Genomic DNA, 278,904 nt, shown 5'->3' with positions numbered 1-278,904 from the left:
CGCTTGTGTTATTTTATTTAGAGAAAAGTGAGTAAGCTCATTGTAAACCCAATCTCTCCACAGGGAAACTTAAGTTCTCAATCAAAACTAGTTGGTGCCATGGTGCCTCAGTTCATCGGAGTATGCTTGGTTCAGATTGGGAGGATGTATAAGCTCCTGCAGTTTGACAATCTGACTGTAGCTATATGGTAGTAAACACCATATCACAGCTTGACATCCCCACTCCTATCTATGAATAATGCAGCAGGCTACATAGTCCTGCTTCCCTCTATCACAGAGCCCAGGGCCCCAATTTGACACTCTCCAAAAAATGATGCACACTCTCAAAGTAAGGGATGAAGAGCTGCCCCTCCAAACACACACACAAACAAACACACACACACAGACACACACACACACACACACACAAATGTGTAGCCTTGTAAATAAATGCAAAATGTCTCACTTTCTCTTGCTAAATTTTTTTTTGTTTGTTCTTTGTCTCTCACCACTGGAGGATTTAGGAGAGAATGAGTACTTTTGAATTGAATGTGCAGGAAATGTGTGCAGATATTCAGCACGTTTTGCAAATTTGCCAAAACAGCCACTGGGATGTTGTTCCTAATATTGTATTTATTTGTATCAGTTTATCTTTAAACATACTTCTTTAATGGGAAAGAGTCAGCCTTAACTGCTCTCCATGTCCAACATCCTTTAATACACAAACCACTTATTTTAATTTCCTTCTGTTCAGTCAAAAACTTTGGGCCTTAATTATTATGGTCTGCATTGATTTCTCATTATTCGCAAAGAAACGACACCCACTGCAAGACGATAGTGATAGCTCTATATATACAAAAAAACATCTAATTTCCCCTATAGCCATAATGCTGACAAATCATGTTTGCATTAGGATAAAAAAGTAGTCTCCCTTTCGCCCGGCTGCATTAGAAAGATAACTGTGACTGACACGGGGGTGGGAGTGGAACCAAAACAACTAAATATTACCCCGAGCACTGCTGCTGCGTGAAATTAGAGAGGAAACACTGCTGTAATCTGTATGCGACAGTATATAGCAACCACCCCCCTGACTCCAATATGTTCATGACTCACTTGGCTCTGTGGCTGTGCTTTGCTATCAGAGGCACCAGGGGGCACTCTTCACTGCGAAAAAGGCTGCTACCAGATGGACCTGTCCACCCTTTCCCTAGGCAACTGGCCTTATCAAGGGCTAGCAGGCTGCCAGTGGTCCTCTGTTGATAGCCTGGATGGTTGTGTGTGTGTGTGTGTGTGTGTGTGTGTGTGTGTGTGTGTGTGTGTGTGTGTGTGTGTGAGTGACTGAGTGACTGAGTGAATGAGTGAGTGAGTGAGTGAGTGAGTGAGTGAGTGAGTGAGTGAGTGAGTGAGTGAGTGAGTGAGTGAGTGAGTGAGTGAGTGAGTGAGTGAGTGAGTGAAGCTCGGGCCCAGAAGTTGTCTGTCGACCGTGTTCAATGGAGGCAGCTGGGGGTCATATTATATTATGGGGACTGTCTGGATTCCTTTCATGGTGGATTGGGTGAAGCAGTTCCAGAGCTGAGGGGAGTGGAGATGTCAAAGTGTTCAACCGACCTGTGTGTCTGGACTCCACATGGGGGCTACACACTTGTTTGAGAAGACGGTTCAGTTAAAAGCTGGCAGGGTCAAAAGAATTGAGAAAAATGAAGATTAATAAATAAATAAAAAGCTGTTTGCTGCTGTTTGCTGGGGTGAAATCCAGTGAAGGCATGGGGGCTGAGAGCAGCGTGCAGAGCAGTTCAGAGCAGATCTCACAGCTTTTGATTTCGATTGAGAAATAGATGTCCCACATTCAACCACGGTTCATACAGAACCCTCAAATGGAACATCAGCATGGCATTCTTTAATTACTGGGTTTGGGTTGGTAGCCTGTATTTTATGATAATTTATATATACCTATCTCTTCTATACCAACTATCTTTAAAATGAGTGTAACAGTTTTGGAAATCTACATTTTAATCTTATAAGATGAGAGCCCATTTCTTCATAGGCCTACATAGTCCAATAGACTCCTCTCTAATAAAACATTTCGAGGCAATTTGCCACTGTAAAAACCCAACAATTTGAGCAACATCAACACAATTTGATATCTTATGAAACAGAAATCAATTCCAAAAATCAGAGCAAGACCTACAGTGTTCATAGATAAGCTGCGCAGCTCCAAAGTATTAAGATATGTCATCACCTGGCATCGACCCTTTGGTTATTCATTGGAGAGGAACCCTTTTTTGCTGTGCGGCTTTCGGGGCACTCGCTCTTTCCTCGACTCTGCTGCCCCCCAATGCGGTGGATCTGCAGATAGTGAGCTCTGCCTTTTCACAGAGCACCTGCAAATGTGCACAGATAAGGAGAGGGAGACACCCTATATACGAGACACAAAAGCCAGCCGTGCACACTACAGCTACAGCACTCTCTTGACTCTGTCTCAACCTCTATTTTATATATCTAATGTATCTATATCTATCTATCTATCTATCTATCTATCTATCTATCTATCTATCTATCTATCTATCTATCTATCTATCTATCTATCTATCTATCTATCTATCTATCTATCTATCTATCTATCTATCTATCTATCTATCTATCTATCTATCTATCAGCAGAGACCCTCCTACCTGCCACTATTCCCCATGTCTGAAACACACAAGTCTCATAAATAGATCTGTGCCTTCCTCGCCTCACGCTGTAATGACTCTCTTGTCATTCATGTTGCTCGCAGAACAAAATCATAGAGCGCTGAAACATCCTCTCAGCATCTGCTGTGGAGTAGAATAAAGTATGAATGAGGATCAGAGCAAAGCCTTCAATATTCACATGTATATACCAGTTTTGAAATATATATTTAAATAATGGTTGGACTCCCAAAGACTGAACAGGAGGTAACCAAATCTCATAGCAGCACCTCTCTCATTGACATGTTGTAACTTGTTTGTTTATTCCGTACTTGTCTAAAAAAATTACAGGTTGTGGTTTTACTGGGGGTTTATTTACTAGCCAGGCTAGCTGTTCCCCTGTTTCTATCTTTTTTGTAGACATGATAGCAGTTTTAATTGTGTCACCTCACTTAGAGAAAAGAAGCAAACTAGGCTATTTTTAGCCCATGTATTTTTAGAATTTAAGAAGCAGAATCTTCCATTATTGATTAATCGATTAGAATATATTTTGAAGGTATATTCATTTTTAAACCTAACTGGAGTAGCTGTGTCAAAGCACCTGACACATTACCCTATGCCAGTGGCCTTCAAACTGTGGGGCACCCCCCCGGGGGGGCGCAGAGTTATGACAGGGGGGGCGCCCTTTTTTTATATTAACATCATATTAAGCAAATGTAAGTTATCATACAAAAAAAGGAATACAATGTTCATCATCATCTGGGACGTAATCCGAGGTTAACTGATCACGTCACATTCACGTCCATGCACAGTGTGTGTTGACTTTATTTAAAGACATTTGGAAATGGGGCTGCCCTCAGTTGCCCATGCACTGTGTATAGTCTAAAGCCTATTTCAGCTTTGTCTGTGGAAATAAAGATAGCTGGACAAGAGTTCTTCTGCTTCGTTCCTCTCACTGCATTTAAATGCATTCATTATATTACAGAGAAATATGTCTCGTTAAAGAAAAAGAGCACCAAGCCCATCCCAGAGGACACTGCATAATATTTTATTTTAAATTAATATTTTATGGAAAATGTATGTGTCTTTCTTCAATAGCTTCTAATTCATCCGACCCAGTGTCTCCAAATTATTTGTTCACAAAAAATTCCTCAGATTTAGCCTCTTAATTTTCCTCTCAAAGTGCACCAGATTCATAGCCTGACATTCCCAGACCTGCCACTAGGCGCTGGCAAATTAAATTTGCTGCGCCTGTTGGTCTGGAAACTCTCCGTTGAAGCTTTTTCAAAAAGACCAGAAATCTGGGCTCACGTTTCAATTGGTTCTATCTAATATGGGCGGGCCAGAGCCCTTTGTATGGTACTCTGGGGAGGACGTAACCGGATGACGACAGTGACGTGCATAGTAAACATCAAAGATGGCTGCGAATATGTTGTGCGGATATGTTGAAATGCACGAATAGGAGCCGCCCCTTGAGTTGGAAATTACTATTGATCGTGGCCAGACCCTCTATTGTTCAAGATATCAGGGTCTGGATTTCCAGGCTACCAGATTCATGCATTTCACTTTAAAAAGGTAAAAAAAATATCCCGGGGGGACATACCCCCGGATCCCCCTAGGAGGGTCTGGTTCTCCACTGGCTACTATTTTCACCCAGCAGGACATTGGAGGAACTAGCGAAAAAACACTGGGTGTGTGAATGACATTTAACAGTAGTCAATAATTTGGGCAAGTCTGTCTGCCTATCTTTCTCACTCCCACTTCTATCCATGCATAAAGGAAGCAGGATTAAAACACTGGATTAAGATGTTCAAATGTATTTAAAAAAGCAAAACCAAAATATACTTAGATAAAATGTTAAAATGTTTAAAAGAAATTGTTTAAAAATGCACAAAGACGTTTAGAATGTTTAAAAAATATGTTTAAAATGTGTTAAATAGGAACAGAGTTGTTTAAAATGACGAAAATATTTTTCAAAACACACAGGGATTTTGAACATTTGGGGGGGGGCTCCGCTGAAATTTGTTCTCTGAGAGGGGGCTCACTCTCTCACACTTTGAAAACCCCTGCTCTATGCAAAACAATATGTTCAAATCAATAATCCGTCATGCTTTTGTGAACACTAACACTTTTCACGTCAACACAGAAGGTTCACACACAGTCCAATAATGAAATGCCAGAAACATTATTGTTTGTAATGGAAAATCTGTGGGAAGCATACAACTCAATAAGTGACAAATTCCCTTGTGTGTTTTCACATGGTGTGTGCTACTCCTTTCAATCGACCCAGAAGGATCCCATTTGATTGCTATCCAGGCTGTAAATATAGCTAAGTGCCAGGCTTTGAGGTGCTTTGAATTCAAATGGTTCTTTTAAAGAGAAACACCGCCCATGGATTCACTTACAAACCCGTCTCACAATGTGCTAGTTGGCATGCAGAGGGAAGAGGCAAGCCCTCCACCTCATTGACCTGCTTTGGCTGGGTGTGTAAGCATGTGATTAAAAGGTCTCAACCTACTTATGGGTGATATTTTAAAATGCAAAAGAATGGTTTAAGGAGTCTATTATGGAGTAATACGCTGCAATTTATTACTAGGCACGGTCTACTGAGTCTGGTATTTTTCAATATCTTTTAGCATTGTTTGAAATATATGAATATCACAATGGTACCCAGGGATCGTTGTTGAAAATGTCAAAAAGTTAAACTGTTAATGTCATATTTTGCAATTCCACCATGGGGGAATCATGAAAGTTCCATTAATCTCCTCTCTAGAATGTGTCTCTAGTGTAACAAAGTCGTTTTTAATTTGTTTATGACTGCAGTGATAATACATAGTGACATTTACATCAGCCATCCAATTTGAAGGAGGGTATGGAAAGCTAAATTTGCCAGGTGTACGGCTGCTCAATATGGTCCTATCATTGGCTATGTAACAGTTGTCATGGAACCAGCATCACCATCCACCAATCAAAGCAGAGGGTCATAAATAATGTTATCATTTTTTAAGTGAATCACCTCTGACCAGACTGGTTCAGTACAGGACGATATGAAGCACTAGGAACTGAATCACTTGGTGGACATCAAAGAGTCTGATGAAAGACACTCAACAAAAAGTATAATTGAATTGTCTCATCCAATATCAACCAGTGTTAGCTCCCTGTCATACATTTTCATAGAAATCTAACACAAGAATGAATATTAAGTTGTGACCTGTTATTTCTGAATTATGGCTCAAAATATGAATATTCCTCTACAGTACTACTTATCCATGTCAAAGGTAGTTCATCTACCCCTTACTATGAGTAAAGGTTCACAGCTATGCAGTGGATTAGGTTAAACACACTTCCAATACAAGTTCAAGAGCACTATGTCTTTGAAGTTTGTACTAATTAGCTGAAAGCTTATACTGTCAGCTGATACTAGGTCAGGACAATCCAGCACATAAAGTTCTATAAAAAACCCAACATATCCTTTTTAAATGTTTATAATATAGAAAATGTAGAGGAGGAGTCAGCGATTCTTTAGAATGCTTGTTGTCAAAATCACTGAATATCTCGTCAAGTGTGCACTGACAAATAGTTAATACAAAGCCTATGTAAACTGGTATGTAAACAAATTGTATGTAAACAAATGGGGCCCACCGTAGCTGGCCACATGCTTGTTTACAGAGCCTAGGATGTGTATTTATGTCACATTTTTGTCAGCTTACAGTACGTACAGTTAGCGGATCGTATTCACTGATATTGACAAAAAGTGAACAAGCATTTTCCAGATCGGCTGACTCCACCTTAACGAGGTGCTGCTAGTATTGTTACATTTGGACTCTATGTCAAGCTAAGCTAACCGGCTGCTGACTGAAGCTTCCTACACATTTTTCGATACAAAAAAATAAGAGAAAATAAGTCAAAAGTCCAATTATAAACGCTTCCAGCTGCCCTGCATTGTGTACTACAGTCAGTAAAATTCTGTTTTATATGCAAATTTGAACTCTCAAGTAATTTACAATTAATATAAGTATATTCCTGAGTAGATGGCGTAACATATGATATCCAGTATTTAGTGTTTGTCCCTCAGGCTAACATACTGTATCATCCAGCTGCTGTGACAGACTTCACAACAACAAGCTGACATTCACCTCCCCTCTGAACCACTAATTGCCTATTAGACCTAACTGGGTTTAAAGGGCCACACACATTCTCTCACACATCACAGGCCAGCTCACCTCCAAACTGTCTTGCTGCTCTGGCAAGTGTCCCACATAAGGGTCAGTCATGGTCGTTATTCGGAACAGAAAGTAATTGAGAATAAGTGGGGAAACCTGTCAGACCCCTGGTGTGTTTGTTTTCTATCTCGCTCTGTTGGCTATACTGTATGTGTGGAAGATTATTCCCTTGGCAGATAATAATAATCGATTACTATTACGTTATTTTTCAGGAAAAAGATGCAAGCATTTCAACATCTGGAATGTGAAGATTGGCTGCTTTTCTCCATTTCATATCACTGCAATGAATATCTTGGCATTTGACATGAGTTCGGACAGAACAAGCAATTTCAAGCATCACTCTGGCACATTTGAAATTAGGGATAGGCCTTCTTTTTACGACAATATTTGGAATTTCAAATAAATTATCTAGAAAATAACTGACATGTTAAAAAAAAGAAAATAATCTCTAATTGCAGCCCTTTGGGTATTACACATTATATCATTGCCACATATTTTCCGTTGACGTAATAACAATTATGACTATACATTTGCTGAATCTTAAGATAAAACACCAATTTCCTGACTGAATTATTACATTTTAAACATTATCATTCTACATCTCCAGTGTATTCAAGTGTTCATACAAATTGTAGTAATTTGTTCTACTGCAATTATCCATCAACTTTTTTACAAAAATGTATCCACTGAAGAGGGGTTTTTACATGTTGTATTATTATAACCTTGTTAGTCAATTGTATTAATACATAATGCTTCTTGCATTCATAACAATATTGTAGATAATGTGTTTTCGCCATAAGGTCCTATATATTTCTAAAGCACTTTAAACAAACAGGTTAACAGCCAGAGCTCCAAAGGTTACAAATGTAAATCAAAGCAAGAGGAAATCACACAGGTTGGCTGATGATGACACTGTACAGTTTTTCATGGTTGGATTCACAGAAGGCTCAGATTTAAAGGCAGGACCCGCTGCACATGAGCACATAGTTCAAAGGTCAGAAACATCTGAAGGCTTTCTCATGTATTTCATTGCTTAGAAAGAGAGTTTGGCTTGTCACTGCTTTTTCTTGGTGCATGCTACATTAAACGCAAGGCTCTTTCTTGCACAACATAAAGCTAGCATTAGTCCTGCTACTATTTATGTTTCTCTCCATGGACACCAACACCCATTGCAGCAAGGTTTAATTAAAGGCTTATTATCTGAGCTGGAAAGTACTGTAGAGGGCTGGGGATATATACAGTGAGTACATGTGCCCGCTAAAGAGTGAAATTATGAATCTCGAATGTAAAATGAATTTAACCCATACATGGTTTGTTAATTGAAACATGTACGACTTACTTTGAAAGATATCCGCGCCTAACACTGTGGTGATGCAGCTGTAGAATTATAATTTCAGAAATACAAGCAAAAGTGTCAAAAAGTACACTGAACATTAAACACAGCTGAACAACTTCAATGACCGCAACAGAAGGGGTCTATAGGTTAAGCTTGTTTTCTGTAAAGCGGATTTAATCTCTTTTTATCATTTACACATTGTTTTGCATAATCAATATTCAACATGTGATCTGAAACGGCCTCTGAACCAAAATCTCATTATGCACCAATGTTATACTTCAAAAGCTTCTTGTACAGATGGTCAATAATTCATCATGACCGGCGAGCTGTGACAGTCCACATCTGCATTTCACATGCCTATCAAATTTAGATGATGCACATACATTTTAAAAAGTGCAGACTCATCATGACACAGCTTCACAAAGTAAAAGTTTGCTTCAAAATTCAGAGGGCTGCAGCTGGTTTTAGTATGCAAAGTGAGTTGAACGTTGAAAGAATTGGAGCAATATACCTATACAGGAGCACATTTAGCCTATCGGTCAGTATATGACCTGTGCAACAGACCGTGTGCTTCATTGTTCTTCTACCATAATCTGACGTTCCAGCCTTTCTGTCGAGACAAATCTCTAGAAAAATACAGGGGTTGGATACTTAATGACGTGTGGACTAATAGCCAAACAATAAATAGAAAACAGCATTCTACATGTCTTTGTTTAATTTTTGCTGACATTCTCAGTTGTCTCTTGGCAGCCTGTACTAGCCACTGCTGTGTGTATGGTGATGTGTTGGAGAAGGCAGTGCCACAGCGGGGGTGGCAGGCAGGCAGGATAAAGCAAACTGGTGTAACAAATCCGTGGACAGCCTGGAGGCAGCAGCAGCAGAGGGGAGGAAGATGACTTAACTGAGGTTCATCTTAAGCAGCATCTCCCACCTCGTCTGTGGTGGGCCGAGAGCTACAGACCATCTCCAGCCCTCTGCATCGGCATCACAATATGCTGACTGCTGTGCTCTCATGTAACAACTTCAAGCTCTTATTGTAGGCCTATTGTTCATGTCCTGAAGTGCCTATGCAGCCTCAAGATATATGGGCCAACGCAAGGCGCTACATAGTATATCCATATTAGTGGGGCGACACAGAATTTAATCAACAACATTTCAAGTTATAACTGATACATTATACTGGTAACAAAGTTGTAGGCCTACCTAATTTACATGCATTTAAGAAAGAAATTAAACTTAATGGTAAGACACTATCCTAAGACTGTAGAAAGGTGCTCCCATTTAATATTAAACCTTTTTTTTATTCATGGTGACCACTGGCATATTTCATGTTGTTTAATTATAGGCCTACGTTATTTTGTATTTTTGTTTTGTTTACGTAGCATATCTTGTAGGCATATTGCCATAGGCTAGGCCTACGCTTTATCCTTTTTCGTATGTGTAGGCCTACTATGCCTATAGATGTTTATGTATAGGCCTACTGTTAGCCTATTGTCTGCATAACACATTTTATTGTTAAGAGTCAATAAACGAAAAAAAAGGTTAAATAAAATTGCACCGCGCAAATTGAGGTCATGACCTTATAGTTCCATGATCAGGAGGTCATGGCACCAGAGTTTCTCAAAACCTCCGGTTTTCGGTTCCGGTTGTGCACTGCATGCCTGCTGGTTTCATGGACATATAAAGAAAGGCTGGTTTACTTTACTGTTGGCTATTCCACTTGTCAACGTTTATTTTTACATGTAGGCTAGCTGCTGCTTTCGTAGCATTTCATCAGCGGACCCAAGCTAACGTTACCTGGCCACGCTCCAATCAAGTCACCTCAGAAGGAGGTCCAATGATCCTGCTAAAGCTGCACTCTCATTATGGATGTTTGATTGCTCAAGTTCCTCGCTGAAGTTGGAGTTTCCTGTCCGGGCCGTCTGCACATTTAGACCGGGGACACCAGGGACCAATGCTGCACTGCAACAAGCTAAGTAATTACTGCTTTTTGTTGATGTCTTGGCTGGCTCCGTTCATTTTGCAGCTGCTGACACTGCTGGCTGTTTGGTTGCTTATCAGATCGGCTTTTTGTCAATATGTTCTAGCTGTTAATATCAAGCTGTTTGATTTCTGCTGCTTTCCTTATTTGTGTGCATGTTTGCATTGGTATTAATTATGAATGAGCGAGCCTATTTTTGTTGTGCCTAAGCTTTGTTATTTGTCGGTGGTCGTTTGGCAGGTGCACTGTGATGCTTTCATATTGTTTGTTTACATAGGGGAAATATGAATTTTCATGAAGCTATGAGCTTTCATGAGCTATGCGTGTCATGATGGACACAGTTGACTTTGCATATTTCCCCCTAGATTATCGACGTTGTTTTGAATGGCTAGTTCTTTGCAAAATTGAGTTTCTTGCCAGGGCTCATTTTGAACTGTATATTGGCTTTCATAATTTGAACCTGACTGGCACATAGCACATTAACACAATAACTTCAATGCAATATATATCGGCCTGCCTGGAAATCCCCAAACTGTCCGTCAAACTCACACATAGCCTGGGTAGGATAGCATGTTCACATTTTCACCATAAAGTGAATAAAAAGCTTAATATTAGGCCTATAGACTGAAATCAACTCAAAGCATATCATAATAACATCTAAAATACGGAGCTACTGTTGGTTCCTGTTGCTGCTGCTACATTAAACTGCACTGATTGTCATATTATGATGGCCACCTGTCAACCATTTCACATAACATTTCAAACCATGACTATTTGTGATTTTCAATATAAACATTTTAATATATATTATTATTTATCTGCTGCATAGCTAATGTGTATTTTCCTGCTGCATATCAAGTGTAGGACTATTGCTAGTTGTTTAGCTTGAAAAAGAGATTTTAATCTCAATGAATTTTACCTGGTTAAATAAAGGATATTGATTGATTGATTGATTGCTTAGATTGGTTCATCTTACTTTACTTAAATGCTTTCTGTGTAAAGGTCATAAGGCCGGTGTGCAGGCGCTGTGTCAAGTGTAACATGATATTAAGTGGAAATATTATATATTATTATTGTCAATTACAGCCTATGCTGTGAAATGGGATTCTCCAGAAGATATAGCAAAATCTATTAACGCATGAACATCAGCCTTATCAGATGAAATAGTGAGCCATAACAAACATATGTTGGCGCGATCTAAGACTCCAGTACATTTATAAACAATCTGACTTTATCTCACATAAGACTAATGTCAGAACAGTTTGACAGTTAAATCACTGTATGAAGAGTTCACAATTTATAACAAAACAATATAGTATATATATTTCATCATCATCATCTTCAACCGCTTATCCGAAATCGGGTCGCGGGGGCAGCAGCTTGAGCAGGGAACCCCAAACTTCTCTTTCCCGGGCCACATCAACCAGCTCTGACTGGGGCATCCCGAGGCATTCCCAGGCCAGTGTGGAGATATAATCCCTCCACCTAGTCCTGGGTCTTCCCCGAGGCCTCCTCCCAGCTATATACATATATACATTCACACAATATTCATTTAATAACAGCTGGCAGGGAGTGATTAAGTCAGCATTTGGATGGACTCTGGAGGTTTTATGCTATATGGATATAACTATAAGAGCACATGCAAAGTCAGGTGAATGAGTATCACTATTGTAAGCAGTACATGTCATATTTTGAAAATAAATGTAATCGCCAATATCGAAAACTTTATTTAAAAAATGGTAACACTTTACAATAAGGTACACAAAATGGTAGTAGCTACTACATACCTACTACATAGTTTTTTTTTTTTGTGCTACCTATGTGTTAGGTAGCACAAAAAAAAAAACCCTATGTAGTAGGTAGCACATAGGGTTTTTTTTTTTGTGCTACCTATGTGTTAGGTAGCACAAAAAAAAAAAAACCCTATGTGTTACCTACTACATAGTTTTTTTTTTTTTGCGCTACCTATGTGTTAGGTAGCACAAAAAAAAAAACCCCTATGTGTTAGGTAGCACATAGGGTTTTTTTTTTTTGCGCTACCTATGTGTTAGGTAGCACAAAAAAAAAACCCCTATGTGTTACCTACTACATATTTTTTTTTTTTGCGCTACCTATGTGTTAGGTAGCACAAAAAAAAAACCTATGTGTTAGGTAGCACATAGGGTTTTTTTTTTTTTGTGCTACCTATGTGTTAGGTAGCACAAAAAAAAAAACCCTATGTGTTACCTACTACATAGTTTTTTTTTTGCGCTACCTATGTGTTAGGTAGCACAAAAAAAAAACCCTATGTGTTAGGTAGCACATAGGGGTTTTTTTTTTGTGCTACCTATGTGTTAGGTAGCACAAAAAAAAACCCTATGTGTTACCTACTACATAGTTTTTTTTTTTTTGCGCTACCTATGTGTTAGGTAGCACAAAAAAAAAACCCTATGTGTTACCTACTACATAGTTTTTTTTTTGCGCTACCTATGTGTTAGGTAGCACAAAAAAAAAACCTTATGTGTTACCTACTACATAGTTTTTTTTTGCGCTACCTATGTGTTAGGTAGCACAAAAAAAAACCCTATGTGTTACCTACTACATAGTTTTTTTTTTTGCGCTACCTATGTGTTAGGTAGCACAAAAAAAAAAAACCTTATGTGTTACCTACTACATAGTTTTTTTTTTTTGCACTACCTATGTGTTAGGTAGCACAAAAAAAAAAAACCCTATGTGTTACCTACTACATAGTTTTTTTTTTTTTGCGCTACCTATGTGTTAGGTAGCACAAAAAAAAACCCTATGTGTTAGGTAGCACATAGGGTTTTTTTTTTTGTGCTACCTATGTGTTAGGTAGCACAAAAAAAAAAAAAACCCTATGTGTTACCTACTACATAGTTTTTTTTTTTGCGCTACCTATGTGTTAGGTAGCACAAAAAAAAAAACCCCTATGTGTTACCTACTACATAGTTTTTTTTTTTTGCGCTACCTATGTGTTAGGTAGCACAAAAAAAAAAACCCTATGTGTTAGGTAGCACATAGGGGTTTTTTTTGTGCTACTTATGTGTTAGGTAGCACAAAAAAAAAAACCCTATGTGTTACCTACTACATAGTTTTTTTTTTGCGCTACCTATGTGTTAGGTAGCACATAGGGGTTTTTTTTTTGTGCTACCTATGTGTTAGGTAGCACAAAAAAAAAAAAACCCTATGTGTTACCTACTACATAGTTTTTTTTTTTTGCGCTACCTATGTGTTAGGTAGCACAAAAAAAAAAACCCTATGTGTTACCTACTACATAGTTTTTTTTTTTTTGCGCTACCTATGTGTTAGGTAGCACAAAAAAAAAAAACCCTATGTGTTACCTACTACATAGTTTTTTTTTTGCGCTACCTAACACATAGGTAGCGCAAAAAAAAAAAACCCTATGTGCTACCTAACACATAGGGGTTTTTTTTTTTGTGCTACCTAACACATAGGTAGCGCAAAAAAAAAACTATGTAGTAGGTAACACATAGGGTTTTTTTTTTGTGCTACCTAACACATAGGTAGCACAAAAAAAAAAACCCTATGTGCTACCTAACACATAGGGGTTTTTTTTTTGTGCTACCTAACACATAGGTAGCGCAAAAAAAAAAACTATGTAGTAGGTAACACATAGGGGTTTTTTTTTTGTGCTACCTAACACATAGGTAGCACAAAAAAAAACCCCTATGTGCTACCTAACACATAGGGTTTTTTTTTTTGTGCTACCTAACACATAGGTAGCGCAAAAAAAAAAAAACTATGTAGTAGGTAACACATAGGGTTTTTTTTTTTTGTGCTACCTAACACATAGGTAGCACAAAAAAAAAAACCCCTATGTGCTACCTACTACATAGGGTTTTTTTTTTGTGCTACCTAACACATAGGTAGCACAAAAAAAAAAAAAAATATGTAGTAGGTATGTAGTAGCTACTATAATTTTGTGTACCTTATTGTAAAGTGTTACCTAAAAAATAGGTTAACTTTCACTGAACATGTACCAAACAAATCTCAACTTCTTAGTCCAGTATGTTTAAGAAGACTTAATGATGTGAGGAATATAGTTTAATTCTACTCATTTGTATGCTGTTCTATATATTTTAGGGCTGGCCCGAATGCCATTTTTCAGGCTTCGAATATTCGTTGGTTTTCCGAGCGAATATTCGAATATTCGTTCCAGAAAAACACACCATCAAAAACAACATAAAAAATAAAAAAAATTATTAAATAATTTTTTTTTTTTTTTTTTTTTTTTTTAAACGTTAATAATCCCTATATACTCCCTGGAACCGATTTTGACAGTATCTGCATATTTTGTTGAAGATTTACGCGCTCGGAGGTGAAGTAATGGATGCGCTATGACACTTAGTGATGTAATATCCTCCTAAATGAGCAATACTACTACTACTACTACTACAATATTACTAACTTTTATATCCAAATATAAAATTATTTGATGACATTATATTGCAGTACTAGCTTCTTGCAAAAAAAAAAAAAAAAAAATTATTAAAAAAAAAAAAAATTAAATAAAAAAAACGAAGCTCCGAATACTAATTTAAGCTCCGAATACTAATTTTCCGAACGAGTATTCGAATATTCGAATAATTCGGGCCAGCCCTAATATTTTGTAAATTAATTCATACATTCTTGAATACAGATTTTCAGCTCATGATATTAATGCCGAAATTGTAGGCTTAGTATTCTTCTATGTGCCATCCGCTTTGTGCTTCTTTATCCTATGCTTTGTTGTTGTCCCCCTTCATGTTTACTGCTTCAAAGATGCCTTGATGCTGTATCTAAGAACAGACCAGTATCCCACATCTGCCGTTTTGAAGAAGATAAGATTTTGACAGATTCTGTCTCGGCATGTAATGGTGCACAAGAACCAGCAGACAATGGGATAATTGGAGCATTGCTGTGACTGATAGGTTAGAGTTACAGCGGTTATGGTTATTATGTAAGAGTTTGGGTTTGCTATATTGTTTCCAAATGTCCGAAAAAGCTTTTCTGAGCTGCCTCAAACATTAGAGTTCCTCTAGTGTTTAACTGCAGTTACTGGTGTTGGAATCAAATGCCATGTGACCCCTCCCTTATACAGCAGGGGGGAGTGAAAGGCCAGTGACGGCACACACGACTACAACCCCTCCGCTTTCCTCTGGACACCAGCCAATCAGCTCCCTGATATCTGTATTCCTGTACCCTGCCATGAGTTATTTTCACCAGCTGCCCACCAAATATCTGAGTCGACGTGTGCATTAAAATGGTGTCGACTCCAGTTATCTTGAGCCATTAGCATCTAGACGGCCGCTTTCACACAACATTATGCCCCAGTTCAGACAATATCAAATTCACAGCATGATCATCACTATTAGTTATGTCTGATTTTCTGGTGATCCATTGAAATGTTCTAGAGAAGTTTAACTTGACCTGTTTATAATAGAGAGTTATTTTAGCCTTTAATGCCTAAACTCAGCGTTATTAGATTAAGTGGAAAGTCAAGAGAAGGAAGGAAGGACAGATAAGGTATACTGTGTGTCCCCTCGCTTGCACAAAATGAATTACCTGGATACTTTCTGTTCCCATTTATCTCTACAAAGGAAAGGCCTCCGGTAGCTCCGAGCCTGACAAAAGTACTTTACATGAGCAACTTTGTCACTCATATCTGTAAAATAAATGAGTATGCAAGCAATGTTCGCAGACCTGCTGGAATTCTTTGCTCTCACTAAATACTGCTGACAAGTATTTAGTAAGGGCAAAGAAAGAAACAAAAAACAGTAAAAGGCTGGGTTTTGACTTTGTCTATTTATTTATTTTTACTGTTAGAGGGATAAAGGCAAGAGGTGGTTATTGTTTGTTTTCAGAACACCCTTTGACAAGAGACAGGCTTTGTAGGACCCCACATTTTTATGCCGTGATCATAATGCATAAGAGTTGACGCTCCGTTGATGTTTTTTTCTCAGCAGTCCCCCGCTGAGCAGCACTCTCAAAATTAGAAGAAAAAAATAACATTTGGAATTTAACATTGCATTATATTAGCTGTGGCAGTGAATACCCTGCAGCTCTTAGCATAATGAGCAAAACAGTATTAAACATGGTTGCAGCTGTTTGTGGAGTGCTTTTGTTGTTGTTGTTTTTTTTAGTTCCTCATTTTTAGGAAGAGTTGTTAGTGTGAGACAATAACTTTAACGGATGGATTAATATCAGTCATATGTTGATGACAGCCCATTCTCCATTGGCATTACATGTATATTCTCCTGTACAGTTTATATCCAGGATGTGGACAATGTATCATTATTTCATTATCATTTAATCTGCCAATACTTTTCTTCATTGTCTTATACAGGAATAAATAAAATATATGTTTCTGTTAATTGATCAAAAGTTTCAGCTCCTTGACAAGGTCCTGTAACCATTACCTCACCACTATTGTCATCTGCTCATATTTTCATTAGAACATTTTTTACAACACAAAGCAACTCTAAGTTCACTCCATAACCTGTCAATCAGCAGTAGCTCATTAGCAGAGAGTTGTTACCGTTGTTGCCGGATAAAAGCCTTTCAGGTCTTGTTTTGCTGATTATCATTTGAGCCATCTGCATTCGGTATATATATATACGCCATAATGGTTAAGCTAACAACAAAGTTAACATTTTGGAGGTGCAGCCAACACCCATGCTAGGTAAAATGACACCCCAAACACCCAAGCAACGAGTGACAATGGTTATGACTTAAACCTATGGTGACTGTATGCAAATGCAGAAAGACAACAACTCTCCTTAAAATGTTATAGAATGCATCTTTACAGCATCAATAAAGTGCAAAGCAATTAGTATGCAGCTGTTTTAAAATAAGCTTAGTGGACAGAAGTGATGTGATTTTAAAACAAAAATAAAAAATCCTAATGATAATTTCAAATTGAAAAACATTTGGCATCTGTTGGTTTGTGCAACTCAAGGTCAGGATGTGAACAGTGAACACTAAGGAAGGAATTCCATAACTCTTAACGGTAGGGGACATTCATAAGAGCACAGGTCCTTGACTCACCTTGTATTTAGTTTCAATGCTGCTCAGTGTGACTGTTTTTGATGTACCCCTGATCTGAAACATCTAAATTACAGTACCAGTCAGTCCCGATATCCCACATCTATAACCTCCCTCATCAATCGCCCTGGTCAAAGATGTGACACACCGCGATAATGTTGCTCTTTAAATGTCAGAAACGCTCAAATTCAAGTGTATGCTCCCGATGCATTTCCTAGGCATTTACAGAATATGTGGAATAGGAAGGGTAAAAATATGTCGTCTGTTATTATTCCGGCCAGGAAAAGCAGTGAGGGCATAATAATAAGCGTTTGAGGTTCAGGTGTTATATATGACCTTTCAAATCTTTTTTTTCTGTGTGTTTGATTCATGAAGGTGGCCCCCTCAATGGCTACTTGACTTGAAGTAGCTTTATATTTGACTGAAAATGGCCTCCAGCTTACAGAGAAGAGTGTATGTGCAAAGGAGTCGCTGTGAGTCATCTTGCCGCTGTATTGGAGTTCAGCTCCTCAGTTGAAAGCTGACTGTATTTCTAAATCTACAACTTAATGTCCAATACATAATGAATGGATTGTGTCATGTGAGAGATATGAAATTAAATTATTGCTATTCAAAAAGGGTATCTATTTAAAGATTTTGGGCTTCTGCTGAAATAGCCTTGGATTGTTGGATCTCCTATGCTAGCATGTAGAAGACAGCATGTAATCCTGCCACCACCCTTGGAAAGACAGACAATCCTAAATGTGATTGGGTGATTCCAGCACAATCCTGACAGCATATCCCTACTGAGCCTATATGTACAATGTTCACAACAACAACAAAAAAACACCACACTGTGCCAGTGTGGGCGAAGGCATGTGGAAAAAAAGTTTATCTAATATTTACTCCTGCTGCCAACAAGTGAGGTCATTTACACAGAAACGGAGAATGTGTAGGAGAGCCCATTACATCGAATTAAGCATTTTCTTTGCATTTACCTCAGTCCGACCAGTTGACAGCTCCCCGTTGCTACAGCCAGCATTTTTTTTCCTCCCCTCAGTTTGTTTGTTTTTCTGGATAAGGAGAACGGTCATGCTTCATTAGGAGAATTCTGAGGAAAACATCTTTGGCAGGTTCCTTTTTTACAATAGTTCTTAGTCTAATCAAAGAGCTATACTGTTGGCACTGAGTTCAGCTCCATTGAATGAACATGACAAAAACCATCAGCTAAAGAAGTTCACTTTTGACTTAAAAATATATAAATATTATATTATTATTATATTATAAATCCACTGCAGCAGATTCATCAAGACGCTGGACCTAGATACAAAAAGACAGGTAAACAATTCTCCATTTGTTTTATTATCCAATGAAAATAAGTTCATGTAATCAACTCAAACAATAATATGAAACTATAAAGTAATATACCAGTGTATTCTCATCCTACTTTGATTCAGGTGTATTTCGTTACACATTTATGTTCCTTATTTTCTCTTATAAACTGCACTCTAAAATGAATCCACCTGCACACTTGATCTGACTTTATTGATCCCATTTAGTTTTTACTGACTTATTCTGAAATGTTCTAAGAGAAAAGCTTCATTAAATGAAATGGGATTGTTTTTAAAGAACATTATATCGATGTTGTGATATAAGATTTCATGTACCATGACAGAGGATTTAATCGCCCAGTCCTACTTTATGTATGCCACAACAGAGACAGATCACATGATTAATCAGTTGAAAAATATAAAATAAGGGTTAACCTGGAAAACAAAGTGCTGAAAGGGAGCCAGCAACAACTTTAAATGCATAAGTTGCACAGGTGCAGTGTCCGTAGATGCTGCTGACTGCTATTATCTAATAATATGTTGAAGGGAACCTAACGCTGGTAGATTTCAAGTTTCTAAAGTAATAGCCTTTTTTCAGTTTTTGACTGTCTAAACTTTGCGACTATACTCGTATACCATAAATATACAGCTTTGTGGTTATGGTTTGTGTCAGGATCCATCCATCATTAATTGCTCATCACAGCTAAGGATAATGCAACTGTGTGGTGTACAGCTTCAAACAATTAATATGGAATGAAACTTTACAGCTATTAATTTTAGAGCAGACTCATTTGTTGTCGCTCACACTATTGATTTGAAATGCAATTGATCCATCCAGGCTCTTTCATGCATTTCACAAAGCAACTTCCTGAAAGACCACAAAAAACCTTTATACAAAGTTTGGATGTGACTTTTGATTGACGTTTTTCAGTTGTCAAACAATATAAATAATTCAAACCGTGAATAGATCTGAAGGCAGCTAACTCAAGTGTGGAATCAGATAATGGTGGGGTTTGTGGCTGCTATATAAGATCACTCCCACGCATTGTTCCATCAAAATGAACGTCCTGTAATTTCAGTTAAATGGGCTCATTAAGTTTTATGTGCTTGTGCAAGTGTATTAATATCTAATTTATTTTGTAAAGAATACATTTGACTAAAATGGGTTTCAAATATAATCCCCTTCCATTGCTAACCAGGAATCACAACACTGTCAAAATGTCCCCTGAAAAATGTATCTAAAGCACTGTGGCCTATAACCAAATACCAATTGTAAAGCATCCATTTAATTTTTAGTATTCCAGTGAGCAGCGTGTTTAGTTTATAAGAAGCAGCCTAGGCCAGAAACTAAAATTACACATGGTGAAGTGAGTTATTGGTATTGATCAGCAAGCCCCTTCAGGTATTTTACAGTCAGTTTGTGCTCTGTTCCAGTAAATATCAAACTTATTGCCCCCTGCAAAAAAGTAACATAATTCTTAACTTCATTGATTTAAGGTAATACATTCACAAGCTTGATCTTAAATATTTACCAAATCTCAGTGGATTTATGTTAGAACTCCAATAAAACTGTGTATATAATGTTCTCTCTGTGTATAATGCAATGCTTTCATCTCATAAAACACATTTTAAAATTAATTGTGCAAATCAAACAATACATAATCTACAGTAAGTCTTCTAGATGTTGCTGCTGATTTTATTATTTCTGCTATTTATTCTTCTGCAACTTGTTCTACCCAGCAGTTTTTATGCTTTAGTTCTATATTCTCACATTATGTTTTACTGAGGGAATTGTTTTAGGGCTAGTGATTAAATCATTATTGATAAATATGCCATATATTATCGCAATTTTCCAAGTGTTAAATATTTTGTCACACTAACACTCAACCCCAAATATATTTAATGTACTGCCAAATAAGACATTAGAAAAGTCAGATTTTTGATTACCAAAAGGAATAAAGGAGTATTTCTTCATCAAAATCTATCAACTAATGAATTATTCAACAATTAATTGTTTCAGCACTACAGTAGTTCCTACATGAAGGATTCATTGTTGTTTGATCGTTCTTTGGGGATTCTAATGCCATTTTCCACTACCACCAAATCAACCAATATTGCTCCAATATATCAGGGTCTGTATATTTGGCAGATGATAAATAGCAAGTACAGAAATGTTAAAGATATTTTCCTGATCTGCCTCTTGACAAAAAAAGCAAAATGAAAACGTTTTGAATAGCAGGTATGTATGAAATGCTCAACCGGTCTTAGTGAGTGCATGTGTAAATGTGTAGTGTATGGTTTAAAATAAAGATGTACAACTAAACCAAAGCAACCAACAGAAAAAAGGTGGTGCAAGGTGGTTTGCCGGCGATGGACTGAGTGAGGGAACAGGGACGGCTGATCCTAAATGCATTCTGGGTAGACTATAGATGCATGAAGTGAGAAACCTGAAACACAAACAGCAGCTCGGGGCAAGCCAAACCTACAGACCATTTATTGAGAAAAGTCAAGGAAAAAACTTCCAATCCAGCACATGAATTTTATCTGAAAGTGTGAAACACAAATGGGCTTTTTGGCAGTGAGGGCATAAGGGGGCATGTTCTGTGAACCACCGCTAATGAGCTCCTCATGATTAGCAATATCCCACATTCAAAGTGTCACAACAATGTCAAAAGAGGTGTTGGCTTGAACATGCAAAATGGCCGCCCTTAGCTTGGTGGTTTGTTGTGGATGGTGGCGAGCAGGGGTCCACCCAATGAGGAGTGTGTGTGGGTAATTAGCCACGAGGGCAGCTGCTGCAAGTCTCCCTGGAAGCTGTCGTCTGTTGCATGCTGATAACATTGACATGTCCTCCTCTCGCGCCACATTCTGCTGCATGCCAGACAATAGGAGGGCAGCAAAGAGGAATAGATAGTTGGAAGAGGAAGACAGTGATGGATGAAGAGAGGGTCTGACCTTCGCTCATTAGCAAAGCGACCTTTTCTAATCGATGAGTTATGCAGTTGAAGGCATGGGGATCCAGCTGACCACGCTCTGGTTTCTGATAGGGAAAGTTTAAAGAGGACGGCTCTTTATTTCATCATGAGTGAGAGACCCATTTTGAATTTCTCAGTTGTTGACTAACAATTTTATCATACAAATACAAATAATAATACAACGTTTGTGAATGATATTGGATAAAGTACAACTTGACAATGCAAATTGGACATGGAATTTCAAATTTCTCAGTCATTGCATATTTATTATGGTGATAGGAAGTCATAAGAGGTTCGTAGGAAGATCTGCTGCTATGTTTAACTATGCCTGGTGCCTGTAAGGTGTATGCATTTGTGTTTGACATCTTTTGATAGCATGTTCGACTGGTTATATGTATAATGCATAAGTACCGGGAACGAGTATCAATAATCATCTCATCATGATCATCATTGTATTTATTTGTATTCCTGGACTCTAGAGCTGCAACGATTAATCGACGAATTGATTATTAATCGATTACTAAAATAATCTGCAACTATTGTGATAATCGATTAATCGTTTCGAGTAATTTTTTAACAAAAAAATTCCAAATTCTCTGATTTCAGCTTCTCAAATGTGAATATTTTCTGTTTTCTTTAATCCTCTTATGACAATAAACTGAAATATATGTGTGTTTTGGACATAACAATACATTTAAGGGCGTCAACCTGGGCTTTGGAAAATTGATCAACATTTTTCACAATTTTCTGACATTTTACGGACCAAAACACAAATCGATTAATAATCGAGAAAATAATCGACAGATTAATCGATTATCAAAATAATCGTTAGTTGCAACCCTACTGGACTCTCAGTGAGGATGAACTAACCAGAACAGTGTCTGTGTCTGACCGTGACACACAGGACTGCAGTAAAGTGACAAAGTAATGAAATTGTGTTTGATGTATTTCATAGGGATTGGGAGATGTTGATCTGCTTGTCGGGTCAATCCTGACCTGGTTTGACACTGCCAGTAAAGTCTGTTCAAAACAGACGGTGAATTGAAAGGAATAAATTTGACACATTTTATATCTGACACAATGAAAAGTGGTAAAAAAGTGAGTGTTTTTTTATTGAGGAATCCACAGAGAAAGTTGCACTGGTCTCAACAAAATGTAATAAAAAGAACCATCTCGGAATCTAAGTAATTAAAACTGATTAATTTGTTCATGTTTCCCAACTTCAGGATGTATTACTGCTCGAACCTCTTAACTTAACCTCAAAAGTAGAATTTAAGGACATACATAATATGTAGTTGTGCCATGTATCAATCTGTTTCAATTTATTTTCATTCTGGATGTATTTCAAAGTGTCATGTTAAATGCCAGAAATTCAACATTGATCACCACTGTAAATATCAATTGCACTCTTAACATTTGGATAAACTCCTATTAAAACTTGTTACTTTAAGCCCCATTAACAAGCCCATTAAATAAGGCATGATGAGGCAGCCTATGGCCCAGGTAATTATCGTGCTGTTTTTGTGGTATGAAGCACATCATGAATACAAATGTAGCCCCCTGACACATGGAGTTAGTCCCCATCCATGTTATGCTACTGATTGCCAAGGTTAGAGAGTCATGTTTTCATCAATTGGTAATTATAAATGGTCTGCATTTTTAAAGCCATCGTAGTATGCCTTTTAATATATGTTTTTCATTCTCCCTTTCACACACACACACTGATGGCAGTGGTCCAAGGTTTATTCAGCCTGAATGGGTAAGGCATGGTCCCTTTTTGTATTGCAGCGCTTCATGGCTCTGTTTGTCAATATATTTCATTCCTGAGTGATTTTGAATAGACACACTGTCAGTTCTAATCATGTGATACGTCATATGGGCACAGGTATGCTTCCGTTAAGTACATATCCGATGGTGTCAACACTATGAATTCCTTCCTTGAAAGACTGTCCTTCAGTGAGCCATCGTCACAGCAGATTCTCCAACGTATGCAATGAATGAACTAGCATTGCTGTTCAAAATGACAAAGAAAACTTGTCTTCTGATGTGGTTTGACAACACATTGTAAAAACTATGTCTTGTGCACCATACTCACACATTGTGAGTGTCTGCGCCATGTGAACTTTAAATTGCTGGAGAAAATTGCGGCTGCTTTTTGATTATGCTCCCAGTATTGCTGTCTATTTTGACCTGTGTGTGTGGATCTGGGGTGATATCTGAGCTTCTTTAAACTATCCTCTGGTCACTTGTGGATCATGTCTTTTTGTTTGACGATGTGTTTTGTGTGTGGTTCGGTATACAATAGTTTTGAATAATTCCTTCAACGGGGTGATCTGAAAAATTTATAGTGCTGCATCGCTTCCCTTTTTATAGTTCCTTGTCATGGTCCAAATTACAACCATTTTACTTTTCTCACATTTTCTATTTAAAAAAAACAAAAGGTGATGAGCTTATCTTGAAAGTCGGTGGACATTAATCGTGAATTGTCACCCATCCCTTATGATTTATTCAATTTTTTTCAAGGACCCTTGAGTTCAGGTTGATTTTCTTTTTAAGGCCTTCTGGAATGAGCCTGTGATGAAGTGCTGAATAAATGAATTACCTCGAATTTGAATGACAATTAAGATTTGAGTTTGAGCTCCCCAAGTCAGCCATAACAGATGGGCACATCACATCATCATCTGGGTGCTCTGCTTGTGTGGTGAGGAGGGGGAACATTTTCACAGGCACACAGGAGGAGGTCGATAGGGCCAGTGACGAGGATATTGTGTGCAGCTGGCTAGAAGACCTGTAGACAATTTTTGAGTGATCCTGTGTGTGGCAGCAATAAGGTGGGAATTAGATGCACTTTTTAAATTGCCTTGGAGGATGCCTTAAAGGCATGCCTTTTATATTATGCTGCCGTGGGCGCAGAAAACCCCGACTGCTACTGACTAAAGCATTCTCTCATCGAAAAAATCACCAACAGACACAGCGCGGTCTGTGTAATGAGCAACTGATCAATCCATTCATGCTCTCACACACTCGGTTCCGGCCTCACTGGGCTGCTACTGTGATGTGTTGAATATCAAACAAGTAAGTCAAAAGGAAGTATACTTTAATGAGTCCGATAAGCCAGACTGACTGGAGGCATTATAGCAATTCCCGTGACCTATTATTTTGATCTCTGCTGGTGTGTTGTTTGCATTTAGTGTGTCTAGTTGGATATCTGATTTGAGACCAGGGGACTTGAATCTGTTTACCTCACCCCATCAAGGCATTGATATTTTAGCTATTGAAAAGGGCTGGCAGTGAAACAATACTGTTTACAGAACTTTTGAATTGATGGTCATTGTACAAACCAACTTCTCTGTCTTTTTCAAGTCAGAAACAAAATATTTGTTTATGCCCTACCTACTTACTGAAAAAGGAGCTAGTGTGGCGTGTAGAGACGGGAGTCGGAGGCGGAGTGTCAAAAGACGGAGCTAACTGCTTTAATGACATTAATACACTTGTCGAGTAACAACAACGGAGCAGACAGTAAACTCTTGATAGTCTCAAAACGCCAACAAGACAAAAAAGGAAATTCCCCCAGTCATAACAGTTCCCCCGGAACCCCGGAACTTCAGTTCCATAGGTGAATTATGTAAGATCACTACACAAGCCCCCCCAGAATTCACCCATAGTCAAAGTCCCCGTGCCGGAAAGGCACGATGGCCCGGCCGCGACTAGAACAAGTGGCAGGGGCCGAAGAGGGGAGGGGCGTGGTGGGTGCGGCAGGACCAAGCCCAGGACTGGGCGGCAACGGCACCGACAAGGCGGCAGGGAGCCCAGCGGGGCGTGGCAACGGGGGGCGTCCACGGCGCGGAGCCTGGGCCAACTCCAACGGTCTGGAAATGTCCACGTGGGCAGGCTTGATCCTGTCGACAGAGACAGTCTCGGGCCTACCACCGACGTCCACGACCAGGCTCTTATCCCCGTGTTGCAAGACCCTAAACGGCCCGTCATAGGGGGGGCGCAACGGTCCACGGTGGGCGTCGTGGCGGATGAACACAAACTCCGCCGTGTGCAGATTGGGTGGCACCAGGGAAACGGGGGTGCAGTGATGCGAAGTGGGGACGGGTGCAAACTGCTTGGCGACCTCCAGCAGAGAGGACCGCTGCCTGGCCGCCGACCAGGGTGTTGTGGCGTTCGGAATGAAATCCCCTGGAACTCGCAGCACCTGACCGTAGACTAACTCGGCAGACGAGGACTGCAGGTCCTCCTTAGGCGCCGTCTGGAGCCCCAGCATCACCCAGGGAAGTTTGTCCAACCAGTTGCCGTCCGTCAAACTGGCACGCAAGGCCGCCTTCATGGAGCGATGGAACCGCTCGCACAAACCATTAGCCTGAGGATGGTATGCGGTAGTGCGATGCAGTTTAACCCCCAGATCCTTGGCAACCACATTCCAGATCTCCGAGGTAAACTGTGCACCCCGGTCGGAGGAGAGGTCCGAAGGTGTCCCAAAGCGCGCGACCCACGTGCCGATAAACGCACGGGCCACATCGGAAGACGATGTCGAGGTGAGTGGCACAGCTTCAGGCCAACGCGTCGTCCTGTCCACCATCGTGAGGAGGTGGGTGAAACCATGCGAAGGGGGAAGTGGCCCCACCAGGTCGATGTTGACATGGTCGAACCTCCTACCAGGGACGACGAATGGCTCCAACGGGGCCTTGGTGTGGCGGTGCACTTTTGCACGCTGACAGGACACACACGAGTCGACCCAGGCCCGTACGTCCTTCTTCAGTCCTTTCCAGACAAACTTCTGAGAGACCAGCCTCACGGACGCCCTCCTACCGGGATGGGACAGGCCGTGTATTGCCTCGAAAACAGCCCGCTGCCAGCCGGCAGGGACCAGTGGCCTGGGCTGGCCGGTGGAGAGGTCACACCATAACCTGACCCCTGAGTCGCCGATCGCCACTTTTTCCAGGCGCAGCCCGGTGTCCGAGTCTTTGAGGGACTGAAAACCGTGGTCCGTGGCCTGTTCCGCACTCATACGCGAGTAGTCGAGATCCAGCTGCACCGCGCCGACGATCACTCTGGAGAGGCAATCCGCGACCACGTTGGATTTGCCAGCGATGTGCCTGATGTCCGTGGTATACTCAGAGATGAATGACAGCTGGCGCTGTTGGCGGGCGGACCACGGCTCGGCTACCTTGGACATGGAGAACGTGAGGGGTTTGTGGTCCACAAAAACCGTAAACTGACGGCCCTCCAGGGCGAAGCGGAAATGACGGATTGCCAGCCAGACGCCGAGCAGCTCCCTGTCGAAAGTACTGTATTTGCGCTCCCGGGGTACCAGCTGGCGGCTGAAAAAGGCGAGCGGTTGCCAGGCGCCACCGTCCCACTGCTCTAACACCGCGCCAACCGCGTAGTCGGACGCGTCGGTTGTGAGGGCCACCTGAGCTCCGGGCAACGGGTGGACCAACAACGCGGCCCGGCTCAATGCAGACTTAGTGTCCTCGAACGCTCTGTCCCTCTCTGCAGTCCAGTCGACGTCTTGGCCGGGCGCCTTGTCCTTGAGGGCCTCATACAGCGGGCGCATAGTGTGGGCCGCCCGGTGTATGAATCGGTGATAGAAGGTGACCATCCCCAGGAACTCCCGGAGCCCCCGGGCCGAACGTGGGCGGGGAAAGTTGGAAACAGCCTCCACCTTCGACGGAAGGGGGACGGCACCATCCCTGTTGATGAGGTGCCCGAGGAACTGGATGGACGGCACCCCAAAAACACACTTCGCCGGGTTAATGATCAAGCCGTGGCGGTCGAGCCTTGTGAAGAGGGCCCGGAGGTGTGTGAGGTGCTCCTCCTCCGAGGAACTGGCGACCAGGACATCGTCCAAGTAGACGAAGATGAAAGGCATGTCCCTCAGCGCCGAGTCCATCAGCCGCTGGAAGGACTGGGCCGCGTTTTTCAGGCCGAATGGCATCCTGAGGAACTCAAACAACCCAAACGGAGTGACCACAGCTGTCTTCGGGACATCCGCAGGGTGCACCGGAACCTGGTGGTAGCCCCGCACAAGGTCGACTTTGGAAAACAGGAGCTTCCCCGCCAGATGCACGGAGAAGTCCTGAATATGGGGCACTGGATAGCGGTCGGGCGTGGTGGCGTCATTCAGGCGGCGGTAGTCTCCACATGGGCGCCAGCCGCCATCCTGCTTCGGAACCATGTGGAGTGGCGAGGACCACGGACTGTCGGAACGGCGAATGATGCCCAGGCGCTCCATGTTGGCGAATTCAGCCTTAGCAACCGCCAGTCTCTCCGGAGCGAGCCGTCGGGCCCTGGCATGGACAGGGGGCCCTTTCGTCTCAATATGGTGCTCCACACCGTGTTTCGTCGACGTGGACGAGAAGGTTGGTTGCAGCAGGCTAGAGAACTCTCTGAGCAGCCGCTGGTACTTGTCACCCTCAGAGAGCGAGCTAGAAAGGCCGTCGTATGTCCCCTCATCGCAGACACATGCGAACGAGGAGAAGGTCAATGCGTCCACCAGGCGCTCGTTCTTGACATCAACCAGCAGCCCGTGTGCGCACAGAAAATCTGCGCCGAGGAGGGGGAAGGAGACGTCGGCTGTAACAAAATCCCATGTGAACCGTTGACCTCCAAAACATAAATCCACAGACTTCGTGCCATACGTTCGGATCGGGGTGTCGTTGGCAGATGTCAAGGGAGGGCCGTGCAACCCGCCGGCGGCGTCGTCCACCGTAGCCGGCACCACGCTCCTCTGTGCACCGGTGTCGCAAAGGAATTTACACCTGGAGAGGGTGTCCACGATGAACAGCAGCCGGCCCTTTGTGCCTGCGCTCACGGCCACTACTGAGCGCAGGCCTTGGCGTTTCCCGCCGCGTTGAAAGTGCACGGAGAGCGGCACTTTTTTGCCTTGGCCCCGAAACGTGCATGGAAATAGCACAAGCCCGCAGCGGTAAGGCTGTCGGTGGACGCGTGTCCTTCGCCAAGGGGAGCGCTGCTGCCCGCACGAGTGTAACTGCGTGTCGGGGCCAGCACATCCGGGGCGAAACGCTGGGTGGCCAGAAAGAACCTGTCTGCCTCCTCTGCCAGAGCCCGTGGCTCCGTGATGGATGTATTCGCGAGCGCTGTCTGGACGTGTGGTGGCATGTGTCGCAGGAAGAGTTTGATGAAAAGGAAATTTGGTACCTCCGTGCCCAGCAGGTTTAACATCATTTCCATATGTTCGGAGGGTTTGCTGTCCCCCAGGCCTTGAATGGCAAGAAGACGCCGGGCTCTTTCCGATCTTGACAGTTCAAAGATTTTGAGGAGGTAAGCCTTGAGCCCTGCATATTTATTTTGGGCAGGAGGAGATGTAATAAAGCTTACTGCCCTGGCTGCAGTGGAGCTCTCCAGTGCTGAGACGACGTGGTAATAGCGTGTGGCATCATCCGTAATCCCACGGAGGGTGAACTGAGCCTCTGCCTGTGCGAACCACGTTGCCGCGGACGTCTCCCAGAACTTCGGCAGTTTGAGAACGATGGAAAGCGCCATGCTGTTGCGATCGATATTCAAATCAGTCTCGGAATCTTCAGCGGGACTGACGTCAGGGTCACCAATGTGGCGTGTAGAGACGGGAGTCGGAGGCGGAGTGTCAAAAGACGGAGCTAACTGCTTTAATGACATTAATACACTTGTCGAGTAACAACAACGGAGCAGACAGTAAACTCTTGATAGTCTCAAAACGCCAACAAGACAAAAAAGGAAATTCCCCCAGTCATAACAGTTCCCCCGGAACCCCGGAACTTCAGTTCCATAGGTGAATTATGTAAGATCACTACACTAGATAGATAAGGAGATACATCTGGGGAAACAAGTTGGTGAGGACGGACAAAAGAGAATAAGAGAGTTTAAGGATTAAAATAAGAAGTGAAGTCAGGTCCATTTCATTTATAAATCACTAGGGAAGCAAGATAAATACTGAGTTAGTTGATGTTAGGGTAAATGCAAATGTAGAGAGGCAGGCAGGCAAGGTTGGTGGCCAGACAGACCAACAGGGCAGCTGGGAGTTTTTGGACCATGACAGTTCTGACCGCAGTAGAGCAGCATTGGAAGCTAGCTGTTGTTGACCATCTGCTATTTCCACAAAGGACCTACAGACTTCAGTTCTCTGTGTCCCTTTTTGCTTTTCTGTACCCTAACAAATTTAAGCTAATCATCCAATTAGAGCATTTATTTGTGGATGCAGTCATCAACTTTGCAGGTTGACGTGAATTGACATACTTGTATGTACTTGTACCAGGATTGAAGACAGAAAAGCCACCAGCTAAGGACTTTATGTTTTGTTTAGATTTCATGACCCAAGAGCAAGTGACAATTACTGTAATTATATCCTGTATAATACAGTAGGAATTCTTCCAGGTGCATTGTAGGGGTGGGAATCTCTTGGCACCTCACGATTCGATTTGATTCCGATTCAGAGGTCAACGATTCGATTCAAAATCGATTTTCAATGCAAAACATTTTTTATGTACATACCCATGTGTGAATTTCAAAAATATATTTATATGCACATCTGAGTTTGCTACTCAGTTTGCTAATCACTTCCTACGTTTGTGATGATCATTAAAGACAATCAACAGATGAATTGCCTTCTCTAATATTGTATTAAGAGAAAAGCTTTTCTTGTCACAAATATGACTTTCTACGAACAGTGCAATAATCAATGCAGCTTGCATTTCAACACAATATGGAAGTATGTAAAAACTAAACCGATTCAGTTTTATTTTATTTCTAATCTCATAAATCATGTTTCTATAGGATTTATATTCTATTATCTATTATTTTCTATGTCATTTCAACACATTGTACAAAAAGTATGGCTTGGAATTCAGCTCTCATACAAAAACGTAAACAGAGATAAAGCCGGTGCAGGTCATGGGTTTGCTGCTCTCAGCCCTTTTGAAGCCACTTTGGAAACAACTCGCACATGTGTGGTGTGCATGCGCAATGGCGCAGGAAGTATTAGTATTTACAACAAACAAAAAAAATAATAAAAAAAATAAAAAAATAATTATAAAAAAAATAAAAAAATAAATCGATTATCAACTTTTCTGAATCGATTCAGAATCGTTCGAGAGAGAATCCATATTAATCGGAAAATAGATTTTTTTTCCCACCCCTAGTGCATTGTGAAGCCAGTTAGGAGCATATACCTAACCTATGGGCCAGATGAAGTCCCTGTGTGTGGGCACTCTGATCAAAGTAGGAGTGTAAAGGCAATACACCATCTAGCCATCATCTGGTCCCTGTGCCACTGGATTTACATTCCCATCTTCCAAACAGCCACATCCACCTCACCTTTCATTCTGTCAGCAGTTCAGTTTATTCCTCGTGACTGGTTTTCCTTTGTAATCATCCCTCATCATTGTTACTTTTCTACTGTGGGATGGCACAATTTTTCTCTGAAGTTCTCACTTATTTCTCCTCAGTAAGTTCTCACAAATATCTTACGGATATGATATCTATATTTAAAGTTTCAACATGGATGGAGTTAAATTATGAATAAAGGCATGTTAAGAGCATTTTTTAAATTTATTTAGTTATTTAACCTTTATTTACCCAGGCAAGCAAATTAAGAACAAAATTCTTGTTTTGGTGTCACCGTAATCAAAAACGGGCAGGATGGTCATTTTGATGAATGTGTGTTTGGCTGCATGAGTGAAGGAGGCCTTATTGCGGTAAAGGAAGTTCAGACGAGCTTTGACTTTAGATTGTAGGTGCTTGATGTGGGTGGTAAATGAGAGGGATGAATCCAGCCAGAGGCCAAGGTATTTGAACCATGATACAAATTCGAGTTCAGAGCCGTCGGCACAGAGGATTTTTGGGACAGAGGTGGGAGCGTGTTTCCGGTCAAAGATAATGCATTTGTTTTTTTTTATGTTGAGGAGAAGATGAAGGCTATGGAAATGCTTTTCTACAGAAGTGAGACTGTGTTGTAGTGTGGCCACCACAGAGGGGAGAGAAGGGCCCTCTGAGTATATGATGGTGTCATCAGCATATAGGTGGATCTTGGAGTTGCCTGCATTCCTGGTTATATTGTTAATGTAGATGGAGAATAGCGTTGGGCCGAAAATAGAACCCTGTGACACGCCTTTGGTGATGGTGAGAGGGGCTGATTTGATGTTATCCGATTTAACTTGCTGGATGTGGTGGCAGATATTGCATATGATATATGGTAATGGTAATGGAAATGGTAAATGGACTTGTATAGCGCTATATCTCCGTTTATCACAGACCCAAAGCGCTTTACATTGTTTTTGTACACATTCACCCAGTCACACACACATTCATACAACGATAGCAGCAGCTACCACGCAGGGTAGGCTTAACACTAGGGTGCTAAGCTAACTAAGCTAACTATCTGGAGCAATTCGGGGTTCAGTGTCTTGCCCAGGGACACTTCGACATGTGGCGGGGAGACGGGGGATCGAACCTCTGACCCTGCACACCAGAGGCGAACTCCCTACCCACTTCGCCACTGCCGCCCCCATATATCTCTGGACTCAAATGTTGGAATGCTTATTAATGCAATAGGAAATTGTTTTTATCTTGTATAGACTTATACGTGTAATGAGATATATTATATTATATTGTTTAATTGTAAACTGAAATGTAGATTCCTCAAATGCGTATCCAACAAACCACTCAGACGGGCCACACCTCTTCTATTATACTATGCTCAGAACTCCCCCTGTTGTATCTTCAAACTGTCCCCCCCACCATCCCCACTCACAGGACTGGCCAAATTGAGAACATTGCATTGTTGTTATGGTGAACTGAAGCCATTGTTGTATCTTAAACCTGTCTGCCTCCCAACCCATAGACATTATAAAGGATAGACGCCGCGTTGGCCGCTACTGCCTATTGGCGCTGACGAGAAATGCGGCCGCCATCTTGAACCGGTCACACGTTCCACTCAGTGTAGTCTGTTTGGCAGGTGCAATGAACTGTCAGCGCATGTAATTAATCATATCTCATTAAATACCAAACTGATTTTCACGCGGTTTTCTTTGCTGCAAAGATCATATATGTAGCTAAGATACAGGGCACAAGTTTCGACGTGTTTTAACATTCATAGTGGGCTTAACAGTCATAGAAGATTCTGATATGATATAAGTAACCAGACGTCCGAGATCAAAACGGGAAGCAGAAACAGATAGGGGCAGTAAAGTCAGCTATTTTAATAAGTTAACAATATATGATTAGGCTATATATATATACATATATTTATTCATTTACAGTGACGAGCATACACAATACAGACAATCACAGGGATAACATAAACAGAGAACAGAAATAAAATAGGATAAAATATATTAATTTAAATAAAGTAGGCCTATACAAAATACAAAACAAGAGCAAAAATAAAATACTAAATGAACAATGAATTCAGCTAAAACAGTTACAGTCAGATGTGTAAAATTCAGAAATCATAGATTCAAATAAACCAAGAGTAGGAAGAGCAGTCATTTTTAAATTGCTCTGCAGAGCGTTCCATGAATTAGGACTACATGAAAAGGCAGTTATTCCTAAACTGGAGTTAACTCGGGGCAATTTAGGAGGAGTAGTCGAGCATGGTACATATGAAGGGTGGATGTTTCCCATGAAGGCATTAAATATAAATAAAAACCAGTGTATATAATATCTCATTAAAAGAGAAGGACAACATGAGTGTTCATGTAAAAATATGTTTTATTTCTCTAATTTAAAACACAAGCTTGTTAGGCAATTGCCTCTTAAAAGAGGACGGGATTATTTAAAAGCAAAGTCTTCTTGGTTGTCCAATGTTCTATACTAGGGGGGGAATACCAAGTCCAGTCTAGTCTCGAGTTGGTTCCTCAGACACAGACAGGAAATCAATGCGTGCCTTGCAGTGCGGTACATTTAAAAACACATTCAATACAAAACCACAGCAATCAAAAGTATTAAATTAAGGGAAAATCAAACAACAACAGCAAACAATAATACTCAAATGCATAAAATAAAGTTAACCATCCTTACAATCGCATTTTACTCCGAAGAGAAATTCAAGCGAGGCGAGTTTGGCAATGTGGTGCAGCCTTATTTTGTGAAAGACAGACACAACCAATGACAACAAGTCGGAATGGTGGTTGTCGATGCCAAACTGTGTCTCCTCAATATGTTCCCCAAGCAGAAACACATCCTCCGTTTCAATCTCCTCCCGGACGAAGTGTGTGACTCGGACGTCTGGTTACTTATATCATATCAGAATCTTCTATGACTGTTAAGCCCACTATGAATATTAAAACACGTCGAAACTTGTGCCCTGTATCTTAGCTACATGTATGATCTTTGCCGCAAAGAAGACAGCGTGAAAATCAGTTTGGTATTTAATGAGATATGATTAATTACATGCGCTGACAGTTCATTCCACCTGCCAAACAGACTACACTGAGTGGAACGTGTGACCGGTCCAAGATGGCGCCCGCATTTCTCGCGCTCAACGCCCAATGCGGCGTCTATCCTTTATAATGTCTATGTCCCAACCTGTCTCCCCCTCCTTTCCCCCACCCAGCTTTACCTGTCTACCTGTCTGTCTCCCCCTCCTTTCTCCCACCCAGCTTACCTGTCTCCTACCCCCCCCCCCCCTTGCCTGTCCCTCCAACTCATCAACCTGACCCCTCCCATGTTTACAATAACAATGTATGTATATTAGAACTGTCTGCCTCTCAGCCTGTCTCCCCTCCAAACCCACTGTTAGATGCTTCCCCCCCTGGGGGGCAAATGTTCCTTATATCGACGACGATTTAAGGAACAAATGGTCACTCCTTGCAACATACTACATGTGTTGGAACTAGTGACCACGCCGCGGAGTTTCTTGCTATTGATTGAAAATAAACCTTTTGCTTTTACAAACATATCATTGTGCTTATATTTCCTCACCACACTGGACTCGGTGGATTAAGTAGCTGGCGAACCAATTGCAGGAGTGTGGTGAAAGACCGATGGTGGAAAGCCTCTGTAGGAGGATGGGATGGATGACGGAGTCAAATGCCTTAGAGAGGTCAATGAAGGCAGCAATGCAGGTCTGCTTGGAGTCCAGAGAGAAAACAATATCATCCAGGACCTTCAGCGTGGCTGTGGTGCACCCATGGCCTGGCCGGAACCCAGACTGCAAGTTGAACAGGATGTTGTTGGAGGTTAAGAAGTGGCTGAGCTGTTTATGTACCAGTTTCTCTAAGACCTTAGCCAGGCACGGCAGGATGGAAATAGACCTATAACAGTTGGGATCAGAGCTGGAACCTCCTTTGAAGAGAGGGAAGACAAGTGCGGATTTCCAGTCTAAAGGGAAGATGGACAGTTCCAGAGACATGTTGAAAAGCCGTGTGATGGGGACAGCAATGACAGGAGCAGCAGCTTTTAAAAACATAGGCTCGAGCCTGTCAGAGCCAGCTGACTTGTTGGAGTCCAGTTTGGTGAGATTCTCTAAGGCCCTGTTTCCACCTGGCATTAATATGTGGTTTTTAGGATCCGATCGCGCTAACTACAGGTGGAAACACGCTCAATGCGCATTGAATGCGCATTGAAATTATCCACATTCGGAGGTGGTTTGAGACCACTTATCCACATACCCATTAACAGTGGAAACGCGTATGCGCATCTCATACACATTAGGCCCCGCCCACTCAACTGCGGCGAGTGACTGGGCGGAAACGCGTACTCATTCAAGCGACAATTCACGTCATAAAAGCGCACCGTTGCAGGTAAACAGACAACAGAAAACAGAAAACATTGAAGATGGAGTGTATAAGCGGAAATGATGTACGAGCTGATTTCCATACAGCGCGGGGAATTCGAATCCGGATCGCAAACGCGCATAGAAGACGCATTGTTAAGGCCAGGTGTGAACAAGCATATTACATTTACATATAACGATCGGATTCCTCAGAACCACATATTAATGCCAGGTGGAAACAGGGCCTAAGACTTCTGAGGTCGTATTGGGTCTGAAGGAGAAAATGCCAGAGCTGGAGGTTGTAGGTGAAAGAGAAATGCACCTATATGAGAAACAACAAGAGCTTATATGGGTACAAGAAACGCTAAATGTTTCATTAAAAGCGCAGACCTTTTACGCTCTGAGGGCAGCAAATCTTTGCATGTTTAAACAACAAGATTTATTAACATATGGTTAAGTCAAGCTAAGGCAAAACAATGTGCATACAATTGTGATAATAGACATTCCCTCATTGTTTGTTTCTCATTATTTTATAATTTTCCAAACTTTTCTTAATCTTAGAAATGTTCATGGGGCCATATTTCCTTCTGGCATGCCTCCAAGGTTGAAACATCACAATAGCTTTTATCACCATGGTCCAAAAACATTAGATTAGAAAGTATAGCTTAATTAAATTTTTCATAGCATTACTCCTAAAACAGAATACACCAATTGTACATTGTAATAATAATAACAATAGTCCTTTTTGTCTCCATTTTTTTTGTTTGGGCCTTTCAAAGCATGTCAGAAGTACTGCAGTTACCCTAAGCTTAAGACTCAGCAGCACTTAATTGTAAAACCTGCTGTGACAATAGACTGCTCATTTCCTGTCATGACTGACCTATTTAACAATCCTCCAGTTGTGGTAATCAATCCAATTATGAATTCTGCTGTGTAGGCCTCAGTCAGTTCAGTGTTCCAGCTATATTCTATCACTCAGGTGGACAATATTACCAACATTACAGCACTATGGCAATCCCCTGTGCATAACGTTGTCTTATAAATGCACCTGCAGCCATTCTGTCACTATGATGCAGGAGTTGTTTTCTGCTCGTCTCTGCTCGTTTGGTTCCGTTTGTAGAAATGCTGATACGCAAAGCTGCTGTTGAGAACAGCTCATCACCCTCTGACTGTGCTTCACAATGGTGTTTTAATGAGAATGAATCCATGTACAAATGTGTCAATTTGATGACTTGCTCACAGTGTTTCTTGGTTGCTGATATCTTCTTCAATTAGTACATTCACACCAGGAAAATGAATGATTTCAAAATAACATTTAACCTGCATGGACAAGATGTGGATTAATAGTTCATGTTTCTATGTTCTTTTGATTTACTTCTCTGGATGTCTGTCACACAGATAAATCCTTTACAAAAATAATCATCCTAAAAGTCTTAAAAGTCAAAGGGTAAATGTAAAAAATAAAAAAAGACCCTTCAGCTACTATCTCTGTCTTTTGCATTCAATATTTCTGCCATGCATTACCATTAAATAAGACTGCACTCATTGTGAACAGCAAAGTCGCTTGGCGTTTATGCCGATTAAGATATGCTTTCTTTTGCTTTCCCATTCAGACGTGGTCTATTCACTGAGGATATGGGATGGGTCTTTACTTGCAGACAGGTTTCTTTAAAGGCCTTGCTTCTTTGTCATCTCTGAGCCAGTTTTCCAGTATTTTATTCTACAGCATGTCCTTCAAATTCTGTGCACTTTTTTAATTTAATTTTGTATGGGATGCTGCTCACAGATTAAATTGCCAGCGTGACCTCGGGGCTTTAACCAGTTAAAGGATGTAAACAATTTGCAGTAACTGTACAAAATGAAAAAGCATCTGTACAATGTATTGCAATATCAATAAAAAATATCCTTGAAACAAATACTGCAGTACATATTTTACCGTTGTTGTTCAGAAGTCAGGAGATAGGCACAAGGTTTTAGAGCAATTGTGAGCAGTTTTTTTAGTGTGAACTGTGTTGGTTACAAGCAAGACAATTTCTATATACTCAATAGAAACAAAGAATAGGAAATTAATTCAATTAGGGTGAGTTAGACTGATCTGTGTGTGTGTGCTCTGGTGGTCATGTCTACAGTCAATGGCACCAGTAATTAATTTGGTTAGTTAGTTTGGAGTACAAAGCAATAGATGTGCAAATGTTACTTACTTAAGCCGGGAACACACCGCACTGGCCGCGCGGCGAGATTACATACAAAATCAATGTACTAGCGCATGGCCGCGCGTCCACCCAATAATCGGCGTCCAGCGGCGGGCGCTTGCGCGGCGCGCCTCATGAGAGGCGCGTGAATCGGGAGCGCGGCCATTTGCGGCGCGTAGAAATTGTGTCATCGAAGGAGCGTGAATCGAAGGCTTGTGCGGCGAACACGGCGCCGCAGAAAAATATGAAAATGTTCATCTTTTTCATTGCCTCCACAGCCAATCATCAGCGTTGAGATTGCCTGGTGGTCTGCAAGACGAGGTGGGCGTGTGGAGTGAGGACATTGGGCTTCCAATACATTCTGCAAATATGTGTATTTTGCATCTGTTTAGCTGTTGGTTGTACTTTAGCCAAGGCAGCGCCGGTTAGCATAGTGAAACTCACCCAGCTGTGTGCTGTTCCTGAGGATAATATGAACCCAAAGTTGACGGCAGTGTCCGTGTGGAATTCCAATATATAGGACGTGTTGTCCTCCGTCAGCCGGCACACTTTCACTTTCAGGTAGGCTGATGTCTGCCTTTATTTTTGCAGCTGAGCACACACTGCTGTTGTTATTGTGTTTAGTATGTTGCTGAATTACTATTAATATGTGTGTATTTTCGATCGGGGTGCGTCTTCATGCTGTTTTAATGATATTTGTGACATGACTGCCGCTGTACACAGTGTACCTACATCTGTATTTTTTGGCACAGCTGGACCATGTTGTTGTTGTTGTTGCACCGTAAGTGTGACGGGTCTGATCTCGGCGTCGGCGTCAGGAATATATGGCCCAATATGATCAAGCGGCGAGCCTCTTGCGGTCACGCGGCCAACCGCCGCCATCGATGTGGCGGCCGGCGGCCGCGGCTGCGGTTAATATGGCCCAATATGACCAAGCGGCAAGCCTCCTGCGTTCACGCGGCCAACCGCCGCAGGCGGCCAGTGCTGTGTGTTCCCGGCTTTATGCCTCTTCTTCCCCCGTGGGAAATAAGGCCGATACAGTGTGTCGCCATTTGTTTCTGTCTTTGGCAACATGTTGTGCCTCCCCCCAGGTAAGGTTCATTTCAGCCAGCTCAGCTGTAATTGTTCTCCTCCAAGTGGTTTTTGGCCTTCCACGCGATCTCTTTCCTGTTGGTGTCCATCTCAAGGCAACCTTGGGGATACGCTGACTGTCCATTCTTAGAACATGTCCAAGCCATTTCAGACGTCGACGTTTGATATTGTCCACTACGCTGTTTCCTCCGGTTTGTCTCTCTAGGTCTTGGTTGGAGATTTTCACTGGCCAGCAAATGCGGCAAATTCTTCTCAGAAAGTTGTTGTGAAAGACATTTAGCTTTGACATGTAGCTTTGAACAACTCGCCAGCGCTCCGAGCCATATAATAGTACTGCCTTAAAGCGGCAACGAGTAACTTTTAAATATCTTTTAAACAGCCTCATGTTTCCTCTAATAATCATAAATTACCTTTAACAGCAAACGAGACCATCAGTGCAAAGAAAGACGTTTTTATATAGTTTTTATTACTGCATTTGATCTGGTCGTACACCCAGTCCGATTTTCGGTTCACGCGTGCATGCTCTATGTTCACATATCCGTATTGGTCACAGATTTCAGTGTGGCGCAGGGACGCGATTTGAGAAGCCTATCCCTCCAGGTGAGGGAAGGGAAGCGGGAGCCTTGTTTGTCGTCATAATGACTGATAACGGGGCTGAACCATCAAAGAAAAAAAAGAGAATGCAATGAAGAAAAGCTAAAAGAGAGAGTGATAGTCGGGCGGGAGGGCGTTGCCAAGCAACGTATACACAATTTCACGCAGCGAAACTAGACTGCAGTGTTTACTCCTAAATGAATGAGCGGTAGCCTACTAAAACAAAGTTTACTTTGCCTCACCAGCATCATCAGATGACCATTATTCATCTGAAATAGTCATTATTTACAACATAAACACATTACCTCATCGTGATCCATACTAACTAACTGCCATCTCTCGTTCATTCGCTTTGTGTGAGGACACGGGGACTCGTTCAGCTCCGTGAGAGGTGACAATGCATCAACTCATTGCAATCAGGTGTGTTTAGCACTTACTGGCATTAGTTGATGCTGTGTCACCCATAGACTCACGGAGCCGAAAAGAGTCCGGTGCCCTCACACTTTCAACACACGGACACACACCATATTGCTTCCTGATTATTTGACTCTGCACTCCCTGCACGAGCTAGAAAACAGCTTCACGACAGCTGGCGTCGTAATAATACTACCACTTTTATTCAAAGGTGTCTCCAACGTGCCGACTTACTCGTAGTAGCTTTAATGTTGCTGTTATACAGTCGGATCTTAGTCTGTAGGCTGTATTGCTTGGACTTCCAGATTGGCCGAAGTATGGCAAAAGCGCCACAAGCTTTTCCAAGACGTGTGTCAATGTCTTTGCTGGCTGCATTATCAGTGCTCACAAGACTTCCCAGGTAGGTAAATGTGTCTACCCTCTCAAGTGGTTTGCCGTCTGCTGTGATGGGTGTTTCTGTAGCTGGGTTGATATACATGATTTGAGTTTTGGAGGTGTTGATATTTAAGCCTGTCTGCTTTGCAAAGTTATGCAGTCTTTCAGTCTTCTCCTGCAGATGGTTATGATTGGAGGACAGAAAAGCTAGATCATCTGCAAAGTCTAGGTCTTCTAACTGCGAGTACATAGTCCATTGGATACCTCTTGGCTTGTCTGCAGTGGTTTTAGGCATTATCCAATCAATGGTAAGTAGAAAAAGCATAGGTGAGAGGATGCAGCCCTGTCGTACGCCAGACTTCACAGGGAACCACTCAGACAACTTTCCATCAAGAATAACACTGCATTCAAAGTGTTGGTAGAACAACTCTATTAAGGTGACCATCTTAGCAGCAGACCCGGGTTCGATTCCCACCCGCGGTCGTTCTCTGCATGTCACTCCCCTCTCTGCCCCATTTCACCTCTGTCTCTCTGCACTATCAAATAAAGCATAAAAATGCCCAAAAAATATCTTTAAAAAAAAAGAAAAAAGAAGGTGACCATCTTAGGAGGGACTCCGTAGAACCTTAGGATCTTCCATACAGTGTCACGATGCAGGCTGTCGAAGGCCTTCCTGAAGTCAACAAAATTGATGTAAAGGGGGTTGTTCCATTCTAGACACTGCTCGATGATGTTTCTAAGGGCAAATATCTGGTCTATGCATCCTCTACCTCTCCTGAATCCGGCTTACTCTTCTCTGAGTTTGTTGTCAATAGTTGGGCTAATTCTGTTTAGGAGAATTCTATAGAATACCTTTGATGGTACGGATAAGAGTGTGATGCCTCGCTAGTTGTCACAGTCTTGAAGATTACCCTTCTTTGGGAGCTTTACAATAAGCCCTTTGACCCAGTCATCCGGGATAGTGTCCTTGTCCCAGATGGAATGGAATAAGTTTGTAAGAACCTTTTGTTGAAGTTTGAACATCGGCCATTAACATTTCTGCATGGATGTTGTCGATTCAAGACGCCTTTCTATTATCTAAGGCTGCGATCGCACATCTGACTTAATTTACTTCTTTACTTGGTGGACTGGTGTCAATGTCCAGGACAACATCTGCTGCTGGTGGATTTGCGGCATCATCCGGTTCCGGTCTATTGAGGACTTGTTGGAAATGTTGTACCCATCGCGTTGCCTGTTCGGTTTCTATAGTGAGGCTGTTCCCATTAAGATCTTTTACAGGGGCAGAGTGACAGTTTTTCTTGCCACAGAGCTGTTTGGTGATCTTGTAGACCACTCCTAAATCCCCCCTGGTAGCAGCATGATCAGCTTCTTTCGCAAGCTCCTCTACAAAGCATCTTTTATCCCTCCTGGCACTTCTCTTCACTTCGCGATCTGTGTTCTTATACGCAGCCTGGGCCTGTTGTATTAATCTAGGTGATTTGGTGCTCAGCATTTTGGCCTTGAGATCTTTCCTCTCTACTATTTTCTTCCACGTTCCCGGTGTTAACCACTCCTTATTCTGTTTCTTTCTATAGCCTAGGATACTTTTTGATGTCTCAACGTAGGTGTTCTTTATAGACTCCCACCTTGTCTCCATGTGAGGGTCTTCGTTGGTATCAGCTAAGGCAGCAAAGCGGTTCTTCAATTCTACCACAAACTTTTTTGGTCTTTGGGCATTTCAGTTTGGCAATGTCAAGGTGTTTCCTTTGCATGCTTTCCTCTTTAATTTTGCTTAGTTTTAGTTTGATGATTGCTATAACCAGATGGTGATCACTGTACACATCTGCATCATGACACACTCTCACATTTTGTAGAGATCTGCGCCATTTCCCATTTATTGCAATGTGATGGATTTGATGTGCGGCCATCAGGCGGGTTTATCATTCATCACTGTGCAGCCATGCTTCCCCATAGCTCTTTCAAAGTTGTTAATGTCAGCAATAACCTTGGCATTCATATCTCCCATCGTGTTGTGGGACTTTTGAGACTGCAACTTGTAGTTCTTCATACCAGCCATCTTTGCCCTCTTGGTCAGCTTCATTTGTTGGTGCATAACACTGTAAGATGGTGAGTTTTGAGTGTTTCGAGTTGAAGCGGGCGCTGATGAGCCTATCACTAATTGGTTCCCATTCAAGCAAGGTTTTAACTTACATTTTTGAGACTATGGTGGCAACACCGCATTCGTGACGTTCTGAATGCCCTGAGTATAGAATAACTGATCCTCCACTTGTCACTTGCTTTCCAGCACCTGTCCAGGGGCATTCACTGATCCCAAGAATGTTCAGTTGGTATCTCTCCATCTCACTGAGAACTTGAGCAGCTTTAGATGTTTCGTACATGGTGTGGACATTCCATGTGCCTAGCCGGATCTTGCTCTTTGGCCCGAGTAGATTATCATTCGCACTTCTGACTTCCGGTTAACGGCTTTCATCAGTAATGGTCATACTGCCAGATAGCTGGCTCAAATCCACATCAAGGCTATTAACATTGGTATTTACATTTGTATCGGTTTCTGTAACATAACTTTTTTTACAGGTTGAGGTTGTTGGCCCCACGCCCAACCCCCAACCTGGAGGGCCAGGTGCTGAATTTTGTCTGGCCACCCAGCTGCTATCATTTCTAGAGAGTAATGACATTTTTGAAAAGTTCCAGTCTGGTTTTAGACCCCGGCATAGCACAGAAACTGCCCTTTTAAGAGTGTTTAATGATCTCATTGTAACTGTTGATTCTGGGTGTGCTGCTATCATGGTGACATTAGATTTAACAGCTGCTTTCGACACAGTCGATCACAGGACCCTGCTGTCACGCCTAGAGCAGTATGTTGGTATTAAGGGCGCTGCCCTCAAGCTGCTCCAGTTTTTTGACTGATAGGACTTTCTCAGTTAATTTAGGACTTTTTTCTTCTAGTGCGACCCCTTTTACTTGTGGGGTACCCCAAGGGTCTGTTTTAGGTCCTTTATTGTTTTCTCTGTACATGTTGCCCTTTGGATCCATTCTCCGCAAACATAATGTGTCTTTTCATTGCTATGCTGATGATGTTCAGATTTATCTCCCTTTGAAAATGAACTGTAAAGACTCTGCAAAAAATGTTCTTGCTTGTCTAAATGAAATTAAGACTTGGATGAGTCTTAATGACAGTAAGACAGAAGGTATAGTGTTTGGGCGTGTAGAATGTTATGCCGACTGTATTGCTGCTCTACCCCCATCCCTGGGTTTAAAAAACTGCTCTGTCATTAAGAGCCTTGGTGTCATGTTTGACAGAGATTTTAAATTTGAAAAGCAAATTGGCTCTGTAGTCAAAGGTGCCTTCTTCCAGCTGAGACTTCTGGCCAAGGTAAAACCTTACCTCTCTCCCAGTGACCTGGAGAAGGTTATTCATGCCTTCATTTTCTCAAGACTGGATTATTGTAATTCACTGTATGTAGGTTTAGACCAGCGCTCGCTGCGTCGCCTGCAGCTTGTACAGAACTCAGCTGCTCGTCTTCTGACAGGCACAAAGAAGCGGGAGCACATAACCCCTGTTCTGGCCTCCCTGCACTGGCTTCCGGTCCGCTTCAGAATAGATTTTAAGATCCTGATGTTTGTTTTTAAAGTTTTAAATGGTATGGCCCCCGTGTACTTGGCGGAACTCATACAGGTCCATAGACCAAGCAGAGCTCTGAGGTCTGCAAACAGCTTATCTCTGGATGTGCCAAACAGCAGGCTTAAAACTAAAGGCGATCGTGCATTCTCCGTGGTTGCCCCGACACTTTGGAACAGCTTACAGTAGTACTGCATCAGTAGGCATCCTAGTGTCTCTTTTATTAAATTCTCGGATGACACTGCCATTCTGTGTCTTATGGATAATGATACGAACACCCTTGTTTATAAGCAGGAGGTAAACAACTTTGTACGGTGGTGTGAGGACCATCACCTCACAGTTAACACAAAAAAAACTGAAGAAATGGTGTTTGACCCAGGTCATGTGGGGGACCACACTCTGTTACTTATTCAAGATGCTAACATTGCTCAGGTTGATTCGTACAAATACTTGGGCGTGCATATTGACAATAACTTATCCTGGAGTGTCCATGTAAATAGTGTGTGCTCTAGGATCCAGCAGCGACTTCACTTTTTACGAAGGCTCAGGGTGTTTGGTGTCCAAAGGAAGGTGATGCTGCTTTTCTATCGTTCGGTGATCGAAAGTATAATTCGCTATGCAATCTCTGTTTGGTTTGGTAATTTAACTGTGAAGTGGAAGACTCAAATCAACAGATTGGTTCTCACAGCATTGAAAGTGATGGGAGTGAGGGAGCACCCCACTCTCCAAGCAATATTTGAGGAAACAGTACTTAGACAGGCTAGGAAAATAATTGCAGACCCCTCTCATGTCTTACATTCTGAGTACGACCTGCTACCCTCAGGCAGACGGTACAGAGTCCCAGTTAAATGCAAGAAAAGATATTTGAACAGGTATAAATTTTCATTCATTCCACTATCCGTTACTCTGTTGAACTCAGGCCGTTAGTAGAATGCCATTTGTGGATCTGTATGTATGTCTGTATGTATGTATGTCTGTATGTATGTATGCACTTTATCATTGCACTGTCAGCACTTGTGTGCTAGGCACTGTATTTTTCTATATAGTATTCTATTTTTCTACTGTCTTGTTGTGTTATGTGTTATGCAGCAGTCTGTACGTCTAAGACAAATCTCCTTCGGGACAAAATAAAGTAATCTTGAATCTTGAATCTTGAATCTTACCACACCATATTCGCTCATCTGAGTCTCTGGAAACCTTCAAGTCCACTCTAAAAACTCACCTTTTTTCACAGGCTTTTACGTTTTAATGAATTGTTTTGTGTCATTGCTGTACGTGTTTTTTAATGTGTGCTGTTGTATTTTAATTTATGTATTTTATGTAAAGCACTTTGGTGAATTTAGGTTCTTATAAGGTGCTATATAAATAAAAGTGACCTTGACCTTGACCTTGGCCTCTACCCCGAGACCTGCCCAGCATGGTTAAACCTGCCAGGGGCTTAGCCCCAGTCGGTATAGCTCTCAGGGGTCACTGATGCGCGCAAGCCTCCCCACCACGGCAATGTATGGGGAAGTAGATGTGCAAATGTATGTACAAGTACGAATTCTGTGGCCCATCTGAGTTGAACCAGAGAGTGGGGACTTGTGTGGTCTGAATCACTGGACAATACTAGTGCAGGGCCCGTTCGGGACATGCCGCTATTTGGATTGTAATGCACCTGTATTCTTGCTGTTATGGTAGCATCTAGCAACCATGTTAGCAGCTCTGTTAAATGCCAACGTCAGCTAGCTAAAATGCTTACAATGACAATGTAAATGTTGTGATGTTAGACTTAGTTTAGCAAATTCATATTGCTAACATTAATTTTAATTATGGCTTTGGTTAATCACTCACATAAAGTTTTACATATACTGTATAATAGTTCATCTCTCAAAAACATTGAATGAGCATTCTATGTTTTTCTTTTTACTAAAATGAACAAAAGTAAGTGCACAGCATTCTTAAAAATAGTAATGCATCAGTTCATATGGCACATCACATCAGAATAATCATTCCTTCACTCCATAGACTCAAAGCCTCACGGCTTACTTTCAAGCAACATACTAATTGAGGACTGTGAGATTAATCACACTAGCCATTAGCGGCCTTAAACTAGCAACTAGACCTCAGCCTGGATTGGGGACTAAATTATTGAAATCAGACTCAAAGGATGTGTGGAAATTCACTGTATATAGGCCAAGTAGTGTTATAAAAGTGTATGAACCATTTGATTCTGACCAGCTTCATTTATATAGCAGTTCAGATCAAATAGGAGGGGTTTTGTTCCTAAAGGGGAATTTTGGTATGGTATATTTTTTTGTTTCATACAGTACATGGAGGTCACCAAACAAGTGACCTGACAGATCCCTCCTCTAAACTGTGTGACAAACATGAAAGTAGAAAATATAAGCAGCCGAACAAAACTTTAGTTGTTGTAACTGTAGCAGCCAGGGATTTTGGATAAGAAAATTAATCATTATTCAGCTTAAAGTTAAAGTTGATAATTTCCAATTATAGATCTGTTCCTGTTGTTTAATGTTATAATGTGGTGTTACCCAAAGTACCATTTGCTCTGTAATTCCAAATTTGCAGTTGATGCTTTAAATAAAGCCGATTTTAAAGTAAAGCTGTCCTGGAAATCCATTACATATCTCGTCATTTATCGGGCTAATTAAGTAAAGATACATCACCGCAAAGCAAGAGAAAACAGGCCAAGACAATTTAAGAAACCTTACTATTTCTCTGGTCTCTAAAGTGTGAATTTAGAGCAATTGCAGTGCAAAGAGGGTCTACTCAGCAGTTTATTTCATAAGTGGGTTTTTGTTTTAAATTAATTTAAATACTGAGTTTTTCTAGTAATTCAGAGTTATTTGCATAACTCTGAATTACTCGGCTAGTTAGGAAATGCAGCACTGATATCATATAAAGGGGAACTGAATAATCCGGCCGTGGCTCTTCACTCCTTACACTCATGCACAAATGGGACTTCACTTTTATTATTACTTAAAGAGTAATTTAACACCGACTAACATTTTAGTTTTTGCTGACCTTCAGTGGTTGAACCTGTTACCTTGCTGCAGTGATGTCTGTTTTCTCCAAGACACTAATGCATTGAAGCTAGACCACATCTAGTAGCTTCTAGCAAGCACTCAGGAGCCCAGGGTTTTGGTGAAGTGTGATATAATTAGGACGGTGTGGGTGATCTTCTCATAGCTCATAATTGGAGATTATGACTCCTCTAAATTAGCTTCTCCATACTAAGAACATAAAAATGTTATCTAATAATGGCATGGTGCAACAATGTGCAACCACATATATGCTGATACAGATATGTCTGATGAAATGGGAAAGTGGGAAAGCAATGAAGCAATATTGTTCATGTACTGCATAACTTAACAGTAACAAAGCAAGCAATACTTGTGGATTCCTGCACCAAAAATGTTACGTATTTAATTATAGCTCATATCCAAGTCATCGTTGCCTTGTGCCCTCAGACTAAAAAACAACAGACATTGAGATTTCCTCAGATCAAGGGGCCGTGAGATGCTAAACCCTCCTCTCAGGTAATAAAAATCTGGTCTGTGTGCCTCTGTCTAAATAGCCACAGGCTAGAAGATATGTGTGCAAAGTGTTTGTGAGTGAGGGTGTTTGTGATGAAGGGTTTTGGATTGCTGTCATCAAAAGGAGACAGAACAGCTTCAGTTTAGGTGATTTTTTTCTGTCGCCTCTGGTCAAAGTAAGCTGTGACTCCATTCCACTGTCTAACTGAAGTAATCACTGCCCGGGGACTTTTCAGAGATCCCACAGACAGACCCAGTTTACATGTACCTAATCCTCAGAGGACATGCGAACTGCACACTGCTTCTTTACTGTGACTGTGCGCTAGATTAAGAAGGTTAGGAAGTGTCCAAGGGGTTTTGTATGCAAATCAGACAACTTCTTCCAATTTTCTGATTATATTTGGTGCTACTCTTCCTGAGAAATAACGTGAGCAACACTTGCAAAATCCTCTGTTGCATTTTACACCAGACCCAGATGTACAAACCTGACTGCATGCCTGCAACCAGAACATATACTGTATTATAATGTAATGCTAACACAGCTTTTAGTCAAACAACACTATAGTTCAAACCTGGCTCAATGTTCAGGCAGTTATTTTTTGATGATTTAATAATAAAATCAAGTTGTGTTTGTTGTGTGTTTTAAGAACTCAACTAATGATTATTTTCTGACCCTCTCATAATTAATTGCATCTTTAGCATGTGACACCTGTGCCTTTTTGTATTTAAAAAGGTTGCGTTGACAGAATCCATGATCTCACTTGCTTCTTGAACGTCTGATTTATGAAACCCATTGAGCGAGTGTGAACATAGACACGAGTATCTATGTGCATATCTGTGTATTTTTTTTTAGAATGTATTGATCCCCATTAATCCACTGCATATAAACCCATCTACATGCTTTATGCACTGTTCTGGCTCAGGGATGTGTTCACAATAATCTGTTGGCAGCGCACCATTACTGCCAGATTCCCAGATGTGCCAATAATGAGACATGTCAAAATTATGCCAGCCAATCAGAGGCCAAACACACAGGGACACGGTGTCTCCATCATTAAGGTATGTATATCTAAATGCCAATTGGAAGCAAACACTGTGGTCATTGTCAGACGGGCAGGAAACTATGGGATGTTCTGTAAATCCTCCAGGTCAGGGTTCCAGTCTGTCTGGTTCAGGGTTAGCTGTCGACGAACCCTGAGTGATGCAATGTAATTAATATCTACTGAGTCATTTCTGATATAATTTTATATAAAAAACAATGCAGTCTGTAATGACATGGCAACTTATTATATTTGTCTCACAGAGCTCTACAACCAGCTACATCTCAGAGGTAATTCAGGTGTATTAGAAGTACACCATATCAGTCCATACTGAAATAACTTTATATTTTGGCCTTGCATACGTTTTTAAATGCTTATTTAAAAGACAATCAGCGTTGATCTACCTGAAGGTAGAAAATGTGCTGCTAATATGCTCTTGATATATTTTTGATGTGAGGGGTAAAAAAATATGTGATATATATTGGGGAAACACTGTATCACAGGTCCGGTATTTTGAGTAATTTATTAAATTAATAGTTCTGACCAGGTTGTAAGCATCTATTTTGGTATATTGTATAAAGTGTGATCCACAGTATTTGTATTGGCAGAGTGTGATTTTGCACTTAGAGTGAACTGAACGAGAGACTGAAGGAAAGTGTACAGATGCTGATGCTAAAGTATTTGAAGTTTTGGTCATAGTAGTTGTAGTTTTTGCTGTCACAGACTGACATGTAATCTGACAGTAGTGACAAATGATCCGTTAATATTTGTCTGTAGTGCTTAGCGTATTTCAAAGGACCATTTTAAGCTGGATGGATGGATATAATGCTGCTGTACCCTGTCGAGTTGTATGAACTATTTATTTATAATTCTGGTATCCTTGAGAACCATCACACAATTTTTAAACATCTAACCAATATGTCCTTGTTGGCAACAACCAAACTATTGTTGTATTGCTAAGAGATTTGGCATTTAGCTTTACTGGCTATTATATAGAGGAATATACACCTATTTTAGTAACCCAATTTAAATCCTAGTCTATCTACAAAATTTACTGTGCTATATAATTCTTATTGCACCTCATCTGCGATAAGCACTCACTAATTGGCTGTTTCTGCTTGCCCGGATAAATGCCACAGATCAGCAGCCACTGCTGGCTTCACTGAAAATAATGAGCTAATAAAGATAAGGATCATGGGAAAATTGCAGATTGGGGACTGCTCATATTCCCTTTGACTATGGATGCACGTTATATGCTCTGTAGTGTCAGATTATTTAGATGCAATTTCTCTTAAAACGAAGCGATGGCCATATATGTATAAACCCTGAGGTTTCTAATACGATGTGTAAAGACCTTGGCTGTTAAAACCTCAGCAGCTTGAAACTCCTTTTTTATTCTCAAGACTGAGCTTCAGTTCATTTCAAGGCTGAATGGACTCACAGCATAGCGTTTGATAGCAGATGCTGACTCACTGTTGTCTTCTGATTACAATACATTGGTAGTATAAAACATCTTTACATTACGCAAACTTTAACATACACTTAAAAATAATGCCTACATATGTATTCTACAGTATGTTACAGACTGCTGTAGATAATACAGAGAGCATGTGATGAACCAGCGTTTTACAGTTGCGCCTCTGTTGAGGTCGTCTATTATCAATCAAAGTGAGTTACAGCATAACATGCATCAGCAGGAGCTCGATATGCAGGCAACTCCAGTTGAGAGCAGATGAGTAGCAGAACAATTGCCTCACTGCAAGAACATAGAAGCCCATGAGGCAGAGTATCTTTCTCTGGAGGAGAGTGGAGCAGGAAGCAGCCCAGGGTAGGAAGTTGGTATTAGGAGACACTGGTAAATTCCGAAAGTCTCCATAGAGCTCATCAGCTCTAGAACAAGACCTGACCTATGTAACCCCAGTCTGCTACCTTTCCGACAGACCTGGGCTCTGTGGAGATGGGATGTTCTTGTTCAAAGTTTTCAGGACATTCTTAGATTCAGTAAATCTTGCCCCAAAGAACATACATCTTTAACTGGACTATTTTTGATGGAAGGGGAACCGGGTTCTGTAAGAGCAGAAATCTAAATTAAAGCTGAAATAAAGAAGATGCTACGGGTTTTAAGGTACATCTCAAACAATGTGCTAAATATACATAACCAAAAAGTTTATAGGCCCATCAGCTAGCAAATATAATTGTCTGATCTGTGGAATCCATTCATAAATAAATAAAATAAATGGTTTTGCCTTGAAGTTTTCAGAAAAGGGTTGTTTGATTAGTTCATTACTGGACAGGATACTACATTCTTATTGTGTAAAACAGAGGAAAGCATTAAATCCTCACATTTGAAAAGATGGGACTCACAAAGATTTGGCATTTTTCCCCCGCTTGATAATTGATTTGATTTGTCAGTTATCAAAAGCTATCTATGGACCATTTGATTAATGCACTCATTTTTGACAGTGAAACAGTTTTTGTTTTTGGCTCTTTACTCCTGGCACAGTGCCTTGGGGATTAAACTATGACCGAGAGTTTAAAGTGCTGACATTTAGCTTCAATTTTAAAGTGCTGTCATCCATATTGGGTGACCAGTTTGGAAAAGAGCCTCAAACACTCCTAAAGCTGAAAGTCAGCACTTGAACCTCATTGATTGTTTCATTCCAAATCCAATGTACAGAAGCAATAGCAAATGTATCACTGTCCAAATTCTTACGGTCGACTGCAGATGTAATTGGCTAAATCTGACATACTATAGATCTTCATCACTGTGATGAGGCTCTTGTAGCAGGTAACGTGTCTATTCGTCTTACAACTGATGCTACAATGGTGAAACATATTTGATCAGATTAAAGTTATTGCCTGTTTCCCAGCAAATCCCGTTAGACAGTGTAAACCATATTTCATGATGTTACTTCAAGGTCTTTTGAAGTTGGGACACTGAGGTACATGTTTACTGGGGAGATTTGACCAGTTATGCCAGTGACGTGTGTGAGCAATTGTCAACTGTGCACTTGTTTTTATTTATCTTGGTCGTGCCTAGATTTAACAGCAGTATTACAAGGTTGAGAAGCTATGTCATACATCATTGCTACAAGTTTGGGTTTTCACCAGTCATTCAGCCTAAAGCCAAAATATTAAACAAATTAATACTTTCGGTAATTTCCCAGGCAAGAATGGCAAACATTTTATGGTTTTAGGTTGTTAAATTTAAGTATTTGAATATCTGAATATCTTTAGGTTTTGTACTGTTGGTCGGATAGAACAAGCGATTAAAATGAGTCTCATTAGGCTCTGGGAAATGACGATCAGACATCATTAACAGACATTTAAAAGATTCAACAATCAGAAGACTAATCGATAATGATAAATTGTTAGTTACAGCCCTATTTTTTCCAAGCATCTCAATGGATTAATCAAGGCATTATTCCTGGAGTGCTCCTTAAGTATTTTTTTTAATATTTATCTGGGGTTTGAGTAACTGCCACATGATGATAATCCATTTAGAAGGGGAATTGATTTGAGTTAATAACCTTATTTATCATCAATACGCTTTAGATAGAACCTTAATCACTGAGAAATATAAAACAAATCAGACCCCTCCAGTTAGATCAAAACGCATCAGCCTGAACCTCTGTGTGCCACCACTGGTGAAATGCACCACTCTCCTTAACAAACACAGACATTTTCTACAGCTTTAAATTGGCTCTTTTGCAGTTTTCCATTTTTAAATAGGCCCATTTCATTAATTTATATTTGCCTGTGAAAGTGATGTGTGCAATTATTTCCAATAAACTGACATGCAATTTTAGTCATCATATGCAACTTTTTCTTGAGCCTAACCCTCATTATCATATAGTGTACATAAAGTAATTTAATATGTACTCTTTAAAAATACAATAATTCTACTGGTTCATATATTTAATCATGCACAAGTTGTATCCATTTTATTTTTTTAATATATATATTTTTAAATTATTGTGAAGCACCCAACCAGAAATGAGAATTATTTCAAATTGTTTGAACTCTACAATATGTTGTCACCCACACATTCATGGAAAGTTTAACCTTTCTAAACTAACCTGTTCTTGTTGTGTTCTCACTGTATTTTTCCAATTAGCTTGAGTCATGTCCACTAATGAAAAGAATAGGCTATCACTTTTGATGGACAGGACCTCTGTACATCCTATTTTAAAGATGACTTATTCAATGCAGTGCCTTACAATACGCCACTATCCATAAGAAAAAACCCTCATCCCCAAGGAAAGTCCTTAAGCCACTGAGAATTAGTTTGCTCAACAAGTCATATAGACTGAGTGGTGTCATTTGGTAGAGTCTGATATTTACTGTCAGGTCATTTCAGCTGGTCTAACTGTGGTCCACAGTCATAATTGGCTGCTTTAACTGTTAAATTTTGAGGTGAAATTAGGAATCTCCCAGCCACTGAACTGTTAACCAAAAAGATAAGCTCCTGCCCTCCAAATACCTCAAACCTCATTAAGAACCTATAAGCCACAATGTGTCTCTGTTGCAATTTGGTCCTTTATAGCTTCCCTTGTCCTATTTTAAACTTACCACATTTGAAAGCAGATGGGTTACACCCAAAGATTGGCCCGATGCTATTCATTCTCATTCTCTTTTTTAGCACTTCTTTCCACTCTGGTTGTTCCTACATTTGGGTAATTACCATCCAGCACTCTCCTGAAGGCTCTGGCTGTAAAATTCAATCAGCAACCAAGCAAGATTTAACTCCCAAACTCCCACATGTTCAGGCAGTAAAGCCCCGTCCATTGATTTAGCGGTAACATCCTCTTTCTCTTTTGTGTCTTCAAGCTGCTCTGGCACTGGCTCTTTTGTATGTAATTCCAAATAATATTGGAAAAAGATGCAATGCATGGTCTTTGTTAAAAGAGGACTGTGGGGAGATCTAGAGATTGAGTCTTTTCTAAACAGAGCTTATTGCAGATAGTATTTCAGTTGTTGCTGTTGAGCTGAACTGCACTAAACATGAAGTTTAAATAAAATATTGTCACAAACACTATAATAGTCATTATGTCTGTCGCAGACTCTTGCTTTTACCTAACATTGTTGACAAGGTTTGAATTCATCACAGAGAACGGCCAATTTAATGACCAAATAACTCACTTCACCCGTGAATAGACATGAATCTCATTTCCAGACCCCCCAGCAAAGGATAATGGCTATTCTGTTGTCCCCACACACCATGTTATGTTGCATGGATTAAACCCCAGCTCTGCATTTGCCAGTGTCACATGTCTTTGCAATTGTTCGTCTGTCTCTCTTCACTCTGGACACACATGGCAATAAAACACTTGCAGCAGGTGCTGTGTTCTCTAAAATCTCTTATATCAATCTGTGTTAACTAGCTGCCATCAGCTTATTACTCTTGGCCATATGTGCCACAGCAGATCTATTATAAGCGAACAGTTGGTGTTCTGAAAAATATACACATATACACGAAAACATATGCAGTTAGCTTCTTCTTAAACCGTAACTGAAGCTTGAGCTGCAGTTACGGTTGATGAGTTTGAACAATGGAAGTTGTTTATTCTCTTTGCGTCCTCTCTCCCCTGATTATTTCAAGGTGAATTTAGATTGTTCACATTTGCATTAAGTTGCAGAGTGCATCCTTACTATGGAAACGTTTAAATGAATAAATTGTGCTCCATGCCATATATGCTCCAAACATTGAGAAATACCTTAGTAATCTGGTGTTATAGGTAAGGCTTTTCAATGTGAGGTCCCAGAAGGTTTTGCTTTAGCAGTCCCTTTTAATAGCTATATTTTACTTTCAATATTTGCAAGGCTCTCTCTAAAGTATAGACCAGAGATTGGGTATACATATTATACAGTATACCTGGTTTCAAACTACATATATTTTTCTGGGCCAGAAGGGCACAGCGTAAGTCCACAACTTTGTGATTAAACTACAACCTTGTCCTATTATGGCTAAAAGATGATACAAAAATAAACTGCCAAATGCGTCACTCTTTACAAGCTTGTTGCCAACCTATTTTTTACTTTTTCTTATTTTCTTTTTTTTCTTTTGCTGATAACAGCTGCTTTCTGCTGGAAATTGAGATTGATACAAGATCTACTTATATCAATATAAAACTAAAACTGCAAGCTAAGAGAGTTTTTTTTATAAAGTATGGAAATCTGGAGGGGTCTGTAGGTTTCTGCACACCCATTCGCTAAAATACTTTTAATCACTGCCAAAAGGTTTTATTATCAAAATAAACAGTTGCCCAAAACTATTTTTTACTCAAATACTTGGTCTCACAATGATTCTGTTTCAAACATTACATGTTCCGTCTTTTTTGAAGATTTGTTTCTGGGGGTATTTTCCTCTTTATTTGTCTGTCGAAAAGGTACAGAGTGGAAATGTGGAGAGAGAGGGGGATGACATACAGTGAATGGCCCTGGCCGGAGTCAAACCCGGGTCTGCTGTGACAAGGACTTAGTCTTAATGGTACACACTTTAACCACTACGCCATGGGAGCCTAATCTTTTCCCTCTTTTAATGTTTGCCCTCATCTGGCGGAGCTGCATTGGCTTGTTGGCCTTAGTTGACACAGATGTTTGCTACTTTGAGCCAAATGCTTTTCTCACTGCTGACACAGGTGCAACTGATACCATTTATTGTGGCTGCACATCAGTGACTGTAGGGATGCTTGTGCCACAGCCTTGGCATGCTGGCCAACTGGCATGTTCCTTCATGGAGCAGAGCCATTATTAAAGGCATACGAAGCGATCTCCAGCAAACGTTATTGTTTATACTAACAGCAACAATAGTTGACACCGGTGAGTGGCCGGGCGTTCCCCGAAAACGTCCATCTGCAGCGTTCTGGGTGGCTGCTGGCTCCTTGCCAGGCTTTTTAGATCGCTTAGCAGTGTTTCCCACAGAATTTTTTGAAAGTGTGGGGGGGGGACCCCGACCCCCCTAGGGGGGTCCGGGGGTATGCTCCCCGGAAGAAAATTTTGTACCTTTTTAAATGTTAAATGCATCAATCTGGTGTACTTTGAGGAACACTATTCCTATATAAATGGTGATTAAGATGGAGTTTAACACACTTATCAATGGTTAATGAATAAATAATTTTCTATGATACACATTTGAGCCATCAAAAAAATTAAGCTAAGGTGGTGGTTACCTGTGGTTCAAAAGAGTGAACACAAGCGCCCTTTTGTTTTATTAGATTGTTGAATTACTAGTACTCAAATAACTGTGACTACAATCACGAAGGATAGCTCACAATATTCTTTTTCTTAAAAAGCAAATGCTATTATCTGTGCAGGGATCTTTACTCAAAGTAAAAGTCGCTACATACATCAAAAAAAAGTTAAAAAAAAAGTTAAAAAAAAATTAAAGTGTGGCGGGGCAAAATGAAAGTGTGGCGGCCCGCCACGGAATGATACATTAGTGGGAAACACTGCGCTTAGTATGCCTTTTAATGTTATAACTTAACACCTGTGCTGTTCCTGCTATGTCAAAATGTCTTATGTGAAAAAGGTTTGAAAAAAATTCTTATGCGAAAAAAAGATCTGTTTGGCTGTGAAGCACAACCATGTTTGACAATGGCATCATTTCTTTGCATCTGAGGTTAGTGATGACAAACTAGTGCCTGTTTCTGTGTGCCTACAGTTTCCTACATCACCACCAATGTTACAAACTTTATATTTAAGACCCCACTAGCATTTGTTACATACATTACTGTAATGGAATGTTGGTACTTAAAATTATCGTATGGGATCTGACTGGGAAGCTCAATTTCTAAACTGTAATAATGTTAAGCACCATAATTATGCAGCTCAAAAGCACTGACTCTTGCTTCGAACTGTGTCCCACTCTAGCTAACATTCACTTAACCCAGTCGAGAATTTCAGGTCAGCAAACATTAACAGCTTTGTAGAGCACACATCATTCATTTTAATTGAGTTTTTTTCTTCGTCAACATATGCATAGTGCATACAAAGGACAGGCATTTCCTTTCAGAATCCCATCAGATAAAAGTTTTACCACATTAACAGCAACCGGGTTAAATGTACAAGGTTTTGGGGGCAGATTCATTCAACCAGATATTCAACCAGTGTGTCATGCTAAAGCATTTGGAAGATGAGGTCCACAAATGTACGCAAAGGGGAAAATACAATCGTCTCTGACCCAAAGTTCCCCTCGTAAAAAAAACAATTTTACTTTTAAAGGCGCTTCGGAAAGAATGTCAGATGATGCAAGTGAATTGAAAACCAAGGCAATGCAATTATCTAACGCATTGCTCATTCCAACAGCCTCCAAAAACCTGAGAACAGTTCATGATGACATCACTTTGATATTTAATTAGTAGCTCTGATCTGGACAGTGCTATGAATCTTAATTCACAATCCCTAAAACTATCTACTCCTGCCACAATAATTACAAAGGCACACCTGTACATGCACAGGCAGGCGGCTTGGGCACTTGTCGTTTTGCCTATTAAAGACAAATTGCCTTTTGCCTATTTCTTCCTTCAAAAAATAGGTATAGAATATATATTTTAGTTTCTTGCACAGCTTGCCCTACATTTAAAGAACACACACACTCTAAATTGCACACACATGCATTCACAATAATCAGTGTAATGACTTGTTCTGCGGCAGACATCAGGTATGTAGCCAAACAATGTATAAAATTACTGTTTATTTTTCGTATATTAATATTTGATATTCCTAGACATTTATTGACATATTTAACAGCTGGAGATTTGCCATGTTGCCTCGCTTATTATGGAGCATTGGATACTAGTTGGGCTGGTGACCATGGAAAGAGAATTCATACTCTTACTTTATTTGCGTATCAATAGTTAACTGGAGCTGTGTTTGGGCAAACCTTAGTCACAGGTTTTTATTTCAAATTAGGGCTTTCAAACGATTAAAAATTTTAATCAGATTAATCACAGGATTCTGTGGATTAATCACAATTAATCACGATTCATTTTACCATTCGAAATATGCCCGAAAAATTAGAATTTTCTCTGTAAAAAAATTAACGCCGATAATTCCAGAAATTAATCACCCTGCATTAACGCGTTAATTTTGACAGCCCTATTTCAAATACGTACAGGCAGTCATTCCAGGGATATATTTTAATTATTTCCTCAAATTGCCCTTTATGAATTTTGGCCACTGCCACTCTAACATCCTCGGGACGTCCCTGCACCTTTTATGAAAACTACAGCTATTTGATTAACAGCTAAATAACTACATCGCAATGAACAACTGCTTTGATGTCTTTCAGTTAGGTTTTCGTCAACACCACAGCACTGAGACCGCCCTGGTTAATGTCCTCAATGACATCCACTTAAACACAGACAGTGGCAAAAGCTCTGTATTAGTTTTATTGGATCTCAGTGCTGCGTTCGACACAGTTGACCACAGCATATTACTAGATCGACTAGCAAACTGGGTTGGACTTTCTGGAACTGTACTAAACTGGTTTGAATCATACTTAAAGGACAGAGACTACTATGTGTCAATAGGCAATTTCACATCCGAGAGAACAAATATTACACGCAGGTCCCCCAAGGTTCCATTCTTGGGCCTCTTCTGTTTAACATCTACATGCTCCCACTAGCTCAGATTATGAACAAGAACAAATTATGTTATCATAATTATGCAGACGACACACACATTTACATAACCATATCACCAGGAGACTACAGTCCGATACAAGCACTGAGTAAGTGCATTGAACAAATCAATGACTGGATGTGCCAAAACTTTCTTCAATTAAACAACGACAAAACTGAAGTCATTGTCTTTGGTACCAGGGATGAACAATTAAGATTTAAGCTGTGCGCTGCACAGCTTAAATCTGTTATGTTAGAAAGCACACACCAAGCTAGTAGTCAGATTCAGACTTGAATTTCAAAAAACACATTAAATCAATTACTAAGTCAGCCTACTACCACCTTGAAAATATATCAAGAATTAAAGGGCTAATGTCTCAGCAGGACCTAGAAAAACTTGTCCATGCATTTATTTTTAGTAGACTTGACTACTGTAATAGTGTCTTTGCAGGCCTTCCAACAAAATCAATCAGACAGCTTCAGCTAATTCAAAGTGCTGCTGCTCGAATCCTCACTAGGACCAAAAAAGTGGATCACATTACCCCAGTTCTTAGGTCTTTACACTGGCTTCCTGTCACTCAAATAATTGATTTTAAACTATTGATGTTAAATGGTTTAGGGCCTAAATACATCGCTGACCTGCTGATCCCTTATGAACCAGTCAGAGCTCTCAGATCGTCTGGGACTGGGCTATTGACAGTCCCCAGAGTAAGGACTAGACGGGGAGAGGCAGCCTTCAGTTTTAATGCACCCAAGCTCTGGAATAAACTTCCAGGGGACTTGAGGTCTGCTTCAACCCTCGGCTCTTTTAAATCAGGTCTGAAGACTTTACTGTTTCCGTTTTAACCTGTAATTTTAAATTTTTATTTATTTTTATTCTTTTTAAATGTTTTAATTATTTCATGTTTTATTTGTATTCATGTTTCTCATTCGCTTTTTTATTTATTTTTATGTGTGCTCTATACTTGATGTATGTTGTTCTTTCTTCTGTAAAGCACCTTGAATGGCCTTGTGTCCAAAATGTGCTTTAGAAATAAACTTGCCTTGCCTTGCCTAACTACAATTCAATTAGTTTCAATACAATTGATGTTCCAACTTGTATCCATGCCATGAACAGCTATATTGTCACATAGGAAATGTGTCAGGAAAACGATATTACATTTAAAACAATTTTATTTTGCAGTCACTTGGCATAAAGCGAGCAGCGTTCATCTCCATGAATCATTTTAATAAAGAGTACTCCCAGAAGTAATCTGTTGTTACAAGGTAAAAATGCAGCATATCACCTCTGTTAATAGCTGTTAAAAAAGTAAAAGTATTGGCTGCAATGGGAGGTGACCATCCCCTTTTTCCAACACTGTTTTTTAGGAAAAACACATTTTGAGAGATACAAGATTATTTCAGTCCAGCAAAGAATGTTTCCCTGAGACACTGGTGCGAGAGAAAAACTTTGAAGCCATTTCATTCCTAGTAGTGAAACATGAAATTAAATGTAAATTCCACATTTCTGCAGCTTTTTAGTTTTTTATCAGTCAGACACTCATACACTCTTTTACAGGTTTTATAAGCATTCAGATGTTCATTTTGCAGTTTGTAATTTTTATGTATTATATTTTTGAGTTCCTTAAACAAACCGCAACAGCACCGGAGCACCAACAGTGGACTCACACCAAAATGCTGTTTATTTTAAACCCATGGATAACCAAGGATAACAAGTGTTATTCTTTAAGTCATCCAATCCAAGCCAGCCTTGTGATGAGGATTGACTCTGCATGTGTTGTAAGTTAAGAGTTATTACACTGTGTTATCTGTTTCACATCTTAATCTGTCATGGTGCATTATGGGAATCTGTGTCGCTTTTCACATTCATTATCGCTCAATCAAGGGCCACTGTGGAGGTGGAAACAACACCAGTCTGAAAGCCTTTGAAGCTGTGAAGTCTTCTTCCTCTATAGTTTTTGAGCAGCATGTTTTCAATTCTATATACCTTCAGCTTAATGACAAATACTGATACATTGTGTTGCATTGCTCTCTGAAACAGTAAATGTATTTAGTAACAAAGGAGAGTTTTAAACTCCTGGGGAAAATCTAATATTTATTTAATAATTATAAAGATTTATTTCCCATCAGATGGAAAATATTTATTGAATATTCAGTAGGTGGGGCATTTAGTGATATACTGTAAAATCAACATTCACAGACGTGCACGGTATACAAATGCATGCCGCATCTGTTCCAGATAGGGAAAAAAAGCAGCAGCAATAAAGGGCTATAACCCAAAATGATATCCTATATGCTGGCAGTGTAGTAAAGTGCCATTAGCCACCCATACTCTCCTATAATTTTGAACACATATTGTGGTTTTAGATTCACGCTGATCGCTACATAATTCCCATCTCCCCAGATTCAAATTAGCCAATGTGCATTAGCAGGTAATTGTCGGTTCGGCGGGATGTTGCCTTCGTAGGTTGAAGGCCTCATAAAAATCTGGATGCAGCCGTGCCAGGAATGAGATATTAATCCCCTGCTAGACACAACAGGGTACAAATGGTTTTATACAGAAAAAAGCTCACTGTGGCCAAGTCTCCCTCAGTGGCGAAGATTTTCCAGGGAAAGTGACGTAAAGTCTCATATCTGCTGTGGGAAGTCAACAAATAAACTGTTACTCTCTCTGCTCCACAAGGCCAATGCTGTTGATTGATACTGCTAAAGAAAATGGCGCTCCACCAAGAATGTCTTCAAGTAGAAATATATTTATGGGGGCGACGCCACTGAATAAGCTTGGTCTGGGATCCTGTACGTATACGAGCTGGAGGAATATTTATTATAGCCTTCCATATGTGTGCAATTTACGGTGAAAAAGGAAATCTTGAGCACTGTGCCTAAGGTCGTAAGATAGGAGGATTCCTTGGGATGGGACGGAGTGTTGTTTATATAAAGTTAATGGAGTATGGAGGGGAGGAAAAACAGGAAGGACATTTGTTTTTTAATGGCTTGAAAGAAAAGTGATTGAGTTCAATGTTAAGCTTAAATATAGCTGAGAGATGGCACTCTTCTCCTCCACCCCAATGCTCCCAGAGGTGTTGTATACAGTGTAAGGAGATGTGAAAAAGGTGAGAGTGGAGGCTTTTGTACAGTCACAGAGCACATCTAGAGTAACTAACATCAGCTAAAGGGTGGAGGAGGATGACAAAAGTTTACCATCACAACTGAGCAGGGAGGGAATTAACACAGGTTACACTTTGTCTGAAACACAACAAAAAACAAACATTTTTGAGAGGCCACAAAATGTGATTATTATTGAACTGAAACCAAGATATCTACTGTGCAGCAGGACATTATAAACTTGTCACTGTTCTCATTCCTCACTGGCTGATACCCAAATATCTATGATAAGCTCATATCAGCCACATAGACCTAGCTGATAAATGGTTAATGAGGCATCACAGGTGTAGGGCAAACAGGGCCAAATGTATGGCATTTCACTTTACAGTGGGGTGGGAGGTGTCTTTGTGTTACCACTGTATAACCTATCAAATCAAATAGAGGGTCAATATGATAAACTGTATTCCCTTGTTATGCATTTCAAAAGGTACTTCTCACAAGCAAGGTCCTGTTCTTCCATACAACCTGTTATCTACTGTATTTTTGGGAAATCATAAACAAGAGCAAGCAAAAACTCAAGTATTATATTTCCTCCATGCAGTTGCCACCTTGCCATATAACGATCAAGTTATGTGTATGAACCGCTGGTTTAAACCCCACTACCCGCATCCATCTATAACTGTAAGCTATTGTAATTTCCTTGCTATTCATTAAAATATGAGGGCAGGAAACCGTGCACGGGAATGGCCATTTGACAGATTTAATGAGACTGGCTCCGAACAATGAGGCGTTGGGGTCCATGGCAGGGCGATTCACATTCACTCAATTTAATGGGGAATTTAATTCAACTGACAGACCAAGGTATTAAGGAGAGTTTGTCACTCCCACCTCCCTTCATACATCGATAACACTTTGTAAATTAAGTGAGAGGGAGGACTGAAAGTTGAACAAAAGGGAACTTCTATTATAAAGTTGTGAGGACTGTTTTCAATATGAACTCCATTATACTGATGTAATTATGATCCAGTCATAAGGTACAGTTGGGTTTGGTGTTAGGGGAAAAGCGGGACTTAGGGGTGTCTTAATTATATTTTATTGCAAAGTAAGGCTTCACAGATTATCTTTTTCATTAAATGGCAATTAGTTGTCATACTGTACTCTCATTTGTTCCAGGTAATACAAAAAAATATAAATAAATAAAACATAGTAATGAAAAAAAAAATGGAGCCTTGTGTGAACGATGATTAGATGATTACATTTCCTCAGCTGATCTTCAGGTCTTGAATGAGAGTGAAAAAATCATGCTTTCATTATATTAATTCTTAATGTCAGCCTGACAGTTGGCGGCAGTGAGGAGCAGTAGTTTTCCCACCCATGCACACCTTGTTTTTTGACTCAACGTGTGTGTAGTGTAGACGTAATCAACTTGGGGAACATTCAGACCAGATTTAGAGCTGTTGATTTGAAGTTAGTGTTTACTCCTTTAGTTCATTTTACAGTGATGTCTGAAAAAACATGAGTCATGCTATTAATTTTCAAGCAGCACTGTGGGGCAGTTTGTCAAACATGATAGAGTCCTAAGCTTTTACAGACCACCATTTTAAAATAGGCACAGTTTTGGGACATATGACGACAATATAGTATTTTAAAGCTGGCCTTTACTGCAGAGGGGAAGCATTAAGAAATGCAAATGCAAACATGTTTCCCTCACCACCCTCTTCTCCCAGAACCATTACTAATAATACGTTTTTCAGATATCCTAAAGTGCACTGAAAGTTGTGATGCATTTTGGCTGAAGCAGTTCCAAATCCTAGTTAAGATTTAAAAAAAACAGTTGTCTACTTATAAAGTTGTAAACTGCTGTTCACAAAAATGTAAAGCTTTCACCAAAATGACTGAATAAGGTTGTGCCACTTGCAAGCCTTGCAGTCGAGGGCAGTTTAATCTGCAGTAATTAGTCCCAATAGTCAACGACAGGACTTCAGTTGACTAACACCCGGGGTCCATAAATAGAGGTGGCAGGTTTGGGGAACGGAGGGGGGTTAGAGATTGATTTCTGGGGGTAATTAGAGATGACATTCTCCAAAAGCTTTAGTCAGCATCAAATAGCCTCTCTCCATAGGGGCTGCTAGTTTCCTGGGAAAAGGTTAGGAAAGACCCCTGAAGACTGCTGGCTATAACACACTTTTCTCTTCTGGTTGAGCGATGGAAGAAGGCTGACAACCTGCTGACGCTGTGAATTATCACACTATAACTGCCACTGAGGGGAGCATGAGAGAGACAGAGGCCTTGATGGTAAGAAACCAGCGGGTAAAATATTGAGAGGAAAAGTCGGAAAGTTGATGCCCTGTTTCAGCTATATATTTTTTTCCATACAGAGGATATCAGAGGGTAGTGGCTGCTTAAATAGGCTAATTACAGACAGAGTCACATATTTGAAATCCCAACCCATTGTTTAATTATTAATTTGGGTTTTTCTGAATTTAATGTACTGGTACACTTGCTATCAAACATCAATTAAATTATTATGTTTTTTTTTTTTTTATATATATTTTGCTCTTTCATTCAAGTAAACTGGGTAATTATAGCCAAAACAAAATTGGGAAATGTTACAATATAAAAGCTGTAGCAAGCTGTATAATATGTCTTCCAACACTTGCTGGTTGCTTCTTACCCAGTCTTACATAATTAAGACGATGAAAATGTCATTGAATGTCATCGGCGGTGTCAAAAAAATCCCAGAGGATGTGAGATTACAGAGCAGGAGTACAACAGAGAACATGGGTGTTAGAGCTGACATTTCCCATAAGAAATATATATATTATTTGAGTGTAAGATCCAATTACAGAGGTATTTTTATATAACAAGCTATAGTGTTACATTATGTCAAATAGATGCGTAATATAAGTTTGTATGTAGGCTATGTCCGTATACATTACTGAAAGAACAGAACTCAGGAGGGGGCTCAAGTTCAAGTTTGTTAGCTGTTATTAACATTACCTACGAACTGCCTGAGGCACCTTGCCATTGTTTCTCAGTCATGTCTGGCACTGAGCTGTGTGAGGAGATGATGAATGCTATCAGCCAATGCTATTTTGGAGAGAAAATGTGTTAATGACTGCCGAAATGTGCATCATCTTCAAAAAAAAAATAAATAAAAAAAAATGTATGAACCTGTTTTAGGCAAGATATAATGGTTTCAAATAAAACATTATATTGCCCTATATTTTTGGGGAATATAAATTTAAAAGGTAAGTTCAGAAGAATATGCAGGCGTTCGTTACAATTGTTTGGTACCTACACTTGGTTGCCTCCCTAATCTTTTTCTAATGATATTTTAAATGCAACTCATTTAATAATGAAATAAGTGTACTGTCTGCCAGTAGATGATTAATGTCTTATCTCTGAAAGAAGCACATTTTTGGAACAACCGCCTTTGAATTACATGCTCCATTAAAACAGAGAAGAAAAGAGTGTGAAAAGAACCCTCATCCTCTAGCTCAAAGTTCACTGCTCTGTGTGTGTCAGAGTATTCCCAGTGCAGCTGGGTAAATATCCACTATGGCACTGATGGCACAGAGCAGTCTGAATAATGATGATTTGATAGTATTAGGAGACCACTGCATCCCCCAATTAAATGATACACGAGCACTAAATAAATTTAGTTCTTGCAGTCCTCTCTATCTTTTCTTTGAAATGATTAGATTTATTCATCAACAAAGGGACACCACATCCCTGTTTCAGGAGTTAGTCCGTCTCGTCTTTCCACTCCTATATTGTCTCATCAATATATAATGTCATTGATTCCCCGGAACTGCTGGCTGAAAACAAAACAACGCGCATGACAGGTTGTGCAAGTCTCCCTGGCTTCAATCCATTAACTCGATTTGAGATACAGCACAGGCAACAAGGATATAAATGGTGCTTCGGTATTTTGTTTTGATGGGCTTTTCTGGGGCTGCTTGATGCTCATATTGACATTTGCTCTTTTGGGCGACACGCTGCCACACTCCTCTCCTAGTAACAGGCCTTTGAAGCTCAGCTCCTAACACCTCTCTGCCAGTCAGGACCATCAAATGCACCAGCAGACTTCCAGACAGCAACAGAGGGGGATTCCATTTGCCCATGTTACAGTCCTTTTATACTTGCCTTTCACATTTTCTTGTTCCTTACATCCCTCCCTGAGAGCTGTATGGTCCGCTGCTCTGCTCACTCTCTGTACTGTGTGGTTGAATTAAGTAGGGACTGCCGCTCAGCCGTGGCGTTGCAGAGTGGATCAGAGGGTCTGTGAGAATTAAAGTGACTTCAGCCGTCATGTGTTGGCCATACCTAGCCTGGTGCTACCAGACCATCGTACTTAATTTCATTTATACAGAAGGTCTGGAACTGCTGTAATTGGCAAACGTTCACTCACTTGGAGGCAGGTGTCTGTTGAAGTTTAAAACTATTGGATCTGCTCAGTGCCACTCTGGATTAGCCAACCAATCGCATAACGTTTGGTCGTGCCGTACGCCATGAGCCGGCTTCTGAGGGTGCGTTCAAGTTGTACAGAAGTTAGCAACGGTAACTTGCTAGAGCCTAACGTTTAGTTATTTGGATGAGAAAGGTTGTAGGCGTCCATACTTTCCCGAGCAGATGCTCTGGAACACAGACAGGTCGAAACTACCAAGTCGGAAAGTTCCGAGTATAAAGGAACGCAGCATTCAACTGAAACTGGAGCGCGACTTCGACGTCATCGTTCTCAGCCACTCGCTCTGTTCGCTGATTGGACAACCAAAACTCTGGACGAGCAGGATCCCATACGCCCCATCCCAAGACTGACTACTGAAGGGAAAATTAAATTTGGGCCGAAGTAGGTGGGCGGGCGGAGACAGGCTGGGTATGGTAGTTGAAATGGTTTTCATGACTGTATCAGAATATTTAATTTCTTATGATAAAACATATTAAAAAAAATACAATTGCGGTTGCATGTTCTGGTATTTACTTTTCGTCACACTTCTCTTCTTAAACTATTTAATTTTGTATACAATAACACATCATGATTGTACAGTACTAGGGCTGTCATCAATTCATCTGCTGATGGTTTACTTAATTTATCAATTGATTGTTTAGTTTATAAAATAATACAAATTCACATTATAAATGATAATAATTAAGCTGTTGCTTTGAGTATCATGGTATATATTTATATCAGAAAGTTATTCGCAAAGGTAGGCGTGGATTAAAGGTTGCCTTTACTTTCCATCTCTTGTTGCTTAACAAACAGGACTTGTCTCTTAGTGTGACTAAGCTGCCGGAATCGGCAAACTCCATTTTCGGGTAGTCGGACTAGTGTGTCCTGGCCTTTAAAAGTAAACACAGAAATGTGATCCCCGCATTAGCTTTTCTACTTCACTTAAGCAGTTATCAGAATATGACCAGGTTGAAAAATTCAGCAATATTTATGTTTTATTACTTTTGTGAGTACATAATCTATATAAATATTATTTTAAACAAGTTTTAAAGAGTGACGAGTGCTAAATTTACAGTGCCTATTTAAGTAGAATATATGTGTGAGCAGAAGAAAAGGCACATATCATCCACAGTAACAAAGTCCCGCAGAACTGTCTTGATGCTGTCAGATTACCGACAGGCATGTTGATGGAAACTCAGAGTAAAAAACAACACTAATCCAGAATTTCAAGTGAATCCCTTTTATGTATGTCTATGCACATCTTCTTGCCATTTTTTAAACTTGTTTATTTGCACAAATACAACTAAACTAAACTAAACTAATCCCTTCATGCCTCTGGGTCCAGAGCCACATGTTCTATAGAACAAGGTTGCAAGGAAAAATACATTTTGGTAAAGGCAAGGCAAGCACACAATTGAACATTGAAGTTGCATATGTGCAATTGTATGTGTTTACAACATGTGTTAAATAATATATAATTAATTTGTTTTTCTGCACACATGGTAACTAAATAGTTTTATTTCCATTTTTGGAAATGAAGTAAATGTCAGAGAAAAGATTATGTTCATAGTTAATTATCAACACTTATTCAACCTTGACCTTCAAGTCAGTTTCAAGCTCTCTCTGTGTACTAAGAACGTCATACTACTTCCTGCATTGATACGGTTGTGTAGGAACAAAAATCATGAAATGTAATTTGTAGGAAACATGGTTTGGGCTATGCTGCTGTAAGGTTGGCTTGATGGCTTTTTGAGCCCCCACACATACTTTATATCAGTATGCACGCCTACTACCTTTCCTTACCACTTTAAAAGAAAATAAATCTGCAATTTCTATGATTGTAACATTAAAATTGAAAATGAAAAAGAAAGCCCAGAACATCACAAAAAATAAAATATGAACATGAAAAGAGCAGCCATAAACAATACATGAACACCTCATTAGCACTTCATAGCATAGCTGCTAGGCCTTTGATTCCTCAATCCGCATATCAAGCTCTTGCACCCTCTTGCACTCAAACATTAATGCAGAACATGCAGGTGAGGGACCGCTAACTGAAGCCTGTAAAGTCAGATATCACGATATCCAATGTCACTGTAAGCCTGTGATTTGCACTTCCACATTGGGCATGACAAGGGAGGGAACAGACAAGATGACACAGTGAGTATACTGAAGTGTGTTTGAGAGTTTTTACAAGTTTAATTTCATGCGGGTTCAAGTTAAGTTGCTGCCTTCATACTGAGCTTTGTTGTTTGCCTTATCTGTTCTTCCATTCTAAATTCCTCTCATCTTCTAATCTGATGCTGTCCGATTCTCCTCAGTTTTGGTTTGGTTCAGGTTGTGTAAATCATAATAATCAGACAGTTCAAATAATATCAGACTTTAGAAGCTACGTATGTGAACATTATTGATTCAGGAAGTCACTTTCAGTTGAAATCCAACCAGCCAATAATGTAACCTTGTAATAGTTCGACCTAGGTTGGTTTGTCAGATTTGCAGATACTAAGCACAGCTTATTTAGACAAGCAAAAGATTTAACCTGTTATCTGTATCACTGTTCTATATCTAAAAGCCTCATCTGTGAATGGCAAGACTCTATTTTGCCTTAGGAAAATAAAAATATTAATGTTATTTAGACTTCTACAGCCTCCATATTGTAAATACGTCTGAATTGGGAGACAAACTCAGCACTCTGCTAAATACCTAACTGCGTAGCTAATAATAAGCTAGCTAATGTTCTTAAAACCAGCACCTAACTAAGCTAGCTGAATGGCAGAAAACACACACACATCAGACAGTATCACTTCAGTGTTCAAATTTAGCTATTTTACTGACAACTACTACTATGTATCAGCATTAGTTGCAACCCCAGTTAACGTTCACCCAGGAGCAACAATCAGTCATCAAATATGAAGTAAATATTGAATTATTTGACACTTTTCATAATAATTATTAATATTTAATGATGTGAACATTTTAACCCCGATATTTTTTTTTGCCATATTGACAGATTCTTCTATCCTGCATTATGTTTTCTGGCTTTACTCTGCCTCTGTCTCTCTTTACAGCACTCACATTATGGGGGGAATGAAAATAAGCAACACACATAATACAAACCTTCATACTTGACTTTGGAAATGTTTTCCTGTTAGGCAGGGAACCTTTGGTTAAGAATTCCTTTCAATATACATAACTGGATTTGTATTTATTCTAGTACCGTACTTTCCGTACTATATGCCGCACTGGACAATAAGCCGCAGGTGTTTATAATGTTTAATTACCATATGTAAGAGTTTGTGCACAGAGGGGATTGTCGGGAAAGAGATGGCTGCTTGAGGAAGCTCCCACATTTCAACAAACAAGTTGCATATTTGCATAATGTACGTAAAGCCCCTATCTCACTGGGCTGCGACTGTTTGCGACAAGTTGGAGACTTCATTCGCAAACGAGTCTCTAAACTGTCTCCAAACGTTCGCGGAGGTCTCAATTTCCTCGCATGAGTCGCAGAGCCGCGCAGTCCTGTCGCATGAATTTTGAACATGTTCAAAAAAAGTGTGCGACAAATCTGTCTCAAAATAGTCTCAGAGTGGTCGCGGGTGTGTCGCACGCGCCGCAAACCCTTCTCAATTTAGTTTCCGCGAGTCAGAAAGTGCGAGCAATGTGAGACAACTTTGCGAGGGGTTGGCGACATATGAAACTAAATTGCGACTGATTTGAGACAAAAATGAGACGGTCGTGAGACGTTCGCGAGACATAAATGCGACCTCCTGGCAAGTGTTGGGCAGGACATTCGCAAACCTGTCGTGAGGAACCAACTCAGTGAGACTGCAAGTGAAATTTGTCGCTAATTTGCATATTTTGTCGCAACGTTACACCGTCGGCTTTTGAATCTCAATCCTATATTCCATAATAAAGGCTTCTTAAATGTCGTTTGCTCGAATGTGCCCGAAGTCAGCCTGGCTTCTTTACGTGATTTTCCAAGTTTTCCAGCACCGCATTCAGCTCCGCGGTGCTGTGGAGACCACACACTGGCTGCGCTGCACGGAGGTGGCAGTTATTTGCGGTTTCTGTTTGACACAACGCTTAGTTTATTTAACTTGGATCAAAATATTTAATTTTGTTAAACTGTATATCCGTTTTGTACACGTATATAACATTTTAAAATAGGGGCGGCCCGCCGGCCGGCCTAAAGGCTACAAACACTAAAAAAAACAAAAATCGATTTTCCTCATCCACCAATCGAGATCATTTTAAACGAGGAGTACTCGAGTACTTGATTACTAACGCCCATCCCCAGTATCTACAGAATATATACTGTGCTGTGTAATAACAGGGTCGAAAAACGGGGAAAAAGTCGCGGCTTGTAGGCCGAAAAGTACGGTACATATATTTGAAAAACATTCTGAACTAAATTCAAACTGTCTTAAGTCCACAAAGGGGACCCCTCATCTCCATATATGCTTTATACATCTGTTAGACTGTGAACATCCAAGAGAATACAACAACACGTCTGTCAGATATTCACCAACCTACAAGTTCAAATGTTATCATCAAATGAGAAACACACCCTTTGAACTGGAGTAACAACACACTTGACATGCAAACAGGAAACAAAATGTGTTTACATTTTGGTTGACTGAGACACCCGAGTAAATAAAACTGAACCTGAATTGAATGTTTGGGTTTTTATGTGATCCTTGCAGTGCCACGTCTCTCAGTTTTGCTACATGGTGAAACATGTTGAGCAATGCCAGGGGACTCGCTACTCGTTTGAATAATTTTTCCTGGACCACCTGCTAAGAGAAGAAGAGTCATTATAATGATCCTGCATGTATTCAACTCAAAATAATTATATGATAGTGGCAATTACTAAGTAAAATTCCCTGCCACAACAGATGGCTTTGAATTGTTGTTTGAAAAACAGTGACTGAGATCAAATTCAGCCTGCTGACAGATGACCTATTCATAGCTCCAAACAATGTGCCAAAAAAGGTCAGATTTCTGTTTACATGAGGTTAAGTTTAATTTAGTTTTTTTAATAATAAGAATGCCGGATGAAATTGCAAGTGTAGCCCTGTGGGTTACAAACCAATAACCCATCTCCTCCTGTCACAGTGATTAAGGGGATTGCCATGGTCTGATATCTACGACACTATTTGTTAAATGCAAACAGTGGGATGTGGCATAGTTTTTCACAAGGTGTTTATTACTTCACTGGCTGCTCATCAACACATACACTCAACAAAAATATAAACGCAACACTTTTGTTTTTGTTCCCATTTTTCATGAGATGGACTTAAAGATCTAAAATTCATTCCAGATACACAATATTACCATTTCTCTCAAACATTGTTCACAAATCTGTCTAAATGTGTGATAGTGAGCACTTCTGCTTTGCTGAGATAATCCATCCCACCTCACAGGTGTGCCACATCAAGATGCTGATCTGACATCATGATTAGTGCACAGGTGTGCCTTAGACTGTCCACAATAAAAGGCCACTCTGAAATGTGCATTTTTTTGCTTTATTGGGGGTCTGGGGACTCAGAACCAGTCAGTATCTGGTGTGACCACCATTTGCCTCATGCAGTGCAACACATCTTCTTCGCATAGAGTTTATCAGATTGTCAATTGTGGCCTGTGGAATGTTGGTCCACTCCTCTTCAATGGCTGTGCGAAGTTGCTGGATATTAGTGGGAAGTGGTGCACGCTGTCGTATACGCCGGTCAAGCACATCCCAAACATGCTCAATGGGTGACATGTCCGGTGAGTATGCTGGCCATGCAAGAACTGGGACATTTTCAGCTTCCAAGAATTGTGTACAGATCCTTGCAACATGGGGCCGTGCATTATCTTGCTGAAACGTGAGGTGATGTTCATGGATGTATGGCACAACAATGGGCCTCAGGATCTCATCACGGTATCTCTGTGCATTCAAAATGCCATCAATAAAATGCACCTGTGTTCTTCGTCCATAACAGATGCCTGCCCATACCATAACCCCACCACCACCATGGGTCACTCGATCCACAACATTGACATCAGCAAAGCGCTCACCCACACGACGCCACACACGCTGTCTGCCATCTGCCCTGAACAATGTAAACCGAGATTCGTCCGTGAAGAGAACACCTCTCCAACGTGCCAGACGCCATCGAATGTGAGCATTTGCCCACTCAAGTCTGTTACGGCGACGAGCTGGAGTCAGGTCAAGACCCCGATGAGGACGACGAGCATGCAGTTGAGCTTCCCTGAGACGGTTTCTGACAGTTTGTGCAGAAATTGTTTGGTTATGCAAACCAATTGTTTCAGCAGCTGTCTCAGTGGCTGGTCTCAGACGATCTTGGAGGTGAACCTGCTGGATGTGGAGGTCCTGGGCTGGTGTGGTTACAGGTGGTCTGCGGTTGTGAGGCCGGTTGGATGTACTGCCATATTCTCTGAAACACCTTTGGAGACGGCTTATGGTGGAGAAATGAACATTCAATGCACGAGCAACAGATCTGGTTGACATTCCTGCTGTCAGCATGCCAATTGCACGCTCCCTCAATGCTTGTGGCATCTGTGGCATTTTGCTGTGAGACAAAACTGCACATTTCAGGGTGGCCTTTTATTGTGGACAGTCTAAGGCACACCTGTGCACTAATCATGATGTCAGATCAGCATCTTGATGTGGCACACCTGTGAGGTGGGATGGATTATCTCAGCAAAGCAGAAGTGCTCACTATCACACATTTAGACAGATTTGTGAACAATGTCTGAGAGAAATGGTACAATTGTGTATCTGGAATGAATTTTAGATCTTTAAGTCCATCTCATGAAAAATGGGAGCAAAAACAAAAGTGTTGCGTTTATATTTTTGTTGAGTGTAGATAAAGAAAACAAATATCACACATTGATGTTTTGATCTAGATGGACTTCTTGATAAGAACTAGGGAGGATCTAAGCTAATTTGAGTTTTTATTTTATTTCATCAACACTCAAACATGAAGAACCACAATGGAGACAAGTGTGTGCCATTCTATCATTTGCGGAAAGTGGTCTAAAGGCTTTCCTCTATTTTCGTAATCTAAACTCAACCAAAACACAGGCATCCTTGTGGATTTGGGTGTTTACAGACTGAATAATGGATTTTTTTCAGGTTAGTAGTGTTTGTATCATTTTCATAGCGTTGCCTTTTATAGATGTATTAAAGTTGGGCAACACTACACCTGTCAATACTCGCGACAGCATCAGTCAATTTAGCAAGTGCCCCAAAATGAAGTTAGGTGACAAACCCCTTTGGCAGCCCAATTATGCTGGGAGCAAGGGAGGAAGTCAGGTGAAGCTATGAAGGTGACATTGTTATTGACACAGTGTCCACATATACAGGTAATGTGGATAGGTGGTCCCTTTGTTTGTCCCATAACACTAATAAAGTACTTGTTTTAACCCAACCACACACTTTCCCTTACCTAACCAAGTGGTCCTCAACTCAACCTAGAAGTAACTTTATTATTATGATAGAAAATCATATTATTGATTATAACAATAATAATTATTTGTATAATAAACATGTAGGAATTAATAATGTGCAAAAGATGTGAAAAGGGTCGCTTATAGCAAGACACCTAAAGAAAGTTATCACTTAAATCTACTGCTCCCCTCGGCTTTATGGAACTTTTTATAGTGAGCTCCATTGTTTAGATGTATAGGAACGGTTAATGCTTTGGGTTTACTCCCAGTGCTTTCAAAGCATTGTCTTTGGGCACAGAAGGCCTTTATTATTATTTTTTATAAAGCTTTAAAAACCCACTGTAGACAACCTGCTCAGCACAAAACAGCAGACAAACACAGTTAGTGACCAGTTGGTGAACACAGTGAAACATTTAGCGGCTAAAGACCACAAACAGAGCTAAAAGAGAGTGAACATTGGACTGAACATTAATATTCAGCTGCCAGAAAGGAGATTCTAAATGAATTTGATACAATTGCTAAATATCTGCTATATACTGTGTGCAAAATTTTTAGGCAAGTTGTATTTTTGAGGATTAAAAGAAAGGGTCCAAATAGCTCATCTTTAAAGATACTAATTGTTGCCTTTAAAGATGAGCTAGTTGGACCTTTTCGGTTTGAAGATGGCCTCAAAATCAACTCCCAAACCTACTGCCATTTTCTAGAAGATACTTTCTTCAAGCAGTGGTACAGGAAAAAGTCTGCAGCTTTCAAGAAGACCATGAAATTATGCAGGACAATGCTCCATCACATGCATCAAAGTACTCAATTGCATGGCTAGCCAGTAAAGGCCTTAAGGATGAAAAAATAATGACATGACCCCCTTCCTCACCTGACTTAAACCCTTTTGAGAACCTGTGGGCCTTGCTTAAACGGGATATTTACAGTGAAGGAAATCAGTACACCTCTCGGAACAGTGTCTGGGAGGCTGTGGTTGCTGCTGCACAAAAAGTTGATCGTCAACAGATCAAGAAGCTGACAGACTCCATGAATGGAAGGCTTGTGACAGTTATTGAAAAGAAGGGTGGCTATATTGGTCACTGATTTTTTTCTTTTACGTGTCGGATTAATTTTTTGTAAATTTTGAGTCGTTTTATTATTCTCACTTTAACAGACGAAAATAAACAAATGAGATGGGAAAATTTTAGTTTTTTTTATTTAGTTACAGAATAATTCTGCATACTAATAGTTGCCTAATAATAGCAAAACATATATATATTCTCGTAAGAAAGACAAAACCTCACTTTTACTTTCGTAAACATTCAGGTTTAGGTTCTTTAACATTTTGGATTGACCGAGAGCACTGTAGTAGTTCAATAATGAAATTAATCCTCAAAAATCCAACTTGCCTAAACATTTTGCACACAGTGTATGTATCAACTTAGAAGGGAGTATACAGTATAAGAATGTTGTGTTTCCGTTGCCCCTAAATGGCCAAACAAATCTGTTATTTCAGGTTTAACTGCAGCCGTGTCTCATTATAAAACAGATGTACATTTTTCAACATTGATTTGTAAGGGTTGTAGAGGGAACTGATGGTCTTTCTGTCGATGGGGAAGTTGGATAAGAAAACATGTGTTTGTGTTGTTCTCTGGGGCATGGTTTACCTGTCAGTGATGCTGCAGAATAATGAGAGGGGCTAAAAAATCTTCTTACTGCTCAGTGCAGACTCAGAGTGCACTAGTGGTGGGGGAAACGAGGGAGGTACTTTTGGATGCAGTAGTACATGTCGAGAAGGGAAACTTGTTTTTTTTAAACACCTGTCCATCACATCAAAAAAGGTGAAGTCATGATCGGCGAACTTAACTTTTCTCAGAAGTGTCTTTATACTTTCGTACCTCCCCTCTGCCCTATAAGCAGGTTAGTATCCTTGAGCGGTAGAGCATCATTATCACCAAACTGCGCTTTCATCTCGTCTAGATGCAGAAATCTCATTTGCATAGCACATCTCGGGGAGAAGAATTCCACACAGCAATATTGCATTGCAGGACTAAATGGATTTCGAAGTGCCTTTCCACATATTACCACATCTTTATGTTTTTTATGAAGACCAAAATATCACTGAAGGTTGTGTAACATTGAGTTATATGAGACACTTCAATCAGTTTACTTGTAATGAGGTCGCCTGTAGTTGAGTAATATATTGGTGTGTTCCTCACCATGGTAATGGTGTTTTGCCTCATTAAGCCTCATAGCGTGGGCAGATATTTTGTCGAAGGGGTTAGCTGTACAGGTTTCCCTTTGGCTTCAGGTAATAATTTGCTCCTTCTTCCCATAGATTTGACATATCATCTTCTGTTACATACATGTATGAAGTCCATCATTTGTTTCATAATCCATGTTTAATTTATCTGCACACAAGCAATAACTAACCACTACAGTATGCCCATTTTGCCATTATCATTGCCGCAGCATTCATATATCAGTATTACATAAAACACAAATCTTAGGGAGAGTTGATAGTGTTAAAATGCATTAGCCTGACAGTCTTTGTCTTCATCTGTAAACAATACCTTTGAGCAAGTTCTCTGTGAGGAGTGGTGGCCATTTAATCATGAGGCAGCTCTACAGAGGTCATTACTTGGAATGGCTACATTGATGAATGACTATGTCGGACCAGGTTGATGAGGTCAAGAAAGGATCCAAGAGTGAAAATACACCAATAGTCCTGACAAGGAACATGTGGTGTTTACAAGTATAACAAGTGTTTCTTAGCAATTTGTTATCCAAAGTAAAGTTGGTGTCATCATAGGCTCTAATGACCACACTTTGCAGTACTTTATGTAGCAACCAGTATTGGCAGGATTGTGTAAAGTTACAGTTACTTTGTTGTTAATGAAGTGGGTGAAGTCTTCAATCTCAGCATACTCAGAAAGTCTGCAGAAAGTCTGCTGGACTAATAGTTGTTTTGGACAACCCTTAGGACTAGTGGACTTCTTAGGGACATGCACGCAATGTCCGTAATTCCGCAAGACTACTGAAGTCTGCACGTTTAGTGAGAATAGATGGATAAATTAGTCAACACTTCCAAATGTAGTGTTGCAGTCGAGACCGCAGCTGTGGGGATATTGCAAAATTAAAGTCCCTGTGCCTGGTCAAAATAAAGCAAGACAAGTTTAATACAAGCCCTACGCTCGGCTACTAACTAAATAAGTGAATTAATTTAATCAAAATAGTGATTTTAATATGGTTTTATTGATTTTAGAAAAGCTTTCAGTAAGAAAAGGAAGAAAAAATTACTTGGTCTCAGTTTACTATCAAGATGGTATTGTGACCACACTCTACATGTAAGAATGTCTGGAAAAAGGATCTAAAATGTGAATGAAATGTAGGCTACAACATGAAAATAAAGTGATAGCTTATTTAACTTAATTATGTAAAGCCAATATAGTTGATTTTTTCTTTCATCACTGAGGCTAAAATGTCTTAAACCAAGATCCCGCGTGCAGTAGAACTAGAAAAACTGTGTGTGTGTGACCTTGATTTGAGCACATGCATGTCGACAAGGGCCTTGTACATCAAGTTCTCGACCCCCACTTTGATGGCCCTGTGTGTACAGGCTTGCTAGCTAAAATGATGCAATACTTAAAAAACCCTACTACCAGTCCACAGCCGTCTGCAGTTATAATAAAATATTGCACAGTTAGTTCTGTTGCTTTGGAGATCTTTGGTTTTTATAGCTGATCTTATAGCTTCTAAATCTTCTCCTTCCCTCAGATTTCATTGCCACTCTTTCCCCGCAGCCATTGTTGTTGTTGCCGTCTTCATAATTGTATCACCTCTACCAGTGTTTCCCTTTGGTAACTATTAACACTTTAATCTACAAAAACCGCACAGTTTTTTTTAGAGATGTCTATTGTGTATGTTGTATGTTTCAAAGCAAATGCTAAGAATGCATACATTCTTATACTGCATATTATTGATACAGTAGTTCAGGGTCTAAGGCGCACTCACACTAGGCAAGTTTGCCTGTTCCATGCTCCAGCACAATTGCCCCCTTCCCTACTCCCCCGCTGGCATGCGCTCACACTGCTCCTGGCCTGGGCACGATTGCTCCTTCCCTAAGTCACCGTGCGCTTTTGGGATTTGGAGTGTAGTCGACTTGTAGGCAATACGACTGTTTGTGAATATTTTCATCCCGACAGGCTACACTGCTTGTCAAGTGAGATGAATAAGACGGGCAGAATGAGTTGAGTGGCAGCATGTTTTTGCACCGACAGCTCAGACAGCCAAACCATCATGTGAATGTTTAGGTTGTGGTCAGATATCAAAGTGGACAATCAAAAGAGCATTGGAAAAGGAAACGTGTGGTCCAGGAAACACTGGGGAGAAGTCGTCCTTAAAGGTATCTCACAGTGACTACGGTAAACATAAACCCAAGACAGCATCCTGCAATTGGATAGAATGACTGTGGTTCCCTCATTCTCCAGCAGCAGCACTTTCTAAACATTTCATTCCGTAGACTTATTTTTTTTCCCATGACAATATGCCCGATGAACTTAAAAAAACAACAAAAATAGCATTTTTCAACAGAAAATATGTCAAAGATGTACACTATGTGTAGAGCCCGAGAGAGATTACCAGACTACCAATTTATGAGCCTGTTTGACACATTCGCTCTTGTGCTTTGATTTAATTAGCTCAGGGTCACAAATGGTCTATGGCAGGGGTTCTCAACCTTCTGCAAGCTGGGCCCCCCCAAAGCTGGGTCATTGCAGTTGGGCCCCCCCACCGACCCTGACAACCCCCCCCCCCCCCCACACACACACACACACACACACACACACACACCACCCTACACAGATAGATAGATAGATAGATAGATAGATAGATAGATAGATAGATAGATAGATAGATAGATAGATAGATAGATAGATAGATAGATAGATAGATAGATAGATAATCTATCAATTATTGTTATTATCACAAGGGCTAGGCCAGTGGCGCACCTTTGAGTTGAACATTGGGTTTAGGGTTGGGGTCCGGAAATTTCTTATATTTTAACGTTAAATTCTGGTGCACTTTAAAAGCTAATTATGAGATTGCATCAATGTTTTTTTTTTTAATCTCCTTAGAAGAGAAGAAAATAGTAGCCTAAATAGAACATACACAGAATAAATTCTACAATAGGTATACCTGTTATGAAAAAGCTTCACAAAACAAAGTCTATGATCAATGGGAAACACTGCTGTCTGACAACCCAGTTCAGAGAATGTTTCAACTATTGAGTCTTGGATTTGGAAAGTGGCCAGATTTAGCTCAAAATGCTACCTGCGATTAATGTGCTGTGCAGCCTGAACGCGGAGTTGTGTGTGTCTCAGTGGCGATTCCAGGAAATGTTGACTGGGGGTGGCCAAGGTGGGCCACAGAGCTAGAGTGGGGTGGCCATCGCACCCCTGAATGAATAGCATGTGATATGCTGTACAACCAATTCAAAGATAATTTATAATCCCAAATGCCCAAATCATGTTAGTATCCATTGTAATGTTTGTCAGAAAACTAAACCCCTGAAGGGGGGTCTGGGGGCATCCCCCCCAGAAGATTTTTTGTGTTTTTAACATGTAATCTAAGCATTCTGGTGCATTCTGGCGAAGATAATAAAGGAAAAAGTCAATATTTATTTCAGTTCAGATGAATAGTAAAATTAGCAAGACAACATAACTTGCTAGCAGCCAGATGCCTAACAACTGGACAGAGGGACGGACGACAACTAGCTTTTGACAAAATATCTTGCTAAAAAAATAAACCTTTATTTATGAAATTCTGCCCTAAGAACATGTTACACTTGCTAACTACAAACTTACATTTTTTTATTCAGATTTCAAAAATCTGCTGGGACACGTGCCCATACACGTGCATGGGTGGCACGCATGTCACAAGCACACTTATGCTGTTTTCAAGACCTTTGCTGACCAGAGACCAGTTCTAGTGGCCACAGTCCTACCATTAATTCAGTACTTGAAAATTGCAAACTGATCTCATATCAGTGGATTGGAGTGTTTGTGTGATGAACTTGGCAAATACCTATCAAAAAAAGTTAAGAAAGAAAAAAAATACATATCATCTCTGAACTAGGCTACATATCAGGAAAAAATTGAAATTACAAAAAAAAAAAAAAAAAAAAAAAAATTAAGATTTTTTTTTTTTTTCATCCCCCTCGCGCCCCCCCGGTAGAGTGTCCGCGCCCCCCCGGGGGGGCGCGCCCCACCGGTTGAGAACCACTGGTCTATGGTATGCAGAAGACATGAAAGTCCAAAGACTGTGTATCACCATGGTATTAAAATGGCATTGTCTCCCAGAGCTGCTGTGTACGGTGGGTGACCTTACCTTGATATAACCACATTTCACAGTATTTGGTGGAGTGCTCATTTATAAATCTGCATTTACAAGCCTATTTGTCAGGTTATTTAGAGACGATTGCACACATTACTCTAGGGATAATTGTTTCTTTAAGTATTGAAAGCCATCTGTTTAGTCAAACATGCAGGGTACTGTTGACAGGCTTATGGAATATTATGCTAATATGTTCCTGAGAACTCACTCAGGGTGTGATAGGTTATTTTTAAATAGCTTAATCTACATTAGACCTTAACCAGAGTGTGGTCGATAGCTAGAGTGCTCTGTGCATGCAAAATGTAACAGAAGAGAGAGTAGTAAAGACATTTTTGACAAATGGCTATCAATGGATGTGTTGGCCACTGATAGGATTGCACCTGTGACAATCTAATTAATGAAAAGTGTCTTAGAACCACAAAACCACCTCTTCTCCGCTCCAAGGAAATCAAACTGTGAAATAAATATTCCCTCTGGTGTTTGGTACTGGGATGTTTTGTGTTTGTGTCCTTGGCCCTCATTTTGTCCCCTAACCTTCTGCTACATCTCATCCTGCTTACTGAGATGTTTCGGTGTGTCCGGGTTTGGGTATCCTATGTCCTCAGAAGCTCAGTGGGCAGAGTGATACACTAACACATCCAGGATTAAGGGTTTTATTACATCTGTAGCTCAATAGATGGAGCATCGACCTCACACTGCCAAGGTTAGGAGTCCACTGCTGTTGTACGGCAATCCATCATAATCGCAATGCTGTATTGATGTTCGGATTAAGGCTGTAAACCAGAAAAAAACACATTTTCCTGTTTTCCAAATCTATATGTAAGGCGGGAAAGCATAGCATATAGCTACCAGGTTGCCATGGGCCATGGGGATAAGTTTACCTTGTTGTTCAGTAGTGAAACTAAACAAAAAGCAACAAATGCTATGTCCATCTGTATTATTAATAATAATAACTCTAGTCGTGCCAGCATTCACTCTTCTTCTTTTATCAATAATCAGGTAGTTTATTGTGTTTATACCTGAAGAGCTTTATAACTGGAACAGGATGGTGAAAATTTAAGGAGCAGTCTTGTCATGTTCAATCCAACAAATGATAACGTGGGCAAGATTGTCTAACTATTTTACTTTTCTAAAAACAAATATGTCTTCCCATTTACTTATACTACTTATTATAGTGAAAGTATGAAGTCAAGAGGGATATTTAAGCAGAATATAGCAGCCAGGTGGTATATTGTACTTTAATTTTGAGAATTCTGATAAAGTGAATTAACACATACAAAGGAAAGGGTTTCTTTCAGCAGCTTCAGCTTAATGCAGCTCTAAGTTATTCGTACCAAATCGATCCAAACAACCCAGTTAAGTGAATACGACAGTCTGTAGGCTACACTTTGTGTCGTCTGTGAGGAAGGAAGCTGAAGATGGACACGTTAATTTAGCGGTGTTTGACTATACAATTTTACACAAGCCAAAGCTTAAGCAGTAAAATGTCTGTGGTGTCCAGTTAATTTAACAGAAACACAGTATCAAGGCCAAATCGCTTACCTGTTCCTGAGCTTCACAAAATGCCAACACACATCTGCAGCATCAATTCACTGTATGCAGTATTTCTTGGCTTGCTTAGCAACCTCAGTTTCTGCTGAATGGAGCCCTGGATGGAATGTGTGCATCATCCAAATTCCTCTTTCATTGTCACTTGAAATAAGATGCTTTTAAAGAAAGGTTTATGGTGAAAAAGGAAAGTTTTGAGACGGATGTGTCCTTGCACTGCGAGCTCCACAGAGAGGTTAGCAGTTGGCCCTTCTCTCAAGGCTAACTACGTATTTAATGTCCAGTCAATTACACATTAAAGGCGACAGCCAAGAGGGGGACATTTTCCAAATATTGAAATCTCTCCCTCTTGCAAAAGCAAATCAAGGAATAGAAAATGAATAAAAGAAAAAAGTAAGTGCTAAGTTAAGGATGATATTTCCACCTGGTAAAATGGTAACCAAATGACCAAGATCATTTTTTATAAATATATTTATATATATATATATTTTTTATCCACACCTGAAAATAGTCCCTCTTACATTACATTTTAATCTAGAATGGCCAAGATACACATATCTTGCGTTTTATCTTCCAAATGTGAAGATTTTGTTTTTGTCATTATATAATATAATTATTAATTCATCATCTTTTTTATAAAGGCATTTTTTGACAGTCTGAAACAAGTACCTGCAGCATCATGCATGCTCTCTCAAAGAAAATGCATCTGTAACCTCTTAATGTTGAATCTCTCTTTATCTCCGGCGCTGTATGTGTCCTTCTCTCTCCTCCGCACATTTCTCTCAGGAAAGCTATTGATGGCGATTGCCCGATACTCAGGGCTCATCTTTGTCTCCTCCACATGAAGACGCCCCTTCAGCGCCAACGTGTTGGGAGATGTGTTGCTTTCACTTCACATCCTATCATCACACAGACACATTGCTTCCTCTGGCAACAACATTGGTGGAAAAAATTAAACGTAGTAGGTTAGTGGTAGATGTATTAGCAGTTTTAGCAGACTGTAAATAATATCAGTAAATGGGAATACAATGGGAATATCCCAACAAGATTATTCATGGCAAAGGTCATTCAGTTAAAGGACATCTTATTTAGTATCACTGCCACTGTGCAAATTAAAAAGAAACCAAGAAAAAGTCTAAAATCAAGACGGATGGGGACATTTATCTGCTTCAAGCAGTTACCACAAAATTGCTATGTGGATTTTCTTGTTGTTGCCCAAATTCATATGAGAGAAGTTTAGTAATCATTCTGATGACTTTCAAAACTTTGAAAAACTATTTTTGTAATCTAAATTTAAATCAAATATAGAAAAAGTAAGAGCACTTTTCCAGTAACAACTGTGTACGCAACAATACAATCTCAATTTATATTCTGCTGGAAATGAACACTGAAATTCAATTTATTGTTTTTCCTCCTTCAGTGAATCACAAGTATGATCATGGTTGGGAATCTTCTCAGCAGCCTTGGTCCTGATGGTGCAGTTGTCAACTCTGCTTGGTTTATGAAATATTGTCAAGCCTTGATTACAGCTGCAGCACTGCTAATTTCACAAATGAACAGCTCAGCAGACACCACACCCTGTTGTACCATCTATGACACGATAAAATGCTCCCACTGCCAAAAGGTCCCACTGTCGTGGAACAGCACCAGCTGGCCTTTAAATCTTATGTCCATTAGTGTGTTGTTGAATTGAATACATGCTGTATCTGAGGACAATTGTGCAGATAGGAAGAAGAGGACACATTTATCATTGTTTTTGATTGATGTAACTGTTTTGTTGCTCAACATTTCAACTCAGCAGCAGGCAGATTTTTCGGGGCCATTCTCATCCAGAGATTTCAACATGTTGCCTCAGGAGTCCTGTACTTCAATAGCTGCTATAGCTGTTGGACATGTCACCTGCTGCCTGTGTTTATTTGCTTCTGTCTAAATGGTACCAACAGCCTGCTATGAGCTCCCTCATCTAATCCACTGCTGGAGTTATTTATACTGCTGCATTGTCTCTGTGGATTCAATCTCACCAGGAGTCTGAGCACCGAAAGAGTAGTCATTATCATGTGTCATTGTCAGTCCGGCTCTACATGCCGTGCCTCTGTGCATTTCTCGACAGCTAAAAAGTATGGTGGCCCTGAGAGCTCACAGCACTGCAACATCAGAAAACACATGCAAGAAGACAAAACACCAGCAAATTAAGAAAACTTCTTCATCAATTTCACAAACAAATGCGCAGCATTTAGAAAACGCGCATGATGTTACATCCAATGTAACATCCAATGTAACATCCAATGTAACATCATGTAGCTGACATGTATACATCATACATCTGTAGTTATGGCAAAGCTACAAACAGAGGAGATTAGTTTTTTCTTCCATTATAAAATAAGATAGGCTACTAATAAATTCAGTATAGCCCTGGCTCAATAAGCAACTAGTTCTGAGTGATACTGTGCTGTTTGGACAGGAAACGAACACCAGCAGAGGCAACTTACAGTATTCTTGTCTGTATACACATTACACTGGAGATATATACTGCTGCTTGTACCACTACTGCTTACAGTCAGACAGCTAGCAGGTAGCAGCCTGAAGCTATTAAAAAAAAATACTCTTTACAGTTTCCAACACACCAGTCAGTTTCACCATTTGTTTTTCACATAGGGACCTTCATTGCAGGTCTAATGTGAGTTCACAAAACGAGCCGCAGGCGACAACAAACAGTAATTTCCAAAGACTCCACAGCTCAAACGGTTAGCCTAAAGCTACCAGTAAGCTAGCGGACGCTAACGCTAACTAAACCCCGCAGCATTATCTCATTTCAGTCAGTGTTGGTTATTATAGGAGGGATACGATAAAGGACATCACAGACATTCAACCAACAATGGGCCATGATTATTTTAAAAATATGACTACTTACATTTCGGACAGATGGTGTCTCAGTCTTCCTGCACACAGTCTCTTCCACAGTCCAGTAAAACGGCACTTTTAGATTGCCAACATTTGCTACACAGCGTAGGCTAGTGTAGACGGAAAGATAACCTTAACAGCACTGTGAGTCAAAATCATGGTCAAAATCTGCGTAAACAACAAGCCTGTCTGGACGTGTGCATCACTTTTAAGTGTCCTCTGGAAACACTTACGGAAGCACTTCTGTCGTGTTTCGGCCTATTTGCAGCGTTTTTGTAATGTGTTGTGTTGTGGTCTTTGCTGCGCGTTTTCTAAATGCTGCGCATGTGTTGTCAAATTGATGAAGATGTTTTCTTAATTTGCTGGTGTTTTGTCTTCTTGCATGTGTTTTCTGATGTTGCAGTGCTGTGAGCTCTCAGGGCCACCGTAAAAAAGCCTTATCTTTCACTTTCACATATGGTCAGGGGTGGTGGGGGGCAGAAAATAATGCCATGTTTTGAAAACTTCATAAAGACAAATCGGATGTGGGTTTGACCTTTCAACCCAGCGCCAAGGTGGTAAGTGATGCAAAGCAAGAGGTAGAGGGAGAGCCATCTGGAGCTGAGCTGCAGTCCGTAAGTAGGTGAGTTGAGACTCTGAATCGGGCGTGTTGGGAATACAACACTCAGGTTGTTCCATTTGTCTCCTCCCCTGGCACATCCTATTCCTCTGGAGAATTAGCCTGTCGATACGAAAGCATCAAACGTGCCTGCAAAGGATGGAATCCATTTAACCAGCCTCTTTGTTTCCGACATTTCTCAGTCGCCATCTGGAAAATGTCATGGCAACCTTATCACAGGAGTCAAGACGCTGTGGTGACGACAGTCGGCATCTGACTGATGAAGGAGTGTTGTAAATGATGTGACATGTCAATTCATATATGGTCCAATCAAGCCCATGCCCTGACAGGCTATGGGTGTTTAAACAATTAGCCGAGTTGAACTAGTTCATTGTTCATGAACTTTGTGTTGCACAGAAAAAGTCAACATTACAACATTCTGAAAATTATGGATTAGTTATGTTTGTCGAGGAGTTGTAGTAGTAGCAGTGATGCACATTATCATAGTAGAAGCAGTGGTTGTTGTAAAGATGGTGGTAATAATGAAGGTAAAAGGGATCCACAAGCGACCTTGAGATGTGGTTGAACTCCGTGGAATAAAAACGTACATGTTTACACATTTTGTCTAGTTATCAATGTTTTAAGACTGGTATTAATATAATTGGTATCACTACAGTAGTGTAAAGTCACATCAAAATCATTACTGCCAACAAAGGCTATATTGCTAGTGTTTAAATGTTGATGTAGTTAGCAGTAGTAGTACAGAATTATAGTCATTGAAGTACTAGTGAATAATCAGTAGTAATGTTAGATTAAGAGTGGCAGTACTAGTATTTGCAAGATAAAAAAATATATAATAAGGTGGCAGCTGTGCTACTTGCATAGCACTAGCAGAAGTAACTATAGAGACAGTGGCATTGATGATACACCGTATAATTTTAAGGTAATACTTTCTTGAGAAAACCGCATCTGGCTTGTGTTTCTGTGTTCAGTGTAAACGTCATAGTATTAGAAATGTTTCATTGTTTTTGTGGAACCTGAATAACAGTGTGTGAGTTGCATTTCTCAGTTATATGTTGAAGAAACCCAAACACCACACACAGCCCATGATATCTCAATTTCACTCAACTAACTCTTGAAGACAGCAGCCCCTTCTATTTTTAAAGTCCTCCCTTCACCAATTGCTGTATGCCACAGCGCTGCAGACAAGCAATTAGTCCACAAAGGCCAGACATTTACAGAGACTTCAAAGAGACCAGGGCATCAATCCTTAAGGGCACAGTGTGCTTCCGCTCACGCATCTTTGCTGGCCGGCAGTATTATTTTGTCTGCGGCTGGTGCAGATAACCAGCTGGAATATGTCAGTCGGAGTCTTAGGCGAGAAACTGCGTCAACATTATCCTGCAAACGTGGAGTGAGAGACATGTCAGTCATTTTTGAATGAATGCTTCCTCTTCTCTGCAGTAAGCATTTGTTTTCTTGCTGTGGCGCTTAGACAAGCTAAGCCAGGCCTGACCTGACCTCCACTGATGGTGCACTCTGAATACATATTTGCATCTGAATCAACTGACTCCTTCTGACAAAACACTTTGTCTGATGGAAATGAAGTCCTTGTTGGAATCCGCTCAATTATCTATTAAGTTGGCTGGATGGCTTAATGGAAAGATTGACTGTCTTATGATTTGAAGGCCGCTGACTCAATCGTGAGGCTGATAACATGCTTATTGTTAGCCCGTTGTTATGTAAATGTGCTGCAAGAGGAAAAGGGAAACGCATTTGGGAAGGCAACTGGGAGGGTGAAGTAAGATTTTAGTGAAGAAATATTTTTTGAAAGTGTTCCTGTGATGATTGCAAACACATGTGGTGACATTACACATGAAAAGTGGTGTTTGTTGTTTACTCTGAGTAACAATTTTGAGAACCAGAATAACTGCCATTGATGGGAAGCTGCTGTCACCTTGCCAATTGCTTGATTACACTGTTGCTGATTGGAGGAAAAACACTATCATTATATCAAATTACAATGATTTGTTAAAATTGCAGTCTCTGATACATTTTCAAGTATGTGAGGTGAATTATGTGGCAACTGGCAAAATGTAGAGCACAATATTTAATCTGACAAAAATGTCACTCAAATGAATCTTGTAACTGCAAAGGATTCCGTGTTGTGGTTCATACTGATTGTAACGTACACTGTTGTTTACTAATGAAGTTGATCTGTTTAATTGTAACCCTGTAACCCTTGGAAAGATGCTTAGATATTACATACAATTCAGTGAAGAAGTTACAAGGTTTGTTTCTCAATAATTCTAAACCCAACCTACAAAAAGTTCTTCCAGAACCATCCTATATCCCACCCACATTTACCCAGCCCCACACCTGGCACAGTTTATACTTAGTTTAGACTAAACCATTCATTTGTATCACACAAACACACATATTCCAGAACTGTCATTGTCCTATTTCCTTGTATTGATGCAGATAAAAAGCGGCAATTGTATGACATTTCCTTCACTGATTGGCACCTTAACTGCTACTTCTTATTCCAGGCTAACATTTACTACTTTCCTATTAACACACAAAGTGTTGGGACCTTCAAATGTTGTATGCTGCTGTTTCCATAAAGAACTGTTCACTTGTGCCATTGGTGTGGACCAATGTCCACACTTTTGTACAATGGGATTAGTCAAGTCAAGTCAAGTCAAGTCAAATTTATTTATAAAGCACATTTACAAACAGCGGGTACTGCCCCAAAGTGCTGTACAGGTTAGATAATAAGAAAATAATCCACATTTATTACAAATAAGAAACCAAAAGAAAACACATAAGAAAATAGTTAGTTGGGAAGAGTTGAAAGAGCTCAAGTCTTTAATTGTTATCTCTTAAATGTATATTTTTTTTCCGGTTTCCAGCTACATAGATGTAAATAGCTAGATGTGTAAAGTCTCACTGTGAATTGTCAATGCAACATTTCACACATTAATACTAGTTTGAATAGACAAGAAGCATTACAGATATTGCAAAGCAGGCATTATCACACTGCTATTATATATTTTTTAAATAGAGCAAAAGGAGTAATCTTGCCAGACCTTATATCAGGGGAAAAGTGGTTGCTTCCAGTTTTGAATGTTAAAAAGGCACACAAAAACAACCTTTCAACATCTTAAGAGTCCACATTTGAACTTAAAAAAAGGTATTGAAATGTAAAGAAAAACATACACAAGAAACTACATAAGTGTATTGCCACCCAGCTTGCAAAAGTGTCTGTCTCATTGTCTTTCTTTCAAGTCTGGGGTATGGAACCACAAGGGCTGAGAATTAAATATTTCCAGTTGAGCTTAACTAAAACATGATTTTCACGTTAAAAGCCACAAAACTGTAATCAGCCAATTTAGACCCATTTTCTGCCTTTCTTTTGTTCTCCTCCAACTGCTTGATTATTGATTGATTGATTGATTGATTGATTGATTGATTGATTGATTGATTGATTGATTCAATTTATTTCAGACATCAAAATTACAAAACAAAATGAAGAGCATGAAAAAATGATGTTCAAATTATTTCACAAAAAAATTAAAAGTAAAAATTACATATTGAATTGATATGCCTGAAAAGGAGCAGGAAGAAGTATAAACTTATTTAATCATATCCCTTTTCCACAGCTCAATAATTCGTATTTATTACATTAGCTTCCTGTGTTTATTGCTGAGGAAGAGTCATCATGTGAAGGAGCTGCATCCCAATGCGACAGCATTCAGTACCAACTGTTATACTATAAGAAATTACTGCAATTAATTTAGCTCCCTGAGGGCAGATAACTAAATGAGGCCACTCTAGAATATAAATCCCATCCGTCGATCTGGGAAGACCTTATGTTGACATTTGGGTTGTCCCATTATTTTGACCTTACCTTGTATGCAATTTATCATAAAAAGCCCAATGCTCATCAGATAAGCTGTCTGTTTAAGCTCTGAAACATATATATCAAAGTGTTTTTCTGAAATCACTGGAGTGCAAAATTACCGCTCTGGTTACTTGACAGAGGTCTCATCAAGTTTGTGATTAGGTGTCCAACCTGAATGTGAAGCAATATCGAGCCGTGATTGTTCTCTCGGCTCTCAGCTGATGATTTGCCTCCTTGAAATACAGATGAGTCATGTGTGTCACTAATCATCTGCAACGTTTCCATCGGACTCTTGAGTCAAATCAAAGGGCAGGACACCTGAAAACAATGGCATGCTGTGCATATTGATAAGGAACTTCCTTCCATTCTCTGCAACTATGGGAATAATTTATCTGATGCTTGAATTTGAAATGCCTTGACTTTCAAATATTTCTAATTTTAGAGATTCTTTTGTCTGAGCATGTGCCTTTTCAACCCAGCACAAATCCTTTTTTCTCCCACGTTAACATATCTATCCATTACCCTGATGCTGCCTTTTACTTTGACACCACATACAAAATTGACCAGAGAGGCAGAAAAGGAGAGACTACTTCCCTGACTTGCTCCTGCTAAAACGAATAGTCTTACATCTGAGCGCAGTGTTCTGCTTGACTGGATTTGTCTGCCAGCTTGCCTTTGTCAGACTCAGAGAGAGAGAGAGAGATAGTCAGAGAGAGAGAGAGAGAGAGAGAATGAGAAATATAGAAGGCGAGACCAGCAAAGCATAGCTCTGCCAGATGCTCACTTGCCATCAGGAAGAGACAAAAGAAAGAGCCAGCGGGTGTTAAGGGCAGCGAGATCATCACTCCTTTCTCTCCACTTCATCTTTCTTCACTATCCTGTTTACTTGCATGGCAGATATATCGTCACAAGCTTCAAAGACAGGGGTAAAGCGGACTTACTATGGCGTCCAGATCCCCAGGCTCCCTGGAGAACAGCTAAATGAGCAAAATCCTAAAAAATCCCATTTGCTGAGGAGAACCAAGACCAAGAAAAAAACCCAGGCAACCAGTCTTTTTCTAAAATGAGTTGTCACACTTTGTGGGTGGTGGTTTAATGTTGTAATTAAGCACTGATTACCACATGGGGCAAGCTTTTAACCAAAACAGGCTTTTATTTCTACAGTTAAGGGAAAACATGTGTTAAAAGAACTGACAGCCGGGCGCTCCTGTGGCGTAGTGGATAGAGTGCGTACCACATTGGCTCCGGCCTTTGTTGCAGTGGTCAAGGGTTCGAATGCGACCCGTGGACCTTTACTGCAGGTCATCTCCCCTCTCTCTCTGTCTCCCCATTTCAACTCTGTACTATCTAATAAAGCTTGAAAATGCCAAAATAATTATCCTTAAAAAAAAATCAAAAAAAATTAAGAAAAAAAATGACAGCCATACCATCAACAGTGCATTGTGTAAAGAGGTAAAGAAGGAATGCATTGATAATTAGTTTTCCTTCTTTGCTCTCTCATGACTCACTGAAAATGAAAAAGGAAAAACAATACATTAAACCAGCTCCAATGACTTCATTTAAAAAAAGGATTATAGATGCACAATGAACCACCATTTATCGTCTTCTGACCAACAAAGCTGGAACTTGCCAGCTGAAATGCGAATTTAGGTTTTCTGTGAGCCTGCACTTGCACAGCATTTAAGAGATATGGGTTTGGATGACAGGACAAGTCATTAGGGCAGGGGAAGGACATGGGATAATGAGAGAAAAATAGAGAAGATGTTTGAATTTTTTTTTTTTTGCCCAATCAGTGTAACATCCATTCAATCATCAAGTTTTGATTGATGTATGACGGATATTAACGAGGACTAGAGGAGATGAAATGTGGAATATAAGGGGGGGGGGGGGGCATAGGAGGAGGGAAATATGGTGAAAGTGAGGAGGGAGGGGAGGAACAACAAGGAGGCTCTGAGGAGTTTGGATGTTTGCCCCGCTGTTGTAACACTGCCAAGTTCCCTCGAGCAGCGGAAGACACATGTGGGAGGTTTTGGAAAGCTGCGATCCTTCTCAACTAGGGGCGGGAAAAAAAACCTCAGCAGCAATGATGAAGAGGCAGTATATCACTTTCATCAGGATATTATTAGATTACATTCTACAAGTGATGCATTTCACACAGCCCTTTGCTCGACTTTGTCAAATTTCACTACACGGGCATGAAATTAAACTAATTTGTCAGAGGACCTCAAGTCAAATCATCAATCTCTCGGTGGAACTGTCAAATCGACATTTCTATAGGACTAATGCATCATTGTCAACAGAGTTTGTGATAAAATGTATGATAAAAGCTTAAAATGCCAACTCATGATGAATGGATAGGACTGCCTTGTGCTGACTGTGCTGTGCTGAGCTTTCCTTTGAGAAAAATGGTTTCACCCTAACCAACTGGTGACCGCAGCTGGCACTACTCCCTGTGTGCGTCCGCCGCGGGTATGGTGACACCAGAGGTAGCACAGTGAAATAAATCACAGCAGTTAGAAGCTAGAACCAGTTAGCTCACTTATCAACATTACTACGTAGCGCCCACAATCTGAAGAAAAAGCCCTGATCGTTACTGAAAGAAAGCCACATCTTGAAGCGTGCTGCACTTTTCATTATACCAGAAACTACTTTGCAAAAAATGCATGGTGGTCACATTAGACTCTTTGTGACCACCCTTCAAAAAGAATATGTTAACGGTAAAAAAAATACATTTTTGACCACTATGGAACTTAATTTGAGATGTTTCATGAAGGAAATGCATTCAACATGACTGCTAAACTTCTAGGATACACATAATGCCTATTGTGACCAATAGCTGCACTTCAATTCACATGAATTAAAAAGGCTGCAAATGTATAAAATACTTGTGTAAGTAAAGAAGTAAATGTTTGATGTTCTATTTATGGCACATTTGATCAATAGTTTCATAAATGATCAAATGTAATGTATTGCAAATACTTTATCAGCAAATGTATACTAACATACAGCACAGCAATACTTAAATACAGCTGCATAATAGCTAGGTGGTACGGAGAGAGTACAGTGCATTATTAGAAGCAAAAATGTATAAAATACTGTTGTATTTTTGTAATAGGTGGCATTTATCTAATCTTTGCATTTTTAGTTGAATACTGTGTTTCATGTAACCATGGCTTTCATAAATGTACTTTCATGAAATTGCCATAGACAGGAAAACCACTCTTTACAGATGTGCACTATACATAAGACAACAGAGAAACATTTGCAAGAAATTATTCATTGACATGGGGGACAAGATCCTGTGGCACTTTCTATTTCTAAAAGACCAGGTCATAGATGCTGGTGTTTCATGAATTTCCCAGTATCATTACACATAAAAGTCCTTTAGACAAATGAATTTTTTAATTGAATATGCTTGCAGAAAAGATGGATTCAGCAGAGCTTTATCAGTCACAGTCTCCTCCACTCTGCGTAATGAGTTGCAGTGATAGAGTGGCTTCTAGATCGGCCAGTTGAGAAACAGATGTGAAGCCATCAGATTGACTCTCCTCAGCTTCCCAATATGTCAAAAGAGGTGATCAGATGTCTACATGTAACATCACTTCAAAATAAGCACGCAACACTCTGAGGATATTTTCATTATACTCAGAAAAGTAAGCAGAGGCAAAAGAGACAGAAGCGGTCTTGAGAATAAGGCAATTTATTAACTCGATTTCCCTATTCTCAAAACTGCTTCTCAAGAGCGCTTTGTGTCAGATTATTCTTTATGTGCTTTGCAAAGAAACTACTTGTTAATTCATTTCCACCAAGTTAACTGAATTGTAATATATGCTGGAAATTATGCAAACCAGAAGAGTTGCAGCTCATTTATATCTGTCGTAAAACATCATTAAATGCTTTTGACTCACTTTACTCAATACGAAAGAGAAAAACTATCAGTCAGAGTTAAGTTTAATGCAGCGTTGTCAGTGTACCTTTCTCAGTCCTCCATCAAACTTTAGGAGAAAAGGGGCAAATTGTAATCTCTCATTTTGTATTCACTTGCAATTAAGTATGGAAACATGACAATGAAAATCAATCAAGCTGTGGTGATCACAGCTGGCTGCTGTGTTTGTTCCTCCTCCTCCTACTGCCACGCCCCCTGTCCGTCTCCGTTCCTCACCTGGTCTGCATCTGCAATCAACACACCTTTATCTACTCCTGGTTTCCCTGCAGTCGGTGCCAGAGCGTTCCTTGCTATCAGTGGTAATTATACGTACCTGGCACTAGTGAAATTGTCTACCTCGCTCTCTCTCTCTCTCTCTCGTCTCCTGTTGTGCTTTGTGCTCATTCTTACTTATGTTTCCTCTGCTTGCAGTTACCCGGACCTCGCTCTCCAGCATACCCACCTGCTTCTCCACCCCGGCTTCCCCACTCACCACCTGCTTCCCCAACTCGTTAAATAAACCTTTTTATTTTTATCCTACAACTGCCTCTGTCTGCTCTTGGGTCCAGTACCAAACCATAACAGAACGCTCTGGCCAAGATGGACCCAGCGGACTTAGGCAAGATTCGTGGAGCTCTCGCCGCTCAAGGCACCCGGGTGGCGGAGCACAGCCAAGCCCTCCGGGACGCTATGGAGGCTTTCGAAAAGCTCGCTACCCGTGTCACTCAGATGGGTCAGCATTTGGATCTACTGGTTTCCCTCACCGCAGCGCCTCCACTGCCTGCGGCGCCTCCGCCTGCTGCCGCCTCCACTTCCCCGTCACACCTGCCACGAGTTCGTGAGCCTTTCATTCCTGCGCCTGAGCGCTATGCTGGGGATATGGGTATGTGCAGGGCCTTTTTGATCCAGTGTTCCTTAGTTTTTAGTCAGCAGCCCCTCACTTATCCTACTGATAAGGCTAAGATCGCTTACATTATGGGGTCACTTAAGGGTAACGCATTAGCGTGGGCTTCAGCAGTATGGGACAGTGATTCCCCAGTCAATAACAGTTTTGACCTTTTTGTAGTTGAAATGAGAAAGGTTTTCGATCACCCAGTAGAGGGAGGGGACGCCGCCAAGCGGCTTATTTCTTTACGTCAGGGCTCCCGCAGTGTAGCTGAGTTCTCCGTTGAGTTCAGGACCTATGCAGCCAGGTCAGGCTGGAACGACAAGTCACTACGTGGGCTTTTTCTTTCCGGTCTCAGTGAGTCGATCAAGGATGAGCTGGCTACTAGGGAGGAAGCTGACACTCTCGATGAAATGATTTCCCTCTCTATCCGGCTGGATAATCGCCTACGCGAGCGGCGTAGGGAGAAGGCGGGCAGCTCCGTGCCTCCGGCTTTCGCTGCTTCCTGTTCCCCACGCTTCCCTAAGACTGCCCCCGTGACGCGTGCTGTCACTGAAGAGGAGCCCATGCAGCTGGGCCGCACACGTCTCACCCAGGCAGAGCGGCTTCATCGGATTAAGGAGTGTGTCTGTACTGTGCGCTGCCCGGGCATCTCATCTCCACCTGTCCGTCACTGCCCAAAGGACAGGGCTCGACAGTGAGGCTCGGGGCCCTGTTGAGCCACGCCCCCCCGTCCCCGATTCTCTCTGTTCTCGCTCACTGCTGGATGCCACTCTCCTGTTCCTCGGGCATTCCTTTCCTGTTTCAGCCCTGGTGGATTCTGGAGCGGATGAGAACTTCATTGATGCTGGCTTCGCGTCTCAGGTTGGCATTAAATTGGAACAATTACCCTCTCCCTTAAATGCTAACGCCTTAGACGGCAGTCACCTGGCCCTTATTACTCACCGTACTAAGCCCCTTGAGTTAATTGTTTCTGGTAATCACCACGAGATACTGCAGTTTCATGTCATCCTGTCTCCCCTCACTCCCCTGGTGCTGGGGCACCCCTGGCTCAAGCTTCACAATCCCCAATTTGACTGGTCTTCTGGCAAAGTGGTGAGTTGGAGCACATTTTGTCATTCCACCTGCTTACAATCTGCCCTGTCTCCGGCAGTGGGAGATGTTCCCTTGCCCAAGGAACCTCCCGACCTCTCCTTGGTTCCCCAAATCTATCATGACCTGGGAGAGGTATTTAGTAAGTGTCGCGCGCTCACCCTGCCTCCTCATCGCCCCTATGACTGTGCCATTGATCTCCTCCCCGGCGCTCCTTTGCCCAGTAGTTAGTTAGTTAGTTAAATCTTTATTGTCCACGGTGTGGAGATTCGTCTCCACACTACACACTCCACACTCTACTTTTCCCAGTAGTCGCCTTTATAACTTGTCCCGTCCTGAGAGGGAGGCCATGGAGACGTACATTAAGGATTCTCTTTCGGCTGGCCTCATGAGACCCTCCTCTTCTCCTGTTGGTGCAGGTTTCTTTTTTGTGGCCAAAAAGGACAAGTCACTTCGACCATGCATTGATTTCAGGGGGCTGAATAACATTACAGTGAAGAACAAGTATGCTTTGCCCCTCATCAGTTCCGCATTCGAGCCACTGCAGGGCGCCACAGTCTTCTCCAAATTGGACCTACGTAATGCCTACCATCTGGTTCGCATCCGTGAAGGCGATGAGTGGAAGACGGCCTTTAACACCCCCCTCGGCCATTTTGAGTATCTCGTCATGCCTTTCGGCCTAACTAATGCCCCTGCTGTGTTCCAGAACCTGGTTAACGACGTCCTCCGGGACTTTCTCAACCGCTCAGTTTTTGTCTATTTAGACGACATCCTGATTTTTTTCCCGCAACCAGGAGGAACACATTCAGCATGTCCGACAAGTTCTTCAACGGCTGTTGGAGAACAAACTGTATGTGAAGGCCGAGAAGTGTGAGTTCAGTGTCACCTCTGTATCCTTCCTGGGGTTCATCATTGAGAGCGGGCAAGTGAGGACCTGCCCCGAGAAGGTCATTGCGGTGACTGACTGGCCCATCCCCGATTCCCGCAAGAAACTGCAACAGTTTCTGGGGTTTGCCAATTTTTACCGGAGATTCATCCGGGATTACAGCAGGGTTGCAGCCCCTCTCACCCATCTCACCTCTCCTGCCCGCCCATTTGCCTGGACGCCTGAGGCGGACGCTGCCTTCTCTGGGCTTAAAAGGCTTTTCTCGTCTGCCCCCATTCTCATCCAACCGGACCCCTCCAGGCAGTTCATCGTGGAGGTTGATGCATCTGACACTGGGGTGGGGGCGGTCCTGTCCCAGCGCTCTGCCTCTGATGAGAAGATTCACCCCTGCACTTTTTTCTCTCGCCGGCTGGTTCCTGCTGAGCGGAACTATGATGTGGGTAACAGAGAGCTGCTGGCTGTGAAACTGGCGTTGGAGGAATGGCGGCACTGGCTTGAGGGGTCAGAACAGCCGTTCGTGGTTTGGACCGACCACAAGAATTTGTCTTACATTCAGACGGCCAAGCGCCTAAATTCCCGTCAGGCCCGGTGGGCCTTGTTTTTTGGACGTTTCAATTTCACCCTCACTTTCCGTCCCGGGTCCCGTAATGTCAAGCCTGACGCCCTCTCTCGTCAGTTTAACACTGTGAACACTCCGGCCCCCCCTGACACGATCCTCTCTCCTTCCTGCCTCAAGGTGGCTGCTGTCACCTGGGAGATAGAGTCCCTCGTCCGGGAGGCCCAAGCCATTGAACCGGACCCGGGAAACGGCCCTCCCAACCGCCTTTTTGTCCCCAGTTCGGTTCGCTCACAAGTGCTGGTGTGGGGCCACACATCGCGCTTTGCCTGTCACCCTGGCGTGGGTCGCACCCTGTCGCTCCTTAAGAGGCATTTTTGGTGGCCAGCGATGGACGCTGACACCCGGGCATTTGTGCTGGCCTGCACGGTTTGTGCTCGGGCCAAGTCCTCCCACCAACCCCCAGCTGGTCTGCTACGTCCCCTTCCGGTTCCTGGCCGGCCCTGGTCTCACATTGGCCTGGATTTTGTCACTGGTCTTCCTCCCTCAAAAGGCCACACAGTCATTCTCACCGTTGTGGACAGATTTTCAAAGGCTGTTCACTTCATTGCCCTTCCTAAACTCCCCTCTGCCACCGAGACTGCCCAGCTGCTTGTGCAGCATGTCTTCCGCCTCCACGGGATACCCACTGATCTCGTCTCTGACCGTGGGCCCCAATTCATTTCCCAAGTTTGGAAAGCGTTCTGCCGGGCGCTAGGGGCCTCGGTCAGCCTGTCATCCGGATACCACCCGCAGACCAATGGGCAGGCGGAAAGGGCAAACCAGGACCTTGGGACCGCTCTGCGTTGCGTGGCTGCACGCAACCCCTCTGCCTGGAGCGAATACCTACCCTGGATTGAGTATGCCCATAACTCAATGTCCTGTGCTGCGACTAATATGTCCCCGTTCGAATGTTCCCTGGGGTACCAGCCACCCTTGTTTCCCTCTCAAGAGGACGACATCTCCGTCCCCTCCGTTCAGCACCATCTCCGCCGCTGTCGCAGGGTGTGGAAGGGCGCTCGCTCCGCTCTGCTGCGCTCTGCTGCGCTCTGCGGAGCAAAACAGGCGCATTGCGGATCGCCACAGGGCTCCCGCGCCTGCCTACCAGGTTGGGCAACTGGTATGGCTGTCATCTAAGGATCTCCCCTTGCAGACTGGCTCTAAGAAACTCACTCCTCGTTTTGTTGGCCCCTTCCCCATCATTGCTATTATCAATCCCTCTGCTGTCAAACTCAAGCTACCCCCATCCCTACGTGTCCATCCCACTTTTCATGTCTCCAAACTGAAGCCAGTCTCCACCAGCCCTCTTTCCCCCCCGGCCGTTCCCCCCCCTCCTCCCCGTCTGGTTGACAATCACCCTGCCTTCACCGTCCGGCGGTTGCTCGACATCCGTCGTCGGGGCAGAGGGTATCAATACCTCGCCGACTGGGAGGGCTATGGTCCTGAAGAAAGGACCTGGATTTCGCGGGGCCTTATCCTCGACCCCTCTCTCATCCGGGACTTTCACCTGGCTCACCCGGACAAGCCTAGGCCGCCAAGAGGCGTCCATTGAGGGGGGGATTCTGTGGTGATCACAGCTGGCTGCTGTGTGTGTTCCTCCTCCTCCTACTGCCACGCCCCCTGTCCGTCTCCGTTCCTCACCTGGTCTGCATCTGCAATCAACACACCTTTATCTACTCCTGGTTTCCCTGCAGTCGGTGCCAGAGCGTTCCTTGCTATCAGTGGTAATTATACGTACCTGGCACTAGTGAAATTGTCTACCTCGCTCTCTCTCTCTCGTCTCCTGTTGTGCTTTGTGCTCATTCTTACTTATGTTTCCTCTGCTTGCAGTTACCCGGACCTCGCTCTCCAGCATACCCACCTGCTTCTCCACCCCGGCTTCCCCACTCACCACCTGCTTCCCCAACTCGTTAAATAAACCTTTTTATTTTTATCCTACAACTGCCTCTGTCTGCTCTTGGGTCCAGTACCAAACCATAACACAAGCAGCTTTTCATCACCTTAGTCTCAAGCAAAACACTGTGAAGTTTAAATAATGTATGCAACAAAGAACACCTGCTGTGCTGATGTGTTGATTAGGATAATGAACAGTATGCTTTATGCGGTTAAATCTTGACAGCATGGACTAAACAAACACCTAGAATCATTTGTTTGGTTTGGAGGCTGAACATGAACTCAAACTTTACTGATGTGAGGTAACGTGTTTGTGATGAAGATAAATTATGTCAGATGCATTTAACATATTTTAACATATGCATTGCATAAATGTATCTGATCTCTTTGCATAAACTTAATTCAACTGCGGTGTGACTTTTTTTCTGGCCTCAGTCTTAGACGTGAAGTTATTTTCTGGCCGCCCAACTGAGCTACCCTAAATCCTGTACGTTCAAGAGATTTGGCTGTATAATAATATAAAAATTGGCTACAAATAGGCTGCTTGTCAGTGCCTCTCAAAACAGCTTTGCTAAAAACAACTCATGAGGTATTTTGAATCTGCTGTCTCAAATGTCAAGGTCGGGTTAATTTCAGGCAACTATACTGTATGTGATTAAAGTTAGGAAAACACTTGGAGTGTCTGTTTGTTTTATTCATTTGAGGAATGTTAGTCTCACCACGTAACACAGCAGAAGGTTCAATATACTTTATCTCACATGCTGATGTACTTAATAATTTATTTGGTGATTCTGTTCCCATCTTTTGCATTTTGTTTTTATCTATACTCAAACTTTTTTCATCTCAGCCGAACATTAAGACATTTTTTTTTTATTTCCAGTGTTTCAACAGTTGGATCGAAATAAAACTTTGCCATATACAGTCCCTAATTCATTTCATGCTTGCAAGAGTTAATGGTGGCTTGTCAAAAAAGAGTGTCAAATTATGCTGTTCTGTGTGTTGTAGATGCAGAGATTTGTCTGTTGTCTGCCGTTAATGGACCGTAGTACGAAAAAACAAAAACATCTTTTCAGTTTTGAGTATTTCAGATAGAGAGATAGAGAGAAAACCGTCATGAGTATGTAACCAAGTGGCCTATTTCTTGCCTCATTTAGAGGATTTCTTTTTTTACCGTTTCCAGAGCAGCCGTCATTGGCTTTCAGTAAAAAAAAAACAGATACATAGACCAGTGACATAAAGTACATTCATTCAGGCAGGTGTAGGAGGGACTCATGTTGTTGTCTCAGTAAAGTAAAGCACATATTTAAAACCTGCTGAGCCTGAGGAAACCACACTGAATGTAAAAGTGTGTGGAAGGGCTTATTATAGTCATAGGAATGACTAGAAGTCAACGTCTAATTAATGCCAAAGCTCTATATATTCATTTATGCCTATATAGAATTATGTATTAAGTAATATATTATGTTTCCTGGAGGGTGTGGAGACTTTGTGTGTGAATTCCTGCACTTTGACACCTCTCCATGTGCAAACAGTTCAGTACATCAGTTTGTGTTACTATGAGTGTGTGCAGTTATCTGTTAATTAATGATGCCTGCAATCCTGCCTGTCAATGACTTCCTCTCTGCTCCTTTTATCTGCAGTCGGATGAAGTCAGAATCCGTTGCACTAATTCACAGAGACATGATCAGCCATTGCAATCAAATAAGATAGTTAGAAAAAAATATGAAAAATTGATTTTGCGCCTGAGTTATCAAGTGAATTGAGTATTATAATTTGCATGGCTCCTCTTTAATTCATAAACCTCACATTCAATTAATTGAGCAAATGCTATTTATTGGATACAATGCTGTATCTCCCTTTACTCATTAATAAAGCCACAACTGTTCTTGTGAGTGCTCTGTTTTTTATGGTGATCCTGGCATGATTACCACTCCATCTTTGTTCCTTGACAGAATATTAAAGAAGCAGCCAGAGGCCAGAATGTACCTCATAGTAACTCATTTTTGATTCTTAAATCATGCATAGTTCCCCTTTGCCTTATTCATCTCTCTTGCATTCTTACCAGCCAATCTCACATATGAATAGGTTCTGTATGAAGCAGAGCTATTAATGTCACATTGAGTTAAAGGATTCACTTAACACTTCCTTTTTTATGCGAGCAGAAACAGATTCACTGTAACTGACGACAGAATCATTTTAGGTGTTTTCAAAGGGCTTAAGAAAAGGGAAATAATTCCTCAGATGGTTTTGTATTGTACTTTATTAAACATGGTTTTAAATGTCATGAACTAATAGAAAAGTGCCAGAATGTGACAAGTGCCAGAATGTGCACTGACCTTACTGTGTTAATCTTTAGTCTGAAATGTCCCTCAAAGACTGGTGCTTTTGCAAAAACAATGTCATTTTGGGTAAACCATTGTGTAGCCTGAAAAAACATGCATTCATGTTCTGTTTGGTGTTGGATTAAGAAACAACACATTTTAATTTGCTCAACATGCTTGTTATTTATTTATTTATTGATTGATTGATTGTTTTAAAAGATAGAAACAACTATTTCACACTGTCTTAAATTACAGTTACACAAGGTAAAAGGGCCTAAATGATATTAAAGCATATCATTTCCAAAAGTACAAGCCAGCCAGATTATGTATCACCTTCCCATTTATATCAGACTATAGTACTAGGTCCAGAACAATGTTGCACCTTTGTGTACATTTCTTCTAAAAGGATCATCGGCTGGTGACTATGCTTACTTTTTGCCAGTTGCATGCAGCTTCAACCTCAGCCATTCCGCATTGTATTGTTGTAGCAATCAAACCTTATTAAACCCTTGTATTGGATTCTAATTTTAGAGTCGGCTGGAAACATAAGAATGGCAGCCAGAAGTGGCTTCTTCAACCCACTCATAGAACTAGCATTAGCTTAATTAGCGTGCTAGATGCAGCGGATTAAATGTGCTAAGATTTCTTAGAAGTTGAAGTTGTTATTCTGCCGTTGATATAGCCCTAATTGTATATCACACATGTGCCATGCAAGAAAGGAAAGCTTGGCCTGCATAGCAACTGTAACTAAGGGGAGATGGGCTCATCGAACAGTCATTTTTCATCATGCTTCCAAAAGCAGCTTCATACGTTTTTGAAATAGATCCATGAAGTTTGGTATTCATCGTTTCTCTTCTACTATAATTTTCTGCTGCTTTCAGTCCAGACAGTTTAATTCTCTGACAAATGTGGTCAAACAATGCATGTCTGTTATAACGTGAGTGGTATAAATATGAAATATTTGCATGCAAATTCCCTGACACAGTGAGTGCAATTTGCTGAAGAAATAGAAAGAGCCAACACACATTAGCAGCAGCATCTCACACCTCAGTACACTGTATAAGGTGTCAAGGGAGCAAGTTGGCAAAGCCCTGCTTTACATTCAAGGCTGAGCCTTTCATACAAAGGTTATACACTTTATATTAGTTCAATGAAGTGAACCAATCTAGATAAATGCCAAAAAAGAATAAAACAAAAGAAAAAAGCCAAGACACATTTTTTAAAGTCACCTCATGCTGCCATGCTGACATTCTGCTGGTTAATTTCTCCAGGATCTTATAAGAATTTTCCCAGATACTTCATTACCCATATGGCGATCATAAAAATGTGTTTGTTTTCCTAACCTATCATCAGATCACCTACAATTGTGATTTACAGCAACCAATTTGGTAACCAGCAATTACGTGCCATTGTCCTGCCTGGAAGAAGCTCTTTTTATTATGAAACAACAATTAAAATTGGAACATTATGGCGTCGCCTGAATGATTATTTTCTTTTCTAAAGGGAAAACACACTTAGCCACATTGAAATCAACTCCTAACCTCACACCTCAACAGTTCAAAGTGAACGAAAATGTCATCCACAGTGAATGAAAATGTCATCTATAGTGATTGGCAGTAGTTTATATTTTCTTCTTTTAACCATTTATTACTGAAGGACTAATTATTTTTTTTGGATAGGAAAAGTTATCACTGCACACGTAAGAGTATGAGTAGTAGTGCAGTTCATGTTACAAACATCAGATGAGGGCCTCCTCCCAGGGATTTGAAAGCTCAAAAAGAACCATCTGCTTGGTATCTTTAGACCGTGGGACAACGGCAAGGTCTGAGGCTGGTGCGGGTTATCTCCTCTGGGAATTTTAGGATGGATGAGGTTGAGGAACTGAGGGCGATTAGACAGTTGTTTGGGCTTCTTTCTTGCCTGTTCCACACCAGCAGCCAACTGCATTAAAATGTGGTTCTATCGCCTCTAGAATTCCCCCTCCAGCGGATTTGACTGACATGAGGAGAGGACATGCTCAAGGTTTGCTGGCCTTCCAGAGAGCACGCAACTGACTTTACTCCTTTGCCCTGTGAACCTCCCTTTACACAATACCACACTGCTCCTTCGGGTTAACCTTGTTCCAAATTGCCCTAGTGGAGCAAACCCAGACCTAGCTTGCCCTGGTTATGCTGACCTGACAATGCGGCCATGATGCAGGTGATCCTCCCCTTACATCAATGTTCTGCAGAGTGACCACTTGCGACCCGTTCTGACCTCAAATGTGCCCTCACTGTTTAACATATTTGATGCATGGAGAGATGAGAAGAGGAAATGTTTAAGCCAGCGGTAATGATGTCATGCTGGTATTCATTAAATGACTCCAACATATACACAGCGTACAGCCATACAGTTTGTTCTGGCTTACAGAATGTGATGTATGCCATGTTGCTGATTTGATGTACTTTTAGGATGTTTTCTTATTCCTCAAACAAGATGTTTTCAAGGAAGGTCACTTGCAATATGTGTTTAATTTGTACAGAGCTCTTTATATGCCCTCATTAATCCACATCTCTGCCCAACAGTGACAAATTAAGGCTTCTAGTGGTGGAGGCAGGAGCAATTTGCAAGCATTTTTTAAGGAGAACATATGGGAAAAGGATGGGTGTTGTGCAGGATTTGCATTTCTTGTATATAGTGTTTAACTATGTAATAAGGAGTTTTGCTTGCTTTTGGTCCCTCTCACATTACCTCTCTAAATGGGCTCTTGGTGTGATAATTAAATGCAGTTCTGCAGTGGAAAAATGCAAATGAATGGGACGGAGCAACAAGTCTTGGTAGTTCCCCACGGACACACCAAGCCAGGAAGTTCCTCAGAGGCAACAAAGAAAAAGGTCCCCTTTGTGATAACAAGAATATTGTTTTTCTCTCTCTCTCGGCTCTGTTACTGCAAAACATAATGAACCACTTCATTTTGTTTTGTACAGTGCAGGCCTTTCGACATCCCTGCACTCGTAAAGAACATACAAAGCAATGTTTTTTTCTTCTGACAGGCAAAGTCACCAAAAAAAATTCTGATTTCAAGAAATTTGTTTGCTTGCTTTTTCCTCTGTAGATAATTAAATGTTGCTCATTGTCTAAAAGCTGAACGTTTTTAATCAGACCCGTTTGTAGTAGTTCACACGCTGGGCACAGTAATGTAGGTAAGTACCACACCAAATTATTATTTCATATTTCCATAGTAATCAAGGTGAAAGTAATAAAATTAAAATACAGACACCACAGTGCGCATGCAAATGATGTCAACCCATCACATTAAATGTGTTTTGCCCCTGGGGGTCATTCAGCAAAAGAATATTCATTTACACAGCACAGCATGTAAAGTATGAGATGGATTGATTCTGGCAGATGATGTCAACATAGAAAATGTCAGTTAAAATACAGACAAAGTGGCATGGCTAATCTTGCTCTCCGACCTCTGTCTGGGTTTTTGTGTAAAAAAACAAGGATTGACTTGCATTTCTCATTAGGTTAAATTAATTGTATTAATTAACATGTACATCTCAATGCTGCTTTACCTGTCCATTAAACACACAGAACAACGGGAAGAGGCAAGGGAAGGACATGTATTTTATACAGGATGACCCCATAAAGTGACCTAGACGCTGAGTTTACAAATGGTTCATATGGATTCTCAGAAAAAAACACATCAGGGATGACTCTCTCTTACATGAAGGTCGACAAAACCAAATGTATTTGAGTTGACTACAACAGGTCCTAATTATGATGACATTTTACGTTTAATAGGCTAGATGTTTTAAGTTATCCAAACATGGTAGATAACTACAATAAATAAATAATTGTATTAAAGAAGTAAAGAAGTGAGTGATATTTTTTGGTTTAAATAAGTGTTAAATTACTTTATATGCACAGCAGTCACTTAAACAGTATGCATAGTTCATAACACAGGTCTCCCAGTCATTCGGCTTTGCAGTAATTGCCAGATAAAATGTTGAGTATCCCGCTCGTTTTATCCAATCAAGAGACAGGGCGCTATAAAGAGGCAGGACTGCCTGTGAACGGTAACTCACTGCTCTCCATCGTGGCACTATCTGATGAAGACGGCTGCGCGTTCATGTGGTGGTGACGTAGAAAATAAATGCAGCGCTGCTCTATGGAGATATTTAGCTGAACAGAAATAAGTGATGTGCAAAGCTAGAACAGTTTAAGACTCCACATCACCGTGGCAACAAAACCTGCTATCTACCGGTATGAACAGCTCAGACAGCGAAGAGAAAAGTCTGATGAATGAATGTGAATGATGGTCCAGGCAAGTTTCAGTAAGTTTACGGAAGTGCCACACTGTTACTGTCTTTGACCTTTGGAGAAATGCGTTTATACCTAGGGGGCAAAACTGCTTTTTTTTTAAAAACAGACATTTAGCGTTGTAAAAGGTTGTTCAACAGAAATGTTATCCAGGACCTTCCAGGATCCCAACCTGGGTGGACAACCTGGTCAACTAGCTGCTGGAAAGCTACAGCGGGCCGATAGAGCAAATCAGAACCACTGTTTAAGCGAATGGGGGTGGGCTAATAGGGAATTTTTTAAACTTATAGATATCATTATGAAACTTTGCAAGTTGATTACTGACATTAAAACAACAACTTTTTGTATTACAGTATTTTCCAAAAAGTTTGAATAAATATGAAAAATCATCAATATCTTACTAATGATGCGTACATTTGCATATCTGCAAAGCCCCAAAATCTAGATGTTGGACAAAAGCAGAGTCAATTTGTTTTTAATTTTTTTAACTCCAAAAGGACTCTTTTGGTCCATGGCACATGAAATGTAACTGTGTATTAGTAGCTGTTCTAGCAGGTAAGTTTCTGTTCCAATTTTCTTTTGGTATATGTTTTTTTCCTCCCAAAGGTCTATGAAAATGATATCACCTTTCCTGCTGTACCACACAATAGTTTTAGTCGTAGTAGGGAGGCGTTCTTTGCAGTGTTGTTCTTTCTTTAAGCGTTCCACTCATTCACATCCCTTTACTCTGTTTCTCCATGGCCTCTGCTGCATCAGCTGAAACAGCTACAGTGGCTTGCAAAAGTATTCATACCCCTTGGAATTTTCCACATTTTGTCATATTAAAACCACACATGTACATTTATTTTACTGGGATTTCATGTGATAGACCAACACACAGTGGTGCATCATTGTGAAGTGGAATGAAAATGAAATATTGTTTTAATTATTTTTTTTGAATAAAAAACTGAAAAGCGTGGCGTGCAAAAGTATTCAGCCCCCTGAGTCAATACGTTGTAGAACCACCTATCGCTGCAATAACAGCTGCAAGTCTATTGGGGGTATGTCTCCGCCAGCTTTGCCCATCTAGAGACTGATATTTTTGCCCATTCTTCTTTGCAAAATAGCTCAAGCTTCAGATTCAGCATCAGTTTGGATGGAGAGCGTCTGTCAACAGCAATTTTCAAGTCATTCAAGGTATTCTCAATTGTATTGAAGTCTGGACTTTGACTGGGCCATTCTAACACATGACTATGCTTTGACTTGAACCATTCCATAGTAGATCTGGCTGTATGTTTAGGGTATTTAACCTTCTGGAAGGTGAACCTCCACCCACTCTCAAGTCTTTTGCAGACTCTAACAGGTTTTTCTGCCCTGTATTTGGCTCCATCCTTCTTCCCATCAACTCTGACCAGCTTCCCGGTCCCTGCTGAAGAAAAGAACCCCCAACGCATGATGCTGCCACCACCATGTTTCACGGTGGGGATGGTGTGTATAGGGTGATGTGCAGTGTTAGTTTTCCACCACACATTGCACTTTGCGTTAAGGCCTAAAATGTCCTTTTTGGTCTCATCTGACCAGAGCACCTTCCTCCAACACTTGCCACAAGCCATGCGGGGGACACAGCATAGTCAGATGAGACCAAACTTGAAGTTTTTGGCCTGAATGCAAAATACAATGTGTGGCGGAAACTAACACTGCACATCACCCTATACACACCATCCTCACCGTGAAACATGGTGGTGGCAGCATCGTGCTATGGGGGTCCTGTTCTTCAGCAGGGACCGGGAAGCTGGTTAGAGTTGATGGGAAGAAGGATGGAGCCAAATACAGGACAGAAAACCTGTTAGAGTCTGAACAAGACTTGAGACTGGGGTGGAGGTTCACCTTCCAGAAGGTTAAATACCCTAAACATACAGCCAGATCTACAATGGAATGGTTTAGATCAAAGCATAGGCATGTGTTAGAATGGCCCAGTCAAAGTCCAGACCTCAATACAATTGAGAATCTCTGGAAAGACTTGAAAATTGCTGTTCACAGACGCTCTCTATCCAATCTGATGCTAAATCTGAAGCTCAAGCTATTTTGCAAAGAAGAATGGGCAAAAATGTCAGTCTGTAGATGGGCAAAGCTGGTAGAGACATACCCCAAATAGATTTGCAGCTGTAATTGCAGCGATAGGTGGTTCTACAAAGCATTGACTCAGGGGGCTGAATACTTTTGCACGCCACACTTTTCAGTTTTTTATTTATAAAAAAAAATTAAAACCACGTTTCGTTTTCATTCCACTTCACAATTATGCGCCACTGTGTGTTGGTCTATCACATAAAATCCCAATAAAATAAATGTACCCGTGTGGTTATAACGTGACTAAATGTCGAAGATTTCAAGGGGTATGAATACTTTTGCAAGGCACTGCTCTACCGTTCAAACATCTTTGAACCATATTTGTTGCTGTCAGGATATATGGGAGACTCAGCTGTTTTCACTGTTGACTTACACTGTTTGTTTTAGGTGCACCGATCAATGCAAAATAGGCCAATCGATATAATGATATTACAACGCAGTGCCATGGCTGAACACTGGCAATCGCAGCCCAAAACCAGAGCAGCCCAACAGGAATTCTCACGGAGTTCTCGATTAGCCAATGTTTCCCTCTGAGTAGAAAAAGAAAGTGGCAGGTCAAAGAAAAGTGAGCTGAAAATAGCTGAAGTTTATAGTGTTGTTGTCATGTTGCTCTTGAAAGTGCTCAGAACAAAATGAAAAATTGAGATACTACATTTTCATAACAACTGGTTTGACAAGCTCCAAAACAACCACTTAATGAACCCTGTGTTCAGATTTGTTCATGCTGTTTCCAAGCTCAAAAAGGAACTTTGAACCACAGCAGTGTCGTTTTCTGATAAAGACTGGTTCTCAAAAAAACTTGCAATACACAAACAAAATCACTGCCATACATGTTGAGAGTTGAGTGGGAGTTTACAAAGTGAAAAAAGTCCCCTCCAACATTGGTATCCTCTTCAGTAAACTGAAAATAAGAGCTTTCAACAGAAACATTTAGAAAATGAAAATACAGTCTGAAAAGCAGAAATGTCATAACTCAAAAAGTAACAACAGAGTTTATGAAATATTGATGTAATCTTAAAGGGTACAATTCACATGGGGACAAGGATCCTAATTGTACTCATCATAGTCTCATCCATGTGTTATACTAAAACCAAGGTAGCCCAATTACAATGGATACTGATTCATGTTTGAAAGGTTGCATGTAGTTCATTCAAATTTGTTGTCTGCTAATTGTGTTTATACCAGGATTAAAACAGGATTTAAGGAGTCAGGCATAATTCATTGTGTGATAGTAAAAGTTATTAATAATTTATAAAGTGAGTGACATGCAGTAAAAGATCAGTGCCATAGAAGTGTGTGCGTGTGTGTGAGCATTGTTGTGGTACAACAAAGAGGATTTAGTTTGAATTTCCGTGACATAAAGACACATGCAGCTGCAGGCAGAATCCCAGAGGGCACAAAGAAGCAAGCTTTGTAAGTACAAGCATGTGACACCATATTATGAGGTGTTGTTCCAGCTACATAAATGGTCAGGTTAGCATTTCCTAATGTCTTTAATATTGATGTGACATCCATAATATAGGTGTTATTTCCTCACCTGTCACCGCCATTTCGATTTTGAATGGTAGCCTGCGGTGCTGGGGCTGAAGGTTAGATCTCAGAATAACTCTGAAGGTTGAGAGTATAATGTATTATTCAGCAGTTGTATATTTCAAAGACCCTGCATATTCCTCTCACAGTGTGCATGATGTTGTTGTATGATGATCACATATGGTGAGGCCTTCAAGTGTGAGCCTTGAACCAAGTAGACTCATTTCATTTGAGCAAATCTGAAATATCAGCATGGTAACAGTCTCCCAATGCCAATATTAGCATAATGATGTTTAGCAAGGTTAATGTTTGTCATGTTCACGTCTTAGTTTAGAGGGTTGATATTGCTTACCTTTGAGAATTAGCACTTAATGTAAAGTACAGGTGAGGCTGGAATGTAATTTGTTTGGCAAATATTTGGTCATCGAAGTATTCGACTAATGCAAATTTTGACTTCTGGGATCCATGAATGATGGTACAAAATGTCAGAAGTCCATCCGATAGGCCTAGTTGTTTAGGTAATTAGTAAGTGGTGGACTGATTGACAGACCAACATTGCTAGCATGGCTAAAAGTTTTTTAGATCATTTTTTTTTGGATGGTGGGGATGATTTGGAAATATCTTACTCAACGTTTCCAGATCAACTGTGCATTGACAGCCCTGTCCCATATCTGCATGCTAACATGCTCATGTTACGTCACATTAAATTTAGCTGTTTCATATTCAAATCACATTGTATTTACTCCTGAGGCTTTTGATGCTGTTGAAATGTTTTGGAGAAAATATGTCTGAGAAATAATCCTAGCTAAGCCGACAGTTTAACTGTGAAAATTGTCCTGCTATCTATCTTAAAGTTATGTTCCCCAGATAAAATTCAGTGCATGGACAAGGCCGGATAAAGGGTTGGATGTGTGTGCGTTGTTGCGACCACAAATCTGTCTAGGGGATATGGGAAAAATGTAAAACTAGATTAAGTGGAGTCTATCTGTATGGTTTATTATATTAATTGCCAGATGTGGAAGCTTAAATGTAGCATTAGGGAGAGCCTTGGACAAAAATAACAAATCAACTAGCCAGAGTTGAAATAATATCATAATACCTAAATAAACTGTCCCAAAAGAATCCTAAACCTAACTGTATCAGAAAAAAAAACAGAATGTGTCACTGGCAAGTTGTTGAAATACAAAAAAAAAACAGGTAGGCTAGTGGTAACTTGAAATAATAAATTCACTTACTGAAATATATCAGCAATATCTCTATGTTTATGAAAACAACATACAAAAAGTCCTTACATAAAAAAAGAAAAAGAAGTGCTACTCCTAAGCTTTTACCCACAAATTGACTGAATGGCTGTGGTCAGGTCCCCATTCACCTGCCAATATCACAGGAGGAGGGCGAGGACGAAGAATTAAAGCCCAACGAGCTTGAAGAGCAACAAAGCACAAATTAACACATTTCATATTTAAACCATCTATTGGGGGATGTAAAGTGTTGTACTTCAGAGACCGCTCTTTCAAGGTGTTGTCTCAGAATCGACTAAATTTTTTAAACAACCTTGTCTTGCTCTCAGACAATGACGACTCAGAATTTATTCGGAGACCGGTCAATTCCACAACTTCAGGGATACACACATATTTACAGTAATACAAGAGATAACACATTGAAAATTTATGAAAAATTAATCTTATTTTGTTGGTGTTTTTATGGAAATGTGGATCTTTGATATCAATCTGATGAGTGCCTGTGGTCAGCAAGTTCCTCATTTTATTGTCAGTATGTCATGCTTGAATATTGGTATTGTCTCGGCCTAACACGCTAGGCCTACTTGGTCATCAGTCTCTCAGTAGCCTACTATCAAGATGCTAACTTACTGATGTTAGCATGATTTTGTGTGCCTACAGTTAGCATGTGAAGTTAGCCTTTGAGTGCTCACGTTTATCATACGAAACTTAGCATGTTAGCATGCTGACATTATATTTTCTTTGCTACCAACTAGGATTTTGATATGCTGATACATTTAAATGTAGATATTTGATACCTGTTAAGGCTCTGATTTCAAAGATACATCCTGTGGAGTCCATGAATAGTTTTCAATTATATAACAACAACTGGTCTTGAGCTTTTTTTATATTCTGGACCAATGTATGTGTTGGACAGAGAAAACTAATTAAATTACAACTACTTGCCAAAAAATTTAAATAAAGAAATTGGCTGTTTAAAAGCTACATACCAATTGTAAGAGGATAAAACAGAATCTCTATCTATTAGGAACCTAGCAATTAAGCAAATTCCATTTCAAATATGGAATGAAAGTATGTAATATGTAGAGGAGGTTTCTGCCTGTTTTCAACAGTTGCTATGTTTCAACAGTTGTGTTGTGATGGGAGTTTCAGAATTTGTGCAATCATTTATAGAGCTCTTTATTGTTAGGCACCCAGAAGAGATGTTGTGTAGCCCTATATTATACAAAGGTGTTTGCCTACAGTATGGCCTTCAAACCGTCTTATAAGGAACCTTGAACGGACATCATCCACAAAGAGCAATACCTTTGTTAAACTTCAAGCAAGTGCATTCTTTGCTTAAAATGTTCACTTTATATTATTGTATTCATTACATTACTGAAAAGTATCATTCATGCTGCAGCATGGTATATTCCTCCTGGTATGTTGCCCAGAATAAAAATGTGTTTACAGTCGTGACATTTCATAATGAAGCCACAGTGTTTTCGATCCGGCTGAGGTTCTTCATGCTGTTCATGAATCTTTTTAAAAGAAAATATAAATGAGGTTTGACCTGCCTAGTTAGAGAAGCTTACCTTGTCCTTTTAATAATAATTGCATTTCTTTGCAAACTTCGCCTCTGCGAATAAAAGGAGTGGGTGGGATGTGGTTATGTGTTTGTGTGTGTGCTTATATTGCCAAGCGCCTACACCACTGCAGTGGGACTGACTAATTTGCATAAACAATAATTTCACCCTCAAACGGTTACAAAAACTGTCGTAAACCTTAATATTGACTGATAATTCCTCTAGTCTTTAGATTGTTGTGATTGTGATGCTACATAGCTTATGTTGATTATTAATGATTAATACATTATTAAGAATTTTTGTCTTAGAATCACACAAAGAATGTTTTGGGGGAAAAGTTTTCATGACATGATCACATAAAATAAATTGGTTTTTGGGTATATGCTGATACCACAAAAGAATAGAGCTGCAACGATTAATCGATGAATCGATTATCAATCGATTATTAAAATAATCGCCAACTATTTTGATAATCGATTAATCGTTTCGAGTATTTTTTTTATAAAAAAATTCTAAATTCTCTGATTTCAGCTTCTCAAATTTGAATATTTTCTGGTTTCTTTAATTCTATTATGACAGTAAACTGAAATATCTGTGTGTTTTGGACATAACAATACATTTGAGGAAGTCAACATGGGCTTTGGAAAATTGATCAACATTTTTCACCATTTTCTGACATTTTACGGACCAAAACACTAATCGATTAATAATCGATTAATCGAGAAAATAATCGACAGATTAATCGATTATCAAAATAATCGTTAGTTGCAGCCCGAATTCATACCACAATTAAAAAATGTATTTCCCTTAGATCTCCTCAAAATGTGTTGTTAAATGTTGATTAAAACTGATGATATATGATAAAAATGCCTAAAATCAATTCTCTATCAGTGAACAATATATTTGTCAGGTATTGTATTTATTCAACACTTTTCTGTCTTGTTTGTTTTACTTATAAGACCTCTTTCAATATATTCCTAGAAACTTAACAACATATCAGTATGATTATATATAATGACATATTACATATAAAATGCTGCTTTAATATAATGCATCATTTATTTCAACACAATGGAGTATATTTGCTTTCTCGCACACATGTAATAACTTCACATTTATATTTTGAATGCATGCTTATAAGTAATGCCATTCTTGTTGTTGTGCCTACAGCAGTGCTAAAAAGTACAATAGAAACCTATGAGGAAAAGTGAGGCCTACTTCCCCTTTTCAAAGCCTGATAAGGAACTCTTGGGGATAAAGCCTGGATTTGAGTTTTCTGGAGGCAAAACCCCCCAGAACAAAAGGTCATAAAACGAAGGAACCCAGCCCTAGTTTCATCACTCCTGATAAGGTTTTGGACCCCCCATTGGCTGAGATCTTCCAGTCAACCATGTGACCATGCTATGATAAAACCAGCAAGCACCCCAAAATCCAAGCCTTTCGCAGTGGAGTCATCCACAAAGCAGGTGTTTGCAAACGTTAAACTGAGCTCACAGACTGCTGGCCTGCAGTCTCTATCTTCCCGGATCTGAAGGAAATTCCACCAAAGGAACTTCATCCTTCCACGGCTGCAGAAACTCAGCCATGCCTTTCTCCCTGCCAAACGGAGAAGAAGCCGAGCGTCCCTGAACGCAACAGACAGTAAACATCCTTCCTTCATCACCGCCTCCGCAAAAGACGCACGCCACCACCGGGCCCCGTCTTTCCCCAAGAAGCAAGTTTGTTTCCCCCGGCATAAAAAGCAGGACCCGCCTCCTCTAACCTGCCGTGTGGACCACAGAATCCTATCCTACCCATCGCTTCTCATCACCATCGGAGACTATTCACAGTAGGCATTTGTCTGGGCTATAAAGTAGGCTATATATATCTATTTAGGTAAACATTAACTTAAAGAGGACCTATTATACTACTTTTCTGGGGCCGTATTCACAAAACATTTTATCAAGAGTACTCCTAAGGAGCACTAAAAGTTCTTAGTAAGGAGTAATTTCTTAAAACCTATTCACAAAGCTGATAAGACCAACTTTTACTAAGGAATGGGAGGGACTCCTTAGCTAAGACTAGAGGGCGGTGTTGACCCTGTTGCTATGGATGATGTCATGTTCATACCTTCTATGCCCACAGTGATAGGCTGAGAGGGAATGAGAGCTAAGAGTGAATTTATGATGGGAACACTGGGAGATATCCATATCGTGTCGCTGTATTAAAGTAGAGTTTTTATATACAATTAATGACAAGTGACACTGATTTAACATGAAACCAAGATACTGCAGGGTTTCCCACACATTTGTTCACAATTAACCTACAATAGCGCCACGTAGGTCTATTAATTTAAAATTCTACAATGATTTGAATCGGAAAAAATATCCTCTTTGAACAGCTGCACGCCATGCACTCTCACTGTATTTCTCTCAATGGCGGACTATGCAGCAATAGTCAGACAGCGACAAACCAGGAAATTCACAATTTAGAAACAACAGCCGGCAAAATCGTAAAGTGCATGAGGAAGGAAAAAGGCGAGACGCGCAACTATACAGTAGCAGACCTGTGGAACAGAGGAGATGCTGGGAAGTGCCACATATAGGCCTACTCTAGTAGGAAATTAAACCCAAACGTGACACCAACAGTAACTTTCAGTGCATCGTAAACCCAAAGCAACTGGAGGAAAAGGAACTTAATAAATATTTTTTTATATAAATACAGTATAATAAATATAAATGTGTCTATACTTTCTAAATATAGCTTTACTAAGATCATTAAACCCTTACAGCTATTAAAGGTACCTTTTATAAAGCTCATTAGCATTAAATCTCTCCAAAACACCATCAAATGGTTGTCTGTGATTTACTCTTAATGACTTAGGAGTCCTCGAGAGGACGTCCCCCTCCCAGGCCGGGCCCAGCAGCAGACCCGGGTTCGATTCCCACTCGCGGTCGTTCTCTGCATGTCACTCCCCTCTCTGCCCCATTTCACCTCTGTCTCTCTGCACTGTCAATCAAGTATAAAAATGCCCAAAAAATATCTTTAAAACATTTTTTTTTAAATTAAAGTTTTGCTGTGGTCGGTCGGCAACACAGAACATTCCTCTTACTTGTTAATGAAAGATTTGAGTGCCGTCTTCCAAATCGTTAAGTGTCTCAAACTCAAACAACATATCCGCAGCCATCTTTGATGTTTACTATCACGGCTTCGACGGTGCATGCCCAACACTGTCGTCATTCGGTTACATCCGCCCCAGAGCCCCATACATACGGCTCTGGCCTGCCCATATTAGATAGAACCAATTGAAACGTGAGTCAGGATTTCTTGACTTTTTGAAAAAGCTTCAATGGAGAGTGTCCAGACCAACAGGCGCAGCAAATTTAATTTGCCAGCGCCTAGTGGCAGGTCTGGAAATGCCAGGCTACCTTTCATACACAATTATCAACAAAACATTGTGGAAAATAAGTGACACGATGAAAAATATCTATTGCCCAGGATGGAACATAACTTCTCTGCATAAGATCAGAACTAGTAGACCTTTAGGCCTCCCAAAGATGGACAACATTCGGCAAATCACATTTTTAGGCTCTCTCTTGTTTTCAACCAAAAGTTCAACAGGCTCCACATCTCTATAGCTTTATTCAGTCAACAGAAACACAAGGAACTATCTCTGATAAATGTCAGACAGAGATATGCCGTAGTAACAAGACCCTCCATAAGTTCTGCCGCACTCTTCACTGGAGAGCTGTACAATAGTCCCTCTTGGCCTGAAAAAAAACACTCAAACTACCTTAACAGCTGGCTCTTTGGCTAAGAGCCGTCAAGCTGGTGAGAGCTTGAGAGCGATGTTTCCTCCTGGCAGTGATAGAGCTGCTATCTAGATGGTATCTCTCTGTGCAGGATGCGTCGTGCTGCGTTTTGGCAACCCAGGAGACAGGCCATCACATCTGGTCCACGGCTCGACAGTGGCAGGCAGCGAGAAGTAAATTATCTTAATGACGAACCGGCTGGCCATTGGCCCGTTCTGCCGTGGCCTTGGTGTTAAAGCCGGCCTTGTGTTACGTGGAAAGACAAGTCTGAAGTTGGGGATCTTCCATGATTTGTGAAATGGTGAAAGGCTTGAGACAGCATGTGTTGCTGTGTGTTTCAAGGCATTGTCTGACATCTCACTCTTCTAGATGTTTTTTATTCAAGGTCACACTTTTTTCTGTAAGTGTCCCGATGGACAGTCAGTCAGATAGATGGTAGACGCTAAATGTCCCCCATTGGGTTCCATTAATGATTCATATACAACATGAGAAATTTAACTTAATGAATGTTTTTACAGATTGTTGGTGTTTTGTCGAACTTTCGCCAACACATCACACTGAACATCCCTGATATTTTCCCTTATGTAATTATATGAAATAAAACACAACTGTAATGCAACAACACTCAAAGGAATTGTGTGTCTCTTAGCAAAGTATTTTCAGAGAAAGACAGAGAAGAGAAGAGATCTAATTGCCCTTGAACTTTAAAGTCTGTTAAGAAATACTTGTTGACACAGAGGGATGTTCCTTTTTTTTACACTGTAGCATAATCTTGTTTGTGTAAGAGAGTATAGAGTTTGATAATCAGCATCCTCCGTGGCTGAATGAACAATTTAAACTTTCAAACTTCCTCCAAAACAAAATCTAACATTGAAGACACTGCCTGAAAAATTCAAGCAAACAGATTGTTCATAGTGAACTTACATTTAGATGGCTATACATCACAAACATTTCAGCTGGATATCACAGACAGTGTTACAAACTGCTTCTGTCGGAAAACTGCAGTGTTGAGATACAAGAGCACAATGCAGCCATTGGGCCATACAAAATCCATTTAGAATATGCTGCAAATGGTGCTTGGAGAAATGTGATGGTCACATCATGAACCACACACCTGTTTCAATCTAAGTCATTTTGGGTAAAGTTGAGTTGGAAGAGCAGGGCTCACTCTGTATTACATATATTTTTCAAAGGGTTTATAAATGTGCTGGGAACAGGGAAAGGAAAATTATTAAAGCTGGGGTATGTGATTTCTGATTGGTCAAAGTTAACATGAGCTGTACACTTTGACCAATCAGAGCGAGGCTCCGATTCTCTGTTCTTATTGGTTGGGACTGTCCATTCACTTTGGCACGACTTTGTTGGTGTAGAGCGTGTCAGGGAGTGACCATAGGGGAGGGACCAAAGAGAACAAGTGGAGCGGTTGAGGTATTTGGATTCGAATCTCTATCCCAACTGCCTTTTTCTCCCCAAATCCTCCACCCCATCTTTAAGTTGATGATTTAGTGCAGGGGTGACGTGTACAAACATTTTTCACTGAGGGCCACATACAGAAAAATCTACGAAGGGCCGGGCCACTTTGCAAAAATAACACATTTATCAGGACATGTAGCTGCTCTGATGTTTAGTTTCATAGTGTCTTCGTAAATTGTAATCCTTTTCACGGCAACACTTTACTTGCACATTAAACAGATACATTCCCCCTCTTGTTAAATGCCATTGATACACCCAGTGTTTTCTGCTTTTGTGTCCAATGTCCAGCTGGGTGAAAATAGTAGCCAGCCGAGATCCCGCCCCTCCAAGGGGGTTCCGGGGGTATTTTTTTAAGTTTTTAAAGTGAAATGCATGAATCTGGTGCACTTTGAGAGGGAAATTAAGAGGCTAAAGCTGAAGAATTTTGTATTAAAAAAAATGGAGACACTGTGTCAGATGAATTAGAAGCTATTGGAGAAGGACACATGGATTTAAAATAAAATATTTTGCAGGGTCCTCTGGGATGGGCTTGGTGTTTTTCTTTTATGGGACATGTTTCTCTGTAATATAATGAGTGCATTTAAATTATTTAAAAATTAAAAGGGCCATATTACATTATATTTTTAAAATGTGCCACGGGCCAATCAATCAGTTTTGACACCCCTGCACTAGTGGGTTAACTAAGAAATGCAATGTACTGTTAACGTTACGAGTTCCACAGTCATTTTGCTAGGCTATACTAATAGCGCCACTGGTCGATTAATTAATCAGTCAATAAACAGGCAATTAATCGATAATTCACATGATCTTAAAATATGAACAAACTATGAAAAAGGCTCAGCACGAACTCTGACAACCCATGGTAACTTTTAAAATGTTGTATCTTTTCCAAGCAACAGTCAAACAGTAAAGTTTTTTTTTTCAGGCTGCAACTATTGGAGTTTGGACATTTTTGCCTATAGAGTGTGCAGAAGCGATAATTCAACTATCAAAATAGTTTCCCTTCAATGGACTCATTGTTGCAGCTCTATTATAAAATATTCAGCACAACAGTGATGTGCAAGGCCAAGGCTTTTCATGATCCCTTCTCTTTTCGTTTATAGAATAAGAAAACTGACAAGACAGTCTTTTCTTATTGTGGTTATACAAGTTAGTTGATCTCGCAGGAATGTGGTTTAAATGGCTGAGAATCAAAACACCATAGGCTCAAACTACAAAACCATGACACAAATAAACTCAGTACTGTGTTTACAAATAGTTGCTCTGGGAGGAAAGGTGTAAACATCGTTGAGGGACCCCTCTGGGTTTAACCTTCTGACTTTTTTCCTACCTCGGTCGATTTAAAGATGTAATCTGCTGCATTAACATCTAGTTTATTGTCTTTTAAGTTCCTATGTATCAAATATTGAGTTAAAACAATGGTGATTGAGCATATGACCCACTGATGAAAACGCCTGTATTGCTGCTTTGCCCTGTTATACTATCTGAGGGGCTATGTAGTATTAACCACACTACAGCTGTGCGTCCTTTTACTCGGGACATGGGCACTTCAGACTCAGTATAAATGAGTTCAGACCTGTTTGCATTCCAGTACATCTGTAAGTTTTATTAATTTGTGTTAAGTTAAGTTAAGTTTTCTAAACAGTTTATGGTTTGTATAAGACATGGTCCTAGGCCCCATATTTTCAAAATGTATGAAAAGGTCCTTCTATTTGCTGTGTGTGCTGCCGTGTCTGAAGTTCCCTATTTTTCACTTGCAATCGAGCGCATCAGGCATGTCTGGGCGAGTGCTCTCCCTGCGAGGGCCAATGGCTGTAGTGTCTGCACTTCTCATAAATTCTAAGTCACAATGTTGGAACAGAACACACTGAGAAAGCATTCTGCAGATAGGAACTGCCAATATACTGACTCTTTACAGTCAATAATGTTCGGTTTTGAAACTCTGGCCCAGAAGCACCTGCAACTACATTTACGGCCACTAAGAAATATCGGGGTACAACTTTAAAGAGCACACCCTCACTCTGCTACCTTTTTTCGCTGCACACTGAGCAGCAAAAGGACGGACGCGATGTATGCTAAGCGGAGTTGGTGGCTGGCTACTGTCATGGTGGACCTGGGCCCTATCAGGACAGGATCAGTGGACTGTGTCTGGATGACAGGACTCTGCTGGCGTTTTGGCCACTGCTGAGTGTCCACAGGCGTTCTATGGCCTCAGTGTCATGACAGCCAGTTCAGCGTGACAATGGGACAGCTTAAGGGGACATCTGCAGTCAGCATCTTAAATCACACCCTGTGATTCTGCCATCACCATATGTCCAAACATTTGCATATGAAAAGCTGACCTCGGAGTTGATGTTAATATATATATTTTTTTTAAATATGTATTTTTTTAATTCATTTCAGCATATAAAGCATCTCCAGTCAGCATTATGCTGTCAGTTTTAACGTGAGCAGCAACAATTTACCAAATGACCTTTAACAAGTACCTTTATTTGCATTGATTGGCCTCCTTATCTCTTACTCCCTGAAGGACTGCTAAACATGAGCTTAATGAGCAAAAACCCTATAACATCATATCTTTCGAAAAATGAGGTCCAGAGGAGATAAGAGATTTGATTTCTCCAAAATGAATACATTTATTTTGCAAAAGAAAAATGTATTTCTCAGTTTTGAAAAATGGAATACAATGCAAGACTAGAATAATTAGTCTGCAAATATTATGTGTTTATCAGCAGGAAATAAAACAGTACATGTTAAGATTTCTGTCTTGAAAAATAACTGGGATTTCTGGTTCCAGCTCTCTTTAAATGAGATTGTGTTCCCTTTTTTCAGCCTTGCTTGCAGCGTAAATGATGAATGGACTTCACTGACATAGTGCTTTTCTACCTTAATGGACAAAGCGCCTTACAATTAGCTGCTCACTGACCCATTCTCAAACGTACACACACGCACACACACACACACACACACACACACACACACACACACACACACACACACACACACACACACACACACACACACACACACACACAGACAGAGAGGTGCGCTTGCCTGCCTATCAGGAGTGACTTAGGGTTGAGAGTCTTGCCCAAGGAAACTTTAGGAGGAGGTACAAAATCCAACCTGATACTCTGTATCAGGTTGGAACTTTAGTGATTATTTGACTAGTCCAGCATTCATCACATTGAGATGTTAATTTGAACTTATAATGCTTTAGTTTATGACTAAATTATTGCTAAACTCTCAACATTCCTCAGCCTCAGCTGGAGGCCAACCGTGTTGTTTTGTTGTGCTAATTGGTTAATGTTAGCATGCAAAGACACTGAACAAAGATAGTGAACATAGTTAACATCACCACAGTACACATGAAAAGCCTCTGTGTGCGCCGCTAGCAGCGATATAGACTCTGTTATGTGTATCATTATCATTGTCTTTGGACTGTTTGAAGGCACCACCTTGTTTGATGGATAATTCTACACTCATTTCTGAGTTAATGTATTACCTTGAAAAATAATTAATAGATAACTCTATCATGGGAGCTTATTTTTATTTATTTATTATTTGTTAAAGAATTATTTAATAATCCTTCTATATTTACATTTTGCTTGCTGCACTTGACATGCCAAGACGATTTTGCAGTTGAGGAAGGCTCCTTAACCTGAGCGAAAATCCATTTTCTAACTGCTGCCGTCGACCGACACAAAGAGGTACTCCTATTATTCTGCAGGCAGAACAATGAGAGAGAGCGAGCTGGCAGGAGAATGCAGGATGAGGACCTACAACCGACACAAGGTGCAGCGCCACCAGTGGCCTCAATCAGTCATCAGGTGCCGCGGTATGGACGGAGCACACAGAGGTTGTGCTGTTGGCAGGTCCCAGCTACATGATTAAGGAGCCAGCGGCATGATTACACTGCTCGCTATATGAATGAAATAATAGAGAGAGTCGGTCGGGGGCTAAATTCTCCTGATGGAGGCGACGCTCCAGTGTGTGGTGGAGAGGAGGCAGAGGCTCTCCCATGTGACCGGGAGGAGATAAAGGACTGACAATAGATAATTAAGAAACTGCCAGGTCCTTTTTTCTGTTTATACGGCTGTTTTATTAAAGGGGAACCTGTAAGGAAGAATATTAATGCCTACCAGCCTGTGTGACTGTGAAATGATTGTATATTGGGACAGGTGGGGGAAAGAATGCATTAGTAAGTACCTATCAGGAGCAAAGGAGTGCACAGTGATCATGACAACAGACTACACGCATTTGCACTAGAGCCTAAGCTCCAAAAAACAACGCGTCAACCACAACAAGAAGGCTCTGAAAGGCTTTCATGTAGACACAATAATACTGCTAATATTAATACCATGTAGCCTACAGGCAGTTTATACTGAGGCACTGCTGCCCTTTGAATGCTCCTTTCCCTCTCATTGACACCTTTTACTCTATTCCATTGTTCCGACAGCTAGTTACTTTGCAGAATAAGACCACACATATGATAATTGTATATTAATATTGTCTTTAGTTTGAAGCTTTATGGCATTCTGGTTTTGTTAATTTGTCTGAATGTTTTCTTTTGTAAAATAAAGTGCCCACCACAATAAGCTAGAGCCAAATGACCTCTTCAAACAGTCTTTTTAGTCCAAACAACAATGAAAACCCAAAGATGCTTAAAATACAATCATAAACAATGGAGAAGAGCAGCAAACCCTTACATTTAAAAATCTGTAATTGTTCCTTTGGTCGATACATAATTATCTGAGCTTTAGAATCATACATATCTGATTCAGGCATCTGATTCCTAAATGTAGTACTGCTCAGCCTCAGGCTGCACCAGAAATCCGTTAAAGTTGTAAAGCTTTTTTTAATTAACTGATTCATTTCAGCTTCTTTATATAATGAGGTAATAGTGTTAAAGCAGACAAAAACATCTGTCAAACAATGATGTTTTAAAAAATAAGGAAATGCACACCTTCCAAACCTAAATACCTTAAACAATACATTTAGTTGCAGCCCGTATCATAGTAATTTAAACGCAGTGCCTCATCCTAACACACACCATGTGGTATGTAAACCATATGAATCAGTACATACATCACAGTCGTGCTCAAATGCGGTAGGTTTTCATTATCTGTGGAAATGGCTTATCTGGTGCATGGGTTGTTCAGATGGAAGTACCTCTCCACATGGATTTCAGCGATAAGTGTTCGGCCCCATGCAGTTCTTTTATCCAGAACACCTGATAAAACCTGCTGCGGCCACAGAGTTTTAAGATGAAAGAAAGCCCCAAAGAGGAAAAATAACACAATGCCACAATGTTTTAGCTGTGATGAAATACAAATGTGTCGGATGTTGCTTCTAGCAGAGAAATCTTACCAAAACTCAAAGATCATTGAGAAGAAAATGCCAGTCCATGAATGATCCATTTCATTAATTTGTATCATTATGAAAGTCAGAAAGTCAGAAATTGGCTTTGGGTTGGAAAATCCAACTATGTATTTTAACCTAAAACAACTATTTAGGTTAAAAGTTTGAATATACTTTGGAGTCAGCGTGCAGATAATGTTCAACTGTCGGTTACCATAGAAACAGAACTCCTACTTGGTGCTGTTCTACCAGATTAAGACCTTTTACATAAAAAGATTTGAATATCTGACAGGTGAGAAGTGGGTGTAGCCCATACTGTGCATTGGCAGTGGTGAAAAGTTAATAAGTAAATTAACTCAAGTCATGGTCTTAGGTAAAGTTTTGAGGTTTGTTCCTTCTTACGTTTCTTCTTCATAACGTTTTAGATAGGAATATTGCAGTCATTGCACTGCTCCATTTTTTTCTTAAAAGCACCCTGAATTCTGCAAGTCTTCTTCCCGGGTCACAGTTTATCAACTGTGACCATGGAATGCATGGACGTGTATCCTCAATGGCAGTGGACATTTTTCATTTAGCCTTGAGGCAGTCATAATTTTATCAATCCCATTTTGAAATTTTCAAGAACATTTGAATACCTCTGATGTTTTCTGTACCATAAACTGACTACATTAAACATGTTACTCCCTTACGGCTCTACTTTCATGGTAATTCAGTCTGTTGTTTCGGTCACAGATATTGGAAGTTTATTTAATGTATTTTCTTCCTTTGCTTATTATATCAACACGTTATACTCCATACCATGCTGCCAGATAAATGCACCCAACAGAGACTCGACCTTGTTCTTGTAGTATTGATAATGGCAACAGGCAGCTTAAGCTCTAAAGGAAACTTGTGTGATTGGCTGTGTACCAACATCTACTGTATAAAAGTTAATTTTAATGAGGAGAGGAGGCGATATAACACTTGTTTTAATGGTCTAGTTTTTATTGGTGAGTAAAATGACAAGCGTGTTTTCTCTATATAAATAACAATCACATGAAGGAACATACAAGACATGATTATATGGTGGTGAAAGTGGTGCTAGTGATCACAATGTGCTAGAGCACAAGATGCTGACAATGACAGCTGTGGGTTTGTTTTCATTTCTTAAAAAGGAGTGTGACCATTTGCCTGGAAAATTAACATAACCGGCATGAATCTGTACATCGATGGGAACTTAATATAGACTCATAGTCAGCCGCTATGTACAGAACATAAATAGAGAGAAAAAGGTCAGAGGACATCATCAGCAATACAGTCGGGTTTAAAGGTTGGGAAACACTTGATGTGGAAAGAAAAGGATAACATTAAATTAAAATCAAAATAAAGACGAGAAACATTTCACAGGAAAGACAGAATGACTATATAATCTGTACACATCAAAAGTACTAAATCTGAAATATAGTTTCCCATTGTGATTCACAGAGTCATAGAGTGCCAGGGTGAAAATGCATAGAATGTGTCCAGCTATAAACTGCTTAATCGAATTGCCAGCCATGTACCTACTGCAGGAGCATTCAGAAAGAGAGTTTTTTCTTAAATTCAAAGGTTATCCTCAAATATCCTCTTCACAATACAACCTAGACTACCCCACCCCTCAGTGTGCTAGCTCATCATTATTACTTCACATTAAAACATCTCCTTGGAACACGCTGTCAAACGGAGCAGACAATGCATGTTTCGCAGTTCACTCTATTGTACTCTTACATGCTTTTCTTTTGGTCCAGGGAATTTAAAGTTAAATTCACAAGTGCTCTATTGACTCATTGCTAGGGAACATTTTGAAATACTTCAAATTTCACAATGTGTAGTCTATAAAGCTGGTACAATTAAACTAACATTGCCACTGACTTTAATTGTTCTGCTTTGGACTAAAAATGGAAAAAAATTGTATATATTTATATATATATTTCTAAACCTTCCAACGCTGTTTAAAAGTTTGGATCAAAGGTTGCAGATCGTACAACCATAATAACCCACTCAGTCTAGCAGTCACCACTTCAAACAGGATGGGATCACTGCAAGGGCTCGTTTTAATTAGACTAAGTCTACAGCGCTGGATGGAGGGATTTGACGAGAGCAGTAGATCTGTGAGGAACTACGCTCACCACAAATGAACAGGTCAAAGGAAGAGGTGTAGTCTGCAGTCACACTGGGAATAATTATGTTAATTCCTCCGATGGAGGGGAATTTTCCTTAAAGGCACAGGAAAAAGTTGGGGATGGATAAAACTTAAATTACAAGGACTAATCTGGACGTATACAGTTTATATATATATTTATATATGTATATTTTTGCCAATTCACATATTATTTTTCAATATTAATTGTGTTTAAAGATTATCTACAGCATCCCACACACTTAATACAACTGATTTGTCAATAATAATGCACACTTGCACATATTTATGGATTCATACCAATTTTCCTGAAAAAGATAACCAGCAAGCAAGTTTATGTTGATTTATTTGTGAACCACCAGGTGGCAAACATGGTTTTAACTTGGCTTTAAGACAATATCAATCAATTATCCCCCCTCACCTGTGTTTTTTTGTTTTTTATTGGATGACATCCCCTTCATCCAGTGGACTAACAAATGGTCAATTTGGTTTCTGAATCTGGTATTCACTATCGTGCTTCCACAAAATTAAATAATCTGCAACAGAATTCAGTGCAACAGTACCTTTTTGAGGAAAAGAAAGCTAATTGGGTCTTAGCATTAAGACCTAAGAATCCCCAACCCACACCACCACATTGCCTTTGAGGACATCAGTGATCTCACAGTTGAGCTTGTTGAGCCGTCCGTCCAGGATGAAGAGGGACTCTCTGGACGGGGTCATGAGGTACTGTCCGAACAGTCCGCTGCCCGCCATTACCCTGTTCTTACTGCTCCACGGCCACTCAAAGGACTTGGTGGCCTCTTTTAAGCTCTTGATCATCTTGACTTTGCCGCTGCTCAGCTCCACAAACAGAGCGTCAGTTTGACGACCGGAGCTGCCGAACATGTTGTACTGATGGACTTCTGTGAAGGAGCGCTGGAAGGCCACATCGGACAGGTGCAGGTTGGTGTGGATGTCAAAGGGCTCCTGGATCTGCCCCCGCTCTGAAATGACCTGGATCCTCGTCAGGCCGTCGCCATCGTCCACAGTCACCAGGTAGTGGCCGTCTGGAGACACGTAGGGAGTGCCGGTGACGTCGCGGTTCTGACCGATCACACTATCTGTCACACTGTCCAGGATGAGTTGGGGCTGTGTGGCGCCGGTGGAGTCGGGCCTGCAGTTGATAATGTAGTAGCCGCCGAGATGGGTGTAGGCTACAGACTTAGGGATGCAGTTATACTCCCGTAAACTGATGTTTTTCACATACGACGTCGTCTCCAGATCGATCTTGTGAAGAACAGGCTCATTTCGATGAAGGATGAGGCCAAATCTGAAGACAATTTAGAGAAAACAAAGAAAAGATTTAATCGATAGCACATTTTATCTTCTTGCAAACCCCAAATTAGCCACGGTCACAGGGTAACTCTGAACATGGCAATGTCACTAAGTCAACCACTTGAAATAGGTATGAACAACTATTATATGGATTACCATCACAGTTTGTGCAGACCTGCAGGTTTCTAAGTGGATGACGTTTGTTGATGACCCTAAACAGCAGCATGATATAATTGTTAAGGTGAGACTGAGAATGTTAGACTTTATCCCCAGAAATGGCTGACATTTCTGGGGATAAAGTCTTTCATCCAGAGCAACTGACACGTTGTACAACAGAAGAGTAAGTTGAACCTGAAAGTAGAGGGGTTTATACCATTTGGGCTGTCTGCAGCAACAGTCTTGCCTTCATAGATGGTTAGGCAGCATATCTTATTCATATTGAGTAAAAGTATTTTTCAAAAGGCAATCTAATCATGAATTGTGTCTGAAAATCCATTTTACATGAGTAATCTGTTGAAGTGAAGATTCCTTATGTTACCAAGGCTCAGGTCTTTCAAGCAGCAAGTGGCAACATTAAAATAAGGCAGCACAATTGACATATCGGGTAAGAAAAGACAATTGATTTGCACCAGGTAATTATAAAAATTGTTAGACTGGCATAATGATCAGGAAAAACATATTTGTGGGGCATGGATCCGTGAAAGTTATTTTCATTAGAAAAGCCCAAAGAATCTGTTAATGGTACATTACGTTTTAACGCTGAAATGGCTTGAGGGGGAATTTGCATAAGGCTGACAGGCCTCAATTAAAGCGGCTACGAGTAACATTTAAATATCTTTTAAACAGCCTCATGTTTCCTCTGATAATCATAAATTACCTTTAACAGCAAACGAGACCATGAGTGCAAAGAAAGACGTTTTTATATAGTTTTTATTACTGCTTTTGGTCTGGTCGCACACCCAGTCTGATTTTCGGTTCGCTCGTGCAGGCTCTATGGTCACATATCCGTATTGGTCGCAGATTTCAGTGTGGCTCAGCAACGCGATTTGAGAAGCCTATCCCTCCAGGTGAGGGAAGGGGAGAGGGAGCCTTGTTTGAGACAGTTATTTGTCGTCATAATGACTGTTAACGGGGCTGAACCATCAAAGAAAAAAAAGAGAATGCAATGAAGAAAAGCTAAAAGGGAGAGTGATATAGGCTACGGGCGGGACAAGGGCGTTGCCAAGCAACGTGTATACAATTTCACGAGAGCGAAACTAGACTGCAGTGTTTACTAAATGAATGAGCGGTTGGTACTAACACAAAGTTTGCTTTGCTTCACCATCATCAGATAACCATTATCTGAAATAGTCATTATTTACATCAACAAACACAAACACATTACCTCATTGTGATCCATACTAACTGCAGTCTCTCGTTCATTCGCTTTCTGTGAGGACACGTAATCTTTCAGCTCCGTGAGAGAGAGTAGTTAGGTGACGCTGCTGCATCAACTCATTGCAATCAGGTGTGTGTAGCACTGACTGGTATTAGTTGATGCAGTGTCAAAACCACTCTCACAGAGCCGAAAAGAGTCCTCACACTTTCAACACACGGACATGCACTATATTGCGCCCTTCTCAGTTCACACTTGCACGCCTGGCACGAGCTAGAAAACAGCTTTGCGACAGCGGGCGTCATAAAAATACTACCGCTTTTGTCCAAAGGGGCCGCCAACGTGCCATGTTACTCGTAGTGGCTTTAAATGTGAATATCAGCTGATCGATGCGGACAAGCACTTCTGTCTTGCTGTCATTCATCATCTTTTATGCTATTTAAACACCAAGCTGTCTGTACCTGTGTGAACAGAAAATGGCTTTTTGAAAGCCACATTATCATCCCTGTGGAGGGAATCATCAGCAGGAGGCTGCTCTGAGATCATAAAAGATGAGATCTGTGTGGGTTCTTTTGTTTTATCTGAAAAATTAAGAAAATATAATGTTCAATTGTCTTTAACTTGTAATACAGGCAGAGAAGGAACACATTAAGACACATTTACTCAGATTGCTTATGCGGTGTGTTGAGAGCTCTTAGAAAAAGACATTATTGGAATGATATACAAATTGTGTGGTGACCTGTAGTCTTGTCTGAGACTGTGTTTTGATGGACTTAAGAACGATCTTAGTTGAAAACAGACAGGGCTTATTGTCTGCACCCTCCCAACCATCTATTGCTCCACAGTTTTCTTTTTCTTTCTTTCTTTTTATTCAAAGTAGAAATTGCACAAAGTTGTGCTTTGTTGTGCTTTAGTTATGGCTGAGGCTGTCTTGTTTGCATTAATATGTACTCGAGCTGTAAATGGAGAAAACCGATCTGTATTACGTTTACTGTGAGAAAAGCTTTGTGTTTTTGGGTGAATGCAGGCAGAATAAAACCTGTAGGGGTTGCTCGGCACTGGAAAATGTAGAAAAAAACCCAGTCATCCTGTTTATTCAGTTTTCATTATTTCAACACTACGCACTAAAGTTAATGCAGAGTAAAATAGCCAGTTGTAAGAACCCAGACAGTTTAATGTGATTATTTATTTTATTTTATATATTGGACAGAGATGCCTTGATATACTTTAGATTTTACCTGCCAAACAGTATTGTTATTTTTGACATGCAATGGCCACATTTAAAATGTTAAAAACATTATTATTTAACAAAACGAAAACATTGTATCAAATAATCCACTGCATTAAATTACTGTATTTGACTGTCATTTAAACCTGTATTCAATATTTTACTTACAAATGACGATCATCAAGTTGCCACTTCAACCTGTCATTTACTTCAAAACTGGATTTCCCTCCTTTGAAACTGAAAACTGAAATTTATTGTAATGAGTAGTTCTTGGAATGAGTCTTATTTTTATTATTATTTTTTTCATCTTCCAGTTCAACAGGAGATGGTGGGTCTGGATTTTACGTATGTTAAATAATTTTTTTTTAATTCATTCATTTACATGACTTGGAAAGCTGAATGTGTTTTAAAATCATAACAAGAGATCTGACACCAAACTTTAGCAGGTGCATGATCCCAGTGCACCTCACCTTTTATTAAAAATAAGCTCATAGACAGGCGATTATATTTAAAGACAAGTCATTTTTAAATGTACTGTGCAGTACAATCAGTTTAGTTTAAACCTGACAAACCATTTGCCTCCCTCATTCACTGGGAGACAGAGCTGGTGATTTACAGACCAATAATACAGCCTGTCAAACGATGTTGAAATTGTTTGGCTATGGATTGTAATCAATAGTGTGGCCGTTGTGACATATCAATGGGTATTGCACACATACTGTGATATATTGACAACATGCTTAAAAAGCTAAAGGTCAATGGCGCATTTATCCTGCAATGAAAATATGATTTTTCCTCCTGTATGGTATACAAATAAAAGGAATATACCCCCCCCCCCCTCCCCGCCCCCTGTACTGTATGGTACATTAATATTCTGACATTGTTTGGCCTCGCTCTAACGTGAACACAGCTGGGTTGCTTCATTGGCAGCCCCAAATTCCTCTCAACCAACATGACAGCCGCTGTTTGTCATTTCAATGATTAATGCATTGCAAATGATCCCAACATGCTTATAGTAAACTAAAGCTATTTTACGTTTTATCTTCATCTCAATATTTTCAGCTAAGAAGCTGGGTCTTAACACTTTGCTCTGCTGAAAATCCTGAGGGCAAAATACCTGAACAGGGAAAAAAACAATGAACGCTGCAAGTTTAAGATACCTATAACACAGCAATTCTTGTTCACCCATCCTCAAACGCATAAATATCGAGTAAACATCTCGCTCGACTTGTCTTGCCAAAAGGCAGTCTGGCAGGGAAGTGTAGATATGGGTAAAAATAAGAAATAACAGCTTTTTTTGCTGACATGCAGAGTTGCCTGACTGTAAGTCGAAGGTTTTAATGAATGACAGCCCCAAGAAGTTACTCCCTGCTTCATAGTTGCAGCTGAAGGAATCCCCAGTCATAAAACAATTCCCGATAGTTGCTGAATATATTTAGGCCGTTCACACACTGCTCATAAACTGTATATGTATCTGAGCCACAAGGCAGTAGTCAATTGAAACTTTTTTAATAATTTAGCTGTCTCACAACATCCACGCACATGAATAGACTTACAGCAGTTTGTTTAATTCAACTGTATACTGATATATTCTCCTGGGAAATGTACAGAAGTCAGACTGCTGAATTATGAATTTGTAACAAAACTACATGGAGAGCTTTTCGCTAACTGTAGTGAATCAAATAATGAATTTAGCCGTATACAAAAAAAAACTGACTCATTCGAACCACAATTATAATATGATTCTATAAAACACAACTATAAAGTACAGGCTAAATATATTGAGGAAAAATCAACACAGAAAGAAGCATGTTGCAGAATTATTGTATTGAATTGTATTACACTTAATCAACAAACATGCATTCCCTTTAATATCTTGTACTATTTCATGGACAATGCTGTAAACAAATGAACAGGACTGCTTTATTGCAATATTGTATTTGTTCATGTTTTGGTGACGATGTAATGGAGTACCTTGATTTTTCAGGTATTTAATTTGTTATTACAGACAAAATCAGACATTCCTGTCTGGCGTTTTTTTTTCCATTAAAAGATAAACAGTGGATTGATTCCACAATATAAATGTAACTGAAACAACCCAATTATTATATCTTAGTAGCAGTATTTTGATTTGCAATAAATCCGTTGAGTCATTTTTAAAGCTGAAATACCAAAAATCTCCTGCTGCTTTTCTCTGTGTTTCTTTTTATTCAAAACTAAATAGTTTAAGGTTATGAAGGCATAAGTAAGTGAAGCAGCAATTGTTGAGAGGAAGCTTAACAGAAATTTGTATTTCCCTAATTTTTGTTGTTTTTCAAGTAGAAAACCAATGTTTGAAGTAAGACATTTCTGACTTTTCAACTGTTAATCAGACTAAACATTAGATTTCATGAAATCCCCTAGGGCTTTTAGAAATTGTGAATAGTGATTTCTTTTCAGTTTTATGACTACATTACCAATAGAGAAAATAATCAGCAGAATGATCAATAATGAAAACCGTCATTAGATGCGGACAAAAACATGAGATAAAGTACATACTGATACTATTGCTCTTTCCTTATGTTCTAATCTCTGTTCCATTTTGCAGCCTGTCTACAGAAATGCAGCTACACAGTAATTACTGTGTCTATAATATGCCAATGTTCTGCAACTAGTGAGCCCAACATGTACACTAGGTGAAGGTAATTGTTCAGGCATTGTAATAGGAGGACCTGCCAGTTGCAGGGAACATACAGTAAGCAACAAGCAAAGCAACTGGTTGGTAATGAATGCAATTTTCAAACACAATATCGCAACTAACAAAAACAAGGCAGCTACACATTACTTCAATCTTCCTTGCAGATCTCAGAATATCTACTGTAATTGCAGCTGTGCCACCAAACTGCCAAACACACAACACACACACTGGACTGCTTACTCTCCCTCTCCAGGAGACCGTTAACATCCTGAAATCCTCCAGACCTCCTGCTTGTTCCTGGCTTTTCCATTACATAAGTCAAGCTTTTAGGACAAACTTTTATCTGTTCAGTGCTCATGACTTGTAAGAAACACAGCAGTTTTGATAGAATGTATTCAGCCTGTCTTCAGTTTGTTGGCTCCTCTTTAACTAAAAAGTTAAAGAGGAGGTGAGGTGCCAACTCCTTGTAGCTGTATGTATAATTATTATTTTATCTTTGTGAAAACACATACACTATGATAATGAGTTTGTTTTCAAGGGCACACACACAACCTGCATGGCATTTAAAATGGCGCAGAGTTGAGCTAATGCTGCATCCACTGCTTGCTCTGGTCATCAGCATTTACTTACCATTCTGGATGCTTAGCAACATAATTATACTCCCTCACTCTTTGTTTGGTTAAACACTGGTAAAAGCAATGTGCTCAAACATTTCCTGACATCGCCTCAGGCTTCTCAATAGCTACAGGTGGAGTGAGGTCCCCTCTGCCAGGTAGGGCTAGATGGCATATATATTTATATAATTTATATTAGTTAGAATTAGAAACTAAAAAACAAGGGGGAAAACAGATAATGTTGTAGTTTGTGTTCACTTTCATTGAGATTGTCTTATTGGAGGCTTCATGTGATACTATATGTGGTTTTTAGCATCTTTGAACAGAATGTATTCTTTTAGAGTTCTAATACACAACTCCAATCTGTTTGGAGTTAGACGTTAAGAAGCATAGCTCCACTGGAACGTTAAACTGACAGCATATATATATATATTTTTTTTTTTCTTTTTTTTTTCTTAAAGATTATTTTTTGGCATTTACAAGCTTTATTAGATAGTACAGAGTTGAAATGGGGAGACAGAGAGAGAGGGGGGATGACCTGCAGTAAAGGTCCACGGGACGGATTTGAACCCGAAGGCCGGAGCCAATATGGTACGTGCTCTATCCACTACGTCACCAAAGCACCCCGTATATATTTTTTGTATATATCATATAGGCTACTTATATATATATTTTATATAGGTAAAATGAATTAAGATGTGTCTATTGTGAACAGTGTTTATATTGTCCATCTCTATTAGCGGAATTACAAGATGGACCTTTTGATAAAAAAAGTTAAATGCTGATGTAAACGGTTTATTTTTGAGAACCATTTCATTTTTCGTCTGCAGCACAGATGACAACTGGGCTTTTATCCAGAAACTTCTATTACCACATTGACAAGCACACACTCCATCTTACACAAAATGCCCATCCAAATCATTAGTGTTTATTGAGTCTACTATTGAGTCTTGGGGGGGAAAAAAGTGGATACAATGCCAATGGGGTGAATGTAATTTGCAAATCAATTTGCATTAGGAGTGTTCTTGGATGATACTGGACGTACCTGATGTGGTTTATGATGAGGCTGGAGGCGGGAATGAAGAAGTCGTCCACTCTATCGAAGTGTCTGCCGATTGGCTGTGTGTGCACAGTGTGGTGAGATACTCTTCCACTCGCTTGATTGATCACCTGGGGAACACCAACAGAGAATGAGGTGGTCATTAAATATGAGCCTGATAAATTCACTCAGTGCTGCTGGTTTTTACTCATTTAAGTCTGCAAATTGTACTTATGTGTAGCTTACAAAAAAAGGGAGTTATTCTTCAAATTTACATTTTCATTTTTATAAAGAGTTGCATAACAAGAAAGCAGTGTCCAATCAAGAAATCACTAAATATGTTTCTGTAGCTGGGGTGCATTGGTGCAGATCTACAGCCTTACTGCTGAGATGTTGGGGCTTCACAGTGGGTGGTGATACATCCTGCTGTCACTGGCGTCTAAATAAGACTTGTGCATGCATCGAAGCGTGCAGACTGGTGCTTGTGTGTAGGCAGGATATGCTTCTATTGTGCCACATTGCACAAAAGCAAATTGTCACAATCAAATCGCTGCATTTTTAATGCAAGAAGGATTTTCCAGCAACTAAAACTGCTCAGCACTTGAGATGAATCAAGATGACTGTCAGAAGAAATAGGGAATAAAAGATAATGTTTTTATTTATTTACCATTTCACTATATATTTGTCGATTTGTTCGTTCAACCTTTAACAAGTGTCATGGTGACATACTATGTAATCAATAAGTATTTGGACACATTTCTGCTCTGTTTGCTCTGTACTCCACATCACTGGATGTGGAATAAATGCATGAGGGCTGCATCTCATGTTTTAAAATCCATTTTAGATAAATAGTGCGGGAATTGTAACCCTTTAATTGTCCTGCTGAAAAATGTAAAAGGCTGCAATTCATTCACTTATCACCATATGGATGTCATTATGTTAGTGCATATCAATTTCCTAAAAACTCTAATTCCATCTTTATATTTCAATCAGCACTTTACTCTCATTGAAAATGGATCACCGTCCAAGTACTGACACACTGCCCTGTAAGAGATTAATTAACTGTCCCTTATCAAGTAAATCAACAAAAGGAAAACCTCAGCAAAGCTGTGGTGATTAATTCCACATTCATGTCATATTGGAATCAGTAGAGGAATACACATTTAATCATCTGTAATGTCTTTGGGAGATGGTGATTCTAAGGTTTAGAAGGGTAAGAATAAAATGTGCTGCTTTCCAACCAAGTTTAAGTGTAAATATAACGGATTATTGTGGTTTTATGATGTGGATTGCCTTTGTTGACAGACCTAGGCAATTGCTGATGCTCTGGTTGATAATGGAGCCTATATGATAAGCTTTTCACACATGGTATTATTTGTAATCAGCATGGGAAGATAGAACTGCAGAAGGAATAAATAGTATTTTAGTGTAATAAACAGCGAATTGCAGCCTTACCTGCAGAGTAGGGGAGTTCTTCTCCATGTCTCCCCAGCTCAGCACCCACACCTGGTCGTGAGATTTGTCATAGTGAAGCTTCACCGGATAAGGGTCGGTGTTGACCGTCTGCAGGAAGGGACACAACCAAACCAAACAGCCTTTAAAAGACAGCTGGGCCACAGAATAATAACTAAAGGAATTCAAATGTTCTTTTGAAGAAGGAATCCCTCTTTGATGTGCAGTGGTAATTCTTTTGAAAAGTTTTCCTGCGGACTAATGCATCGGCTGTTGACAGGAGCAAATGTTCCATTAACAAGGTGGACTGGAGGTGTGCTGTTTATATATATATATATATATATATATATATATATATATATATATATATATATATATATATATATATATATATATATATATATATACACTCAACAAAAATATAAACGCAACACTTTTGTTTTTGCTCCCATTTTTCATGAGATGGACTTAAAGATCTAAAATTCATTCCAGATACACAATATTACCATTTCTCTCAAACATTGTTCACAAATCTATCTAAATGTGTGATAGTGAGCACTTCTGCTTTGCTGAGATAATCCATCCCACCTCACAGGTGTGCCACATCAAGATGCTGATCTGACATCATGATTAGTGCACAGGTGTGCCTTAGACTGTCCACAATAAAAGGCCACTCTGAAATGTGCATTTTTTTGCTTTATTGGGGGTCTGGGGACTCAGAACCAGTCAGTATCTGGTGTGACCACCATTTGCCTCATGCAGTGCAAAACATCTTCTTCGCATAGAGTTTATCAGATTGTCAATTGTGGCCTGTGGAATGTTGGTCCACTCCTCTTCAATGGCTGTGCGAAGTTCTGAAACGCCTTTGGAGACGGCTTATGGTGGAGAAATGAACATTCAATGCACAAGCAGCAGATCTGGTTGACATTCCTGCTGTCAGCATGCCAATTGCACGCTCCCTCAATGCTTGTGGCATTTTGCTGTGAGACAAAACTGCACATTTCAGGGTGGCCTTTTATTGTGGACAGTCTAAGGCACACCTGTGCACTAATCATGATGTCAGATCAGCATCTTGATGTGGCACACCTGTGAGGTGGGATGGATTATCTCAGCAAAGCAGAAGTGCGCACTATCACACATTTAGACAGATTTGTGAACAATGTTTGAGAGAAATGGTAATATTGTGTATCTGGAATGAATTTTAGATCTTTTAGTCCATCTCATGAAAAATGGGAGCAAAAACAAAAGTGTTGCGTTTATATTTTTGTTGAGTATATACAATCATATGAAAAAGTTTGGGAACCCCTCTCAGCCGGCATTATAATTGACTCTGCTTTCACAAAAAAAATATAAAAGTGGTATGTCTTTAATTTACCAGGAACAGCAAAGTACTGGGATGTTTTCCAAACAAATATTTTTTGAAAAGCAGTATTTGGTTGTATGAAATAAAATAAAATGTGAAAAACTGGCTGTGCAAAAATGTGGGTACCCTTGTGGTTTTGTTGATTTTAATGCCTGTAACAGCATGTAAAACTGATGACTTTAAACACAAAGTTGGTTGGATTATGTTGTTAAACCTTGAACCTCATAGAAATGTCTGTTTAATCATGAGAAAATGTATTTTAGGTGCCTAAATGCAAGTTGCACTTCTCTTTGACTCTCTGCTGAAGTGAGACAGAATGGGATCATCAAAACAGCTCCCAAAAGATCTGAAAAACAAAGATTGTTCATTGTCATGGTTTAGGGGAAGGCTACAAGAAGCTTTCCCAAAGGTTTCAATTGTCAATTTCGACTGTAGGGAACGTTGTCAGGAAATGGAAGGACACAGGCACAGTGGCAGTTAAACCCAGGCATGGCAGACCAAGAAAAAAACAGGAGCGGCATAGGTGGAGGATTGTGAGAATGGTTGCACACAACCCACAGATCACCTCCAAAGACCTGCACGAACATCTGGCTGCAGATTGTGTATCTGTACATCGTTCAACAATTTAGTGCAATTTGCACCAAAACATCTGCTTTTTATAAAGACCAAATAACTTAATTTTTGTCTCATCAGTCCAAAGCATTTTCTTCCAATATGAATCTGGCTTGTCTAAATGAGCTTTTGCATACTCCATGCAACTGTATATGTGGCGTGGGCGCAGAAAGGGCTTCCTTCTCATCACCTGGCCATACAGATGTTTTGGTGCAAATTGCACTGATTTGTTGAACCATGTACAGATACACAATCTGCAGCCAGATGTTCTTGCAGGTCTTTGGAGGTGATCTTTGGGTTGTGTGCAACCATTCTCACAATCCGCCGCATATGCCGCTCTTGTACTTTTCTTGGTCTGCTAGACCTGGGTTTAACTGCAACTGTGCCTGTGTCCTTCCATTCCCTGACAACGTTCCTTACAGTAGAAATTGACAATTGAAACCTTTGGGAAAGCTTCTTGTAGCCTTCCCCTAAACCATGATAATGAATAATCTTTGTTTTTAAGATCTTTTGGGAGCAGTTTTGATGATCCCATTCTGTCTCACTTCAGCAGAGAGTCAAAGAGAAGTGCAACTTGCATTTAGGCACCGAAAATACATTTTCTCATGATTAAACAGACATTTCTATGAGGTTCAAGGCTTAACAACATAATCCAACCAACTTTGTGTTTAAATTCATCAGTTTTACATGCTGTTACAGGCATTAAAATCAACAAAACCACAAGGGTACCCATATTTTTGCACAGCCCGTTTTTTTTTGTGAAAGCAGAGTCAATTATAATGCCGGCTGAGAGGGGTTCCCAAACTTTTTCATATGATTGTATATATAGGGTGTTTTGCTGTTGAGTTGCATTTCAAATCAAGTGGTGACAGACACAATTGCTTTACCACACTGAAGTAATTGCTTTCAGTCTTTATCCCTTCCTTGACACAAGGCAGCAATATTCCGAGTCAGAACAATAGATGAATCGCATTTGACGGAAAAGCGCTCCTCATGCATTATGTCCACATGGTTGCAGATAGACAGCCAGCTCAAAGGGAGCAGCGAAAGCACAGGGAAGAATAATGCATAGTGGCTACACACACAGCAAGAAAAAGCAATCATCTTTTTTTTTCCACTGGAAAATTACTGAAACCCTGTATTCCTCCAATCCCATTTTACTCTGCTTACGTTCTATACTATTTGTTTTTCCTATGGAGCTCTAATAGTATTGTTTACCTAGGAAAAATATATATTGTTTCACTGAGAGAACCAACTGCTCCTGAGAGATTTATTGCAAATAAGATGGGAATATATGTTGAATCTTAACTAATCTCGGAGCATGTAGTCACCGGAGAAAACAGGTGTTCAATGTTGTTCTTTATTATATTGACTAACAACTTCTCTCTGGCTGAGGAAGATTATTAAGATCCTCAGCCAATATGCTCACATAACTCTAGCGCTGACTGCCGATCTGTCGGAGATGAAACGCTGAAAACATAACAGAGGCTAACAACATTTACCCATGTGCACCGTGCAATTAATTGTTTACAACACGTAAAATACAATCTGCTCATTAAATGTCTTCACCGGGTATTTAATTGGCTACAAATTTCAAAAATCATTTTTGTTAATAATTAATATTACTTTACGCACGTCAATCATATTAATGATTCAATGATGAAAGGGAAAAGCAGAGAAACCCCAAACCAGAACTTGTGTCTCTCTTGCTATTCCAGAACAGAGAGACACGGGTTCAGGTTGTTAATTAACATCTGCTAATGTAATGCAATGAAGCTAACACTCCAGGCGACTGTATAATGAGCCTGTGGCTGTCAATGGGACAGCAACCTGCTTACTGGCAGGTCCCTGAGAGGCTTGTGAGCTGTAAGCAGCCAGCACTGTCAAAAATATCTGCAGGGATCTAAGGCACCCTGGATTAACCTGACACACCCAAAACCCACTGACACCGATGATTTAATTCAACGCCGCTCACCAGGAAATGTGCCAAATGTTGTCATCTAAGAGTTGTGCTACTTCCTGAGCTTGCCTAGCAAAAAATAAAATTCCCCCCAGGAAAATAAATGGTGTTGTAAGGTGCCAGTGTAGATTGAGGGATTGCCTCAAACACATGGGGGGGGGGGAAACTGCAGGGCTGGCCATGTTACAATATCAGGTTGGCAGGTCACATTATCCATGAAGAGGTGTTTCTCAGGGTTACTGGGTCAACACATTAATGTGGCAGTTACGTGTGGGTCTTGACCGTCACAGTGTGTATGAAACAGGCCAAGTCAAGGGTTAGCAGTTGAACTGAGGGTGTGAAAATCGATTTTAAAGCTTAAAAAGTCAGCGCAAGTGGAAGAAAGAAGGGGTGGTGCGCTGCCGAGGCTTTGCCGAGTGAGGAACCTAGAAGGCATTGCCATGGAGGAAAATCCAAAATTTGTGGAACCAAATGACACAAAGTCCTGTAATCGGCTGTCATACTAGAGTAAGGGTTTCATAACATTTTATCTTTTGAATTATTTTATCAAATCTAGTACAGTTTAGCCTTCAACATTTACAAATAACTACGCTTATTATTCATATAAATTTCAAATATTCAACAAATTTTAAACAAAGTTTTGTTGCCTGAGGATGCAGAACATTTTGGAGTGTCAGCCTGATTAATTTTAACAACCTGAAAAATTAGAGGAGCAGCCGAAGATGAATAAAGGTTATTAAAAGTATCTGACACATTAGAAAAATGTGTGTGTCAGACACTTTTCTTCACAAGTTTGTGGATGTACTTGGAATATTGATATGATAATAACGAACATTTCAATGGGACAGTATTCTAAAATTAGCAGGATCACCAGTCTGTTGGTCCAAATTAACTCCTTTAACACACCGTCCACTCACTTACAAAGAGATGTGTGGCCTTTGTCAATTAAACGCAGCATAATGGAGGCTAAACATTTGAATCCTGCTCAGTCTTTTCTACATTGCTCACTTAAAGAAAGATGAAGGTTTTATAAGAGATGTTTTAGTGTCGAAGCTTAGCCATTACGGGAATTTTGCCAACCTTGAACCAGATCCAAAATGTGTATTCATAATACAACCCTAAATAAAGCCTTCTTATTTAGACTTTTTTCCCTCTTTGTGTCCCTATTACTTTAATTCAGAGTCAACTGCCTGTCAAACATATGTTGCACTTGGCATTGTCTGAAGCACACAAGGGCAAATACCAGCCCACCACAGTAGGCTAATCCGTCTACTGTAACAGTCTCTATTAAGGTGAGACACTGCAGATGAATAGGGTAACATTTTTACATTTTAGATGTCATGAAACTTTTCCAGTTGATAACTTGCTACAATTATTTTTAGTATTTTTTTTTTCAGAAATGTTTGAATAACTGCCAATTTGGCAATTTCTAACTAATTATGTATACATTTGCATCTTATTAAAAAGTACACATCTAGTTCGTTAAAATCTTTATTTCAGTTTTACAAGGTTTAGTAAAATAAAGACACCTAAACTTAAATTTTGGACCATTTATGTATACAAGTTTGAAAGAAGACATGTTATGGAAGCAAAATAGACCAAAAATCTCTAAATTGAACAGTGCTTTATAAAACGCTGTTTTCGCCTGCAGTGTCTCACCTTAAATCATAACTCAATTTAGCCCAGGAATATCTAATGCCCAAGCTGTTTCCAAAAAGGATTAGATAGAGTTTGCATGCAGATCAGTAAAAAGTTGGAGCGTGCACTCCAATGTTCTTAAATAATTGAGTTTCTGGATGAAGGAAGATGTATCAAACTGAATCCTGAGTCAGAGGGGACGATACAAAAAACTAAAACTAAAAATGTAAACCAAATCAGTCCTAGAAAATATCAATATATAGTATTGATTTATCAAAGGTATGTTGTATTCAATCAATGTGGGAACATTTCTTCACCAAAGAGAAGATAAAATATTATATGATAAAAAATAAACCTTGAGGATTTTTCGCACAGATGCAGGAAACATTTTCAGTTCGGTAAGAAAGAACCTTCACGTATACAAAGGTAGAAATGCTTATAAAATGTTCCTCCCTGTTCTGTGTAAAATTGTTAACTCCTCTAACATCATACATTGTTGCTGGCAAAATGGACATGAAACAGGTTTTCCAATTTACCTGGACAGCCTTTTGAGACTGGATGTCCACTATGAGTACTCGATCCAAGGTTGGCTGCGTCACATAAATAAACTTGTCCTTGACGTTGACCGCTGACGACCACACACACCTCTGAACATCCTCTCCTGGTGAGATGGGGCACACTTCCTCCTGGAAAAAAACAAAAGCATACAAACACCCTGTTAACCTAATGTCATCACAGGGATCATTAAAAAAAAACTTTCTTCATCCAATGTTATTTTGTGTTTTTTAATATTTTAAATGTTGGCATCTATGCTAATATGAGCTGTGTTATCTTGGCATCTTCGATAAAGGAGCTGGGTTTTGACAGCTTAGTAAACTTTTAATTTTTAAAACTAATGTTCAAGTGTGTGAACAACCTTGCTCCAGAAATACTCTGCCAATTGATAAACAAACTGGACAGTAGAATTAGAACTAGGGGTGCAACTAGCGGAAATTGTAGAACAGCGAAGCGCAACACCACATTTGGACAATCATCCTTTGTAGCAATAGGCACTAAACTGTGGAATAGGCTACACTACCATCAGAAATCAAAACATTGACAGAGCTCAAGCTTTTTAACACACAAGTAAAACAATGGTTGAAACTGAATAAACCCTGTGAACATTGCACATACACACATTAATCATTGTCCTTGTTTTTATTTTTTTTATTTATGTCTCCTGTGTATCATGTCTTCTGTATTTTTATTCATGTGTAATTTTTTAGGAAAGGCCTAATCAGGGACAGGAGTTGCAAATTAGTCTCGACTAGAAACCTGTATGCATGGCATCTATTTTATATTTCATATGAAACAATGTACAATGCATTTGTCCCTGCTCAATACACTTCGAAATAAAAATAAATTAAAAAAATAAGGTACTGGAAAAAAATATCTTATTTGTCCCCCCATAATAAAGAAGATAAAGGGCTGTTCAACTTCCAGTCCTAGCCATTGAGAACCTTAACAGGCCTTCTATCTCTGGAGCTTTCAGTCTCAAGGCTCTGCCCAGTCGGTTCCATACTCTGTAGTACCATTGAGGGAGCTGGTTGCCAGCAAGGATGAATGAAGGGCTCCGGCATGATGGGATGAACTCTTTCTCCCATATTTACAACCACAGTGGGTTTCTTTGACAGGTGCCTTCCCGAAGGCAAGCTTCTCTCGGTTAGAGGGGCATTAGGTAATGTATGAACTTCACTGAACTCTATCAGGAAGAAGGGGGAGCTGCAGCATCCCTGACAGAATTTATATAGTCTCCAGTTCAACCTCTCCACTAATCCTGTCCCCTGTGCTTTATTTGTAGAAAACCAGGTTAATTTGGACAGGAATACAACAATAGAATCTAGTAGATAGGTCATTTCACAATGCATAATGCTAATACAATGACAGTGCTTTGGCTTTTTTTGGCAACATAACAAGGTTTTCAATTCATTGAAGTTGTATTGCTTTCAGTTGTCTGTCACTGTCTTTGATCCAAAACTGGTAGTGAAAGTCATGTTTTTTTGGCCTTTGTATGCTTCATTAGAAAGGTTAGAGAGACAGAGATGAAATGGAGAATAGAGGGGAATGACATGCTGAGAACTGACCAAAGGACCCGTGGATTTCCAACCTTTTTAAGTTGTAAATATGGATTATGACATTTTAAGAGCTATGTTGAGAAATTTGAGGTTTCTGATATTCCCTCACCAGATGATTTGTAGAGCTAATACATTTGAGACACAACAGCAGTGAAGCAGCAACATTTAAAGTGTCAAAAAGAGGAACTTTACAGGAAAGTAGCAGCACACTCACTTCTACTCGCTCAAGGTTTTTCTCCAAGGTCTCACTCCAAACTGCTTTGCACTCAACCAACCACTACACCTCTCAACATCACATATTGAGATTCACCTAAACATGAGACTCATAGCTCAGAGATCTTCACCAGGAAATCTTTTTAGAGTCAATGCAGATTATTTCAAACAATAATCCAAAAATTGCATTTCCTGCACATGTGTTCATCTTCACAGTTCACAGAAAAACAGGTCCTCAAACCTAAAGGTGCGAACACACTGCACTCCGGCGATGATGGGCGGCCGGCGGCGGGCATAGAGCGGTTCCCGCGGCGCGGCCGCCGCAGGAGTTGAGAATATTGAATTTTTTGCCGCCGGCCGCGCCGCGATAGCCTATCAGCATTGAGCTCCTCCCAACGTCACTCGCTTCGGGACGACGGACAGAGGAAATTAAGATGGATGAAAACTAGGGCTGTCAAGCGATTAAAAAAATTAATCTAATTAATTACAGGTTCTGTGATTAATTAATCTAAATTAATTGCATACTTATATGACACTTTTATGCCTGTTTATAAACAGGCATAAAAGTCTCTCGTAACTTCTGTCTCCTCCCCTCATAAATTTAGGAACTACTAGCGCCGAAAAAACCCCCACAAAACAATCAGGCTAAATGACGACTGTCTATCTCCCACAACAGACCGCACTGCACACATTCACCATTGTCCTACTCATAGCCAAAAATATTGACACACACACACACACACACACACACACACACACACACACACACACACACACACACACAGACACTCACAAAGGAGGAAAAAAGACAGGCATATGCTAGGAAGAGTGAGAGGGGGCAGGTGTCCGTTAGCGGGAGACGATCGCAGCTAGCGAACAGAAGTGAGACACGGAGGAAGATTGAGAGATACTGTTTTGAACCTATATTGTTAATTAGGCACCCACTAAATCAATAATGCACAGACACTGCGGAGAATAACATAAGACGTATTCCTACCTTCATGCTTATTTGCCCGCAGCAGCCCATAACACATCCATAGAGCCCTCGGCCCCTTTCCCCTGCTTCTTTCTTTACTCTTTAATCCCGTGCGGGCCGTGTGCAGCTCCGCTATCGTCTCACCTCTTTTGCACCGGGTCAAAGGGCAATATAGAAGTGCGATTAATCTGCGTACATTTTTTTAATCGCATTAATTTTTCTGTGATTAATTAATCGAAATGAACGCGTTAATTTGACAGCCCTAATGAAAACATAATAGTCACAGTTTGCTCCCATACGTTCTGTGAATAGCCTATGTGTCTGTTGCCTGCTGTGTACAGCTATCAGTTTTGCTTTATGAACCAAGTTAGCAACGGTTATCTTGGGTAAAGCACCATCAGCACAGCAGACTGGTCCCCTCAGCACCGGTTAGCACCAGCACCAGCATATCCCCAGAGTAGAGAAGGCTATTCTGGTCGGGCGGCGGACACAATATGACCCAATATGATCATGCGGCGCGGAACATGCGATTCGCGCGGCACCGCGGAGTGCAGTGTGTTCGCACCATGGACCTATAAAGAAATGGACAGCGGACTGAAAACCGTTGGAACGTTGAAGCCATTCATTCCTATGAAAGCTGCTCATTGGCGCAGTGCGACCATACAGGAAGTATTCCTGGCTTCGGCTTCCGCGTAACACGGTGCCAACACGCCCCTAAAGCGTGACGCGCAGTGTACGTTTCACTGACGTTCTTGGATGAAGAAAGCAGTGTAACCGAGTGTAACCCATGCCTCCTCCTCCTGCGAAAACAAACTGAAAGACGTTGAAAGCCGTTGGGCTAATAAAACGCTTGAGGTGGTGTTTTTAAATGAGAAAACTTCAGTTTTATTAGTACATGGTCTAAAGATAAGTATGAGCCTATGATTGATATCCAGAAAAAATTTGCGGAGACACAATCTTGTTCGCCGCTTGTATTGTGTGGACGGGGAAATCTGCCTCTGGGCTCCATGGAAAATAAGCTCCCATTCACAGCATGCAGTACTAATGGGTTGGCCACTAGTCCATGCTGGCTGCTCGGAGAAGGCAGCATCCTGGGGGCCTGGTTCGCACCATAAGAGCTAAGGAAAGCTTCTGGAGATAAAAAGTAAAGTGAACATTAGAGAGTGAGTGCAAATGAGCTTATTCTTCTAAGAAAATATACAACTGTTGTCCTACAAATAGTATTTTTTTAAAAATGTATGTATTAAAAAGTAGATTTTTATTTTCTAACCCTAACCTTGGAATTGTGTGATTTTTCTTAGAGCCCTATAAAAATGGAACATTTGTACATCGCCAATATCCCTAAAACCCTCAAGCAGTACTTGACACAATGTTGTGGCTGAGAAAAAGGTTATTCTGTGCAGTGTTTCCCGCAGGATTTTTTCAGCAGCGGTGGTGTGGTCCCCTGAAGCCTCTAGGGGGGTCCAGGGGCATGCCCCCGGCCGAAAGTTTTTTGTACCCTTTAAATTTGCATGCATGAATCTGGTGCACTTTGAGAGGAGAATATGCACTTAAATCCCATTCAAGGAGTATTGTGTATTGCTATAGATAGGATAATTGATGCTGACTCTTAAACAAGTTTAACCCTATTAACCCTAGCCCCTAAGCTATTTTTGAGATGTTTGGTTCGCCTGAATTTATTCTCTTATTAAGATTGCATTTATCACCCCTTTAACGCATAGCAGTCAAGCTATGAACATCATTTATTTGGGCCACAACCTGGACTATTAGAATATGTGCTGCAGTGATGTTGTTTGAATGTAGGTGTCAAACATTTTCACTAAGGGCCACTCTACGATATGATTATCACATTAACGGCCAGACATGTACCCTGCGTTCCGAATCGCACACTCTTTCTTTTTTCAATTCTACATACTACGTACATCCGACGATAAAAATAATCTAGATAGGATGCAGTAGCCATACTATTGGGACATACTTTTACTCTTTTATTTCATCATAACATTGCGCCTTGATCTTGCCTCTTGTTTTTATATCCGTCGCATCCCTGTTTGTTTTCATTTGGAGGCTTTGTCGATGTGACGTCACTTCACATGCGCAACGGATTGTGGGTCAGAATCGCCCCAATAGGATGCTGTTTTCAACACTAACAATCTTGGCCGGATGAAGTAGGACATCCGGGTACTTCTAACCATCCTAAATCTGGCCACAAGAATCGGGACATCCTAAATCTTTTTTCTACATACTATATAGTAGAAAGTATGCGATTCGGAACGCAGGGGTAGTTTACCGATATGCCTTCTTTTTAATCCAAAAAGTATAAACAACATACCTATGAATATATTGTAAAACAACCTGCGTACAGGGCATATAGGCAAGGTGTTGTATCAACATTTGGGGGTACAAATTATAGCGCGGGGTATGGGGGGACCCCCCAGACAATTTTGAATTTAACACTCAATTTCCTGCATTTTGGTGTATAAAAATCCACCGATCTGTGCCTCTTCTAGAATCAATTTAGTGGATTTTTTTTTTCTTCAGTGACGGAGAAGACAACATTCAGGTTCATTGAGAAAGAGCTATTATGGAATATAATTTTTTTAAGAATCATGACCCAGCCAGCACCGCTGTAAACTATTTATGACAGTTTACATTGGTAATTAAATGCAAAGCCACCACTGGAAACAAAAGGGATGGGCCATCAGCAGCTAGCTAACGTTAGCTACATAACACATAACCAGATAATGTTAGCATTCATCCTTAGACACTTGACACAAACATCAATATTAGCATGCTATTAAGCCACATAGATTGGCTTATTTAAAGCCCTCAGAAAACTGACATCTTTTTCATTGATGCAAGTTCATCAATTCATGGCTAAAAATCCTGAGCTGTAGAACTTTCAGCAGATATTAGCGGTAAGCTGCGCGAGTGTCCACCCGTTGGAAGCGTGGGCGACGTGCGGATATGACACAGGCTCCGCATGCAGCAAAAATTGATATGCAAATTATTTTTAAAGCAGCGGCGGGAAAAATATAGCACGCACCGCTGCTGTGTGAACCTGGGGGAAACACTGCTGTGCTGCAGAGGGAGACAAGAAAAAAATACTTCATGGCCTGAGTATGCTACAATTGGACAACACAGTTTCCCTCCCTACTGCTGCGTGTATCACGGTTAAACACTATGGAAGTTAAGGATAATGGATTTGCTTCTAAAATTACCATAAAAAAATCAATCAATGTTCCTCTTGGATGGAGAAAACGTGAGTTCCATGCTGGGAGCAGACTTGTGCGTTAACGTAGCAATCCCCCTATGACAGTGCTGGAACTGGCATCACAGTGCTCGACATGATTGATATCTTAATATGAACAGCACACACTCTCAGAGAAGCGCTGGGCTGATTGTTGAGCATTCATGGCAATGCCTTTTTGTATAACCGCCACCCTGAGCCCCTGGGTGGAAAGCAGCTGAGAGTAAGGTGTCCGTAAAGAAGAACACATGTAAATCTAACAGGAATCTATCAGACGCCCTGAATATTTTGCTGCTACTTCAGTGATAAATGGTGATTTGCTTTGGGACTCGGGAGGCTGTGTGTAAAGGGCCCACCGAGAGATGAAACCCACTCTCACTGTCTATAGACTGGCTCAACACTGAAGGTGGCCCCTGTGTCCAGTGGGCATTGTTTTCTGTAAAGTTACCATCACTAGCAAGAAACAACTTGTGACTATCAATACTTGCCTTTAAGCTATACTAATCAATAGTGTTATATTAACAATAGAAAACCCTCTACATTTTATCCAACTCTGCAGTTCACCTCAACTCTGCACATCATTATTTTGGTTGTACAGCCAATAATTTTTCTGTTTTGGTTCAGTCTTACCAGTCTAATTACAGAGATTTCTAGCAGAGGCAGGCACCTGTTCTGCAGCCAGATACTTTCCTCATGACCAAATGAGGGTTACTATTGGACTTAGAATCATAAGGCGGACATACATTTCCGCTAATGAATGCTAATGTTGCTTGGTTCCTGCTTCTGGATATGTGAATTGGCAACTGTTTGCTAACATGTAAGCCATACATTTAAATGGTATGTGTACATTGCAGCTTTTGAACTGCCTTTTCTTGTCCACTAATACACCATAAACATTTCACCATTTGTACAAGTGTGCAGTGTCCCATGAAGGAGATATGTTACTATCATTCTATTTTCTTGTGTTCTACAATATTTGTTGAGGTTCAATACAAATCATGCATCTAAATAATGGCATTGTATGTTTTCCCCAATCCAAAGTAACATTTAACTTAGAACTCACAAAATATGGAGATGCACAGTTATTCTTCTATGTGTTACGTGGTGCTTATTTCATGTCTTGGCAACCAATTATCAACCTAATAGGCTATTTTAGTCTAAGCTTCAATCACTCTGGTATTGTAAGAACTCATGCCAGCTTCTATATAACACACAGCTAGTAATTCACAACTAGAAAGCAGTACTATTTTTCCTTTGGACCCATGAGAAAATGACATCACTATTTATAATGCAGGTGCTCTAGGTAACACATATAAATGTGGGTACAAATCAAATCTAAGCAGGTGCAATGGTGGTTGGAGGCTGTCTCCTCTAAATGTAAAAGTGCAAAAGCGAATCCTTTTCTTGAACAGGACACCGAACCTGCTTAGCTGCAAAGAATAAGAATCACAGCTAATTCACAGCACAAACTATATTGACTGCTAATGATTGATTTGAGTAGCTGTTACTAGGTCAGGCAACAAGACAAGATGCTGTTTGTCAAAGCGAGTGCATTATAAATCACATGAGAAAAAAATCAGCACATTTTGCCATTCAAAAACCCTATACCTAACCCTACCCAAAGGAGTGCTCCGTAAAAAAATTACATCATAAATGTTTTAGTATTTATTGCTTCATGGTGGGGAATGTACAATGTTTGATTTATCCCTGCCAAGGGCTCGCAACACTGTCGAATGCTCCGCTTAAATTGACTATTTTATTACATTAGAAAATCAGCCAGATAATGGAATGAAATAGAAGTGTAAAAGGGAGAGTTTTACTGCGTTGTATAAATCATTACAGTTTATTGGAAGATCTGTGTGTGTTTTGAACACAGATTTTTTGTGTTTTGACAAATCAATTTTTGATGGCAAATGTACAACAGACAGTTACTTGCTATCGTTTGAAGTTGTGTTTCTGGCCAGATGCTATGTGACTTTCTTTAATAGCTAATTGCAAACTTCAGTTCTGTCTTCTGTTTGGAGTTGAGCTGAAGTATTGTACACAATGATCCTGTAACTGCATTCCCTTCCATTGTAGCTGAGGATCAAACCTTACTGGTTAATATAAAAAAACATGACTCATCAGAAACGTCCGGGAAACTAACTTGAAACAATAAGGATTGATAACCAAATCATAAACTTATAATATTAATATTAAAGCTGTCAGATATGAGATTACGTTTTGGGAAAATACATTGAAAATCAGTGGTTTTTAGAAATTACAACTCTTGAGTACATACTGTAATAAAGTATGATCTATGTCAACGGTCAGGCCCGAGGGTCCCTCTTCAGGGCTTCAACTCACAAAGACCACTTGGAGGTTCCAGTCCAGTCTAGCTCAGAATAACTCACTTGAAATCTGAGTCACTGTAAAATAAAGAAGCTTACTGTATATTTGGCCTGAGCACTCACCTGCAGAGCCAGCAGCCTCTCACTGGGCTTAATGTGGCGTTGGATCTCACATGCCACAGGCTGAATGACTTTAATGCCGTCTTCATAGAACACATAGAACATGTTGCCAATGCCAAGACCTGGAGAGAAAGCAACAACAACCCTTTTACAGTGCATACCTAAAATAACTCACAAGACTGCACAGTATGAACATTTGCAACAGAAATACGCCCACACCATTGCTTTCTACTCATTTAATCACCCTCATCACAGTTCAGTAACCCTATTACAAAATTTCAATTAACTCAGTTTAATGAATGGTAGAGTGAAGCAGAAGCAGTCTAGACGTACCTTCTTCTCGCCACAGAATGTTCGCCACTGCAAGAGGAGAAAAAGAGGAAAGCACGGTTGGAAATCAATGCAAGAATCAATAGGGTCCCATTGTGAGAGTTAACATCCAGACACTAACTCCTATTGAGGCAGAGAGGAAAGCAGAAGGCATGAAAGTTTTATGGACACTGTCTCTCTGACACGTAGTACAACAAATAATCGATGGAGGCCTCTGCTTGGAAATATTTTGGCACCAAACACTGGAAAATGGAGTGCAGTCAACAAAATACTATAACTAATTAGACCTACTGTAAAACAGTTTGTGATTTTTAGATGTTTTAACTCAAGTGTGCTTATGCAAAGATTTGCAAATAAGTCTTAAGAATAACATTTAAAGAAATTGGATCATCATCCATCAATATGAGTTTTATGGATACACGGCCTTAAACACCCATGAGTAGTCTACAGTTTTCAGATTATCATAAATCATTAAGAGGTATTAGTGTGCTCCTTCTTCAGTGGCAAAACCAGTTTTGACTCCTATAATGAGTCATTTATCATTAGATTAATTTAGCGGTGCCGGTGACTAATAACATGAAATGTGGCATTGAAGCAGGATAACACCCAGCGTGTTTAATGGGCGACCTAAAACACAGACAGCTGTTGGCTTTCAAAGCAGCCACTGGGCACTCTGAGAGTGAGGATGCCATTACTTAAATTCACATAACTAAAGAACTAAAGAATGACGTTATAAAGAGAAAAGGTAGAGCTGTTATTAAATAATATTCCATGTAAATGTCAAAACAAATTCTACTCAACGTTTCGTATCCTTCAACTGCACCACTATCCTCTTACACGTTTTTATTTGTGACCTTCTCTCTTATTGTTCATCTGTGCCCCGGTCGTTCCTCTGTTTCCACCCCATCTTCCATTTTCAGTCTACAAACCAATCTCCAGCCCAATTCACATCCGATTCTAATCTCGCCTCTATTGCAATACTCATTCCCTCAGCCTCTTGCTCTGGTGGACAGATGCACAGAAAGAAAAAGGGGGGAGACAAAGCCAATGAGACACCACTATGCCGTTAGTCAGCCTTAATCTTTCAGAAGTGCATTGTCAAGGGTTTCCTGTGCACTCTTGCATACCTTTTAGCTCATTAAAAGTTCCACAAGATGAGTGGGGTCTATAGATAATGGGACAAGGTAGGAATGAAGGAAGTAAGGAAGGGAAGGGAAAGGAATGACAAAACAAAAACGAAAACAATACAATATATTTGAGATGTGCCAACAATGGAAAATGGAGAAAATGGAAAAGAGGAGTTGAGATGAGATCCTGTGTGCCCTGGTCTTTCCCAATAGCCCACAGTATTGGTGCTATTCATCACTTGGCAGAAAGACTGTGGCTGTTCAGCGCATACAAGGGGCCCATACATCAACTTCATCATCCATATAACAAAACAAGCTGGCTGCCACTGTAGGCAATGAGTTCACTCTTTCTGGTCGTAATAACTGTGTTTCCACTGGGCTCCAAACATTGGGAACGCCACGCTCGCCAGTCAGCCCGGACTCTGCAGTTCTTACCCATCAGCAAGGTTACATAAACTCAATTTGTATACAAGAGCACGCTACTGCGACAGTGGGCCAAGCAGCCTGTGGTGTTCGCCATAGTGGCATAGCAGCAGACAGCAAAGGTATACAAACAAGTAGATTAATCGGGTCACAGAATATGGAAATGCTAAATTTAGTCAGGATGACTGCCTTGGGTGTGCAGGATTTTGGTGCTCTTTCCAGAGATTATCCCAGAAGTCTCTTGGAAACCTTTTCCCCTGCTCCTAGGTTCTTCTTTAATTCTAAGCATAACACTGACAGACTGCAAGTGTTGTTAAAAGCTGAGTGCCCACTCACAGCTTTAGGCCATTCTAATGAGGAAATAGAACAGGAATAAACTTAAAAGGGAAAAACAAATCTCCTTTCAATGCAGTTATTGATAAAATGCAAATCAGGTAAACAACACATCACATCAATAACTGCCACTATGCTAAAACATATATTTTAAATACCCCTTCCAACCCTCACTTACAGTACATCAAGAAAATTATTAAGATGCCAAATATACAGTATAGTGTCAAGTTCAACTATCAGCCATAAATTGAGCTTTTGTATTTGTGATCAACACATTAACATTCATTATGTTTTGACAATAGATAATAGCTAATAGTTTTATGGCACAGATTAAGATATGGCTTTGGCTACACCAACAACAACTCCTGTTAAGAGAATAAACTCCTTGTGGCTTTCGTAGGATTTGAGGATGATAAGAAATGCATACAATTTCCCTAGTCTTATTATTTGAAAGAAAAATGGCTGGATAAATATTTCACTAGTAAGGGATAGTAGAAAACTTTTAATTTTGATAGTTTTCTTCGCCTTAACTCTGACACACCGTGAGTTTGAGGGGGTGAAAGAGAAGGTCATGAAATCGTATCTTTCAGACAAATGGAGTGGCCGGTTATATGTTTTCTTGTGTGATTGCAAAATGTAAAGATGATGGTTTATACAGTCAGGGGAAAGTCACAAAGGGTCATTCCAAAGGCTGAATTATTTCATGTCTAATTCAAAGCGGTCATAAACTAATGGTGGCCAGGCTTATCCAGGGTTTACGTATATTGCATACTGATGAAAAAGTATCAATTCACTGCTTCTTGCTTCTCACTTGGCTTCCTCACATTGCACTACACACAGTCATGACTCACTTGATGATGAAGTCACACGTCTTATCAAGCAGGAAGTACAGATTTCTTTTTTATTATCTCTGTGCTGCATATGTTTGAGGGTGCTTAAAGCATGAGGGATAACTTCAATGGCACGTCCCTGGCAGTACTTTTTACATTGAGGTAGAGTAAGGAAGCTTTCAAAAATAACGGACTGACTTCTGTAGAATTAGAGCTGGAACCCTGTAGGAGACTGAGGGCTTTATTATCTCTTAAGAATAAAAGAAGTCCAAAGACTTATTCCTTGGAGGAAAAATCCACAACAGTTTCACATTTTCTTTTAAAAATAACTGAAGAAAGCTTGAACCATCGAAGCTTGATGAATGTGATATTCTTAGCGTTTTCTCATGATCATCAAACAAAAACAGATATGGAAAGATCTGTGCATTGAATTTGCGATGGAAAAGGCTGTGTGCTTTTTAATGCTTTATCTGAATAATAATGGTTTGTAAACACACTTAAATACGTCTATACATGCTTCCTGTCAGTTCATCATACAGTTGTATATCCTTTGCTTCATCTAATGTAAATATGTGAGGGATAATCAACAAGTGGGTGTGCATTATACGGTTGTGAGGCAAGACGTGGAGGTGAAGAACCACCCGACACAAAGCGGAATATTAAATGCAAACCATGGTATAAATAGAATTAAATTACTATTTTACCGAATGCATCAATCAGAAATGTTCATATGCTGTATGTTGTAACCAGGGCTGAACAGTGTTTAAACTCTCCTTTGGATTTACAATACACATTTCACAAAGCCATAGCATGAAACTCAGTCGACAGCTGCTCACACTGTGCATAGCGTCACTGCCTGGTTAGAGCTCCTTGTTGCTGACAGGGTGTCGAAAAGCTGTGTGTCAGTCTACTGTGGTGGGGAGGTACACTGCTGATGGAAATATGGACTCTATTTTGGCACCAGTTTATATTCCCTATTCAGAGGATATGGAGCAGAGAGCATGGCGGACCGCGTAGAATAAAACGCCTTTGTGGAGCGGTTGCGCTTGCCCTGTGAGATTGCAGGGCTTGGTTCCCCCCAATCACTTCACCAGAGGATTTCACTGATTACATCTTCCACTCTGCCTCAATCTCTCAAATCAACAGTGCCGTGTTTGATTGGAACAAAAGTCTACAAACCGCAATATGTTGAAAAATAATTGAGAAACACTGATAGCGTGTGGCAAAAAAGCAATGGTGTAGTTACAGTAGAACATAGCATTGAGTAAATGATAGAGAGTATAGAAAATAGTCTGGAGCAAATATAGCACAGTTATACATTAACGTGACAATACAAAGGTTAAAAAGGGGCAATTAAGAGGATTGATTAGGATGGAATGGCAGTTTGTCATAGGGGAAAGTGATAGGGTATCTTATCAGTAACAATACATCAAACAATTATCTGCAAGATGTGTAGACGTCCAACCTTCAAAATATATTTTTCTTAACAAAGTCATTTAGTGTCATGTTTGAATAAATCAGAAAATCATGCCAATAGGACAAAATAATCCCACAGTGTTACCATTGTGTCCCAGTATCTTGACACAAGACATAATGATCAGATGATTGCAGATACCGAAAATGAGACTCAATTTTTTTTAAATAACTTAATTTCTACCGGAACCAAGTTTATTCACATACTAAAAAACAGAATCATAACTGAGTGGAGGAAACGCTCATTCGCCAGGCCAATGGAGTTTAGACTTTCTGAGGTCTACAAAGGTCTTACATTATTTACTTTGGGTCATTAAGCATTGAGTAAAGACAACAGACTATGTAGTAAAGTAAAGAGTTTACTGTATACTGGAGGCGTGCATTGTTGCAAGACTATGATATGGAGCAGGAATGTATGCAGAGATTGTGATGGGCAGTATAGTCCACACTCCTTGACCTGATGTACATAACCATACAGTTAAGATAGCATAGTACTGTACTATAGCTCAATGTTACACTCCTAATTTACAAAACAAGCTTTACTATGTACGTATATGTAATGTTAGTTTTACAGTCCATACACCATTTATTGGTTCAAACTTTAATGAAACCGACAAAGTCAAAGGTACTTATTGGAGATTGAGTGAACTGGTGGCTACATATTTCTGCCAAAGTCATTAACATGTGGGCGGCTGCTTCTTTTAGACCAAGTTATCAGAAGATATTCTTCATTTCACAGCTTGTTGTCTCTCCCTCTATGTTACCATTTCTAAAGGGCAAGAACATGGTAAGCCAGTGTATCCAGTAATTAAGTGTAAGTAACATTAACCTTAGAGAACCAGCTACCAATTAAGCAACTATGAATGCAGAATTATCTAGTGTACTGTTTTGAAGTGAATAATTGGCAATTCAAGCACTGCAAACTTCCCTAAACTGTATTAAAGCCTTGATTATTTCCAAGTGTTCAAGGGTAACTTAACAGCACAGTACCACGAATAAAACACTTGTGTTGCTACCACGTTGTGTCCTCTATGCTTATTAACTCCCTAATGAGAACCAATTAAGAATGAAATAACCTACAGTTAAGCCTTAGTTTCTTGGCAACAAGCAAACTAACCATAACTGTTCAGTACATCACCTACATAATAATAGAACAAAAATAAAGTTGCCAAGTTCTTCCTCAGTTCAGAGGAAGAACAATATTAGTTCTGAGAACAATTAAATAATTAGTATTTGTTAATTTAGCACTTCAACTGAAGAGGGTAAAACGGCATTTGACAGTGTGCTATATATCCACTATGAAGTGATTTGCAGGTCCCTGATATGAGCATAATGTAGACCATAGAGTGGAGAGACTAAAACAACAAGTGCTCATTCATATCATCGCAGCTCCTCTGACATTGCAGAAGTAATTGGCACATTTTAAAGGGCAGATATTTATGCCAGTTAAGCGGCAGACTGTCAGATGGGGCTCTGCCTGCTGGTGACAGACGGTTAAAGAGATCTCAGAATAGTGACTGCTCAGGTTTTCCCCAATAACGAATTGCCTGGGTAAATTCGAGACAAAAACAATCCACTTTTGTGTTGTGCCTGTGAAGATAAGGTTTTGACCTTCAAGCCTCTAGCTGGCGCATTCATGTAAAGAAGATCATTCATGCCTCGCTCATCAAATCATGTTTTTCATTTCATCCTCCTGCTCAATGCCTTTTCCAGCCCTTCGACAACTGGCGTTATTCAGCTCTCTCTCCTCTTTGAGTGTCTGAATGAGAACCCTAAGGTAGGCCATAAACACATGGCTTTCACAGAATGAGATCATTATTTTCCACAAAGTCAGATTTCTAAAACATTTCCCAGTTTAATCACAATATTTCATTTGAATCTGTCTGCTTCAGATCAGTGGTAGTAGATCAAGGGTAGTCTGGCAACACATCCCCACCAGCATCTTAACTTCTGTGCAATCAGAATATATAATGCTTGTTTAAAACCGTCCTTGAATCTGCTACTTAAAGGCAAACGCCACCAGTTTTAATAATGTGCAAATCCCTTCTCCAATCCTGAATACAATTAAGTAGCTACTTGTGAACATCAAATGTTTACAGCAAAAGCCAGAAAAAGAAGGGTACAAAGACTTACAAATATGTTGAACATCTTCTAAGAGGTTTTTGCGGATTTTACTGTAAGGAACATTACAATTTTCTGTTTGAATTAATAAGAATCATGATTGTATGTTAGTATTTATTTTTGTAATGTAAATAATCCTGGGTGCAAGTCATTGCTTTGGTGTATGATGGATGATTGGAAGTTAGCTTTGAGATGCTTATATATATATGCTTATTATTATGCTAATAATACGTACATACTGGTATGTTATAAAATATGCAATTTCATGTGAAATAATTTAACCTTTTCATCAAAGAAAATATTACATAATTTGTGTGAAATAACTCAAATTATCTGTAAAGATTAAAAGTTTGTAATTTGTGTATTGCGGTTTGATGCTAGTGTTTGTACTCTGAGCATGTTCTGAGTGACAGTGTGTTATCTCAATGAGGCTGGTTCATAGTGTTTGCTGCACTAAGCCTATTTTGCAGGTGAAGTGAACTGTTCAGCTCCAGTGACTGTTGGTAGTGCAGACTGTAGTTAGAGTTCTGCACATTGAGCTACAGTTGTGCCCACTGTGGTTTAGCGATCGAAAAAAACTGTAACAATCAAGATGTCATGAGGCTTAGTGATATTTTTAGTCTTGTTATACAAGTAAATTCAATTATCAGAAAAAGTCTAAAATCAAGACTAAGCTACTGTGCAACTACTATGTTAAGACCACTACATCGACTTTGACATTTTGTCAAATAAAATAAAGAAACTGATATAACTCATTTTTAGTTTCTGCACTGTTATTAAACATTTTACCGATACCATCGTTGTGTTAACATGTATTTTGTGACACCATTCCTTATCTTACTAACCTGCCAAAGGATGGTGGGAAACCAATTATTGTATACGTACATGGCTACAAAGCTCGTATTAGCCAGAATAAATCTAGTGAGAGAAATTGGGTTTCCCTAATCCCCTTCCCGACTAAAAAAACAAGTTTCTAATTTAAGAAATCACATAAATGCATTTAAACAAAAAGTGAAACTAGGTATATGGGATTGAGATGAGGGGTTGATATCCAGAATAGATGAAGCATACCTGCTAATGTTTATCTCACTGTCAGTGTCAGCATTGCTAATAATACGTACATACATACAGTTATTCTAGTCTGATTTTAAGTGCATCGGCTGCATTTGGCCTCTGCTTCTGCACGGTCATTTTAAAAATGCAGGTCACCTCTCCCTCATCATGGATAGATGCCATTTCCCAGAAGATAGCTAATGGAAATGGAAGACTAGTGTTGTGGCAGGAAATTGACCAAGTAATGGGGAATATGGGAATAGAAATATAATTTGTATCCCTAGCTGGCAAGGTCCTACTTTACATTTAAAATATATTAATACTAAGCATATGCAAAGACTTTCCAATGCTTTGTGCCGCAAAAACCTTAGAGCTCATTCTGACTAAAGAGCATTAGACAGAGAGATTAATTAAAGGCTGACTGAAAACATAATCACTCTTCTGCGTTCTTCTTTTCAGTCGAGTGACCTTGACTAAGAAGAACTTACGTTAATTAAATGAATGTTTTGATCAAACAGAAACCAAATATTTGACATATTTGACATTGAACATAGTTACATTAAGAACACTAAAACATGAACATTCAAATAATGTCAGTGTGAGATTCAATGAATATCTCCAGGAGTGCCAGTGTTCCAGCATCTCACAGCAGGGTCTGTAAACTGCAGACGGGGACTGTGCTGTAAAGTAACACATCCAACATCTTCAGCTGGATGAACAGCCCTGCCATGCAGGATTATCTATTTGCACCAAGCGTAATTTATCAAGTACTGTTCAACTGGAGTTTTAGCTGTTGTTATTGTTACTTTTTAATAACTGGTGCTTGTTAAAGGAGAAGCAAGCGAAATGGATCTTTTAGCTAACTTCCTGTCAGTGACTGCAGTTAGCAGTCCCCTCCTTTGTCCCTATGTCAACACTTTAACGTACAGCGGTCTTCAAGCAGCAATTTATCTAGCGTCATCACAGATCGGAAAGTACAATAAAACAAGATAAAAACCATAAAAACAAACATTGGGTATGGTTTTTACCTGCTCCACCATTGTAGCTCAGTAAACATTCAGCTCTCCGTCACTCTGTGCGTGCACGGGCAGAGATACGTGCACATTTGTAGTGTTCTGTCTTCTGATTGGATACACGGTTGTGAGATTACGTGCAGACCAGAGTGACTGAGAGATCTGTGTTATGAAGTGTGCACACAGTATAAGTGATCACTATATGAATATAGAGCAATGTAACACGTTTATTAACATATTGCTTACTTCTGCATTATTGCATTAACATCCACTAACAGGATAAAATCACTCTGTGTAAAATGAATCTCATGCAATATGAAGTTTGCGGTGTTAACACTCGCAATCCACACAAGCAGCTCATACTCTCCTCGTCTCTCTGTTTTGGCCTTGAACACAGATGAACTGAAGGTAGCTGGCAGCTTTCCTAGAAAATATCTCCAAGGCACCACCTTGTTGGAGAGACAAATAAAAATACCTGTCCATCTCAAGTGGCTTATCACGCCAAAATAATGCAAATGGAAAGAGGATCCAAAGTTAAACCTGCTGCCTTCTCACAGATGTAATACGTCTTATGTTTGTTTGTTTTACCTCATGTGATTTCTATGTGAATAAGCAGTGTAAATGCATGACACGAAAGTATCTTCCTATTCTTTGATATGTACCATTTTAAAACAACTAAAACAACTAAGAGATCTACTATAAGACTGAATCACTATGATCAAAGTGTGAAAGTCATGGCAACATATGCTGCACACAAACAAACGGCAATAGAAACAATGGCTCTGAAGCTGAGACAGTGATATGATGGGTTGATCAATAGGCAGTTACAGTAAACTGGTAATCTATAAAGTTGCAATATTAGCCATTTCTGCAACGGTTACATTTTTCAATAGTCATTTTGACCTTGCAATAAAGTTCACATGTATTTGGGAATTATCACAGTGTTGCCTTCGACCAATGGATTCCAGCACTCTTCCAGCCCTCCAGTTTGCTTTTCTGAGATACTTAAAAAAAAATCATCTTTGGGAACAAGCATACAATTTACGATTTGTAGAAAAATGACATTTCAAGACTCCCTCCTGAACTAAAATACTTATTTTTAGGGTGTATTCACACAGGGAAAGTCCTCTAGTTCACTTGCTTTGGTCCAGACCAAATAGAGTTTAGATTTTGTTTGTTTGGTGTGGTCCACTTTCACATTGCCCCTTTTTGTAAGTGAACCAGCATTACGAAGCAAAACCACACGTGATCTGAGGTCATTCATTCATTGGACAGACATTCTGGTGTGGAGAGAAGCAGGGAGAATGAAGTAAAAACTGCGAAATATATCATTGATATAATATGGGGATAAAAATAATAAAAAGGCCTACATCCAGCCTACGAAGAAAAAATCTAATTATTGTTGTTTCATATGGTTATAATATGAAGCCCTATGACAATGCCACGTTATGTGGCTTGTAGTCTACGATGTGAAACATCATTTTTACTGTATTTTTTGCTGCTGGACGTGCGGCTCGCGAGAAGAATAGGCTCGTGCCGACACTCAGCTGATTAAGCTGTGTATCAGCTGGGTGTCAGTTTGGTGCAGTGCAGCTCCAAACAGACACGGGAATAGTATTGACGGTCCCGTACATGGGAAGCTAAATAAAAACACACACTGTGCGGAAGATGCTCCCGTCGCCTTCATCTGATCGCTGAACACATTCAGCATTTTTACGCGTCTTCTCGATCAAATGTAATATATTGTTCTGGGCTCCCGGTCAAACCACAACTTATCGTCCTAACAATGGCGACAACAACACTTTCTCATAATGTGAAGCTGACGGCAATTTATTATAAAAGAATAGGCACAGTGCTTCCTGCATTTGGGTCGAATTGAGTCCGGACAAATTCACACCACAAACGAACTGCAGCAGAGTGCGTTTGGAAACGGACCGAGACTACCTCTTCAGCTGGGTCTCGGAGCGCTTGTTTGGTCCGCCCCCGAGTGCGATTGCTGTATTCACACCTGCCTGAAAGATGCGCACCAAAGGCGGAAGTGCACCTGAGTTCCTTTCAACCGAACTAAACACGGCATGTGTGAATACACCCTTAAAAGCAGAGGTGAGGATGTCAGAGGTTGAGGGCTGCAGTTCATACTAGCTTCAAGCTCACAGAGACAGCCAATACACGGAAGATAGTCAAGATTCCATTTGCTCACTTGCCTAGTTTCTGAAGGTAGCATTCACAAGTGGAAACTAGAGAGGCTCAAGTATACTCATGCCAGACTATGACAGTGTAGTGAAGTCCTTTTTCTGTCTACCTTCATAATGTAGTAGTGCAGCCACTTCTGGCTGTCTGCTGACACCCCTTTGAACTTCTGTCCTGTGGGGTTACTCACGCAAAAAAGTACTGCAATATCCATCTCCTAGAACCATTTTGGCCTGCGGTAGGGCTTCAAAAACTTCAAAGTGTACGAGTGACCTCTGACCCTGCCAAGCATGATCCTCTGATGCATGACAGGCCGGTTGAAGGAAGTGTCATACTGTGGGGACAACATCTAAGCATGGCAGGTCTGGCAGAGGCACACATGATGTGTGTGACTTGACTGCAGAGTTGTTAAGGGTGCTGTTTGGGAATCCTAATTACCCACAGGAAAGCACAACAACTAACAAGTGGTCTCAAAACCAAATGATTTTGACATTTCAGAGAAAGTCAGAGTTAATTACCATTTGGGACTTTGTTCATGAGGAGGTTTATATAAGAGGTTTGTTTATGTCGAGTGTTAATATTCAGCCTAGGCTCTGTAGACAGGCATTGTGCTAGCTACAGTGGGCCCCCTTTTGTTTACATTTCCTATGGTGTTAATACACACCCATCTAAGCTGTATATTAACACAATTTTTTTTACACAGTATGGACAGTACTGGACCGTGAGGAGATATGTCTATGGGAATGGATTAAGTGGTGCCTGAACTTCCAAACTTCCTACTTCCAAAGCAGGAGACAAGGAGAGAATTGATAGTATCGCCATTACTTCCCTCGCAAAGTTCTATCATGCATCTCATAGGACATAAACTATTAAGAACTGACAGGTAAATTATTAAGAGCTACTTCTACATAGCTCCATTATCCCTTGAATAAAAATAAGAGACAGACATCATGACTTATACATACAAGTCTTGCGTGCAGAGTCCTCCACAAATAGCGAAGAGATGTCTTCATCCACGCCAGCCGCATTTTTGGCAATGCAGGTATAGGCCCCAGTGTCCTCGAAGTGCACGTTGCTGATGTGCACCTCACTTCCATTAGCTTTGAAGAACAACAGAGGGAACAGACAAAAGAAAATAGTTTGCCTTCCAGAAGAGATAAAAGGCGACTACACACTGTCATCTTCTGCTACCATTGCCCTGTGACATAACAGCACCCCCTGTTATAAAGGAAGGCAAGATGATTGTTTCTGCCCATTCTAAAAGCTATGAGTTCAAAGTGAGAATGTGGCACGGGTCTGTCATATTCTGTATTATCATGAGTATTTATGTTTAACCTCAAAGGAAAAGCATTTGGCTTTACTATTTGTTTAAGTATGTATAAAGACACTTTAAAACTTGATTCAGAATTTGATACCGGGGTTGGGCGATAACGTTACTGACATTATGACCCCATTGATGATCAAATAATCATAATGCAAAAAAACAACATCAAACATATTTCACTGCTTATAATAAGTTAAGCAGGACAAACATTCCATTAGCGAAATAACATGAAAGGAAACACATGCCCTGATGATCATTTATGTTGTATTGCAGAGCCCCATTTTACACATTTAAAGGTAATTATTGTAAGCAGTATTTGTAATAGTGAAGTGATAGGAGTAATGTTCAGCAATGGAAGCAATAAAGTTACATTCAAGTTCAGATAAGTGGTAGGAGCCACAACTGTAGCATTACAACTGTGCAAAAGCATCAGTAAAAATAATAATGGAGGTGTAACACTATACAAGTGTACACACAGTGAGCAATAAACTCTTGTACCTTGCAGAGTGAGCTGTTTGGACAGCTTGGTTGTGATGTCCATGCCGTTCTTCAGCCAGGCAAGCTGGGGGCTGGGGATGCCCTCAGCATGGCAGCGCAGGCTGGCTGTCACACCCGGCTCCCGGGCTTGGCTCTCTGGGTACACTCGGATTACAGGAGGAACTGGAAGATGGTGAAAAAGAAGGAGAGGGAGTCGGTTGAGATGGATAAATGAATAAATGCAGTATGTCCCTCCCTGTTGTTAACTTTCAGACCATTCAGACCATCTGAGGAGAGAGGCAACCTTATTGAACCAGAGGTTTAAGGGAAGATGCCAAGTCCTGAACTTATGGTTCTGCATTCCAATACACTATCAATAGGATTTTATGTATTTTCAGCATTACCAAATGCCTTTAGATAAGGTTAACTTGCTCTGTGAAGCTAAACAAATCAGATACATAAATAAGGGAGAGAACCTCTGTTCGGAAGTTATCGATTTTGCTTGGTTGCCATTGATTTTATGTAACCTTTTGTCAGGAAGAAGATACGAGGATAGAACTGGAGGAAACAAAATGTGTTCAGAAAGAAAAGGCACATAACACTAAATGACGCTCTCTTCTGCAAATTGAGCTGATTTTACATGTGTGCGCACTTTGTGCAAAAGTCATGCATGAGTTTCACTTATTTACCCTACCCTCAAGCAAAAACAAACAAACAATACATATTCTCCCTTACTGTACTTTCAAGAACCATAAATCAACACAAATCATAAAACACATAAATACATTAATAATATGCATTTATGCATTGGCTGAGAATATGCCACACATTATGCTCTACACCAAGTGGCTAACTTGTTAGACTCTTGCTCCACAAAACAATTTAAAAATAATGTATTTGAATAATCCTTTGAAGGAAGAAGAAGCCTTCTCTGAATAGAATAGCAATGATAAAACCTTAAAAGAGCACAGTATCTGAGGAGACTCTCCCCACAGCAATGGTGAATGAAACTTGGACAGTGGCAATTAACTGTTTACAGAGAGCCCATAAAAAAGCTGCATGGCATATTCCACAACAGCCTGTCACATATAAGGATGACAACCTGGCAGCGGTTTAAGTAGGAACATCAAATGTCTCTATCTGGCCATCTTGTTTTGAGCAATTCATCATGGCCTCTCTGGCCGTAATCAGTGTCCTGTATATTTTTGCTTTCTGAAACTGACTTTAGAGACTTTATTGGAGTGTGGCAATGAGAGCTTTGGCATAAGGAAAGTAGACAGCCCTGCAATAGAGAGCATTTATTGTGGGCACTGGGTTAGAGGAAGTCTTTACTCCGCCTGGTGAGTGAAAGTGCTGAAGAAAGTTGCCACAGCCATCTTGTCACTACACCACTCCTGGGCTTTGGAGATCATGGCAACCTGACTGCCAACACTGTCATCATCAGTGGTCTTATGGCACCCAGATTACTTTAATAATCACAGTCAAAGGTACCCCCCACACCAATGCCCTGAGCGGTAACACAAATAACTGAATAGAACCCTTGGAGACAAATTATTTTGTACGGTCTTTTGAATGAAAATAATAGATTGTGTGTGTGTGTGTGTGTGTGCTGCTTGTGTTCTTTCTCTGGTTTTATACTTCTGTGTAACCGTTTCCGTGCTGTGTGCTTGCGGTAAATCAATTTGTGACAGCAATGTTTGATGAAATTGCTTCGCGATAGAGGTACATTGTTTGAATCTATAACTGCATCTGTATAGCAGTCTTCCTGAATGCACACAGTGTATGATCAGTGATCAAATCATTTCTAAAGATATAAGCTTTCAAAGAAAAATTTTAATACTGTGGTTTGTACATATTTAATTTTCGCCTAAATGGATAAGATCCCACTGTCTACATGGTGTGTCTCCGCACAGCATTTAAACTTAATGGTGTGTGTTAGGGATGGCCATTTTAAGAAATTCCTTGATCGATGATTTGGAAATGTAACGATCAATTATCAATTTAATCGTTATCTTTTTACATATAAAAAATTGCCCACAGAAAATAAAAAAATACAGTGTTTTACCATAGACTGTATATAAGAGGGTTTCAATCAATGAAATCTTTATTCAAAGAACTTCTAGTGAGACAACAATCCATTAAGACGAGGCATTTTAAGTTAAACTTTTGAAAATAAAATTATAAAATGCAGCACTGGTTAAAGACCGGGGCTATGAGCCAATGCTACGACACTTTTAAACACATTTTAACCTACTAATATGCTGCCATACTGTATATAGGCACGGCACGTTTGTCTGAGTTGTAAAGGACCTAACGTTACTTCATCTAAAAACTAAATCTGCAAATTAGTTCCCTGAAGAAGGCGCTAAAGTTAGCCGCATATGCTAGCGTTGCTAACGTAACCTGTTAAACAGGGTCGGATGTAGGCTGTACAGTGGTACATCATTTGGGTTGCCATTGTGTTGTACTAATACACAGCTTCACGATGTTGAATTAATTTTGGTAATTTTGGTTATAAAGTTGTCCGATGCCAAACTTCACCTTGAACTCATTATGTTTATGTTCTGATATCTACGGCAGCTCGTGGGCTGCTGAACCTATTCTTTTGTCTCTTACAACTAGCATCGCCCCCTGCTGGTAGGATATCTCATTGCTGTCCATACAGTATGGTGCTGCCGCATAGTGAAATGCATTGCATTGCTTCGGGACTCACAACAGCTATTAAATCGATAAAAATTTCACATGATCGACACAATTCTTTACGATCAATGATCGATCATCGATTAATCATCCCCATCCCTGTGTTAACATACATGCTAGTACCCTGGTTATGATCACTTTTTAGTAACAAAATTTCCAGTTTCAGAGATGTTGTATGTTGTATGAGAAACCTTAAAATTATATGCCAATTTACTGTGATGTATAATTGGGATACCCAGTTCAGGTTTCTAATGCATTTTCTCAACTCATCAAGTTATGAATAACCAGTACCGAAAAAAAAGTGTTAATAATAATAAATGATCGGATTTATATAGCGCTTTTTGGTAGGTCACTCGAAGACGCTTAAATCTATTAAAGCCACTACGAGTAACATGGCACGTTGGCGGCCCCTTTGGACAAAAGCGGTAGTATTTTTACGACGCCAGCTGTCGTGAAACTGTTTTCTAGCTTGTGCCAGGCGTGCGAGATTCAAATGATCAGGAAGCAATATAGTGCATGTCATGGTTGAAAGTGTGAGGGCACCGGCCTCTTTTCGGCTCCGTGAGAGTGGTTAGTGACACAGCATCAACTAATGCCAGTCAGTGCTACACACACACCTGATTGCAATGAGTTGATGCAGTGTCACCTCTCACGGGGCTGAAAGATTACGTGTCCTCACAGAAAGCGAATGAACGAGAGACGGCAGTTAGTGTGGATCACAATGAGGTAATGTGTTTATGTTGTTGTAAATAATGACTATTTCAGATGAATAATGGTCATCTGATGATGCTGGTGAGGCAAAGTAAACTTTGTTTTAGTAGGCTACCGCTCATTCATTTAGGAGTAAACACTGCAGTCCCGTGAAATTGTGTATACGTTGCTTGGCAACGCCCTCCCGCCCGCCTATCACTCTCCCTTTTAGCTTTTCTTCATTGCATTTTTTTTTCTTTGATGGTTCAGCCCCGTTATCAGTCATTATGACGACAAATAACTGTCTCAAACAAGGCTCCCGCTCCCCTTCCCTCACCTGGAGGGATAGGCTTCTCAAATCGCGTTGCTGCGATACACTGAAATCTGCGACCAATACGAATATGTGACCATAGAGCATGCACGCATGAACCGAAAATCGGACTGGGTGTGCGACCAGACCAAACGCAGTAATAAAAACTATATAAAAACTTCTTTCTTTGCACTGATGGTCTCGTTAAAGGTCATTTATGATTATGAGAGGAAACATGAGGCTGTTTAAAAGATATTTAAATGTTACTCGGAGCTGCTTTAATCTAAATTCTATTAATTTAAAATAGATAATCTAAATCTATTTTGGGTTCATGTCACACATGGCATGTAACATTGTTGCTGGCCCAAAACCACAACAAATTATACATCAGCTGTATATAGTGAGAGAAAGGATCAACGAGAAGTCCTTAATAAAGCCTCTCAGGCAATTTCACAGAGTTCATTAATTATTGCAATGGGATATAATCAAAACAGATACAGAAAAACAGTATTACTGCCAAAGGGTTCAGTAATAGTGAATAAGATGTTAGCTTGACACTTCACCAAACCAAAGGCTTCAGTACTGACATACAGTGAGTGTAGTAAAGAGGTTGACCGATCTTCGTTTTTTAAAGACCGATATAATAATGTATATATGCATATAACAGTCTTCCTCTTCCATAATAAACTACCTGGATTTTACTCCATCAGCTGCTTTCCGGAGGGTTTTCGGTTCATCACAAATTTGTTTTTGTATTTATAGATATTTATATATTATGGGGAGATTATGGGTTTATATATATATAATATATCTGGAAACAGTAGCTGAAAAGGGGAGAAAGGTAGAGATCTTGTGACCAGGGATGGCCTTCTGTTCGAAGCTATTGCGAAAGACAGAAAATTGATAGCATGACTCAAATCCCATTTCATACACGTTTTTGGGAAAATTGCTTCTGTGATTTGAGAAGATGGAATTGGTTGGTATTTTGTGCTGAAGATGTCTGCTCTATGATCCGATCAGAGCTGTACAGGAGTCAGATAGGTTACAGTGAAAGTGTGTACTTGTGTAATTACAGAGTATGTAAGAGATGGTCTATGTATGTAAGAGATGGTCTAATCAGCAATGTGAATGGGTATGATAGAGGTTGGCTGAGGCAGAACAGAAGTTGCAGTTGAGTCCTCTCTGTAGGTTTAATGGAACCAATTTAACCTAACATCTGTGATGGGAGGGGCTCGCTGCTTGCCAAAAATGTAATAACCCGGCCTAGTTTCCTTAAACATCCAAGTGAGGTTTCTACACAGGTATTCACCCCCACTTTAGCATGGTATATTTGTGTTGTGCCTACAGCAGTGCTTAAAAAGTACAATAGGAACCTATGAGGAAAACTGAGGCCTAGTTCCCCTTTTCAAAGCCTGATAAGGAACTCTTGGGGCCTACATGGGTAAAATAAAGCCTGAATTTGAGTTTTCTGGAGGCAAAACCCCCAGAACAAGGGGTCATAAAACGAAGGGACCCAGCCCTAGTTTCATCACACCTGATAAGGTTTTGTAACCCCATTGGCTGAGATCTTCCAGTCAACCATGTGACCATGCTATGATAAAACCAGCAAGCACCCCAAAATCACCGCCTTTTCGCAGTGGAGCCATCCACAAAGCGGGTGTATGCAAACTTTAAACTGAGCTCACAGACTGCTTGCCTGCAGTCTTTACCTTCCCGGATCCGAAGGAAGTTTCACCCAGGAAACTTCATCCTACCGCGGCTGCTGAAACTCAGCCGTGCCTTCCTCCCTACCAGCCGGAGAAGAAGCCCAGCGTCACTGAACGCAACAGACAGTAAACTGCCTCGCCGCCTCCGCAAAAGACGCACGCCACTACCGGAGCAAGCCAGCTGACCGCAACGGGCCCCGTCTTTCCCCCAAGAAGCAAGATCGCTCCTCCACCGGCATAACAAGCAGGACCCTCCTCTAAACCTGCCGTGTGGACCACAGGATCCTAAACTACCCATCGCTTCTCATCACCGTCGGAGACGGTTCACAGTAGGCATTTGTCTGGGCTATAAATTAGGCTATAGATATCTATTTAGGTATACATTAACTTAAGGTTAAGGTACCGACTGACGAGTCGTTTTTCCCTTGTTAAATGTGATTCTGACAGCATTATTTTCATAATAATTGCCTAACTGCTCACTGTGGTTTTTCCTCCCGCTTTCCGGGAGATGTTTGATTGTTGTGATTGTCGCTACGTGCCAGATCAGCTGTTCCCCTCTGATAACTCCGAAGCAGCATCAGTTTTGTGAGACCACTCACAGACTGAATGACTGTAGGCTACACATCAAGGTGAACAACTAACGGCACTGAAAGTGGCGAGCTTTTACTTGATCTCCTCTTTCTTTCTCTCTCTTTATTCAAACTCTGTGCATCCGCACACCAACACATATTCTTACATTTGCGTCGCGATTGTTAAGCATATGAGCGTTGACTTCTGTGGTTTCCAAAGTTAAATTGAGTGGGTCGCGAGCACTGACCCCCTTCACGTGACTTTAACGTCACACGTCACAGTTAGGACGTCTCCGCCACGTGATTGCGTCGCCATCGGTGACCCCCTTCACGTGACGAAAACGTCACAAGCTGTCCGCCATTTTTGGCTTTGGGCGGTGTCCACCCTGTCACTACACGATCTGAGGAGCCTGCACGATATGAGGTGCGCGTGCGCAAAATGGCCGCCATCGTTGACAGCCCGCTTAGAGTGTTTTGGAGAGCCACAGACTGCACTAAAAACAGACTGTAACTCGCTCAATTCTGAACCGATTTTCATGAAATTGAGTTTGTTATGAAGATAGAACAATTAATCGTGCTACTGATTACGTGTTGGAATTAAATTCAGTTAAGGGGCCGCTGACCCACGGACTTTGTGTGTGTGAGTTTGTGCTCACGGGGGAACTTTAGGAGGGGGCGGGGGTGAGGACGCTGACGTGCGTTGCCTAGGCGACTGCGGGCTTTCCAAGATGGCGGCCGTTCTGCGCATGCGGTCCTCATATCGTGCAGGCTCCTCAAATCGTGTAGTTTACAGTATAAGTGTAGACTGAAGGCAGGTATGATTCTGATATTTCAAACCAGAAGATCAAAGGGGTATTTAAAACACACAAGTGGTCAGGTGCTGTTTTGTATAATTGGCACGTTTGTGTTTTATGACCTATCAAGATATGTACAATTAATATAGTACACAGAATAAAAAACATTTTTTCTAGTGGTGCTGCAGTTGTTTACCTGCGTGATTACAGACATGCCATCATCCGCCCTGGTGATACACTGATTAATCAATTGGCACACCTAGTGTATATTAGCTTTTGTTTCCTTAGACATCTACCAGTAGCTAATGAGCATTTTACAAAGGGCTTAAAACCGACGTTTAATGGCATTACCATTCCATGTAACCATGGACAGGAAACATTAAATCTTCTTTCCCCTAACAATAAATCTGCATCCACTACCATGTACCTAAATGCTATAATAGCTACAGAGAACCATGAGTCTTATTTTCCTTCTAACCAAGGAAAGTGTATTCTCTGGCTTTTGAAAATATCCCACTTACACTCTCTACCAATGTGCATATGTAAACTCAGTACCTGCATGCAAAAAATCACAATTTCCTTTGCACAGACGGTGGTGAGCGGGCAGATTGTGGAATTTTGCCACTCAAAATTCAATTCAGCCTAGATATGGAAGAAGTTGCATTCTGGGTGTCAGGAGAGCCACTGCCAGGAGAATGTGACACAGCAGGGCTGACAGCTCCATCATAAAGCTCCCCAGCCACATGTCAATCACTCAGCCAGGTTCCCGTTGGCCATGGCGCTCTGGAAGATGAGCAGGCATGCAGACAAACATACACACACACACACACACACAAACAAACACACAGGAGCAAAGAACACACACATACACCATTTCACCATCACAGTGCTGGAAGATTTCCAACTAATCCTGGCAGACTTCTTACAACTCGTCCATCAAATTGAACTTGTGACTGCTCAAAAAACATGGCGGTCATCATAACCATAGGATTGAGAGAATTGACCAGGGGCCTGTTTCAGGTAGCTGGTTTTACATACTCTGGGTTTAATCATACGCTCTGAGTTGGTTAACTCAGAGCGCAGGGTTGATAAGCAACTCTGGGTTTTCGGTTTCAGAACAGTGGATCAGCGTTGGGTTTATCAACTCTGAGCGTGTTCACTCTGGGTGGAGCGTGTGCATAAAAGCCATCGTCAATGGATCGCTGATAACATGATTCACCATGGAAACAGAAGAAACAAATGATTGATCCTCCCACTTCTCCACTTCTCAAAAAAGAAAAAAAGAAATCTCCGCTCCTCCCACTAGAGTTAGAAATATTAACGAATGAGCTTATGGTAGCCTATGGAGAAGAATTAACGGGATATTGTCTCATAACTCTGATCTAATCTCCTCGGCAATTCAGAAAAAAAACAGAGTAAACATTTTTTGTCAAGATAATCATTTCGCTTCCGTATGAGAAGCCATAGTCTATTTTAAAAAGTTACGCATATCAGCTGTAAAGTAATAAAGCTGGCGCGGCACAGCATTGCTTACAGTGCCTAAAGCCTACTGTGCAGTAAACAGAACAGACTGTCGCTTCTTTTAAATGGGGAGTGAAATACATTAACGTCAAGACACGTTAGGTGACAGTTTCCATTGAAGAGCCTGATTGATTTATTACCAGATCCATTTTCCTCAAGTGATCACAGTTTAAATTATTATATCTTTTTTATTTTATATTCATATTAGGCTATTTAACGAGGCTTGTCTGTGACTTTAGGATCGCACAAGTGAACTACAACGATCGCGTGCAGCCGCAGCGTTACATGAATCCACCTGACATAAATCTGTTCAGTGGCACAGACGTTAAAAAACATACAATAGGCTACAAATAGGTTTATTAATCTGAATGTAGAGCATGTCACGATGTGTAAGGTGGCCGCCTATGAACGGACCGAGGGCTGAGAACAAGGCTACTGATCAGATAAATGATTTGTCAAACGTAAAATCATCAGGAAATGATAAAAACATCCCGATGGAGATTTCTATAGAGTGATTTTGCTTCAAACTGTACAGGGACGCGTGTGACAGTGACACTCTTTCTTCAGTCGGAGCTGCAGCGTAAAGTGAAAACAAACTCGGGTAGGTCTAACCACCTATCCAGCAGGTTAGACCCACGGCGTATGTTGCCGCAGTAACTGACTCTCGGTTGCATTGAACCTGCTACCTGAAACGGAAAACCCAGAGTTTCCACCAACTCAGAGCGAACAAACTCCGGGTTGCCTCAAAACCAGCTACCTGAAACAGGCCCCAGGTACCCGTGAACAACGCACAAAAAAAACAAAAAACATGTGGCCTCTCTATGACATGTATGCAAGCATTCATTCAAACCCCAACACACACAGACTCGCATCCACAAAAACACCATGCTAAATAAGCACAGAGCATAATGAAAGCCTCCTCCCTCAGTCAAGGATACTCTCTTACCTGAGCTCTGTGCTTTCCAGGGAGGTGTGGGAGTAATCCAGCTCAGACAACAACATTATCCAGAGCCTGAATCCAATGTATTAGTGTGTAGATTACAAAACACGTTTCAAGGGCAAACCAAAAGGAAAACCAAAAACATGGGAGCTGGTCTAAAAAACGATCTTGGACAAAAAATTAAGAAGCATAAAAGATCTCCAGGGAATGCCACTATGCCGTGTTACCATGCTCTTTCTTATTTATTTGTCTTTATATTTAAGAAGTAAAGAGCAATTACCAATATTATCAAGAAATCAAGAAAAAACTAACCCTAATTTCTTAAAATTTTTGTTAAATGTGTGTAGTAATACACTTTACAAAAAACATTTATGCCTATATCTTCAGGAACTGACATCAAGTGATTGTATTGTTTTTATCACTTGAAGCAGTAACAGCTTTTGGTAAACGTTCCAAGTGCATTTACTTAAAAGTTCTTCTCTCCTAAGACAATTCCCCATCACATATGACTGCAGGTCAGATCACTTGGCACAACTATGTAATGCTTGACGTGTTCTACACATTGAACCTTTAAGTTAGAAAAACAGTATATCTCATTTGCATTTTTGCTTATAAAATATGTATCCGTTATCAATATGGTTGCAGGGAATTTGCCACTCTTATCTCACGTCTCCAGATGGCACACTCCCTTGAATTGCAACATGACACTCCCAAGTCAGTATTACCTTGACACCTTTGCACGACTAGGCATAACAGTCAGAGTTACCTCTCTGCAACATCCAGTAACATGTGGGCAGCCTTCTTTCCCTCTGGGGAAAACTCCAGTGAGTATCCGCACAACAGCCAAGCTACTCTTGAAAACAGCCCAGTCAGATGAAGGATTCTAGTTTCAGAGCTGCTGCTGTGCATTGATGTGAACTCAACTACAATTTATCTACTTGGAAGTATCTACTTGTAACGGTTCCAACTCTGCTCTGAGCCTTCCAACTAGAAATATAACGTTATAGGTCCCAGGGGCCAGTTTTGTAGCTAGGGATCAGCACACCTTATCCTTGCTTGCCACCTACAGCTAACCTTACAGGCTTACCTGATGGCAGTCTTGCATTACTTCCTAACAAGGCTCCAGGGGTACGGGCTCTACCGCAAATCTGTTCTTTGAATCCCCCTGGGTGTGCCCCCCCACTTGGGAGTCCATACCAGAAGCTGTTAACCTCAAAAACACAGCTGCCAGGGTCACAGGGACACAGAACCAGCCACCATTGTAAGGTGGTACTTATCAGAACAGTAAAAGTAAATAATTTTCAAAAACTATGAGACAGCAATGATGAAAGGACTGACAAAGAATGGTGCATGTATACTGCATCAGCAATATCGAGCTACCTTTTGAGAGATGATGCTGCCAGGCAGAAGTAAACACAACATTAGGAATCATATTACCCATCAGAAATACTGATATTTCAAATTATATTTTCAAAAGGAATGAAGCTTTCCAGGGCAGAAAACTAAATCCATTTTTGCAGCAGCAGAAGTGGTTTGTGTATTGGTTTGTGTATTTCACGATTCAACAGAGAATTGCATTACTTTACCCAAAACATAATTTGCTTTCTGCGAAATTGGCTGGGATAGTGGACTCACAAATAAGATGCAACATAATTGAGTCCTTTGTGTAACGTGGGCTTCATGCAACAATGACAGAGCAATAGAACAAACATTTTCAACTAAAAACAACACAAGCAGACCCAATATACTCGAGAAAATAAATAATCACTACAAAATAAAAGATAACACAATAAAGATAGCATTAAACTTGTCTTCATCAAGATGTGGCAGACAATACTAAGATGATGACAATAATGGAAGTCATTAAAATAATATGAACAAGGCAAAATGGCACATTTTGATCAGTTTTCTGTGCCCAAAAAGCCCCAAACTAAGAATGATTCTCCACATACTGTGAAAGTTCAAAATACAGAAATGTCTTTGCTCTCTGGTTGCTTCAAGCGCAAATTGCATTTTCTCTTAAAGCACTTCAACTTTCTCATCTGAATAAAACTCCAAATACCTCATGTCTTTTCATTTTCATGTGACCCCAGGGTGATGGACAGCATTCTAAAGACAGTTCCACAGAACTACCCTCTCTTTCCTGTTTCTTAATTGAGTTTTAGAAAATCCTATAGTCATGGGTGAGAGCGGGCCCTCAGAAACTTCACCCAGAATAAGAATGTGAAATTCATAGTCTGCAGTGAAAAGGTCATCTGGAAGTTTCAGTATCAATTACGACCAAAACAAAAATTGGTCTCATGGGATTCACTATGTTTCTATAAACACAATGCTTGGCATAATAAGACCTGTTAATGATTGCAAATTACCTGTCTGTCAAATGTTATGAATATGTGGAGCTTTCTAAATTGACACATTGTGATTTATGTTGCATAGTGTGCTGCATGTGTACATTTTCATATTTTATTTTATGTTATTTTTCACATATCTTTTTCTTTCCGGCTACTGTATATATATAGACTGTAACTGAAATCCCTTATAGCAAAAGCACAATCCTTCTGTGTATGTTCAGTTTTGTAAACATTTGTTTCCCATTCCATTTAAGCGATTGCATTAGGTACAGCTCTCTTGTCCTGCTTGACAACAAATTGGCCTAAATTCAGCTCCTCAATTGTTTTCTTCTTCTATACAGTAATGTGATGGCAACTTTACTGATGTGTAGGAGGGAATTACATATCTCTTATCCAGTATTAATGTTTTTGAAACCCATCTTCCCATCTTCTAGCAAGGTAGTGAGTTGTAGAGTGTGTGAGCCCTTTTCATACAAAGTAACAGTAGTGACTCTGAATTAGTTGGTTAGTAACTAGGCTGGGCTAAAACATCACTACTTATACTTTACTTTTTGGCACTGCACTCATCAATGGCGACCACCACAAATCCACAACACACACACCAACCATTTTTTAAATTGGAGAAGGATACTGTACGTAGCTACCCTATTGGGTAATACTGTACAACAAAGTGTATTGTTTTTTATGCAGCCTCTTACCATTCACTTGAAGTGTGTGGGTCTGAAAAAGTTTCTCGTAGCCATCGGCATGACAAGTATAGTTTCCCATGTGGGTCGTGGTCACCTTGGTGATGTATAATGAGCCATCATCCCCAAAGTCCTACAAGAGAGAGAAAGGGGGAAAAGTGTCTATGACTTAAATTTTGGTGATCTTGTTGCAACAGTGCAGAAGTGATGGTGGAAGGCATTTGAAGGAACACATGAACTGTTTCAATGGGAATGCAACAAGCGTGCAGTGTGCAAATGAAAAGACAAACATGTTACTAAAGAAAAAAACTAAAAAAACTAAGGAGAATAACAAATGTTTTCTGGAACATCTTATTGTACCAATCAGTGGAAAGAGATCAGATGAAAATAAACTGAGAGACTAAATTGATTAGTGAAGAAATTAGACAGTGTTGGCAATTTTCAAAAAGGGAAAAACAAGCAAATATAAAACTGCAATGAAAACAGTGTTTGCTATCCATTTCAGAAGCCATTGTCCCTGAAAGGCCCAAACAGCGAATTGTTGTCCTTTGGTTTACATGCAGGTCCCACAAATACATAAAACATGTTGAACTTCAATTCTCATGTGGCCTATTTAAAGCAAAACAAAAGACGTAATTAAATCAAAACCCATCCATGATGTGAACTTATGTATAGTCGACTGAAACATGATTTATTCATGCTGTGTTGTTATTAAAAAGCAACTCAACACAAATAAATGGTGCTGGAGAAGAAAAGAGTGCAAACAGAAGAATATATTATTCATCTACAGCCCAGATAGAAGCCCTCAAAGCTAATGAGCCCATTGACGGTGTGCTGGTGTGATGAAACAGTCTGGCAAAGAGTGAATGTTTGCCATCATGACACGTCATTGTAATGAGTTGTCTGTGTTGAGGTTGTGTTTCTAAAAAGTGAAAAAACTAGTAGTGTAGATTGTTTTCAATATAGAATCAACCTCTTTTTATGGCTTACTTTTCAACTTACTAAAAGTGATATTTGAATCTGAATGAAAAAATTAAATTAATATGTATTTAGGTTTTACTCCTTATTACTGCGAAATTTAAGAGGGAAGGCTATTTGTCAAATCGCTTTTGACATTATAAATACTAAAGACTTGTGTCTAAAGACACAAATGGCTGGCTTCTAGACTTGATAGAAATAATATTTTTATGTTGAAGTAATATGCAAATCAGATTTTCAATATAGCATAGTTTTCAGAATAGGGTAGCATGGATTTTGTTTAGTAGGAAGATTGTTGTTAAATTCTATGTTAATATTTCATCTTAATAGCTACAAGATATTTACAGAATGAAATACCATTAAATACCATTTGTATTGAAACCTGTTGTGATTTAAAAGAAAAAATAAGGTAAAACTATTATTGGACATAAAAATGATTAAGTTAAATATGTTTCTTAATCCGAGGAAAGCACTTAAATCTATATCAGTTATGTGAATAGTCATTTTAGAAGATTAACGTAATCAAGTGATTGTATTATCAATCTTCACAGAATACTACAAAAGTAGGTATTATTCGCCACTGCCAATGCACAGTGGTTTTCAGAAATGAAGTGCTCTGGCACTCAGCCTTCATTAGTTCTCTTCAGCGTCCACTAACTTGATAAGGGCCTTAGGGAGAAATTGTGTACCGTGTATTTTCTGTCATGCATTAAAAATAATCTTTCAGACATTGTTAAGTGGTTAACCGTCTGGTCCTCATTCCTTACAACTGAATACATTATTCTATGAAAAAAACTAACACTATTTTACGAACAAAAGATTCTACCAGTCCTCTTGTAACAGAGTTCATAGCCTACATTTTATTTTCTACATTTCACATATTTTCTGCCAGTTCAAGTCTTGACATTCAGCTTTAACCTTAAATGTCTACAGACTAGCCAGGAGACTCAGCCATCTTGTTTACAGGCATACATTGTGTTTATCAGTTTGTCGTGGTGTGCTCGGTTCTAACCTGCGAGCTCGGTAACAGCTCGGGCTGAGTGAAGCATCAGAGCTTTACAATATGAGGGGAAATCAATGGTGCGTTTTGGCCCCTTGGACGGAGAGCATATCGTGTCACTTTCTTAAATGAAAAATGAATGGGGGGAGAAATGAAGCTCAGAAGGGTGGAACGAGCCACGGTGGAGTCTATCGACATGATTCCTCCAACTCACATCACCACCCTCAACTCAGCTATCAGCAGCACCCAGCACCCAGCACTCTGCAGACAAAGCAAGCCAGTGTACAACTACTCAGGGAGAGGGGAGACAAGGGCATGTAGAGGTGGATTCATAAAGAGGCCGTAGCCCTCTAGAAACTATAATTAATAAAGCTGTCAGTGTCAGGTCACCTCTGAAATGACATGAGAGAGACACCTCATTGGAAAGCTAACCTCCGGTAGTGATGAGGTTTGGAAGAACACACAGCTAAATATAGGGGGTTGTTTGATATGAACGGTTTTCAACTAGCCAAGTTTGTTGTGATTAATTTTTTACAGTTTTGAAAAATTATTCAGCAAGATTCAGCAGTTTTTCGATACAATGTTCCCCATTACTGCATCTTCAACTGACCTCCCTGTCAACAACTTCCAGTTGCAATACTTTTTTTATGAAACAGGCTCAACGAAATGTCGTATAGTGTGAGATTACTCAGATTAATGTGGATATATTTAATCAATGCTGGGAACCCTAACCCAATCTTTAAAGAGGACCTATGATACTTTTCGGGGGGGGGGGGGGGGGGGATCACCGGACAAGATGTCTGGTGATCTTGTTTTTTTTGTAATTGTTAAGAACATCCCAGGGAAACCCCGGATAATGCATTTATCCAATGCTCGTATATCCAAAGTTTGATTCATCTTATTTATCTGTGTCATAGACCTACATTAAAATATTTTAAAAACATATAAATAAACATTATTGTCAGCTTTGTCCTTTGCTTTAACAAGATTATTTGTTTTGAATGGAAATTATGTATAGTTTGGTGGGAATTCATGCAAGAAAACCTTTTGTATTGTCCTTTTGTGATTGCAGCATCATGCGTCATCAACTCACTAGCTTTGTGGGCTTTTGTAAATGGAATTGAACAATAATTGAAATTATAATAAAGTGAAACAATGTCAGTCTGTTGAGAGAGAAAAACATAAACACCATACCTGGGATGGGATCTATGGGGGAGAAAAACAGGTCAAACATTCAGAAGTTAATAAGAAATAGATTCTAATGCAGATAGGTCACAGCACTCTTGATGTTCATTCAGAAATTATTGGTATACTGATATTACAGACAAAGTACTGAATATGAATTATTTCACAAAAGGTGGAACACACTTATCAAGATTGAATGTAGGTATTATAAATAATCCCATTCACTTTACATCTGGTACATGTCCACAATGCAGAGACAATGTGAACCCCGCCAGGATAAGGAACCAAAGCATTATGGGTGATAAAACACTCCTATAGAAAGGAGAAGAAAAAACATCCAGCCTAGATTGAACTGCTGTCATAATTAAATATATTAAATACATACTTTTCCTACTTTTTTTAAATAATTCCTTTTATTTTCATGATTGAAATTAAAAAGATTGGCGTAAAATCACATATACGCACAGTATATATTTCAGAGACGTTGTAAGTTGACTTTCAAACCAGGAAAAGTTACCCCATAAAGTAACTGATGAATATATTATATTAACTTCACATTCTTTCTCCAAGATACATTGCTGAATTCCCAAATCCTTAGATATTTCCGGGACCACGAAATAGGAAACCCCAACAGCAAACACACACACACACACACACACACACACACACACACACACACACACACAAACACACACTACTGAGTGTTTGGCTCGGACACTCAGGGAGGATTGAAAATACTGACAGCCTTGGATGATGATGCAATAGCTAGCAACTGTCAACTTCATGGAATTACACTAAGCTGCTTTGTCAAAATTTAGAGAGGCTCTATTGAACTCCAGGATTCAAACGCACCACTGGGATTAATGCGCAATTCTCTATGTCTGAATGTTGACAACATTTCTAAAATAACCACATTCTAAACTGGGAAGGCCCAGTAAGATTGTGCCAGTGAGAAACCTCCCAAGAGTACTCACAGGAATATTACTATAATTAAGGCTGGCAGAGGATTCACACAAATATTAACAGCCAGAAATTATACAGAAATTGTCTGAAAGGCAATTTGGAATTAGTCTGTGGATGCCAGGTGCAGATGAAATTCATGCTCCTGTCTGGAAGGAACAACAATGATTGACTGAAAGACTCAGAGGCAAAAATAAATCTGGATTAAGCTGCCTGTCGTTAGTGTGATGCTAGTGTTCCTTTGGCAGTTCCTTGTGCTTTGAGGTTTTCACACCGTTTTCTAATACGTCATAAGAGACTGTTGGCGCTGATGCTGATCCACTTGCTGGGGGTATTGGATGTTAGTGCAGCTGCTCTGGAGGTAATCTGTGCACTAGCAGAGGTTCTAAACCCAGGCTATTTTAGACACCAACAAATAATCAAATCTGACAAACACAGACCTCCGGGGTCCGTCTGAAGAGACATATTAGTCCCTGTAGCAGTTCAGCTCACTTCATAAAGCTGCACTGGCATCAAACATATGTACCATAGAGACAGAGGAAGTGTAATATTATGCAACAACATTAAATACAGATAATACAAAGATCACATGAGAACCAAAAGGTATTTAGGGTTAATTAAAATGTAAACTTAATATCATCTGCTTTCTCTCCTTGATGTAGAACTCGAGTTATGTGGACTGAAATCAAAAGTTTCATGTTTCCTCCAAGGGCATGATGGTTGCAATCCACAAAAGGCCAATTATTCCTCTGTCTCAATAATGGGAAAAATCGAAGACTGTATGATTCCACAATGAAAAGGTGAAAGTTAAAAATGTACGGAGGAAAAACAAGAATTTTAAAGAATAATAGGTAATTTAATTTGTCCTTCTGTCATTCTCAGACAAAGCTTCTTCTTTTCTGTTTCTACAATTGATATACCAAATAGCATTTGGCAGCAGAAGCTTTCATCCCTGAGCTGACATTTCAACTAAAAAAAACGACCGTGCAAGATCCGTTATTACGTCACAGGGAAACTGATGAATGTGTGTGATCTATGTTATGTTTTTCGGGGGAAATTTAGGAGATGAAAGAAAAAAGAACGTGATTCAACATGCTAAAACACCCAAGGATCAAAACAGTTGTTGGGGGGAAAAAAATCATGAAAGACATCAAAGCCTTTGTTGACCTTACACATAAATCCTCTAAAATATATTCTGAGCATTTCAATGGAATAATCTGACTTGACATTTATTTTCCTCCTAGAACTTGCATACTGCTTTTTTACGCCATGATCTGCTTGAAAGCAACCATCATATATTATAAAAAATTACCAAAAAAAGCAAAAGGAGGAAAGGCTGTGTCAGCCTAAGAATCACCTCATAGTGCTGGCGCTCTTCTTCATAGGAATCACACATCACCAACAACTGGAACCAGCGTGCCACTTTACAGCCAGTTGATGGTGCCAAGGATGACTGGCGACAGCTGGGCGCGACTTACTCATTTTAAGGGTCATCAACATTTAATGTTACATTAGTGGCTTCGCTGGGTCTCCCTTTATCTACTGCGACAGTGTTGACTTAATTATGCACAGCAGTATCATACTCATCGCGGTCAGCCCTGACACACGGAGAGGGAAAGGGTATAGGGCAAAAGGAGTTCTGTCTTTTTCTGTAACTCGCCACATTATGTGTCCATGCTCCTTTTGATGTGGATGGAAGTGACATAGAAGGTTTTCTGGGTTCACGCTTGCAGATTAACTCACTCACTCACTGGCAGACACATACACTCCTTCACCGAGTTGTAAAGGCAGGCTTTTCGTCTACAGCTGAACCCCTTTGGTATACCCCTTCATCTCATTTCTTTGTCTGAAATCCCTGTCCCTCCCTGTAGTCTCTAAACACAGAACACACACTGACATCCTGGATTACTGTCAAACGTTCTTCAATACAAAGCAAGCTTTAACAGTCAAATAACATGTGCTGACAATCTGAGCCACTGCCAAATACATAAAGTTGAAATATTATGAGAATGAAAAGATAAAAGTATCTGACATTTACAGGACCTGCAAAAAAGGGGAGGAGAGACGGCTCTGAAACAGTCATCAAGAATTGATGATGTCTCAATGTGAAAATAAATAAATATAATACCTGTGCATTGCATGTATTTGAGCCATCCAATTGTATATATATATATATACAGTATATATATATATATATATATATATATATATATATATATATATATATATATATACTATAATTTAATAATCAATAAATTATATAATAATCAATGCATATATGTATTCGTCACCCTCTTAAAATAATGGCCTAAATCATTTTTTCAGTGTTTTCAGGAAACACAAAAAACTTAACCAAAGATTGAATATATGATATTCATTAATAATTGCACTCAAACAGGTTATGTCAAAAGATGACTCTTGACATTGTAATAACAATTTCTGTCAATTATGTAAGATATTAGGAATAAACCCTTTATAATAATGTTTAACTTGTGACTTAAGCCATTTTACACACTTGTGAAATGTCCTTGAAAAAAAAATTAACAGTACATTTTGACTTAGGCAAAATAAAATGGCCTAAAACACACTCTTGACATTCTGTTAATATGGTATAATGGCCTATGTCAAGTAAAATCACATGATCTGTTCAACTGAGGATGTAGGCCATTTTACCAGAGGTGGCCAGCATCATGAGGAGATGATTTAAGCAAAAAAATCATTTTGGCCAAAAAGTGACTTAGGCCATTATTTTAAGAGGGTGACGTATGTAAGTCGAGTCCATTTAGCTATCTACGTATCGTCTCATCTTTCAATTTATCTTCCCATCTATCTATCTATAAACAATAAGTCAGCGAGAGTGACGACAGCCAGCTCTTACATTGATGTCTTCCAGGTTCAAGGAGTTCAGATATTGATGGTTTCTCTTCCACAGTATAGGAGGCTTCCTCTCCCCAGTGATCGCACAAGTCATCACTGCGCTCTGCCCAACTGTGACAACTGAGATGGTCACTTTCTGGTCATCTGGAAGGTCCAGCAGGTACACATCTGTTGAGAGGGGAAAAATACACAATGTAAGACTGATTGTCTAAAGCAGACTGGTTTAATTAAGGCTTTGAGACATTTAAATACACTGCTGAGCTAAAGTAGCAACACTTCTAGAAATTGAAGTTTGAAGCTTGAACGGGTTGAAATAAAGTTCACTTATGCCTTATAACTGAAATTTGATTGTCATCTCTTTGTCACTGAGATACTTCACAAATCATTTTGCACACATTTTCTCTTAATGAAGCCTGACAATAACAATGCAAAATACCAGTCTCAATTAGCTGCTGTTGTGCTATAAAGGCAGATGTTTCCTTAGTTAAAGATGCACCGATGCAGCACAATTATTGCATTTTGCAAAGTAATGGGAGGGAATTAAGTTAAATGTTGTGGAAATTATTTTCATAATTCATGTAAGTATGCTAATGGAGGTCCTACTTTCTTTGTTGGTCTCTGGGGACCTGGGTCCACCTTAATGTACAGTACCTCTTTGTTAAGTATAAGTACAACAAAAAGACACTTTTGAGAGGCACCAGTATTGCAGGTGTAGTTTGGATCTCTTTTACAACAACGTGTCTCCACGTAAAAGAGTGCATCCTTTCTGATAAAAGTAACATAGAACAAAAAATAAAGAAAAGCTTGCCCTGCCAAGAGCTTCCCCATAGAAACCCAGCCCTCGACCTTGACCAAAGTCAGTGGTTAGCTCAATGCAGTATGTTGGTAATACCTAAACGTTTTTAGAGCATGTTTCTGGTAATGATGAAATGTGGTTACATTATCTTCGGTTCATTTGTATGCATTACTGAAAGCCAATATTGACACAAAGAGAAACCAGGGTGGGCTGGCGAGAGGTCAGTGAGGCTGTGGTTGGTTTAGGCTTTTTTGTGTTCCGTTTTTTGATGAGACAATGAGTACAATGTAAACTCATCAGTTCTTTGGTGGTATTATGTAACTTGGCATTTTAGGAAATGCTTTTTAATCTTTCTTTTGGTTAATGAGAAACGTAGCAAAAGGAAACAGAGACTCAATTTGTTCTGCTCCTTAGGGCATGAAATACAAAACCTAATGAAAGAGCAGGTCCGGCAGACAGTTTTCAGTTGCCTCAACCAGGAAAAAAGGACGAGAGCCCCCTCAATTACAGCATGACTCCAGTGGCCTGTATAATGGTAGTGGAAACACTGGGTCCACTTGTTGTGTCTCTGAATTGTGAACATAGCTAGTCTGTTTAATCCAGGCCAAACGGACCGGAGAGCCAATCAGAGCTGTGAGACAACTCATACTTCTTTATCAGTGGGAAGCTTCCAGTTAATACTTCTTATCTATCATTTAGTCTATTGAAACCCTGCTTAAACGCTGGTAAATCTCTGCCAGGATTACATCAAATTAGAGGATTAATAACAGATGTTTCTGCTGAGTGGAGTGTATTTTTAAATTTATATGATTATACTGTATGTGGAGAAATCATGAAACTATATAACAGGTGAAATTCTGTTTTTTAATAACATAATTTACAGCACAACTACAGTATTAGCCATTTATTTATTTCAATTGATCAGCAGGTAATTTGGATTTTCACAATTTTTCATTTTTCATTTCATTATTCAACGTCCCTTAGAAGAAGCATTTCTTTAAATTTGGCTCATTCTGCAGGAAATATAACAGTAGTTGGGTTTGAATTCAGCTCACGAAAAGTGTTTTTTCAGTGTATATATATTACAGATGTTCTTCTTGTCATGTATGTGTGAATGTCTTTAGATCGTTTAGTCATTTTATACACTGTTTGGATTATACACTTTTTTATTTTGTTTAAATTGTAGTGCTTCATGATAAAACATTTAAAGCAAACAGTTGAATTAATAGTGTGCATACCTATCCTAGACACACATACAACATTAAATGAGAACACAGTTGAAATATTCATTCAGTAATTTCTTACAAACAGACATGATCCATTTATTAGTCAGTCTCTTTGACTGATGATAAAAACATCTTGTGATGGCCGGAATAGAGGGACATTCATGAAAATCACCCGTCACTTGTATTGATCTAGAAAGGGACGGCTTTAAATGGCACATAAAAGGCAATAACCAACCTCATAAGGAAACTGAAACATTTCCCCTGTGTACCTCCTAATGTGACAGAAATAATCTGATCAGTTATGAGCTGTTTGTATGTCATAAATAAATGACAACAGCAATCAGCAGGGGTGATGGGAGCAGGGGTGATGGGAGAGGCAATATGGCCAGAGAGAAAGGATGACAAAGGATATTCAGCTAAGAATTAAATGGCTACATTGATTTTTTTTTATAAAATTGTACACATTGTAAACAAGCAGACCAGTTTGCCTGATTAGTGACCAATTATTTTGGAGGTGAAAGTGAAAGCACCCTCTAATGTTGCTAAAAACTCTCATTAGTACGGTAGGTTAAAGTTGAATCAGGATGTCCATCTGTAAACTCTAATGGATGTTTATAATAGAGACTTTGGGTAATACTTTTACCTTTCTTTCAGTTTCAATCAATTTGACTTTTGGGGTTTGAAGTTAAGACTGTTCAAACTGTCACACCATCAAGTTAAGTTGAGATTGAAATGGGTTTAAGTTTGAATGACAACCATTATCAGCAGTAAGTAAGTACAGTTAGATACTATGCTATGTTTAAGAGTGGGTTTTTCTATATTTATTTAATTATAAAAGAACAAACAAGATGTAGAGCTAACACAAATCAAGAGGTAGGCATTTAGGGAGTCGAACCCCGGTCTTTAGAGTGATGTATGAGCTATCCAGTTGCTACTGACACTGACACGTATAGCAATATACAGTAGCAACCAGATCAACATGCAATGCAGCCACTTGGTGGTGGGTGGAAACGTTGACAAAAATCTCCTTCAATAATGCCCTCCCTAACCATTCAATTACAGCCCCCTTGTATCTCTATGCTTTTAAAATACGCTGCAAGCACCAAACTCGATTTACCGCTGATCCCTGGGGGGACAGAAATGTGTGAAGTCATTGGGTGAATTTAAAAACGAAAGTGGATACACAGACGTCAAAGCAGCCTCCATCATAGCTTTTGTGGGTGGATGGAGGAGGGGAGAAGAAAGTCATGGCTAGTATAACTTGAATGAGCCACTCCTCAGGGAGACGGGAGTCTGGGCTGTTGGAGCCGACTCAAACCTCTCATCCTCTGTGAGAGATTTATCAGAGGAGGAAGTGGCCTTGGCTCCTCTTTTTGCTCTGATTTGAGACCTGAGGGGACCCAGCCTTCTGGGAAGGATCAACCTTCACCGTCCAACCTGTAATTAGTGATTAACGGTGAGGTACAGACTTTTGATTTACTCTGCGCTCTGCTCCCAGAATGGGATGTTGGTCAGTGCCACGGTGAGAGGTAAATCACCTATTGCACTGGAGGCAACAAGCTTGTCAGGGAAAATAGCATGAGCCTGCAAGACATTGCAAGGGGGGCTGCTGCAAGAAGACAAATTGCACCAAGGTTGCTTAGCCAACCCCAATACTCCGTCCTCTATCATGCTCTGCCGCTCTCATTCTCTAGCACACGCTTGCTTGCTCTGTCTCTCTTCACCAAGTCTTTCATTCCTCTAACACACTCTCTTTTTCCCTCTATGTGATGTTCAGTGCTACTAACAATGAACGATTGTGTAATTCAAATTGCTTGGATTTTGACATTTTGAGGTGATGGTAAAATAATTGTTATCTTACGCTGAGTATTCATAGCGCACACGCAACAACTCAAAGGGGAAAAAACAGCCCCAAAACAGAGTACACATTCATGTGAACATCCTTAGATCTTGGATGAATGAGTTGATTGGTGCAAACTCTCTCCCAAAGCAAGAAAGGAGTTTCTGTTTTTTGACACCAGAGATGAGTGCCTCAGTGGACTCAAATGTTTGAAAGAGAAATAAATAGTTTGAACGCTGAACTACACAAATTCCAACCATTTTCCAGAGGATGATACTGTCTTTTTGTTTTCATGTTGAACTGCCGCCATAAGTTCCTTGCACTGCAAAATAAAACAAATCCTTCCACAATAAGGCAACAATAACATGACATGACTTATTGTCATGTGATTGTTAAGGATTCCCATAAAGACAAGAACGCATTTTGACAGGGAGATAATAACCCAACTTCACACTATTCAAGTTTGTATTACCTCTCTCAGCTCTTGACATAGACACAAACTTAGTTTAGAAAAGTTATAAATATAAATGAGTGAGTAAACATGGGGAGGGAATGCAAGCATGTTTAACCTTATTAACTAAGACAGAAAAAAGGGGTAATACGCAAAAGCTCCCTTGCTAAGAAAACCCAGACCATACAATTAGGCAGTTATATGTATACGGAAGATTGTTCAGAGATAACTTCTAAATTGATTTAATGTTGGAAATTGAAACATATGAGGCTTTCCATCTCAACGTCAATGACTTGTCATTAAGAAATGCTGTGCATCTTTGAAGGTTATAACTTCAGTCAACATCATCTGACACTGTCATAGTCAAAAATCTGCACAACTGAGTTCATTGATGGAAATAAATGCATGATTGCTTACACAGAAGCTACAGCTCAACTTTGGGTCAAGGAACTCCGGCTTCATTTTGAGGCTGGAATCTTTGATGTGGATTCTGTGCTTTTCCACAAATGAGATTATTCTATAATACTCTGAACTTCACAATCCAAGAGGAAATACCCAAGGCAAAGCTGCAGTGACCCATCTTTCAGCATTCATCCACATCCCAAGTCTCATCCGTCCACATCTACAGCTAGAAGAAATAATTGAGGTCTTGCAGCATTATTGCAAAAACACTACGTTTAACAATGCAATAATTACAGGTGCTAGGGCGAGAGGATAATTATTACCCTCATTCTCTCTCCTCCCACAAACAAAATAAACAGCAAGATGGCTGTAAAACATTAACAAATGGCCTCAGCGAGTGCATTACCTCTGGCTGATCAGCTTAAAGTCGGTTTCGGGACTCCTGTTGCGATAGATCCTAAGGGAATGGCTAGCATTAGTATGCAACAGATCTTAAGAGGAGCACTAATTGGATTAATGTTATCACAGCTATCTCGTAGAAAACAACTAATGAAAAATGCTCTATCTTACTGCAATAAGTAAATCATGGACCACTTAAGCCATAGCATAAGAGAGGCCTTGATTTAATGGTTCCATCAAATTTCACATACATAAACCTGCATGGCTACCAGCTATATCATATTGCGTCGTTTTATATTTTACTGAGGGTTTAATGTTGAGTGATGCCTGTCACACACCTGCATGTTTTAGGGTTTTAAGAGGGCAATATAGTTTTCTAATGCATCAATCAGCCTCTCCCATAATAAACTCAGTATGATTTCATCCAATTGTCTGTCCCTTGTACAGTTTTACAACTAGCATCAGCATCACAGCACACCTGAATAGGCCCCCAGATGCAACTGGTGCATGCCCACACCTTCAACTGGATGACAGGAGATGGAAAAGAGGATGAATTCAGCCATCTCTTTACACTGAGCTGCTAAACACTCCTGACAGCCAGAAAAGCACGTTGAACCTCTCTCAGTCAGGGGGCCCCAAAATATACTCAGAGTGAGTTTTCTTCTTCCTGTGTCGCTTGAGCACTACTGATGCATTAATTAATTAAATTCAACAGTGTCACTCAATGTCCTCTGAACCAGCTGCAAAATGTGTCTTTACCAGATTGAGCAACATTAGACAGTCAATAGACTAATAAACCCCATGTATAATATATATTCACCATAGCTTTGTACTTCCGTCAAGAAACCGCAAAGCTCATGAAACTGGGGCTCTTACCTGATAATAGTCAATTGCTATATTAATATAGGGGAAGGTGGGGTGATTTGTGCATTTTGGAAGATGCAAAACCCCTTGTTTCTAGAAAACCGTGGAAGAAATTGGAAATGTGACCACATATTTAAGAAGAGCCATCCATTTGACTCATCCTGTAAAGAAGGGAGACACAAGGAATAAGATATAAGCACATTTAAGCTCAAAAAACTGTGTTTTGCCTTTCAAAGTAAAATTTCCATGATCAAGGTTTTTTGATTATTGTGTCTGAACAATTATAGACACGTTTGAAAACATTTGACACATGTTTAGTGCTTTGGTATGCTACACTTTGAGTCTATATAGTTAGCACAATGTCAACCCTAAATTGCTGCATCATGCCTATTATCCAAAATTCTGGGGATGGGGTGATTTGTGCGCAAGGGCCTGGGTGAGTTATAAGTAAGTAAGTAAGTAAAATGTATTTATAAAAGCACATTTATGACAGTTTGCACTGTCCAAAGTGCTGTACATAGTGCATTCAGTAGGTAAACAATGAAGGTACAATAACAATAACCAAAATAAAAGACGTAAAGCCCATACATCCACATAAACACAGATAGTAGTGCAGAGGTAAGATAGTTAATGGGGAGGAAACACCAGGGTGTACATATGGGTTTTGAGCCTTGATTTAAAGGCAGAAATGTAGGGGGAATCACATTTGTCAGGTGGCAGTTGGTTCCACAAGCACGGAGCAACTAGTGCAAAGTACATTTCTGAGAGTTGTGCCAGTGGCATGGCTGTATACGCTGGTCACCAAAAGAAAGTGATTGTCTACAGTAGCTCAGAAGAGAGTGACATCTCAATTCCACTTAACGACACCACTGATGAGAGTTCAGATGGCCAGAAAGATGATGATGGTGACTTTGTCATTGTGACACAATGACGCACAAATCACCCCACGTAGTGGGGTGATTTGTGCGTCAAGACAACTTTTTTTCCGAAAGCTATATTTCTTAAACAGTTTATTCCAGATCCAAAGTTTTTATTGCCAGGGATGCACAACATCCTGAAATATATGTACATATTTGAGTTGGAGACATAACTGTCAAGGCCTCACTTTAAAATCACTTTGAGTAAAAAGTTGCACAAATCACCCCACCTTCCCCTACTGTAGTCAATACGTTAACAAAATAAAGTAATTCAAATTGGGAGTATAGCAGCTGCATATGATTATACTTCCCAAACCACAAAGGCAGAACAAATTATGCTAGGAGCTTTAAAAACTGCAGAAGGTTGGGCAGTGATGCACCTCTCTTTGCAATGGAGGTAGCTGCATCGAAAAGGGTTCCTACCTCAGAATGGTGTTTGAAGTAGCTAGTTAAAAATGATGTATTATGTGTAATTGTCCGGAAGAATAATAATAGATAGATTATATACACATTTCTCTTCAGTTTTTACTGGAATTGTCAAGATTCAACAGCAAGAACAGCAACAATGTATAGCTTTAATTCTAGTATGTTATATATATATTAGGGCTGTCAAAATTAACGCGTTAACGCAGGGTGATTAATTTCTGGAATTATCGACGTACATTTTTTTAACGCATTTAGCACATGTGCAGAATGATCCGCTCCGTACATCCCACCGGCTCTGTACTACAGTCACTAGCCTCGTTTGAGAAGGAGCCGTCTAGCTAAGACCTGCGCAATTATGACGCTCGTCTTGCTGAGCGCACAGCATTTTTGCAGCATTTTTGCTGTGCACTCATCAAGACGCACGTCATAATTGCGAGGGTCTGAGCAAGACGGCTCCTGCTCAAACGAGGCTACTCTAACGTTGTGGCTGACCCAGGATCAGTAGCTGCGCACAGCCAAACATAGCAGCACGTTAGCCCGTGCCGTGTTTTTAAGTTTTAAACTGCTAACGGCCACGTCTGTATCACGGGCATAGATAGTATATAAAATCAACTGCCGCAGGTGACAGTTGATGTCGAAGCAGCAGGAGGAGAAACATTGTCCGCTCTGTTCAGAGCCCTCGAGGACACAAACGTCTGCAGTTTTCAGCGGTGTGTGTGATCAGACACGCACGCACACACACACACACACACACACACACACACACACACCGCGGACTGTAATCAAGTTGTATTCAAGAATGCACAACCTATAGATTCACCAAATAAATGTCATTCTATAGCCTATCCTATATTTGCCCAAAGACATAATAAAGAGACAGACCAATTGAATTATGGTTTGGTAGGTAGGCCTATATATTTTAGTTTGATTTAAAGTTATTTTCAGTATTAAAACCATCATTTGGATTTTCAATGAATAAACATACTAATTTTAAATGTACATATCCACCTTCTGTCATTTATCTTTCCGTTCATACAACAATATATAGAGAAAATTCGAATTTTTCGGGCATATTTCGAATTGTTAAATTAATCGTGATTAATCCACAGAATCCTGTGATTAATCTGATACAAAATGTTAATCGTTTGACAGCCCTAATATATATATATACGTATATATATATAAGCCCAGAGGCTTCGTGAGAAATTTGGTGTTGATAGAGTAAAATCTGAGAAAGTTGTGGTTAAAACCCTGTTTTTCAGTTTATATATATATATATATACAGTATCTCACAAAAGTGAGTACACCCCTCACATTTCTTCACGTTTTTCTTTATATCTTTCCATGGGACAACACTGAATAAATGACACTTTGATACAATGTCAAGTAGTCAGTGTACAGCTTGTATAACAGTGTAAATTTACTGTCCCCTCAAAATAACTCGACACACAGCTATTAATGTCTAAACTGCTGGCAACAAAAGTGAGTACACCCCTTAGAAAAAATTTACAAATTGGGCCCAAAGTGTAAATATTTTGTGTGGCCACCATTATTTTCCAGCACTGCCTTAACCCTCTTGGGCATGTAGTTCACTAGAGCTTCACAGGTTGCAACTGGAACCCTCTTCCACCCATTTATGACAGCATCACAGAGCTGGTGGATATTAAAGACCTTGCGCTCCTCCACCTTCTGTTTGAGGATGCCCCAAAGATGCTCAATAGGGTTTAGGTCTGGAGACAGGCTTGGCCAGTCCATAACCTTTACCCTCAGCTTTTTTAGCAAGCCACTGGTCGTCTTGGAGGTGTGTTTGGGGTCGTTATCATGTTGCAATACCACCCTGCGGCCCAGTTTACAAAGGTTGAGTGCACGTGGTCAGCGTCGTACACAGAGGTTGGCTTTGGAAAATAGACGTATGAGTGCTGCCAGCATTACTGAAGGGCTTGAAGGGGTGGGGGGTCAACCCGTCAGTGCTCAGACCATACGCCGCACTCTACATCATACTGGTCTGCATGGCTGTCATCCCAGAAGGAAGCCTATTCTAAAGAATGATGCACAAGAAACCCCACAAAAAGTTTGCTGAAGACAAACAGACTACGGACATGGATTACTGCAACCATGTCCTGTGGTCTGATGAGACCAAAATACATTTATTTGGTTCAGATGGTGTTAAGAGTGTGGAGCGGCAACCAGGTGAGGAGTACAAAGACAAGTGTGTCTTGCCTAGAGTCAAGCATGGTGGTTGGAGTGTCATGGTCTGGGGCTGCATGAGTGCTGCCAGCACTGGGGATCTACAGTTCATTGAATTCTAACATGTACTGTGACATACTGAAGCAGAGCATGATCCCCTCCCTTCATAAACTGGGCCGCAGGGCAGTACTGCAACATGATAACGACCCCAAACACCCCTCCGAACGACCACTGGCTTGCTAAAGAAGCTGAGGGTAAAGGTTATGGACTGGCCAAGCATGTCTCCAGTCTTAAACCCTATTGAGCATCTTTGGGGCATCCTAAAACGGGAGATGGAGGAGCGCAAGGACTCTAATATCCACCAGCTCCTTGATGTCGTCATGAATGGGTAGAAGAGGGTTCCAGTTGCAACCTGTGAAGCTCTAGTGAACTACATGCCCAAGAGGGTTAAGGCAGTGCTAGGAAATAATGATGGCAAAACAAAATATTGACACTTTGGGCCCAATTTGGACATTTTTTCTTAGGGGTGTACTCACTTTTGTTGCCAACAGTTTAGACATTAATGGCTGTGTGACGAGTTATTTTGAGGGGACAGTAAATTTACACTGTTATACAAGCTGTACACTGACTACTTGACATTGTATCAAAGTGTCATTTATTCAGTGTTGTCGCATGGAAAGATATAATGAAATATTTGAAGAAATGTTAGGGGTGTACTCACTTTTGTGAGATACTGTATATATAACACTTAAAGTCTAATCCAAACCTTGACAAATATTTATAATCTGTTTAATAACAATAATTTTAACTAGAAAATCCCGCAGAGATTTTAAAAGTACGGGCCACTCGGCGCTGACCGCCAACCCCGCATCGGCGGCGCCCCACCCGTCGGCCCGGATCAAACGCTTCTACGAACCGCCGCTGCACGCTTTCCAAACTCGAGTCCCAAGTTGTGGCCAATTGAAGGTTGCAATCAGAGTGATTGGGAAAGGGGCGTGGCCTGTCAAACATTGCATTTTTCTATTATGGTTTTCGCATTTGTGGCACCCCCTATGGGTTAATCTCGACAAACTTCGAGGGACATGCTACCACTTGTCTTCTGCACATATCCAGCAAGTTGTATGATAATAGGACCTATGGTCAATGAGTTATGGCCAATTTGTTATTAAGCCCTGCCCCTGCGTAAACGTTTTGGTCAATGGCGGCCATGTTTTTCAAGCTATCCTACTAATATTTTACGGAAATGTGCATCATAGTCCCAGAGGCTTCGTGAGAAATTTGGTGTTGATAGAGTAAAATCTGAGGGGCACTTTACACTGTGAAAACGTGACAGTTTTCCAGTTTTTGGTTTAAAAAAAAAAACCCGTTCAGACACAATTTATCTGACATCTTCACCCGTACACAAGTTTTCAGAGGAAACGGGCCGAAATCGCTGTAGCAGCAGTGCCAAGCCAAATGCTTTTACTTTGAAGCCGTAGCCTTAATGCTCCTTTTGTTGAACAGTAGCCGCTAGCTTAACCGCTGCACGCTGATAGTGTTTTTAATGTAGAGAGAGCTGTGTCCCCCTGGCATATAGAAGTGACACACGTTTATTTAGCTAGAAAAACAGGCAGAGCACAAATCTTTCCCCAGACAAAGTGGCGGGTGGTCTCAATAACTTACTGCGGTAATCGCTTGGACTAAATTGGCGAGTGTTAGGCTATATTTTAGCCCTGCACGTCACTCTCCGTGGAGACACCGTTCATGTTGTCTTCTAACTTTATAACTCGCTTATGTTGTGGGTATTTTGACAGCAAATGTTATAGACTACGCATGTGTGAGGGTGGAGCCGTGACGTCAGCGTTATCAGGGGAAATGGTTTCGGTGTTTACAGGAAAACAAAACCGTTAAGTTTTCCAAAAAATCCTCCCTGGGAGGTGATCTCAAAAACCTGCGGTTTCATGCCTGCGTTTGCTGTTTTCCTGTAAATGATATAGTACAACCGCGGGAATTTTTCCGCGTTTGCACCGTTTCGTGTTGTCGTGTAAAGTGCCCCTGAGAAAGTTGTGGTTAAAACCCTGTTTTTCAGTTTATGCTAATTAGCGGAAAATATTTCCAGGCGGACTTATATGGTCCCAGAGGCTTTTTGTAGAGCACCCTAACGTACACCTGTGTGAGAAATGTCAAGTGAATCGGACTTACGGTGTGCGGGGCGTGGCCTTTCACACTTTTTTCAGTCGGGGCTTAATAACAGCGCCCCCCTAGTGGAAATTCAAAAAACTGAATAATAGCACAACCCGTGTGGTGGGGACAAGACATTCTGTGAAATGTTTGCGTTTCTAAGTGCAACGGTGTGGGAGGAGATAGAGCTACAAAATGTGGTGGAAGAAATAAGAAGAAGAAGTAAGAATAAGTATTAGAAAATGTGGCGGAAGAAATAAGAAGAATAAGTAAGAAGTAAGAATAAGTATGGTAGATAACAATAAGTTACGGGCCCTCAATACTTGAGGGCCCGTACTTAATTATTTTGATCAGCTGCACTGCGCTGACTTGTAAATTGACCCAGTTTATCAAACAATAGCATCAAATTCAATATATCATCAAGTTCAAGAGGAAATGTTACTTTTACTTTAGTTAGGGATCATTTAGAAATAACAGTAATTCACATTCATTATATCTTTCTAATTCTGATAGAAAAGTTGCATGCTGCAAAATGAGCCATGAATAATGGAATCATTTTAACACCACTTCTCACTGAATGTGATTGGATAGCTCAGCAGGAGTTTTGACAAGTTAAGGCCTGAGTTTCCATACATTTTTTCATTACATTAATAGAAGGAGCCTTTCCTAGACAAGGCTGAGCTGTTGATCTCACTGAAGTAGGGAGTGTCAGTAAACTCATTTTTAAGCTTGGAAAAACTGTCTGCCAATGTGGGGATTACACCACTCTCGAAAACACACAAGAATAGAGCCGCTTTGCATTAAATCATGAGTAATGAGAAGCAAGATAAAGTAAATAGAACAGAATGAAACAAAAAGTAGACGAAGCAAAAACAGACTGCATAAAAGAGAAGAAAACCCCAACTAAAGCCTCAATTGATATGTTCCCCCATGTTACTCCACAAATTCAAAAAAGGTTTATAAAAGTTTTCTTCGACCATCAATGTAGCTATTGTTAACCCTTAACACAACATTTTCTTTTAACCATGACAGCAATGTTCTTATGACTTTCACAAGGACCACAATTTTGTATTAAGTACTGAGGTTCATACAGTTTGTTTCAAGAGATCATTGAGGGCTCTTCTAGGGCTAACATTTTCCTTTAGTCCTTTTGATTTGCCTAAGGACCACTTGAACTGACCCAAATCCCCTTCTGGTAAATGTTGCTGTATTGTGATTTATGGACAAAAACCTATCCAATCCTACATTTGGTATACTGTAAATGCCCTTTTTTCTGACAACATACTGTTAGTTAACTTGCCAAAACCTAACATTTTTAGCCACACTTAGACATTTTATGAAATAAATATAAAAAAGACGGTTTACTTTTTGCAGGTAAGCTCAATATGTGCACTAGTCAATATGTTAAGTATGGAAAAAATGTACATACAGTATACTGTTGCTGTCCCTAAAACAACGTCAGTCCCCAACTTCAACTCATGCAATCATTGTGAGGACCCCATCAACATTACAATATAATGGATCACATTACAGTTCAAGTTTCCCACCAGTCCCACAGGAATATATATAACAAGGCTTCTAGCCTCAGCAGAAATCAAAGAGTTGTATCTCTTGGCTGTGTATTCTATCAGGAGGTGTCAGGGTTCGGATCAATATCTTGGCACCAAAAAAACAACAAGCAGGGGTTAGACAGCATTGCGGGACAAAAAGCACTACCACTGTACTTGACAGAAAATAACAGTTATGGTCATTACTATGAATCAGTTGAATAATGTGTAGTGAATAAATACACGTTGCATCTAAAACCCTCAACATTTTTAAACATATACACATTGTAGCTAAAAGCTCAAATTAGGCTAACTACTGTCATCATAACAGTGTCGTATATAGCAAGTCAGTAGGACCGATATACTGTTGCTGCAATTGCAGTGTTAAAGTGTGGCCACTCTGTGGGATGAGGACTTTTCACATGTGTCAAAAAACAAGATTCAAAGCAAGTCTGCTGGGCATGTCCCTAAGAAGAAGTTTTGTTGGGGAGAAGATTTAAGCCAGGAGACTAGCTTAAGGGAGCATTTAAAGAGAGGATTCTCTCTGAGCATTTGCACATTCATTTTCATTGTTGTGTAAGAAGCGACATGTCTAAACGCTTAGAGAATGCATTTAGTAGGGGTAACAAAACTAAACTAAACTGTGAGGTGCAGAGGAAAGCACACTGTGATTGTCCAGGCAAAATTCAAAGGGCTTTAAGAGCACTTGGGCACAAGGACACAGTCACAGTCCGCCTTACAAGCTTCTACACACAGCTTTTATGAAGCCTCTGTTTGATGCTACCAAACCTAGCTAATATTTAGCTAATTTATGGACACCGTTCATTGTTAACAGTGCCTGAAAAATGTTAGCTAAAATCAGATGATAGACCTCCCGAGCACTGAATGAACAAAATGGTTTAAACTATCTTGTTTTGGGAAAGTGTACAGCGCCAGAAAATAAAAACACCCCAAAAAACAGGATAATAATGTAAACATATTCAAACAGTGTTTCAAATTATATAATATTTTATAATATAATCTAGGAAAGTATATTCAAGATCACGGCTATGCCTGCCTACTATTCTGTAATAATGTAGGCTTTAGAAAGACAACAATATGGATCTAGTTGTTGCATATAGTTGGAATTACTTAAATTCAATGCCCCAATGTGTTGTACACACTCTCCTACCAAGAGTTAATGACACTTTATGATGGATGACACCTTATCTATTTACCCATGATGCACTAGGCCATCATTCACCAAATTATTAAACTATGACAAGGGGCTGTCTATCAGTAGTGTGATAGACATAATTCATATCTGTAACATCATCTAATTAAAATACATCACTTCTGCCAGACAGTTTCCTTACTGCTAGCTGAAGCAAATTGATTCTCAATCTCGTTCTAGTCTATGCAAATGAGAAATGAATAATTCATGGTATTAAAGTCTTATCTTTTGTCCTGACAAACAAGGTTGCCATGCTTTGATTATTCCACAAAGGTGTGTAAAGGTTCCTTATTAGCAGATAAGTCGGACAGGTGCCGTTTTCATCCTCCGAGTCATTCTGAATTTACTGCTGTTCGTTTCCAAGATGCACCATAATTCTGGACACACTGGAGCAACTGATATACTTTATGGAGAAGTTCAGTTTATGACAGCGCTTATTTGTATGGATTTTTATAACTGCCACTCACAGAATATGTCAGCATGAACTGAACATCTGTTACTTTGCCTCAAGACCTGTGACCATGGTCTCGAAGGCCAAATTAATCCATCGATGTCCATGCATGTTGCTCTACTGCACTGCTGGTCTCCTTAATACATCTGCAACCTACAAGTTGTTCAAGCCTATTACTCAAGTCATTATTGAAGAGGCCTACAACTGCATTACATCATCTGCTTGTACATGATACAAGTAAAATCATGTAGCTCTAACTTTGTGTTGTGTTGTATATGGGAAAACATCAGCAGCAATAAAATAGATTGGCCATGCCCAGTAAATCTGATGGACTACTGTATTTTAATCCATTCAATAGCATAATAAAAATAAATGTTTTTTCTAATTAACATTTATTTTCTAGAAGATACATGATTATTGGCTGGGTACATAATGTAGCAGTGTGATTTTCCAACTGAATAAGCTTTTGAAAACCTAAATGGGCCAGATTATTTTCGAACTTTTTTCATTATTATTATTTTCTTTTAAATATTTTCCATCAATAAATAATTGTTTAGCGGTGCCCGGATAACATTTAAGGGCGCTGAGACACCACTGAAAAGGGGCTAAAATTGCCCCTAGTAAGAACATTGAATGCAATTGTTCAACACAATTTTCAAGTAATGCTAGTACTACTGAATCCAGTATTAATTGACACTGGACACCAGTTTACAACTCAATGCAGTTTTTATACAATTTTCTATCCGGCTTTTGCTTTGCTTGTCTGACCAAGATCTACAACCACTTTTTAGGACCACATGACTACTGGTGATCTTTTATTTTTTATTTTTTATTATTTCTATATTTGTTCAGCTTTTCATTATGTCTGAATAAAATTATGCGACAAATAAAAACGGGAAATAATATGTTACAGAGGTTGAAATATCATTTTTTTCTTGTCAGAAGTTAAGCTTGAAGCTGGCAAAAAATATTTTAAAATGGAAGGATGGGTAGTTGGAGTTAGAGCAACTCAAGTCTTCAAGGAAAAAAATCTCTCCTTAGATAGGCTGAAGTTATTCTCTTTTCATGATTTGCCAGAGGGGGTTTGCACCCACAGATCCACGTATAGTAAGGTGAAAAATAGTGGACAAGATGAGACCAGCCTTAAGAAATGCTTTAAAAACAAACGGCTGATGAGATGAAGGTTGATTATGAATTCTATCCCACTGCTAAATGTGTCAAGCCGGCCAAATGTCAGACGATATTCTGTCAAGAGGATATTGAGCTGACTGAAAATGTCAGACACACAGGAAGCATGAATGAGAGCACGCAGAGGAAACAAGAGGAGGAAACAGGTGCTCATCAGTCGGTGTGGACTACTTATTTTAGAGCGAACTCCATGCTCTTCCATCTAGCCATGTGGACTTAATATCTGAAGGCCAACAAAACAGCGACTATCTGGAGTTCAGTGTAAGAAAACCTCTGTCGAGATATCAAACACTACAAAATATATTCCTGTGTTTACTAGACTATATTTTTCTTTTGTAAAGCCCTTCACGCTATTACTTGACATGTGGCCTATGTTTTATCCTATTAGAGGATAAGCAGCACAAAAAGTAGCAGGAGTATCAAAATCGTAGGTTTCAAATAATGTATACAAATTCATTTTGTTACAGATTTATATTGCTTATTTGATCTAAGTTACCTTTTCTTTTTAAGGGGAACTTTTAAATATATTTAAAACAGCCTCATTTTTCCTCTGATAATCATGAATTACCTTTAACAGCAAATGAGACCGTCAGGGCAAAGAAAGCAGTTTTTATATAGTTTTATTAATGCATTTGGTCTGGTCGCACACTCAGTCCGATTTTCGGCTTGCGCATGCAGGCAGGCTCTATGGTCACATATTTGCATTAGTCGCAGATTTCAGTGTAGCGCAGCAACGTGATTTGAGTAGCCTATCCCTCCAGGTAAGGGAAGGGGAGCCTTGTTTGAGACAGTTATTTTTCGGCATAATGGCTGATAACGGGGCAGAACCATCAAAGAAAAAAAGAAAATTCAATGAAGAACAATAAAAAGCTAAAAGGGAGAGTGATAGACGGGCGAGAGGAGGGCGTTGCCAAGCAACGTGTTGACAATTTAACTGGAGTGAACTAGTCCTGCAGTGTTTAATCCTAAGTGAATGAACCGTACTAAAACAAAGTTTACTTTGCTTCATCATCATCAGATGACCATTATTCATCTGAAATAGTCATTATTTACAACAACATGAACACTTTACCTCATCGTGATCCATACTGCCGTCTCTCGTTCATTCGCGTTCTGTAAGGGCACGGAAAGTTTGATCTCTGTGAGAGTGGTGAGTGACACAGCATCAACTCATTGAAATCAGGTGTGTGTTGCACTGACTGGCATTAGTTGATGCAGTGTCAATAACCACTCTCACGGAGCCAAAAGAGTCCGGTGCCCTCACACTTTCAACAAGGACATGCACTATATTGCGTCCTAATCATTTGACACTCGCACCGGCCGACACGCGCTAGAAAAGAGCTTAACAACAGCTGGCGTCGTAAAACTACTAACGCTTTTGTCCAAAGGGGCCGCCAGCCGCCATAGTTCCTTGTAGCCACTTTAATTAATTAATTAATTAATTAATTAATTAATTAATTAATTAATTAATTAATTAATTATTATCAATAATAAACTTCAATATATATTATTCACACATTCAGATTTTTACCAATTAATCACTCAGATTATTTTAATGTGGGTACAACAATATTCAATGCTTTATCTAAACCTGTAGACCAAGCAGAGCTCTGAGGTCTGCAAACAGCTTATCTCTGGATGTGCCAAACAGCAGGCTTAAAACTAAAGGCGATCGTGCATTCTCCGTGGTTGCCCCGAAACTTTGGAACAGCTTACCACACCATATTCGCTCATCTGAGTCTCTGGAAACCTTCAAGTCCACTCTTAAAACTCACCTTTTTTCACAGGCTTTTACGTTTTAATGAATTGTTTTGTGTCATTGCTGTAAGTGTTTTTTAATGTGTGCTGTTGTATTTTAATTTATGTATTTTATGTAAAGCACTTTGGTGAATTTAGGTTCTTATAAGGTACTATATAAATAAAAGTGACCTTGACCTTGACCTTGTATCTATCATGGACAATGTTAAACTTCTGTTTTTAATAATAACACAAAACATTTCTAACAACAAAACTTTGGACTTACCAAAAGCTGTATAAAACTCCTCTTTTGTCAGGTGCTCGTCATCATTGACATCATTATACTTCAGAAGGTCGAACAATGTGCACTCAGAGACATCCTTGGACAGGCCTTCTTGCTTGATGACCTTCAATGAGAATACATTGATGTTGGAGAAAGTGGACAATACCATTTGGTTCCACTGTGTTCATTAATAGCTTAATTTTGTTAAGCGCCTTTCAAGAAACCCAAAGGCACTATACAAGTTACAGGGCCCCCCTAGAGGGGGATGAAAAGTAATAACACAAGCAAGTGTCCGAACTGTTGAATAAAATCATTAAGCAGCATTAAATTGACATGTTAATGCACTTACTGTGTGCATTGAATCTACGGCCTACTTTGAAAAATGTATATCTAATCTCTGTTATGAGTCAGTGTTGCACAAATATCAGTTAAGTGTTGCCAAACTTCACTCAAGTTTGTTGACCATTGATGGAGAAAGAGCCCCAAACACTGTGCAGGTTTAATCATCATCCCACTAAAGCATGATCCTATTCAACACCCTCTGCAAAGGCCTGACAGTAAAACATCCATCACACTAGATCAGCTGTCAAAATGCTGATCACAAGGGATGGCTTTATCCATCATGCCTCTTCCATTGGATCAGTGCATTTCCCTTCCCGAATGGCTTGCCCAAAATGTAGGAGTCACTTGTAATGGCATATCCTTAGTATATACTTGATATAATCAAGTAATGACTGACTTGCACAATAAACCCCTAAAATGTTATGCAGATTTGCAGAACTCAAATACATATTTGACTATTTGACATTAGACTCATTTTGGTAGTGACACACTGGCACTGACATTAAGTACAAGGCTTCCTAAGTATTGATAAGAGGATGAAAAATGAGTCGACAAGGTACTCTCCTCTTATTTTTACTTTAATGTATGAATTCCAGCTTTCTGTCTTGGACAGATGATAGATATGTGCAATGCAAAACAGCTTGGATTTGCCATTTTAAAAGGGCACCTACGACTAAAAGGGCAGGGACGGTTGCTCCCTGAGCCCCTTCATGTGCACACTAGCAAGTCAAGTAAGCCAGGATAAAGTATTTTCATTCTAGAATTTCAGATGAGATCAGAGACTGCTCCAATTATAAAGGGCGCTTTAGGGCACAAGGTTTCAAACCGTGGTTTTGTACTTTCAACTGCCGATAAGATTGTGATACTTGTGTAGTGCTCTTTTAGATGACGTGTTAACACCAACAATTAATTTGAATAGATCTATTATTTCATGTTCATCTTTTGTCAATACATATTCCTACAGTATCCAGGATAAAGACAAGTTCTAGATTCCTTGGCAATGCACTCTAAGTGAATCTGAAAAAAAAAAACATTATTCGGAAAGAAGGAATATGTTCTGATTTTATAATTACTCTGAAATGACATCAGAGACAACATTTAATATACTCATTAAAGACCCAATCCATAAACATATTCAGGCTCCCCTATGGTGAGGCACTGGCAACCCCAAACTGCCTTAATTTATTTACTGATTTATCAGATTGATGAAGCTGTTTCGCTCTGATATTTATCTTGCAATTATTTATTATGCAGTGAGTTTAATGAAAGGTGAAGCAGAAGCCCAAATGTTTCTCATCAGACTGTAGCATGCAAATACTGCAGGCATGCGTTTTAAGTTGCCGTGTCACTAACACTACCTATATTATAAATAATTTTGATACTGAAGCTAAAGAACATAACAAGACCAAGTCAGAAAACTAGTGTTCTTACAAAGCACTGTGTACTTAAAAGTCAGAGAGGGCCATGATTGCTGCTTGATGTTTAATATTACATTTTCTTTTGTATAAACTCTCACTGTGTTAAATATTCTTATATTAACATAAATTATCAAGGATAACAAGGGGAGGAGGGCTAAAACCAGCCCTGGTGCCTGTCCACCCGGATGTTGATTACTGCTGTCCAGCTTGTGTCATTCAAACACCTGGTTGAGTGGTACAGCTTGGCTTGGAATTGGAAAAATAGCAACATCAAGGGGTTTAGAAATATTTCCAAAGTAGTATTCAATAGGTTTAAAGGGCATATTCAAATTCACATTCAGAGCACTGACAATATTATTCAATAAAACACAGAACAACATGGTTAGTTGACTAACATTTTACTCACAGGGCGCCATGAAGATGTAAACATATGTAAATAATATAAAAATATGGCAAAAATATCACATTTAGCACCGAAAATAGTAAAATATATTCAAATTACTCTAATGAGACAACCCCCTTTCCCTTTTAGCAAGTGGGCACTGACAAAGCATACCAAGGTGACCCCTGCACAGATGGGATATCTTACTGGATCAGCAGGAACCCTGACTGAGGTTCCATGATTCTGCAAACCCCACAGAATGCTTACCATTTAAATAATTTAAACACTTTTTTATTAAATCAATCCTTAAATATGTACTGAGGGTCTTTATTTGTTATGCACGGAATATCTTTCTCATTTCTTTTGTACAACCATGCCTCTTGGCAGTGTTGGTCAAAGGCTGCAGCCTCCCATAAGCACAAGGCTCCTTTGACCCACATTGCTTTTCAAAAGATTTACCAAGAGCCGTGCACCACAGCTACAGAGCGAAGGGTAAGAGGAGTAAAATGGACACAATTATGGTAGACATCAAAGCAGCTATTTTAAACACCTGAGCACACAGATGGTCTGTTCATTTGCATTCTCTTTTTTTCCCTTTTGATATTTAAATAAAAATGACCCTGCCGTTCTTCAGACTTTGGAGTTGCCATTGGGTTTCTTGAAAGATCGAAATCCAGTTGCAAAATGCTAAATATCCTCTTTTTAGTGGAGAAAACTGACATTTAATTTCAATTAAACTTCAAAATCTGACGATCTGTGTTAGCTTCAGTCAAGGTTATTGCATTTCACCTTTATGCTAGTAATTGACTGAGTGAAGATCATATTGATTTTATATTTGAAATAAGGTATCTCAAAGTGTATTTAAGCTCATGTTTCATTCATACCCTTACCTGTGAGAGTTCGCTGGCATCTACTTGACCATTTTTATCTGCATCAAAGCGTTTGAACATAATATCAACCAGTTGCTTCCTGGCAGCCATGTTTTCCTTGTGGGCACCATGGATGTTGGACACCATGTATCGTTTGTCATGCAAATCCAGAATCTTGGTTTTCAGCCGACGGTAGTCACTCAGTCTGCAGTTATCATCTGGGAAAGAGAAGAAAGCGGAGAAGCAGGACGGTGAGGAGAGGGGCAAAACATGTATCATGAAGTCGTAAAAACTGCAATAGCTGAGAGGAAAGTATGTTTTTTCTTTGTTTGAATGACGTTCAAACGTTATACCTAAATGACTCCTAGGTACTGAAAGAGGTCAATGATTAAAAGCATTGAACCCAATTCTGAGCTTGGTATGATTGACTGCATCATAAGAACAAATAGTAAGGGTAATTTTAGTAAAGCGGAGGAACAACAGTGACAGTCGAGTATTTCACTGCCTCAGACTAAAGACAGCAGCAGCGCTGTCAACACAATGAAAGTGACTAACCTATCCATCACACATGTGTCAAGAGCCTGCCCTGACGGCAACAGAAAACATAATGGTATTGTATATACAATCCGCCATCAAAGGCACTACATCAAAGAAGCCAACTACTTGAAAGCTTGAGAGGTTCAGAGTAGAGCCGAGGCAAAGAGAAAATAATGACTAGAACTAGCGGTTGACTCGTGTCATATTGAATCCTCATTGTTAGATCTGGAAGTGTTTCTCATCTAATAAGATACATTAGCTGATGCCAACCAACCAAGAAATGCTCTGTTGTTCACTGAGATGCTTTTCAAATCTCAGGGGAGAAAGGTGACATCTCTGCCATATTCAAAAGTGTGATCACCTACTTAGGAAAAGTAAGGAATAAAAGCTGCTGCGTGGAGTCGTCTGCGAGACAAATGAACTTTGTTGGAGACGATCAGGCGAGAATGATTTAGTGAGTGCGGTAATGAGTTCCCAGCTCAATAGAACTGGTGCTCGCTGAGAGCTGATGACTAGTAAGGTGGAATCAGCGCAACCTTAGAAAACAAAGACATGTCATTATCAGATGCCTGGGATCTCATTTCTATCTTAACAAAAATCCTGCAGTCCTTCCTCAAAAACAACTTGAAGAATCAGCAAGCATTTAAATGAGATACTTGGTTTAATCCTGATGCTTCCAGGGATGAGAGGCTAACATAAGTTTTCCTAATACGGCCTAATCAATGGGCTTCCCCAAAGACTATACATTATTTTCATGTTCATATAATTTTGCTGTGACCTTGTACGTTTCCTGGCATTAAAATATTTAGCACTGCATCTGATGCAAGCAGTATGAGTCGTGTTTAGTTTAAACCCTAAAAAACATAGAAATCATTTGTGGATATTTCCCTATGCTACCAGGTAAAGACAAATAATTAGTCGAAACTAAATATTTCTGGTTCAAAATATTCTTAGTGAACAATAGTAATTTGATGGTTTGATGAATGTTACATTTTGTGAATCATCCGCTGTAGCATTTGCAGTTACCAGCTCTCAATCCAGTTGTACACCTACAGAAATGTTGCACCTGTGTGTAAAAAAAACACCAAATGACTCGAGAGATATTTTTTTCAAAGAATGATGTTTACTCTTCCTGTACAGTAGTATTAGTAGAGTACACAAGTAGAATATACTGTATGCCAAGGTACAGTGAAGCTGGTCTCCAGACTCATAGTGGTCCAAGACCATAAAACACTTACACTTTTTCTCATTCGCTTTTTTTTTATGTATTTTTTTAATGTGTGCTCTATTCTTGATGTGTTTTTGTTTTTGCATCTGTAAAGCACCTTGAATGGCCTTGTGTCCGAAATGTGCTCTATAAATAAACTTGCCTTGCCTTACCTTAAAGGTGGAGTCAGCGATTCTGGAGAACCCTTATTTGCAAAATTACTTTTTGTCAAAATCAGTATAAGTATATCTCCTTACAATCAGTTGTGTGCACTGAAAAAAAAGCTGGTGTTAATACACATCTTAGGCTCTTTAAACTGAGGTAAACGGCTATGTAAAAAGGGTATGTAGAAAAAAAGAGGGGGCTCACTGTAGATAGAAACATGCCTGTTTACAGAGCCTAGGCTGTGTATAAACACTGGATTTTTCTTCGTCGAGCATGCAGTAAGTACAAGTAGCAGATTGTGAGGAGTTTTTTCACTGATGTTGATGATAAAAAGTGATTTTGACAAAAAGCATTCTCCAGAATCGCTGACCCCACCTTTAATGTTGTTTTATACCATTCATTTGTCTTCCATCTGTAAAGGATTGCATGTATATGAGGTCTTAGTTAGGGGTGCAACGGATAATGGATCGTGTCTCGGCTTTTGAGTCACGGGTCGGATAATTTTCAGATCAACAACAATACAAAAGGCAAAGATAAGGAAAATATGACTTTGCTTTCAATTACCTTTGGGTTTTATTTATTTTTAAATCCACAGTGAATTACAAAATAGCCTGTGTCCACAAAGGCTATTTGAAATAGAATCTTAAAATATTCAAAAACAAAATATAGTGCTAAATGAGGTTATAATCCTGCTTCCTTTAAGCATGGATAACAGTGAATGTGCAGTGGAGAGAGAAAGATATGCAGACAGATAGAGGGAGGAAGAGATAGCTTTATTTTATCATTTTGTTTTGAGTGATCGTCACTGGCTTTAGACTGACTCCTGCTGTCACTAGCCGATCAGCTGATGCAACCAGCTGTTTGAAACTGAGATGAAAACTAAACTGAAACTAAACTATCCTGACCTGGCTGTGCTGACTTAAGGTGGAAATAAATATAGCCTAAATGAATACATTTTGTTGCGTGAAGTCATGCAGTGCGACTTTTTCATCCACTCACAGGAGCTGTATCACTCAATATTTCACTATTTTGTGAGAATTAGAAAAACACTTTGGAATACCATCCTTTCACGATGCACTCTTTTCACCGTTTGGGTTAGGCTACTGTTTGGCTTTGACTGCTCAGTGACCATGCTGGTGACAAATGTCTTGGGTCAGATGGGCTGGCAAGAGGTTGGCAAGGGTTCATTATGTAAAGCCATTGCCTCTTAATATTTGTCTTGAACTGTTCATTTGAAGCTGCTCATCTGTTTATAAAGAGCTGTGTTATTAAACTCAAGCCAAGAGCTTTTAGCTACCATTTGTATAATTGTCACTATCACTTCTATTGGTATACTGTACTGCTATTGATTAGCTCTGAAGATCAGGCTAAAAAATGTCTATTCAAAAAATGCAGCTATTCATGCACTCCAGAATTCAGCAGGTACAATGCAGCTATTCATGCACTCCAGAATTCAGCAGGTACATCAATGGTGCTTTTTCTTTGTTTTGATTTCTCCTTGCCAGTGTCAATGAAAAAGTAATGATGAATAGTCCATGCATTGCGTAACAAACAGTCTTTCCACCAACGGTATTACGTGAGAAAGGTTTAACTGCAAGCAAACAATTAATCACAGTGTGCCAAATTAATTGTGTAATGAATAACCGTTGAGCCAATATACGATGACTTTTGATGCTTTACTGTTGGCACCTAACATTACAATCAGCTTGTTAAAACACAGAAAAAGTGATTATTTCACTACAGACATTTAATTTGGCCTGTAAACCAGAGTTGTACTGGTCCATTGCATATTTTTTAGTATTTGAGTATAATTTTGAACACTCTGGCTATAATAACTCTATAATAATAAGAAACTGCTCAAACAAACTAACTTTACTTCAACATGCAAATATCTGCTCATGTTATTTTACTGTTCTAGTCCAAAGCTTTAAATGACACTAAACATTCTCAGAATACAAATAAAATTGTCAATGAAAAAACCCAAAACATTCTCAGTCCTGTCCACTGTCTACTTCGGCCATAACCACGAGTGAGCCCACCACCACCCCTTTCTACACATACCCCTTTAAAAGCACTACTGTTTTATTCATAAAGAAAAGGTGATTCAGCAAGAGTCAACACTGAAATGGTCCCACACTTGCCCCATGGAGCCTGCTACCCACCTCCCCCTCCAGCTTTCCCATCTACGTCTCCAGGGCCTTGGGTACTGCGACGGCTCACAATACATCAAGACAGCACTTTGTGACAACTGGGTTAGCCAAATCAGAGGTCACTGATTGCAATCTTTAAGAGCAACTAGAGGTGTCACTGCCGCAACACCTGACTGAATCTGAAATGGATATCTGGGCAGTAGGGCCACAAATTCCTCACAGTCGCTCTGCCCAGGATGATACAGGTGCGAAAAAAGAAGAAGAAGAAATCACAGCAGACCCCAGGCAAAGAGAACACACACATCTCTGCCTGTCATGCAAAAACCCTCCCAGAGTGTTGGCATGACAGGCAGTTTGCAGTAATTTAAGAACATGACCCTATTTTCATCTTTCCAACTTAAGAAAAGCCACAAAAGGTCCCTTATCATGAATATATAAAAAAGAGTGTTTGAACAAACAAGTGGTCATTTGTATGTGGAGGAGAATTTCTATGAGCCTATATGGGAACTTTACTTTCTTTGAGGACAACCGTGTGTTTGGTAAGAAGTCAAGACATATTTCCACCTTTCCTTCAGTCTCTGTCACCACGGCCTCCTCCCTGGAAGCAGGTGTAATTCTCTCCGTCCCATCTTTCATCAGGAACGCTGCTGTTCCAATCTTTGATGTATTACGCTCCACCCGTCCTCTTTCACCTTGAAGGGGACTATTATAATCCACAAGGCTGCACTCGAACCTCACCACAACCATTGAACTCACCTCTGCCATCTTCATCTTTTTACCTGCAGTACCCCCAACTTCAGGTTTCCTTGGCTTTTGTCCTAACTCTGTTAAAACATGGTTATGATGGATGTGTTGTGTGTTCTGATGGATAATTTCTTTCTGACAGTGGAAGAAAACATACTACTCACTCACTTTGACTCATGAGTTGTATCTACAGCACGGCCAAGCAATGTTGCAAGCTAGAGCTCATTAAATTAATACAACGCATTAATTATGCAAGTGAGTTGGGCTGTAGATGGAAAAGCTTTTTTTATTTTTGTTTTTTAAGGCTTAACTTAATTATAAGACTCATTGTTTTTCTTTTTGTCATTTTGCCCTGATTTCATAAAAGATGCAAATTGTTTTAAACTAGTTCTCCACAAAATTGAATGTCACCACAAACCCAAAAGAGAGTGAGAGTGAGGTAGAATGAGATAGAAAGTCAGATAGATAAAGAATAGAAGGGGAAAGGGATAGCAAGAAGGAAGGCTTTGTTCACTTCTCAAATCTGATCCCAGTTGAGTTGATTACACAGAGCTTACTCCTTCAGTGGCAGGTGTTGTTGATGACATGATAGAGGACGGTGACCCAGGGGCTGAACACACCTAGGCACAAACATCAAATCAACCCACTGTAGGTCTATATTTGGACCTTAGCAGACAGACAGACTTGGGAATATTGTTTTTCCACAGTGGGGCCATACAAGCAGGGACTGGGTTTTGTAGTAGGCATGGACAATTTCTCAAGTGTAGAGTAGCTGTTTTAAAGACTAAATATGTTTGACTGAGACACAAAGGGAATGAGAACAGTCCAATGTTATAAATTACAATGCTTTTGCTACTAACAAAAAAGAAGTCTTGCCATAATAAATTACCTCGATAAACACAGGTGATGCTCCTTTACAGTGTGGGCAGGTTAGCTACTTGGCCTGAGTCAGTATATGTGTTCTGCTGAGATAAGCCTCCCATTTGCTGACTACACATTCTACTTCTCCCTGTTCTCTCTTCTTCTCTCATTTTCCACATTTCCAGAGAGATTTTTTTTAATAATTTGCTACTTAAAAAGTGATGTTCTCAACATTGTCCTTATGGTTAAACTGTATTGATTCAAATGTTTAATATTTTTTATTTTCTTTATTTAGTCCATGTTAAACAAATAATGACAATGATACTTTTAATGTAAAAAAAAAAAAAAAAACATTCAAAGGAAACCCAAAAAACCCTCAAGGGGCTTGGTATGTTGGGTTCCCTAGAAATTATTCGTACAGTGATCACTTGTATAGTGTTCACGTTTCACTCACGCTGCATGTAATCGGCAAATAAACCTCTCGGGGATCCCGAAACTGGTATCCAATCACAAGAGAGAACGCTACAAACCGGCACCCGTCTCACTGACGGTGCACGTGCAGAGCAACAGAAGGGTTAATATGTATGCGCCTACAATGGCTGAGCAGCTAAAAATCCTTCCCATTGTCTGTTTTAATGGTTTTTATCATGTTTTATCACACTTATGGATCTGAGATGATGCTAGATAACTCGCTGCTTGAAGACCGCATTGCATTAATGTGGTGACGTAGGGATGAGGGAGGGGACCGATAACTGCAGTAACTGACAGGAAGTTAGCTAAACTGACCATTCCGCTTACTGAACCTTTAAGGCAACATCAACACATTAAAACACCTATGGCAGCTATCAGAGCAAATGTAATCTACTGATGAAGATAATTTGTTGAAAACATGAAACAATTATGTTTACTTTAGTTGAGAATATGTTGGGTCAGTTAATAATTTATATTGTATAATAATCATCGGTCCTGCAACTCTGCTTAGGTTTGTGGATGACTAGTAAGCTGTGTCCTACTAACAGTTAGAGAGTAATGACATTTACATTTTACACAGCTTGCTTGCTTCTTTGCTCTCAGCAAATGTTTGCTTCTTTGATGCAGCATTTCAGTGTTTACCTCAAACTATGATTTTTTTTGTCCCCAGAGATTCTCATCCTCTAAGAAGTGTTTGTACTGCATGGCTAAGTCCGCCATAAGTCTGTTTTGTGGTACACAGGAGGACAAGTATCTGTCCAGCATTTATGGAGTATCTAAAATTATATTATGTACAATAACGGGCGTAAACACACACTCACAGTCTCCTACTGAGGGTAAAATGCAGACCCTTATATTGACCAGCAGTAACACTGATCATCGCAATGAATCCTGAGTCCTGCTTTTCATACCATGGTGGGGTCAGCGTTAGGTTACAGGAGTCTATTATCTTCTATATAGACCCTCAACTCTTAGCTGGGAACCATTAAGACTTTAATTCCTATCGAGCTGCTACCCCAGATATTGCATAGTTTACAGCCTTTATTGATCTGGTCTTAACACATTCAACTTCACCAACAGGGATGGAAACAAGGCAGTTTTGTCACAACATTCACCTGCCACTACTACTTATTTTTATTTTTTTGGTACAAACCGATTGCTTTGACAAACAGGTTGAGGTCAGCTGGATTGTAAAGCATTTCCTCTGTGTCCATAACATGCATTTTTCTTGCTGATGGTTTGTCAGGAATCGAAATGTTTTCTGATGTATGGAGTAATCTGCTGTATTGGAAGCCAGCTAAGTCATTACGGTTTTGACAGCCTCTCATTCAAACTAAAACTCAACATTTGAACCTAACATTCACTCCTGCAATTTCACAATTGGGTGATATCACCAAACCAGCAGAAGACAACAAAATATATATTTAAGTTATAAGTTATTTCAATAATGTCTTACTTTGAAATACTGAAGTGTCATACTGCCAAAATATTGAATGGCATTATGTAGGTCAATTAATTCCTTATTTTTTCTGGATTAAACATTTGGCATGTCATGTCAAGAGATCCATTGCTGACTTTATTGCACTTTCCAGCACCTGAAGATTCAGCACATTTGTCACGTCACTGGGTCGGATGGGTTTGGGCTATACATAGAATGAAGTCAACGCTTTGATATTAGACAACGCCCACAATGCTGCAACCCGCCAATACACACACACACACACACACACACACACACTCCTCTTCATCTCTTTATCTGTGACTTACTCACAAATGCATTGCTTCAAGCAATGTTGGCAGCTCATTTCACCAAATCGTTCAAAGGCTTGATATCCAGGACAGGGAAAGTAGGCAGAAACAAAAGACAGGGAGGAGGTAGAAAGCAATACTATGTATTTTCTGAGGATACTGACTTGAAGAGGAAAATTGTTTTTAGCCAATACTTTAATGGAAAGTAATCTTGCTGCAAATCTTCGGGGCCATTCATTTAAAGTAAACACTATTGCAACAACATTTATTTGGCCATTCAACTGCATACCTAATTATTTATAAGTTTTAGAGAAAAAAACAAATTATAGATGAATACATTCTTAATTTAAGACTGTATTTGTTGGAAGAAAATTATAGTTTTACAGACAAAAAGTTTGGAAAGACAACAACCACTGTCAGGCTCCCCTAAACTTTTCTGTTTGATTAAACTTTTATTATATTTCCTTGGTTATAAGTTATAAGTAAAACATATAACTTCTGCCTTTAACTAGTCTTGTTAACATCAATGAAAGTAGGCTATAATGCCAACCTCATATTTAGCACAACAGGGGGGAGGAACATCAAACATTAATTGGCTAATTTGTCATATGATTGTTTGGGATCCGTGGCCCAGTCCTCCCCAAACACCTCTGATAGAATAATTGACCATTTTAGGAACATAATGAACATGCAAATTAATATAGGATGCTTTGAAGCTGAGCAAGCTATAAATAAACACATCGATCAAAGACACCAGCTTGTCTTTGAGTGTACAAACCTGCAGGGGTTTTGGCTGTGCCTGCAATGAATTTTACACTACAAAAAATAACACCAAACCGTACAAATTAGTTTCAACCTAAAAAGAGATTTGTATATTTGGTGCTACTGTAGGTGTGGGGTAAAGGTGCAATATATTACATACAAATGGTTACAAATTTAATTTGGGTTCTATTCTGGCAGTAGGAGGAACTCTAGCTGAATTCAAACATTTCTTTCAAATGGAACATGTTTTAATATCAAAGCCAAGCGTGCTGTTCTTCAGATCAATGCACTACAAGTCATGTTATATTAATGGTTTGTCTCTTTGAAAACACTGTAGACTGCAGTAACACACAGTGTATGATTTGAAAAAATACAGTATATATTTTATGTTTTAATAATTGCCCATGGTATTTCAAATAATTGCCCATAAAGTAATTTCACATAATAACTCCACCCACCTAGGGCTGGGAGGTATGGACCAATATCACGGTATAGTATTTTTCCTTTAAATTTAATGGATTCAAATAACCGTACTGTACTTTAATCACATTAGATCATTTTTATCTTTTGCTTGGAACTTAAATGTCCGTAAAAAAGAGAAACTGGTGCAAAATACCACACCAGTCTGGCTTTAGTCGGTCAGTGCAAAATAAAAATGACAGCATCAACCAAATGTGTAGCCTAAATTTTCCAAATGATAGTAGGGGAGAACGGGGTAATATGTCACACGGGTTGGTTGTCACAATCGTTATATCTCGGAACTAGAAGCAGAATTGGGATCAGAGGTCACCTACATAGTCTTCCTTGGAGTTAGACTGCTGAATTTCAGGTGAGAGGACTGTTTGTGTTTTTCATGTCAAATTGAAAATATTTAACTCCTCAGTATTTTTCTTCTAGGCTTTTACACAATGGGCTTATAACAAAACCCTTGTTACCTATAAAAAGTGTGAAGGGTAAACTATAGTTTAGATTGTGGTTAGCAAGCTAATTAGTTGTCCGATGGTTGTTGGCCTTGATGCTAGCAAGAACTTCAAGTTGGGGTTGCTCGTCACATTTTTTGGGGGGTTGGTTGTCACATGTTATCCAAAGGCTGCAGCCAGAAAAGGAACCCAATAACGAAATAAATTGTCAAGCCAGTGCATCCCAAACTAACCGTAAGATATGTAGGCCTATTTGTCAACTTGACAATGCAATTAAACTTTCAAATTTAGTTCTACTTTCTTGCCTTCTAGTTCAGATTATTCCCATTAAAGCGGCTACGAGCAACATTTAAATATCTTTTAAACAGCCTCATGTTTCCTCTGATAATCATAAATTACCTTTAACAGCAAACGAGACCATCAGTGCAAAGAAAGCCGTTTTTATATAGTTTTTATTACTGCTTTTGGTCTGGTCACACACCCAGTCCGATTTTCGGTTCGCTCGTGCAGGCTCTATGGTCACATATCCGTATTGGTCGCAGATTTCAGTGTGGTGCAGCAACGCGATTTGAGAAGCCTATCCCTCCAGGGAGGGAAGGGGAGCGGGAGCCTTGTTTGAGACATTTATTTGTCATCATAATGACTGATAACGGGGCTGAACCATCAAAGAAAAAAAAGAGAATGCAATGAAGAAAAGCTAAAAGGGAGAGTGATATAGGCTACGGGCGGGACGAGGGCGTTGCCTAGCAACGTTTATACAATTTCACAAGAGCGAACTAGACTGCAGTGTTTACTACTAAATGAATGAGCGGTTGGTACTAACACAAAGTTTGCTTTGCTTCACCATCATCAGATAACCATTATCTGAAATAGTCACAACACAAACACATTACCTCATCGTGATCCACACTAACTGCCGTCTCTCGTTCATTCGCTTTCTGTGAGGACTGAGGACACGTAATCTTTCAGCTCCGTGAGAGAGAGTAGTTAGGTGACACTGCTGGATCAACTCATTGCAATCAGGTGTGTGTGGTACTGACTGGCATTAGTTGATGCAGTGTCAAAACCACTCTCACAGAGCCGAAAAGAGTCCTCACACTTTCAACACGGACATGCACTATATTGCGCCCTTCTCAGTTCACACTCGCACGCCTGGCACGAGCTAGAAAACAGCTTTGCGACAGCGGGAGTCCTAAAAATACTACCGCTTTTGTCCAAAGGGGCCGCCAACGGGCCATGTTACTCGTAGTGGCTTTAAGTGTATACTTCTTCCTGCTCCTTTTCAGGCATATCACATCAATACAGATAATAATTATTTTTTTCTTTTTGTGAAGTCATTTAAACATACATTTTGTTTATTGTATTTTTATGCTTTTCATTTAGTTTTGTTTTGTTTTGATGTCTAAAATAAAAAAAAATAAAAAAAGATAACATTGTGACAAACAACCCCATAGTGTGTGACAACCGACCCCTTGATGGGGCTTGTTGTCACAATGTGTAAGGGTGTCTTTGATGATTAATTTCTTCTTTATTACAATAAGATAGAAAAAGTGAGGGGTACACATTTCAAGCCAACACCTTAAGCTTCAATTTAATGTAGGAATGACTATTGAAATGTGTTTAGGTGATGAGCAATTCTCACTAGAGTAAAAAGTGTGCCTACTTACCCCTCTCTCCCCTAGCCTATATCAAAATAATGAAATACTTTACATTTTCCTGCAGTATTTGCTTACCTTCATTTTAAAAAAGCTGTCAAAATTAACTAGTGTGCAAATGTCTGGTAATACTTTCACTCCAGCTTCAACAGAAATAATATTCTCAAGTTACATGTTTTAAAGTGAAATAAAACCAGCCTTGCTGGCTGTCTCCACCAATAACAGCACAGGAGTTAAGCCTTGAATAGATGCTAGAGATGTCATTGTTAGCCAGCTAGCTCACTAGAGCTAACCCATGTAGTTAGCGGCTTAAAACAAGCCAACTCTGCGTCACGGCAACAGCACGCCAAAGCGCCCCATACAGCTGCAATTTTCCTTTGCACGTTAACATTTTTGACAGTTAAAACCAGCTGCTCTGCCACCGTGACACAGAGTTGGTTTGTTAACTGTAAAGTGACGGTGCACCAAGGAGCTAAACAGCTAGAGCTAACAGATGAGGCTTCTTCTGCTGAGGGTAGAGAAGCTGTCCTCGCCCCCCTGTGTGGCGCGGCAGTTTAACTGTAGTGTAACTGTAGGGACGGGCAGCTGCCTCCCGCGACATGAACTTTTTTTCGCCGTGGTATTAATGGTATGGCCAAATCTCTCCCGGTAGACATTTTCATATCGTCCACGTTATGATACTGTCATACCGCCCAGCCCTACACCCACATCATGTTGCTTTTAGCTTGCATGCTGTATTTCTTGTCAATATCCATGTTACTGTTCAATCTGTACTTCTACCCGACACGGACATCCCCCTGTTGGTCCTGTTTATTTATGGTGCTTTGTGGGACTTTCTTTAGCGCTAACTGAGCGTAAAATTGGTGGGAATGGATAATACATTAGATCAGGGGTCACCAACCTTTTTGAACCTGAGGGCTATTTCATGGGTACTGAGTCATATGAAGGGCACCCAGTTTGATGCACTCTTCTGAAATAACAAATTTGCTCAGTTTGCCTTTAGTTATATATTATTATTAATGATTAATGATACTCATCTATGTGAAGACACTGATCATGTTAATGATTTCTCACAATAATTATCAACAATGACTTAAAAAAGGTGGGAAACAGATTATTATGCTATTTTTAGAACAGGCCTGCGTGTGCCTCATATGGTCCTTGCGGGCTACCTGGTGCCCGCGGGCACTGTGTTGGTGACCCCTGCATTAGATAAATCACTTTTGTTATTGTTTGTCATTCTTGAATTTCAAATTAGATATGGCCTACTGGCCTTTAAAAAAACTTTATATTCAACTATCTCACACATGACATAGCAAAGCACAATTTCCCAAAACATTTTTAGTTTTTTGTTGATACAATGCAAAGCAGCAGGGGCCCTTATGAATAGAGTAAATAAACGTTATAAATAAGGTAAATCAAGCCCCCGTTGTCTGGGTTGTACCCCTGAGGAACACATACAGATAATAAAAAATAGGGAGGCACACCACCCATAAATACCCATTGAATAATTAAAAGTATTTTTATGCGATACTCCTCAAAAGGTTCTTTCGCTGCTTAAAAAAAAGCACCCTGATACATACTTATTTATAGATACACATCGAGAAATAGGAATACTGGGACAGATTCAATCAAACCATATCATAAGTGACTGTTATAAAAGCGTGTGAATCCATCCCCCTTAGAGCCCCACCAGTTATTTACTTCGTAAAGTAAACATCTCCTTTATTCTTATATATGTTAGTTTGTTATTATATTGTCTTATATACTTAAATTATAGCTGTGACTCCTGGTAACCCAAACCACAAAATATAGTTATAAGAGATCATAATGATGTATGATGTTGTTATGCTAACAGACTTTGTAGGGCAGGGGTCAGCAACCTTTTCGACACGGAGTGCCAGTTTGATATGTTTTTGTCAATGAGTGTGCCATAATCAACAATAAGTGAAATGTTAAGTTTAATTATGACACAACATCCACTAGGGGTGGGCAATACAACCTTAAAAAAAAATATATATATATATATATATTTCTCTCTCTCTCTCTCTCTCTCTCTCTCTCTCTCTCTCTCTCTCTCTCTCTCTCTCTCTCTATATATATATATATATATATATATATATATATATATATACACACAGGGCTGTACGCTTATTTTTTTAGGTGGTAGCACTGGTGCTAGCAAGCAAAAAAAATCAGTAGCACAAAATAAATTCAGTAGCACACAAAGTATGATCGAAAACTTGCATAACCTTAACCCATGCATTTCACTCTAATTACCTTTTAGCCTGTCATCTTGGTCTCATTTGAAATTCTCAATTAATGTCATATCCTAGTGTGTGCAGTAATAATTGTAGAAAAATGAATAGGGGTGCACTGATTGCAATTTAGACAAAAGAATCTAACCTGCCAATTGCAATTTTTGCTGATTCAGAATTATTTCTCCCCATAAAATGATCTATATATTTTTTGTATATACATATCATTATTATATTCATAATAATAAACATTTTTGGTAACTTTAAAACATATAGCCTATTAAATAAACAAGTATACATATTGGTACAATTTAGGATAAGTTAAATAGGTTGTTGTGAATGTGTTGGGAGTAGTTCTTCAGTGGCTTATCAGTTATTTCAAACTTTGTTTAAATAGACTACTGTTGTTGACTGCTCTCTGCAGCTGAAGCAGTTGATTTTCAAGCTAGCGCACTGCAGGGCTGTGAAGCGCGAACTTCCTGTTCTTACCGGCTTCAAAAAAGTCAACTCACGTTTGGCTAGTAACATGCTTTTAATGTGAAGGCGCACAGGAAATGTTCTGTTTGCACACGCGCTAACTTAACTGCGTGCCGTCTCCTTCCGGTTATTACCGTTGGTGAAGTGTATTAGACGCTAGAATTGCCGCACAAGCATAGGTCCCGAGCACACATCTTTCACCAGCCAAAGTGGAGGGTGGACTCAATAACTTACTTGCCTAAGACTACATGTACCCGAATTTGGAGAGTGTTAATGTAGAACCCTCTAAGCAGTGTTGTGCAGCACTCCTCTGTGTCTCAAACAGACAGCATCTGCTCATTAGCACTCGTGTGAGTGGACTTGTATTCATCATCGCACGTGATCAATTTCAGTAGCGATCAAATGCGATCAAAACTGTCGCACAAAAATCTAAAGTTGCATCTGTAATACGAATTTTCCAGCAAACAAACAGATTAGAGTTGCATCCTTACAGTAAATGACAACATTACAGGATAGATTTCTGTATTACAATTATAGAATATTTACAACGATAAATACTACATTTGGAAATGTTTTCAATAAAATATACAAAATTTGTATCTATTGAAGCAAACTTCTGATTTTCATTTCTTTTTGTTTTCTTAAAAAAACTGGTATGTTCTAAAATAAACAATTTCATGTGAAAGAATTTCACCCTTTCATCAAAGAAAATATTACGTAATTTGTGTGAAATAACTCAAAATGTAAAGATTAAAAGTTTGTAATTTGTGTATTGGGGTTTGATGCTAGTGTTTGTACTCTGAGCATATTCTGAGTGACAGTGTGTGTTATCTCAGTGAGGACAATTCATAGTGTTTGCTGCACTGAGCCTATTTTGCAGGTGAGGTGAACTGTTCAGCTCCAGTGACTGTTGGTAGTGCAGACTGTAGTTAGAGTTTTGCACATTGAGCAACAGTTGTGCCCACTGTGGGTTAGCAATCGAAAAAAACTGTAATCGTTGCAGCTCTAGATGTTTCCTATGCTCTTCAGAGAAAGCAATTAATTTCCAATTATTTCGTATTGTCTTTCTATGAATACATTGAGTGAGAAGTCTTTGGGAGCACCCCACAAATGAGCAATGAGTTTCCAAAGTATCAAACCTGAATGTGTTTTCACAGTGAAAAGAAACTTCCACAAACAGTAGAAGGATATGGAAACTCCACATGCCTCTGCATGACTATGTTGGGTTCAAACCCAGATCATTCTTGCAATGAGGTGACAGTGCTGAACGCTGAGAAACTATGTGGCACCCAGCATTAAAGGACTGTCTTGTAGCAGGTGCCAACTCTGTTTGAATTTAAGCCTTCAAACTTTGGTCATTGTCCTGTGCCTTCAACATCCTTTTGGACAGCATGCCTCAAATATTAAGAAGTACAGCAGCTATGGATTTTGTAGTTTTGCTACTACATATATCATATTGTGACCAAACCCACTTATGACAGGAGCTGCCAAACAAACCGATTGTCAATGACTGACCAGCTAATTTACATGATATGCCAGGGGTTTCGTTTGGTGTTCCTTTATTCAGGGCTGCGAATAAACACATTCAACTTACAGGTTTTCCATTGGACCACTCTAGCAGCTCATATTTGTCACACAGCACCAGGATATCTGCCACAGGCTTTGTCCTTCAGTAAATATTAACTGTCCTCTCCATTTGTAGTGACTTTACGCCGTCATTTTCCCTTTCAAACCTCACTGTATAGTAGATCCCCATATATCTTGTAAAACGCAGCAGATGACAGCAGGTTTCAATTATCTTGCCTGTTGATCAATAAAACAAGCAAGACAAAATGCCCCTGGTGATTGTGGAGCCCAGGACAGAAAACTGGAAATATTGTGTCATATAGCACAAGGTAAGTGTGAAATGCCTAACATAGAAAACAATGAGAACACAGATTTTGAAATTCTTACAGGCGAAGAGATTTGATTCACCTTGATATAACATTTCACCCTCATGTTTCCATTTCTGCACTTAATTTCAAGTGTATTACTATTGTTTTTTTCTCTTTACTTCTCCAATGCATCCTTTGTGACAACTGCAGTAGTATAGCTATCCCAGCAAGCCAAGACACAAAGAGTGATGAGACCATTGTGCTCTGGAATTTCCCTGACCATATCAGTTTTCAACAAATGGGCCAGTGCCACTCCCTACAGCTATATCATACATCTGCACAGGTTTTCCACTGCATCCGTCTTCATTCAGCTATAATAATGGACCCTAACGGTGCTATGTACTCAGTGATATGACTATCATTAGTGGATGTCTGTGACAGAAAAAAGCTGGACAAAATCAATAAAAAAAGTTACAACATCTTAATTTCATTGTAATGCCCAAGCGCTAATTTAGGTGGTGATCAATTTGTCCAATAGAGAGGGACATATGAGTACTCAGTGTAATTACTTCAGATAATATACCTTTTCAATATGTCCCAAACAGTAATTGCATTGCGTTCTTTCAAGTATTATGTCATGACCCCATATCAGCCTTGTACGTATCTGTTCTCTGCATCATGTCAAACATTCATTCTCTTATTGACCATTAAGAGCTTATGCAAGCAGTGGATTTTCAAAGCTGAGGATATGTTGCTCTGTTGGCAACATTATCTTTAATGTAATGGCCTGTTTGCCCTTATGTAGTCTTTTTCTTGACTGATCACAAATATACATTTTGAGAGAAACAAACACTCAAAATGTTTGATAGCACATAAGCTTGTTTTTTATGGTGTCAATGTACACAGTCTCTGTAGTGTATGTTTGTGTGTGTCTGTCTGTCTGTCTGTGTGCGTGTGCATGTGTGCGCGTTTGGCTATCTTCAGAAAAAAATCTCATTCTGCATCAACTGATCTGACACACAGCAGATGAGCGATGAGCACATAATCCGGATAGCTTTTGCTGGAACATTAATTTCCTTTGCCCTGAGTGCTGCAAAAATCAACAGGAACATTTATCCAGTTGCCAAAGCCTGAATAAATTCTGATAAAAATTATATTTTTATAAAATAATTGATAGATAAATACAGTTGTACATAGACTGCAAAGCCATAACCTGTCAGATACTATACTTCTTAAAAGGGTTATTTTTGTTTTTTGTGAGCTGGTCACGGATCAATCAATCAGTGAATCTCATTTTGCAGCAAAACTTTTAATCAACAAAGCAGATCATAATGTACATGATGGACTGACTACAAAGCCGACTGGCATCAAGACCCTGCAGCTGACAATGGTTTGGACGTCCTTGCAAACTTAATGATCCACAGGTTTAGATTTTAATGAGGAGCTTGTTCTCTGGCGCTGCAGTCGTTGACAATTCCAGATCTCGTACAGAGGTCGCAGCATTAATGGCGCCACATAGTCATTAAAAGAAAAGAAGAATGCACAGGAGGTTCCGACGCTCTTAAAATACAAAAGCTGATCTCACTTGAGTGGCTCTCTAGTGGGAAAGACGCAAACACATCACTAAGGTAGAAGGTCTCTCGAGGCCCAGAGCTATGATGCTTCATGAGCATGTTTTTCTTGGTGGAGCCCAGGGGACTCATCCCACAAAGACTTTGTTCAGGGAAGCACCAAACAATAAAAGCAGTGTAGTTCAACAAGCCCTACTTTTATAGACAAAGCCTAAATACAGATGTTCATTGTTGCTGTGCGGCATAGGTGCCCAGTTTGGGCAAAATCAAAAATGTATATCTTTAACCAACGTTCCCTTTTAAGTTAGTTTGGACACATTCAATCATGTGATTTGACCTTTCCTTTCTAAATAAATATGCACAGGATTATTTGGTTATTGTCCCAATATATCCCACTACAGGCATAGTAGAATGTGAGGGACATGTCCTTGTCAATGTCAATTGTTCATTGATTCCCTCTCACTGATTATGCAAGACCAGAAATGTTTCTGATCCAGTAATTTCTCATACACAAAATTCAAACTCTCCCTCTCTTTCTCAGTGTAACAGATTTGCACCTCACACTCCCTTTACACATATCCATTATGGTTTAGGTGCAAAACCAAAACCAACATTTCCAACAAAAGTCAGAAAGAAATTATCCAGGATTATCCAGAACTGTTTCTCTAGTTATTTATGTTGTCAATTAATTTATTAGTTGTTTGGTCAAACAAAAACTAAAAAAATTATTGTTATTTTCTCCTTGATAAGATAGTATAGCCCCAGACATTCATGACACAGCTGCAGTTTGCCATGATTAATAAATGTTCGCCATTTGACATGTTATGTACAAATTGTATTTCCCCTGTTTAACCACCAGTTGAAGTACATTGTTTGAACGCATGAATGCTAAAAGTGCTGGTGACTAAAGCCTGTGAATGAGAGATGAAACAATTATCAATCAATAAGTCATTCAATAGGAAAAGTGTGATTTTGTAATTGAGTTATCATTTTAGTTATCTTTCAAGCAAAAAATACAAAATAAACTTTTTTTCACCTCAATGTGAAAATTGAAGCTTGATCAAGTTACAATAATACTCATTACTCAACTAAGTATCTTCAATTTTGGACTGTTGGTTTGCCAACAACGCGATTTGAAGGCAGACGCATACTAGGGGGAGGTATATTGTGGATTTTTCAGTATTTTCTTTTTTAAACGCCTAACGATTTCACTATTAATTGACTGGATAATCTGTACATTATTGATAATAAAAATGAAGGTCAATTGCAGCCCTACAGGGAATAGCTGACTAACACATATTATAACACATTGTAATTATTAAAGTGAAACTCCAATTTCAAGTTCTGGGATATTAGGCATTAATCAGTTTTGTCAGTAATTTTCCTGATTGAAAGCATAACTATAATTAATAATAGTACATGATTGCACACAACCCATCCTCTGTCACGCACATTACACTATATCCTGTTGAGGGCAGAATACTAATTTGACTTTACTTTTAGCCAATGATTTACATGATAAGTAAAATAATCTCTGTGACTCAAAAAGCTAAAAAAAAATAGATACGTAGGTCCTGTGGTATAAAAAAATAAACAATGTTTACGACTACACAATGTCTGCAACAAGCCATTTTTTTCTGATGCACTCTAGCAACTGGTTTTCTTAAATGTTGAAACAAAATCTGTATACAACTTTATCCCAACGCAATTGCAAAGTTGTAGATGCAGTAAGTTGTAAATAAAAAATACTGAGGAGATCTGATGCAGAGGGTTTATTGCGAGCCAAATGTATAAAGGTTTTTGAAATGTATGATCTCCCAAATAATTGGATGTGCTGAAACCACTTTCTTGATATGTTGCAACCTTAGCTCTGATTGTCTCCGCTTGTGGCAATTGCCTGCTGCACAGATTGCTCGCCTTCATGCACACATTTCCCTCTGCAGATTGGACAGGCTTTTGTGCACCACTTAATTTTCAATCAGATCCGATCCTGGCTAAGTTGCCATGCAGTGTGAGGGGTAAATGCTGGGTCACATGCTCTCCCCTGTGCTAATGAGAAGCTTCAGTCAACACATGGCTGTCATTTTTGTTCCTGTCTTCCATAGCAGAGGAGAGGCACATAAAAGATATTGCTGACAAGGCCTGTCCATTTCCAACATAGACTCATTCAGCTGGGACCAGAACCGATAGTGGCTCAACTTCTTTGCATATGGGTGTCAGTTCAAAAGCAATCATTTCCAACAGCTCTAACTTTATGCTTGCCTAGGGGACTAATTATCTGTCTTTCAAATTATTATGAAGCAGAATATTCTCAATTATCATGACATGCCTTGGACTTGGTCTGCTATTTATATGTGGTCACTTTGAGACAGCACATAGACATTTAAATATAGTAGGTATCAGTACAATCTAACATCTTCCGCTAAAGAATGATCCAAGGGCACTGCAACAACATCTTCTACTGTAGAACAATCAATGTGCTTTCAGAATAGCATGTTTTAAGTTTTAAAGTGTTAATGTTATACAGCACCCAAGAGAAATCTGAATATGCAAATCCACTACATAAAGTGGATATATTAGCTATGTGTCTTTGCATATCTCTTATACATTGTGTTTTGCATATTTTCACTGGGGGAGGTTCTGTATTTAATCACCTGTAGTGCGGTAGAGCGCTTGAGGGTTTAGACGTATGGGTATAAAATAACAGGGATGTAAATTTATAATGTAAACTATGTGTGCGCTGATTGTTCGGCCAGCAGATTTAATTGGCTGAGAAATTATGTAAAAAGAGTAAAGACCAATGGTGACCAGCTGATTGCCATTTCATTACTTACTGTACCAACAAAACAGTATGAGACAATTTTGTGGCAGTCAGCAGAGCCTGCATGCCATCCATCTGGCATTGACAGGTAATTTACGGCATAATGTTTTGAGTTTAACAACCAATGGTCACTGATTACAACCAGGTGAATATATTTGACAGAAGGAAGAACATACTTATTTGGTCTTATTGACAAGCTTTCACAGCAGTACCTGTGGCAACAAATGGCTAAAAAATTAAGGATTTTGCGCTTGTTGGTCATGCTACCCCACAACGGCTGTATTTATTAAATGGAAGCACCGGGCTAGAGAGACAGCTTGCATGTCATTGCAAGATTATGAAAATAATAGGATGTTTATGTATTCTGCTTTATTAATTTAAATCATGATATAGTCCGTATTTAAACAGAAATTTCTCTGTCTATTACAAAGTAGGTGTACCATAGCGCAGATGGTGTAAAGAGCCCCAAGAAAAGAAATAAAGGTGCATCAAATGTAAGCTTTTATACATAAGAACTTTTCTGATCTTGCTGGTCTCAAAGGAAGTCCAACGCTGAACTTCTGAGATGAGCTTATCTTCACTGGCTTAATGAGCCATAAGTCTTAGTTAACCAGACACTGTATACACATGAAAAAGCAGTTGCAAACTCATTGAAACCACAGCACACGTTAGAGCAATGCCATTTTCTTTGTAAAACTGTCCCTGACTGAGCAACTCAATCCTCAAGAACACGCTAACGTACACTAATAGCAATGTCTGAATAAAACCTATGATTCATCATCAGATAATGGTGTAGTTAGAAAGTTGTGAATGTGTTTAGCAGTGTTTGAAAGCTGCAATTGAATGTATACTGTGTATCACTAAGGGTGTGAACGTGTTAGTAAATCATAACCTTTTAGGGAAAATCTATAAACGAAAAACGTTTTAGTTTTATTTAGTTTTTAAATAAAGTTTTGAAAAGTATTTCCAGGGGTTCTGGAGACATGAATTCATTGATTCCACATCACAAATAACACAAACTATTAAGAGATGATAAAAACTAGTCTGTAGAATCCATCTGCCCTGCTCAGTGTGTGGGCCAAAGTAATGGACTGACCAACTGACTGACTTTTCCATCCCAAGGGCCTACTTCTATCGTGGCTACAAAGTAATCACCTCCTCCTTGGCCTTATTTTATTTCAAATTTAATTGAAATGTTCAGCAGATATCCTAGTAAATAACGCAGTCTAACAGACACATATGGGACCAAAAACATAACCTCCTTAGAAGATATAACCAATGTTGAACGGGAGCAAATTCATTATTATGCTGGGATGATGAGTATATATCTCCATATTGCTTAGTAAATTGAACCCATTACCCGGGGGGAAAATAATCAAATTACACATTTAACATTTCTTTGAGGGCACATTCCATTTGACTCTAATACTAATAATCCCTGACTCATAATTGCTTCTTGATTTGGTTGTAGGCTCTATTACATTTGCCCATTTACCCATTTCCTCTGATTGCTACGGTTTTGTAGTTCCAAAAAAGAACAAATGCTCTGGAGCTGTGGGCCCTTTGTTTTCGTATGCAAATTTTAAACCATAAACTTTAACTGTAAACAACGATTCTAGGGGTTTTGGTTTTATTTCAAGATATTTGAAAGTGCAGAGGACAATCCAATGATTTAAACATATGTCACTAATCACTCCAACAGGTTCCTGTGTCCTCTCCCTGGAGTTCTCTTCCAATGAGAGATTGATCACATATCAGTCACAGTATAAAGAAAACATGTCTGGAGTGAGGGAAGTGATGAGATGAGGCTTGTGTTTTTATTTAATTGTATTATTATTCCTTCTTTTGGCTCCTGTTGATCTGATATAGATTTTTTGACATTTGTCAAATACCCCACTCTGCATTGTAGATAGATACTGATTGGGTTTAGAGAGGATAGGCAGTCTGACAGGATGGGGCACATAAGATAGGCTGATTAGGACTGTTACCCACTAGGGATGAATTTTGATCTGAATGCCTTTTTCAGTGATTGTGATGAAACAGATGCTTAGATTTTTAACATGTGCTTATCTGCACTGTTTCTCCACAGACTGCTCTTATTATTTCCCAAGTCATGAGGCTGTCTTTTTTTATTTTGGCTCTTGTGTTGTTTAGGGAATTGATGAAAACACTTGGACATGCCTCAGTACATTAAGGCGTTGTTCCTCTCTGAAATGAACATTTCAGTAGTGGAAGAATTCATACTTGGTGAGAAGGATGTGTTGTTTTTAGTTTTGGCTTTATAATCCAAGGATGTTGCCTCCAAAACTCTCTGTAAGGAGGACCACAGAGAGTTGCATCACTATCACTATAGATCCAAAGACATCCCCAGTGCTGTAAGAAGTTACTTTTCAAAGTTAACAACTGAGCTACGAAACCCTGTTGCAGTGCCTGTTGAGTCAATTGTTCATGAATATTAGGATTATGTTGTCTGTGAGCAGTTTGCAACTACTCCTCTTCACCCTGAAACAACGGTGCAGAGTGTCAGGAGCTCTTACTTCACTAGCTTTACAAAAGAGAGAGCCATCTTGTTTCCAGGGACCACGAATAATTGGTGTGTTTATACAATCAATGGTCGAAAACAGTCAACCATCCCTTGGGAAATATGAACACTACAGCACTACCACCTGCTTCTGCAACTAAACCACCATGTGCATTTCACAAACAGCTATATGCCTGTTTCTAGATTGTGTCCTTTGTTCTTATTTTGCAATCCGTATGCAGTGTTATGAACTATTGTATTTATCAATATTTCATGTAATTGGTCTGTGTACACTTCTGATGTTCTGTTACACTGGTATGTTTTCTCAAGTAATGTGATGAACTGCATGGGCTTTTGACTAAGTATCTATTTGCAGTAAAATATGTTTTTACCTCAGAATGGTAATCGTTTTGCTAAAAACATCAGAGCCACCCCCTTAATTACGATGCTGCTATTTATGTTATTCCTCCTGTAATACTCCCACATGGATTAACCAACATCATTACTTTCTCCATGACAAGATGAACAATGAAAAGCTAGAGCGGATCTCCATTTACTTAGTTTAGTTTTTTCTAGGGCTGTCAAGCGATTAAAAAAATCAATCTCATTAATTACAGGCTCTGTGATTAATTAATCTAAATTAATCACATACTTATATGACACTTTTATGCCTGTTTATAAACAGCTGTATAGCCTACTACAGTTTGTCTCTCTCTCTCTCTCTCTCTCTCTCTTCCCGTCTCTCGTAACTTCTGTCTCCTCCCCTCAGCCAGGTTTCTACATGAAATAAAATGAGGAACTAGAGCCATATTTTCTCAAAAAAACAAGCAGACGAAATGACGACTGTCCGTCTCCCACAACAGACGGCGCTGCACTGCCACAGACACGCATAGCCAATGCCGACTCAATCACCATTGTCGTACTCATAGGCAAACATATTGACACACACACACACACACACACACGCGCGCGCGTGCGCGCACACACACACACACACGGGGCGGGTGTCCGTTTATGCGTGAGACAAGACAGCTAGCAAACAAAATTGAGACACACAGAGGAAGAATGAGAGATAGGCTACTATTTTCAACCTACATTGTTGCACCCACTAAATCAATAATGCACAGACACTGCAGAGAATAAAGTAAGATGTCTTCCTACCTTCATGCTTATTTGCCCGAAGCATTCCATAAACCGTCCATAGAGCCCTCTGCCCCTTTCCCCTGCTTCTCTCTTTACTTTTCTCTCTTTTATCCATGCGGGCCGTGTCCGCAAGCTACTTTTGCACCGGGTCAAAAGGCATTATAGAAGTGCGATTAATCTGCGTTCATTTTTTTAATCGCGTTAATTTTTCTGTGATTAATTAATCGAAATTAAGGCGTTAATTTGACAGCCCTAGTTTTTTCTAACCATAACCTTATGTTGCTATTATAATGTTATTGTAGGGGAAAAAAACTGTCTCCTTTCTTGGCTCTTAACAATAACATCCTAGAGCCTCCGCTGTTTATTCGGCAAATACTTAATTAGTAAACTTCAGAAGTGTGGGTGGATTCACTCAAAGTATTGCTTCAATACACAGTCACCAAAGCAATTTTTTTTAAATCGGCTCGATCTCTGTAACTGATTTTGGGCAAAATTTGCTACAAGATTGAACATAGTGAATTTATTTGTTTACTCCATCCACTATTTGTGGGTGCACTTATTGCATGTGCTTTGTTGGTGCGTTGCCGTGTCTTTTGAATAATTTCTATAATACATTTAGATCTAGGGTAGGAATGCTTTATGTCTAAAAGCCAAAATTGACACTTTCACTTTTTTACCAACCAAATAACAGAAGAGTAGAAAGGCATTTTCAAATAATGATACCTGCTTAAGTATTTTGCTCATGGACATTTCAGTTATCTCTTATTATGAATTGGAAAAGTTCTTAAGTCACTTTAATTTCACCATTATTTTTATTAACCTAGATGCTGTCAGTCACTTCTCAGGGCTACTCAACCACTATCTTGTTATAGCGGAAAGTTCACTTATAAATCGAATCACAAAAATGACAGAGCCGACCTTATTGCTAAAATTACAGTACATATACAGAATCCACTGGACAACAAACATTAGAGGATGTTCCACGAGCTCCTACCTTTGTAGAAGCACTCCTCACTGTGCATGATGGTAATCCTGTGTCCACTGAGACAGGAGGCCCGGTGCAGCTCACAATGGTTCTGGTACAGCTTCCCATCTGAACCACACACAGGTTTATAGTGCGGTTTACAGTTATCCAAGCAGTTGCACTCCCCTTGGCCAGTCTCATGGTTGACCACACAGTGACGCCCCAAGCCGCAGTACTTGTGTTCACATGGACCTTGATAGCCATTGTGCCCCATAAACCCTGCAGACAAAAACAAATATACAAAAACACTTTTACATTGTTGCCTGACCACAGCCAAAGATCTATCTAGCTCTACTGAAGTAACATTTGCGCTAACATTTCAACACTCACAAGGTTCAGATCAACAAAAAAAATTGTCAATGGCCAACCTATCCCACAGTTTTCCTGTTCATTTATGTGCTTATCTTGCTGTGAGTGTCAGTTCATGTGAATAACAAACTCCACAATGAATGACCAGAGGGAGGGAGCGGTGTGGGTTTTGCATTAACCAATACTTTCCCCCACAAAGCAACCTTTATAATAAGGGCTAAAACATAATTTACAATTCATTTGAGCCAAGGGATGGGAAGTGAAGGGTTTGACATGAAAAAGAAGCTAAATGACATGTGGTGAAAACATCCTTGAGCGATACTTATTCCCAGCCTGCTTTAGAGGCACAGTTCTTCAGCAGACTCTGAACTCTGAACACTGTGTTGATGAGGTAAGAAAGAGAGACATTTCTCTTTGGGTAATAGTGCTAATAACAGACCCAAAAGGGAGGAGAAATTCTTAAAAAATTGGTATACACTGTGGGACTGTGTGAGGATGACTTCGTTTCAAAGAAGGTTGGATGAAAACAATATTTTCCTTTTAAGAAACAATTAATGTGATGTTCGCAGAGGACAGGGTTCTGTTTAAGTTTACAATTTCAACCTGTATTTATAAACAATAATTAGTCTTGACAGCCCACCTATCAGAATGTATAGTAGGGGAGAACGGGGTAATTTGTCACACGGGTTGGTTGTCACAATCGTTATATCTCGGAACCAGAAATTTTGGTATGTAAATATCCAGAATTGGGATCAGAGATCACCTACATAGTCTTCCTTGGAGTTAGACTGCTGAATTTGAGGTGAGACGACTGTTTGTGTTTTTCATGTCAAATTGAAAATATTTAGCTCCTCGGTATTTTTCTTCTAGGCTTTTACACAATGGGTTTATAACAAAACACTTGTTACCCATACAAAGTGTGAAGGGTAAACTATAGTTTAGATTGTGGTTAGCAAGATAATGAGTTGTCAGATGGCTGTTGGCCTTGATGCTAGCAAGAAATTCAAGTTGGGGTTGGTCGTCACATTTTTTGGGGGGTTGGTTGTCACATGTTATCTCAAGGCTGCAGCCAGAAAAGGAACCCAATAACGAAAGAAATTGTCAAGCTGTATCCTCACTGACACCCCAGAGAAGGAAATAATAGAGCAGGAAAAGGCAGCTAGCATGCGAAAGAAAAAAGGTCAACAAAATCAAAACAACCCAGTGCATCCCAAACTAGACCAGCTGCCAAGGCTACAGTAAGTTATGTAGGCCTATTTGTCAACTTGACAATGCAATTAAACTTTAAAATGTAGTTCTACTTGCTTGCCTTCTTTTTAAGATTATTCCCATAAAGATAACATTGTGACAAACAACCCCATAGTGTTTGACAACCGACCCCTTGATGGGATTGGTTGTCACAATGTGTAAGGGTGTCTTTGATGATTAATTTCTTCTTTATTACAATAAGATATAAAAAGTGAGGGGTACACATTTTAAGCCAACACCTTAAGCTTCAATTCAATGTAGGAATGACTATTGAAAGATGTTTAGGTGATAAGCAATTCTCACTAGAGTAAAAAGTGTGCCTACTTACCCCGTTCTCCCTTAAGTAACCAATTAACCACAACAAATATAGCGGCTTTCTAACAGAAGCTTGCTCACTCTTGGATTACCCTTTGGAATAGTCTTCAAGGCGTGGAGGTGTATTAAGAGGAACATAAACTTCACAACCATCACAGCGTTTGCCTCTCAAGGCCGCACGGTTGCATAAAGCTATGAACATAAAGGCACTGCTGGCAGTGACTACATAGAATATGATAACAGCTTATTCTGGTTGTGAAAAGGCCACTGTATTCAAAGGTTTTAGTGCACTGTGCATTAGAAAACGGCCTAAGTAATGGGAATACAATAAAAATATACATCTGCATGTCCTTTTTTGTTGCAAAATAAGCCTTTTTAATGGCTGCCGTGAAACCTTAAATGAATGCATTGCACATCATCATACACAGACTATTAATCACTCCCGTTCAGTGTTGATGCATTAAAACTCTGACACAACAGACTCAGCAGCATTACAGCAAAAGGCCTCAGGATTTTTTTTTAAACAGGGACAATATAAGCAAAATAACACGCATAATTAAGTATGCAACATACAGCATGTATTATCATTATAAAAGGAGTGGAGACGCACCTAAAAAGTTACTGGTTTGACAAAGGTAAAATGAGATCAGGCTGTCATACATTTTGCCTGCATAATTGTGACTTGGCTTTAATCCATAAAACCTGCAAAGACATATAAGGGTTTGTGTGTGTGTGTGTGTGTGTGTGTGTGTGTGTGTGTGTGTGTGTGTGTGTGTGTGTGTGTGTGTGTGTGTGTGTGTCTGTCTGTCTGTCTGTCTGTCTGTGTGTATTAATCAGCTATTGGCTTTTTCCAGCTTCAAACTATCAACTAACTCCTTATTCAGAGCCTAACAATGTCAAAATAATTGTAACAAACTGATGCCAACTTTTTTTTTCTCAAACAAATTAGCAATGCAGATTATTGGAAAAATCCTTATAAATTGTATAACACAGGGTTGCACTGCACTTCCTCGATACAAAAGTGTCCAATTAATTGTAAAACTGTCATTGCAAAAGAGACCATATCAGAGGCACAGAGATGGGCATCCAAAAGCTCTACTCTCACATTGCATTGTACACACATTTTGATCACTACTTCTTACAAATAAATATTGACTACCCTGGTGCTGCATTAAAGCTCGGGTGGAGGATTTGGGGGAAAAATGGCAGTTGGGATAGAGATTCGAATCCAAATACCTCAACCGCTCCACTTGTTCTCTTTGGTCCGTCCCCTATGGTCCCTCCCTGACACGCTCTACACTTTATTGGTGTAGAGCAGTGGTTTTCAAACTTTTTTTTTTTTTTTTTTTTTTAGTTTGTGTTTTTCATATTAAGATCACTGCATAGCTGGACAAGAGTTATTCTGCTTTGTTCCTCTCACTGCATTTAAATGCATTAATTATATTACAGAGAAATAGGTCTCGTTAAAGAAAAAGAGCACCAACCCCAACCCAGAGGACCCTGCATACATTTTTTACATTCACTTTCCTCTCAAAGTGCACCAGATTCATAGCCTGGCATTCCCAGACCTGCCACTAGGCGCTGGCAAATTAAATTTGCTGCGCGTGTTGGTCTGGACATGCTCCGTTGAAGCTTTATCAAGAAAACCAGAAATCTGGCTATGGTTTCAATTGTTTCTATCTAATATGGGCGCGCCAGAGCGCTTTATATGGTACTCTGGGGAGGACGTAACCGGATGACGACAGTGACGTGCATGCGACGTCGAAGCCGTGATAGTAAACATCAAAGATGGCTGCGGATATGTTGTGTGAGTTTGAGACTGCTTTCGACACTTAACAATTTGGAAGACGGCAATCAAATCTTTCATTAGCAAGTAAGTGGAATGTTCTGTTTTGCCGACCGACAACGGCAAACGTTTAATTTAACAGTTTAACAGCTGTTCGCTAAACGAAAGGGGCTTACGCATTTGAAATGCACGAGTAGGAGCCGCCCCTTGAGTTGGAAATTACTATTGATCGTGGCCAGACCCTCTATCGTTCAAGATATCAGGGTCTGGATTTCCAGGCTACCAGATTCATGCATTTCACTTTAAAAAGGTGAATGACATTTAACTAGTCAATCATTTGGGCAAGTCTGTCCGCCTATCTTTCTCACTCCGCTTCACACTCAGTCACTACTATCCATGCTTAAAGGAAGCAGGATTAAAACACTGGATTAAAATGCTAAAATATATTTATTGTGTTTAAATTTGTAAAATAATTAAAAGATATTTCAAAACACACAGGGATAGAACATTTTTTTATTTCCGCTGAAATTTGTTCTCTGAGGGGGGCTCACTCTCTCACACTTTGAAAACCCCTGGTGTAGAGTCTACACCAGGGCTATTCAATTAGTTTTGAATGGGGGCCGGTTGGTGGAAATGATCCAAAATGAGGGGCCTGAAAAAATGCCTAAAATTGATGAGCTACATACAGTATATTGTAAAACACTACAACGACATAGGAGTGCATATAGGGGAAGGTGGGGTGATTTGTGCATTTTGGAAGTTGCAAAACCCCTTGTTTCTAGAAAACCGTGGAAGAAATTGGAAATGTGACCACATATTTAAGAAGAGCCATCCATTTGACTCATCCTGTAAAGAAGGGAGACACAAGGAATAAGATATAAGCACATTTAAGCTCAAAAAACTGTGTTTTGCCTTTCAAAGTAAAATTTCCATGATCAAGGTTTTTTGATTATTGTGTCTGAACAATTATAGACACGTTTGAAAACATTTGACACATGTTTTAGTGCTTTGGTATGCTACACTTTGAGTCTATATAGTTAGCACAATGTCAACCCTAAATTGCTGCATCATGCCTATTATCCAAAATTCTGGGGATGGGGTGATTTGTGCGCAAGGGCCTGGGTGAGTTATAAGTAAGTAAGTAAGTAAAATGTATTTATAAAAGCACATTTATGACAGTTTGCACTGTCCAAAGTGCTGTACATAGTGCATTCAGTAGGTAAACAATGAAGGTAAAATAACAATAACCAAAATAAAAGACGTAAAGCCCATACATCCACATAAACACAGATAGTAGTGCAGAGGTAAGTAAGTAGTGCAGAGGTTAATGGGGAGGAAACACCAGGGTGTACATATGGGTTTTGAGCCTTGATTTAAAGGCAGAAATGTAGGGGGAATCACATTTGTCAGGTGGCAGTTGGTTCCACAAGCACGGAGCAACTAGTGCAAAGTACATTTCTGAGAGTTGTGCCAGTGGCATGGCTGTATACGCTGGTCACCAAAAAAAAGTGATAGTCTACAGTAGCTCAGGAGAGAGTGACATCTCAATTCCACTTAACGACACCACTGATGAGAGTTCAGATGGCCAGAAAGATGATGATGGTGACTTTGTCATTGTGACACAATGACGCACAAATCACCCCACTACGTGGGGTGATTTGTGCGACAAGACAACTTTTTTTCCGAAAGCTATATTTCTTAAACAGTTTATTCCAGATCCAAAGTTTTTATTGCCAGGGATGCACAACATCCTGAAATATATGTACATATTTGAGTTGGAGACATAACTGTCAAGGCCTCACTTTAAAATCACTTTGAGTAAAAAGTTGCACAAATCACCCCACCTTCCCCTATTGTCTTTATTTTATCAAATAGAGTTCAACAGCTTATCAAAATACAGGTAGGCCTAGGTTTACTAAGAGTGCAACAGCTTATCAAAAAACATAGAAATAAATGTAGGCTACTCTAAGTGCAACAGCTTACAGTGTTTCCCCCAGAAAAAGTCTGCTTATTTGAATACAAAAAAACAACAGACACTGACTTTACAGTTGTGCAATTTTGTTTGCTATGTGAAGGTACAAATTTTGTGCAAACATGCATACAGTACAAAGCAAAGAAAACTTCTACTGGTGCAATATTATGCAGACACACTAAATACAAATAATGGACCATACACTTAACATGTGTATGCACATCAAAGTGCAAATTCAACTTTTTAAAGTTCCTTTTTGGATGAGGGGCTGTTGTGCGATTATTATGGACAATAGGCCTACTGTGATGCGATAGCCCATACTTCATTAATGATTATTTTGAGCCTACTTGCTTGATTTCTTTTTAAATACAGAGGTTATTGGTCGTTTTGGAACATGTATTTCCCAATGTAAAACATAAAAATAAAGCAGCATTGAAAATTCATAAAATAAATCTTGTTGGCCTACACTAGCATGCTGTTTTACAAATAACTCAATAGTTGAAATAATAAATACAATGTGTTTTCCCCTTAAAATGACTAAATGCATTTCAAAGACAGTAACAGTGTGGCACTTCTGTAAACTTACTGAAACTTGGCTGGGCCATCACTCTCATGCATTCATCAAACTTTTCTCTGCGCTGTCTGAGCTGATAGATAGGTTGTGTTGCCACAGTGATGTGGAGTCGTCCCCATAGAACCGCACTGTGTTTATTATCGCCACCAGTTAAATGTCGGTTTGCTTCTGCTCGTTTAACTCTCCTGCGTACATGCCGTAGTCGCGTGCGCAAAGCCGCATACACAGAGCAGCTGATAGAGAAACGCTTGGAGACACACGTGCACATTTATTTACTGCAGATCGCGGCCTTTCGCGCAATTTATGACCATGCACAAGCACACATTGCGCGTGCTAGTACATTAATTGTGCAGCACTTTTTTGGGTCGGTCTGTAGTCAAGGTGGGGGCCAGTAAATATTCCTTCGTGGGCCAGATCCGGCCCGGGGGCCGCCTATTGAATAGCCCTGGTCTACACCAACAAAGTCGTGCCAAAGTGAATGGACAGTCCCAACAGCCAATAAGAACAGAGAATCGGAGCCTCGCTCTGATTGGTCTAAGTGTCAGCTCATGTTAACTTTGACCAATCAGAAATCATATACCCCAGCTTTAATTAAAATATATGATGCATTTGGCTTTAAGGCAGAATGGTCCCCTAAAAATATAAACTCTTACAAGACACTAATGGGCACCCAGAGTTCATAGTTATGCCTAGGTTAATTACTTAGCATTTCAAAGTACCGTTAAGTCAGTATCACTGTCTGCCTTAAATTCCAAATTGTTAACCTCTTCTTACTTTACACATGCATTATTTTTTGTATGCAGGGTTATTGTTTTTTTTTTAAATCAATGTTATTATAATCCCATGTTTAAACATCAAAGCCTAACGATAACAAAAAAAACACATTTCAAAGCTTCTTGTACATCACAGAGAAAATAAATCTCAATAGGAAATCCTGAAATATCACTATTTAAAAACAAGTGGCTTTAAATTGAAAGAGATAATTCTATCAAGTAGATGGCATTAACAAACTGACTTAAGAGTGTTAAGCCTCATTCAAATCCCTAACATCTCCCCACACACAGTACTGCATTATCCCCCTGCCATCACAGTGGATTTAGAGGAGATACAAGTGTGTACACTGTGACCTGATTGGAGCCAGTCAATTTGCTAGTTTATTAAATCCCTGCGGTGCCTTGGCATAATGATTATTTAGTGAATTTGTGTAGTGCAGCCAGGCATCCTCTGCCACCAGCAGGGTCAGCGAAGGGCACAGTCATTTGTTATTAGTATGCACATCCAACAGTCTGGTCATCAGCTGACATCTGAGACTAATGAGGGATTGTGCCGAGCCATTCATTTATTGATGACGTATTACTTTCTCAGAGCATGGACAGAAATACATGATGCTCAGTGTTCAATGTGAACCTGAAGCTCGATTGAGGTGTGAATCTTCACTGTCCTCACGATTTAATTATGATTCACCAGTCAACTATTCGATTGCAAAACGTTTTTCGATACATCTGGAATGTGTTGGATCCTATAATATTCTATTTTACCCCACAGTGCAAATGACTGCTAATTCAGGGAATACGCTGTTAGTATAAAAAGTAGTAAAGAATAACTTTAATGCTGGGCTTACACTAGAGGACTTTTAAAAGACTTTGAAAAGACTGAAGACTGAAACCCTCTTACATCTAAAGTCTATCAACTCACACCTGAAGACAACTAGTCATTAGTTTTCAGTCACAGAGTAGGGCCCGACCGATATTGATTTTGGAGTGCCGATGCCGATTATTTTCAGAGAAAAATTATGATTACGATCAAATCGTCCCAAAAACAAAAAAAAAACACCAAAATATATATAGAAAAAATTAACTTTTTTGAACCCTTAAATATATATATACCTTTTACTGTTGAAAATATGTACAGGAACTTTTTCTTTATTGCAATACGCATTGTCTAAAAAAATTAAGTGTAACAAATATGTCTAAATTTAGACATTATGCATTTTATCTTACTGCACCCAACCCTCTGGAACTCACTCCCCCCAAACATCATAATCTCAGACTCAATAAACTCATTCAAAAGTCAACTCAAAACTCACCTCTTTAAGGAAGCATAATGACACCTGACTCCAATTCAAACCTTATTTCAATTGTTTCTGTATTTTGTTTTCTTTTTCTACATGTATGATTCTCTATGATGTAAAGTGTCTTTGAATGACCTCCAAAAAAAACACCATATAAATTCTATCAATTATTATTATTAACAGTCAAGCGATGACCAATGCCTCTGCTATTGGTTGCAGGGGGAACTGTCAAGTGTAAATTAATCCAATGTATTACAACACACCTGCTGCTGCTGTAAATAGGCTACCTCCAGGCCAGCAATACATTTCACACATGATTGTGTGAAATGTATTGCTGTATTGAAAAAAAAAATCGGCAAAAATCGGCCGAAGCCGATAATTCCGAAATATGCGATAATCGGCCGATACAATCGGCCGGCCGATAAATCAGTCGGGCCCTATCACAGAGTGAGATTTTGAAAAGACAGGGGGTCTCATATTGCAAGACTACAACTACATTCCTTTTGAGATTAATATTATTTCCGCAAACGCGATAGTGATTATTTAATTAAAAAAAGGTTAATTCAATATTCCGAGAGGGGGACTTCCTTTAGTTATTTGACCATCTTTATTTGCTGATCTCGTCCCCCGATAACTTTAACTCCTAACCCTGTATTTGACAGTAAAGTGTTAAGGTTGTGCGGCTGTCAGCCTGGTTCTCCCGCCGAGGCTTCAAGGAAAAAGTGTCCGAAATAAGTACCTGCACAGGCGGACACAGGTCGCGACTAATGCCGCTCCTCCTGCGTCGTGCTTGGTACATGCGAGAGTGTGACAGTGTTAACGTCATTTCGCTTGAGCCAAACCCTCAAGGCTAACGATAATATCAAACACGTTTGATAATGTCGGAACGTCAAGACGGGAAGAAGACTGGCTGAAATCGGTTCGGATGACCACTTTACACCAAACGACTGAGATTATGCGCGCGCGCCACAACTCCAGCACGACTTCTGTGATTTCAGTCCGACATTGGAAGATTGTCTGCGACTGTCAAATCGCGTGAAAAGTTGTGTAGTGTAAGCCCAGCATAAGCCGTTTATGCAAAATACATTAGTGTGAGAAAGTGCCGTTGCTTCTGGTCTTAACTTAACTTTATTTTCCCTTCAACCGAGATAAAATAATCAATGTTAGTACGTTGGTCTATTGTTTTGTTTTAGCAGCAAACTCACGATAATGCCATGTCTCTGCATCGATGCAGAATCTCGCACGTCCGCATCACAATGCAACTCATGATCGAGAAATGTCCACACCTCTAAGGCTTGTTATATAAATGTTGTACCTGTGTAAACACCTACAAGGAGGAGCAATCATGGTCGGGGGGGGGGAGGAAATGTAATTTGGGTATTGATCAAGTAAATGTCAGCACAGCAGATGCTTGTTTTGAGTGTAATTGTTGGGTTTATTATAATGATATGGCTTATTATAATTATAAGAAATGGCATACGCTTGACATTGATTTATACAACACTGAAGCCAGGCAATCGCCTATATTATGTAAATTAAGAGAAAAAAAGACACAAAACATAAGGACATAATAGCAGGCCGGAATAAAGCAGGCAGAACAATTTCCCTGTGCAGATAAAATGTTAACCTTTAGTCAGAGCATGTAGGATACACCAAGGTCCTGACATAAATGACTTCAGTGGGCACCATTTGAAGGGCATCATCCTTCAATGCATGCATAACGAGCTGAGAACTGTGTGAAAGGATAACAGATGTACTTGGACATGGCCGACATGATCAGATGGTCATTGCCGATGGATCAAAGCCTCGCTGACAAAGTCTGACAAAGAAAATTCATAGCAGTATAATGTAAAACTTCCCTCCATAGACATGCAACAACCTGCTTTTTTGAAAGCCATTGGAGCTGCCTTCACATCTCTGCAGCTCATGCTGAATCTAAATGCTCACAACCACTTAAGCAATATGTCCCACTGTTTTGAAACACATACGCTCTTTTTCAACACATATCTCTTTTTCAACAAGCTATACTGCATTTCCTATTTTTGGCGCGGCTTTTTCTACTCTTGAACTCCAAATGTTCGCCTGGTACCCATCTGATGTTTTCCATTACAACAGCTCAGAGTCCTAAGGGAGAGAGCAGAGTGTGGTAAACAACAGTCAGAAGCTCTGAGCTCACTCGGTGCACCAAGCTTAGCTGGCCCACAAGGCCCATGAACGAGAACAAGGGGATGCAAATCAGTATAAACAACTACTTAAACAATGCTAACACTTTACATGGCACATAAACAATGTCACACTCCCTCACACCAGCTGACACTTTGCTGGATAAAGTCTCAGCAGCAGACGTACATCTATTGGGCGACTGTGGCTCAGGTGGTTAAGCTGGTTGGCCAATGATCCTAGGGTTGGCGGTTCGATCCCAGCCCGGCCACTTGTGTCATGGTCGTTGTGTCCCTGGGCAAGACACTTCACCCACCTTGCCTCGTGTGAATGTGTATGACTGCTGTATGTTTGAGGTGGTGGTCGGAGGGGCCGATGGCGCTGAATGGCAGCCTCGCTTCTGTCAGTCTGCCCCAGGGCAGCTGTGGCTACTATGGTAGTTTACCACCACCGGTATGACTGTGTGTGAACGAATTGTCTGGAACCCTGTAAAGCGCTTTGAGTATCATGAAAGGCGCTATATAAATCCAAGCAATTATTATTATTATTATTATTATAGAAGCAGCAGTTAAAGGCCTACTTCACCGGTTTGAATATGAAGGTGTATTGACTTCTGAGATCCTATGTAGTATAAATGTGCGAAAAATATAGGGTTAAAAAAAACGTACTTTGTAAATATTACTGTGATGTCACAGTAAAAGACATCACAGTAATATTTACAAAGTACGTTTTTTTTAACCCTATATTTCTCTTTCTGTGATGTCACGAGAAAGAGAAATATAGGGTTAAAAAAACACTCTTTCTGCCTTTTCTCAGGCTAGGATGAACCGATTTCAATTTTTTTCGCACATTTATACTACATAGGATCTCAGAATTCAATACACCTTCATATTCAAACCGCTGAAGTAGGCCTTTAAGATAATTTTTAGCCCAACCTGTTGCCATGCAAACAACAGGTTTAATGTATTCATAGTTAAATATCTGACATCATTTAATCCGCCGTCATGCAGGACTTTCTACCACAATGACTGAATTAAAGTGTGACCATTAGCAGTGTCTTACGAACAGCAAGCTCCTGAATGTCACCAATTTGTTGACGATAAATTATTTGTGACATACTTCTGGAGAGAGCAGTTTAATGGCCCAAGCACGATTTACTGTCAGCCAGCTTGAGTTGTAAGTACTTGCAACTGTGTAGATTGTATTGTAGACTTGCAATAGGGGAACAAGTATTGGTTTAGTTTTGCCTGCAGCATTTTGAAAAGGTAGTATGGAAACACATTTTACTTTAAAAGGCTACTTGACTCAAAATCTGCAGTCACCACTACACGTAAAACTGCAGAGCTCCTCTGTCTAATAGAAAGTTTGCACACATTAAGTTTCTTCTATTCATACAAGTTTAAACGTGTATAATTATAACTGTATCACACACAGACGTGCAGCAACCTCACCGCAGGTGTTCACGGCAGAGATTCTCATTTGGTTAAAATCTGTTGTCTGGTGATAATGAGTGTCAGGATAGCTGCCAGGTTTAGCTTACAACTTTACGCATGTCACACCAAATACTTGTTTCTCTCTCGCCCTGAGGTTAAGACTTGTTGAAAGACCTGTATCCATTAGAAATGTTTCATAGGTGGTGTGTTATCACCTGCTGAAATACCTTTCCTCTCACCAGCTGCTTGCTAATTGCCACAATGTGACAACACTTTTACTCCTGGTGGCATAAACAACTTGTGAAAATTTTATGAGAAGCTATTTAAGGCATAAGAGCTTTTCTCAACCCCTTCAGAGCCGAATGATCCACTATGTTTTAAAATATTAATGACTTTCCTTTCCGCCTCAATGAATCCGCTACATGGTCCTTCCTCTTGAATGCAATGCACAAGGTAAGTCTTAAAAAAATAAAACTGCATGTCATTTCTTAGATTTAGTAAGTTCAAGCTTTTTTTGTCAAAAATAACTCCCCATGTCACCAGGTTTCTTATGATTGGACCATAGCAAGTTTAGTTGTGTCCCTGATTTTTCTAATGCCATTTTAATTTTGTTAAATTAATTGGATCTTGTCTAACTCTACATGAACGGAGGTATCCTTGGTATCATACATTAATGGAAAGGCCTATTCTTTTTTAATCAAAGCTGAGCCCTGCAACATACCGATCTGAAACATAGCCAGCCTACAATTATGTATTGCTTTTTAACTATAAAAATGTTACCATCAAGGTAAGAAGACAGCATTTGCATTCACATTTAAGATATTTACCTCCTACATGCGATGGCTCAACAGTGAAATGTAATTTCTTCTTTAACAATAAAAGTGGCTACTGTGTGGTGCATAGGTCAAAGCCACTACGTGCTGCCAGGAGAAGCAGGACAAAATACTTGTCTGCCTCAAATTATCACGCACGATAGAAAAGTGTTAGATGTATCACATTTTTAAACAGGGCACTGAACATCTCTATCAACATACCGTAAATTACAACATACGAAACAACCAAATCACGTCCAATTTGCAGTCTGACATATTCTTCACGAACTACTTTGCAGAGTACTGTAATTTCAAATTAAAACTGCATGTGGAATATTTGCCAAAGTTCATAAAGATATGAATAGCCCCACAATGGCTGTCCTCTACAGTGCCTAATATTTACATATTTTATTGATTTCACAACTTTGAATCACAGCACATTAATTAGGCTCCTTTGATACTGATCTATAAGGAAAAAGAATAAGAACATCAAATCTTGTTTCCCCCACAAGGTTTTGGATTTATGCAGAAATAAAGTTCTGTTATCTATTCAAACACGTTGTTGTTGCTGCACATACATAAAACCCATTACTCTCTAAACTGTCATTTCTGATGCTTCTATACTTATTTTCTTGTGCATGTGTGGCTAACATACGCCAATTTTTTTTTATGTGTGGACATCAATATGTTTCAAAGATAACTTCCAAGTCTCAACCCATTGCAAATATTTCACTGGAAAGCATTGCAAAAAGCAGATATTCAGACATGGTTTCCTTTACAAAAAGAGGCTATTATTTGACCAACTTAGTTGCAAATAGCAAGGAAGGCTACAAAGAAAATAGCTATCAAACAACCAATCAAAAGCAAAACAATAACACACCTTAAATAGAATTCAAATGTTAAGATCATGTAATGATTGACAACTGAGACTACTTTGCCTTTAACTAGTTACCAGCACTGTTGAGATACTGTTAGTAGGTTTTTAATTTTTAAACCTACACAGACCATCACTTACAGGGGTTGAAATGTTTTTTTATTAATAATTTATTTTCTAGTTACTATACTTGTTACCTTTTCCTTTCAGGTTGTAAAATACACTGTTGTGAAATGTAGTGAATTCAACACTTACATGTGATCAGCAGATGTTACAATATTTACATGTATTCCATTTTGCCATGCCTACGTGGAGGTTACATAACTAACATTTTGAAAGACTGGAGTGATTATAAAGAGGAATACAAAATAAAAAAAACTGCCCTAGAAGAAATGTGTTCTTCCACCCTCTTACATTATGTATGTGTGCTGGTCTATGGCTGAGTGCATGTGCTGGAGAGTGAATGAGAGCACCTGGCAGCCACTTGGCAACTTTGCGTCCTATTTCATTCCCTCGCTTAATGAATGTGGGCCTAGCTCCCGTCTCATTTTGTCCACATCGGGATGCAGCACTCATGAGCATTTCCACCAACAAGCCCAATCAGAGATAGCAGACTAATTGTAAGCACCCAACGCCACTGCCATTACTACTTCAGTTTACAGCAAGCTGTCTGGTTGGTTGGCAAACAGCAGAGAACTGAGCAGTTTCTTTTTCCATATCTGATTTGGGTATGCTTCCTTTTTGTGGTGGTGGTTTTAAAATAACAGTTTTAATGTGTTTTGCTGTATCTTTGTCTTGAGGGATCAGATATACAAAGATACAAGGATCATGAATCGCTCAATAGTGAGGATACTTGAAAGAATGATAATACTTTTTAAAGATATTATTTAGGTTAGAATGGAGGAATAATACAAGTTAGGCCTCTGGTGAAATCAGAACATTAAATCTGTGTCAAAATAGGGGACAGACAGTATTCTGATTTATGTAACACCCTGTCTTTGTCCACAGATTAAGTTAGGATAAGTGTAAGTATAAGGTAGAAACGCAGACTTAAGACTACATTAAAAAATTTAATTTGGTGTAATTCCTGTTGTACTTTTGGTACAACCAATAGAACATACAATCAAGGCTTTTATAATCTATTCCAAATGTATTTTATTTTCTAAGGAAACTCGTACGGTTCATGTTGCTATATGAAAAGCTTAAGAGAGGGATCAAGGCTCATATAATTCAAGATGTAATACCGTTTAAACTCAAGGGGCCATTTTCAAAGGGCAAAAAAATAAAATCTAGAGTCGCACATGAATAGGGTATGTACTGAATAGTGAAGAGATCAAGGCACATCCTGCGCCTGTCTGACAAAAAACAACAGCAAAAGAGTTTTACCATGATGAAAAACAAAACTAAAAATTCTCCCTAACTGCAGTGATAAGCAACCTCCCTGCTGTGAACAAGACTATACAACAAGAAAAGAGTCTTGCGTCAGTTAAATTGATTCCTCACAGGTCCAACATTGATACTAACAGCGCAACAAAACAAAAAGGTTTTGAAAGATAAACTGGAATCAGAGTGTGTTAGAGACACCAAGACCTCAGCAGTTTTCACTCATACGGTCCACTCGTGCTTGTCAAATGCCTTCAATATTACAACTGCTGTCCCCGCTATGAGATGATTAATTTCATGCTCTCAAAAATATTTAAGAATGTATTCATAAATTGCCAGCCACAAAACTTAAACCACTTTCATGTTGCACATAATGGACAGAAGAACATATCAAATGAGTATGTGAGTGGGCTTAATGGATCTTGTATGAAGTTATTTCATGTTTAGACACTGACACAGCCCTCTATTCAGAATAAAAGTGCCTTACACAAAATTGATTAATCTTGGCTGAGAGCTAGAACCATCCTTCAAGATAATTGTACTTCCTATGATTACTGTGTTGACCTCCAGGTGGGGCAAAAAGCACTGTTATTGCCAAGCCTTCATCATTACCCACTGGAAGTACCTGGGGTTCATGTAGTTCACTAAGCATTATTGATGAATCTCAATTAGATTTGACTCGCTCCATCTAATTCTACATATTCAGGATTTGGTTTGCCAGAAATGATAGGTATCAACATCATGGGAGTCATTCATACACTGAAGATAAGTGTTGTTAGTAATATTGTTGATCTTGCTAAGTGTGCTGCAAGTTATGCTTCCTTTGACAGTACTAATGATCGCCATGAAACCTATCACTCTCCTTTTTACCCTTGTGGGCATTATACATTACATTTCATATGAGCAGCTTAACGTTCTTTGCAAGTTCATTAAGCAATTCAAAGACCTCATAATAAATGACATTCCATAACCGTTTACTATGGTATGGCTCATTAATATTATTCTTATGGCCTAGGACTGTCAATCAGTGACTGTTTAATGTTTACTGGCAAAAATATCAAATGTTACACAAACCCGCAAACTCTCTTTAAACTAGGGAGCAAAGGCAGTCAAACAGCTATATTGCTGTTTTAAATTTGTATCCAGAAGTCAGAGCAGCAGATTGATCTATTTTAGTCTGCATTTTAAGAAACTATTTGAAGTATTAATTCTCACTGATTGCAGATCATAAGAAGTCTAACTCTCTGCAGGAAACAGTTGATGTAATAAGGTTTAGCAGTAAACTATGTTTTGTGACATTGTACACAGTGACACCTGTGTAGTTTTGGGATGAGCTCCGCTGGCACTGCTGGTCTTACTTGTGCAAAAAAATGTTAGCCCCGTTTGCCTCTTCGTATTCAAGGGTATGCATGTTTTTTAAATGATGGAACAGGATGCTCATGTTTCTACCTTTTGTAATCAAGACATGGAACAAACTTGATTTAAAACCGAGCCAGTTCCAAATAACAGAGGTACCCCCTCTTGTTGGAACAAGAGTCTCATCTCCTGTGGCCTAGGTCTCTTTGTCTGGTTCTCCACTTTTTAATGATAATATTATCATATTATCTTATATATTATAATTGTATATACTATCTATGATTATAATTCATCCAGAAAACACTGATGTAAGGACTATTCAAAAATCAAGCTAATTTAGGGTACACACCAAGGGCTTTGGAATAGTTCTTCCAACAATTTTAACCCTATTAAAATCATCACTAAGTACAAAACTTGGATAGTTAATTTAACCGGTAGCTAGGGCTGAGAGGAATGACAAAAAACTTTCACTCAAAATCAATTGAATACTGGGTGTGAAGACCTGCAGTGCAAACACAGCCCGATGCCCTCTGAAGTGCAATGTGACCATGAAAGGTATAGCTGTGTTTTTCCCTGAGGAAGAAACAGTCGAACCATACAGTATTTAGGCCAGACACAGCTGTCCTCTTATGCCTTAGTAGGTCAAGGAGCATAAGTGGCCAGTAAAGCTAGGCTCAAAGTCCTGTGGGAATTCAAAAAGAAAATCCTATAGGCTTTTATTTTAAACCAGCAACTGATCTAAGCCTGTCAGTGGTGCTTATAAGCAGATGGTGCAGTGCAGTCCCACATCCTCTTTAAGAAAGATACTTTTCTCCCTGCTCAGAAAAATAATACACACTCCATGAAACTTCAGTAAATGTATTAAGAGTTACTGTATAAAAGCTGTTGCAAATCAAATTGTGGCAAAACAGCGAAAGGTTAGATTGAACAACAGGGAGTCGTCCAATACTTCTGTCAGGAAAAAAGAGCAGAGTAACGCTCCAGTCACTGCTCCTCTGTACAGCTGTGACATCTTATTAAAAGTGTAACCCAGGCCCAGGGGGTTGTGTGTAATTTTAGAATTAATATACAATTTAGAGCTTAGTGTTTGCTGCCTCTGAATTATTCAAATGTACTTCTGCTATGGGCTTGGGTCTGGTGGGGGTAAGGCTGCTGTTATGCATACAAATGAACATGTCATGTCAGTAAAAGAAAAATTGGAGATGACATAGATTAGGGGAACATAAACGTTTGTGACCGGCAAAAAAACAAGATGTTTTATCTTGTATTGAGTTCAAACCTGAAAGGCTGATGCTGGTCGATAAAACGATCATGATCATTGATCCTGAAAAATATCACATTGATAATGGTTACAAACTTTGGACAATAATACTCAATATTGATATAGCCAGTGTCGTAAGTCTCTGTTGTCCTTCAACGGCTCTGGATGTAGCCTACCTAAAACAGCCTATCACAGAGCAGGAAAAAAATGTCAGTCAGGCAGTTTTTGCCTTTCATATCAAAGGACAAGCCCATTTCCTACTGCGACTCACTTGTTTTAGTAATGGCGCTTGGGTGACTGAGTGCAGTAAAGAGAGTAAGGGACAGACATACAGACAGAGAGAGCTTTATTTTGTGATGTTAACTAGGACTGAGTATCAATGACTTGGGCTGATTCTGACCCAGTAAACTTAAACTGGTTGATAGATCTTGTGCCAATACTGAAAAATCTCAAAATGTGGGACTATTTTCTCTTCGGAACTGCAGCAAAACAACAAACTCAAGCCCTCCAACAGAGTTGCTAAAAAGTATTGACATCAAAATAATGTTTAAAAAGATGGCAACCAATCGTTTCAGGGATATTGACAAAAGATAATTGTAGTTTTACTGAAGATTTATTCAAATCAAATTGGTTGTTTTCATAACCAAGTCAAGTAAATTATATCCTCCTACTAAAGTTCCAATGTAAAACAACAAATGAGGATCTAGTGTCACGTTGTGTATTCTTTGGCAGCATACTTTGGATATCTCCAACGCAGACTATTTAGTGTGTCTACAAATGCACTTTGTGCCATTTTAAGGGGTTTACCACTCTCCACCATAACTGTAAGGATGAATAGAAAAAAATTATTTAATAGAAAAAAACTTTTTTTAATATGAGCTTAACATTTATTAATTTCTATCATGTTGTTAAGAACGTAGGAATGGCAGACTGTTGTTGTATAATAATTTTAAATGTTCTTGGAGTTTCGGTCTGAAATACCTGTGTGAATGTTCAGGAAGTGTAACAACCCTAATAATGAGGAATCTGGATTAAACAATGTTTTCTTACATTCTGGAAAAGCTTCTCTAACCTGATATTAACAGAACATGAGCACATTTGTAATTTGTTAAAATAACAGGGTTTGCTTCACTGAACATAGTCTGTAAACACCAGCAGTAATATTAGTCTCTCATTGCACACCATGCCAGCACAAATCAACAGTGTTGCCACCGCTGACACTTGTTGCATCTAATGAGGAAGGTAAGATTATCTCAAAAAGTTCGATCGGGTATTTCATGTGACTAAATCAGTCTATTTAATCCATTAAATTGCATTTTGCTGCAGCCTGCATAACAAGCTCATTTAGTGGCATAAGCTTGTTCTGGGACTATCAATTACAGAGCATCCTGGAAAACGGCTGATATTTTTCTATCTTTGTCTCTTTGTGCTGACATTCAGTTAAGAGTTTATACAGTGCTATATTCCCTTGTTCTTTAATTATGTTTTTGTTGTCTCATCCACACTATACCCACTTTTAAATCTATCCATCCATTTTCTCAACTGCTTATCCGGTTAATGGTTGCAGCCAGGGCCGACGGACTGCGGGGGAAAGTGTGACAGTCACGGGGGGGGCCCAAGGCAGAGGGGGGCCCATCAGAATTTTTTATTTTTTTTTAAGCTGAATGTGGGGCCCCGATCTTCGAAGGCCCTGAACAATGCCATTCCAAAAAAAAATTGACTGGCTCATGATAGGCCCCTGACCCTTGCAAGGAGATCAGGGGCATGACTAAGGCATGTGTGCGGGAGAGAAAGCAGGAGCAAGCCGACATTGAATTGAACTGGTGGCGAAAATAAACGCAGCGATGTTTCTATGGGGATATTTAGCTGTACAGATATAAGTGCTGACAAAGCTAGAACAGTTTAAGACTCCACATCACTGTGGCAACACAACCTATCTATCAGCTCAGAAAGTGCAGAGAAAAGTCTGATAAATACATGAGAGTGATGGCCCCTGAAAGTTTCACTAAGTTTAAAGAAGTGCCACACTGTTACTGTCTTTGAAATGCATTTAGACATTTTAAGGGGAAAACACATTGTATTTATTATTTCAACTATTGAGTTATTTGTAGAACAGCATGCTAGTGTAGGCCAACAAGATTTTCTGAATGTTCAATGCTGCTTTATTTTTATGTTTTAAATTGGGAAAGACATGTTCCAAAACGACAAATAACCTTTGTATTTAAAAATAAATCAAGCAAGTAGGCTAATAATAACCATTAATGAATTATAGGCTATCGCATCACAGTAGGCCTATTGTCCACAATAATCACAGCCCCCCATCCATAAAGGAACTTTAAAAAGTTGAATTTGCACTTGTTGTGCATACACAAGGGTATGGTCTATTATTTGTATGTAGTGTGTCTGCATAGCATTGCACCAAAACAGTAGAAGTTTTCTTTAATTGTGTTTTGTACTGTCCGTAAAATTTTACCTGCACATAGCAAACAAAATTGCACAACTGTAAGGTCAGTGTCTGTTGTATTTTTGTATTCAAATAAACAGTTGTTTATTTCTATAGTGCGCATTGGCATCTTTGAGCAAAATACCCCCAACATTTTCGCCTCCTGTGACCCTGGCCAGTGACCACCTTGACTAAGACATTTTCTGGGGGAAACACCGGTAAAAGTAATGATTTGGTCATTCCTCAAATAAATGTATTGTGGAGTTGTCTGGCTCAGAGAGCCATGTGTATTGTAAGACCGCCTTTCAGGGGGCCCATTAGGACTTTTTGTATAGGGGCCCAGGATTTGGTGCTACGCCCCTGGTTGCAGCACACATTTACATTAGGTGAAGGATTGGGCAAGTACTCCTTGTACATGTCACCAGTCTTTCACAGGGCAAGGAATACAGTAGTACAGTCTCAGACAATTGAACACATTCAAATACATATGCAATGCATGCATATAGAACAAGGCTGAGCGGGAATCTGACCAATACATTGTGATATTCACTTACGTCGTGGACATAAGGAAGCCCAGAACTATAAAAAATGCATTTGCCAATATTAACTCGGTCACAGTAAGATCCTCCTGTGTCTCCTCTCATTTTGGTTTGCCTAATGTCCATTCAAAATGTAGATGTTGACGCGGCTTGTAAAATTGAAGTTTTAATGCTAAATTGACCCCAGTTGGGTAATAATGAGAGGCCTCCAATGTATGGGTTGATGCTTGAATTATTTATGATTTTATCTACAGTTGGCTTTCCTTCTCGTTATCAGGGCTGGAAATGAGTTTGCTGAAAACTAGCCAAAGAGAGATCTACCCTCTCGGCTTACAGAACATAGCGCATTAAAGTGAATCACAGCAGACAGATGGGCCCGCCCTTTATGCTAATGCACCCTCTACAATTACTGCTTCGACCTTCCCCAGTGAAGAAAAATGGGGAGACGTCCAGTTAGCGACCCTTTCAAACACTTAGTGGCAGACATGTTGGGCCGCAGGACCACCTTTTGCCTGACATTGACTCTTGTTTAGAGGAGACAGAAGATGTTCGAAAGGTGACAGGTTGACAGATGAGATGCGTCTGTCAGACAGCAAAAGGACCATGGTGCATTAACGTATCGCCATAGCCCTCTAGCCCCCTGCTAAAAGGAAACTGATAATGGTGCCAACTACTACTGCAACTAATAGTTTTTTTCAGGGCAAATCCATATATCATAACTTGTAGTGGGAAAATATTTCACTTTTCATGCATTGAACACATCATAAGTAACTTTTGTTCATTCTACTAAACGTATTCAAACCTGGCTTCAAATAAGATATGAATTCACAGTAGAGCAAAATCGACCTACAGTACTACTGCTGCTGCTTACAAAGATGCAGCGAAGATCAAAACCTTCAACCAAGTATAAAGTGTATATATTCCTTGAAACCACACTGCAGATATGAACTGATATAAGCAACACATACAGTATATCCTTCAAAGCTTCAATGTAAAAAACATTTTTCACGTGGGACTTGTTTCATGCCCCTGTGGACCAGTAGCTATACTGAATTTGAAGAGACATTTGCCACCGCTATTTCTTCACACATACAATAATTGCTGAATGCATAATTGAGGATTATCCTATACAATATGATATTGATGTGGACGTGTTAGGTTGTTTGGACCGCTGCAATGTTTTCCACCATCTGTACAAGCTTGGTCATGACTTATACATAATACAATACAAAGTATTACTCAGGCATGAAACAATGTCCCTACAACCGATCATTCGTCCACATGCGACAGTGACTGGGGAATTCCCCAGAAGGAAACTTGCTTTATGTTTATGTGAATGTAGTTGGGTGATTATCTGGTGAGATCTTCATGTTGAGAGAAAAAAACTGGTTGAAATATGAAAGCACTGTGCACCTAAATGGGGTTCCTACTGTTCAACTTATTTTTTTTCTGTATTTAATGTTTTTATAGCTATAATCAAATACATACATCATTTATACCATGGGTAGTCTATAAGATCCCACAGCAGTTGTGCTTAAGTCATGTTGTTTCCTCCATCAGACAAGAAACAGACACCTAACATGCCTACATGATGTACAGTACAATGCTGGTTGTATACATTGCGTGCAAGCAAAGAGGAAGGATTGAGAAATGGAAACTCACCCTTTATCCTCAAGCTCTCAGGGATCCCATCCTGCACAAACAAGAACAAACAGAAAAGGCAGAAGAGATTAACAGTTACAATATACCAGATCACAGCATCAACAACATGAAAGAAGGCTGTTTCCATTTAGCTGAATGAGTGAAATCCATGGAAAATGTACAGACCCACCTAATACATTTAGCAACTCTCATTGCAAATGGCTTAGTGTTCAATTAAAGCTCCCATATTATACACTTTTCGGTTCTATTATACACCATATTATATGGTCTTAGTGGTCCCTAATACGTTTTTCTTTAATTGTTTGCTGAAAAAAAACTTTCAGATAATTTATTGTTCTATGCTGATGTTCAGCTAATCTCACAATGGCCTATTTTTTAAAAAGAGCTGCAGCTCCCCTCGTAAATATATAATCTTTGAGCTCCCCCCGCCCCCTGTCCGGAAGCGAAGCCAGATACGCCTCGCCCTCTGTCTGATTGTAAACAATGATGACGTATAGCCTGTTAGCACAGCTAGGTTTAGCCTACCCATGAGAAGAACCAAGTCTAGTGCTAGTAACGCACTTTGAACAGTTTGACATGACCTATCCTTGTCTACATGAAAGACTATGTTCATACAGATGCACTGACAGCCACACGCTAATGGAAACGGCATGTTCACAATAAAAATGCTGCAAAAGATGGTGGCTACTGCGAAGCTAGCTCGGGAGCTAGCTGCTAACAATACCACTAAAATCTGTGAAAAATGTATCTTCCAAGTCAGACTTCTTCAGTATACCTTCCAATCCATTGTCCTATTTAAAACGAGGCATTTCCAGACTAGTGTGGGGAATAGAAATATGTTTTTATGAGCAAAAGCTGAATGCTTGTCCCAAAGCTTATAGCTATACACCAGTCAGGCAAAAATACCAATAAAAACATTTATTTCAGTTTCACTGTTTGAAAAAAAGCACAAGTAGCTTCCTATCCGTTGTGTTATTAAAAACGAGGCTGCTGTGGTTAAGATAAATGAGTGGATTATGCAACATTCGTCATGTTTTGCCGTACTACAGGCATCTTGTCGCTTAGCAACAAGCAAACAACATGGGGGTGAAGGAATATTTTTCGAGAGGATCTCGGGGCCGTGGACCAATAAGAAATAGGGGGGTGGACTGCACTGTGCAGTGGAAGCTTCTGGCTTTCCAGTTTTTGACGTCAGAAACGGGGAGAATTCTGACTGGAGTATATTGGGTGGAGAGGTGGAGGGTTTCAGAAAAGGGGAGAGTGAGAAAAGGAGAGAGCTTTCTTTTTTTTGATACTTTGGCAGTCTGTAGGCACACCGTAGACCCATAATTCTGTTCAAAAACATCGGAAAAGTGCATTTGCACAATATGGGAGCTTCAAGAAGAAATGTTCAAGAGTGATGATTAGGAGGCCTGAAGATTACAATCTTACCACAATAAATGACACAGTGTAGTTTGGCCTGGTTGAATGGAAATTAATGATGCATTGATAAGTCTAACATTAATTTGCCATTAAATCAAGGGATCACTTGCACCACTGACATGCACAACGATAAACATGGCAACTGTTTACCATAGATGTGTTTTTGTTCGTCAAATGTTTTTTTTTTCGCTCACCACTTCACTACTTCATAGCATGGATCTCCTTGTTGCTTTAAAGTTTACATTTTTCAGGCACAACAGCTTCCTTTGAATTTTGTAAAAGCCTCTGGAAACCTGGACTAAAATATTAAATCTGATTGAAAATAAATGTTCATAAACAATATAAAACTTTGTTTAAAAAAAACTGCTTTTTTATACTCTAGACCAATTGACCAGACTTTGCGGGTGTGGCCATATCAACCAGTCTCCAAAACAAAAGTCATTGCTTATAGAAGGTTCAGGTAGAGAGCTGCTGTGATTGGTTCAAATTCAAAATACTTAATGCGTCATAAGAACCAAAGGAAAGCCTGCCTCATTCAAACTGATTTCTGTAAAGTTCATCAAACTTAAATGGCAACTTATTTAATTTGGATATATTTTATATCTATATATTTAATTAATATGCCCGATTCTTTTGAGATGCTTACTATCGTGCAACTTACTCCCCAAATAACATGGTTAGAATGATTTTTTGGATATGGGTTTACAAGGGCTTTAACATTTTCATGTCATTCTCTCTTTCTGAGATTGGATGTTCTCATAAGCCTTTTATGGCAAATAACCAATGACCCCTAGAGTAGGTGCACTATGAGAACAGTAGCATTTAGAGCATGCATGGTGATAACAGTGGTGGAAAACGATGGTGTACTGTGCTGAGTATAGCTGCTCTCCACCTCCATGAATACGTAAGAAAGAGGCATTAATATTTGATTTCTCTAGAGTGAAATCTACATAGCTCATCCTTCTCGTTCTGGTATAGAGATTCCGATTATATCTTTCTATTAGCTGGAGAGCTGTGGTTTTATGGAAAAGATGCATTATGCAACAGGTCTACTGTCAATAATGAACAGTGGTCCCTCACTGCCAACTGAAAATAGAATATTATCCAATTCCTGGATTTGTTCAGAAAATCTTCATACTGTGTATTTTATTCTTCTAGACAAGTTAATTATCCACATGAGTTTGTTGAAAATGATATGACTATTGATAATATGGATGATGCTTTCCTACTGTGCAGACGCTTTTCTGCTTGCTCTCTCCTCCTCTTGCACTTTTTGCTTACATTCTTATTTTTCCTCGATAATAAATTTAGCAGCAGGTCCTGGATACATACAAATCAAAGGGACTGTAATTTATTTTTACTTTTATAGATACTACAGGCATTTTTGGACACTTTTACGACCTTCTCAATAGAACGTGAGGGGGGGCCTAACAACAGGACAAGCCTGTGGTGACTGGAAGCGAGGCGCTCAGCTAAAGCTAATTAGCAGCAAGATGCCTCCCTTATCAAACGAGGAGTACCAAACACTCCTACAGAGGATTACAGCACTGGAAACAAAAATGAATTGAATAGAAATTAACATTGAAGTGAATGGACTATGTGGGAACGACACCACTCTACCAGTGACTTTAAACAGTGGACAAGATCGAGCTAACGCACAGCTAACTAGCACCGACAAGGCTATGAAGAAACAAAAGGGCCGTGTCCAGGTTAGTGATAACCCTCCCTGGAATCGTCTTGGTGGAAGGCCAAAGAGATTGGAACAGGGAGGACGGATAACCGGCAGGGCCGAGCACCATGAGATGACTGATCTGGATGGCTGGCCTGCGTTATCACTCAGGCACGGTGCCTCCTCAACCCCCGCGCCTCGGAGGCCGCAGCAATTGATTACTGCAAGGGAGAGAGGTAACAACAACAAACTTCCACAGCAAACAAGTGTGCAAGTGTCGAACCGGTTTACTCCACTGATGCAAGTCCCTGGATTTCCCTCTGATGACCAAGATAGCATAGCACCTGCACACAACAAGGTAAGGCCCAAAAGCCAAGAGCCACAGAGAGAGCTAACAACCGGGCTAACCAAGCTAACGACCGGGCCTGAAAACCTGATTGTTGGAGACTTTACTGTTAGAGATATGAAAAGCATGTTTAGTGTTGATACCAAAGTACTCTGCTATCCAAATGATATGGTATCTGACTTAGAAAAAAGAATCCTGGACATTGCAGCTGCTCACACAACTGTAAAGAACATCATTCTGCACATCGGGTCAAATGATGTTGTAAAACAAGAGTCTGAAATGTTGAAACAGGACTTTAAGAATCTCCTGAACACGGTCAGCTCACTGAATGCTGAGGTGTTTATCAGTGGTCCTCTGCCACCAATCAGAAGAGGACCTGAGCGATTCACTAGACTGTTAGCACTGAACACATGGCTTTCAACTGCGTGCCCTGACCACTCAGTGCATTTTATTGACAATTTTAACATTTTCTGGAACCGCAAGCAGCTTTTTAAGACAGATGGACTTTGTCTAAATAAGGTTGGAGTCAAACTATTCACATCCAACGTGATGTACGTCCTACGTCACCAATCTGTTCGTGCCAAGGACAAGGCCCAGGAGAAGAAGATAACACAGCGTAGCAGCAGCGCCGAAGGACAACTGCCGGCCCCAGATGACAGCTCAGACCGGGAGAGATATCAGGGCAGAGAGGAGGGGGCTCCACCCATCCCCGTCTCCCCTGGACCCCGCAGGTCATCACAAAGCCGACCTCTCTCTCCTCGTTTCTCTCCTACAACCACCCTTTCTCCATCCTCTCCTGATCTGGGATTTAAGGAAATCATATGTACCCCCAGCAGTCAACGTCCCCCTCAACTCGCCAATCTAAGCCACAGCGCCCGGCTCTCCACCCCTCCACGCATACCCCCTCAGATCCCACCGCGACATCATCATCATCAGGCTAGGGAGACTGATGATGTCAGCACTTGTTGATATGTGCCGGGCCGCGGCTACATAGTTAACGCTTACGACTCACAGGATAAGCTGGGGCCCTGTTTCTCAAAGTGTATCTCAAGCAACAGGAAACTCTTATATCCTGTAAATGTATCAAATCTGATAAGCATTCCTCTTCAGCCACAGTGTGCTGAAATAAATCGGGCTGACAATGCTTCGAACACACTAAATTTAGATTTATTAAACATCAGATCCTTGGCAGGTAAAACATTTTTAATTAATGATCTTATTACTAGGCACAATATTAATTTTATGTTTTTAACTGAAACTTGGTTAGACCAAGATAACAGCTCAGCCGTTCTCATAGAGTCCGCCACCGCAAATTACAATTTTGTGAGTGAATCCAGAGTGCATAAAAAAGGAGGGGGGGTTGCTATTCTGTTTAAAGAATCTCTACAATGCAAAAAGATGTCTTATGGAAATTTTGATTCATTTGAGTATGTGGCTCTACAGTTAAATTCAGCCTCTAGAGCTATTTTCATCAATATCTACCGGCCACCACAATACAATGCAAGCTTTTTTGATGAACTTACTGAACTGCTGTCTGTAATATGTACTGAGTTTGACTGTGTATTAATCGTCGGAGATGCGAAAGAACTGTGCTGTGTCCTTGACAACTTTGGACTAAATCAGCATGTTGACAAACCAAATCATAACAAAGGGCACACGCTGGACCTTATAATTTACAGAGGAACGAACATTTCAGACATAACAGTGGCAGATATGGGTCCCCTCACGGACCATTCCTGTTTATTTTTTGAGAGTACAATGTCTGTGCACACAATTGATCAATCAAAAGTAATCAAAAAGCGGTATATTACAGAAAATACCAGTGAAACATTCATTCAAGCATTTTCTTCGATACCACCCCTCCCCTGTAACTCAGTTAAGGAGCTCTTAGACAACTTTAACGGCAAACTTACAAGTGTTATAGATGCTATTGCGCCCACTAAGATGAAGGTTGTCTCTGGTAAGAAAAGATCTCCTTGGAGAAATGCCCCGCAGGTCAGAATAGAAAGAAGAGAGTGCCGTAAAGCAGAACGCAGGTGGCGAAAAACAAATCTCCAGGTTCATTATGACATCTTCAAAGAGAAACTGTGCACGTTTAACTCAGAACTGAGAAATGCAAGGCATTCTTTCTTTTCTGACATCATCACCAAAAACAACAACAATGCACGTGCCCTGTTTGCTACTGTCGACAGATTAACAAACCCTCCTGTGCCAGTAGCGTCTGAGCATCTTTCCACGAGGGCCTGCAATGAATTTGCCTCCTTCTTTACTGAGAAAATTCACAAAATTAGACAAGCTGTCACTGCATCAATACCAAGTTCAACATATGTGTTCCCTCTTAAAATCAATTCAAATGCAATGACAGAATTTTATCTTATAAACCACAAAAACCTGGAGGACATTATACAACACCTGAACTCCTCATCCTGTTGCCTTGACATTCTGCCCACAGGCTTCTTTAAAACTGTTTTTAGCTGTATGGCCTCAGATGTTCTACAAATTGTCAACATGTCCCTTCAGACAGGTGTATTCCCACAGGCCCTGAAAACAGCAGTCATCAAGCCACTCCTAAAAAAGAACAATCTAGATACATCACTCATGAAAAATTATAGGCCCATATCTAACCTACCATTTTTAAGTAAAATCATTGAAAAAGCTGTTTATCAACAGCTAAATAACTACTTAGCAATGAATAACTGCTTTGATGTCTTCCAGTCAGGATTTCGACAACACCACAGTACTGAGACTGCTCTAGTTTAAGGTCCTCAATGACATCCATTTAAACACAGACAGTGGCAAAAGTTCTGTCTTAGTTTTACTGGATCTCAGTGCCGCTTTTGACACAGTTGACCACAGCATATTACTAGATCGACTAGCAAACTGTGTTGGACTTTCTGGAACTGTACTAAGCTGGTTTGAATCCTACTTAAAGGATAGAGACTACTATGTGTCAATAGGCAATTTCACATCTGAGCGGACAAATATTGAATGCGGGGTCCCCCAAGGTTCCATTCTTGGCCCTCTTCTATTTAACATCTACATGCTCCCACTAGCTCAGATTATGAATAAGAACAAATTATGCTACCATAATTATGCAGACGACACACAAATTTACATAACCATATCACCAGGAGACTACAGTCCGATACAGGCACTGAGTAAGTGCATTGAACAAATCAATGATTGGATGTGCCAAAATTTCCTTCAATTAAACAACGATAAAACTGAAGTAATTGTCTTTGGTGCCAAAGATGAACAATTAAAAGTCAGCGCACAGCTTACATCCATTATGTTAGAAACTACACCCCAAGCCAGAAATCTTGGTGTTGTTGTAGACTCCGACTTGAATTTCAAGAAACACATAAAATCAATTAATAAATCAGCCTACTACCACCTAAAAAACATATCAAGAATTAAAGGGCTTATGTCTCAGCAAGATTTAGAAAAACTTGTCCATGCATTTATCTTTAGTAGACTTGACTACTGTAACAGTGTCCTTGCTGGCCTTCCAAAAAAAACCAACAGACAGCTTCAGCTAATTCAGAACGCTGCTGCTCGAGTCCTCACTAGGACCAAAAAAGTGGATCACATTACCCCAGTTCTGAGGTCTTTACACTGGCTTCCAGTCACTCAAAGAATTGATTTCAAAATACTGATGTTGGTTTATAAAGCACTAAATGGTTTAGGGCCAAAATACATTACTGATATGCTGATAAGTTATGAACCGTCCAGAGCCCTTAGGTCGTCTGGGACAGGTCTACTTACAGTCCCTAGAGTTAGGACTAAACAAGGAGAAGCAGCTTTTAGTTATTATGCACCAACAATCTGGAACAAACTCCCAGAGAACTTGAGGTCTGCTGCAACTCTCAGTTCTTTTAAATCGAGTCTGAAGACTTTTTTGTTTCCATTTTAACCTGCAATTTTCATTTTATTTGCTTCTTTTATTATGTTTTTAAATCGAGTTTTCATTTTTTATTTTATTTTATTTTTTTTATTTGCTTCTTTTATTAGCTTTTAAATGTTTTATAATGTGTTGTATGTATTCTAATCTTGCCCCTGTAAAGCACTTTGAGTGGCCTTGTGTCTGAATTGTGCTATATAAATAAACTTGCCTTGCCTTGCCTTGCCTTGCCTTGCCTTGCCTTGCCTTGCCTTGCCTTGCCTTGCCTTGCCTTGCCTTGCCTTGCCTTGCCTTGCCTTGCCTTGCCTTGCCTAAATGGCTTCAACCAATATTTTGTAAATGTTGGACCAATACTGGCTGAAAAAATACCTGTTCCTGTGAGATCTGATGACAGGATTAATGATTTCATAGACATTAATCCAAAATCAATGTTTCTAACAGCAGTGGAAGAGAGTGAAATTATAGAGATTGTCAATAAATGCAAAAATAAAACTTCTACTGACTATAGTGACATTGATATGAGAATAGTCAAAGAGGTAATTCACGGAATTTCGAAGCCATTAACGCACATCTGTAATGTATCATTTAACCCATTGATGACTATGGCAATCTAGGATGCATGTCCTGAGGATTTTCTGAAAAAATTGTACGAATTGTCAAGTCTACCAAAACCTTAATATCTAAGCCTGTGTAGCACATAGAAACATGAAATAAAATACATTTAAAAGTTAAGGTTCACAGGTTTTATTTAAACATGCTCCCTTAGTGCTTACAAACCAACAAATATTTCTAAAAATCGTCAAAATTAGATGAATTAGAAAATTATTAAATATTGTTAATAAATAGATGCAATGTGTTGTGTGATTTTCGTCAGTAGTCTATAGTAGACCTTGATTCTGCGCACCAAACGCCACTAACTGTTCTGTCGCCGACATAGCTGGCGTATTTTTTTTATTATTTTGTTTTATTTTTTGATTTTTTTGATTGACATGATTTTCGGCAAACCACACAACTTTTGGCTGGTCACGTGGTCTTAAAAAAATCAACAAAACCCACCTCATGTGTATTTGAACCAATGACAGTGCATTCTATGCTGGGAATGCCATGAAAATTAGATAAAGTAATAATGCTGCGCGACGCAGCATCAGGCAGGAGAGCCAATGTGGCATCGCGCAGCAGCCGTCATCAATGGGTTAAAACTGGTAAATTCCCAAGAAAAATGAAAATTGCAAAAGTCATACCGCTGTAAAAAACTGGAGACAAACACCACTTCACAAATTACAGGCCTATTTCACTGCTTCCTCAATTCTCAAAAATCTTAGAAAAAGTATTTGCTGCTAGACTTAACAAATTCATCAATAAACACAATTTACTAATGCCTCGTTTCCACCGAGTAGAGCGGGTCGGATCGGAGCGGTTCGGTCCGGGTAGTTTGGCTTTTCATTTGCCAAAAGTTGGGTAGGGTACGGTTTAAGCGCACCTAACCGCTCTGAGCCGCTCCCGATCTCAGTACTCCTCCGTAGGGGTACTAGCCGCCTGAAAGCGGGCCGAAACGGCGGAGCCGTCATTTGATTGGTCGAAATAATCATTTCCGCCATGTGTAGTCATCGAGTCTTGTGTATTGGCGAAAATGTGAGCACAGCAATGTTTATTGTGTGGTGTTTTTCCTCGTCAATAAATTAATCAGTTGGTTACACTGTGTCCCACTAGTCGCGTAGCTGCCGCAGCCAGCACTGTTTGCTCACTGTATTTTATAGTTGCAACTTGCACCGAGCCGTCTGTGTGCTCACAACAACACCGGGCGAATAAATAAAGAAGCGGCTGGTTTGACCCAGCAAAAACGAGAGACCGCTGGCTTCACCACAGTTGTTCCACAACGCGATAGTTTAACCCACATTCTGGCGGCGGCTATCGCAGTCCAGCCTAAACCCCGCCCTACCAGTAAGGCAGGGTTTTTCCTGGCTCAGAATGGGCCTTTGGGGGGTCAGTACACGACCGACTTTTTTTGGGGTCGCGACAGTAAAGGCAAACGGTTTGTGTATTTTAAGAGGGGTGTTGGGTTGGGAGAGGGGAGTTTCTGTCCAGCTCAAGAGCATTTCAGTCAGCCTGTCAATCACTGCGTTACCATGGAGCTCACTGACGCTTATGAAATCACAATAAACAACCTGTAGATATGAAGTCAAAATACTAATAATGACTAGGCCTACCTGTTTAATACTTTAATTGTTTCTAATTGATCTAAACCATGGAAGAAGGTAGGGCTGCTCAATTATGAAAAAATCATAATCATGATTATTTTGAGTAATCACATTGTGTTATCACGATTATTAAAGACAGTTAATCATTGATTTAAGAACATTATGCATTTATTTTACTTTTAACAAGGTTTTTTTCTAAAAACACCATGACTTTGGACTTTAAACAAAGGCCTAATTGAACTGAAAACAGGGAGAATAGAAATAGGCTAAATAAGTGAAACATATTTTTAATAATTTAATAAAAATATGTCAAAATAAAAATAACCAGTTGTAAATGGTGTTGATAGGGCACGTCTTTTGCTAGCATTGAATGTAAGGGCATGATTTATTTATGTCTCATGGAGCTGGCTGGATAGGCAGTTGCATTGTAGTGTTGACAGTTGTGGTGGCAGGAGTTAAGGAGCTTTAAACTTCCTGTGTTTTTATTCATTGATTTCTTGGTCATAGACCACTATGACTCGACTTAAAGTGAATAAACAAATTGGTCGGGATGTTTAAAGGTGCAGATCAGGTCGTAGGCCTATATCACTTTTCTTTCTCTCTCTCTGTCTCTCGGTCGCGTATGTCATGTTACTCGCGTGTCCGCGCGTGACAAATCTTGCACATTATTTTAGTTTGTTGTGAGTCTGAAGTGTTTTCAGACAACACAATTAGTTTTACCTTTATTCTCGTCATCTAGAAGTTTTTCAAAACACCCGGCAATGCGCAACATCTCCCTCGTACTCTCTGGACTAGCCGTTAGCGAAACTATCAGGTGAGGGATGGGCCGAGCGGAGCTCACGGCTGAAAGGGTTTGCTGCATTTATAAGCCTGCATGCCCCGGCGAGCGGAGCAATGATAGTTTAATAACGATTATCCCCGACCTGATTTCTTTTTTTACAACTGAGATTGCAAGTAATATGACTGGAATGGCGCGGAAATGGAAACACAGTTGGAGCCGTTTTAAGTAGATTTTTATTTATTTATCTATATATATATATATATAAAAAAAAAACACTTTGGCGCTGAGGATTTTCCTTTGGGGGGCGCTAAAATTCCTTTGGCGGGCGCCAACATTTTTTGAATGCAGGAAAAACCCTGGTAAGGGTAGGGTCGGCGGTGGAAACAACACCGAGATTCTTAAAAGTGAGCTGTCCCGCTCTGAGCCGCTCTGATCCGACCCGCTCTACTCGGTGGAAACGAGGCATAACTGACAGCCAATACGGATTCAGACCCAACCGATGCACTTCATTAGCAGTCACTGAGCTAATTGAAAAGATTACAAATTCCCTGGACCAAAAGAAATATGCAGCTGGTGTTTTTATTGATCTCAAAAAAGCATTTGATACCATAAATCATGATATATTAATTAATAAATTAGAACGGTATGGTATCAGGGGGGTTGTATTAAAATGGCTGAGGAGCTATCTACAGAACAGGCAACAGTTTGTGAAGATGGGTGAATACGTGTCAGCTTGTTTGGACATTGCTTGTGGGGTCCCCCAGGGGTCAGTGTTAGGGCCAATTATTTTTATTCTCTACATAAATGACATATGTAAAACATCAAATATTTTACAATTTGTGTTATTTGCAGATGACACAAATATTTTTTGTACGGGAGAGGACTTGCAGCAGCTTCTGGAGCCAATTACATCTGAAATGAGCAAATTAAAAAGGTGGTTTGACAATAATAAATTATAATTGAATTTAAGCAAAACAAAAAGCATGTTGTTTGGAAATTGTAATTTAAATAGTGATGTAAATGTTAAGATAGATGGTGTTAATATTGAAAGAGTGTATGTAAATAAATTCCTGGGTGTGACAATAGACCACAAGCTATGCTGGAAACCTCACATAAAACATGTTAAATCTAAACTGTCACGAAGCATCTCAGTCCTGGGTAAAGCAAAGCATATATTGGATCACAAATCATTGCATATTCTTTACTGCTCAATGATCTTACCTTATTTAAATTACTGTGTAGAGGTCTGGGGGACCACTTACAAAAGCTCACTGCAACCACTAGTCACACTTCAAAAACGAGCCATAAGAATAATCAATAAAGCTGGATATTTTGATCACACCAACCTCCTCTTTTTACATTCCCGCATCATAAAGTTCAAGGACCTGGTTGAATATCAAGTTACACAAATCATGTTCAAAGCTAGAAACAAACTGCTACCAGGTAACATTCAAAAACTTTTTTTTGACAGAGAGGGCGGTTACAATTTGAGGGAACAGTTAAACTTTAAGACACTGGCTGCACGCATGACTTTAAAATGTCATTGCATCTTAATTGGTGGTGTGAAACTGTGGAATGGTATGAGCACGGAGCTAAAGCAATGTCCAAACATGATTCAGTTCAAAAAAAATTCAAAGTAATGATTTTTAACAGGTACAGGGATGAGGGAGAGATTTAAGACAGAAAGTATATGTATGTGTGGATATGGATATGTGAGTTGTACAAATGTGGAGATATGGACGTATGAATTGTGTGGATGCATATGGTGGATGTATTTTTGTATGGATGTATGTGGTGGATATTTCTTTTCATTTTTCGTTTGATTTTTGTTTATCCTCGGGAGACCAATTGAGGGGTGGCCCTCATTTGCAATGGCGTCGAGTATACATGGATATATGGATTGTATAAATATTAAAAAAATATATATAAAAAATTATTATAAAGTTATTGAGCTGTGGAAAAGGGGTAGGATCGAATAAGTTTATACTTCTTCCTACTCCTTTTCAGGCATATCAATTCAATATGTTATTTGTTTATTTTTTGTTTATTTCTATTTGTGAAATCATTTGAACATATTTTTTTATTGTATTTTCATGCTTTTAATTTTTCTTTTTTTGATATGTCTGAAATAGAATTGACTAGAATTCAGCTCACTTTACATTATGCATCAACAATACATACTGTATGTTCTAGGGATGTCCATGGTTAACTGGTTAACCGTTAACCGTTAAGAAGATCTTTAACCGGTTAATACTAAAGGTTAAATGGTTAAAAAAATATATATATCTTAATGTATCTGAAATCCGGACTCTTATTTTGATATCGCTAAACCGGATGTAAGAATGCCAACTGTTGGTAAAGAATGAAACGAGTAGTGTAGGCTACGCTCAACTTTATAATAGGTCCATGGTACGCTCCCAGTCACAACGCTCCCGTGTCATATGTTTGTATAATTTAATTAACAGCGTGGGCTCCCGCTAGCTTAACATAGCGCTAGCATTAGCCTTCTTGAGGTGGATGCTGTCCTGCATCTATCACCGTCTCAGTGAGTGTGTGAGGGAGTGACAGACAGGCAGTGAGTGCCCGCCCCCAGCACAGACACAGGTTTGCCATGATTGTGTGCCAGGATCAACAGCGAAAATCCGTCAACAAAAGCGTTAAGTATCGTTATGCAGTACTGATAACATCGGAGCTTATCAATATTACGGTCTTTCAAAATGTTGCCCCGTGCTCAGCACTACTTAGCACCGGGTTTCGGTAGGCTATCCCCTAAGCCTGTGTGTGTGTGTGTGTGTGTGTGTAAATGTCCCGGCCTTTTCAGTCACTTATTTCACTTTCTGCTCCTACATTCGCATCCTACACCTCTTCTCACAACAGACAAGGTGCCATGTGAATGTCAACATGTAGGCATTTAAATTGGCTACTGGTCCCTGAATTGTTTTTAAATTAATATTCCGGTCTTTGGAACAAAAAAAGGTCGGGAGCCCTGCTATAATGCTTCATGTATTTCACTATTTTAGGCTACATTAAATCTTAAAGGTTAACCGGTTAATAACCGTTAATTCTGGTGGTTAACCGGTTAAAGAAAAAAATCTAAATGGCCATCCCTAGTATGTTCCATTTCTCCATGTTTCCAATCTTATACTTTTATTAAGACTGTACTGAGTCTATGTACTTTTAAAAAATCCATAACTGCTGTTGCCGAAGAGACTTGTATGAGAGGAAAAAACACCCACATGAGCACAAAGTTGATAGTTGAGTCTTCCTGACGTAACCAGGCTGCTGTTAAATACAACTCTTGCAGCTTTAAAGCGTCAACAAAAAAATTCCATGTCAATCATGATAACACTTAAACTTACTTAATCATTGCAAACACGTTAGACTCAAAACTAAAAATGCCAGAAAATATTAAATACAATTTTTTTTAACATTTTGCCTAACACTATAGAGCTGCAGTTTACAATTATGTTATAGATTACTCTCTAAACCAGCAATCAGACACAATCTGGAATGAGCTGCCCCTACTCATCATATTTCAGGATGTTTTACAAAACATTGTTGACTAGCAACCCAGAAGGCCTAAATCACAGAAAACACCTGTGGCTCTCTGACATTCTTCGTATCCCACACACCCTCTGGAGGAGTTGACATTTAGAATTGCACTACAGGTAGGGAAGATTTCAAATGGGGCTTATTTGCATATGGCAGACAGCGTTCACACTTCATTTGTTTGAAGAGAGTGATTTCCCCAGGGTCGCTCGCAGGCCTGTCTCTGCTGCTCTTATGCCTCGTTTCCACCGAGTAGAGCGGGTCGGGTCGGAGCGGCTCAGAGCGGGACAGCTCACTTTTAAGAATCTCTGTGTTGTTTCCACCGCCGACCCTACCCTTACTGGTAGGGCGGGGTTTATGACCCTACCCTTACTGGTAGGGCGGGGTTTAGGCTGGACTACGATAGCCGCCGCCAGAATGTGGGTCAAACTATCGGGCTGTGGAACAACTGTGCATGGTCAAGCCAGCGGTCTCTTGTTTTTGCTTGGTCAAACCAGCCGCTTCTTTATTTATTCCCCCCGTGTTGTTGTGAGCACAGAGACGGCTCTGGGGACGGTGAAGCACCCAGCTGTACAACCTGTGGTTCATCTGCCCCTGTCACAGCTAGCTAGCTGACCGCCCACATCTCCCCCTCCCTCTCTCACTCTCTCTCTCTCTCTCTCTGTCTCTCTCTATATCTTCCAGCTTTTTCTGGCTTCATCTCATAACCCCTCTCCCTCCACCTATTCCACTCTCTTCCTTCTCACATCCCTCACTCTTCCACACGATCAACTTCCCTGTACACGTCTCCTTATAACATATAACGGCAAAGTTTAACAACGTGACATGTGATCAATGCCATGTCAGTAAGGCTGAATCCATCTTTTAACCCATTGATGACGGCTGCTGCGTGACGCCACATTGTATCTACTGCCTGATAGGGGTGTAATGGTACACGTATTTGTACCGTACCGTGACGGTACAGGCACGTATTTGGTGTTACAGAGGTGGACCGCGGTCCGTTCGTGGCGTACATAACGTTATTATATGGCGAATGTACAGGCTTGTTTTGCGGTGTGGAACTTAAAACTTGTCGTCGGAGTTCCCCCCGGACCATTTAGCCTCCGGCTCGGCTCGCACGTGCGCAGTAGCAGCCAGCGATTGAGTCTATTAGCTCCATGGTGAGCATGAGGGTCAGGCAGTGTTAGCAACTTAGCCGCAATATTCAGCGACTTTTCAGATCCCTCTGGCGACTCTTTTTTTTTTAAAGCGACCAGCGACCAATCTAGCTACTTTTTCTGGTGTTATTGGTGACTTTTGGAGACCCTGTGCTGTCGCTAAAGCATGTATCGCTCTTAACACTTCTAAACGAGCAGCGGGTGCTCAACGGCCACTCCCCCGTTCCCAGAGCACTGACAGGCGGCCGAGTCCTCACGCAGCAGTCCCTCCCAACTGCAGTCAGAGCAAGAGATACACACCTCTCCGCTCTAGTGTTCCGTTTGCATCACTATTAGCAGTTGCAGTAGCAGTGTTCCCCCCTCTTTTACTGTCTATGAGTAGTGCAAATCAAAATGTTATACAGTGCTATCAAACAGAGCGAACTGCATGACAAAAGACAACAGGAAACTGGAGCGCGCAGGCGCCCCCCTGTCATTCAAATCCCGTTTGAGGGATAACTTCGGATTCCAGGTGAATTATGAAAACAGTGATAGACGTGTGGAACAATGTCGGCACACAGGAGGCAACACGTCGAACATGCATGCGCATTTGAAAAGGCACCATCAGGTGTTTGGCTACTCTCACCATTACTGTGAAGAAAAACGAGCTGGGCAAAACACAGACATTATTTTCTTTTTTATACTGAATATAAACAATCTGTCATTTAATTAATGCTGCAGTAGCACTTTTATTTGATAATTTTTATATATAAGAGCACTTTAGAGTTTAAGAGAGCTGCAGCAATATTTAATTTTTTTAAAGTCAAAAAGACCCTTAAATATGACATACCCTTTGTTTACACCAGCTTACAGAGCCTGCTGAGCATTAACACTATATTTTTTTCATTGCAATTTTAGTTTATGCTGCACCTACACTAGTATTTAATAAGTATTTTATTTATTGGAGAATTGCAGCAATATTTTTATATTTGTTATGCATTTTATTTATATCAATCAATCAAACTTTATTTATATAGCACTTTTCATAGAATCAAATGTAACACAAAGTGCTTAATACAACTCCCCCCCCCCACCCAGAGATATGCATACATGCAAAAACATTCCCCCTCCCACCCATCCATACCCCAAAATAAGAAATTCATTAAAAACAGGAAGTGCGCTGAGGAAACGCCATCATCAGAGAGAAAACACTAGAGACTGTAAAACTAAAACAATTCAAAATAAATATATGTTACTGTCAGCTAGTTACTGACAGCTAAAGCTGTTCATTCTCCGTTAACTATGAACCGTACCGTACTGTACCGTACCGTGACTTCAAAACCGAGGTACGTACCGAACCGTGACTTTAGTGTACCGTTACACCCCTACTGCCTGATGCTGCGTAGGGCAGCATTGTTACTTTATCTAATTTTCATGGTGCGCGCAGCATAGAATGCACCATCATTGGTTCAAATACACGAGGTGGATTTTGTTGATTTTTTAAGACCACGTGACCACCCAAAAGTTGTGTGGTTTGCCGAAAATCACGTCAATCAAAAAAATTCAAAATAAATAAATAAATTAAAATAATAATAAAAATATGCCGGCTGTGTCCGAGATAGTGTATTACAGAACAGTTAGTGGCGTTCGGAGAGCAGAATCTAAGTCTATTATAGACTACTGATGAAAATCACACAACACATTGCATCTATTTATTAACAATATTTATGAATTTAGGATATATTTTGCTGCTCCAACTCAAATTCAGCCCAGCCAGGCGATAGTTAAGTTTCAGCTTTGTTTTCATCTCCGTGGTATACAGCCGTTTGGACCAGCTGATCGGTTTCCGACAGCGGGAGTCAGTCTGCGTTCCAGCTGTACTGGGAAGTCGGATTTATGGTGCCGTGCCAGTGATAATTGAACTAAATAATAAAATAAAGCTATCTCCTCCTTCCTATATCTGTCTATCTTTATCTCTCCACTGCATACTCAGTCACTACTATCCTAGATAAAAGGAAGCAGGATTGTAACCTCATTTAGCACATTATTTTTAAATATTTTATATTAGGGGAGAACGGGGTAATTTGTCACACGGGTTGATTGTCACAATCGTTATATCTCGGAACCAGAAGGCGCGGTCTATGAAATGTTGGTATGTAAATATCCAGAATTGGAATCAGAGGTCACCTACATAGTCTTCCTTGGAGTTAGACTGCTGAATTTGAGGTGAGATGACTGTTTGTGTTTTTCATGTCAAATTGAAAATATTTAGCTCCTCAGTATTTTTCTTCTAGGCTTTTACACAATGGGTTTATAACAAAACACTTGTTACCCATACAAAGTGTGAAGGGTAAACTATATTTCAGATTGTGGTTAGCAAGCTAATTAGTTGTCAGATGGTTGTTGGCCTTGATGCTAGCAAGAAATTCAAGTTGGGGTTGGTCGTCACATTTTTTGGGGGGTTGGTTGTCACATGTTATCTCAAGGCTGCAGCCAGAAAAGGAACCCAATAACGAAAGAAATTGCCAAGCTGTATCCTCACTGACACCCCAGAGAAGGAAAGAATAGAGCAGGAAAAGGCAGCTAGCATGCAAAAGAAAAAAGGGCAACACAATCAAAACAACCCAGTGCAACCCAAACTAGACCAGCTGCCAAGGCTACAGTAAGTTATGTAGGCCTATTTGTCAACTTGACAATGCAATTAAACTTTCAAATTTAGTTCTACTTTCTTGCCTTCTTTTTAAGATTATTCCCATTAAGCTAACATTGTGACAAACAACCCCATAGTGTTTGACAACCGACCCCTTGATGGGGTTGGTTGTCACAATGTGTAAGGGTGTCTTTGATGATTAATTTCTTCTTTATTACAATAAGATAGAACAAGTGAGGGGTACATATTTCAAGCCAACACCTTAAGCTTCAATTTAATGTAGGAATGACTATTGAAAGATGTTTAGGTGATAAGCAATTCTCACTAGAGTAAAAAGTGTGCCTACTTACCCCGTTCTCCCCTATTATTTTTTTCCCCCAATTTCTAATTTTAATCTAATTTTGCCGATTTTTTGAAAAATGTGTTGGTTTGTAAGCGCTAAGGGAGCATGTTTAAATAAAACCTGTGAACCTTACCTTTTTAAATGTATTTTATTTCATGTTTCTATGTGCTACACAGGCTTAGATGGTAAGGTTTTGGTAGACGTTGACAATTCGTACTATTTTTTCAGAAAACCCTCAGGCATTAAGGACATGCATCTTAGACTGCCATAGTCATCAATGGGTTAAGCCTGGTTCATAGATAGTGCTACAACACAGCTCCCTCACAAACTCCAAATATCAGCTAAAACCACAGGGTAACACCAGCATGGACACTAACATCTTGTTATTGTTATGGCAGATTGGCTCAATACAGCATCTGCTTCTTCAGCCCCAGCGGAGGCTTTACAGAAGCTGGTTGAAATGCTGGCTGCCATTTCAAAGTAGACAGCTCATCAAGATGAGTGACAAGGGTTAGGGCTAAAACTGACCAGCTGAGAAGGAGAAGGGTGGAAACAACACTGACAGTAGTCACATTTAAGTTACACCTTGCCTATTTCAGCTTCAACCGAAGCTATTGTAAATCAAGCCATTTCCTGACATTTGCGATTTATTTTTATTATTTCTCTCATTCCGTCTCTTTATCTCAACCCTCACCCCAACCCCCACTTTCTCTCAATTTAGCTCTCTCTCTCTCTCTCTCTCTCTCTCTCTCTCTCTCTCTCTCTCTCTCTGCTTATCCCCTGTTAATCTAGATTTGCCATGTGGCCAAGCCAGTGCTGGATGGATGGGGCTTCTCACGCAGTTGTCCTTGCCTCCATTTTGTTTGTCCTGACACAACAGCTTGATGTCAGAGCGACAAACTCTGAGAAATGTTCTATGTCCCTCTTGTCGAGCAAGCCAGGACACTAATCTACACATTTCACAAATTACACACTGGGTCCCTCCATCCCTCTTACAGTAAAACTCGCTGTGAAAAAGTTTGAGTGAAACAAGACATTGTATAAAATCAAATCTCCACGGAACAGAAGCCTGAGAACATTAACTATCACTTTGAGGAGAAGTTCCATTATAATAAATTATAATTTGGGCAGTGTTCTGGTGGCCAACGTCTGTGTCCTATTTCTGACCTGATGTGGAGGATTTTACCGTGAATTTCTGAAACAATACCATGGGAATTATGGGTAGAGCATGTGACCAGCTGTTATGGCTGAGTGCCTCCTGCTGATTGAAGTCTTTGTGAGGAAAGCTTATAAGGTCGTATCAGATCCTGTTACCCTTGTCAAACACTGTCCTTCAAAGCAGAGGAAAACGCACGGCAATAACACAGCCACTGGTGTATCACAGCATGTGGTGGTGCACTCAAAGGATGTTCAGCACATTTCTCTAAAAGAAAGATGAGGAAATTATTGCATTTATGATGTTAAAATAAATGATCATTGTTCTTGTACTAAAAGGCTACATAATGATGAACATGGGAGGAATTTAATTAAGAATGTGATGCAAACTATAGGACCTAGTTTGCATCACATTCTTAATTAAACTTTAAATATTTAAATATTATATTATTATTATATTATTTGTATTAAATATAAATATTTAGCTGTCAACAATGTTTTGATACTTGGTACTGTTTTCCACCAATCTGTGGACATCTCATTTTGAAACAAGTGTTCTTTAATGCTGCTCAGTGCTCACTCAACTGTATTGACAATATATGACACAAACCTCTGCAGTCTACTGTAGTCAACAGCAGAGAATATGTTCTAAGCAACAAAAACGTCAGTTAACATATTTTGGACGAGGGCCTGCAATGTCACCATTTTTTCACCAAAAGGCTGTACATTTCCAAAAGCCTCTTTCGACAGGCAGATAGATGAGTAGAGTTTACCTCTGTCCGCTCGCAGGAAGAATTGTAATGGCATGCAGATGCTGTAATGACATTCCTGCAGTGTAATGAATTTTTTATGCAAATATTTGACAATTAGGAATATTGCAGTCGATCACATGTATATGAAAGCAGTGTTATGTCTATGTGACAGTCCAATCAAAACAGTTTTGTCACTAAAATGATTGAATAATCGTGGTAAAACATCATGTTCTCAATATTGATCAAAATAATCGTGATTATCATTTTGGCCATCATCGTGCAGCCCTATTTTCCTACTTTTTTATCTTTGTATTATCACACACTCAGTGGCCACTTTATTCTGTACACGTGAACAATCATGCAATCAAATACAACTGTTGTGCCATAAAGTTGTGCCATAAAGTCTACTTTAATGATGTCTATAATATTTTTAACACCATTGCAGGGCTTGGTGTTAATTCAATGTTTTAGCACTGAAGTTATATTGTCTTGTGTCGTACTGCATTTTATTTAGGGGGGGAATGGGTTCGAATATTCTGCCTCTGCCCACCTGTATTTTTATTTCTGCTACAATTTTTTTTTTAATAATTTACTTGTTGGAAAAGGAACAGTTCCATATCTTTACAAAGACTAATTCAAAGCAACTCATCAGATAACAAATACTTTGAAAGTAAGATTTGATTGTTTGTGTATTTAGTGATTCGGGCTACAGACCTTTTAAAAATAATTTTATCATGGTTGTTTAGGTACTACATGTCAAATAGTTTAGCAGTTCATGTTTTTTAGCCATGAAACAAGCTTCCCTTTTCACCAAATTTCTGCCTGTATACACTTGTTGTATACAGGCAGTTGTTACATCCCAAATCTTACTATTTTTTATATCTTTACTCCCTTCAACACGCCCAATTAGTAGGTTAGCTGTAACTAGAAAGGGGCAGAAATCTTGTGTCGCTGATATCTGCACTCCATGTATTTAGGAAGCATCGCTCTGAATGAATGTTGTTCTAAAGGTCAAAAATGCGTTTGACCATTGTGTCGAGTCAACAGCTTTGCATCGCTCCTGGCTCCTTACTTGGCTCTGATACAGTCCATTGACGTTCATACCATCTGTTCCCTCCCTCACCCTCTCCATCTCCTTCTCTTTCTGACCACCTCTCACCCCACCCACCCTTGAGCGTCACTGTGTTCTTGCCTTCAAATCCCGCCCATGCAGATGTGACTAACGCTGACTGATACTAACATTAAAATGCAATATTTAGTCTAAATAGGACAGACAGCTCTGTAATAAAAGCAAGCAAACAACTTTATTTTCTCTTAATCCTCGTTTTAATTTTTTTTGGTTTTGGAATGCACAGAGATGAGAAGTGTTTACTTGTGGGCAGAATTTGAAAAGGGGGCTTATGGGAAAAATGTAGTGAAGGACCACAATCTGACTAATGCCTCTTGACAAAACACTCTGCTTTACTCAATTTCCCATCTGCCAACACAGTCTATTATTTTTTACCCAGTCTGTCTTTAATTGATCCATCTCTGCTACTTTGGTGCTTTGAAAACAAATTACAGTATGCTACTAGTTTACAGAGAAAAAACTGAACGCTTTGCTAGAGATGCACTGAGAGAGATAAACAAAGAGAGGCAGATTTTGTTTTTGGGGCCTGCACTGTATTGCTTGGTGAATTAGCATTCTATTACATCTCTTGCCTCTACTTTAAACTAAAATGACGTGCGGACACCCTCACTTCATTTAAAGCTGGTATTCATCTCCGCTCAGCTGTGCCTAGCACTAATCGACTGTTGTGTTGGAAAGGACAGTCCCCTGGCACAGGGATAATGATCGTTTTTAGAGTATTTTCAGTGGGAAGAAAAACAACAACCACAGGAGAGTCGTCTGATGCTGCAAAAATGTGCCCCTGTAATTAGTTTCATACTTGGCAAAAGCACATAGGCCCCTCTTGTTACGGACAAGCAAATGAAAAAAGACGGCGATCAATACCTTGTGTCGGAATCTCACGACTGGTCGATAGGGCGGCGGCCTGAATCCCTCCTTGTTGGGTCTGCCATCCGTGCTGCGCACAGCGAGCCCCAGCAGTAGAATTGCCGCCGACCACCATTTGGCTGTCTTCATTGGTCTTTTCCTGTCAAAAACCAAACGAGAATGGTGAGCGCTCTTCTCCAACACACTGGAGGTTCAATAACGGTTGGCCCGAGACAATACATCAAGTCTGCCGTAATTAGTGTGGACAACGGGAGCCTCAAAACTGTTGCTGGTTTAAACTAAAGCTATCAATACGAGCCCCACACTCGGAGAGAGGAGATTACGTCTTCTTTCGAATCAATTAAGGGGAAATAGACGTCATGAGAAAATCAAGATAACGAAGACAAAGAGTCAATATATTAAGGCAATTAAAGTGAGGGCTTTGGATTAATTAGGCTGAGTGTCCAAGTCAAGCAACTGTGATGTAGCGGAAGAGATAACACCTCAAACAGTTCCCTCACACCCACACAGAGATGCAACACACATTTATTTATTGAACAGAGTGAAAATATTCCCTTCTCACCTCCGATAAAACTGCACTATCAATAATTAATTGTGCTGTATAAAATGAGTTTGACCTTTTCCGAGGATGAATGAAACACAATCGTGTTTGTGGAGGAGGGTCGGGGGGGACACTTCCCCTATGAAAATGTGTGTCCCAGAAAAGCAATGTACAAGGAATAAAAAACGCAGGAAATACATAGAGAAGAGGATGTTTTAGTCACCACACTTCATGCCTTTGTTCCTTCTTGTCTTTATCCCTCAACAACACAAAAATCCCCTTTGATAGAAAACACCTTATAAAATACTGTTGACTCGACTTGACTTGTTGATTTTCACAGGCAAACACTGAGCTGTATTTTTCCTAAGATGTCTCAAGCCACCAGTGCAGCCTGCTCATCATCCTCCAGTAGAGGAAGATGACTGACAGCAGGACGGTGACCCCACTTTCTTGTTCTTCTGGAGTGACACTTAGTCAGAAAACAATAGCACTGTCAGTACAGCTCTGTGGGCCCACATGCTATTCACTGGAGGTCAGGAGGCTGTGCCTGCAGACCAGCATGTCACTGTGATGTGCAGGCTGAAAAGGGAACATTAAACTATTGTTTTGTGACTTTCTGACTCTTCTTGCCTTGTGGAGCTGCCTGAAACCTTCAGACTGTACATTGTATACTCTTTTCAACTTATTCCCTTTATTTTAAACCAGTTTTATGGGCCATGTGTAACCATGCTAAACTATGTTTACTGTAGATTATTTCTAACTGGTACAAACATCTCAACTCCGCATGCCTTGTGTTGTGAAGACTGATGAACATTGCTTGCTAAACGGTTCATGACACCTTTTAATGTCTGAACCATATGGTCTAAGGAACACATACAATACAGTTGGCTCGCTAGCAGGGCCAGATCTAGGCATAGGCATTCTACACATGTGACTAGGGCCCATTTCCACTAGGGGGTCCAGTGAGAAGGAAAACATTTTATTTTATTTTTTTTAGTAGCCTATGTGTGTTTGATATTAACATCATACTATGCAAATGTAAGTTATCATACAAAAAAAGGAATACAATGTTTTGGTCTGGATAGTTAATAGCATATTTGAAAAAAATAAAGTTTATTTGAAAAAAATTGGATATGGGGCTGCCCTCAGTTGCCTATGCACTGTGTATAGTCTATAGCCTATTTCAGCCTCATCTGTGGAAAAAAAAGATAGCTGGACAACAGAGTTCTTCTGCTTAGTTCCTCTCACTGCATTTAAATGCATTCATTACATTACAGAGAAATATGTCCCATAATAGAAAAAAAAGCACCAAGCCCATCCCAAAGGACACTGAATTATATTGTTTCTATATCAATATTTTTATGGCAAATCCATATGTCTTTCTTCAATAGCTTTTAATTCTACTTGATTCGAGCCAGTATCTCCAAATTAATTGTTCACACAAAATTCCTCAGATTTAGCCTCTTCATTTCCCTCTCAAAATGCACCAAATTTATGCATTTCACTTTAAAAAGGTAAAGAAAATCTCCGGGGGGGGGGGACATACCCCCGGACCCCCCTAGGAGAGTAAGGATCTCGGCTGGCTACTATTTTCACTAAGCTGGAGGTAGGCTACTAGCGATGAACTGGGTGTGTGAATCACATTTAACAATAATCAATCATTTGTCCACGATAACATTGGAGAGGGTGGCCCTAATCAAATTCGGCTTAGAGCCTTATAAAGGCTTGAGCCGGTGTTCTGACATTTTCTGCTCCCTCGTCAGATTTTGCTACCTATCAGAAAATGCTACCCTACGTCATGGTAGCGTATAGACAATTACCTCATCAAACGATGCATCCACTACAGAATCACGTTATTTTACACCACTACTCACCCTATGTAGGCCTACACACAGTGTAGCCTACACTGTAGGAATATGGGGAGCATATTTTGATGCTGTTAGTGTTTAATAGCCTATATCAAATTATGCTACCCTATCAGAAAATGCTACCTCACGTAATTGGTAGCGTATTTGATCTGTAGACCCATTAACTATCAAATAATGCTCCCACTACAGAATCACGTTACTTACAACACCACTACTCACCCCATGTAGCCTACACTGAAAGCTGTATATTTTTATGCCACTTTATAACGTTATTATAGATTTAGTAGGGTATAATGTGAGATCAATTGTCTCTATCAAATAATGCTCCCGCTACAGAATCACGTTATTTTACACCACTACCTATGTACACCCCCCTCCCACCACCGGCGAAAACTTTCTCCACTCCGAGTCTGGTAAAGTTAACACATAGAAAAGCCTATCATTTTATTTCTATATTCAGCAGCAAAGCCAGTGTCTACATGCTCACAGGTCAAAAGGCACAATTTAAACATATGTGTAGCATAATTATGCAGTTAAAAACATGTTTTGAAGAAAATACTCGGTAGCAAAAAAAGGTAGCAGAATCTGACGGCTGCTCACGCAGGATTGTTATTTTCGGAATGCGCATGCGCAGAACCACTAGGGAGCAAAATCTGACGGGTAGCAGAAAATGTCAAGTCACCGGCTCTGCTCCCCGGTTATTATTTTAGTCGTCAAACCAGAGTTTTTCTGTGCGGCGGCTCACAACTCACTGTGAATTTCGACGTTACCCACCACAGAGTTACACGCCAGGTTTCACCAGGTGAATCGCTGCGTCGCTCGCGCAAGGCTTTTGTGTTTAGATCAGGCTTGTACAAGTGTTTTAACTTTATGCTGAATAAAGCATTGCACTGCACTGTTTTTCATCCAGTTTGAAAAATTGCTCCCACACTGGACTCTGCACGCACCTTACAGAAATGCTCCTGCAGTGAGCTCACAAACAGACGTGAACTTGCATACACGGTTACGTTTCTCTTTACTCCCGTTTACAAACGTGCAACTCTTAAACAAATGTTTCGTTAGTAGTTCGTCAATATTTGGTAACTGAACATGATTTATTTTGCCATTTCGGTGGCCGAACTTTCGGTGAATCCGTAAAATATATAGGGCTATGCTTTCAAATATTATTATAATATAACAATTTTCATAAACAGCGAAACAAAGCCTGAACGGTGCACGCAAATATCTAAATAAATAAATGAGCATAATACTCTTGTGGCAGTTCAAATGTATGTAGTTTTTTCACCAAATCATGAAGTATCCGTTGGAGGGGGCCCAAAAAATGCGGTATGCCTAGTGTAATCTTTGCAAACTCGGTAGCACGCACCTCTCATTAACAGACCATGATAACACATTACAAATAAATATAGCCTATAGAGTAATAAAATATGTAGGCTACCTGAACAGGAACAGAACATGTACTGAACTGGTCAGTAATACCCACATAGTTGGCGGGGGCAGCTCCATGGGCAGCTCACATGCAGCACACTACAAACAACAGCAAGTTAAGTTAGCAAAGAGGCTAACTAGCTAACTGAGAGTGCATAAAACCAATAAATTAACATTCCAGCACCTACCGCGACTCATTTGTAACTCCTCGCATTAACATCTCCATTAACCACAGAGTATAGTATGTGTTCATACAAAAAGTAATACAGACATTTAAACACAACGTTCTTATGCAGTGCTGTGCTTTGCAACTCACCTCAGTTGCACCACTCATTAACTTCCCGCGTTTCTCACCTGCACGTGACATTCATTTACTACAGCTGGCTGGGGGGCGCCATTGAGTAACTAAACCCCTCTAAACCCACACAAATTGGCCTACACCATTATTATGAATTAAATGCAAATATAATCATATACCATCTCTTTGATGTGATTCCTGTTGATAGCAAAATAAACTTTCAATAAGAATAGGCCATTGTCACTGGGGTCTATAGCCTACATAGATAGGCCGCCTAGGCCTAATTTTCTGCCAAAGTCCAGATCCAATTTGATGCGATATGTCACATGAAACATACTATCATAATGGTGCTGCTTGCCTTGGTCTTTAGCCTGTTTTCCTTCTGTACAAAGCTGCTTTCAGCTTTTTTTACTCCTTTTTAAATTTAATTTTTTGTTGTAGGTGTTTTAACCTTTATGATACATCATGAGTCTACAGGGGAAAGGGAGTGATAGGTTGGTTGACATGTGGCAAGGGGCCGGGGTTGAACCGGGGCCTCTCCGACAAGGACTTTTGCCCTTATGGTACGCACTCAACTCGGTGAGCCACTGGGGTGCCCCAGTTTTAAGCCTTTGTAGATTAAATGTCTTGTAATAGCATTCCCTTATTCATGTCACTGTCAGTGTAGGGAGGATGCATTTCAGTGCTTTAATCCATCGGGCAGGGAAATTTTACTCCAAAGTATGGCTCTAGAAATTCAAAAGACTTCTCAACATGGCAAAGTAATTGTTAAACCGCTAGCAGTGATGAACAGCCTGACAAACCCCCTGCAGACACATTATGGTCGTTTTGTGCTTTGGGGCACTAGAAATCTCACTTACTGCCTCTTTAATGTGATATTAATATCATATTCATTTTCTATGCATTTCGAAACTCTCCAGATCCAGGTAGGAAACCTGCCTGCAGCTGCTGCTGCTCCACATCTCTGCTAACACAGTCTTTTAGCCACACTAGGATTACCATATCTGCTACAACAATCAATCAACTTCTTTGCGGCTTCCCAGTGTTAAATGGGTTATTAATGGAGTAACTTTTTCAGGATGCTGTGTCAGAGACAGGGACATATGCACAGTTTTACAGTAAGAAGTTTAACTTTGTCCCTTCAGGTATTTAACTCATTATGAGTCACAAGTGCAGCACATGCACATAACTTTTCGGTTGTAGGCTATACTTCGACTGACTACTGAATCATTACCTCAAATGTTTTGTATTTCATTTAAAGAGCAAAGTCATAAAGAAAGCAAAAAACTGTCATTACTGTGGATTGAACAATGCGCATTTAAATAACTCCTGATCCACACTAGACTGGACAAAGATTGTTTTTTTTGTAACCGTTACTGTTCTCGCCATTCAGTCTATATTTCTCTTCATCGTAGCTCACAATGACACATTGCACAGATCAATGGGAGGGAAGCAAGACTGAAGGAAACTGAAAATATGGATAACAGCAAATGCTTTGTTGGTAGTGCTAGATGATGTTGCATTAACAAAGTATTGACTAACAACTTCATTTAGTATGTTGAGGAAATGCCCCACTGATTTTGAAAGGTGAAAACACAAAAAAAAAAATTTCAGTCAAGCCATGTGGCTACATGGCAAAAAAAATTCTTAGTTCGTAGACATAGTTTGCTTTCTTTTTAAAACGCAAAAACATGTTACACATAATAATTTTATTTGCACTGTTATACAATCATTTGATACAACTTCTTGTAGTTTTTTTTCTCTACAATAATGTCCTAGTTATTTAATGAGAACATGCTATGAGAGCCACATGGTAACTGATATACTGTAACAGACAAAAAGTCTAGTGAGAGCCTGGTGAGAGTGTGTCAGATATACTTGTATTTGTATAGTCATGGTGTATGAGAGCAGTTTTTGCCTTTGAAAGCACAAGATAACAGTGTGAAAGTGTTTCCCTAGACCCCCTTAAGTTGTGCCACTATAACTTCTTCTTGTGGTTTTAAATTCCCCAGAGAACCTCTAAGCTTTGGCATTGACTTTCAAACCAATTTCCCACTATGTACACAATGTATCATGTCTTGACAAGCTCAGAGCCACTCTCCTCTTCCGTCTCATTCAGCAGATTTCTACCATTCAATGCACAGCAGGACAGCAAACATGTCCATATATTGTACCAGCCTCTCTTACAGATGCTATGTGAATGCATATTTATTACCTGACTGCCACATACTGGGCATAAGCTTGGTTTGAATTAATGCACACATTGTGGAATTTACTATCAGCTGTCACGCATATTTGGTAGGTCATAAGTCTGTAAAATAGGAATACATAATTGAACATGCCATACATTTTCCCATCAGTATGTTTGATGTTTCCCCCAAAACCTTAATGCAGAAATACTCCTCTGCCGCATGACTATCAGTCAGCTTAAACTAATTCTGAAATATTTCCAATAAAATTTAAATTTACAGCTCTCTACATAACAGTTAGCTTGTCTCAAATATGATTAGACAAAGCCTGTGAGGAATCAGGAATTATGCATATGGATGATATTCTACAGTCTAACAGTTTTTTTTCTGTTCAGTTCAGTTTACAGTACAGTAACCACGGTAAAGTTCCATCTTTCTAAAAAAGGCTGAGAACATACAGTATACCAGTGGTTCTCAATTATTTTCTGTCATGCCCCCCCCTAGGGGACAGATTTTTTTCGCCCCCCCCCCCCCTAAATTGAAATACTATTGAGAACCTGCTAATATTTATTTATTTATCTGTACAAAACCACTGTATGAGTTTCTGGCATGAGCATTCTGCATACAATCACCTCAAAGTTCAGTTTATTAGCTCAACATTTAAACAAGACTGCTCAGTCTGTGTGAATCTCAGGACAGAGAAACAAGAGCAAATGACTCACTGAGGTTTGCATTTCATTCAAAACATTTTAAACTGTAAACATAGTTAAGGTGGTGTTTTTTTAATTATAATAGGCCAATAGGCCTTCTGTGATGCGATAACCAATAATTCATTAATGTTATTATTAGTCTACTTGCTTGATTTCTTTTTAAATAGCCTACAGAGACACTTGGAGACACATGTGGACATTTATTTACTGCAAATCGCGGCCTTTCGCGCAGATATGACCATACACAAGCACACATCACGCTTGCCAGCAAATAAAAAAAATAAAAAATAAAAAAAAGTCAGTTGGAAATCAAGGCAGCCCGCGCCCCCCTGACAACTCACGGCGCCCCCCCAGGGGGGCACGCCCCACCATTTGAGAAGCACTGCAGTATACTATGAATAATGAGAACAGCATATGGCACAGGTCAGGAAGTTTCAACATTTTTCAAAAGGGCACTGAACCTTCTGGTGTTCAAAGTAACAACAGCCAACACTTCCCTCTAGTAGCTGTTAAGTAGTGCTCCAATCGGCTTTTCCAAAGTTTCTTACAACAATTAAGCTGAAACAGGTCTGAACAAGATGTTCCATTTGAGAACAAAATATTATGAAATTATGTACAAGTCATCAAAAGGTACAGGTTAACATATAAGGTGAAGCAAGGACAATCTCACTTTCTATTTGCAATGCGTATTCAGATTGCACTTGAACAAAACATTATTATTATCCAAATAACATTTATTGTAAAGCATACCTGTTTGAAGGTCGAAACAGCGATTCTGGAGAACTCTTGCTGTCATAATCACCTCACGATCTACTGTACTACCTGGCCATACTGTGTGCTGAAAAAAAATCCAGTGTTAATACACAGCCTAAGCTCTGTAAACTAAACTTGTATGTTAACAAGGGTAACAAATGGGGCCCACCGTAGCTAGCAACATGCTTGTTTACAGAGCCTAAGCTGTGTATTAACACAGAAAATAAATACACACATACAGTAAAGACAGGTAGCACATCCTGAGTAGATATTCACTGATTTTGACAAAAAGTGATTTTGAGAACATGCGTTCTCCTAAATCGCTGACTCCACTTTACATTTTATGTTATGTCTCTTTACAAATTTCAAGTGCTAGATATTCAGTTTATTAGCTTATTTGTTCTATTCTTATATGCTTCCACAAAGCAAAACTGACAACACATAGAATACAAAGAAAAATGCCGTGAGCCTTCCTTGCAGATTAGAAAAGCTTGCACTTAAAAATCAAATCCCTTTCTGCAAGATAGACAACTTTCTTTATAGCAACATTATTCTGAATAGTAACCTTAAATGCCATTTTTGAAAACTGTGTTTGAAACCTGTCAAGTGTTGAAATGACATTTAAAGCCCCATTTATAATATTCCTGTGGCAGCAACTTTTCACAGTTTGGCAGGTCCTATTTTCTTCTATGCTAGAAAATGCAAAGTGTAGAAGGAGGGTAAAGGAGGTTTTCTTCACTGTTATTCATCCACTTTGCTGAGCATGCATACATTTCTTTCTGCAATAGCCATGCTTTAAAGTCAGCCAGAAATTAAATGCTGTGGGTAAAACAACCAGAACTCATGGAATAAAGAAAGCATGGAATAAAGAAAGCATGGCAAGACATAGAACATAAGAAGAAAGAAAAAAATAGCTTAATACAAATCTTCTTGGCAAATAAAGCAGGTTGCACATGAGTACAGGAAATCGCTCCAATTACTTTTGGAACCTGCAACTGAGTAAAAGCCCCGCCTGGTTTCATTCAGTGCATCCCGAGTGTGCACCTGCCCATCCTGCATTACATTAACGACTTGAGGACAGTAGGCTAGAACTAACAAACGTCTGTGAGAGACGCCAGCAGAAATAGTAACAGTGCGCTGGAATGACCCAGTCGCAAGGAAATGCCTTTTGGCACTGCAATCGTCTGACTCTTTCTTGTGAGTGGCTACAAATAAGCCTGTAACTCATCCAAAAGCTCCAAAATTGCATTGCTTGATAGGCAATACGTCTTGATGTTTTTTCTTCTGTCCATCCAAACATAACATAAACAGAAAAATCTGTTATCTGTTGTCTTTTATGTCTCCTCCTCACCACAGTCCCTGCAGCAGTCTGCACGCTCGTTTTAACACCTGCTTTTCAAACATGAACTATAGACGCAATCACAACGACCACATTTATTTTCCGGCTTTGTAAATCATTGTGTGTGTGCTTAATTAACCTTTTTGCATAGTTGTGAAGAAACACATGTTGCATATTCAATAAGGCAAACATACTAAATGGACAGCGCTTGTTATTTGAACTGCAATCCTCAGTGCGCATCCGTTAGTAGATAGC

The 278,904-nt window shown here is 39.8% G+C and overlaps 1 protein-coding gene across 1 annotated transcript; it reads right to left on the bottom strand.

Moving 5' to 3' along the window:
- Positions 1-123,789: 123,789 nt before the first annotated feature.
- Positions 123,790-271,864, bottom strand: fstl5 (follistatin-like 5; the record flags this gene model as incomplete). Its single annotated transcript, XM_080036085.1, has 17 exons — positions 123,790-124,492; positions 131,437-131,561; positions 132,886-132,993; positions 138,992-139,141; positions 147,462-147,580; positions 147,792-147,818; positions 159,317-159,451; positions 160,174-160,335; positions 172,432-172,552; positions 175,592-175,603; positions 179,421-179,587; positions 197,510-197,630; positions 200,539-200,735; positions 225,398-225,646; positions 247,626-247,656; positions 269,521-269,707; positions 271,860-271,864. 17 exons carry the CDS (start codon positions 271,862-271,864, stop codon positions 123,790-123,792), a joined length of 2,619 nt encoding a protein of 872 aa, XP_079892211.1.
- Positions 271,865-278,904: the final 7,040 nt, after the last annotated feature.

This window comes from Ammodytes marinus, assembly GCF_949987685.1.
Source record: "Ammodytes marinus genome assembly, chromosome: 10".
Taxonomy (NCBI): domain Eukaryota; kingdom Metazoa; phylum Chordata; class Actinopteri; order Uranoscopiformes; family Ammodytidae; genus Ammodytes; species Ammodytes marinus.
This window is presented reverse-complemented; position numbering and strand designations above follow the sequence as displayed.